Genomic DNA, 271,815 nt, shown 5'->3' with positions numbered 1-271,815 from the left:
TGATGCAGCGATAAACTATCAACAGATATTTTTTTTGCTGTGTTAGATGGAATTACAATACACTTAACCAAAAATTATGACCCTGTGAGATTATTGCTCCCAAAACAACAGATAGATTTAGTTATAAAAAGCTGCAGCCACCACTAATTATATGGCAATTTCCAATATTGGCTTAGAGAGTTTTCCTTTGTGTAGCCAGGTTGTATATTAATTGCTTACTGTACAACTTCCAGCAAAAATGGCATCTAGCTTTATTTTGAAAGTGTTAGTTATTAGATTACAGTATGTCTGATGGTGCTTAATGATTAAGGATAACGATTAAGGATAAGCTTACTTATTAATTGTTAACAAAGGCAGATCTTTTGACTACATAAACAGCTTTGACATTAGGTTTTTGCCTTGATACATCCAATTGTTCTCTGTCAAATTGAGTTTTAATTTAAAACTGTTTTTCATTCAGTAGCCATGAGTTAACATAACGGTTAATGTAACTCTAAAGTGTACTGGTAGCTGAATAAACAGAAAGATTATGTGCTTACCAAAAGCAAAATATACAATATACAATATAGATATTCATTGTGTTTATAAATGTCAACTTGGTGTAAAATGATCTATAATAATAATATCAGCTACCTGATTAAGAGAAAGGGGTTCATGTACTGTAGATTTCACAAATCGAAGCAATGATGACTTTAAAACCAAAATCATATTTCATATTTTAACTCTCAGTTTACTTTTACTTGTAGTTTGCCACCACCCCAGTATAATATTGAGAACAAATGGAAGGTTGACATTACATACATTCATGCATTTGAATGAAAGCCCTTGCTTTAAATGCAGTATCATCATAGCATGATAAATGTCTGCACATACAGGATCAGCGAGTAAAAATGAATTTAGAAACTGTGAAGTGTCATATCTAAAATGTAACTGAAAGAGAGAGAGAGAGGGAGAGAGAGAGAGAGAGAGAGAGAGAGAGAGACTAACAAAACAGATGGAGTTTTTGGGGCAAGACACACAGAACCGGCTGGTGTGTTGGTGGTGGTGGGTGGTTGATTTGAAATATGCGCATTAATGCTTCCTGTGTTTCTGCTGTTGTTGTTTGCACACTGCGAATGAAGGGCGTTTTTACAGCATGTTACATGTTACTGAATGGTGGCTAATGCAATCATACTTCATTTCACCTGCTTTCTCCACACAATCTGTAATTTATTCGTGTTTAAACAGGCAGTTGGACGGTGCTATTATCCTTATTTAGAGCCATTTGTCACCATTATTTTAAGCTATGCGACATCATGTAAATGCCAGCAGTTTCTAAAATGTTTTGATAAATAGGTTTGTTGCTATGATGAAACACTCAGGAAAGAATACAATAACTACTACGGATATGTTTTGGTGGGAATTATGCTAACCTCTAGGCTGTATGCAATTTGTGCTGTTTTGAGAAATAATTCCAGCTGCAGGTTCACAATAAATCTTGCATAATGTGTTGATAAATTCCAATAATTCCAATATTTGTTTAGTCAGGGCTCTGTAGTGTTTACATATGCCAACACTGTGCAAACATGATTGTAGTGCACGCGCTCTACTCAAATCTCTTCACCTTTGCCACTGCCCAAACAGTGGGAGTGACCCACGGGATATTGGTGTGTGTGAGAGAGGAGGAAGACTTCTGAGAACACACACAAACCTCTTCGCTGATGTTCTCTTTTACATAAAGAGCCCGGCTTCAAAGCATTCCTCAGTTTCTATGCAGTCATAAACCAAGCAAATAAAACCCTGACTATTTCAGTCAGAGATCTTAGAAAGCCTGACATAAAAAGCAGAATTTCATATTGTGCATTTTGATATTTTAATGAGGTTTGAGTTATGATATCTGATCTAAAATAACAACAGTTTTTGTTTTCTGATTTCCTGTTTTTATCACCATGTTGTCCTCTGTTGTCCCCGCCCCCTGTGAACCCCACCTGACTACGCCCACCTACACCTGCTAAAACTGACCTGTTCATCTCCAACATTATAGCTACTCCATGTTTTTCATCACTCCTGCTACGATCAAGACCCTCTTTTCAACATTCTGCTTTTGTTTGGATCCTCTTTTGATTTTTCTTATGTTTCTGATGTTTGTATGTTCATGTTATTATTTTTTTTTTGCCCTGCCTTACTTCTGTCACATTTGTTCTGCTTAGTTTATCATGTATTGCTCTGCCTTTTTTTTGTTTCTTCTTGCTGGCCTTTTGGGATGTCTTTTTGTTCCCTGGTGCTTTGAAACCAGATCTTGGTCAACATTTGTTTTGTTTTCTGCCTGTTCTCTTTTTTAAAAACCTTTTCCCTCCACGCCTTCTCCGTATTTTGCATTTGGGTCCACAGCCTGGTGCATGACTGGGATAAGGCCTGATTACACACCGAGCTGTCATCTTTGGTGTCATTAGTAGCATAATCATGGTGGTTTGGGGAAAACTACTCCCTAATTGTCTGGCAAGACTTTTAAGATGATGAGACAATGAAGCACAGACTATTCAGCAGGGTGAACAATAAAACTGCAGTTTACTGTCATTGTTCTGTTTACATGTTCAAAAGCTGAGGAAATGTAAAAGCTTTTAAGATCAAGATGAACCATTGACTCATTGACACAATCCTCATGAGATGGTTGATTCATGGTTCAGCTGAAATCGATTAACCCTCTTATTAGAAATGAGCAGATCTCAGACTTCTGCCAGGTTCTATTGAATTGTCCCTCCTGCCCCAGACACTCATTTGGTCAGTGTTGAAGGTCACTGATCAAGAGTGACCAAACATGTGACTAATATGAAAACGTATTCATTTCTTCATTAAATGCCATATCATAACCTCCATACCATATTGTGATAATTCCTCCCCAAGTCGTGATAACGACATTATAGCTGCACGATTTCCATTGATCATAACGTGGTTGTGTCAGACGAGCCTACAAACACAACAATCACGGAGGAAGTCCAAGCCAAAAGACACCATGCCAAGACAAGCTGTTGACAAAGATGGATTCAAGGAATGATAAGAAAATGGGTCACTGATAATGTGCTGTGAAAGGAATATCCAACTCGTATTGTATTTTAGCTACTCATTTAGTTTATTATGTTTCTTAATGCCTAGGCTTATTATTTTTGACTACCCTAAAGACTGTGTGCTGATTTTACTTAAGGCCAAAAAGATACTGTTGAAGTAAAATATTCTTATATCGTCACTTATATCACTGCCACACAAATATTGTTAGAAACTGTTGTTTTAAGTCTATTTAGTCTTATATTTATGCCCACACCTAATACAGAGTGATTATCTGCAAAGTGTCATTGTGTCAGTGTCAGTAAGAGTTAGTGCGATTGATTTTGAGGAAGTCATTGATGAGTTGATTCAGATTGAGTTATTGGGTTGTTAAGAAGAGAAGACTCACTGAATTGATTCAAAATGTAAATGATAATTGGGTTTTTTCATGAATACCAATGACAATGAATCCTATAAACCCTTTAACTGACAGGTGAAGGTAGCTTTGTTGGAATAAAAAAACAATCAAACAAAAAGACATTATATTGTATCAGTGTATTCAAAAGACAATAATAAAAGAAACTGCGCTGCTGTGAATGTAAAATGATAAACACCTCTTATGGGATTTGGGGGTTAAGAGACATAAAATGAATATTGTTGTCAGTATGTTTGCTTCATAACTCAGTGTTTGTGTGTGAAATGAATTTGAAGCATTGTCAGAAACGTCTGCAACATCAGTGTGGGATCCTGGTGACACTGATGACTTCAGAAACAAGAATTCGATCGGTGTCTGGCACTCTGTGTTGTTTTAGTCATAGCATAGGAGACACACAGTAAACAGCACCCGCCAGAACATTTTTGCTACAGAAACCCAATCCAGTAGTCATTTAGCCACAGCAGGAACAGTCAAAATATACTCTGCTCTATTGCTAAGTCGTTGCACCAACAGTGGCCTCTGCCAGTGTGATAAAGACTTACGGGAGCTGGCACATGCTAACCAAACAAAACTGATTCAACAGTGCCTCAGTGAATTTTTCTGTGTGTGTTGTTAATGTTTCGTTGGATTTTATTTACCATGGCAAGCTAAAAACTGCTTTTAAAGACAAACTAAGCGATTTTTTTAGAACAGTGCAGCAGTGTCAACGTCTTAGAAAATAATACAACGTAAAAAAATTACAAATATATGAAATTACTGATTATGTCCTATAAGATTTGAGGCATATTGAAGTTAATGTTTTTCAATAAAGCTGTGCTGACTCTGCTTTTATTGAAACAATAAAAGGGAGCCAGATTCAGGATTTTCCAGTATTTCTCCACAGGAGACACTGGTACAGTCCTGACCTTATCAACTAGAGTTAGTTTAACTCTGTATGAATGGCAGCTTGTGATAGCACCTGTGATAGCTATGTAACCCCAGTTCTTTGTTTCTGCCTTTCTAGATATGCACACAATATTCTGAAGAATAGTTTTATGCCTGAAGGTACAGTACATCTGTTCCCTTCTCTAAACGGAGAGATACACAAATGCTATGATATAATAACAGGCATTGTCTGCAGCAGGAACATGTATCTTGGCAGAAATATAATTTTCACAGTAGAGTTTGCCAGCATGTGATAACAAAAGCGTCAACAAGTGCCAGGTATTTCTAAGCTCACAAGGCACCACTGCAAATTTACTTTAATGAGCCTTTATTATCTTGAAGTTAATGTAATGCAGTCAATTTTTTTCTCAGCAGTGAGTCAGAATAAAGTTTTCATTTTTGTAAACAGCCTGCAACGATGTGAACTGGACTTTAACTCATGTACCTGCGTTTGGTGTCGTGACCAGGAGTCACGGATGAGGTTGCCAGAGCTTGTTTGTTTTGGTGGATTGCCTTCTAATCACATACACATGCACACAATGCAGCATTCCAACAACGCACGCACACACACACACACACACACACACAACGCAGCACACAACATGAACCAAATGATCCATCAAATTACTGAAACGGAAGAGGAAGAATGTGTTTGTTTATCCGCCGGGTCTGAAACGGCAACAAATGGTCACTTAATCACACAAACAGTCACATTTCAGGAAGATCAATAAATTGTTTGTGCCGCATGTTTAATTCCATCAGCAAATGAAGAGGCTCGACAGCAAGGCTGGTGGCTAATTTACATGATATGATGCATTTATCTGGGCTTGTAGTAATAACTACAAGTTAGGGTTTTTGTTTAATGAAAAATTTCAACAGGTGGCACAATTAGAAGTGTAGAGATAGAATATTAAAGGAAGAGGGGAGTTTAATGTGATCCATGTGACGTAAACTACAATTAAATGAGAAGATTTAAAGACTGGAAGTATTTGATCCCCGGTATTATTTGCCACACTTCTTTAATTTCCTTTTTACTATATAGTTACTTAATACTTAAAAATCGCCTGTTCAAACTTTTCACACCTGGATTTGGACAGTTTGTCACATTCTTCCTGACAGATCCTCAGCAGGTTGTGTAAGAAGTCCCTGTGAACATCACCATGACTCTCCAACAGTTCTTAAGGACAGTGAGAGACATGATCCGACACGTGTCTTTCTAACCTTTTTCCAATCTATTCTGTTTGCCACAGCTGGACTCAGTCGAGTTGAAACAAATTTCAGGCAACTTTTAAGCAAATGTGGTACATTTGACCACAATCACTATCACAGTATATGCATTTGATGCTGTCATTATTGTTAACATTTTAAACTACTCTGGGGAGTTTCAGTGTCTCATTTAGACACATTATTATTATGAAGCCAGGAAACGGAACCACCAAGCCTGGGCTTCATGGCTATCCTGCCAACTGAGCCACATATTGATTTAGAGTTTGTACATCTGCTCCTCTGCCTGTTGGGTTGCTACATGGAGTTTTGCAAAAAATAGCTTTTTGTAGCACCAAAAACTTTAAGTTGCATTAATGCCCTCTTTTTTTGACATTTGGGGAATTATGCTCCATTTGAATGACCAAGTGCTGAAAAGTAATGGAATTATTATTGACAATTTAAGTGCTCTTTGGTCTTAACACTCGCAGCTTTCCACTAGCTTAGTGTTGTTTTTTCCAGCAGCGTGTGAAGTGCTGTTATATCATTCAGTGTCAGCTGCTCTACAAGGAGAGTGCTCTTCATTCAAATGGATCAGAGGTTAGACCACATGTTTTTGGTCGTTAAAAGTGAAGTAGCTCAGTCTGCTTATCTCTCTCACTTTATCTAGTCTAAAAGGAAACTCTGCAGAGGGCACGTGTTAAGTTTAGTAAAATACAACCATCAAAAATGGGTGATATGAAATAATTAAATACAGAACAATGACACATATCTCTCGAAAATCCATGTCAGTCAAGTACAGGTTGTGATTCCGCCTCCACTTCATTACAGATGAAGACAGACTGCAGACAGGTCGTTGTTACCGTTGTGTCTGTGATTTCCAATGCAGCTATACAAATAGACAGATGGAGAGAGAGAGAGAGAGAGGTGGCTTTTCTTCAGTCTAGGCATGTTGCTTTTTTGGGTCCCTCTCTCCCTGCTGTTGACAGTTTGTTGGCGGCTCTGGTTAAACAGGGAATTTAATTATTTCTGCAAGATTTTGGAAGATTTTTCCCTGGGACTCAGATGTGGTGTGAGGTGCCTAAACTGAATTATCTTCTATGGGTGGAAAAAGAAACATTTCTGCTCTCCTTAATATGTCATACACAAGACTGTTTCAAATTACTTTCCCAAACATTTTCCCCACACTTGGTGTGGCAGTTTGGACATTAGTTTGAGCAACTGTAATGAGCAAGCAAGAATAAAAATGTCAGCGCACGACTGAGTAATACTAACAACTCATAACTTTTTATGTGCATGTTAAAACTGTCCAGGAATCTCAAAGACAGATGTTTGTTTTAAATTAAGTACAGTTTAATAACAGGATCCTTCATAGCACATTGATATCTTCATTTATTGGACCAGCACAAACTATTAGTGCCACCAATCCACTTAAGCTGTTTGCTGATTTGAGAGGAGCAGAACAGTGCTGCACTCAAACCTCCCTCAAGAACATCATGTTCTTCATTGCAGCTCACTGCATCCTCTCTGCCCTGTGCCAAGAAAAGAAAGAAGAAACTGCATCATTTGTGTCATGTGTATGCTTTTTTTAAGGTATGTGAAAATGTGTTTTCTCACTCCCCAGTTCCTACCAGCACAGCCGTGTGCCACTGCCTGTTTCAACCCTCATGTCACCAGTTTGTGGTGAACCAGAACTAGGTTGAGCCTGTTAGAAATATCATTTTGACAGAGCAATATTAGCCTAACTCATTGATCATCTTTCTATCCAGTTGCCAGCTTGAAGCCAAAGTGTTCTGCTGTGATGCAATACTATACGGCGTCAGCTAATCTGATTAAACACAGAAATACAGTGAGGGAAAAAATTATTTGAACCCCAGCTGATTTTGTAAGTTTGCCCACTAACAAAGAAATGATCAGTCTATAATTTCAATGGTAGGTTTTATTTAACAGTGAGAGACAACAATGACAAAAAAAATACAGAAAAATGCGTTTCAAAAAGAGTTATAAATTAATTTGCATTTCCATGAAGGAAATAAGTATTTGATCCCCTATCCGTCAGCAAGATCTCTAGCTCCCAGGTGGATCTTATACAGGTAACGAGCTGACATTGGCAGCCCTCTCAGCTCGTTACCTGTATAAAAGAGACCTGTCCACAGAAGCAATCAATCAATCCAGATTCCAAACTCTTCACCATGGCCAAGACCAAAGAGCTTTCCAAGGATGTCAGGGACAAGATTGTGGACCTACACAAGGCTGGAATGGGCTACAAGACCGTCGCCAAGCAGCTGGGTGAGAAGGTGACAACAGTTGGTGCAATCATTCGCAAATGGAAGAAACATAAATTAATTGCCAATCTCCCTCGGTCTGGAGCTCCATGCAAGATCTCACCTTGTGGAGTTTCAATGATAATGAGAATGGTGAGGAATCAGCCAAGAACCACTCGGGAGGAACTTGTCAATGATCTCAAGGCAGCTGGGACCATAGTCACCAAAAAAACAGTTGGTAACACACTACGCCGTGAAGGACTGAAATCCTGCTGTGCCCGCAAGGTCCCCCTGCTCAAGAAAGCCCATCTACAGGCCCGTTTGAAGTTTGCCACTGAACATCTGACTGATTCAGAGGAAGACTGGGTGAAAGTGTTGTGGTCAGATAAGACCAAAATCGAGCTCTTTGGCATCAACTCAACTCGCTGTGTTTGGAGGAGGAGGAAGGCTGCCTATGACTCCAAAAACACCATCCCCACTGTCAAATATGGAGGTGGGAACATTATGCTTTGGGGGTGTTTTTCTGCCAAGGGGACAGGACAATTGCACCGCATCAAAGGGAGGATGGATGGGGCCATGTACCGTCAAATGTTGGGTGAGAACCTCCTTCCCTCAGTCAGGGCATTGAAAAGGGTCGTGGTTGGGTACTCCAGCATGACAATGATCCAAAACACACGGCTAAGGCAACAAATCACTGGCTCAAGAAGAAGCATATTAAGGTCATGGAGTGGCCTAGTCAGTCTCCAGACCTTAATCCCATAGAAAATCTGTGGAGGGAGCTGAAGGTTCGAGTTGCCAAACATTGGAGAGGATCTGCAAAGAGGAGTGGGCCAAAATCCCCCCTGAGATGTGTGCAAACCTTGTGGCCAACTACAAGAAACGGCTGACCTCTGTGATTGCCAACAAAGGTTTTGCCACCAAGTACTAAAGCACGTTTTTCAAAGGGATCAAATACTTCTTTCCTTCGTGGAAATGCAAATTAATTTATAACTCTTTTTGAAACGCATTTTTCTGGATTTTTTTTGTCATTGTTGTGTCTCACTGTTCAAATAAACCTACCATTGAAATTATAGACTGATCATTTCTTTGTTAGTGGGCAAACTTACAAAATCAGCTGGGGTTCAAATAATTTTTTCCCTCACTGTATATGTATATATATATATATATATATATATATATATATATATATATATATATATATATATATATATATAATACAATATACCTAGATATCCCATTGGAAGCAGCACAGATTGGGGGTTTATAATTCATATCATGTACAACACTGATTACTAGGGCTAGATAAGGGCACAATCATTAACATCCTCCAACCTCAATCACATCTCCCACAACTTAGTTTTATTTCCTATTTCACTCTCACTCCTTTCCCAGAAAATATTTCTTCTTTGAGTTTTCACAATTTGAATCATTATGACCAATTACATTTAAAAGCCCCACTGAGTCTTATCAAGATATTATTTAGTTTCATTCATGTGTGATGCTCAGGCAGTGAGAGTCAACAATAAAGAACCCTGAAAACGTCGGTGTGTGCGCACTGGGTGAGAAGCCTTCATTGAAATTAATGGGCTCATAATAAATCCGTGGAGAGAAGGGAGGTGGCGCTGGATGGGGGGGATGGGGGTCAGAGGTTGCTATGACGATCCCAGTGGAGTCATTTCCAGTTTGCTTTGGTTCACTGTGAATATGTGTGAAACGGCACAACAGACACGAAGAGCAGCCTCGCACATGCACATGCATTCACCCTGTGGGTCTGTGTCTGGGTGAATAACTGGGATTGTTGTTACACCTACTCAGGATGATATTGTGTGAAAACACTCTTCACTCTTTTCCTCTCCTCTTATGCTGTCCTTAAACCCCCACCGCCCCTCCCTTACCCTAATTTTCAGGGCTGAAGAAGCACACAATAAGAAAGAAATCCATTTTAATTGACAGGTTCCTGATACACTGTGGCCTGGCTTTGTGCAATGGGTAATTCATGAGGGACCCACCTGGTTGGGTTTCCAATAAGGAATGACACTGTCAGATGCTAATGGTGTGAAAGTATGTGTGTGTACTTGTGTGAACATGGACACACTCACCAAATCCGGATTCAAATAAAAACTGGCGAAACCGAATGTTCATCAGGTGACAGCTTGCATGTCTGAGTCTCTTTATGGACTCATTTGGCTTTGACTGTGTGCTTCGGTGGGCACGAGACATCAACAACACCGCAAATGGAAACACACCGCTCAGCCACTGGAAATAGTTAGTTTCCAAATCCAGATCTTTATCACTTTGGGGAAAAAAACAGCGCAGATCAGATAAGTACACGTTTAAATAAGGCACCCATCTGATGTCAAACTGCAAATAAACCACAAAAGAAAAGGCGGAGTACTATTAACACAGTGGTGTATGTAAAGGATGAAATCTCATGTATGCAGTCAGCAGAAAATTTGGAGAGATGAGTAAAATCAATTTATGTTGTTGGTACAGATTAAATCTTTATGGTGCTTCTCACTGCTGGGTTGTGCCTCGAAGTAAAAGCAGAGATGAAGAACAGGATTTGCATAAAGCAAAAGCATAAAAGATTCATGTGATGAAGAAAGGACGACAGGCAGAAAGGAATCAGACAGCACTGTGGGAGCCACCTGCTAACAGAGCCCATCGCTTGTGTCAATTTGTAGTTTTCTGTGATCACATTATGTGTTTTTTACGTGTTTGAGCATAAGCACACCGTTTTCATAAGTCACTACTGACACAAGCAGCGATGAGGCTCTACCTGCCTCTATATCCAGTGATGACACTCACTCGCGTGATTGTGCAACCAGTCGCTCGGCAGGCTAAGAATTACATCCAAAGTGGTCTTGATTGAAAAATGAGCAGAAGTTTATTGAGCAACGCTGAGAGCCGTGTTTTAAAAGAGAGAGACAGAAAGGTCAGGGGTTGGAAGATTTTAACGATACACATCATTAGTCATTATGCAGTTGAAGAAAACGTCTGTCTAGATCAGTCTTAGTGAGTGTGGAGGTCAAATAGATATTCAATCAGAAACAGATACCAGCCTGGAGCAGGATGAGCTGTTGTTGCTGTGTTATGAGTTAAAATGTTTTTTTGTAACTATAGTTCCTGAATGCATGAAAAAAGTTGTTCTTTTCATATTACAGATTTAAAATTTAATTGAATTCTTTGTGTCATCTGACTGAGAAATAATTATCATTTCATTAGCTGCAGCGATTTTGCTAATGAGTATAACACTGGTAGTGGGCGACTTGTGCGTGTTCCTGTTATAAGATTTAATGCAGGGGAGTAATGTGTTCACTGTACAGCAAAATGGCAAAGAAAACACATTAATTTTCACGGTGACTAAGTGCAGTCAACGTTACACTTTGACAGCATTGTCTTAGATACGGCGCAAGAACTGTCTTCTGTGATGAGATATTTACTGTACCCTGAGCTTCTCTGCTGACACCACCTTCATGACATACGAGTTGAATGAATATGAATTTATGACTGTGAGTTCAAATTACACACACACACACACACACACACACACACACACACACACACACAAATACACTAATAAAAGCAGTATATGGTGCCTCTCACAGTTAGTGTCACACGGGATTTAAAGAAATGATATCCCATTAGGAAAAAGAACAGCACAGGCTTAACACCTGACACCCAATCCGTCTCTGTATATGACACACACACACACACACACACACACACACACATATAGGGACACAGGGACATACTGCTTGTTTGGTTCACCCGTTCTCTCCTAGCTCCTTCTCTCTGTCAGTGAGTTCTCCTAGAAGAAGTAGCCAACACTGTTTCCGCTCGTCAGTCTCTGCGGAAAATGCACCACAGGACAGAGACTGTGCTTTGCTAGTCAGGTCAGTTCCCTTTGAGGCTAAATAATATAAAGACATGACTATTTTACATTTTTATTTTATTTTTTTATTTATTTTACCTTTCTCACATTTCTTTACACCTTTCAGATAAAGCTCCCAGTTGGAAGACACTTTTTCCAGTGACAGCATCTAATGTTCTGTTCAAATCTTCCTGTAAAATTTCACCTCATATAGCCTACAGTGCATCAGTTGAATACTTACAAACTTAGAAAATGTGGTTTTGCACCAACCACACGAATAGTGAGTGATGCATATTTCCCATCCGTCATTTTTTGGTTGAGACAGCAGTTGTTGGGATTAATATAGTCCAGTATCTAGCAAGCTATGTAAGAAGATGCTGTCACCATTTTTAATCCTATTAGGCTTGAAAAAAGTTACAGAATTTCCTGTAAACTGAATTTAACTTGCCTTACAGGGGTTGACTTGATAAGAGGCCAATTTAACACCTTCGTAATGACATGGCCTCAACATAAGTGCTGCTTGTCATTATGTGAGTTTATCTATTTTTGCTATGATATAACCCAAAAGTATAAACCAGTTGATGAACCTTTACTCTAGAGCTCTGGTGCCTCTGGGTAGTTCCCCTCGTTGCCCTGTTGGTGATCCAGCCTTGCCTTTAACCTCAGAGGAAACCAACAGGCTCTAATTTATGCTTTTTCCCACGACACACACACACACACACACACACACACACACACACACACACACACACACACACACACACACACACACACACACACACACACACACACACACACAGCACACTTATCCATCCGTCCCCACTGAAATGCATGAACCACACACGGCAGACACTGGACCATAGCCCAGAGGCTGCAGCAGCATTAGCATGTCCATGTGGGAGTGCTGTCAGGATGTGCCATGATCTGAGCTCCTCTCTGCTCCCTCTGCTCTGCTCCACCAGCTGCTTTGTGTCTCTGCTCACTTCCACTTCTCTCACCAACAAGAAGAGTAAAGGTCTTACTATGAGATTAAAACAAAATCCAGTTTTAAAATGCAAAACACCCATTATTAATGTCAGTAATTTTATAAGTACATGTCGTTATTTTCTAGGAATATTTAATATTTAGCAAAAGAATGTTTAAAAAATGAGACAATTGAAAGAAACCATAAAAGGAAAGAGTAGATGTAGCTGGACGGGTCAGCACAGTGTGTGACTTATGAGAGGCAGCTGCTTGTTTCTCATTTCCCAAAGACATTATTTAGTTTAACCATGACAGTGAAGATTAATCCTCAACTTTAAAAAGTAGTGGTGGTGCTGGCTAGATGGCAATATGTTGAAACAACGAAAACAACACTTCCTCATACAAAGCGGTGGGATGTTAACTCAGATCGCCCTAAAAATAAGAAAAATGAGAACGTGTAGTGGCTGAAGTTCAAGTCAAGGAGCAGGTGCAGGCTTAGTTGGAGTGGTGAGGAAAAACAGACAGCGTGGCCAACATCACCAGTAACTGAGTGCCAAAGGCTCGAGATGTGTGAGTCCATATATAGCACTGAACTGGATAATTAGTATACAGGAACATCTGGGGATGCTTTACGGCTGATGAGGATTCCTGTTGGAGGGCCAGTTAAGCATCCCATCAGTGAGCACAGGAGAGGCCAAAGGAGAGGGTTCACATATTCCAAGAGCTAAATGATGTTCTCACTGAAGTCTACTTCGAGCAACATATTGTATTATGTTTCATTCGATTTAACGTTCCCACTAGATGTGACGCGGCTGCACGTAGACTTCATTAACCATGACAGTGACGGAGCGAGCGGCGTCTTATAGATTAAAGCTATCTCTCACTGCGGAGACATGTTAAAAAAGACAGATGCGCTGCAGACGTTCAGCCGTTGTTGAACTTTGCAGTTGCCACTGAAAACTTCCTGCTGATTGAATGCAGATGTCTCAGCAGCGCGATGTTGTGCAAGCGAGAGAGAGGAGACAAAGAAGTCTCATTTATGGAAGAAGAAATTTTAAAAAACATGCATCTACTATGTTTCAGTAAAACATAACCACTATTAAATTATGCAGTGCAGTGAAACATTTGCTGACACAAACATCTGATTTATTATTAATGCTCATTTTGATACTGGTCATAAAAGATTCTGTCATTATTCAGCTAAATCCTCTGATGTTGATTCTTGCTGACCTTGAGATTCCCTGCCTCTCCTTTTCCAACATCATGTGGGTTTTTGAGCGAAATCTATTAACAACCTTTGGAGGCTTCATTCATTGACTGGTAACATTGTGCTAATCAACAAAATCAGGTGCTTTAGTGTTTGAAATAAGAGCCACTCTTGACCTTGACTTGTTGGCAGAGACATCACTTATATATTGATTCACTTGCAGTTTTCTCATCCTGTTTGTTTATTTTTTGTAGCAGAGATGAAGTTACATTTTTGTACAAAACCCCTGCACCTCATGATGTCATCGTGGCCCCTGCCTCGCAGCACAGCATTTTCCTAGTGTCATTGGGGACATGCTTTTTGATGGGTTTATGTCAAACAATGAGAAGGTCCACGTATCAGCATTCCCCACCTCGATAGTTTTCATCATCTCCATCTGCAGGAAAAACCAAATTCAATCTGGGTGAGCTCCTCAAGCTGTAACAGCACCCCAGTTGGAGGATTTTGAATTGAATCTGGGCACCGGGGATAAAATACTCCGAATTTCTACACCACTGTCATTGTCAGGCATTGTAGTCTAAACTACCTGAGTGTTGCATAATTCATGAGCAGAGCACAGGGAGCCATCACGGTAATAAGCCAGCATGACACAAATTCTCACCTCTGCCGGTAAAGAACAGTGTGATGTGTAAAAGAAAATCACCTCACTGAAGAGTACAGTAGCTGGCTGTGGTGAGTGTAAACACACAAACACATCCTTATAAACTCTGAATACACATTTTATTCACCCAGACAACTTTCTATTGTGTTTTACAGTGGACTGTTTTTTAATGTTAAATTTGCACAAGACTTTTTGCAGACCTTCATAGTCCCCAGAGGATTGCTTACTTTGGTGATTACAATTTTTCCCCCTCTATTATCACCATTGGGTTGAAATCTTTTATTTGGTTTTATTTGCATTGAAATGTCTCAACAAGTACTGGATTAGGGAGACTGCAATCAACAAATCGTACTGACAAACAACTGTTATGACAAAATTTAGGGCAACACAGTTTGAAAAAAATATTACAAAGGCATATAAACATAATTTGTCCCGATGGGGGGATTATAATTAAAGGTCAGGATTTCTAACTGATGTTTGACAAACACTACACCATCATCACAAACCTTGACAAATTAAAATGGATCAGTCTAATGAGGGTGCATTAACTAAAGGTCATATTCTTATACTCAGCGTGATGCCAAAGACTCCTCCAGCTAGATTTTGACAAAACAAGTGGGATCACATACTTTGGCAGCACTGATGTGATTTTATTATTACTTATTTTATTACTATTATTTTACATTTACAGCTAAACCTTTTGGTAGTGTAAAAATGTATTATTATTATTATTATTATTATTATTATTATTATTATTATTATTATTATTATTATTATTATTATTATTATTATTATTATTATTATTATTATTATTATTATTATTATTATTATTAACAACAACAACAATAATAATAACACACTTAATTTAACTAAGCAAATAGGTAAATAGGTCCTCCCATTGGACATTTACTGCATGGATGAATATGTTACAGCTCGCAACAAGTTATTTAACCCTAACTGATGCAGTGAATAGCTTCTCATGTCTTCGACCATGTCGGAAGACGTGAAAAAGATGTCACTCTGTTTCAGAAGGGTCAAATTATTGTCATAAAAACTACTAAAACTGGGTTAGAAACTGTCCAGTGGAAGAAGGTCATGTGGTTGATGAGTGCTCCACCCAAACATGATGCACACTAGAAAACTCACTTGGGTCTTCCTGTGACTTCCTGCTTGGAAGGGAAGTCTTACCATAGCAACAAGCCACAAAAGAGGAAGTATGGTTACTGTGATCAAACTGTTCTCGGCCTACGTCTTGAGAAACACTGTGGTGTGGGAACACAGACAAGACAAACGCATTCATTCTGCTGTTGATGTGAAGTCGCTGTGACTTATCGACACAGCTTATAGGCATTTTTCTGCGTCTTTGCTGCATCTGAGAAATGTAAACGTGTCACAGCTTCTTCTCATAGTGAAACACAATGCTTAACCCTCGCTTGACCTTATATCACCACAATAGTTTGAGATGATAATGTTGGTCTCCATAATTAATTAACAATAATAAAAGGGATAAATTACCCTGCTCAAACACTTTGAACACATCAATGGGGAAAAAATCATGCTGGATATCTATACTGCCTCCACATGCTTGTATGCATGCCCGACAACATCAGTTGCATCGCTGAGCTCCCAGACAGTTTGAGGTGCAACCTGTTGGATTGAAACATAATGTCCCAGAGGTGTTATATTGTATTTAGGTCAGGCGAGTGTGGGGGGTCAGTCAATGGTATCAATTCCTTCATCCTCCAGGAACAATGTTGAATGCAGCGCAACATTCTCCACAGCTTCTCCAGATGCTATCACATCTGTCTATACAGTATTTATATCTTTTATTATACTTATATATTTCTATATTTTTTTGGCATTCCTTGTAGACAGCAAAGGAAGAATGTCATTGTATAGGTAAACATGTTTTCCTCACTGAGCACATGACAAATGCTTTGAATTTTGACTCTTGAAATGTAATGAGTAGCAGAAAATGTCAGTGTCCTTCTTCCTGTTTTGGGGGTCAGCTCATCGATGACCCTTTAGTGGACCTGCTAGTCTCATTAACACCAAAGCTGCTGAAACTGATTAACAACCCTCTCTGCTTGTTAACTGACCAGATCAATAGCGTGACTTGATGTGATACTCTGATTAAAAAGTGTTCCTTTAATTTTTTTTTTTAGCACTATATGAACACCATATGACTGTATGATCGTTAAACTATTATATAATAAGACGGGTACTGAAGTGTTACTATTTCCTCTCTCACATCCATCCTCCACCTTGTTTTATCCGTCTTCCTCTCTTCTCCTCTGTTACTCACACTTGTTTACCTGTCTGAGGGTGTCATCGGCTCTGCCTCATTCCCTCGATATTTCTGTCCGTCCCATCTTTTCACCATCCTCTTCCTGCTCCGGCATGAACTCTGTTCCACCATCTGCCTGCTAACCAGAGCGGGCAGACTGTCCCCTCCCAACACCTGTTCCCCCTTCATGGAGTTTGGTTCCTAGTAGCAGCAGAGATGCTGCCTACTCATTCAGCTAGCCGTCAGCATAGCAACTTTCACAACAATATAACAAGGTTATTGTCTCCCACGTCTGTACCCCATGTAAAAAGGCTTCTCAAAGAAAATCTGAACCTTGTAATTGCAAACACAACACACTCACACAAAAGATCTTTTTGAAGTACTGAGTGTACAGTTTTATAGGGTTGCAGACATTTTCAAAGCTGTAGTATTTTCTTAAAAAGCTTCTTTTAGAGTTTTACACATAACAAATGTACACACAAGTAGATCAGGGAGATTCCCTCAGTGTCTCCATACTGTAATAATTTTGTCTCTGTACAATCATTTGTATTACTCACACATTCATCATATGTAAAATATGTCTCGAGGCTCCGTTTCCAGGTAGTTTGTCTTAATTAACTGAGAAGGACAGCTTATATTCCCTTAGGATGCAATACAAACACCTACACACATGATAACAACCTAAATTAGATCCATCAGCTTCATAAAACCTTAATCCGCACGCGTTAACGCGTGAACACATGTATATGTGTGAATGAGTCCCACACATACGTGAGTCATAAGACTGTGCTTACATTTTGTTCTGTCAAACCTTTAAGACAAAGAAATCATGTGCCACTCACCACCTTTAATTCTCATCTCCTCACACATGTGAACAAACACTCGATAAGTGATACTGGGGAACAGAACTGACTCACTGTCTTACGTAAGCACGTGTGAAGCAATTAAACACATATATATAAAACATGGCTAACCACATTTGCTCAGAGATATTTACACTGACAGATGAACCAAATCTCCTTTCCCCTGTTTCAGATGGTAATGTAGGTAATGGGAATGTGGAGTAAGTGGGTTTGTGCTGGGATTTTAGGGCATGGATGCTTACAACACTCCCACTCACTCTTTTTTATAATCTTTCATACACAGTGTGCTTAATCAACACATTAGGCATTCATCACTGCTGCCCTTTAACATAAGCCTCAACCATAACTGCTTGTTAGCAATGAACCAGTGTATTCAACATGGTTAATCCAGAATAGCACTTCTCAGCCCATTAGCAATCTAATGTTCAGCATCTTAAGCTGTGCCACAGGCTTGTGTAGTTGTTTGGAAGTCATTCACTACACATAAACTTAACCTAAAAGATCTGATTGAACTGGGCAAAGAGAATTGTGACGTCCGAGTTATAATAATCTGTGTAGATCACAGTCTGGTGTTAGATTGAGCAATAGGTTTGAACATTGCAGTAGAGGAAACATTGTGTGCTGACATAAAATCTTTAGAGTTCAACAGAAACTGTGACCCTGGAGGAACAATGAATTTGGTACAGGTGAGGTCAAGACCCAGACGCAGACACCTCAGACATGACACGCATGGTTAAAAGGCTCTTTACTCACCATTAGACGTACTTATGGTCTGGGAATGCAGGCTGTCACAGCAGAACTACAGGCAAGATAATAAAAGAGCCAGGTAAAACAAGTAGAAAAACCTTTGAATCAATTTCCTTTTTAAACGATGACAAACATCAGAAAGATTACAGATAACGGGAGTTATCAGAAGCAAAAGGAAATGAAATCAATTATTTCTGCTTTAATTTAGCTGCTTCATGCAGTGCGTGCATGTTATACTGTGTTGGCCCTGCACATCACAGAATCGTGGGTACCTATTTCACTGGCCATTATACTGAATCTTTTTAATATGCTCATGAAGATTGGACATGACGGACTCTCACTGCGTTAAGACTGAGTTTGTCTTTTTAGTAACCTTCAGAAGTCCTTATAAATATTGGATCAACCACAGTAGTAATATTGAAAGATATGGGTGATGATTCAGTTTTGATTAAAAAAGGGGGAAGTCAAGCAGAAAATTCTAATACGAAGATCCCCATATAATAAAAAGAGGTGATGCGTGACTTTGTCGTGAGATGAAAAAGTTTTTGTTCATTTATTTTTTTGCATTCATGTGGCGCTTCTAGAGAAGCACGATATATGATCAGAACCAAATAACTAGTCTTCTACAGTGCCTTGCTCCAGCAAATATACAGCACCTGCTCTGGATCTGACTGATGTGCTGTCAAACCAGTATCTGCAAGGAGGTAATCATAAAACTACATGATCCAGTTCTTCCTCAGACCTTCGCAGTCTGTCACAAGCAACACGTGAAAAACTCCAGAGCTTGGATTAAAAGGTTGAATTCTCTCCCAAAATACCAGATACCCAGCAGCTAAATGTTTACTACAGTACTTCAGCTGAAGTTTTGGACTATTAACAGAAATAATTAATAATATATTTTCGCTTCTGACAATAAAAGTTGGATTGTGGCACATTCTTTAAATATTGGTGTGACAGTGCAAAATATTTATCTTTTATAAGATGTTAATAATAAATAAGAATTTCACATGATGTAACTGGGCAGAAAGTATTTACTGTATATTCCTCCAATCTCACAAACTTGCTCACCTTAAATTCCATATGTGACCCTGATAAAAACAGTATAGCATAACTGTCCTGGAATGTAAATCTGGCAAAATATCCGACACAAACTTTATTTTGTAAAGAGGACGTTTGAACGGAGGGATAAACAGAGACAGATGGGAGCAAATACATGCAGTAGAAAGGGGTCAAAGGTCGTGAAAATAAACATTGTCCTCGTTTGGACTAGTTTGTGTTGTTCTCTCTGTGGGACATTAGGCTATTTCCTTAGGGCGTCGTCAGCTAATGTCTCATTACTTCTGTGTTTTCCTTTGTTTTATTTTGATGCCACAGTGGAATTGTGACAATCTCCATTGCGTATGAGGAGCCACTGTCTCTCACAGCTGTTCGCTCCTCAGCAATCACTTTCACTCAGACCCTCAGTTTGATTTATTGCTTCCTGCTGTGCTTGGGATTGCTGAGTTTCACAGAAATGTGTGTGTCGCTACAGTTTGAAACTTAAGCTCCTTGGTACATGGGTGTAGTGTCCAGAAGGCCCAGCTATGGGCTTTTCAAAGCATGGCAGGTTGTGGGCATGTTGACGCCCTACGCATTGTCTCAGGGTGAAGACTGTGTGTCGGTGACCTGAGTGACTTCTGGTCCCTCGGGGAGTGGCGGCTGGGGGCAACATTTAGTAATTGTTCACACAAAGGTGCACCTTGATTAGCATGGTTAAAATAGCACATAATCTTTACTTTCCACAGAGCTGATGAACACTGTGAGTGTGTGCAGCAGATAAATATGAGCCAAATCTCTGAAGGGTGATTGTCTTTTGGAGTGAGTATCAGGCCTCATTAGGGCTGAGTTCAGCTTAGGGTCAGTGAGACTGAGGTCAGGACTGAACGAGCCCTCCTCCACCCTTCCCACATCTTCCTCCACTTCCTGTCCCAGCAGCTGGCTCTTCCTCGTCCTTTAGAAAGTGTTAGTTCATGATTTCGCGGTCTTCGATTTCTATATGGCGAGATTGAACAAAATGTTAAATGTTGTTGTTAACATCATTAACAAAACACTACATACTAATCGTGTTGCTGTTGAAAATTCCAATATTTAATACATATTTCTATTTCATTCTTGGACATTTTAATGCTTTTCCACTGTTTGAGGACATATATTCTCTTTGACTATATGAAAATCCTGTTTGTGCATCATTATATGTAAAAATGTATTCCATTATTGATTGCCACTGTTGCTGGAGCAAATGTCTGGAGCATAGATAAAACTCGGACTGTTTAGACCTTCATTAATTGATTTTTTTGTGCCTCCATAGGGAAATATATGGCCTTTAGCTGCTGGATGCTCCACTCTGCTCATTTTGGGACCATATTTAAGCAACTTGATGTCCCTGTCAATACAATTGCAAATACTGTTGATAAGTTTGCTCCATCTGCCCCAGTGACGTGTGAAAGAATATCCTTTGGACACATGAGACCAAACTTTGGCTTAGTCTTCAGGTTTATGTACAAAAAAATGGCCACCATCATTTTTGCTCAAGTCATTTGTTGTATTATACTTTTTTTTGTGGGAATGTAACAATGATTTTGTCATGACTGTAGGTGTTTGCAGTGTCCACGAAGAGGTGAAGTGTACTCTGACTATTGAATGTGATGCAATGAGCTGCATTTTTGGTGGAGTTGAAACTGGGGCAGAGCACAGTATGCACCGAAGGGTTTCCCTTGGTGGTGAATAAAACTAGAGCTAATTTGTCCAGACTGATAATGCCAGTGAAAATCATTATATCTCTCATTCCCCTTGCAGTCATCATCTCTAATGTTTATTCTCCCTTGGCAGAGAACATTAGTTGGATATTGCTGTTAAAGCTGACACCAGAACTTTTTCAACTTTGTTACAATCATGAGCAGTAAACAGTGCACAGTCAAAGGTTTTAAGGCTAATTTTGGACAAACATAATATTACCTGTGCCAACATGCTGGATAATGGCGAAAAATTATTGTATGTACACTAATATTATTTTATGTTGTTGCATTTCCTCTGCCCTCCTTGTGCAGCGGTGACCCACCTTTGCATTATGGTGAGACCATTTCCTGTTTTTAGATTTCTGATTTTAGAGTTCCCATACATCACAGGTCATAGGTCTTGTTTTAATGGTGTATCTCCTATGCCACGATGGAGGTGTTTTTAAAGATCACGACAGGAAAATAAAACAAACATGAGAAGAGATATACTGTGGTCCAGCAGGGCATGCTATCGCCCTAGTAATCTGCCTCTGCACAGGGAAAAGGGGAAGCACTAGAGAGTACCAAGAATAACACTTCCCAGCACAGATTGTGAGATAAATACAGCGCACAGAATTTTCATGGAAAATGAATCAGCTGCTGTGAGCATCCGCTAGAAACAAAAGATGATTTAATCTCACACAGACTGCTGAGGAAGCATATTTGCTTTATGGAATGGAGTGTGTGCAGATGAGTACAATATCTCTCAGTGATGTGCAAAGACAAACAACAGCAATAAAGGGTTGGGGAATTACAGAAGCAGCATTGTCCTCCTTTCATCTGTTCTGCACTACAGCTTCTGTTTTCTATGTTACTGGAGGAGTCCATGACTGTAAACTCACATGCAGAGATGCAAAAATAAATAAATAAATAATGTAGTGGAGGAATAGTTCATCTTTGTGTTAATACATACATGTATAGTTTTCATTAAGGAAAAAAAGAAATGATAAATTATCATAGAGAGGTACACCCTGTTTATTCAGATCTCTCTTTGCAAACTACCAGGAGGAGATAAATCCATAGAATAAGAATGCTAGTTGCACCTTTAGGGACTGAAAGTTTTCCAGCACAAGTCATTAATCACAGTCTTGAGTTGTTGTTTTTTTAGTTACTAGAACAGAATAGGGAAAGTTATAGCCACAAAGTTAGATGTAAATAAAATCACCTTGTCCAACTAGTTTTATATGGATTTCTTCATTCTATAGCTTAAAAAGATTTAAGTTATTATTCTTATTATATATATATAAGAATCACAATTATATGTATATATATATATATATATATATATATATATATATATATATATATATATATATATATATATATATATATATATACATATAAAAAAAATTCACAATTATATGTATATATATATACATATAATTGTGATTCTTTTAGACAGTAGAAAATCTACTTGCCCAGTCTATTAAGAGTCATGGAAGACACACAGCTCCATAGGTTTTTGTGCACAACCCAACGCAGACACTCTTCATCTGTCAGCTTTAAGTAACCACAGCGGTTGTCTGATTTCCTCTGACACCACAAGCCATACACTGGTTGTTTGTTTTATACAGGGCAATATATTAGAATGGCCTGGAGACAGGGCGCTCACTAGCACCTTCACTTTGAGGTGACAGCAGCTGATTTACGCTAAAGACGAGCTGACTTCTCCTCTCCAGCGCATTTGATCTAGTTAGAGACAATAGAAAAAAAAGCAATTACCTGGAGATGCTCAACAAGCAACTGTTTTCTCCAGCACCGTCTCTCAGCCTGCACTCTTTTTTTTTCCTGCACTGAACCCATCTTCTGACCCCTTTTAAAAGATCCAAATAGAGCTTTCCAATCAGCATCCCACTCTAAGAACGGTTTTGGCTCTGTCCAGCTAGTCTGTTGCTCTCATTAAGCCTTTAGAAGAGGATTTGGGAGGTTGAGGGTTACCACGGCTCCGCTTCTCACCGTGAACTAGTCTCCAACTTTGTTTACAGTCTGGGATAAATGAAAGGCTCTGCAGATGGAAGTGCAGAGTGGAGAGGCCTGCAATTCAGCAGAGTTCAAACAACACAATTTTGTCTTGAATAAAAATGCAATTAGCAGACCATTTGTCCAAAGCATAGTACAGGATTGTGAGGGATCTGTGTTTAGTCTTGTGTGAAGTGAAAATGATGACAATATAACATGACACGTCGCTCTAGTTCTCTCGATTTGGACTCGGAAACAAAAGATGTAACATAAATGAAGTGTGGGAGCAGACATGCCTGGAGAGATTACACATGTCTGAAAGTTACAAAAACACTACAACTAATTAATAACATTGTGCTCCATTCTTGCTGTAATGGAGCGGTTGATTAGAAAGATAATTGAACTGGGAGGCAAGATTTAACAAGGGAGTTGTATGTCTTGATGGCAATCAGTATACAAGCAGCCGGAAAACGACACGTAAATGCTAACACAATGACAACACAGCACACCACGACGAGGCTCCCATGAGACACCGAAATCACATGTAACATGTACAGTGACATTTCATTAAGCTGCATTTTTTACCCAAGTGTTCGGCTTAAGATGAGGATGAAGGCTAGATTTACTGCCTCTCACGGGTACGACTCTGGCCCGACGTTTCATTTGTTTCAAGAGTTGGTGAATGCCTCAGAGATAAGGTTTCTCACCAGCTCCACTTCTCTCTGTCTAATTGTGTTCATGAATAAAATGATGCTGCACGTTAGGAATCTGCAACCACTACGCTTTTGTTTCCCCTTGATGATGTTTTAACAACACTCTCGCGGCTAGGTGCTCGCTTCACAAAAACCCCTTCATTAAACTTTTCTTTTATATTCTTTTTAGGTAAGACACCCCTCGAACGGGGCGATTATCTTTGGCGAGACTGACGGGAGCTCCTCTGCCTTCTTCTCACTAACCAGAGTTTTCCCAGGGAGGCACAGGCCCTCTCATGCAAGCTACATCATCATGTATTCAACATTTCACATACACTTTATCTCCCAGATGCATTCCAGCACAGTTTGAGACTGCATGGAAAACAGTTCTTGAATATAGTCTCGAATTTAACCACATTTGCTTTTCATGCACTTAACTTTTAGTAATGTCATCATAGTAAATGAGTTTGTATATTTTCCCCATAGACTTGATTGATGTCTTCATGCTATGAGTTATGTCTGCTAGTGGACAGTAGAGACACAAGACTTTTCATACTGTGTGATAAAATAGATTTATAAACTAGGGCCGTGCTTGTAGATTTTAAACTCCCTTGTTGAAGCAAACAGATTTGATGTTGGTTAGAAGTCGAGCTCTACCTGCTATAACTGTGTCCAGAGATGCTATTTTTAAGACAGAGGGAGCAGGGCTGCTTTTTCATTTTGAGTGCTTCTCTACAATGTTTAAGACTGTCACAGTCAGTCAGATCTCAGTTTCATTATTTTATCATTTTACCAATCAGAGAATAAAAAATCCAATTTGGCACCACACATTCACAAAGACGACACAACCCAGATTTCTGTTCTCATAACATCAGGTTGTACGACAGAACTAAATCTCACATGGTTTCAATATTTACTGAAAAAATACTGAGCTGTTGAAATAAAAACACAAAGATTTAGCCAATAGATTTTGCACACGCAGGCCTCAGCTTGGCCATTGTTCTGGTGTGACGGTGCGGTGGGGGTGTGAGATTAGGCTCTTACGTAAGTTTGGGGGTTCACTGATAACAAATGCTTAAGAGAAAGCTGGAGCTTTAACTGCAGCAAGCAACAATATCTAAATGGCACGTGATACACGGCACACAGGATTTGATTCAGTTTTCTACTCACAGACCATCATTTCCTGCCTGATTATGCCCATGCTCATACTGTATGGTGTAGATAGTAGAGATTAATCTTCTAATGATGCTGAAATAAAACACCCACTGTGAGCCAGTTGGCAGAACTGGAACCCAGTTACAGACAGTCTGAAGTGGCCAGTTCCAGAGTAAAACATTTCTAGGGGGATTTATGTTCGAAGGTGCAGCTTTGCAGGGCTTGTTATACAGTGACCTATATATTAAAACTTAGCACATGTCAAGTGGCATAAAAACATATTAATGATTAAATTATGAGCATGTCTGGTGCCTACATCACACGTGTGCACTGACAGACTCAAATATTTGTATTTGTTTTGCTGCACTTTAGATTTTATTCGTGGACATTTAAATGTGTACACAACACTGGATCTTTTCAACATCATAACAGTTAGAACATTAATGATTTGGGGAAGGGAAATAGACAGCCAAGAAGAATGAGCTCTTATTTTGCAATTCCTTCCTGGCCTTAATGAGTGAGGGAGGCAAAACAAAAATAGTCATGAGGACCCTTTCAGTGCTTAGAAGTTCTGCATACGATTTTCTTGAAGGCTTTCCTGAAATCCCTGTTGAAAATAGTGTATATTATCGGGTTAACGGAGCTGTTGCAGTATCCAATCCAAAAGAAAAGATTGAAAAGTGCTCCCGGGATGTAGCAGCGCTCTCTGCAGATAGCATGCAAACTGTAGGTGAAGAAGAAGGGGAACCAGCAGAGCACAAACACCCCCATCACCACAGCCAGCACGAAGGTGAAGCGTTTCTCCCGCATCTGGGCCACTTTGGTCTTGTTGGCGAGCTGCTGTCGCCCTGCTGGATTCTTCTGCTCCGGATAGAGCTGTGACGCCCGGGCTGAAGCCCAGGAGAGGCGGCAGTTCTGTGGCGGGCAGCAGTCCGACCCTTCCACCTTCCTCCGCTTGGCGAAGCGGTGGTTACGGGGTTTAGTATCCGACGCGCAGCAGCTCTCCTCCAGGTCGATGTCATCCAGCTCTCCCTGCCTCTGCTGCTGGCTGCCCGAGCTCTGGCTACTTGGGCTCTCCAGCTCAAACCGGTCCTTCCTAACGAAACAGGTCTCTGACTGAGACGGCTGCCTCTCCAGCCCGTTCTTGGCTACAAACACGGTGGAGGAGCGCTGCTTCGCTACTTTATAGATCTTACAGTAAACCAGAATCATGATGAGACCCGGAGCGAAGAAGGACACCATGCAGGAGGAAAGGATGTACCAGGTCTCATCGTTCAACAGACATTCCCTTTCATCATGCTTGGTCATTAGAAGAGGGGGGAAAGAGATGACAGCAGATATTACCCACACTACAGCAATCATGGACTTGATGCGCTTAGGTGTCCGCTTCAGGTTGTAGCTGACCGCCTTTGTGACTGACCAGTAGCGGTCCAGGCTGATGGCGCACAGGTGCACGATGGATGAGGTGCAGAACAGCACGTCCAGAGCCAGATAGAAGGCGCACCATGTACTTCCAAAATACCAGTATCCCATTACCTCATTGGCGAGGGAGAAGGGGATGACCAGCGTGGCCACCAGGATGTCCGCTGATGCCAGTGACACCAAGAAAAGGTTCTGAGGCGCACGGAGAGCGCGGCTGGTCAACACCGCCACAATCACCAGCACATTACCCACAATGGTCACCGAAATGATCACAGTAACCACCAGGATGATGAGCGCGGTGGCTGCCTCCGTGTGTGGCAAAGCAAGCGGTGCGTCCGTGGTGTTCTCATCGCTGGAAACGTTTTCCAACAGCAGGTTTAACTGAGTTAAATCCATTTTTGCATTAATTTGTCTTTTCGTATCATGTTTGTTGTTTTGCACCTTGTCCTCTCCACAACAGCCAACACTGGATGCGCCGCGCTTCCTAAGCCATGAAGATATGTTGTGCGTAACGCTCCCAAACAGTGGAGCCCACACGAAACACGGGACCTGCACGAATGTATTTTTCCGCACAGCGAACCCTTCATTAAAGTTCCTCCAAATGGTTCCGACGCGCTCACTCTGTTCCCAATATACCATGAATGTGAGAAGAGCAAAGTTGACGGGTGAAGGAGAACAAAGTCGTTGCTCCGATGTCACATCGCCGCGCGTAATCCTGCTTTTGTGTTTTTGGTGAACACCGTCGCTTATTAAACGCATAGGAGATGCACACTGCTGGTTGTGATGAATGCCCATATAGGAATGAGGTGACATCACTCAGAGGACCAGCCCATCTCTAAACTTAAAGGAAAGAGAGAGAGAGAGAGAGAGAGAGAGAGAGAGAGAGAGAGAGAGAGAGAGAGAGCATTGATTTTTGGATTTGAGATTTCTTTCTGTTTTCTCTTCAGGCGAGCCTTGTTGTGTTTAAATGTATGCTCTCACTCTTTATTGTTCTGTTTCTTATTTAGATTTTTTATCTACATTATGTGCAACAGTATCAGAACATGCGCTATGATATAGGTGTTTATGGCCATTAGAAGCTACTAATGAAAGTGGAGGTATAACAGCACAGCTGGAAATTTCTCTGAACATTATCAGCCCTGCAGGGCTACCAATTAGGAGTCTTTAACAAGTCTTTAATGCAATAGTAATTGAATGAACTGCACTTTTTAGATGTAAAACTTTCATGGTCCACATCTCTAATGGATGTCTTTTTGCACCCCCCATTCTCTTCTATTATTCATACAATGCAATGGGGAATTGTTCGGTGTTGCTGCAGACGGAGGTGACCATAGTACCTGTTGTTGAGAAGCTTGAAGCTGGAGGTTTAGTTATATAACGTGTGGACAATGTTAGGCAGCCAGTCACATAGCCAGGGGATATTTACCAGTTAGGAGTGATACAAAATGGCCAGTCAGGGGTAACTATAAAAATGCAAACACAACAGAGCTGATGAGCAGATTGGAGCTCTGATTAACACACGCACTTCACTAATTTTGGATTTAAAAAAAGTCTATTTATAAAGTAAATAGCATCTGCTGGAAGCTTGTCAGTATGGGATTTGCAGTTCAGCTAAAGCTGTCTGATGGGTACCAACATTAATGTTGGTGTGTGTGCGTGTACATCTGTGTTCATCCTCGACAGTGAGTTGTGTGGAGGCTCAGTTAGAAGATCCTCTGATGGCCGCAGTGAGATGAAACACAGAAGGAGTTACTGTAGATTTGGAGGAGGAGGAAGAGGAGGAGGATTCAGGCTGTCCGTCCTGTTTCTCGCTCTCTTTCTTTGCTCTCTGTCTCTGACCTTACTCCCCAGAATGAACATGAAAAACAGTGAGGATCGTCTAAAGGGTGACTGTCACCATGTATCAGTGGTCTGTAGACATTTCTCTAAGGGTCTACCTGCTGCATAATAACAACAAAAATAAAAACAACAACGAAACACTAGACTCAGTAACCAACATTCACCAATACTCTTTAGTAGGAATCCGGTTTGATTGACTCAAGCAGGATCCAAGAAATTTCATCCAATTAAAATGTTTCCAAATGAGCAATCTCATTATGCAATCCTCTGCAATTGCACACACTTCTTTTTTTATTGCTTTTCTTTTGAGCGCTTTTCTAAATTTTAAAGGACCATTAACAGAATCCTGGATTTTTTTCAAAGGAGCCAAAATCCAATAAAGCTCAACAACTATTTAAGTCTAATTGTTTTGCACTGCGCAACTTAATCCATACCAAAAAAAAAAAAAAAACAGAAAATTATGCAACAGTACTGAGTTTTTTTCTGCTTGCAGATGTTGGCTAAACTGAATCAAAGCAACAACAAAATATTCCGTCTTGTACCACATCACAAATGATAAAAACTCACTGAACGCTCTTCTAATCCAACATTGAGTAAATACAGAATGCACAGGTACAGTATATAATGTTTAATGTCGCTTAAGCTGAGCGTCACAACGCACAGAATTAAGTATGTTTTGTGTTATTAGTTAAAGCACAGCTCTGTTTTATAGACAGACATACACACGCACCTTCCTACATTTCACATTAATCACTAAAGTGTGCATGCTGGACGTTCTGTGTGTCCCAAATGTCCCAAAAAGAAATATATAAAATAAAATATGCATGCAAAGACACATGCACATATCCAATGTGTATTGACAATATAAACATATTAATTCTATATTATACTGTATATGTTAACATAACAAGCAGATGAAACCATTTAATGTTATCATGGCAGAATTATTTTGAGATCTCAGGAAAGCTAAATATGAAGAATAATTAAACATGTTCCTTCCATACTTTCTGTTCCAAGTAAAACAACAATACCCAGCATCCTGTCACTCTGGATCCAGCTTCCTGTTATGATGCAGTCATCACATGTAATGAGGCTGCATACATGCCCGCCCTGTGCGACTAAATATTTTAACACAAAATAAAGACATAGTACGAATGGGATCTCTCTCATCAGCAAGATATTCAGAACATTTCAGGCTCCAGTTGAGAGTTCAAGCCATCGACGACGAGCCAAAACAAATAAACCACTTACCATGTTACATGCTTGACATCCTTGCAACACACTTGACCCCCCGTGGTGATGCAGATGCCACATTCATTTACTATTACACTTCAGCTCTCTGAAACTACAGATGATGAGAGTAACATAAACATTCATGGAGTCAACAGAAATGAATTTGATCGCATCATTAGATATACACTTTGATTTGACAAGTTCTCCTACCGCCTGCAGGTAATGCTTTAGTGATAATAACTGCTCCTGGCTACTGCTCATTGGCTTAGCAGCGACTGAGGTGATTTTTAGCTGAAACTAAAAATGTGTGGTGCTGAAGGAAACTACCGTAATAGGTTGCCACTTGTCATGTGATGACCAGCTGAGGGTAGAGGCATTGTAAAAATATGGTATGCTGACATATGATGATGCTGATAATACTGTTTATAGGCTACTGGATAAACAGAGCAGATCCTCGCTGCCTCCATCCTCTTAGCTTCCTGTTTTCTTCTAAGGAGGCAGTTTAGGCTGAATGTGAACAGAACCCACTGCTGCGTTATGTAACGTTCCAGGAATAAATGGCTTGAGGTGGTGTGTGGAAAATCTCAGGTTGCAGGTGATTTGTTCTAGTGAAAAAATGTCCCCAGAGAATCCAGCCTGCAGAAATTCAGCCATGACCCTGCACGATTGCTTACATACTGTATGTGCATAATTGTTTGCATGCGTGTATGTGTTCCAGGATCCCTCGCTATTGTTGGTGTGCATATTTGTGTGAGATAACGTACGAGAGAGTGGGAGAGGACTCTGAATGTGTGTCACAGCCACACTGTGATTCACATGTTCTTTTTTCAGAGATCTCACGTCTTTCCACATCTCCCATCTTCTTCCAGTGTTGCTATTGCTGCCAGTAGGCTTGGCAGCCGTGGATAAATACATGACTGCTGACCTTTGTTGTATCCCAAACAAACAAGATTTCCCTCTGATTTTTCCACAGCTTTGGACAACCGCACTGGAATTTGAGAGTGGGACTGGGTTAATGAAGCTTTGAAGGTCACACGTGTCAGCACGTTCCCCGATAGATGTTTCAACTCAAATTAAAAGTAATTAAAGCAGACATTTGGGATGGCTTATTATCAAGAAAGTTGTTGGGGCTCAAAGGGCAATAAACACATCACTAATTATATAAATTGGACATTTTAAAACCAGTTGGCTTATTTCAATCATTTCAAATCACTTCAAGTCTCATAATTACCGCTGACAACTGAAACAACCTTGAATACGTTTCAACTACGAGCTGATCAGCTTGTTTCATCGGCTTCGCTTTGAATTGGAAAGAGGCACAAAGTGCTTCATCTTAGAAAAAGAGCCGTAATGGTTGTTTACACATTCAGCGGGGGAAGGCAATTTTAAAATTCACTTCTAAGACCTTAGAAAATAGGCTTCCTGTGAAAACACCACACTGACACAGATCATACATCTCATTTTAAAGGTAAAATCTCATACGTGGTTAAAAGGAAAAAAGAGAAAAGTGACTGATGGCTGCTGCTTAAAATTAAGAGAGCTGGTTGAGGGTTAAATGGTAAGAAGTGGGTATAAAGGCTTCGAGCGAATCAAATTACTTTTCCTTCTGTTGTGGGATCAGTTGACTTTGCTCTAACATGTTAGGCCCACAACATTTCAACCCATTCACTGGTTGTATTTTGGAGACAGTAAGGAAGTGGAGAAGTGACTCAGAACTCAGTTGTGACTCAGATCACACTGCAATTTGGTCATTGTAATTAACTGTTAAAAACAGACCGTCAGATGACGTAGACTAGACGGAGAACGTGGCTCATGAAGGCCCAGCCAGTGTGATTAAATGTGCAGCTGGGTTTGAGCGATTGCAGGAAGTAAGTTTTAAGTTACTTAAGCACAGATTTTTTTTCTGATCAGGTCTGATCTGTCTTGATAGACTCTGGACTGTAGTTGTCTCATCTCTCCACATTAGGCGACTTCACATTCCTCATTGTCCCTGTTCTCACGTTTAAGCTGTGAACATTGAAGTAGTTTACCCTGAGATAATTCTTGTTGGCTCTTAATGTCCACAATTTGCCACTTTCCGATGCTGCTGTGTACTAATCTTGGCTCTTGAAAGTGCACTGTTAGTATTCAAGGTGCTCCTCTACATCCTGCCACCAGGCCAAGTGCTCATTAGAGCATTCATTTTAAATTTGACATTGGCCTCACTCCCTGTTGGTTTTGTGTTAGCCTGTGTAGCACAAGTGTGTGTTCACTATCACAGACAACATCTCTGATTATTAACTGTGAGCTTTTTTCTTTGGCACCCAATGCAGCTTTCTCTGATACTGTTATGTTCTGAAAATGAGGAACAAACCATGACAGAAAGAAAAATAAGATATTTTCCATCATTACTTTTTTTAATTTGTCTGATTAGTGATTTTGGATATAAACTCGCCCATGAAGAGGGGTTGTACTATAGGAGAATAATCATTCACGCCATAGTTTGTCGATTCCTTAGTCTTTTATGAAATTACAAATGTCAAAACACATGCACCAAGTAGTTCACGCTGACAGCGTACGTATGGCTGTCCTGTTGTGACGCCCATCAGCCTTTGAGGTCACAGATTGCAGAATGAGTCATCGGGCTCTGGTCCACCATCAGCCTCTTCTGTCTCTGGACCTGGCACGCTCTGCCAACCAAATCAACCTTGTTAGGGATAATATGCTGCTGCACAGCCACAGAAATAATAATAATAAAAAAAAACAACAACAGGTGACTGACAGCCTACTGAATTTGATTGCAATGTGAGGAAGGGTGTGTGGCGGCCATGGCCTTAACAGCTTAAGAGCATGACATGGATGTGGACAGCAAAACAGAGAAGCGAGGAGGTGTTTGTTGGATACCCCTTTCCTTCCCGTCCTCCTGCTACCCACCCGTCTAACTTTGTCACACCTTTCTCTAACATGTCTCTTTCATGTTATTCTGGGGACAGCTGACACCTTCTGGTTCTGTAAGCGGTTGTTTCACTTCACCTCTCTATCCTCCCCGACCTGCCACTCACTCCGTCTCCTGTTGTCACATCGCATTTCCATGAGACAGGACTGTCTTTGCCCTGACCATCTGGCAAGGCTCTTTGGGATGCTCAGCCCTCTCCTTTTCCATGCTGTTCTGTGGCAATGAACCTGTTGCTCTAGTGCTGACGTCCCCTTTTTCCCTAATCACACAAGACAACAGAAAAGCACAACTCTCCACAACTGATGTCCAAAAATCTATGAGGATACCTGGAAACAAACATGCTAAGAGAAGTATTATCATCTCTTTTAAATCAAAGCTTAATGCATCTTAAATAGATTTGTGCATCTGATACAAAATGACACACAAAACATATTTTAGAATATAGGTTACAGACAAAGACATTACGTCCAAAACAAATGCAACTAATGGTTGTGCTGTTTTGCCAGTAATCATTCCTAATTGGCTGGAAGCTGTCTATTAAAAGAGTGTGGCATGATATGTCAAACAGAGATCCATTTCCAACTAGCACTAGATACACCAGATAGAAATACAGAGTGGAACATGGTTTAAATTGACTACAAACTCTGAAAAGTGCATTATTGTGTGAGTATGTCACACAATAATAACATAAATGCTATATTCCATTACAATAGTTTAACATCTACTAAGGCCTTTTCAACAGAAATTAATTTTAAAAAGGTTTTATATTAAAGCAGTGTGCAAAAAATACTGTATGTGTGTTTTATCTTTATTTATCCAGAGAAATGTCACTAGCAGTCCTCCCCTGTTTCTCTGAATTGTCCTGATCACAGTAACACAGTTACACATATTTACACCTGGATGCTTTAAAACAGGTCCTCCACTAACATTCAGCATTTATCCATAGCTCTTTGAAGAGTTCTGATATAAACCAAATAAGTGACGTTGATTGTTCGCTCAAAACAATTCCAACCGTGTTTTTTTCTTTTTTCTGTTTTGAGACCGTGGATTTTATGGCAGATGATATTTGTTCACCAGTTCTTTATTTAAATATTATTCATTCTCTGCTAAATGTGATAAGACAACAGATGTGACCCCTGAGCTGCTGCAGTGAAGTAAGTTTTGGCTAACTTCTCCGTCAGTGTCACAGAAAACCTGGACAGTCTGGCTGGGACAGGAAGGGATAAACACAGTTGCCTCTAACTCTGCGTCAGCTCCACTCGTTCCTCTTCTCTGATGGTTTTATCTCCTATCTGGGACTGAAACTACTGACTGATGTTTCTGTCACATGTCATCTTAATTTTCTGCCTAAGTATGTTGTTAAATAATATTTTTGTACCCTTCAACTTCCAGGAAAACTTTCATGCTCCAATTTGTCACATTTTTTTCCCATTCCTCTGTGAATAAAGTGTGCACGTCCCTCTAAGTGCACAGAGAGATTTATGCTTTTAGGCCTCAACTTAATTCATTCGCTGACTCTTGCCTGCCTGGAACTTCAAGATAAGAACACTTTTCAAAACTCTTGAAAATAAATTTTGCTGTGTTATGATATTTTTATGGCAGCTATGATATATAATAAACGTCCCAGCATGCTTTGTTGCCTGCCTGAACAGAGTGTCCTTGTTAGTGTCTTCATCCTTTGTGAAACCTGTGCTGATATTACCCAAATTAAAGGAATACAGGACAGCAGCGTTTGTTTTCTTTTGTGTCAGGAGTGTGAGGTGATGCTTTATTTTCAGATGAGTCCGATTTAAATTGAGTAATATGTGTTGTGTCAGTCTGCTGAAGACTGACCGAGCCTTTGCCCTCTTCAGGATTGTGCTGATTAACAAGACATGTGCAGTGAACTTGGCAAATAGAAAGCGAGCTGCAGTAAGTGGACTTGACCACGCTCACACTGAGTCTCACAGGTTTGACCTTCAGTGTCGACTCCGCGAGAGAAACTAAAAGTAAATCAAAAGAAAGTTCAAGGACATCAGGGGAATGTCTCTCTTTAAAATGCTGTTTAACAGCTGAACATTTGGTGATGTTTGCTTCTTCTTTCTTACAGTCAGTAGACACACAGCTCAACACAAAGACTAGAAACGAGGGCAAACAGCTATTCATGAAAGATGTAATGAAATATAAAAAGTATCATTTATCACTTCACATCAAATGTATGATTAATAGGCAGAAGGCGGTTATTACAATATTTAGCCAGTGAAAAATAATTCTAGTAGTGTTGTCTGTAAAAATAAAGGCTTGCCCAGTTTTCTATTTTCAGACTCACTGGTTTCCAGTTTAAGAAACTACTTCAGCTTTTGTTCATCTTTAAAAACAGGAAACTGCATGCTCGGTTGATGATAAAGTATTTTGCCCTTAATTCGTGTCCATGTATGGGCAGCAGAGTGTTAGGACATCTCCATAGTTCTCCATCTCTGTCTAATTGAACTTGGACTACCTTTTCCAGCTGAATTAGGTTTGACGTTGTGGCAATATTTGTGTTCCTGAATTAATAAACTGAGTGCAATAACAGGGACTGACTGACAATAATGATTTGGCATCAACTACCTATGTGTGTCAGACATTATTATTACCCATATGATCACTTGCTACTTCCTCCTGAAGTTTGGAGTCAATTTCTAAACTGAAGCAAAATGTCTGCTCTATAAGTGATAGCATGACAGAGTCCAGGAGATGATGCAAAGGATGATCACCAGAGTAAAAAGAAGAAATACTTTGATGTGCACAGACTTAACCATGCAGCATTTACCACTTAAACATGCATTACTTATTTTTTAAAGTTTTCACATAACTGAAAACGTGTCAGAAGGTTGCGTATGTCTTATCATTATAACTCATCCTGCCTCCATTCCTCACAGGGTGCTGTGGTTGAGTTTAATAACTTTTTACATATATGAGTAGCGTATGTGAGTAGTTAGCAATAATATTTTCTGTTTTTCTGGAATATCTCCTGTTTACAGCACATGAATTTTTGAGAAAGATATTTTTATTGGATTGTTTTTTTTTTTACAAAATACCATGAAATTATAAACGACATAGTAACAACAGCTACAGTTTAAACAATGTCTTTATCACAATTACAATGTTTTTGGCAACTCTCTAGAATGTGGATATATCAAAGCTCCCTATCACAATGAAGCAGGTCTAAAAAAAACAAACGTGTAGGATGACGATCAGGGTGTCATCTGTGGAAATACTTTCCCCAAGGATCAGAGCAGTTAGAGGAAGTCAAAGCATGCTTCATGGCTGCAGCGTCTGTTTGAGTGATTTATCTCACTTCAACGCGAAGACGAAACAGATCACTCAAAGTCATAGACGCAAAATACAAAACACCATTACTTTGTTTGTTCACAGCTGAGTGTCACAACTGTGTGTGTGAGAAGCTAATAAGGCTAAAAGATCTTTTTGTTTTAGTGCAAGTTGTAAATGTAAGTCTGAACTACACGTAGCTGTCTTCATATCTCACTTTTAAGGTAATTACTGAGAAGGATGCACAGATGTGTGATTGTTGTATGAAGGTGGTGCTGTCCAGGTAGAGGCCTTTGTTAAATTGGGAAATCTTTTGTGCAACAACAGTGCACTCCGGTGGTGATACATCAGACTACATAGTGTTACACAAAGCTGTTCCTAAATAATGATCAGTGTGTTTTTTTTTTTAATGTCCCTGTTAAAGCTAACCCGAATTTCAGCCATCAATAATTGTATTGCTTAAATTGTTGATATTAGCTTTACCTACTGTGACATCTGAAAATGTCTAGAACAAAAAAGGTCAAAGTGTCACCTTGGATGTTAAATTCTGGGAATGAGTATGATTAATTAGGAAGTTATGTGTATTCCAACTGAGCTCTGTATAGCGGATTTATTTTTCCTGTTTACTACTTTTATCAGATGCACTGGCAGATGAAAACCCTTTTACTGGGCTTTAGAACTGCATTTCAGTGTGATGAATGTTTGTATATTTCTCTAGAAAACTAGATCTCGTTTTATTTTGTGTGTTTATACTGTATATATGTGCTACTCTTCTTACTTTAGTTTGATTAGGCAGACTGACACTTCACACTCCAGTACAGCAGGTGGCAATATTGGAAAGTGAACAGCTGCTCATGATGCGCCACACTGCAAACTACAGAGGAAGAAATAACACGAAAAACCAGGAAGTATCAGGTTTTTGATGAGCCAGGTATGGAAATATCCTCACAGGTAGACATTTTAAACAGACAACACTCGGAAGTCGTATCACTGGATATTATTTAATGTATTTCTGTCTGTCGACGCACCGTGAGTGATGGAAATAAAATCTAACTCCGATCCACCGGCAGCATCAGGAGACTCATAACAAGGAAATGCCACAAGTCCTAAGGTTACACGTCTCATATGAGGAGCTGTTTAGTATTTTGTACAAAACCTGTTGGGGAGTTCCGCGGTCATTCCACCTCTTCTCTCTTTAGGAACTGTGGGCGCGAACATGGCTCTGCTTTCCCTATGAAGTTCCTGTGCAGTGGGAGGCTGGATGAGTGAGGAGACATGGCTGATGTGATTAGTGTGAGCTCGGACGACGACTCCGATGTGGAAATCCTCGGCTCCTACAACAACGTGAGGACCAAAGCGGACCCCCTGCCCCTCGCCGCCGTGCGGGTCGACGTCGACGTGGTGAACGCCAACGTCCCTCTGGTAAGTTAGCGAAGCAACCGCTGCGGCTGTTACCGTAGAAACGAGCGCGTCCGACGGCCTCAAGATGTCGCTGCAGCTAACCCCTGGCTAACCAGCTAGCGGAAAGAAACGGGACAATTGTACTAACTCCACTGCGCAGTTTACTTCGAAGGTATATTGAAAGTATGTTGTTCATGTTAATACTCACTTGTAATGAAATTAAATTAAATTTGGCTTTGTTCTGGCACATAGGGACATTTTAGGTTGAAGTGAAGCTAGCAGCTTACATTAGTGTAAGCTAGCAGCTGCATTTAAAGTTAACAAGATCATGTTAGCATGAATTCATTTATTGGCTTATTTTAAATCAGCATTACAAATTAATTCATTATTATTACAATTTATTATTACCTATATTATCATTAGTCATTACATAGCTACATCTATGTTGTAGTTTGTGGCACAAACAAAATAAAATATATCCCAAATTTAGTGCGGCTTAGCTAACGCTGTGCTGTTTTTTTTTTCAACTTCAACATTCGTTCACATGTTGTAATAGTATAATATTACATTATCTTTATGTTAACATTAAAATGGATGTATTTCTCCATCTTTTTCATGCCATAACTTTATCATTTAGCTAGATTACGATGCCTATTTATATAAATTTAGTAAAATATTATTTTAAACACTATAGTGACATTCTCAGGCACTATACATACTATCACACTATTACATTACCCTAGGCCTACTCTAACACTGTTAATGGTCATAAGCTGAACAACTTTATATTCATATTTTTACCTTATCCGTTAAGACAAAAAAACAAACAAAGATTTCACTTAAATGAAATACATGGCTGTGGCCAAATAGTGAAACTGTCTTTATTCACTTTTGGTCTTGAACAGACAGTTGATGTCGTTTGAATGGGTTATGAAATTACATGTAATTATAAATTAAATAAGTAATTATATAATTTCCTTTTTCTATTTTCCCTTTTTCTAGCGTTATATTGACCTCACAGATCCTAAATGGACCCTTCCAGAGCTGAAGATTCGCAAAAGACTAAACTCCACTCCAGCAGTGGTAGACTTGACTGAGAGTGACTCCGCAAATGGGACAGAACTGGAAACTGAGAATTTACCACCAGATGACTGTGAAATTAAACAAGAAAATTTAAATAAAAGTCAAATCTCAAGCAAACAAAATTTTAACCTAGAGAAAAGCTCTTCAGAGCATACAGCTGTTTGCGATCCACAGCTGGACTGTGGTAACCTAGAGCCAAAGCGGAGATGTTTGAATTCTCAAACACAGCACCAAAAGCAGACTAATGAAGCTCACTCCAGTCATCACACACCAGCTGTAAAACTGAAACGACTGCCATTCCTTGAAAACCATTTTAGGGACCTAGAAAAGTCAAAATGTTCTGTCTATTTAACCAAAGACTGTACACAAATGTCACTGTGCTTTAGACAGCTAAACAATAACAGTGAAGCACCCGAATGCATTAGTAATGTGAGGATGACCGCATTAAATGGTCCTTACATGGAACAGTCACTGAATAAGTCTCCACCTGAGGGGGTTCAATCAGAATCAATCAGAATGGAAGATAACAGTAATGAATTTACAAATGCACGCCTACATGAGAACATTTCTCAGCACATACACAGCTCAGCAAACTTGCCCCTATCTGATAAAGACTTTTCCGTAGCAACTTTAAAGGACCACAGTACTTGTCAAGACAAGACAGATGACTTTTGTTCATCCGTGTTTACCCCTTCCTCAACATCTCCCTCATCTCAACAAAAAGCACAGGGTTTCATACAAAGAGAAATCCTCAGCTGTAACACTGAACTGGAAGCAGACAATGCTGAATCAAGGCAAAGCCTCTCTCAACCTTCATTCGCCAACTCCCCTACCACTCGACCATACTCCTGTGTGCCTTTTGACCTCAAATCTCTGCCCCCCTCAAGTCCTGTAGCACTAAATCATAAGAGTCACGTTGACCCAACATCTACCTTTGAACATGCACCAGTCGAAAACACCACTGATTGGCAGAAGATCAGGGCTGATGGAGCCTTAGACACCCCAGAATTTCTGTCCTGTAGCATTCCTAGTGAGCCTCCTGTGTCAGGCTCTAAAACTGAGGATATGGATGAAGGATCTGCGACTGGGGCTTACAGAGGAGATCTTGGAATTGACAGTCCAGTGTCTTTCCTTTGGCAAGAGGGGAGTGATGGAGAAGATGTTAACGAAGACAGTCGATTTGAAATGCACTTCAGGGCAGCAAGTACAGAGGACATACATTTTGTGTGCCCACTTACACTCAAGAAAATGATGTCCGGACCAGCTCAAACCTTGGTCAGAGACATAGTTTTTATATTTGTACTTTTCTCTTGTTCTTAAGAAGTCATTACTTGGGTACTTGGGATTACATGTTAGGCTGAATGTGCAGTATTTCATTTTATTTTAGATTGACATGGAAGATGAAGGTTTTGGAGCTCCAGAGGTGCTTTGTCGCCAGAGCTTGAGTCTGGTTTACAGTACCATTGATGAGAACTACACTGAGGGAACATTGCAGCTCTTGTCAGACCTGCTACAGCCTGGTTACTATCCTCCCAGAGATATCACTACCCATTTACTCCACGGCATTCTGCTTGACCCACAGTGTCCCTATCACCTCTGCGAGCAGGCCTTTAATCTGCTGATGAGGACACAGAGGTTAGAGTTTAAGAGTTAATTGTGATATCTTATTCGTTGCCTTTCTCTTTGTCTTTCTTATTGAAATATTAAATCTTCCACCTTCTTCTCATCATGTTTAAATTCAGAGTTTTAAGCTGCTTTCTGATTGCAGACACCATATGGCTGATAAAAACACAGTTCCATGGGACTGGGAGTTGTTGACCTCACTAATGGCTAATCAGGTACAACTCAAAACCAGTAAATAACACAAAATACAGTAAGGGTAAATAATGGCTAAAACAAATGCACAGGTTAAAAAAAAAAACGGTTGTTTGTCTCGGTTTCTTCTGAAAGCAATTAAAGCCATCAATAAAAGTGTTGTATTATTGATATGTTTCTGCAGAAAAAATGGTTTGGTCACTATCACTCGGCCCTCATGAACGTAATGTATATAACTTTCTTACTTTCATAGGAACATGCAAAAAAACATCGAAATGAAGTTGTACGCATGCTTCTGGAGTATGTTGTGCAGACACTGGAGGATGACTTCCAGGCCAAACGTTCTATCAGTGCGCTCCCCCAGTCGATAGCTAAAGCAGCACTGTCGTGTGACCAGAAGTTCCATCAAGTCAGGTGAGTTTAGTAATTTGGACGTAACCATGATAATAAACACCCAGTGGCCACCTGCGGTAGATAAATAGTAGCTGTGCAGCTTTGTGGTAGGGTAAATCCTCTTTTCAAGGCTGTAATAACATAATTTCCCAATGTCCCCTAACAGTACCATATATATATTATTATATTATATTAAACATTTTAACTAATCTCTCATGGTGTTAAATGATTCATAATAAAAATTTATATGGCTCATTTAATAACATTACAAATCACCATATACCAGAATAATCCCATCTTAGCTCCTGGATAACCATGCTTTTTCTTTAGAATTGTGTCTTGCGACAGTAATATTCTCATTATTTATTTTTTTCCTCAGGGACATTATCAAGTGGCTTTTTGCAGCCATTGTGAAATCGACAGATTATGGAGAGAGTAAACAAGTCGCCAAAGAGAGAGATGAGCACATCAGGTGAAATATAAATGAACTTTTAGAGCTTAATTTGATTTTTATAAATTATGAGTTGCAACCTCATTCAGTTTTATATGCATATGTATAATGTTAAGGTTGTTATCTGCCTGTTTTATGTACCCGTATGTTGCTAAGCCTATCTCTCCTGCAGAATGGTATCCATATTTCAAAGGATGCTGTCTCTATCTCTGGAGGTGGACCGCTCTCCAACTCTCAGTTCCGCCAAGCTGTCCCAGGAACTCTTCCATATGCTCATCAGCAATATGCCTTTGCGAGCACACAGGTGAGTATTTCTGCTGAGGGAAACTTAAAATGTGAGATGCTGCAATTCTTTTCTTTTATAAAGTTAATTGTGTTAATTATTTATTCAGTTGTTGTAGGTCTTTTAAATAGGATGAATATCTTTAGAAAACTAATTTTGTGGTGGATTTTATTGTGTGCTTCCTGTATGTTAATCTTTAAACTGTTTAAACATTTACAATGTGTTCTGACCAGACACACATTTAATTTTAAGTCATGCAGCAAGTGGTTCAGCCCACATGGCTGTAATGGCAGCCCTGATTAGTGAGCTGAAGATAAATTAGTTATTGCTGCAATTCAAAATCATGGAATGGAATCGCTTGCAAGTGAGAACTGTTGTAAGTTGTAAGGTGGGACATCCTGATGAATTATGTCTTTAGATGTATTGATGCTTTTAAAAGTAGGAGAAATGTTAGTGTGGATAAAACAAAAAGTAAAAGATAAACGCTACAAGCGTTTACAAATTGAATTGTTTAAGTGCTACAAATTGTTTTAAATACCTCCTATTATTAGTAATTCATAATTAAATACTGAAACATTTTGTGATTATTTCAGTGGTACAATCTGCCTCTTTTGTCTCAGTTTTTCAAGATGTCTTTGACTAATCTGTTTCTCACACCCAGGATGTTGTTGTTGGAAAGCCTGCAGAGCAAACTGCTGAGATGTAAGCTGTTGGAACATCTGCTGGACTATGCATGCCCACTGAAAATCCCTCTGCCCATGTCGCTCAGTCTGCTTCTTCACTTTCTGAAAAATTGCACTCTGGAACCAGATCCTATGGTGAATATAAGGCCTGGTATAAAAGGCTTCACATCAGATGTACTATTAAATTTATCAGGATTTTTTTTTTTGTGTGTGTGTGTTTTCTTTTTGTTTTGTTTTTTAAATTTTCCATATAAAACTTTAAGATAGTCATTGACTGTCAATTATTTCTTTATTTTTTTTAATCTAAAAATTAGAACTTGGCCACAATGAGCTATTTAATTCAACTGATCCATGACTGTACTCTCCAGGATGGTACTGAAAGGTGGCAGAGGTGGGAAGAGTTGGTCCATCTTCTCTGGATGCTGCTTCTCAGTTACAGCAAAGCAATGAAAGGTGAGCTTTTGGTAAACCATGATGACATGTACATTCTCATTTCTACAAATACCAGTAAATAACATTTTTTGTGGATGTGTTTGAAATAAGTTTTTAGTGTATACAGTAGCAAGAAAAAAAATAACGACACTGTTTGCAGTGTCCTGGTTTTCTGCATAAATTGGTCATGAAATGTGATCTGATCATTAACAAAGTCAGAAATAAAACACATTTTTAAGCTGGCGCAGTCATGAACTTTCATGTCTTTATTGAACACACCCATTAAACATATAAAGTGATTATGGAAAAAGTAATGTCAACAGTGTTTTAATACCCAGTTCAACCACCTTTAACAGCATTAATCTGAAATAAGTACTTCATGTAGCTGTGGCCTTAACCTGCACAATGCAATGTTCAGGAAGACTTTTTTAAATATATATTTTTATTGTATTTCTATTCTATTTTTTTTCATATTTATTAATGTATTTCCAACTACCTTATTTATTTAAATTGAGAAATAGTTGTTGGATAGCTGTACATAGACTGTGGTGTTACTACAGGGTTTTGGTATCTTGTCCAAAAACATCTTGACATGTGGCCACGAGAAAGTGGGAAATGAACCACCAATCCTGCCCAACTGCTCTACTAACTGAGCTACAGCTGTCCTAGGACATCTGGTGTCAAGGACTCAACAGCATTTCTATTGGGCTGAGATTTAGGCTCTGACTGAGCCAGTGCAAAAGGTGGATTTTGTGTTTGCGTTTTATCCGCTTAGAGATTTGGGTTTGTTGATATTTGTGATCAGATCACATCACCAATTTATGCAGAAGACTAAGAAAACACAAACAGAGCCATTACCTTTTCGTTCCACCATAACATCATCCAACTGCTTTTTATTTTATTTATTAAGTTGGGATATTTTATTAGTATCAAAACCAACATTGTTACCAACTAGATAAGCTTGCCAGTTTCCTATTGCCAGGAAGCAGACTGCTTGGAGCCTGTAGGAAACCTCAGGCTCCAGTGACTGTGCAATATGTGGTGTGACACCATATGTGATTGTACTATACTATTTCATCCTACACTTTTTATACAGCAAAGCTGAATATCAAGCTAGAGCTCTTACTTTGTTTTCTTTAGTTCTATGACTGTATACGCCAAATTGGTGCTAGAAGGATATGAGCTGGAGGTTCATGTGTCAACCTGATCTACTTCATGAGCAATAGCTGCCCCAATACTGCTTACTTTTGACTCCCTATAGCCCATTTTATTTACTCATAACCTCTTTCATCTGTTATTCACAGGCTATCTGTGCAGCTCAGTCACTGACCAAAGTGGCAAAGTTGGCATGTTGGTCTACAGGCCCGATGACAAGGTGTCCAGGTCCGCCATTCATGAAGCTGTAGAGGCCTTTCTCTCCAGATCCCAGGCTGATCTCGGCCAACCCTTACCTCTCCATGTGGAAGAGTCCCTTACTTATCTACAGGATCACCTGCTAGGTGTTTGTCAGTGTTAAATAAAAAAACCAAAAACTGTTGTGGTTATTTTTATGAAGAACTATAAACCTATATTTTGTATTAGTTCATTTGTTGACTTGTTGTATTTTGAATAAAGGTCATGCCTTGATTGGTTTTATGAAATCAAGATATTAACATGTGACTTCTCATAATTACATTGCATTGTAGCCAACAGAATCTTTCCCTTGATTACATTTCTAATTTCATAATCCACACAGCTACTGATCATTTTTTCATTCTAATAAGTATTAAACTAAGTCAAATTAACCCTGTGAATTGAACTGGGATATATAGCACCCATCCATCCATTTCGTGGCCCATCACTCATGTCTCAGAGATGTTATTTACTCTGCTTCAACAGCTGGTTGGACCGTCTAGCACGTCGACCAATAGGATCAGGCGCTGTTATCGGCAGAGGAAAAAAAAAGTCCTTACAGTCGCCATGATACAGCAGCGGAAACGGGTGAGAAGTAGCTAGAAAACAAAAGAGAACACGCAGTTGTCCTCGCGATTTGGTATGCTCTTGCAGGTAAAAACGGAATCTTTCCTGGCAGACTTTAAGTATTTTCACTAATTGCAACGCCATCATATTTAGATGGTAAAAGCGTCGTAGTTGGTTTCCGATGTAAGGTTAGGACTTATTTAAATAGGAAGTCGGTCAGCTTCATATAATTGGGATCTGTTAGCCTTTAGCCAGCAAGCTAACGCAAGCTAAGCTAAATAGCTCACAATTGATTGCAAACACACCATTGAGTAGCTTTGTGGGCTCATTTACTCGAGGTTTAGTTCAACGATACCGATTCTTGAAACTAGAGCCAAGCTAGCTGTAGCTAACGAACGCGCTGTTTCGTGGCCTAGTGCGAATGCGCAAGTAACGTTAAGTGCTTTGCTATTATGTAAACAACTATTGTATAGCTAGTTGTCTGTTATATCACTTGATGCTAACTCGCTCAGGTAGGGCGTTAAACTCAGGTAATTGGCGAATTTTCACTAACGTGCTGTGTCTGTTTTGCATCTTGCTAGTTAGCAAGTGAGCTAGCGCCAGCTATTTGGCGTTTGTTATGTATAGTTTGATGGCTACCTATTTAGGTTAAGCTATGCTAGGCTAAGCTAATCAGCTAACGAGAATGAGGAGAAAAATTGGCCAACCTTGGCTATAGTTAGCTGCTTTCACTCGTTGAGAAAAATGCCATTTAACTTTCAATTGTGCGACTAATTAGAGTTGTAGGCGGTTGTGAAGAGTCTAGTTTGCCATGTTTAGCATGTAGCACTTTCCACTCTGTTGCCGATTTTAATGTTATTATGTAACTCCAGCTAAATCACAGCCATAAAAGGAAGGGATTTACAAATTAATGTTAAATATTCAACATTCAGATTATGTAGAGCTATGTATAACTTTCAACGTATCGTGATCAAGACTTCTTGCATTTATTTTATGGCACCGACAACAACACGTGGTCGAATATTGAAATTGGCAATGCAAATATAGCTAACGATCTGATAAACTAACTGGAGACATGGACATACATACTTAATTTAGTATTTCAGCATTTGTTTTGTCGCACAAAAGTGAATTAATTGATATACTACTACATTAGAAAGCTGATACTCTGCTCATCATTTAAAATGAATATCGACTTTGCAGTGTTATAGGAATGCCCAAGGAAAAATATGACCCGCCGGATCCCAGGCGGATGTACACAATTATGTCCAGCGAGGAGGCGGCCAACGGGAAGAAGTCATACTGGGCTGAGCTGGAAATCAGCGGTGAGTACTGTCAGGGAGCTCGTTGTTTTGTAGGTAAATCATTTAAGTACGACTGTTCACATACATCTTTTGATGTTGATGTAGGCTATACATATTACAGAGTATTTCTTCATTAAAATGTTGGAATTATAATTTCAGATGTAATCCTAAAACTGGTTTTTAAGATATCCAAACTGATCACTATAAAATGCATCATCTAAATTAGTAAATCAGTTCACCCATGCTTATCCATTAACACTAATTGGGAAATGTTGGATAAAGGGGCTTAGTTGATTAATTGAATGTTGTTGTGTGTCTTTTCTCATTTTGACTGCAGGCCGAGTAAGGAGTCTTAGTTCAGCCCTTTGGTCTCTAACCCACCTCACTGCCCTGCACCTCAGTGACAACTCATTGTCACGTATCCCGCCAGACATTGCCAAACTACACAACCTGGTGTACCTGGATCTCTCATCCAATAAGATCAGGAGCCTGCCGGCAGAGCTCGGCGACATGGTGTCTCTCAGGTGAGTAATTAGATCTATTGATTTTAGCTACACACCATTGCCACTCATTATGTCAGTGTGACTTTTTCACTTAATCATTGTTTTATTGAACATCTGCAGTTTTTGGTTGAATTTTAAATCCTATCTGGTGAAATATGTCAGTTTAGAAAATTATGATTAAATTAAGATGGTTGTTTTGCATGAGGGTTGATTTCTAATACGATTCTTTTGTCTCCACAGGGAACTGCTTTTAAATAACAACCAGTTGCGGGTTCTGCCATTTGAATTGGGGAAACTGTTTCAGTTACAAACACTGGGGTTGAAAGGTGATTGTCTTATATACAATTGTTGCTATTATTGGCTTTTTCATATCAATTCTCATTGTTATACAATGATTCTGATTGGTTTATTCTTCACCAGGAAACCCACTTGCACAAGAAATTATGAGCCTTTACCAGGAACCTGATGGCACGCGGAGACTGCTCAACTACTTGTTAGACAATCTGGCAGGGGCTATTAAGCGCAGTGAGTCTCTGACCTAGCTTGCACTTTTAACACTTGAGCATGAATTTCGTTTTTCCATTTCATTATTCTTGCCTTAAAGATGACGTAGATCAGTGTACTTAGCTGTGCACTTGGAGAACAAAGTAGTTTATGTGCATGTAACTTTGTTGAAGTCATTGTGTGACAGTGTTTACATTTCCACCTATATTAAACAAATTGTTTTCCTCTGTTTAGTACCAGCAGAGCAGCCCCCAGCACGGTCATGGATCTCACTCCAGGAACCAGACCGAACACGGCCCTCAGGTAAGGATAACACAGTGACTTTTGCTACAGTTTCCTGAGTGGTAAAATGTAATTCTACTAATTCTGTAACCTGTTTCTCCGGGTTAAGCTTTTACATGTTACAGTGCTATTTGCAGATGTAGGTTATTAAAATACAATTTCCTACCAATTTATACATCAAATTTTACTTGTATGTGGAAATGGAATTAGTGTATATATGTAATATTAATAAACAATATTTAACATCTACTGGGATGTTTTTCCAAAATTCAGCTTTTGACAGAATTATTGACCAGAATTCCTAATGAGAGAATACTTTGATTATAAAATACTTCATGTTATTAACATTGTCTAAGGATAGATGTAGACAAATGTGCGGCACAGACTAGATTGTATTGTTTTATCTAGTTAAATGTGGGGGTGACTGCACGTCACCTTTTAAAAGTATGCGGGAACCAAAAATCCTTAGCCCTTTTTCTCTCTTTCTCCCCCAGCACTGTTCTCTGTGATGTGCTACAATGTGCTGTGTGATAAATACGCCACACGGCAACTATACAGCTACTGTCCATCTTGGGCTCTAAACTGGGAATACAGGAAGAAAAGCATCATGCAGGAGATACTGGGCTGGAATGCAGACATCATCAGTTTGCAGGTGAGAGATGGATGCCAAACTGTGTGTTTGGCTTTTAAATGATATTTCACAGGTGGGAGCGAAATGTTTCTAACCGCACATCATATCGACACCTAAAAGCAAAGTACTTACGTCCTGATGTGTAGTGTTGTTTGGGGTTCTCATCTTCATTGCAAATGTTCCCAAATATTTCCTGGTATTATATCTGCTCACCTGTTTTTCCCTTTTATATTTAACTTGTGCAAGTAGTATGTGCGGTGAATGACAACATGTCTTTGATCTTCCCTATCCCACATTTGCATATTTTTATTCTAGAAATAAAGAAGGTTTTAAAATTAATTAATACATGACTGTCATTCTTACCTGTTCCTTACCACCCTGACACATCTTATTCTGGTCATTACAGGAAGTTGAGACAGAACAGTACTACAATTTCTTCTTGCCTGAGCTAAAAGAGCAGGGATATGATGGGTTCTTCAGTTCAAAGTCACGAGCTAGGACTATGTCAGAGTCGGACCGTAAACACGTGGATGGATGTGCAATTTTCTACAAAACGGATAAGTATGTACTTGACGCTTTTCTCTTACTAGAAACTTGTCACCTGTGTTTCTGCAGCATGTTCATGTACAGAGTAACTGATATTCTTGCCTGCATGCTTAATACAGCTTTATTTGTTGTGCAGCTAGAGCTGATCACTAAGCTTTTGGGATTTTCCCACCATTAAATAATTACATTATGTAATGTAAGCCATTCGCTCAAGGTTGGATTTGTAGTGCTGGGAAACTCTATCCTGTCTGTTGTTTTTATATGCTGTATGAGGATGGTATTTTGTTTTTGTTGATGGATATATCAGCTGGGCGGAGCTGCCTAACCAGTTTGGTTACCCTGTATATGAGATGTGTAAAGTTGTTACAGTAGCCTCCAGACAGCGTGAACTTTGATTGTACTCATCTCAATAAGGTATTTGTGTCATGTCATTAGAAGTAATCTGCATTTATAGCTTGACAACACAATCTTCATGTGTTTTTTGTGCTATATATCAAGGTTGCCATTAACAGCAGTTACATTTTGCTAGGCTACGATTATATTACAGCTCATGGATTTGACAACTCAATCATTAAGTCACATTTTGAGAAACTTTTGTCAAAATACATAGTTTGTCATTATACACTAACGGTCACAAAAAAGTCACCACCTGGATCTAACTAAGCATATAGGTAAGAGCATCCCATTGAATAATTACTTCATAGATGATTATTTTCCAGCTGCCAACAAGTTATTTAACTCTAACTGATGCAGTGAGCAGCTTCTCATTTCTTAAACACCCTGTGGTTGTGGAAAAGATGTCGATCTGTTTCAGAAGGGTCAAATTATTGACATGAATCAAAGAAAACATCTAAGGAGATTGATGAAACTACTAAAACTGAGTTAACAACTGTCTAGTGGAAGAAGGTCATGTGGTCTGAGTCCAGATTTACCCTGTTCCCGAGTGATGGCACATCAGGGTGAGAAGAGAGGCGGGTGAAGTGATGCGCCCATCATGCCTAGTGGTTACAGTACATGCCTGTGGGGGCAGTGTGAGGATCTGGGGTTGCTGAGGGCATATTCCAAGATGACAATGACATGATTCATTGGGCTCAAATTATGAAAAAGTGGTTCAGGGAGCATGACACATCATTCTCACACATGGATTGGCCACCACAGAGTGATGATGTGCCGGAGAAGAATTTGCATCTCAGCAGATCGACTCTTCGATCGTTGATAAAAGATCTTGGCAAAAAAGGAATGCAATTCTGGACAGGAATAAATGTTAAGACATTGCAGAAGCGTATCAATCCGATGCTACAGGGAATGTATAATCAAAGCTAAAGGTGATTCCACGAAGGCACTACTAACCACATGTCCTGTGAATCCAGTATGTGATGCAAGCTTTGTAGCTGTTTATCTATAAGCTACAGCACCTATGTTTTATCATTTTACATTTATAAAATATAGGTGCCCCGTATTATGGTATAGATAGTCACTCCTAATCTTTGAGTTTTATGAAGTACCACTTTATGTTCAAGAAAAGTTGTATAAAGTTGTGGTTCTAGAGGGAGATTCAGTGAGACAGCTGATCAGAATGAAGTTGGAAAACTAGAGCAGCAGCTAGATGTCTTAGAAAAACGGTCTACAGTCTTTTTACCATTGTGTTAATCATAGCAGTGTCTTTAAAATGGTGGGATTGTTATTGGTGTTTTTGATTGATGTAGAAAATGTAGAAATGTAGATTAAAAATGAAAACAAAGTAACTTGATGACATTCGTATAATCATTGTATGCCTGTGCTAAATGCACAATCATGCTTTTGACATTGAATTTAAAAACCCATAGAGAGTTGAACTTTTCATCCCAGAAGTCGAATGTCACTGTTATGTAGACGCTATCTGCTTTTCTTATAAGTGGTAAATACAAAAAAGTTTCAATTGAAATTGTAAATCTATTCATTTTTGCTACTATTAATGCCTACTGTGAGGGGCAAATAGTAAGTTTATTGTTGTACTAAGCCCAGCATGCTCGGATATTGAGGCTTTTTAATTTTACCAGGATAACTGAATATGGCTCTGTGTGAATAGCTGTCAGAATAAAACAAAACAGGTTTTATCTCATGTAAGTCAATGCAGGACACAGCTGCAGCTATTTTGTTCCAACTCAAATTTAGTTAATAGTTCCGTTTGCTATGTAAAGTCTTCAGAGTTTCAGAGTTCAAATTCTGGACCCATGTGTTTTCAGCACATCCTAAATGTATTTCTTGGCATTAATTTATTCCCATCTATCCTTTCATGTCTGATAAGTCCTTATCTCTCTCTATTTATCTCCAGGTTTAGTGTAGTGCAGAAGCACACAGTGGAGTTTAACCAGCTGGCCATGGCTAACTCCGAGGGCTCAGAGGCTATGCTGAACAGGGTGATGACCAAGGACAACATTGGTGTGGCTGTACTGTTAGAGGTCCACAAAGAGATGATGGAGCTCTCCTGTAAGTAATTCTGAATTAACCTTTGTCTGAGACTAACTGGGAAGATAAATTTACGTTATACAGATAATGGGTGTTAATACAGATGCCTACTACTCATTTAGAACATGTAAATTTTTGGCTTCGTATTGCTTCTCCCTGCTTACCCTTTTCTCCCACCTTTTTAGCTGGAAAGTCACTCCTAGGTATGGAGAAGCAGTTGCTCCTTGTAGCCAATGCCCACATGCACTGGGACCCAGAGTACTCTGACGTCAAGCTGGTGCAGACCATGATGTTTCTGTCCGAGGTGAAGAACATAGTGGACAAGGCCACACGTAGCCTCAAGTTGTCCTCTGTCTCTGGTGAAACCAATGCCATTCCACTGGTGCTGTGTGCTGACCTCAACTCCTTGCCCGACTCTGGTGAGTAAGCATGTATAAAACTGTGCATTATGTCATGACAGTGTTTATATATAATAACACTATACCCATAGATAAAGGAGCAGCGTCACTGTTAATTTGGTTCCCATTATCTCATAAGCGCTTGAGGCTTGCATCGACTGGCTACTCTGTCAGTTTAATAAAAAATAAGCATAACTAAATAATTTCAATTTAGATTTTAGATGGTAACTAAGCATCTTTATCTTCTGCCTAAAGTGAGTGAAAGACTTACTAACTTGAATTTACAAAGTTGATTGGTTGACAGGAAAGGAATCTACAGCAATTAGACTTTTGACACATATAAAAAGGAACATTTACTGATTTACTGACTCTTCAATCACAGGAGACTTACAAAAGTATCCTAGCAGCATTAACTGGTATCATATGATACAAGCAGGAACAAACTTGTTTTTTGGGGATCTTAAGGTGTCGCATCATTTTCCTTAACTCTTCTTTCTTACATGTTCAGGCGTAGTGGAGTACCTGAGTACTGGCGGAGTGGACTGCACCCACAAGGATTTCAAGGAGCTTCGTTACAGTGACAGTTTGACCAAATTCAACTGCAACGGCAAGAACAGCACGTCCAACGGCAGGATCACCCACGGCTTCAAGCTGAAGAGCGCCTATGAGAATGACCTGATGCATTACACAAACTACACCGCTGACTTCAAGGTAACTGAAGAACTCCACTCCCCCACTGAAGAAGTTGTTGATAAAAAATATGCTGCACTGAATACACAGACATAAGAAAAAGAGGGTCATGAGCGGTAAACCTGTTGTTCTTCTTCCTCCAGGGTATCATCGACTATATTTTCTACTCCAAGCCTAACCTGAACGTGCTGGGTATCTTGGGCCTCCTGGATCCCCACTGGTTCACAGAGAACAATGTCAAGGGCTGCCCACATCCCCACATCCCCTCCGACCACTTCTCCCTCTTCGCCCAGCTGGAGCTGCTCCTGCCCAATGTGCCCCCCCAGGTCAATGGGCTCCATCTGCCTGCACGCAGGTAGTGAGTCCCTGCCACACCAACAGAGGGAGCTGCAGCCACAGGCTCTCCCTTTCAATCCTCCTCCCTCCCACTACCAGCTCTTCCCTCCACCACACCAGAGGAGGAAGATTAAAAAAAACACAACCTGTAAAATATTCGTACAGTGAGGTCTGGCCGACAGGGATTTCGTATAATGTTATAGATATTCTATATTTTTCTTTTTTCTTTCTTCGTTTTTCTTTTTTGTTCTTTTTTTAACTGCTCAATTCAGTCCTGTTCATGTATCATATTTTGTGTTTTTTGGACTCCCTTTCCTCCTCAAAATCCACCCACTTTGCTTCTGTCTTTCAAATTAGAGGGGATGGTAGCTCATTCAGGTTTGTCACATGGGGCACTGTTTTGGTACTAGAGAAGAGGGAGACTTAGTGGCTGAGGGAACAACATCCACCTGAAAAGCTCCATAGCTGATGGTCTGCTTGTCTGTCTGTCCTGTATAAATCTGAAACCAGCAAAGACAGCAGACTTGTCAGTCTCAGACCTTCATCATTAGTTTGTGCTTGTTTCCCTTCACCCTGGGCAGCCAGTGTACTTTTTCAGTCTTTCTAGGACACACACTTGTTGAGTCAGATGTGGTTCAGTTAGAGCAGCTTTTATCTGGTTGTTCCTTGAAGGAGGATGTAGCGCAGCTCATATGAGGTGAGACTTCCTGCTGTCATTCAGTGGTGCTGAGGCCTTTTTGTGTGGTCACGGCCTCCCGTGGTGCTACAAGATAGTCTACACCTCTGACCCCGGCCCTGGTGCATTAGCTACCAAACCCACAGATGCCTCAAGAACTAGACTTCAGAAAACTGCATTCGCCTGATTTCACAAAGGGCAACATGTAGAGAAGGTTGTGAGAAACTGAGAGCAGCTACCATCCTGTTTGTTGACTGTTTCACCCCAGCTTGTGTAGTTATTAGGATAGTCTTGTGCTTAGGAGCTTGTGTGGCTTATGTATCACATTTTTTTGTGGCAAGCAGGTTTAGGTTGATGGGCAAAGCGATGGGGGGGCGGGGCTATCACAAATCTTTCTTTGTCTCGATTGCTTTTAGGCAGAGAGAGCGAGTAATGGCTGATACACAGGAGTAAAACCAGCATTCCTCTCACTGTCTGGAGTTGCCATCCAGCTCACACATGCAAGCTTACACACAAAAACTGACATGCTCACATGCACTCACGCATACACACACACACACACACACACACACACACACACACACACACACACCACAGGTAATTGAACGCAGATCCTGTAGCACTGTCTCCGAGGCCAGTAGTGACTTTCCCCAGCCATAAATTCCATACACAAAAGCAGTGGTTTTTCACAAGTGTTTGTACAGAATAGAAATCTAGACTCAGTCTTTACATGATTGTATATGAACCACAAAAGACCTGTTTTCTGGCGTTTTTTGTACTAAGAGTAAATTATGATCAGATTTGAAAAAAAGATTGTATTGTAAACTATGGCTAAATTTTTATCCAGTTAATGTTAAGAATTGATATTACCAGCTTGTACAAAAGACGTAAGAAGAGGTTGTTCAAGGCGTTCGCTGTCACTACTTTGCACTCCCGAGAGATTAACTGTAATTATTGTATCAGTATTTTTATTTTTTTTCTTCCCCGTCTCTCTGCCGTAGATTTGATTTGCCGGCATATTGCTGCGATTGTAAATAGACACTGAGTCAACTCTGCCTGTTGCTTCTCACCCATTAACAAAGCCATTGATCCACACTGCTGCCATCAGTTCAGACAAAAGGACACACACGAGTGAGTCACATCCCACCAATGACTCCATCTGTTCATTTTTAAGTCTCACACACTTGCTAGTGATGTGTGAGTGATACAACTTATATCAGTCCCACATGTACAACAAAAACATTGTGCCTCACTGTAGCAGTTGTCGTTGTCTTGCACTATTTACATCTGACGAACGCCTGAACAACCTTTTCTCCTTTTATTTTTAAATACTGTTGAGACATTTGTGAAGATTTTATGTCCTTTTTTTGGTTTTTGTTAATGTTGATTTCCTTTTTTATGAGCTGTGACAATGTTATGATGATGTGTATATCCTTCCTATTCATTGAGCTCTCTAGTAATCAGGTATGCTTTCTCCACCAACCCTCTCTCATCTCCCTGAGGAACATTAGTAGTTTATTAAACCCACTCTCTAATTGTGTTGCTCCCCTGTTGTACCTTAGCACAGCTCCATGCCCACATCCCCAAAAATACCTACATCGTAACTTGTTCCTAGCCATGAATTTCAAATCTCCTCAAGCCTCAACCACCCACGTCAAACGTCACCTCCCCCTCTATATTACGCAAGCTGTCTTTTTAAACCCCTTTGCTCAACCACTTTGTATAGTTCTTACCCTTGTCACTGCAGCTATAGTGCCATTTGTGGACCCCCTACCTCTGTTTCGGGAAAGGTGGAAGGGCCGCTTTGCTTTTGGATGAACAAGGGATGGGGGGCAGTCAGCTCAGCTGTTTCTCTCTGAGAACAGATAAAAAAGTTGCTATGAATTCTTAAAATGCTTAATCGCATCCTAGACCGACAAGAGAAATCTGTCGTTGAGGACGCCATGCTTTTACACAGATACAATGGGCGATCAGCACTTAGTAGATACAGATGCAGCTCCCCTCATTCCCTGTCCCTTCATACTAGTGAGTAAAGATCTTATTACTTTAAAGAATATGTTGAAATTACATTTTAAAGCAAGAGGGAAGCAAGTAAATAGGAAGTAAATTCAGTCCTAAGATCAAGTTTTCTTATCCATTTGTTTGCCCCCTACATTTGTTTTTATCTTTTTGTTCCCCAGTGGAACCCAATGTGTCCAGTTTGAATTTCTTTTTCCTGAATGGCATTAGTATTGTAGTAGATTTAAAGGCTAGCATTTTTGTAAAGTGTGAATAAAAGATGTATCTCATGTTTCCTTTCTAAAAAAGATATTGAATTGTGTTGTTGATGTGTAAATCATGAATTCTGTGATAGTGTTATGTTTGCTACATGGTTTTTACTTTTACTGAATATAACCTTTTCTCATTTACTCTTATCCCATCACAAACCAAATCCTCTGAGGAATCATGATGAGACATTGTCTTTGATGCGTTGATTTAGAGAAGTTGAATGTTCCTGATGATGCCTAGCAGAATGAAGGATTGAGTGCTTATTGGAGGAAAAATACCTGCATCATTGGTCAGTTAAAGCTTTCAGCACAGGGATATTCTTCTGTTTTTCCTTCTCAGCTGTGTTTTTTTTGTTGTTGTTGTTGTTGTTGTTGTTGCATGGCACTAGCTGGAGAGTGCTGGTGTCTGTAGGTGAGGGCAGCAGAGCTGTCTTACTAGTGGCTGCAGTCCAGTACTAGAGACCACTGTTCTAACTGGTGTAAAATGTGTTTGTGACACTAAGCTAATGATGTGCCGCTGGTCATTAGACGGCTCCGCTGATGTTTTTTCAGTACTACTAGTCCATTTTGTGCACCTCAGTGGTTAAATCTGCTACTATCGATAGTCACGGATTTGAATCATTATTGGTCGTTGACTCCTCTCACCTCCCTCCCTCTCGTCCAACCGACACAGACTATGGCTTCTGACTGAAAATCTGGCAAATGGCAGAGCGGAGTTACCTCGCTCTGTAAGCTTCAGCGAGTGATCACCTTGTTCGCTTTGTACTTTTCCACTGTTGCATTGCGTTTCGTAGTAGGCTTGTTAGGCGTAGAGTGATTCCCAGGCTGCATCTCTATGTAATGGTGCACACCAAAGCTGCTTGTAGTTCAGTTCTCTGTTGCAGAGCGACTTATTTCAACAACCAGTCACACCATTTTTTTTTTTTTTCTCTTTAGTCCAAATCAGTCTTCATGAAATGTAGGGCTGTAAGGAAAGCAAGGTACTTGTCCTTTTCCTTGAATCACATGCAGATCCGTCTTCATACTCGTCACTGTTAAGAGTTCCGTTTCTCAGTCCGTCAGCTCATCTATATTCCAGAAACTTGGCAATAATAACCAGACACATACAAAATGCGTTTTTAAAACATTTTATCTGGAAAATGTAGCTTTTTCATCTTAACTGTGGTCTCTTTTTCTCCCTCACTCTCTTCTCACCCTTCCAGGCCATTTTGCGACCTGAAAATCTTTCTGAACTCTTTATTTTTTTCCCCTTTTTAATTATCCATCTTGTATATTTGCTCATTTCCTTTCCTCCCTGCCAATCTAGTGGTAGTTGTTCAATGATCAGGATTGTCTATCTGTAGTCAGCTGAGTACATATATTGATCTGTTTCACTGTGTTTATGCACTGGACCAACTATTGTTTACCATTCATGAAATACCAGCAAAAAAAGGAAAAAAAAAAAAAAGAATAATGACAAAACACTTGCACAATGTTGTAGAATGTCCATTAACCCAGATGAGAAATCAAGGCAGCTGTTTTCAAATCAACACATACTGTTTTAAAAAGAAACTGAATGGTAAACAATGCTTTCTGTTGTACCCCTTAGCCGTCCTCTCGATTCTCTTTGAACTAGTTTTGTTCCTTTTATTATTATTTTTTTTCCGTTTGACTACAGGTTCCGCTCGTTTCCTTTACACTTACCTATGTATTTTCCTACTTCTGGTTGAAAATAAATTCTATATTATCTGTTTCAAGCTGTGTCACTTCTTATTCTTTGCAATGGACATTGAAAATAAATTCTACATCTGTTCTCCTTGTCTTGCCTCTTTGCTTCCTTGTTCAAGTCTTTCCCGTCTTTGTCCAGTGACCCCATCAGCCATATGAAATCTAGCGACTGCGCTGTGAAATAGTCCAGATCACCTGCTCCTCAGGCTCACGTGTCTCGTTGTGCATATTTAAACAGTGCTTGGTGATGTGTCGAACAGCTGGTGGAAGTCGGACTATGAGGCCCAAGAGTGGACAGGTTTGCAAGTTTTCATTCGGAGCAAATTTCAGCAGCTTCATTAAATCTCCAAATAGTGGTGGGACTTTTCGTGACACACATTTTCAGGCCATCATGGTTGAACCGTCCATGTCAGCAGAGTGCACTCGCCCCCCTGAAGTGTCCTTTAGTAAGACACTGAACGACTACCGGCGCCACGGGTGCCGTTTTGTAGCCGTTCCTGCCCCTGAATTTCCCATCAGAGATCAATGAAGTTTAATATTAACATTTAATGCTTAAAATAACCTGGGGAGGACGGTCTTGTGTATTATCATTAGTGGGCACATGGTGGAGCTAAAGGATTGCCTCAGGACAAGCAGTGAAGCGTCATCTGCTGAAGGAGTTGGGATGCCAGGTCTAAACGAGCCACCCAGGAGCCATAACATCAGATGGAGCAAATTTAGAAAGTACGGGAACAGTGTGAGCTAGGAAAGTTTGGTTACGTCACAGCGGGGACACATTTATCATACTCAAGTCATGAGAAATTGTGAGTATATAGAGTGTATAGTTAAATAAAGACTGAGTAGTGCTGCCGTGATTATTTAAATGAGAGATTAGGAGATCAACACAAGTTGATTAAGTAATTTATGAAGCACAAATGTTGAATATTTACTGCTTTTCAGGCTTTTTAACTGTAAAAAATGTTAAACTACTATGTAAATTAAACACTTTGATGTTTTGAACTGATCAGAAAAGCAATTTCAGGAGTTTATGTTGAGCTGCAGGAAAGTCTTGTCTGGAGTCTTTAGACTTTCCTGGAGACATTTACCCTCCTGGGGTCTTTATTCTCTGTTCCCTCATCTGAAGGTTAAAAATGACCCGGTCCAGTCTTCTTGTAAAGTATTTTAACAGAACCAAAAAAAACAAAAAAAAACAAATTGGAGAATAACTGTTGCTATAACTACTTTAAAGTTAGTTATTAGTATTTAATCAATGCTTGCCACTGATTTTTTTTTTCAAGTCTTTCTCACTGTGTGTGTGTGTGTGTGTGTGTTCTGTACTCTGCATTACTATTGCTATGACTCTTATCTCAACAGTTTTATTATGTTTGACAGTGTGAACATGCCTGTTTTTAGAATTGTGATTCATTTTCTTGGGTCATTTATGGGAAAATATTGTGCTGTGATGTTTGTTTATTGTTGTCTTGCTTGTGCAAACCCACAAACAGGTTATTTTTAAAGACAACAGGAGGGAACAGTAATGAAAATGATTATTTCATTACTTGCAGCCCTAGATCTGAGTCCAATTAGAACGTTTGCCTGACACTTCAGCACTCTCTTCATCATGCTCAGCCTGCCATGAAACAACACATGGTGGTATTCACTGAAGTCTACAGTATTTGTTGTGTTTGTGAACTGTGCTGATTAAAATGTTCTTCAAACTGCTGGGCCTGCACTAGGAAAGGACACTCTGCAGTACATGGCAGCTGTGGCCATGAAATTAGTACCAGTTAACAGACCTGCAGGGGTGTGAGCCTCCTTCATATTGGAGCCACACATGATGAACTGGGTGCAGCAGGAACCTGAGACTCGTGCATAAGTGGAATTAAAACCTAAACAGATGTGTCCAAAGGAAAGGCAGCAACAAAAAATAAGGATAAACTGACATGAAGTTCTGTATAACAAAATAATTATCAATTAATACACATTGCGATTTAGCAACCACCTCTATACATAAAGTCAGTAGAACTAGTGCAGCAGACGTAGTGTGCCAAGAGCCCCAAGGCTTCTTATTATTACCCTGAAATTGACTGTGACAGTAAATATAATTGTGCTCATATGGAACCCAGGTGCTTTAAAAACACACTGCCATAATTAAGTGGAGTTAATGTGCTTAAAATTGGAGGAAGTTGGAAGAGAATATCAAAAGCTGTCCAAGAGGCGACTTTCCCTCTCGAGGTCATGAACTGTTTCTTGTTTTAGACGGATTATTCTTCAGCAGATGTCCGAATGTGTGTTTGTGTGTGTGCGAGCGCACATTAAAGTGAACAAGGAGGTTGGTTGTCCACAAAGAAAGAATGAAGGGCGAGGGAGAAAAGGCAGATTCTTCTTTACCTCGCCGCAGTGTTGGCGGACTATCTGTCTTGTTGACGTGGCAGCATGATTGCAAAGCCTGTAAACTCCTTCGCAGATGTAGAATCTCTCCATCTCTTTTTTCGTGTTCCCGCTTGATATCTTCCTTCTCTGTTTCCTCCTTTATTCCTCCTCCCCCTTTCAAGCATCCTTTTTTTAATCCTTTTCCTCTGAAATTCACTATTATTGTGTGTGTGTGTGTGTGTGTGTGTGTGTCTACTAGGCCAGTCGCCTGTGTGATGTTAAGCCAGCTCTTCCTAACATGCTCTCAGAATACTTCTTTGGATTCCATGGTTGCGGATTCAAGTTGTAAAACTCCAGAAATGAGCACATGAAATATGTCTGTGTGTGTCTGAGGCTGGATCTGCCAGACCAGACACATTACCAACACAGCAGGCTGGGCTGGATTCCTCAGAAGTCTCATTCATCGCCTTAATCCTCTTCTTCACTGACACAATTTGAAGCAAATTTGGGCCAAACTGATGGTAATTTGACAAACACCTTTACTGCGGACAGAAAAGACACCTGAGCATTTGCTTGGTCTGTAAAACAGCTCATGCATGTGCGTGTGGTTTATTACTCTTGTTAAATCGCGGGGTGTGGCTTCGTCCCATTAAAACAGATGGTAAAACCTGGCAGTTATGTGTCCTGGCCAGCAGCAGCAGCTCTGAGTGTTTTAGGGCTGCACCCTAAAATATTGTAAAGTAATTTAAGTGTTAATGTTGAGAATAGAAATTATCTCAGTGTTTTCATACATGTTCCTGTTATGTACAACTAACAATCCAGTGTTCACTGAACTTGAGAAAACATGTTAATTAAACTTTACATATTAAATGTCATCATCAACTGCTTCGTCACATGATAGTCGCATTTTCCTTTTTGCATCACAGATGATAGAAAGACATCACATGAAGCTTCTCCTAGTCACTTTATGAAACTGTAGATAAGTAAGTGACTGAACCGGATACTAACCTTGATCATGGTTAGCTTTGTTTCAATCATTACAAGAAGAAAGAACTGTGATGCGGAGCTGTAACTCTTAAACTGTGCTCAGCTTCGTCTGAGCCACTCTGACATTATCCCCATCATCAACAAAATGAAGTATGGTAGGGGGATAGTGGTAGTATGGTAGATTTGGGGCTGCTTTGCTGCCCTGCAGAATAATGTCATGGTGGCTGTCTGTAAGCTGAAGCTCTGGTTGATGCAGCAGGACAATGACAACTTTAAAACAAATGTTTGCTTTATTCTTTGTTGGATGTTTTACAGTGTATATACAACAGGGATTTCCCAAGGGGATGAAAATTAAAGTATGTCATCATGCTTGTATTGCTCGTGTTGCGAGGGACATAAATCTGTTACTTTATGGGGACTAAACGTCCCTTTAACAAAAAGAAAAGTTCACACAATTAACTGAATAAATGTGAGGGTGAAAACTTGGTGTAAGGTTATGATAAACATAGGCAAACACAGTTTAGCTTGTGGTCCTGTGGTCTTCACCAGCAGTGTTTATGGTAAGTCTCCAACAAAGTCAGTTTAATGACTTAAGATTTATTGGAAAAACAACTGTGTGTGTCTGTGTGTGTGTGTGTGTGTGTGTGTGTGTGTGTGTGTGTGTGTGTGTGTGTGGTTGCCAGGTGGCATTCTGGACAGATGTGAAATACATCAACTGGAGTCACCTGTTGTCCGTCTGCAGTGAGGTTAATTACAGCAAACCTGACTAAACCACCCAAAATGTAGCTTGAACTGCTGCACAACTGCTGCCTTATTGCATCTATTGTAATATAGTGTTGGGTTTACATTATATTATATTTGAAGAAGCCTATATTCTGTAAAAATAATATTCTTTTAATGTGCTCTCCAGTTTCCATTTGCCAGATTCTTTATTATGAGTCATCCAGAGGCTGTTTCCCATTTGCCAGTAGTTTCATTGTTGAAATCTGGGATGCGCTCCTTTAATATTTTAAGATGTCAAGTGTGGTTTATGTCATAGGTCATAAAAAAAACAAACAAAAAAAAAAACATCATAAGATGTCTATGTAGGCAGACAGATAGTTAACTATGCTATGTCCTGTTTTGGTGCACAGCATTGGTGAAATTATGTTTCCAGCAGTGAGCTTCAACATAGATAATCCTGTACCGTCTGAAGTCATACAGGAAAAAACAAACAACCAGAAACTATAACTGTAAATTGGTGTTTAAGACAATGAAACATCGAATACTATCTGATTGAAGCTTAAGATTTGTAGGGATGTTTTGAGCTGGGAAACTATAATGTAACGTTAGGCAGGAGAAATGCTGTTGGGACAGGTGACAACAGAAGATGAACAGACCTGATTGAGATTGAGGATGCGACAGCCTACAAACACACCTGCTTGCACCCACACACATGAACAATCTCTTCACCAGCAGAAGCCCTGCCACCACTAACATGCAGTATATTATCCGCAAAGAGCACAGAAAAACAAGGCCGTGTGCCTGTGAAGTCATGCCAGCAATTCACAGCACATATTTTGTAAAAAAGAAAAAAAAAAAAAGGCCCAATTTTTCTCAAAACAATGCAATGTGCTGTGTTTCCTGAGTTTATTTGCGCTTGAGATACGGGAGGTCAAACCTGCAAAGACTGCCTTGCATGCAAACACTTTGATAGATTGCGTATTGTGCTAATGATGCAATTATTCATGGAAGGTCCTGTTAATATTATTTGGCTAAAGTGTTAAAGTCTGCAGTGGCTTTGCACTACTTTAAAGTTGTTTGTGCAAATGTGAGTGTGTAAAGATTTGAGTTTCACAGACAGTTCTGTGAGACCAGTTTGAATCAGCCGAATTTGTCCACCGTATATCGAGGGCGAAGGGACGCCCAAGCCTTTTCCACAGACCCCAAGAATTAGAAGTGTTAATGGAACTGTTTCCGCCGCTGTTTCTGCTTCTCTCTGTGTTTTGTCAATAAGGCTTGTACCACTGAGCATCTGACAACTGAACACAGTACAATGGAGCCGGGCCGCAACCCCTTGTCTCTCTCCAGTGAGCTGCCTCCTTGAGTCAGTCTCTCTCTTTCCAGTGCAAGCAGTGCTAATTGTTCTCAGTGCCGGGTAGCGTTTGTCTGTCACTCGAGGCCTCTACGCAGACATCTGTGGGTCAGAGGCTTCAGCCAAGGCTGGAGTAGAATATGACAGCTCCTGTGTGTATGTGTTTCTAAAACCTAATAAATGCGAGGGGATAGGGTGATGACTGCAGTCTCGGTTTAGTCAGAGATGAAGCAGAAAAAAAAAGAAATGCAATTGCACATAATTCATGGCTATATTGTTTTTTTTAGTTTAGCTTAGCTTAGCATTAAAAACAGAAACAAGGGATAAAATCGCGTTTAAGGACACAAAACTCACCGACCAGAATTATTAAAGCTCACAAATTAACACATATCTACAGGAAATAGGCCACAGCCTTTTTGTTGGCCTACTGCAGTGATTTCCTGCAGCTTTGTCATTAAAGGCAGTGGCTGAAGGCAGCTTGTTGTGGAGTGATTTAATATGGAACTGAAATTTCTAAGACATGTTAATGAATCTATCACCTAAAGACCAAACTTAACGGCTCAATGTCAGCTTTCAGATTCTTTGAAAAACACAGTTAAATGTTTCTAGTGGTTTACAGTGTTAACATCATACAGTGCGTCTTTTCAAAAAATAATTTCACCTGCTGATCACAGCAAACCACAGAAAAGTAAAAACCTGAACTACAGCTACTCTACATGGCAGAGACTCTTGGTAGTCAGACACAATCACAGGTTTCATATGTAGGTTGTTAAATACCTGTGCTGCCTGAAGGCCCAGTATTGTTTACGACATAAACACATAAATATAACCTGAACAGTCATAGCAGAGGCCTCGGGGGGCAGAAGGATTAGGTCTGTTTTAACACTCTGGTCAAACCAAACTGAATTAAAGTGCACATGCATTCGCTCGAAGCTGCTGAGGAGGACGAGGGCATGAAAAAAGCTTGGGGTGGCCATAGAGTGAAGAACAATGACCTCATCAAAGCAACTGCGTCTGTAATAAATACTTTGAGCGAGTTTTAATTGTGACGATCCAGTCGCTGAGTTATGCTGCCACAGTTTTTGTTGATGCTGCTGCTGCTGTCAGTTCTTGTGGGAAAGAACTGAAGTCTAATGTGAGAGGTTGCTGGCTGCGGTTGTCCCTTTGTTTACTGTTTAGTCTCTGGTATTTATAGGTACAGTGCTGCTTGTTTCAGCTAATTATACTGTGGACGCCATAGGGATGATTGCAGTAATGACTGGTTGGCTTTCCAAAGCATTAAGAACATTTTTCCTCTCTGTTCAATTTGCTATGGGACACAAGCACGGATTTTTTTTTTTCTGCCTGAAAATGCGTTTGTCTGCGTGCATGCACATACTGTATATATATATGCTGCCCTCAATTCAAATGCATGTTTTTGTTTGGAGTGGCTCTTTAACCATGAGGGAACATGTGTCATTTCTCAGCTATGGAGTTGCTCATTTAAGTTGGATGCAGGTTGGATGCAACTTCCACAGCCCACTTAACATGCAGAAACAGACCCCAGGAATGTTCTTTAATCAACCTTAATTATAGTTTCCCAGACTCTGCTGGTCCCAGGTCAGTTGTTAATCCAGGCTTCTGGTTCAGAAGTTCAGAGTGTCGTTTGTTCAGACAGTTAAGGTCCCTGAACACCTCCTCCCTAAGACTAACCAACTTAAATGCCAATGCAACTTACATTCATGACAGGATCCTCCTCTGTGCATCTATATGTCAGGGCCTGCACCGGCTAATGTTAATGATGTTTTTAACCTTAGATGGCATCTATGTTGATATCTGAGTTTCAGTGCCTCTTATGAAATTCTCAGTACTCATGGCATTTAAGCTTATGCTCTGTAGTGTAGCCGCCTTGCAGTTACGTCTGGAAAATGCAGACAGTGTCCGGTAGGTATGCTCATTTTACACATCTGTAAAAGAGACTGCAGCCTGTGCCGTATGCGCCAGTCTGCCTCATACTTGCATGTAAACAACAAAGATTTCTTATCCAGTCCCACGCAGAACAATAATTCAAATGATTTAAAAGAAAGAAAAAAAAAGCCTGAAAGCTAATTCAGCCCAGATCCAGTCACATGTGGAGTGCGGATGTTATCGGCATAGTCTGGAAGTACAGCTGACACGTTTTCAAAATGCTGTGTGCTGGGTTGAGAGTGTGCTGGTCCGGTCAGTGAGGTTTGACAGGAGAAAAACAGTAGATATATATGTCTCTTGTTATCTGACTGTGCTTCATATAGCAAACGTGAAAGGCTTCATGTTTACACTGTTGCATTTGAAACAATTTACTTAAGGGGAGAGAAGAACTGCAGGGTTTGAAGAAAACTATAAAACACACAGATGACAGATGTTTTGAAATGTGTAAAAAGAGTTAGTTTGTCTCTGAATATTAGTCACTATCGACCTGAGCAGCACCTGACAGTGGAGGTACTGAAGGCAGCGTTTGTGGCTGGTCACTAAATTTCATTATGAAGCCTTTTTACTTTATCATGATATACTTCTATGTATAGTATTATGTCAAATGTGAACTGCTAATTGTATCCGCACCAGCTGCAACGAGCAGTTCAAACTAAATATCATTTCCCACCTGTGTTCTTCTCAATAACAGAAGCAGATCATCAACAAATAAAATTACTTTTTGACTTTTACTTCAGCACATCGGTTTGTGGCACTGCTAGTATGACAGTTCTTAAGCATCCAGTGTAGGCACCACCGCCGGTGTCCTGTCTGATTTGACATGTATGCTCTGCTAGAAAAAGATGTTGCCAAGTCAGGTTCTCACTTTCGCCCCCCCCGGGCGCTGCCAATTACACTGATGCTAAGTTGGTAAATTTAACCACAGAGATGAGCAGACAAGATCCAGACATAGCTCGATCTCTGCAGTAAGGAGTGATGGCATCACATGCAGCCTCTCTTCACTTCAGGTTTATTGTAGAGAGAAAGGTTAGATTGTTGTTGTTGTTGTTGCACTGTATTCTTTGTCACTTTGTGTGAAGGGATGGGCGTTATTGATGCAGCAAGCCAACTTCGTCAAGAAGGGACTCACCAATAATCTGCCCAGAGAGCTACTGTGAGGGAAACAAGGCAGAGCTGAGGTGAGAGGAGATAATGATGCAGCTGGCATGTGAATCCCTGAGACTTCTGGGAAGAGCGCCTTCGTGTTGTCTGTGGCCGAGATCATGACGGCTCTGTTAACATGGGGACCAGAGAAAGGCCTTGGACTGCAGCACTGTGCCTGTACTGATGAGTGATTCTGACTTTGTGCTCCTTCGTTTATTACCTGACATTTTCTTGATTCTTGATGTTTGTCTTTCATGTGTGAGGCAGCTGTTTGTGTGAACACCTGTGTCTGTACACACTTGCTCTGAAACCCAGCAGACACACAGATGGGCCTTGGCTGCATTAACTTTCTTGGAAACTGATGTACTGTCTTTCTTAATTTCCCATTTCAGTCCCCGTGTGTCAGATATAGCTTCATCTAGTAATGAGCATCTTGGAATGGCATCACTTTTGCCATCTTTGGAATACTTTTTAGGCTAAATATACGTTTCACGAGACTCTTCCACAGTTGCAGATCATATAAGGCTGAGAATAAGCCAGAAGTTGGTGCAAAGAAGCAGAGTCTTCAGAAAATCTATATTTCCTAACAGTGCTTCTGTGTGACACAGTGACAGACAGCAGAAGGTTAGTAAATGTCCGCTGTGTTCGCACAGGGAGCCTTTGAACTACTTCCTGCTGTTACACAACCAGTAGGGGCACCTGTACACGCCAACCCCCGCCATCTCTTCAACGCGTGCTTGGTGACACCTGAGTGTTTGTTGTCAGAAACCAGTCTATTAGTTTGACCCCGTGTCTGTTCTCTCTGAAATGCCAGCCTTTTCCTTCCTGTTGTCGCTCGGCCTCGCAGCTCCTCGCCACCAGCGTGAGGCAGAAATGCCAGCCACGCCGAGACAGCTCACTCTGCTCCTCTGACCTCCAAAAAGTTGAAAGAGGGATGCTACCGATCACAGAGTCAGAGCGGAGGATGATGGATGGCTCTAAGCAGTCTAATAGTGTTGCCCTCCTCTACGGAAAGAGAACAAATATCTGCCAGGGCTGAATGATGTGTGCGGCCTCTGCTCCCATCATACGGTGCGCCAGGTCCTCTCATGTGGCTTTCCTTGTACTGTAGATGCAAAGATAGAAAGAGCCGCTTGACTGAGAGGAATGGGGAGACTTAGAGATTGGAAGCAAAATGAAATGCACCAGCGACAGAGGAGGGTTAGTGTGACATTGAGAGGCAGAGAAGGGATCTCAGCTGCCGGGCTGCTTGTCTTCACATAGAGCAGATAGATTCCCTGTTCTAATGATCACCCAAGGCTTGATTTCTTTTTTATGCAAACCTGTCTCCAAAATGTCATGACTCTGTTCTATTACTGACTCAGTGTCTGCACCAAGCGCTAAACAAAAAAATTCAATTGCATTATGGGTTCTGTAAATGAGTCCATCTTTACTCCTCTACATTCTCTTAATCTATACCCAGACCACAATCTTTGATCTATATTTTAGACAGCCCGAGTTCGTGTACAGAATGAATCAAGGTATCACAATCTTGGCACTCCTGTCTCGTAAAGCCTGGCAACTTTGTTCATAAATTATTGCATGCCGGGGCAAGCAGAGTCCCAGAGGGCTTTGGAGGACTCCTATAGCTGAGCAGAGACTGCTTTACACCTGTAATATAAATTAAGTGCAGGGGAGGGGAACCGGTGGACACCTGAACCTCTTTTACAAAGCAATGGCTGCAACCTTTCCAGGCTCATGATTTATAACCGCTGTATGTGGCAAGGCCAAGTTTTGAATCCTAGAATCTTCCTCCGGTGAGACTGCAGACAGTCTTTAAACAAACATATCGTGAGCTTACGCGGCAAAGTAGGAGTGTAAAATCATACCTGGCAACACCTGCCTCACAGCTGAACCGCACTCTGCTTGGGATGTGGACTGCTGGGGATAATCGCACAGTGCTGTTTGAGATGTGCGTTTTACAGAGATGCTCAAATATTGAAATAAGGCGATGAGGTCGCTGGAGGAAGATGTTTAAATTTTCATCTCTACTCAATATGTCTCTATCATCCTGTGTTGACAAAAAGCCAGAGCAGGCTTAACGTTTTGCTGGTAATAATAATTGTGGCTCGTTGATGCTCGACTGTTGTTGATTTTCATTCCACATCAATCAGCAGCACAAGCAGAGCACTTGGAGAACAGCAGGAATTCTCTGGTATGGGACACGAACCAGAAGGCATTGTTGTGAAAGTTTCCTTCTGCTCTAAAGCGTGCTTGCGCTGGACACGCAGACTGTTTTATAGGTTTTACTGGCAAGAACCGGACCCCCTCTGCTTCGAAACACACATGCATGAAGAATATGTAGCATCTGCCAGTGTAACTTGTTTTATCAGTATCATTTATTTTTAACATCTATACTATACTCAGTCTTCTTACTGAATACACACAATGCATCAAATCAGGGAATATTTTTTACTCCTTTTCAAAATCTGGAAATTTCAAATGAATTTGAATCAGCACATATTTAGTTTGAATTCATTTGCATGCAGTATGTTTAAGGAACTGTAGGATTAACATCGTTACATACAGTATATTCATCCCACACTTACAAGCTAACCTTGTTTAATATTAAATAATAGTTTGGGACAGGTCCATGTTTATCACTGTGTTGCATCAACTCCTCAACACTGTGGGTTTGATTTTCAAATGTTCATTTTCCATCAGATACGATCGTAACGCCCCCATTGTTGTGTTGGAAAATGTTAAATCTAAAGTCTAGGGCTCCACTTCTTATACAGTTGGACATGTAGGCAACGTGGAAAGTTATGGAACAGGCAACTCGTTTGATTTAAGAATACGGCTCGTGTTCATAAGCTGAGAGCTTTCAATCATTTTAGAGTTGATATCATTCTACCCCACATTGGAACAGTATCTCAACTTGAGTACACTTCAGAAGGCCTGATTATTTATCACTAATAGTTGTGAGCTCAGTATGAAGCTAGAGTCAGGGAGTAATTAGCATGGCCTGGAGTAAAAGCTGTCAGTGTGCTGGATAATGTTACAGATGTCAGCTTCCCTTCATATCACTTTTTAAACAAATCTCTGTTTATGTACAGATTAAACTAATTCCACAGTACCTTTCAATCAATGAATCCTGTTGGTACTAGTAAGTTATATTACTTTGAATAGAGCTAGACCAGCCGTAACTGTCTCCAGTCTTTACGCCAAACTAAGCAACTTGCTTCACCGCTCAATATTTACATGTGACTAATCATATTCCCCCAGAGTTTTCTCTAAATGTGAAGTCACTCACTCCAACTTCAGCCGCGCTGAAGCTGAAGTGTTGAATCCAGCTGTACAATTTAAAACAAGCAGAGCAAGTAGAGAGAATGACACATCCTAAAAGTCTTTGACTTTCAATGTCATTGAGTTATGTGCAATAACATCAAGTCTGACTGGACAGGATATTGGTTTCTTCAAATTTGTGTGGGGGAGAAAATTGAAGAAATTTCTCAGACTCGTGTCCTCTTTTTTTTTTTTTTCCCTTACCCCTGCTGTGGATGTTTGTTCATCGTGGGAGAAACAATCAGCGATTCTGGAAGCTTCTGCAGGCCCCATTAAAAAATCATGAATCAATTTGAGCTTGTTCAAAATTTCAAACAGAGTTTTCATTAAAAATTCACTGGGACCTCTCTTTCTGTCGCTTGTGAATACATCATTGGTCTTGCCGGGCCTGATGAGAGCTGCCTTAGAATGAACCCAGTGCTTTATGTGCTTGATCTTTGTCTTTGGTGTCCAGGGCAAAGTCAGAAGGTCTTCTCTAGAGGTGTTGGCTGTTTACAAAACTGCCACTTTTTTAAAACACATTTCACCACTGCCTCGCTGTATGTTTTTATATCCATTTAAACTTAAAATGTACATGTCTGTGGTTCCAGCCAATTACCTGAAACAGTCTTTTATCAGTGAAAATCACTCTGTGCTCAGACTTTTAATGGGAACAACCAGGTGTTAAAAATGAAGTGAGCTCTGTGAGGTGCAAGCACTTTCTTACCTGCAAACTCTCCTCCTCATCCTCTCCTTCTTGCACACACACACACACACACACACGACACACACACACACACAGCCTCCCTGCTTTGCCTGGTTTCCATGGAAACCTGTGGTGAAGGAACAGAGAATTCAAGGACACGTATGTTTGCAAATGAGAGTTCCTCGGATCATATGTTCACCGAGCCACTACCATCAGCCCATCACATCCTCCAAAACAAACTTTTACTCTCTGACACTGACATGGTGCCGAGTAAGCAATGTGCATTTTATTCTGGACAAATCTGAAGTATATAAGGCCAAACATGGCACCTGATGATATTTGTGTTGTTGACTGCTGTGACTTTAGTACATCTGCAGACCATGTTGTGTTTGTCTGTTTGTTCGTGTGTGTGTGTGAGTGTGTGCACCACGTGTTTGGCTGCCTCACATACAAGAACAGATACAAACACAGACATGCTCCAATATGGTCCCCGATTAAGAGACCAGATTGCCCCGACTTCACTCTCACCACAAAGTATGAACAACTGTCTCTCAAAAGAAACAAGCATGACATGAACGACGGTCTCTACGCATGACGCTTTGGTGGAAAATCACACAACAGTAGCAAAAGGATTGAAAAGAGTGTGTCAAGGACACAGTTTCAGCATTTTCCAATTTTTCTCCCAGTGCACCTTTATCACTTTATCAGTGGGTAATGGGAGCATGATATGTCACTTTTAGTGTTTTGTGACTTTGTGTTGTCATTTCGTGAAGCACAGGGAAGTTTACATTCCCCCGTGATCACTGGTCTGCTGCCTCACCGACGCGTTGGTAGGTTACATTCAAAATCCCATTACGTTGTTACTGCATTAAAAGAGACGACGGTCTCTTTAGTGAAAGTAAAGGGATCATTTTACTTTTTAGTTAGAATACAGTATTTGCCTGTGTTTGAACAGTTCAAATGACTACACAAAGATTTTCATTGGGTGAGTGTTACATATACTGACTGTCTTGTCTCAAGATGTGCTAATGAATGTTTTTGTAATAGTATTGGCTCAAACCACTATGTGTGAAGCACTGCTTAATAGCAAACCCACAGAAAATAATCATCACACTGCGTGGTTCCCCTTAGCTCGACAGTGCTTTGGAGCATCTCTCAGCTCAGTATTTTGATTTTATGACCCACAACATTACAGTAAACTCTCTTGCTGATGGACAAAGTCCAGGAGTCCAAAGACAGGTGATTTCTCATGTGGTCATTTGTTTGCTAAGATTTCCCATAATACTGTATGTTTATAAGGTCACGTGTATTATCCATAAATGATCATATTACATTGTTTCCATTTAAACTATGGTGAGAGTGCATGTTTACTTAAATGTATTTACATGTGTGCCATTACATAGAACCAGCATTTTGTATTTACTTGTGTATCTGGTATGTCCTGTAAGTCGTGTACATTCGAGGCGGCACTGGAGGACACGACTTCAGTAACATACATATGAACAGATTTGTTCTGCCCCCACAGCACTCCATATGCCATATGTCATCCCTGGAGGAAAAGCCAGCTCAGGCAATGGAAACATTGCATTTACACGTAAGACACACTCACACTTTTTATTTACCTGTCACCGTGTGTATTTGCATGTGCGTGTTTCTGCATCTGCTCCCATGTCTGCACTCTTCACACATATTAGTAATTCTGTCATAATTAAAACTTGTGATACCTGTTCTTGTATGTGTTTTAAAGCTGCATGCATATCACTTTGTATTCTTGTTTGCATCTCTTCCTGCTTGAGGTCTCATCACCCCTCCATCATCGCTGTAAGTTGTAAAGTTAACAAGCTTGATGTTGTCTGGGTGATGGGCTGATTAGTGGTGGAGCAGCATTCTCACAACCTCCACATGCATCTGCATGGCAACCAACTTGTTTGTCTCCTTCTGTCTCTTGCCTATTCTTCATTTGTCTTCAACTCAGAATTGTAGCAAGCAATTAATTTTGTTAAAGGAAGAGTGTGTATGCTTGTGTATGTTGTTTAAGGGTTTTTTGTATGTACCACAGAAGCTTTGCAATCAGAGTTAATAGAAATCCACATTTTTATCACCAGGTTAAAAAAATGCATGATCGTATTCACTCAAAGGGCAGTTTTACAGATGTTTCCACCCAGAACTTATTAAAATGCTGTTTCTACTCTTGCATGATGTTGTATAGTACAAACTGAAAATCACCAGTCTGCCTCAGCTGCTATTGGGCTTGGAGCAGCACTAGTCAGTTCTCTGGAGTTATGATCTGACCCTGCACCAAACACAACGATTTTTTAATGCTTTATAGGCAAATATTATACTTTTACAGCTTACTTTTTTCAAATGTAGACCCTAATGAAAAACTAATAAATTACGATTAATAATTATTTATAAGCATCTGTCAATGCACACATTGGTTAAAATTAGGTCCACCTTTCCTAATTGCTGTTTTTGTTCCACACCCAGTCACTAGGTATCAGACCTTTGACAAAATGCACTCCAAAGTTCGGCACAGACTCATATGAAACTTTAACATTCCCACTAAGCTGAACTGTTTTGGTGTCTTTCAGTTTTATGTTATTTAAGAAAATGATCCTCTTCGTGTTTTCTCGGAGCTGAGGTGGAGGGATATCTTCACTCTATGAAACAAAAACGTAGTTTTAACCAAGACCTCAAGTTTGTTTTAAGTCTACGAAAAATCCAAACTATTCCTTTAAACAGTGACTACAGCTGGTGAATGTGATAAAGCTAAGCTGGTCGAAACATAAACAGAGATGATTGGTACCATTGTCACTAACATGTTTGACATACGAACTTCATGTGCTGATTTCACGTCAGTGCTATTTTTCAAGCTTGTTGTGCTGCCGCCAAGAAACACAAAACAGAAACGTAACAGAGTGAAACAGGAAAAAAACATTTTGGTCTTAAAATGTATGAGCGAAGCTGGAGGAAGTACAGTATATACAGAAAGTCAAATCGGCCATAACATATCTTTCAAATAAAAAATGTTTTTGTTTTTATTACATTAGTGGGATTTTCTACACTAATTTCTACATCATTCAGAAGAGAGTGAGTGTCTAAAATCTCACTTTGTATTTAGTATAACATGTAGACACATTTGATTATAGGCTTTCTGTCTTCAAGGAGAATCCTCTTGAATAAAAGAAACCTAAACAATTATTGTACTAAACTGCATTTAAGCCTAAAAACGAATAGTTACATATAATTTTTGAGCTATCGACGAGGGTTGAGGAACTATTTCAACCACATTTCAGTAAATCCTGCGTTGGAAATTCTTAAAAGATTGAAGGGGAGTCAGAGACATGCAGTTGTGCTTCAACATTTTGGGCTTTCCTGTTTATGACTGCTTCTGTCTGCCTAAATCAACAGCCAGACAGGGAAAAAGTAGACCTGGTATGCATTCTTTTTCCATCGCACTCACACGCTCTGTGTTTTGGTTTTAATTGGCTGTTCCTCTCCCTTCTCTGCCTCTCTCTCTCTGCAGTCCTCTGTTTACATCTTATTTTTTCCCCTTTTCTCTCGATGTCCACCTCTCTCTCTGTTTTCCTTATTGTTTATTCTCATGTCTTTCACCCAACGATTTCTGTCAAAGTGTCTATCTCGGCGTCGCTCTCCTCTCCTTCTTCCCCGCAGAAGTGCCGTGTTTGTGTCAGGTCCTGGCATGGGTGGCATGTTTCCATATGGAAGTGTTCAGGAGAAGATATAGGACATATGTGACCCAAGCTCGCTGGCTGGGGACTCTGTGGAGATCACACCGTGTCATTAGTGGTGGTGAGAATGCCAGCACTGCAGTGCAAGGGAGGAGAAAGAAGGATAAGGACAGATATAATTAGGTTAAGGAAGGGGGAAAGGGTGAAAAGGGAGGAGAAGAACAAGAGATGGTGCTGAGTACATTGTGTCCTCTGTGGAGCTGTGAGTGTGTGTGTGTATGTGTGTGTGTGTGTGTGTGTGTTCTCTGGCCTCTAGCTGGTTAGGTCTCAACGCTGATGTAAGCTGAACTTGGCAGAAAGGCCAGGTACACGTTCATGCTTCAGTGTGCATTCAGTGTTTCCTTTGAACCTGACTCTGTTGGGACCGACTTTAACAAATTGATTTTTTCTGAACCTTTTGCGTAACGAGATCTGTCAGGATTCATTCACATACTGCTCCAAAGAACAAGGGCGCTTCATTTAATATGACACTTTCAAAACATTTACCCAAATGACAGCGTTCTAAACAGTGACCCCAGTGTTTCACGAAGCTGTGAGGACATGCACTGATGTCATGCAGCTTCCACAGACCTCAAAATGAAAGTGCTCACATTTTCAAAGTATTACTTAACACTGTATAAATCTGCATTTTGATCATTGCTGTCTTAGCCCGGCCTGTGGAATGATTTGGTCAAACCACAGTTATTTTGGTTTGGCTTGTGAAAGTCAGCAGGGCCTGACTTTATTTCGATTGTACACAGTGTATGAGAGCTGTGGCGTTGCATTTTGTGTGCGTTTGTGTGAACTGTGGAGCCACACTGAGAGGTCTGGCTGAGAAGGATCTCCCGGATTTACAGATCACATTGTGAAGTTTAAATGTTCTCTATGTGGCAGTATTGTAAATCCAATTCAGAAATATGATTCAAAATGTTTATTTGATGACAAATGGCAAGGCAATAAAAGACAAATCTACCTATGGAGTACATGCAGTGTTATGATCGTTTAATGGTTTCTGAGCAAACCAAGCCATTTAAGCTATTTCAGGAATTTAGGGCTCATAAATGAATTGTCAAAAACCTTGGCTGATAGCAGCCTATCAGGAGAAATAAAGCCATTGCAGGTGGGAGTAAAGTAACAAAAACAGAACTTACTCCAGAGGAGTTTGAGTGATTTCCGATAAAGCTGCAACCACTTTTTCTTTGGCAACTTGTTGGAAGAATATTAAATTCCACAACAGGGTAACAAGCTTTTACAGCTGGTCTGGTACTGGTCAGGTCGTACGACAGATCCATCACAGCTTTTGTGATGACAACAGTTGCACACTGATGCTGCATGTTGAGTTGCTGAAAGCACCATATTGTAAATAAGTAGCACACAACAACTGACCAGCTTTCATGAACGCATCACATTAGATTCTCTCCCTGGCTACTTTCCTTCTTTATGTTTAGCAGGTATACCGCTGCTTTGCTGTGTTCTTTTGAAATATAACTTAGGTGTTTCAAAACTGGGTTCCCATTATTAAGTTAGTGGTTACAATTACTTTAATGGCATTTAACAAAATGCATATATATGTTATTACAAATTGAGAACAACATCATTCTCTTCTGTACGCAACACTCACCCCAATAATATAGTAATACTACAAAGTACGGCATAATTTCTACTGAGGCTGTTGCACAAGAAACACCAAGGTAAAACAGGAATATAACCTGCTCTCTCTGCTCTGAGTCAGTTACAAAATAGAAATCAGCTTTTTATTTTGTGAGACATAGTCTTTATTAATGGTGCAGGAACAAAAAAATGTATGAATAGAAGTGGGGAGGAAAGGAGAAATTGAAAAGCAATAGCCTCTGGGGTGAGACAAAAAGCTAAATAATTTAAAAGGGATTAAGAAAATTTTTAAAGTGAAAATTGCAGTTAACGATTTATGCATGTAAAATAGTAGAAATTGAATAAGAGACTATCAGACAGAAAGAGGGTCAGACAGAGCAAGGTAAGACAGAGAAGCAGAAGAACCAGCCAACAGAGAAACATGGCGGCTGTGAGAGACAGACAGAGCTTGTTTGCTCAGGCATTGATTCAGGGCCCCTCGAGGCTGCGTCTTCCATTTACCAATTTGTGTCTTTCCTTCTCTCATCCCCACCGCCGCCCATCTTCCCTTCTCTCTGGCGGATCATTCGTAGGGAACAAACAGCGCCGCTCGAGAACACTGGACCCTTGGTTGCCGGGCAACCACACACTGACTTGATGGAGTGGAGGCAACTTCAGAGGCCTCTGTGAGAACAATATGGAGGTTGTTTTCAGACCTGAGTCCTGATAAACCCCAAAACACACACACACACACAAACTGCACAGACTGATATACGCATGCAGACACACAGCACATGTGGAAGCACGCTAGAAATATACAACATACTTCAAAAAGATAACTGCTGTTACCTTAAAGCAACTGCAAACAGATGCATGCACCCCCTCATCATACATGGACAGAAAAAGCAGTGTGGTGGCAAAACGTGTTGGCTGACTGCTATTACAGCTCATGTGTCCTGTATTTTACTCTTCTGCCACAGATGTGAAACTTCTCTTTCACCACCCACCAACTTTGTTTTTTTTTATGAGGTTTAGAGGGAGAACTTCCTCTCTCATGCTTGCTAAATTTAAGTGTGGCTTTTGATAATAACAGACACTGTTATTAATGAAAGGGCGAAAGAGTGTTGCTGCTTCCCTCTTTAATTCACCGCCATGCCACATGAGGGGGGTGGTGGGTGGTGCATACATGTTTGTTAGTATCTCAGATGGTGACCTTGAATGTAATGCAATACACACTAATGCTAAGTTTTTTTGTATTGGCTGTGTACATTATGCATTTCTGCATTTCTGAATTTGATAAATGGATTGTAATTTAATATAATTATGATAATAATGTGATAATGTAAAAATGTATTACAGTAAGTGCAGTAGATTATTAGCTGATTAACACATTATCAGCTTTTATTAATGTTTTTATTACATTATGTATCATTTATGATGATATAAACAGATTATTGGATGTCTGTCAGAATTACTAGGAATCTTTTTAATACCTTCACAGAGACAGAGAAAGAAACATCATATACACTCACCACTGAGTCCCTCTGTGCTGCTGGGAATGCCCTTCATGACTCCTTTTGTGTTTACAGAGAAATACTCTGGCTTTGGCTTTTATTACAGTTTCTAAATACTCCTGGTGGGAATCAAAGAAGATAAAGCCGGTCTTTATGGGTATGCTAATGCATTTGTTACTAGCCAGAGGATATGCTCTGGGTCTACGGAGAAGTATGAGGAATTTTGTCCAAGCCCAGGATCTTTCGAGTTCAGGAATATCAGTTAAAGGACTGATCTCACTCCTCAAGATATGTAATACGATCTGATGTCTGTTTAAAAGGAGACAGAGAGAGGTCAACCCTCAGCCCTGGTGCCTTGGAAATAGTTTACTTTGTAAACAACAGTTAAAAGATTTGACCAATAGATTTCAAGTAATAATTCACGATTAATAGTTTTAGCTGGTCTCATCTTTACTTCAATTCCTTTAAATTCCCTTTTGCTGCTGTAACAACATCCACACTTGTAGTTTCAGGACCTGTGTGCAGGGATTTGCTCCAATCCAGTAAGAAGTTTAATGAGGTCGGGCACTGATGCTGGGAGATAAGGCCTGGCTCCCAGCTGTTTCTCCAGTCAGGTTTTTTCCATGCCAAGACCAATTCTTTATAGACTATACTTTGTGCACATGGGCACTGGTCATATTTACGAGTGCTGAAACAAAGCTGACATGTACCACGCACCACAATAATTTAATTGTATCTATTTGATAAAAATGTTTTAATTAAATGCCATGCCAATGATTTTTTTGTTGAATTGAACTGAGTTTAAATAAGAGAGAAAGAAAAATTTGAATGGGTGGAACACACATGCAGTCCAGCTGACATAGCAGTATAGTGGAAATAAAGTAGAAAAACATGGTATGTAGTTCAGTGTAATCTTTAAAGGCTGATTTCATTATCAACACAGAGAAAAAACACGTAGAAGTGTATTGCTTATTACCATCTTTGTATTACTGCCTAAATTATTCCGAAATCAACCAAACACATGCTGGTTACCCAACATGCAGTATTTAATTTTGACATGTGAAATTTCAACTTAAACTAATATTTTTAAGTTAAAACAACATATTTACATATTTTATTACAGTAACAAGAAACATATAACCAGAACAACCATAAAAACCTCATAGTGCTAGTGGGAAAAGTATGTGAACCCTTGGACTTAATAACTGGTTCTGTTATATTCTTTGGACGTGTCATGTGTGGCTCTCTTTAAGTTGTTCCATAGCATCTCTGTATGGTTGAGGTCTGGGCTCTGACTTCAAAAGGTGGATTTTGTTTTTCTGAAGTCATTCTGGTGTGTGTTTTTGTTAATTGTCCTGTTGCATCACTCACATTCTCAAATTATCCTGAAGAATTTGTTGATAAACCCTCAATCACTGCAAGCCCTCCAGGCCCCGATGCAGCAAAGCAGGCCCAAATCATGATGTTTCCTCCATAATACTTTACAGTGGGGATGATATTTTCATGGTGATATGCGGTGACCCTTTCACACCAGATGTAGTGCTGTGTGTTGTTTCCAAATAGTCCAATCTTAGTTTCGTTAGTCCACAACATATTTTGCCAATACTGCTGTGTGTGTCAGTGCGCTCTTTGGCAAACTTCAGGCATGCAGCAATGTTCTTTTTAATAAGCAGCAGCTTCCTTTGTGGTGTCCTGCCATAGACACCCTGCTTGTTCAATGTTTTACGTACTGTAGACTCATGAGCACAGATGTTAGTCAGTTCCATTGATGCCTTCACGTCCTTGGCTGTCGCTGTTTGTTGTGCTCTTGTGGTCATTTTGAGTAGCCACAGTCCCAAAGTGTCTCCATTTGTAGATTGTTTGCCAAACTGTTAACTGGTAAAGTCTTTGACATCGCCTTGTAACCCTTTCCAACTTTATGTAAATTAAGAATTCCTGATCTTAGATCCTCTGAAAGCTCCTTTTGGCGAGGCATTGCTCACATAAGCACATTCTCCTTGTGGGAAGCAAACTCAAAAAGTTAGACATGAAAGATCAAACATTGTTTTGTGTTATTATTTTATCCAAATTATATTTGTTAATAATCTTGACTTAGATGAAGATCAAATCACATTTTATGACAAAATTAATGTAGAAAATCATAAAATTCCAAAAGGTTCCCACACTTTGTATTGCCACTGTATATGCTGTGTAGAAGTGGTCATCTATACATGATTAAATATAGATGACAGCACCAGGCCTCCAGGGCCATGGTGGGGCTTTGAACCTGCTGAGTCTGTATTATCTGTTTTATGTCATCCACTTCCTCTGTGTGTCCAGCCCTCATCACTCTTTCTGTCTCGTTTTCCTCTGTCTCTTCTTTGCCCAAAGCTCAGGGACGCACAGGGACACGAGTCAGGGACAATGTACCGAAAGCCCACCTTACCTGAACCTCTGTTCAGGTAAGGTGCAGGTACTGGTATGAGGAGTAGATTCAAAGAGAGAGAAATAAAAAAAGAGAAAAAAATCATATTGGAACAAGAACAGCCAAACACAAGCTCCTCCCTGTGAAAAGAGTGTATATCTCGAGCAGGACATATCAGACTTGTATCTCGGGGAGGCTTCCCAGCGAGCAATGTCTACAGATTGCTCCTGACACCCTCTCTTACAGGGTTATGTGGTTGTCAACAGTGGTTTGAAAAAAGGGGTCAACGTGTGAATGGAGGTGCTATGAGAGGGTGCTAAAAACTGAGACTATTTCACACAAAACACGAAGGTGAGAGACTCTCCATTTACCACAGGCTCAGCTCTCACTTTCTCTCATCTAAACACAGCTCTCCAGCTGTTGCTGAAAATGTTCCAGCATGTGACAAAATGTTCTAAATCCACACTGTTATTGTATGGTGACAGACATAAAACTAATCACAGTATGATGCGCTGTTTATTGCAGTTTTGGCTCCGCATAGATTGAATCCACTCTGCCTCTAGCTCGCCTGCAGCGGTACAGCCATTTGGTGGGGCCTGTTTTACCATGGTGATCCTGCTCGTTTTTTTTTTTGTTTTTTTTTTTTGTGGTGCCCGAGGGGAAGCAGAGAGGAGCGAGGTCAAGAGAAATTGGAAATTTGATCCCCCTCCAAAAACAGTGAAATGACATTCCAATAATCCTGAGATCTCGCTTGGACCTTCCCCAGACAACGGCCTGGGGCCGCGGTGCACAAGTTTGTGTGCATTTCACGTATGGTGTGCATGTATATGCATGTGTGTGCCTGCGTGTGCATCGGAATATTTAGATAATATGAAACTATGTGCTGGCCGTTATTCACTCTTCCAGCATAAAGAGCGCAGCATCAAAGCTCAGCAACAAGTGTTCACACATTTAAATGCACAGATTTAAAATACTTTATGGGTTTACGCTTGTAACCGGAGATAGACACGACAGACAAAGCAACATTTCTTTGACTGTGGCTTTGGCGTAAAAGACACAATTATAGGAGGGAAGAAACAGCAAGTTGTAAAACAGCTAAAAGATCAAGAATCAGCCGGTGTTTTGTAGATAAAGAGAATATTGAGCAGTTACATATCTTTTCTGCACCATTGTTGCACTGATAACACAGCTCGTGATGACGTTTTCAGGGATGCACTCTGCCGCTTGTAAAACCATTGTCATCAGTGTCATTTCATTGTTAGAGCGGTGATCACATTCTCACAGTACTGCTAATGCTATCTGAAGAAATGTCTGTGTGCAGACGAGATGACATCTGTGATGTTTTTTATGAACACCACCCAGCGTTGTCTATTTTTCCACTTCCCAGATTTAGAATACTTTATGGGAGGGACAGTGCGCGTGTGTCTGTTTTGACTCGTGCATGTCCAGCTGGCAAAGGACCAGAGATTCTGGGAAGTTATAGGTTTGTGTAGGCGTCCGTTTTATGCTTGAAGCTGGATTTGATTAATGTGTAAGTGCATGTGTGCTTTTGTCTGTGGGTGTTTTTGGCCTGGGGGTGGATTCCCCATCACCTCAGAAACAACATCTACTGTGTTACACAGTAGGAAAGAAAAACAAAACGGTTGTTTACTCCCACAAACATTGTTTGAGACACTAATAGTAGACTTGTTAAAGAAGAAAAAATGAAGAATAGGCCTAATGTAAGCATGATATGCAAAACATTATCTGCTTCATGGATGTGTCAGTGCTGACCTAAAATTGCATAATCAAAGCATTCCTCTGTTGGGATGTAAGCAGCATTTTTCCCAGACTACATCAGGTTTGTGGTTGTCTGCTCTGTCTGTGGATTATTCCAACTTTCCAATGTGGTGGATCCAGCAACAGTTTCCCCTAATTCGTCTTGGGTGAAACAATATAGATATTTTATGACTTCATTAAGTGTCAGCTTGGTGTTTCTAAACATTTTCCAGATCTGTCTTAAATAATCAGTAACATCTTACAGTAGCATGACCCCACAATGTTGGCAGAATAGAAGGCAGTGCTGGTCTGATGTAGATGATCCACCCCAGTTAGCGGAAAACAGACTCGATAGTTTTACTGCCTCAAGTGTTTCAGCCCATCAGACAATAACTGGCGCCCTTTTCAAGCCGAGTTATTGCGTCTGTTCACATTAGGTGATGGGACCTCCTGGAACACGTGTTGCAGGATGTTCTGAAGTGAATTTAGCGTCGTCAATAATGAAAGTGATATTAGGTTTTCTGTATCTATTGTGCAGCAGATGCATCAGGCCGGAGCTAAGCCCCACTGTATAAATCAACTCCATCGCGGGTCATTTACTCTCTAAATCATTATAGGTGTCTGGAGAGGAGACAGGATTTCCACAGACAGGGACAGCAAGCCGACAGAACACAAACTTCAGGCAGGGTAAGTGGCTTCTGCTGTATGTTTACCTCACCCAGTGGATAGGTGTTGCATAACTTTTGGTCTGGCACTTTCTTAACCGCGTGTCCCTTTTTCCTCTGTTTCCCTCTGATGTGCTTCTTCTTCATCTGTGAGGAATTCAACCAATCATCCAGCCCTGAGAGCTCCGACCATGTCACACTGTCCCTCATTCACGCATGAGTTGCTCACTAATTGACAACATGTGGTTCACACTGGTGTCTAATTAACACCAGCAATTAAATAATAGAAAGGAGAAAATGAGAGAGGTGCTGGAGAGTGAAGTTTAAATGGTAAGTGTCAGCTGGTGTAGTCTTTCATTCATGCAAGCCTGTATAATATGCATTGCCTGATCCAGTGGATTTTAGCTTCCTGTCCAGATCACGTCCTGGAAAACTTTATTCATTCACACACAGCGTCCTTATATTCTCTCAACACTGATCATCCACAACATAAAACTTCCCATATCTAATGTTGTGTAGGTATGTATACACTATAATTCCTGTAAGGTGCCATGTGGTGCGTTGTTTTTCCCAGCAGATCCATAAGATTTAGAGGCAAATGCATCACACTGAACACTGATTTGAAGCTTGCAGCAAAGTGGCCAAGTCATGTTTATGTGCCACAGTTGTTTGGTAAAACATTTTAGATTAGGACATATCACCTCTATGGGAGGAGAATCTATGGTGAATCCTTAACACTCAACAGTAACAATAAAATCCTATGTAAAATGGAAGGTGGGCGAGTGAAGAAAGTGAAGCCCTACAAGGGAATATTTTCTAAAGTAAACATTTTATGTGATAGTGCATAGTAAGATGTTTAAAATAGTAGATCAATGCTTTAAATAATAAACTGTGATTTTTTTTTTTTTACAAAAAACACATTTTTTTGGATATGAACATTTTCTCTTCTTATTGAAAAAATCTGGATTGTAAATATTGTTTATTTTTATCATACTTCCCAGTTATGTGTGTCGTTCTGGAAGCTATAATCCAGCTAATCAGACATCTGCTCATTGGATTTAAAAAAAAAAAAACGTTTCAAAAATATTTGTTTCACAAGTAGTGCTCATACATTCCTGTTTTCAAGTTTTAACGTGAACCCACGAGTTGTTGTTTGATTTGTTTTTGCTTGATTTTACTGCAGCCTCCTTTTACGTGAAATGCATGTTTGGTTAGGTTAAGGCCTAGTGATATACTTATCCAGTCTACAAACCTTCACTTCTGCCCTCTGATGAAGTCTGTTGGCAGTGTGTTTTGGATCATTGTCTTCCTGCATGCTGAGGTTCCTCCCAATTAGTTTTGATGCATTTCCCTGTAAATTAGCAAACAAAATGTTTCAGTTCACCTCTGAATTAATCCTGCTGCTGTCACCATGAATCATTGCATCAGTAAAGATTAGTGAGTCTGTTTCAGAAGCAAGTTCTTGCAAGCCATGATAGAAAGTCCACTCATGAGCAGATCCTATTAATTGAATATTGGTCTCATCAGTCCTTAAAACCTTGTTCAAGAACTTTTTTGTCTCAACTCTGTACTTCCTGTAATTCCAACATGACATTCAGATTCTTACTGATAATGGAAGATAGTGGCTTCTGTTTTTATCACGAAATTTCAAGTTGTTGTACTGGGTATGTCTAATATTTGTGTGAGGCCCCTGGCTTTCAGATTCAAAATGGCTTAATTTTTTCCTTTCTCCTGTAGACAGCTCTCTGTTGATTTATCCTTATTTAACAGGAAAACTAACCTCCTAATGTCCTCTCAGGTGAAACCCAAGGCTAAAAACAAGAGTAGGCATTTGAGTGTAGTTATTATTTAAAAATCTATCTCACCGGACATTCCTGAGTAACAAGATATGCCTGTCAATCACAAAATTTAAGTAATCTGTTGGAAGAAAGGAGCTATCTTCAGTGTTGTTTAACATGTCAAAGTGTACATAGCATCACTGCACTCTCATCTCATACCCATGGTTTGTTCTTGGTGTGCGGCAAAAGCAATGTCATTACAATACTTTTAGAGGGGGCTGTACATAAATTAGAATCAAATGTAACATGGACTTGCACACAGTGAAATACGGCAATGAAAAATAATTTACTGCGCCCACACCTCTGGCTATTTCCTGACCTCTGTTAAAACACCAAAATCCAGCTTCCTGAAGAGGTTCAGTTATAATAAGTGACAGCACGTTCAGGTGTCTGTGTCCCTTCTTGCTAAATGAATTTTTAGTCCTTTAGACATCTGCGAAAAGCTTCATCGTCCCTCACAGCTGATGGTAATAGAATTTAGGATGCTGACTCTTGTCATAGTTAGGAAGCAGTCACAAATTTAGCTTCAGTCATATTTTATGTGTTTTAATTTATTGAATGGCAAAATCTAACATGCAGCATAAATAAAGTATTGAGATTGCTATAATCTCTAGTGTATTAAAAACTCACCTATCAATGGTTTTACAAGGTAACTGTTTACAGTGTAGCCAGTGTTGCAAGACCTTCAGCATCCATCTTCACTTGCTCTTTGTTCTTTCCCGTTTTGTCCTGTGTTATTATTGATGATATGCTCTGATGGTGTGCACTGTTCATTCAGTCTATAGTCTAGTCATAATAGTGAGCATTTGTCACAATGGTTAGCATTTCACTGGGTCGATGGCCATCTTCATGGATATTTTGAGGTGTTTTTACCTTTAAGGAGATGCCAGACAGGGTGAGCTTGGTAAATACTGGGAGTGTGCAGCCGAATACATAAGTGGATAGCCAACGCAGTCAGGCCGGGTTTCCATTTGCTCTGTGTGTCTGTAGAGTGTGTGAGAGTCTGCAAAATAGAGAAAGAGAGAGAGACTGAAAGGGGAGGAGAGAGAGTATGTACATAACATGTACCGTATGAGTCTTGCTAATGCCTCCTTGATTTGTGTACACATTTGTATAATGATCAATAGAAAACATGTTCTTTGTGTAGTCGCGAGCATTAGAAGAAATCACCTCTTTGGTAGAATGTAAGCTGGAGGTTTGAATTGGATTTATTGATGTCAGACTCTAGAGCTATCTATCTAAATCCCCTCCCAATGTGCACATGTGAATGTGTGTGTCTTTGTGTGTGTACATGTAATTGTCACCTATCCCCTGCCTGCAGGAAGAGCTTTAAAGATTTTAATTGAACGCTGCCTGTAGATGTAAAGTGTATTTCTCCAGAGAGAATCACAACCGCTTTAATGCTCCCTGTATTCTATTTAAAGGTACTGGATGTCAAAACAAAAGATTAAGAACCTCTATGGCTCCCGTACTTGATGGAAGGTGTTTTAATACACACGCTGACGCTGTTAAAGGCTTGTTTACTGATTGTAAACACATCATTTAAACCGGGATTTATATGTCATACACACCTCACTTGATTGTTATCCAATTTATTTTAACCCCAGATTATCAAATCAATTGTCCACTTACATAAAAAGAACTCACTTAGCTATAAAGATCACAAATCCAACAACAAAGGCCTTACAATCTTTCATGCAAAAAGTAGGTTATAAAAAAATCCTTTTTTATATCAACATCCTCGTTTTGACCCAAACCATTACGTGATTGGTCAATATCAGGTTAAATTCTAGACGGGCAAAATTTGACAGTGTCATATAAGTTTATTCAAACAAAAATCCAGGAGGTTTTGTGGAAATGCAGCAACAGCCTGAGTGCAAGGAGAAAGGTTTGAGCCGAAGAACAGGAAATCTGTGCAAGTAACACTAAATCTGAGCACACAAATGCAATTTTGGACAGGAACATAGCAAATCTGAGCGTGAGGAGGGCATCCAAGAAAAGGGTTTGGAGAAAATATTATGTTATGTGTTCTGGACTGACTCCTCCCAACCCACCATGTGACTTCTACACCTAGAGGCTGCCCTCTAAAAGTCCTGAGAAGTCCTTCCCACTCTCTCTCTCATTCTGCTTCAGCAGCCAGCCACAGCAGCCATGTTACCAGCCACCTTGTTTTGTTTGTTCTCTTGTTAATCTACCTGCAATAAATTTGATTGTGTGAGCTAAGCTTGTATTTGAGTTTTCTCTGTTGCCTCCTTTGAGGCGTACCATGTTGGGGGCTTGTCCGGGACAGGTGTGCTCGTTATCATTGGCTGTTGTTGGTGGCTAAATGTGTTCCCATGATGGTGAGTGAGTTTCTGAGTGCTCTTTTGTTTGTGGCTTCCCTGGCTAGCTGGGAAGTGAACAAGCTCTACAAAATAATTTGTCCTTCTGTTAGTTTTTTTTTTTTTCTGAGATAATCCTGGAGCCATATTTCTGTCGGGGGGTAAGCATTTCAGGGCCTTGGCAACATGGCCGTGGTTTACTGAAGTTTTGCTTTTAAAGTGGCCCTGAGCCTGACTCGCCTCAGACATTTAGGCAGGATCCAAGGGGGGTTGGTTTTGTTTAATTGTGCATTCAAGAGCTTACTTTTTGTGCTTTATGAGGAGGTTAGTTTAAGTTAGGTGAGTTAAAGTGATGATTAGTGTCTTTGATCCTAACATTTGAGTGTTTTGTGGCTTTTGGTTGTTTAGTGGTAGTGTATACCTCGACTTTGTGTGTAGGCACCAATTCCACTAGAGTTGGAATTAACTATTTTCCCATTGTATCTGATCGGGTGATGGTTTATTCTATATTGATAGCTGATTGGAAGTTGTGATAACAGAGGACATGAGGTTGGCTTGTGTGAGGGTAGAAGATGCCCAGGATAGAGTGAGGTGGAAAAGGATGATTTGCTGTGGCGACCCCTGATGGGAAAAACCGAAAGAGAAGAAGATAACTGAATGAAAGTTCTGTTCCTACTTCTGGTAGTGTGGCTTTGATGGCCTTCAGGCTGAGGGAGCGTTTGTTTGCTGTTGCTGTGGTTGGACATTTTGTGTTGTGTGTACTCTGCACACGGTTTTTATTCTTGCAGGACTTTAATTTACCTTTTGAGGTAACGAAAATTTATTTAATATGGCTGCATTTAATGCATTTATTAAAGCACCCTCAGAGGAGTTGTTTGAGCAGTTGACTAAAGATCAGCTGTTGAACCTTTCCAACTATTATGACATTGTGATTGCCAGAAGTGAAAAGCATTTAAAGGAAAGTATTAAAGATGCCCTTAAGGCTATATTAATAGCAAATGGCCAGTCACCAGTAACTTCTGCTGTTTTATCTGCAGGTACATCTATACCTAAAGAAAATGAACCTTAAATGTCAGATGCTGTCATTGGATTGAAATTACAGTAATTGGCTTAACAAGAACTGCAATTGCAAGATAAACGCAAAGAGATGCAGGTGAAAGAGAAACAAATGCTTTTAGAACATAAACATTTTCTTAAAGAAATGGAACGTAAACAAGCTGCTTTATCAGTTTCTGCAGATTCTCAACCATCTGGGTTCGATGTGATCAGGCACGTTCCCCATTTTGTGTAGAAGGATGTTGAAAAATATTTTCCATATTTTTGGTGCATGGCAACTGTTTCAGCATGGCCTAAGCATGCCTGGACACTTGCCTTACAAAGTGTCTTGCTTGGGAAAGCACAAGAAGCTTACTCTGCTTTAAGTATTAAAGACAGCAAGGACTATGAGACAGTTGAAAGTGCCATTGTGAAAGCTTATGAGCTAGTTCCTGAGGCCTACCGCCAATGCTTTAGGGGCTTTTACAAAGGTCGATAAACAAACTTGTGTTGAATTTGCTAAGGAAAAAAAGAATCTTTTCAATAGATGGTGAGTCGGAAGAAAGAAACCAAGAAAAACTTGAGACAACTGATTTTGTTGGAAGTATTAAAAAATAATTGCCTTTCTCATGCAGTTTGTACATATCTCGATGAGCAAAAGGTGACAACAATCGATAAAGCTGCAGTTCTAGCTGATGCATGCGTGTCTGGTGAAGTTATCATGGCACTCTACCCTCATATTTCTATTAAAGCCATTTCATTGGCTATTTTGTAAGGAATTAGTTGTCCCAAGTGTTTACCATTCTGACATCTTTTATTTGGCTTATGATCAATGCCTTTCAGGGCATATAGGAACTAAAAAACAAATCGCATGTTGCGCCATTTTTATTGGCCTGGCGTGAAGTCAGCTGTTGCCTAGTACTGCAAAACATGCCACCGATGTCAAACGGTAGGAAAGCCTAATCAGAAAATCCCACCTGCACCTTTACATCCTATTCCTGCCATTAGTGAGCCCTTTGAGCACATTATGATTGTGATGGTCCTCTTCCTTATACTACAGCTGAAAATCAGTATTTATTAACAATTGTGTGAAACTATTCGATTACTTGAAGCCATTCCACTACGAAAGATTACAGCTAAAGTAGTTTCAGAGGCTCTGGTCAAGTCCTTTTCCACTTTTATGTCCACACTGTGGACTTCCAAAGCACAGAGAAAAGACTGGGTTGATGGAGTACCTTGCTTCCCTTTGCAGCTTGAGAAGTTAACCAGGAATCTAGGTTTTCAACCCAGTTACTTTTTGCCATACTGCGTGGGGTCCTCTGAAGTTACTTATATAGTGGTTGGCATACCATCCATCCTCTACAAACCTTCATTATTTTATATGTAAAAGGCAAAACAATGCATCTTTTCTTCAGAAGACAATGTTCTAATACTTTTGCTGCTTTCTGGGTCTACTTTGAACGCTCAGTACAGTGGACCTAATGTGATTGACTGGCAGGTTAGTGAGTGCGACTACTTGGTAAAACCCCAGATCAAAAGTGCAAGACATGCTTAAGCCATTTTAACTTACTGAAACCTTACTTTGACTGGCAAAACACTAGACTTTCAGATGTGAAACTGGTTCCTGTGTTGACTGCTTTAGCTTCTGAAGATAAGGACACCGACATTAAACTGGAAATCTGTGTGGGGAGGTTACAGACTTCTAAAGCCTTGGATAATTTAGATGCTCAGTTGTATTATTTGGATTCCCCCAAAGTGTACTAATATTATTGAAGTTATTTAGAAGCCTTTTGAACTCTTTTCAGATGTGCCAACATGTATGAATGTCCTACGCCATGATAGAGAAGTTGGTGATGCTATTTCTGTGAAACGCCTTCCTTACAGATTGAGTCCTGAAAAGCGCTGGCTTATGTGTAAGGAAGTTGATCACATGCTCAAATATGGCATTCCTGAACCTGGTACACGCTCTTGGAGTTCTCCTTGTTTGCTTGTTAAGTCAGACAAAACACCTTGTTTCTGCACAGGTTTTCAGAAGGTCCATTCCGTAATCAAACCTGATCTCCCAGATTAGATGAATGCATCGACAGAGTTAGATTTTCTACTTTTGTAACCAAGCTAGACATCTTTAAGGGATAATGGCAGGTTCGTCTTACCCAGAGAGCTTGAGTAATTTCTTTCTTTGTGGTCTGTACAGCAATATATAGATATACTATATTAAAGATGGAAAAACTCACCAATTGATGCGATGGAGTCTGTTCTTGTAACGGTATAACCTAGACATTCAGCGTTTTTGTGAAAAGGAAAACATACTTGCAGATGCCCTGTCAAGGTTGTGATTTGTATTCACTGTATCTGCTCTGTGCTAGTAATGTGCATTTGATCTAGGTGGCTAGATGCTTGCGCGATATCTTAGTAGACTGAATGATTTGTCATGGAGTCTTGCAGGTGTTCTGGACTGACTCCTTCCAACCCACCATGTGACTTCTACACCTGGAGGATGCCCTGTATAAGTCCAGAAAAGTCCCTCCCACTCACTCTCCCTCTCTCTCTCTCTTATTAATCTAGACATAAAGTTTACAAAGGTCTATTAAACAGTTTTTGCTGCTTTGATGTTAGAGAGTAAACATGCTTTTAAAGTTTAGTCTTTATTTAGCTGGTTAACTGAATTAATAACGGGGCATTCTTTTTGAAAATGTCCATGTGACATTAAAAGACAAACATTTATTGATCAGTCCCTCTTAAAGTAAGCTTGTCAATGGAGATATTTCACTATATATAGCTTGTGAAATGTTGACAGACTATGTAAACCCTCCTGATGGTCAATGGTTTCATTTTAAGGACTGGAACCCCAGACCACAATGACATCTAAGATCTTTTAGTGGTCTTCTTTGAAAACTCAATGGGCGTCAACATGTGAGAGGTGAACTACTGTATAGTATGTACAAGAGCATGCAATCGTGTGAATGTTGCTGCCTGTCGTGGCTGTGTCCCGTATGTGTTTTGGGCTCCTTTCTGTGTATTTTGGCAGCAGTAGATCATGATGAATGAGGAACAGAATTGATCCAGTGTTTTTACAGCTGGAGAGCATTGCATTTAGGAACGACGTGCGTCCAACCCTAGTTTGGCTTCATTACACAAATAGACGGCGCTGATTCCGGTAATAAATGAAATGGGATTTGTGGAATAAATTATTTTTCAATTTGCACAGCCCATGAATGGATGTACGCTGAACGTTTTGTTCCCAGGCATCTCTTGCAAAAAAGATGTGAAGCACAACAACGTTTCCTGAATAAGTAAAGTTTAACAGCAATAAAAACACCACACAAATACAAGAATGCAGACCAGCAACAAACACCAAGACCACCCCTGTTTGAGGTGCTCTACTTTCAAATTTGATTTAAATATTGATGTTGTCATATTTCTTCCATTTCCAGCTGCAATTGTGTCTGTGGGTGTGTATCATTGAAGAAGGCCGGAGGTCAGGTGTCTGTGCCAGACAGCCTGCTCCTCACCAGGTGCAAACCATATCTCTAATTCAGGCCCACTGTGTTACTGACATATCAATATGATCCAATAACAATGGTGTGTAATACTTATCACTGCACACAGCGGATGTTACAGCTTCTTCATATTTCATGGCATTTGAAAATGGCAGCACAGTGGTTGAAGTGGATGAAGGGAGGAACTGATGTGTGATTAAATCCCACCATAGTTAAAGTAGACAGGTCATTACCTGCTTCGCTTTGTTGTGTGCCTGGAATATTCTTTTTCAACACGTGTATTAATACATCTGGTCAGCAAATTCCTAAGCATTGAGCCTTCACAAATTCCAGCTGCTCACACATATTTTGCATTCAGCTGTTGAATCAAATGCATAGTCTCGGTGTCATTCCCTCATTTACCTGTGCTAAATTACCTTTTGTCTCACATACAGTGGTCCACAGAGTGTAATCAGGGAGGTGTTTAACAGACATGGCACCTGTTTTAATACTGTAGGTTTTCTTATTGTCACGATAGTCACCTGTTTCAAAGTCATCTTGGTGTGAGTGTGTGATGCTCTCCTTGTACATGCTACAGACTATGATAGCACTGCTCTGCTTCTAAGTCAGGAGTACTTACTGAACTCTGACTGAACTCATCACATATGCGTCTCACCTGTGTTTTCTTTGCCCGTTTTCTCCAGCTTATCTTCACTCTACTCTGCCCGAACTTGCCACCGAACAAACACAGGTCCAACGCTGCTGTGCTTATTAGACTTTGACTTCAACACTTGCACTGAAGTTATTGTGGAAGGACATGCTGATACTCACACAACTAACTCAAAGGTATCGCTGGGATACCTCAGGATATACAGTAACACTTTAGGTGTTATGATAAGTTGATGATAGCTAAGCTTTCTGCAAATGTTATTTCCGGGCGAGTGCCTTGAATGGTCTTGTGTTTTTGGTTTTAAAACACTGTGTTGTGTTGTGCACATGCACATGGCTACACTTTGACTAATTTTTTGGGGCAACAAGTTCTGATTTCAGAGTAGTTTGATGACTCTGAGTTTAAATTAGTTGAGTTTGTTCTTCAGGACTAGCAGGTGTGTTAAATAACTAGTGTAGACTGACTCCATAAAATCACAATATAACAGTACGGGTCAGACTAATGCTGACAGAGAGCATACCACAGATGATATGTGGTTCTGTGGCTGACAAGGCTGTCTCCTTTTAACACTTCCTGTCTATTATTTCAAATCTGTGTCACTTAAATCTAAAAGAGAGGGACAGGCTGCATTTCATTATACTAAATCACACAAGGCAGAGATCTTTAACTGTTAATCATCCAGGCCATTCTTTTAGATCAGGAATGATGGATTTTGGCTCAGCAGACTGGGTAAGTTACGTTTTATAGAATGACTTGGTGATATACGTTTGAAGAGTTCGTCAGAAAGTCCTGATACCTTGGCGTATAAACACACACGGACACACACAACCGCACATCCTGAGACAGTGCAACACAGACACTCGCAGCTCACAAACACACTTGAATTGCAGCCTTGGTAACTGTTTTCTTTCTTTTTTTAATTAGAGCAAAAGATCAGAGAAATACCAAGTGTCAATACCGCGGAGAATGAGAATATGGCAACGGTGACCTTTTAGAGCTCCCTGATCTTTTATAATGTCAGCGATGGAGCATCTTGTTCTTTTCTGCTATATGCGTATGCCCCCTCCCACGCCCCCACATGGAAATATGGTGTACTGCAGACTAATAAGCAACGTAACTATTATTCACACACTATATTTAGTTTTCTTCGTTGGTGGAAGCAGTGAGTTGGCATCAGATGTCTGGCTGATCTCAACATGTCTCAAACTTCCCCGTTCGACGATGTCAACACACGTTTTAGGTGTGGTCCACAGTGTGGACACAAACAAATACAGTAGTTCATGTTTGCAAAGATTTTAAAATTGCTACTATGCAACTTGAATTACTTTAATTCATAATCACATACTAGAATATGCGCGATTACAATTTCAAATTTGGGTTGTGTGGAGGGAAAAACACATTCCTTTGTTTTTCTGTTCTTTAATTTGATCCACTTTAGGACCAAGAGCATTTCTGTCATGCATTTTTGCCACGCTCAGTCCCAGTGGCCACTTACTCCTTTCCCACATTCCCAAAGCAGCAGGCTGAAGATGAGAAAAATAAACCGGCCTACAGGCCCACTGACTGGGATCATCTCTATCTGTGTGGCCCTCCCCTCTCTGTCTCTAGGATGAAGGTGTTAACGGTTAGCATGAGTATTAGCCTCAGGCTATGAAACAAGGGAGCTTTCTTTGTGGCACTTATGCCCTGGTCAAGTGGAAAGCAGCCTTATCTCCTAATCCTGTTAAATAAATTGCCTGCATTTATGTTGTCAGTAGGCAGGAATAAAAGGGACAGAGTAAGAAGATATATAATAGTCTGTGAGATAAATGTGCTCTTTGCCTTTTGCTGTGGATGGTGGTGGAGGTGGTGTAATGATAGCTGAGGAACTCTATGACCCTCCACCAGAGTGTTTGTTCTTCTTGTGAGCCATTTATGACTTAAAGCAATATGTTCACATAATAAAAAAAAGACTGTAGGCCTGAGATACTGTAGATCTTTCATGCTAACACGATAAGTACAGCAGCTGGAGAAAAATCCAGTGGAAGAGATAAAGATACAAACAGCAAAAAGGGCAAATTTATCAAAGTCTGCATCAGAAAGATTGAGAGTGAGTGGAAAACAGTGCTCAAGTAAACAGTTGACACAGGAACAAGTAGCAGTGATGTGTGTGTGTGTGTGTGTGTGTGTGTGGTGTGCAATTGTTAGGTGTGTGCATGTGCTGCTCCGTGTGTAAGTCTCATACAGTATGTGTGCATGCTTATGTGCATATGTGTGTGTGTGTGTGTGCGTGTGTGTATATGTGTGTGTGATCTGATGTCCATGCATGCCTGCCAGCAGAGTGGGTTGGCCTGGCTGGTGGCCTACGTTTGTTTAGCTGTGAATTCTTCCTCCTGATCCAGTGACTCACAGCCTGTGGCTTAGGCAGAGTGTGTGCCCAGAAAACACCAATCTGGAGCGCACAGACCCAGGACCACAGCATCACTAGTACTTCACTGCATCCAATGGACACTCGGTTACCGGGAATACAAACAGGCCCTTTTACTAAATTGTTCAGTCAGCATGTTATGAATTATAATAGATTAATTTGACAGCGGCCCTGAGAGCTCTGCTCGCTGCTACTTAAGAAACGCGCAAACAGCCAAAGCACAAGCAAATCGAGAAAACACATTATTTAGAAAGAAATTCTGCAAATCAAGAAAACGCTGCCAAACACAGAAATGCTGCAGAACGAACAGACGACAGTGGAAATGTTTCCAGGGACACTCAAAAGTGATGGACACAGACTGACACGGCATGGCCGGGATACGCTTGATGGTGTTGCCATGGTGACTTGTGTAGTTAAGTCACCTATCCTTTAAAGATGTTGGAAAAAAAGAGGTAATACATACGTTTTCTTAATGTTTGGTTTAACTGAGTGGTTTCTACATTTGGTTATGGTTTGTGCATTTTGTGTTTTTGTCTAAAGACTTCCTCTAAGTTGGAGAAGTTGTTATTTTACTGTAGTTAGTATTTTATCTACCCACTTCCCACTGTAACTCTCACAGCATGTGGGAAACTAACATTTTTTCGTATTATCATCTTAAAGAAGTGTTAACAGGAAAGGAAGCATTAATTGCTACTAACTCTTCACCTGGGTTTCACCTCTGTATGAAGCCTAACAGGTTTTAGCAGTGACTTTGCTAAGTACAGTACTATTATTGTTTATACAAATAATTTACTACAAACGTAAGATCCGTGCTATGATAAACCAGTATTTCCATCAGTTTGTCCCTTCCCTGATTTTCTGCTCAACAAAAACTCAAACTTAACTTTCGTCTGCACTGCAACTTTAGATGAGAACTGGAAGTCTCTCTTGACACTAGTCCAGACTCCTGACTTTGACAACCAACCTGTAGAATCAGCAGATGTGTCAACCAAAGAAATTATACTGCTCTCGCCTTTCTTGCATACAGTTTTCAGCTTCCACACCACAGTTGTACCTAGACACCTCCGTCTCCCTTGCTGATGGCACGTCTTCCCAGTAATTTCTCAAACCTGAACAGTAAAAGTGGTGAAACAAAGCCAGTTTGAGGAGCAGTCATAACTCTCCTCTCCTAGTCAAGGCTGTGCAGACAAAGCCGTTTGCTTTCTTTGGAATAGGAGTGTCGCACAAATGGCTTCTGATTTGTGCCTGATGCAACAGCATTGAATAAATGTCACATATGAGGAATTTATCATTATTTAGGAATGGTGTGACAGTCATGGCTAGAGCAGAGAAGAGAGGGTGAGACGGGGAGTAAGCAAAACTGAAAGAAAATTGAATTTATAAATACTTTGCTTGTGTGAGAAACAGATTTTGCAAGGCCAAAGGGACACGAAGGGGGTGTGAGGAGCAGTACTGGCAGTACACTCTGTCATGTGTGTATGTGGAGGGGGGACGCAGATGGACTGTACTGAGGTTACTTGGAAAGAAGGAAAGAGTCGTGTTGCTTGGGAAATTGACTTGCCTAAAAAAAGTTGAATTTGCTACATGCTTTTAGAAAAATACTTCTGCACAAGATGTTGCAGTAAGCTGTCAAACTCCATTTGTGTTGAAGTTAGGGTTCGACTACGAGAGGGAGGGGCAGCTGGAGAAATGAAGATGCAGCGAAGGAATGAGAGCTTGAAAAAGAAAAATGGGAAAAGGTGAGAAGAGCGTAAGTAAAAAGTAAAACCTTAACCTTAACCTAGATTTGTTTATGTACACTGAGCAATTCTTTGACCACACACATGTAGGCGCACGCACATGCAAGACTTGTTCGGTGTTGCTCAAGTGGCCTACTGGGTAGAAATCAATCAGGTAAACTAGGTCAGGGGAGAGGAGAGGAGAGGAGAGGGAGATGCAGGAGGTCCCAGTGGAGCAGGCCTTTGTTCCACATAGAAGGTGGGTACAGAGAGAGATGCATCAACAGAGTGCCTCCGGCCTTTCCCTAAGGTGTGGAAAACACGTCAGGTACCCAGTGTGTGTGTCTGCATGAACACATGTAGACACATCATTTCTCCCATGTGATTGGCAGTGCCCGTGGTGCAACACATGTGCGTCTGCGGGTTACACAAGATCTGATCTGTACATCTAGGCTCGGTTGAGCTCCCCCTGTCTCAGAGACAATCCCCTCAGACTTTGAGCCCAGTATTACTGAGGCATTACTTTCCTGACCACTCCTTTTTCCATGGAAACTCCAATACAAATTCACCACACTAAGCACCATCCAGATAAACAGATGACCACGTTATGTCCCCTAATCTAATAGAAGCAGCACGAACAGACAGGAACAGTGTTGGATAAAATCTATTCAGAACCAATTTCTGTGTATCATTCCTAATAACTGGTGTTATTGCAGCCACAGCGTTTGCCTGTATACATGAAGAGGTAATGAAGCACAGAATCAAATCAATGAAATCCAGCCCCTTTCATGTAATAGAAAATATGCATTATGGGTTTACATGGTAATTCATGCCGTTCTTTCAATTATGCACTGCCGTGTTCTCAGGATTTATCAATATTTATTTTTAGATGTAGAATTTTAAATTGTAAGTTATATAATGATTTGATTATGCATTGACACAAATTATTTTGCATCCTCAGTCTTTGTGTGTGTGTGTGTATGTGCGCAAGCACGCGCAAGTGTGTGAGACAATCTACTTCTCCACATGAGCTGCAGGGCAGTTCCATAAAGTTTAATTATATGTTGCATTCCCAGTGGAAGGGCTGAGATTAAACTAAATTAAATTGTGTTGGGGTGCATAAAATGTTTCTGTGCTGCAGAGGATATAGACACGCTTGCACATAGGCGTGCACACAAAGGAAACACGCCGTACTACAAAAGACGATAGAAACTATGGCACAACTCAAGTACTGGTAGCAGTTCTGATTCTGCGTTGCTGCTCTGTGACTTGTTTGCCTGTTGCTGAACAGTACGTTTCTTTATTAGAGTGGTAAAACATGTTTGCAAACTGTCGTCTGTTCTCGCATTTGTAAACTCATTAATTCCAATGTGAATCATCCACAGGAACTTTTTAGCCCCGCTCTTCCCTCAAACCAGTATCACCCCTCCATATTTGGACAGCAACAGTGTTTGGTAAATACCAAGGATTGTAATGTTTGGCTGATGTCTTCTGCCCTTGTGAAATGCTCTTTTGTTTGCCGGGTTTGGTGTTTCTCTTTTAATGTCTTTCATAAATTCTGGTATTCAAAATATTGCTCAGAGGGCCGTGTGAATGCTCCACTATTTTGAAACGGTATCAAAACACATCATGAGCTTAATTAGGATTAGTGCAGTGATTATGTTTTATTATCATAGCAACAATAGTATGACACATTTTACATTTAGCTGTGTTAATCCTGGGATAAGTATTTATAATACAGAAACAAATATGGATTGGAACATTATGTATTTTTCACCACTTGCTGTCCTTTCTTTTTTATTTACAGTTAGACTCGTGGTAACTCTTATTTCTCCCACTTTGAAGGTTTTTTTTTTTTTTTTCTCCCATATTTTCCCAATGCAACAGCAAGTCACGTCAGTTACAGCAGTCGTATGCATGTGTGTTTGTTTGAATGAGTGCAAGTGTGTGTCAGAGAATAATTATAGGCATCAGAGGCTGTTCTGATGAATTCCATGTGGGGAGTGTCTGGTCATGCTAGAAGTTATTAGCCTACTGACAGATTATAAATATCTACTGGAGGAGGAGAGAGCGGTCATTCCCCTTTTATGACTCAACTTCGTGACGTGGCTCCTGCAGTGCAACAAAATACAGATGTGGGTTTATTCATGTGGCCTGAGTGGCATATCATCTTTAAAGTGATATCATCTTCTCTCTGCTCTTCAGTAGCCGGACTGCTTCACGTATTACTTGTTGGGTTCTGCTCTCTGTAAACACCTTGGCTGTTTTAATGATACTGAACATTTTTAAGTATTTGCTACGTAAAAGTGTTCATAATTTGTCTGGGTAGGCATAACTGGGGGCATGATTAAGAAAAAGGCAGGCTTAGCTTGAACAGAATGCCAGAACAGGGAAAAGACCATCTTAATGTTAGTTGGCTCAGCGAGGCTACGCTCTTGGTTTGAACTGATAATTAATGAGTTCTTGCTGAATTTAAACCTTTCCTCTTCTCCCATCCTTGTTGTGTTTTCCTCCTCCCTGCATCTCTCTTGCTCTCATGGTCATTACATATCTCAGCCACGTCGTCACCTCTCCTCTGTCTGGTCCTCCATTCATCATTATCTACCCTCGCTGGTGCCCTAATTTGTCAGCCAGCCACCTCTTTTGCTCACCCTAACACACTTGCTCCATTACCCTTTGGCCTGCGACGCCTGACCCTGCTGAAACCAGGGCAAAGACCATAGCAAACACCCACTACTCCTTCTGTTTTTACTCAGACTCATATGCATTAATATATTTATGTTAGTGAAATTAGGAAATTTCTTGTCCCCAACCATTGGGTCGCAGTAGATCTCATCATATTCTGTTGAGGTATCTTGTACTTTATTAATTTCTCATTGTAAAGTGAATATTTAGGCTTAGAGCAACATTTAAACTAGACTTGTGCTAATACATTTGTAACGCAGTATCAGTAAAAGCCCTTTCCTTGTGTCGCTACTGTATAACACCAATGTCACACCATTCAATCTCTCCAGAATTGAATGGTTCACATGTGACTGCGCCAGCCTCGACCCTGAGTCTAGTCTATGCAGGAGAGGAGAAGAAAGGTTTCATTCCATTCAATTACCAGGCCCTCTTACCCCCTTGCACTTTGTGGAACTGATAATGCACCTACGGTACACGTGTATGTGTGGGGGTGTGCGCATGTGGCTGGGCTATCATACCTCTCATTCTTCTGAAAGGTGGACAGGCCCCTGAGGGATTATCCCACCTTGTGAGCAGCATTGTGGCTAAAAGTCCTTTTGTCCCCTTTATTGAAATGTTAGCCACATGTCCATTTTTACATGCTTTCACAAGCTGGAACAAGTGATAAAATGCAGCCAGTGTCAACACGAAAATGGAGCACAGCTCACACGCTGTGTGGTTTTAGTTTAGTTTGTCTTGCAGTTTTTAAATATCTTAATAGATCTGAATGGTTTTTCTAATATTACTGCTATCTATTGAATGAACACCAGGCGGTACAAATAGAACTATAATACAACATTTGGAGCATTTTGTGTAAACACAAACCAGGTTGAGTCCGAATGAGACCTTGTCTGCTCAGGATTATCTTGCTTTGCTTTTTAATGTTTAAATGGGCCCGTTTCACAAAAGCACATTGTAAACATCTCATAAATCGTAATTTGCACTGGAAATGGTGACAGTGTAGCAGTGTCATGCTACACAAAAGAGTAAAATTGCAAATAGATTTGCAGGTCCTTCAGGCTCTCGCATGCTCATGGCTTGCGTGTTTATTCAGATCACTGACTTGTCAAAATGAACACAGTAAGAAATAATTCATTTGATCTTCGAAGTGCAATTGTTTTTGCAATTGCACCGTAAAGGACACATGATAGTGTAAACTCAGCTCAGTTGCGGCATCTGATCAACAGCAAACCAGGCGTTGCTTTTGGAGTGAATGAGTGCATTAATTAGCATCAGCTAAAGCTAAAGCATCCTCCTTTGTGTGTGTGAAGACCAACATCTTCACCAGGATCCAGCTCTGTTAAGTTGGTTTGCTGGTTGGTGTCACTGAAGGATCATACTGAGGAAGCAGCCTATGACAAAGTCAGCAGTCACAATTATAATAAGATGAACTGGATTCAGTGCAACAGATCACGTGTGTAGTTTCTTGGTCTGCACACAAATCCAAAGAAAGCGTTCATATCACTGAATTATTATTGCTCCCAGAGTTCACACCCATCAGTGTGAAACACACTTAGATGTGGTAGATTTTCCTGTCTGCCACTGTGCCATCGTTGTGCACTCTCTGACCTGATCCTGTGACCAAACCTAGTTCAGTCTTTGCATTACTTCCTCATATCCAATAGGTATGGACTCCTTTTCTTTCTTCCATTCTTTCTTTCTCTCTGGCCGACTTTATTCCTTCACACATACACAGATGTGCACTTTCCCACCAATAATTACAGTATAACAATAGCACTCATTTCTCGGCAGGACCTTGAGCTTCCTGTGGTCAAGTTAAATTCAGTGGTTGCTCTGCCACAGAGGTCAGGGAGCCGAGTCTGCCTCTGATGGCACGGCTGCTGGAATTACAGGCCAGACTGCCCATCCGTCCTCCAGGCCCATTTTGTGTTGAAGATCCAGATGCCCATTGCCCTGGTCACTGGCACAAACCAGGTTCAGACAAAGATTAACATCATCCAGAAAAATAAAAAATTGAATCCTAATCCTCTTAGAAGAGTGGAAGATTAAGAAATATTAATTTAGTGCCGGACTACAGATGAATTTGGAAAAGAAATCAAGATAGCTTATTTCAACCATCGGCTGGTTTACTAGAAAATATTTATTTGTTACGTAGCGATAGTGTAGTGATGCCGAGTGAAACAAGTCTCATTACTATGCAGAGCTAAATTAAATATTGATATAGATATGCAGAAACAAGCATGATTCCATGCTATAGATTCATGGTGATCACTTTTCAGAAAGTGAACCTGGGCCAATCAGATTAGGGCATAAAGGAAAATAGGCCACCGGCACCGACTGAGAGAGCAGATAACATATGACACATAAACAGTCAATTGCAGAGGCTGTGTGTGTGTGTGTGTGTGTGTGTGTGTGTGTGTGTGTGTGTGTGTGTGTGTGTGTGTGTGTGTTTGAAACAGGTTTTATAAACACTCGTCTGAAAGTGGCCCTGCATTGGACGGCAACGTATTGGCATTGCCAGTGAATAAGTAAAGGAACTATTGACCTGAGGGTTGAGCTCCATGGGCTTTCACAGTACTACACCCAATGAAAAGTGAAAAGTATTGACAGAATCAGTCGGTTAGCTTCGCTGTGAAAGCATAAAGTTGCAAACAGGAAAAATGAATTGTACCCCTTTCTCAGAAAGGTTTCTTTGTATGTTTCTCAATTTGTATTGTGGTAAATTCATATATGGGATCTTGTCTAGACACACTGCTTATATACGGTATGTATTCATGTATTAAGGGACTCCTATTAAAGTTATTGTACACACATTTAATGTTTGCAGCTGGCGATGGAACCATGAGCATCATAGTTTTGAATAATTATAAAAATGGCCGAAACAGGATGCACTAGATTTTTCTGAGGAACCACTAGACTGCAGTCTAACACATTCATACAAAGTTCAGCTGTGTCCAGTTTACACTCCTTGTTTCTCGTGTGTCTCTCCTTCAAGCTTTACTCCTACATTTGTTTTATTTTGGTTAATTACCTTTCCAGTCATACAAATGCATTTGCTGTTGTTGTTGTTTCGGGTGTATCTACAGTGACCGCCACTTTAACAACTCTACAGTGCATCTGTATAATGATCTATGTGATGCACAGTTTATTTACATATGCATTGCTTTGTGCACAACTGTCCTTCTCTGAACACACACTTACAATTGTCTGTCTATCGCACATCATGTGGAACTATGTGAATTGACTTTCAGTAGCCACCTGTGTTAGGGTTCATGGCTTTGGCCTGATGTGCTGTCATGAGACTTTGATGCCTCATCATGTAACCGCTCTAAGACACTGAGAACACCTGTCCTTGCACTCATAAGGCATGCTAATACATGCAGACACATGGTGGCCTGCTGCCTGACCTTGCTAGGACAGCAGGAGTCATTGGAGAGACGGGCCATGGCGGCTCTGCAGGACACAACGTGGCATATGCTCACTCTGTATAGTCCCTAACGCATGTAGTTCAGGCAAGTTGCTAGAGTGAAAAGGTGCAAAATGCTCGGGTGAACTACACCTACAGCACTTATAGCACTTAGACCAATAAAGTTAAGTTAAATTTAAGCCAACGAGAATCAATTCTTCTGATTTCAATACTCCTTTTATTAAGAGCATCCCTTAGAAACAAGATGACATTCCTTTGCTCTTGGCAACTGGAGGTGATGATAATAAACGAATAACATTGCGTGTGTAGGTTCTATTTTAGTTCTGTGTTGTTGTCGTCGTCGTATTCTATAGTAGAAACAGTTTTCTAAGAAGCTGTTTGAATGCCACTACATGGTGGTGACTGTAATTCACAGAAGTGGAGGACAAACACTTAAGGCACTTAGCGAACATGACAAATCATAATTAGAATCTATATTAGCCATATACAGCACAGAAATATTGCAACATGTTGAGAACACAACAGATTTTTACCCCACTCGTCTCGTCTGACCACGTAGTTCTATTTCTCCCCTCACAATCTGTTTGCACATGCACAGGCAACGGACATCTGAACACCCACCTCCCAGACATGCACACACACACACTCAATGCTATATACTGTACACACAGACATAATAACCTCCACAAACACAAGCGTTTGCGTGTCTGTTTGTCTGGGAGGAGGGATATTGTCTGTCTCTCCCCTGCTCCTTCCAAGTGCACTTTTCAAGGTGCAGGGCTTGGTATCTCCATGGCAACAGCAAAGCGACCAGGAGCAGTGGGAGGGAGGAGGTGGTGGTGGGTGGTGGGGAGAGGGGTGATGGGGGTGGTGATGGTGTTGATGTGATTGGAGAGGGAGGGCCGGGGTGGGGGGTGGGGGTCCTCTGGTCACAGATAGGCATGCTGGGTACAGACTTGAGAACACTGTGACATTTTCGTGAGTGTGTGTCGTGACGACAGGAATTGAAGGCGCATGGGGTGTGGCTTTCTTCTAGAGGGTCGTGTGTGTGTGTGTGTGTGTGTGTGTGTGTGTGTGTGTGTGTGTTCCCAAACAGCCCTGTGGAACTCTTTGCATGTACAAGAGCCCATGTGTGATCTCAGTGCCTGGTGAAAGATGACTTTTCACCGTACAACGCACACTCTCTGTGTGGAGGGTCAGTGTCACTGTTTGTGCTGCAGAGACCTCGAGGTATTGTTGGACTGTGCTTCCACGTGTCCATGGCCCAGATATGTCCACCTTTGTACATTTGTCTGCTTCTCTCCTATTTGACCTTTACCCTGCTCTTGTTTTGTCTGTCTCTCCCTCTTTGACTAACATCTCGTTCTTTCGATGTAATTCTTTTTGTCACTTTCTATCTGCCTCCTCCTTTACCTACGCCCTAGGACTGTCTGATGGACAGTGAAGCCACTCAGTGATTGACTGTGTATTCACCAACAGTTCAGGATGTACTGTGATGCAGCGAAAACGTCTGTAAATGTGTGGGGGCTAAAGTTAGACAATGACAACCAGTTCGCTGGGTTCAGTTCTCATATTGCAAGTGAGCATTTGCAGGTCTGGTTAGACTTCATGTCATGACTTGACGTCATTTTGCAGGAGATATATTTGCTTACATTTCCAAATAAGTTAAGCTGGTGCTGGCATGTACTTTAAGTCCTGAATAGTGTTTTGTCGTGTATATTGGATGAATTCTCAGCAAAGACAAAGGTGAAAACATTTATTCATTCTTCTTTCCAGAGCTTCTCGCAAAAGTTCAGTGATAATGTGGCGATTGAGAAATCCCTGGAGCCTCAATTTATCCTGGAGGTCTTGAAACCAGTACTAATTAAGAGATGTGGCCGTCGCAGAAAATATGAAAATCTGAGTCAGCACTGACACCAATGTGTACACACAGAGCGTGCATGCGAACACTGTGTGTGAGACATCTACTACTGGTTTCTCAGAGGACATTTTGTTAAGGCCTTAAACCAGAGACCCCTATGACATCATTACTGTGAGCTAATTATTAAAGCTAGCATGTTAGCATACTCATAATCACTAATTAACTAACTAATATTTGCTGACTCCTCAGTTTTATCAGACTATTCCAACGTTTCCGAACATCTTTAACTTCAGAACTTTGAATGGCTGGGATTGAAGTTACTATATATATACATTTTTATGTGGTAAATGTACAGTGCAAAACTTGAAACTGAAACTACTACTAAAATTTACTCATGAAGTCAATATGATATTACATAGCCAGCTAAATAATTCACTTGGCAGTCAAATATTAATCAAGGACGAGCTCTTCTTGTAATTTGACAAATCAAAACAAATAATTTTCTTTTTATTTGAGCTACATCAAGGAAGCAGCAACTTCAGTGATATATAGCAAACAATGGCAAGGCCACCATCACAGTCAACACTTAACAAGTACTACAGTCTGAATACAAGCTGCATTATGCTAAGCTAACTAAACGGTACCAGTTATTAATACTTTTAGTTTGTGTTTTCATCACCAGGCTTATTTTCTCTGACTGCACAACAGATTCACATCAATATTTAGGACTCTTACGTCAGGCAAAACCAACAATATCATAACATTTTTAATTTATTTCTACTATTATTAATACACTTAACAGTGTATTAATACACTTAACACTTAACAGTGTATTAATTGCAAATGTGATGACCTGACATTAAATAATGAGTTAAACATTTGTTGATTTCTTAATGATCCATCTCTTTAAAAGCTGTACCCTTGATGATCGCTCATTGTGTAATTATTATTTCATGCTGTTTGTCATAGTTTGTCATTATTAGAATCATTTTAATCTCCCCTGCTTTATTTCTCCTGCTTTTTCGAAGACGCTATTTGATTTATTTGTGTTGCCTTGAACAATTGAACAAGTCAGGGCATTTTTGAAAGTAGCATACTACTAATTTGGACACAATGGGCATGTTCATAACTGATTTAAAATTACATGGGAAAAGGAAAAAAATAAAGCAAAACAAATGTTTCTGAAAGAAAAACATAATTTTCATGCCTTATGCTGCGTATCATTGTTTACATCAATATCAGATTAGTGGTCAGAAGGGGTAAATGATGTGTTAAATGAGGGCAAAGCGGGTTAGGGCTAGTAAGACTTTTTTTTTCTGTGTCTAAATTGGACCCTTGGGCCTCGCAACACTCGCTGCTCTTCTGCAAATGAGCCACACGGGGCGCTGCCGCTCACCGGACTCAGGACTCTTGACGGGATATTCAAAGTTTATGCAAGACTTGCAGCACATCACGGGCCTGCGGAACTGAGAGTGGAACAGTTCCTGTGATCCCAGAAAGAGCGTGCAAGTTGCAAGAATGGACTTTTTTCGGGCGCTCCACGCACTGCGTGTGTGCCTAAGCAGCCTGCTTGTTAATTTCACTGCATCTCTTGTCGGTGCGAGCTGTCAGCGGGGCCTGTCACTCAGCCAGCCAGTCGGTCCGCTGCACGCACGGACAGCGCTCTCTGAAATCTCCTCTCATCTCACACAGAGAGAGAGAGAGTGTGTGTGTGTGTGTGTGTGGGCGCCCGATGCCCGGTGCGTGCATGTGCAAAGTGCGTGTGTGTGCATGCATGTGTGTGTGTGTGTGTGTGTAAGGAGTCGGGGAGTTGTCTAAGCACTAAGGTAAAGAGTGGGGGAGCGCGCGCAACGCGAGAGAGGAGTTGAGAGAAAGAGAGAGAGAGAGAGAGACGCAGAGGAGAAAAGAGAGAACAGTTGAGTGAGAGTGTGTGAGTGGAAGAGAGAGAGAGAGAGAGAGAGAGAGAGAGAGACCTCGGCTGAGAGGAGGAGAGAGAGAGGGGAGGAGAGCTCCGTACTTGGCAGTCTAGTTGCGGGCTGCTGTGCTGTTGCTGTCGTGGCGTGACTGGTCGCGCCAGGCGGGGAACTTCACCACACTGGAGCCCGGAGTCCCACTCTCTCACCTGCGCAGTTCGGAGCTGCCATGGGTCTCTCGCCTGGAATTACTGTCCTAATTATTCTGCCGGCCTTTCTGCTGCACACCAGCGGCCTTTACATCGCCAGTAGCGTTGGTACGTACAGTAGCCCACAGTTGAGCGTGCTTGGTGTTTATGTTGTCCTCCGTATCTGCTGATCTCTCATCAGCAGGGGGGCTGCACGGGGCTCTTGACGCGCTCGCTGGAAGTGGAGCTCAGAGCACTGTTCAGCGGCGATGCACTGTCCGGTGTCTGCTGCTTTGGGTGTCATTTTGCCACGCTTTGGCAGTTTCTTTATGAAAACAACAGTGCAGGACGCGTTTGCAACTTCTGTGCGTCCTGCTGTGATGCTTGCGGGGACTTTTCCGGAGGTCCCTCAGCACAGCACAGGGCAGGCTGTGTTGTGATTTGCTTCCTCCCATCCAGGGGATAATGTTATCAGGGGTGTAAAGGGGCATGTGATGCACCGGTGTGCTGTCGGCTTTTGCAGGGAAGTAGCCTGACACTATCTGATTCGGCCGCTGTCGCATCTATCGATCTGTCACAGGACGCTGGAGTCGGATGTCAGTTTATTGATCACACTATTATCAAATCATTCCTCCAACATGGAGGCTTAAGAAATATTAACTGTGAGTGTTTTCTCAGTCAGACAACTTTTATAAATGACATGTAAGCAAAATCTAATAATGCCGAGTGCAGCTTTAGACCACACTCAGTGATGTCTGTCTCTGAGTCTGTCATGACATTGACACTAGAAAGTGGCCTTGGCTCAGTGTGTGTGTGTGTGTGTGTGTGTGTGTGTGTGGGCGCGGAGAGCATCGCATGCTATATTCATTTGTGATGCCACTGTAACATGTGAAGAAGACATATGTATATATCTTTATTCCTAGAAAATATCAGAACTGTCTCAGACTGGATGTCAATTCAAATGCACTTTTTATTCAGTGCACACATGAGCACAGTTACAATTCAGTAATAATCATGAATGATAATGATGATTGCGGATAAATCATTGCAAAAATAACATTCCAATGCGCTTTATACTATAATAAAAGCTTTTCAAGCAGAGATGTTAATTTCAGTTGTCAGATCTGTCCTATTATTTTAAATACAGTCGGTGCGAAGGTTATGGAAATCATTTTTCTCGGATCAGCACCCTGATAGTGAGAAAACAGTGTGAGAAAGCCGCAATTAGCACTTTGATCAGGTGTCGAGCCAAAAAAAGTGACTCTCCGCCAGAACCTGATTGTCGTCCGCGGGAGCGCGCACAGCCGGATCGCCCAGTGGATCTGCGCCTGCAGCTGCTTATTTCACCATCACACCGTCAGAAAGTGCCAACACTGTAGACTACATGAATCCCTGAGGTAATAGAGATGGTCTGAGGACATTTTAACTTTAACTCGCTGTCATGTAAAATGCTTTAAATCAGTCCTCGGTCGTATCTGGGATGTATTTAAACCTGTGTGTCATGAAACCAGGACTCAGGCTGTTTAAACACGACACACTATTATATCTTTATGTTTTTAAAGGTTCCCTACGCCCAGATGTGTTTCAGATACTTTATGTTCTGCTTTTGTCAGCTTGAAACTACTCTACTGATGTGGACCACATATAAAATAAGACAATTCTCATGAGTCTGGGACTTTTCTGCTCCGTGCTCTGCAGTAGAAACCATCCAGTTCATGTTACCACTTTCTACACCTCTGTAAGACCAGTATAACCAGTAAAATGCTGTTTTCTCATTGCCTGAGAGACTGAATTCAATTTTACTGGGCATTTTAGTCTTTTAGAGGTCTTTTAATGGTATTTAGGGCTTGGGTATTTCACAATTCTTTTAAATATAACCCACAAGTAAGAAACTATAGAAAACCCCCGTCATCATTTTTTGGCCATGAGAAAACAGCATTTTACTGGTTAAACTGGTCTTACAGGTGTAGAAAGTGGTAAAATCACAGTTACGACCGAGGACTGATGTGAAGCATTTTACATGATAATGAGTTAGAGTTAAAATGTCCTCAAACCATCTCTATTACCTCAGGGATTCATGTAGTCTACAGTGTTGGCACTTTCTGACGGTGTGATGGTGAAATAAGCAGCTGCAGGCGCAGATCCACTGGGCGATCCGGCTGCGCGCGCTCCCGCGGACGACAATCAGGTTCTGGCGGAGTGTCCCTTTTTTTTATTTTTATTTTTTTATTTTTTTATTTTTTTTTTGGCTGGACTCCTGCTCTGTCTTCCCTGTAGGCGGTGGAAGGGCACGGAAGGTGTCAAGAGCGCAGCGCGCACTGCTGAGGCTGCCGTTTCCAAACGCGCACTGTCGAGCAGTGGGGTCGCCTCTGGGTTCATGGGTGGGGCTGTGATTGTGTGTGTGTGTGTGTGTGTGTGTGTGTGTGTGTGTGTGTGTGTGTGTGTGTGTGTGTGTGTGTTTGAAGGAGAGAGAGAGTGAGGTTGCTGCTTTTTTTATGTTCAATGTGACACAGCTTGGAATAAGGAGTATATAATTCCCCAGCATTTTTCCTTTTCTCCATTCTCTTATTCACCCTTCACCCCTGACTCTCCATCTTGTCCACTGTTTATTCCACCTGCCCCTCCTATGACGTCTGCACTCCTCCATCCCGTGGCTTCTTTTTCTTACCTCCAACCTCTAATATTCTTCTTTCCTAACCTTTTGCACATCTTCACATCTTACTCATGAATTATTTCCCTCCTTTGCTCACCTGCTCCTGCCTCATCATCCCCTCTCTCATTACTTCTCACCCTTTCCCTAACTGTCCTCTCCTCAGACTCCCTGCAGCATGTCCTGGGGGAGTATGGACTGGTGAGGCCAATCAGTGTGGATGCAGAGGGCCGCTTCCTGTCACATGCCATTTCAGCGGGCCGCATGGCAGGAGGGCAGTCCCGTAGGCGCCGGAGGAGGGAGGTAGGAGGAGGCAATGATGAGTGGGAAGGACCAAAAGGAGCCGAGGAGGACCAAGAGCCGGTGGCCCCTCAGGAAAGGCTTTACTACAACGTCACCGTCTTCGGCCGGGAGTTACATCTGCGCCTGCATCACAATTCCAGGCTGGTGGCCCCCGGAGCCAAGATGGAGTGGCATGATGACAGCGACAGCATCCGGCAATCTGAACCAGTGCACGACGAATGCTTGTATGTGGGTGACATCACAGACACACCAGGAGCCACTGTGGCTATCAGCAACTGTGATGGCCTGGTGAGTGGAGAACATGTGTTACCTGTGCTCTGCTCTTATTTTTCCTGGCTGCTGTAGTGTTCACTAAGTTGACGGTCGAGGTATAACAATACAGCTTAGTGGCAAAAGCACAAAGTCTTTGCCAGGTGACCCTCATGGTGTCCATGGGGTTAATCTTTTAGGTTGACTCTATAGCCCACCTTTACGTCTAACCTCTGCCCCTGACAGTTTATTTATGTTAAAGGTGAGACATAAACAGATGTTCACTATATTATAACCCAAAGCTTTTAGAATATGATCTACTGGTAAGTGTCATATACATAGGTACAGAGCACTGAATAAATAGCCGACACTGCCACAGCAACCAAATGGAAACTGCCTCTTTAAAATATTTTTATTGCACAACAGTTGCTCAAAGAGCCTGAATTGTAAGTGCTTTTAATAGAGCTGATGATGAATAGAGGAAAAGGAAAAGAGATGGCAAACAGTTGGTGAATGGCTGTCGGCAAGGCAGAGAAGTGAGATACAGACAGTGTGAAGACTGTGCTCAAGAACTGATGAGATGAGAGCATGCAGAAAGATGGAAATCCAGTGCCTGAGGAAGAGGTGGAGGGGACGTGTGAGAGATAAGCCTCAGGGTGGAGGAAAAAAGGCAAATAAATAGGAATAAAAATGAGCAAAGGATGTGTAGACGGAAAGGTGAGATTGCGGGGAGGAGTTCCCGTCATTAGGAGAAGTGTTCATTAGTCAGCCAGATCAGCCCACCACTGGAGCTGAGTAGCAGCAACTGGATCCGTTTAGGTTTGAGGACACTGGGGACTGAGAGAGCAGGCAGGGAGCCAGGACAAGACAGGCCTGACATCCCCACTTAGCCTGACACCAGCCAGTGGCAACACACTGCTGCTGCTGCTGCTGCTGCTGCTGCTGCTCGCTCTGACCTGTCATTCCCGGGCCTTTTGGCAATTTCTAAGAAAGGCTGCTCTCAAAGTGTAGTTAGTTACAGATAACAGATCACCAGCTACTAGTTTATTGAGTAACTTACTGCACTGTCAGACATGTCAAGTTTTAAAGGGTAGGCTCACTTGTTTTTCTTAATTCAAAATATAATGTACAGTGGAAAACTCAATTAAATGTAAAAAAGAAAAAGTAGCGTGAGCAAATTATTAGCCATATTCTCATGAAAATGATAATTCATTCATTTTATCATCTATCTCATTGGTGCCTAGTATGTCCAGGATGAATTATGACACAAACCAAAACCTGTAGGGGCTGTTTTAAGAAAGACTTCACATGGATGACTGTGAATCTTCACTGACATTTGAAAATATGTGAACTTTACCTTTAAAATTAAATTTGTTTTCACAGCTGATAATTTAACATTATCTAATCTTAAGTTTAGTTTATTCCTTTTTCCACATAAAATAACAATATAAGTGCAGAAATAAGAATCAAAAAATAAGTAAGTAAGTAAATGTGACTGGATGGGTTAAGAAGCTATAGGCTTATTCTATGCACCATTTCAAACTTATGTGCAAAAACTGAATCTAACAAAAGAAGAAGAGAAAACACCCATTTAATAATCACATTAGTTCTGTCCACATTTAATTTGTTCCCCTGCGCTCTTGAACAACTCATGTCATTACTAATCAATTCTGAACAGCCTCCTCAGGCATGCCAAGAATTATAGCCAAGCCCTGTCAGGCTCTGCTTATATCCTTTTAAAACTAACAGAGCCACGTAGCCCAGATCTGCCCTGCTGTGCCCACTTCCTCAGTGACCCAGACACCTGGTCAGAACCTTTACTGCCCTGAGGTGCCATTCACGGCCAAAAACCTCTGGCTACAATCCAGGTTGTATGATGAAGGGAAAAACGGGGCCAGGAAAAGGGGTAGGGTTCAAACCAAAATGCTAATAAAATAATGATAACAAGGTAGAGGAGGGACGATGAAGAGGATAAATTGAAAGATTTCAAGACGCACCAAATGACCAGAATAAATAAGCGAGGAAACAAGAGCAGAGGGAAATAAAGAAAATCTTTGAATGGACAAATGACCTTTGGAGGGAATTGGATTTCTGTGAAGAGAAGCTGTGATCAGCTGGTTAGTTCTTTGGATGGTTGAGAGGAGGCAGCACACTGTGCAGTTTGAGAACTAGATAGTGTGTGTGTGTGTGTGTGTGTGTGTGTGTGTCCGTGTGTCCATGGGTTTTTATTGGTGCAGGGCAAAATGACATTAAACCGCAGCTGTTTTTGTGTGTACAAAGTGCAGAATGTGTGTCTGCATGAATCAATCAGAATAAAAACTCATAAGCTTAGGATGTTTCCACTTCATGAGTGAACACTTGTGTAGTGTTTGTAGGTGTGTGCCTGTGAATACGTTCTTGTGGCTTTTACATCGTCACTTTCAAGCCGTATTTTTTCCACACTTGTTAGATCAAATCGCTGTATTTTATTTTATTTTTTTTTTGTAAGTAATCATTTTAAGGTGCTGATCCTAAGTGATGAGTGCATGTAACTCCATGGTTACATGCATTGACACAGATTCTGTGTGGGACAACAATCTGCGCTGTTGTCATGTGAAAAGTTGTAGATGCAGGAACATTGTTCTACGATGCTAAGGCTCTGTGATGGATAGCTGTGCAGTTAAAAAAAAAGCTATTTCAAACGGAAAGTTAAACATTTACAATAGTGATATTATTATTTGAATTTCACCAAGGTGGTTTTCTTTCAATATTCTATTGTTCAGAACATTAAAAAACACATTGGCTCCTAACTCAAAGACATGCTTAGTATAATTTAAATAGCATTTTGGTGGGAATTCCTGTACAAAATCCTATACTGAACTTGAATTCTCTGCATGTGTATGGCTGAACCTCTGGCCTCACTGTTGGTCTTCCTCATCTATAATATTTGTTCAGCGATGTGGAGGCCGTTTGATGTCTTTGCCTGATTTTGTGCACATGTGGGTGTGAGGTCAGGTGCATTCCTGTCTGTCTTTTTGGGATCTGATGTGGAATGTTGTGTGTCAGCAGAGCTTCTGATTTGCCTATTTTTAGACGCGACATAGAGACATATTGGTTGCATATTAAGGGTTATATGAGGGCTGTAACACGGTGAGAGTAACACTTTTATTTTTTTAGATTTTATTTTGATGAAATAAAAAAACAAAAACAAATCAATCTTATACTTAAAGCAGCCTACAGCAGAGACAGAAGCAGATATTCTGTCGAGAGTAATTAGTGTTTTATGTGACCAACTCACAATCTACTAATGTGACCCAGTAAAAGTGCTAAAAAAGGGGGAGAAAGGAAGAAGAGTGTTAAATAGACCAACATCAGAAAGCATGAAAAAGCAAAATTCCTGTAATTATTTAGACTTTTCCTAACCACCCTAGTAGCATGATCTAAAATATACTTAATGTCAACTAAGAAAACATTGTATTGTAAACAACAATAAACTCACTGATGAGAAGCTTCTTCTTTGAGAGACCAGAAGTAGTCAGGCAAGAACCAGCTACCAAGCTGATCAGGAATGGTTTTTGTGGAACATTTCCAGCAAAAGAGAAATAAATATATTTGGCCATCATAGCATTACACAGTACTGTACATCAGCAGGAAGTAACTAGAAACTAAAGCTGTTGAAGAAAAGTAAAGAACAAATCAATACAATATCTGAATGGTAGTGCTGTAATATAAAACTAACACAACATTGAAATACCCTAGTGAAGTATAAGTACTTCTACATTGTGCTGAAGTGCAATATTTGAAAACATGTCCACCTTTAGTCATACTTAGGCAAATACATTACATATTGAAGTGAACATGTGGCATGAAGTGTTGCACATCCACATATCATTTTCTAACTCGAGGCTTCAATTTCCCAGAAGGGTCACAACAACTATAATTAGCAGGTTCTGACAAATGGTAGGGCAACGTCAGGCTGCTGTGGGAACCGAGGGTCACACAGGTTAATGGAGCCAATAGTTGTGATGCAAGCCAGAAAAGAGGTTAAGGTGGGTGAGAAGTGATCTTCGTGTCTCCGTGTTTGTAACAGCGGAAGTGCGTGACCTGTCATTTTGGGGTTTACTTCTAAAATCCAGGTGGATGCACACCTGGATGACGATGTGTGTGAACCACCTACAGCACCGTCAAATGCTCAGATGCGGGGCAGGGATGGACATCAGCCAACAGCAAAGTTTGTCTGAACCATCTTTACCTCCCTGCATGACAAAAACCTTTGCACACATTTCTCTTGCCGTCTCCACCCCTTGCGTCTCTAGCTCTTTTTCTCTCGCTCTCTCTCTGTCTTGTGTTTCTTGGCCAGCAGCGGTAGCAGCAGGCAGGAGAGCTCTCCTAATGATGGTATTAAAAGAGTCAGGGAAATGACAGAGAAAGAGAAAGAAGAAGAATGTGGCAGACAGCTTTTTGCTCCCCAACACCCACAGATTCAGAGCTCTGGCAAAAAAAAAAAAAAAAAGAGAGAGAGAGAGACAGTGTTCCTTTAGTGAGTCTTTGTCTGTTTTTAGCAACAGCTCTGCTCCCAAGTGTTGATCAGACAAGTGGTGTTGAGGGTTAAGCGTAATGCCCGCTGTCTATGCCGTTAAAAAAAAGACAAGACGCCACATCCACATCTTACTAACTTAAAGATATTTGGTGCCTGCCATTTGTATGGGCATCATCTTTTGTTGGCAGATAATTAGCTCTGTGCAGGTGTTGCCCTTTGTACATTCTCATATTCCATTTTTATGTATGTGCCTCAGCCTGTTCATGTGTGTTGGCAGTGCACAGCAGGAATGCTGAAAGGCGGCTGTGTTATTTTGGTGCTTTCATTGAAAAGACTACAACAGCAAGGAGAAATGCCAAAGCACTGACAGGGGTTTTTCTTTTCTGAGGGTGGGTACTTAAAAATAAATCATTCTTTGCAACTACTAGAAAAAAAAAAGCATTGTCAGGATTATAATACTAATTCAATGTAATGATGTTGGGATTTTAAAATGACTTAAGTCAGAGCTGTTCTAACGTTACTTGTCATTACAAACACACCAACAATACGCACACGCTCAGTAGACCAGTGAGTGTGTTGACAGAGGGGCAGGCCAATCGCAATAATAGCCCCGGAACAACGCTAATTGCCAGCAACATGGATGGTCGTGTCAGCCACGCCCCTGGAATACGTTCGGTCGTTGCCTCCACTTTAGGAGTCAATAGAGAAGGCAGCTCTGGACTGAGCTAACCCATCCATCCGTCCAGCCGCCCCGGCAGTTAAGCTTGGTCATGCGTGGCAGCTCACTGGGCCCTACTGTGTGTTATTCCACCCCGGGTCACACGATAAGCAGCTCTCAACTGTAATCAGCTCAAATTGAAATGATGACATCAATTACAGCACGGCGCGCAGCTGTTATTGACCCCAGCCCTCGCTGGCTGTGCAGAGGAGGCTGTGTGTAGAAAGAAGAAAGCGGTGAGGGGCGAGGGTGGAGCAGCGACTGCAGGAACCGCAGGGCTGGAGGGAGGGCCGGGTGTGGAGAGGCCAGACTGCTGAAGCAGAGTATGAATGGAGAGACAGACAGCGAGAGAGGGAAACATGTTCTTGGTATCTGATTGCAGGTTCCACCCTGCAGTGTAGCTCCACTCAAACACACAATTACTCAATCTAGAGCTATTATCAGACAGACAGAGAAATAGAGGAAGAGGGGGAGAGAGAGTCAGGCAGAGAGCAGGCCCATTCTGAGGAACGCTATACAAAGCAAAAGGAGTGCTTTTACCAGAGCTGTGATTACTGCCGCTCACTCAGTGCACTTAACCAGCCCCCTTGCCTCTCTTTCCTCTCGCTCTCTATCATTCGCAGAGTGCTGGCTTGGAGCACACGGTTTGTTTGAGTGGTTGAAATAATAGGATTCACCCGAGAAAATAGAGCAGTGGAACCCCAATGATTACGAGGAAACACCTCTGTGATGTAACGATTATAGCAGATTATTGTGATATGATACTAAAATGAGCTGAAGCTGTGGGGATGGAGGACTGTACTGTACCTGTGATGTCACAATGAAATGTTGGTTTCCTAGGTTCTGCGATGTCATCATGATGGAAGGTTTCCAGAATTTACATTTACCAGTGCACAGCTCTCTGTCATTGTCAAAATGCACTTGGTATTTTTAAACAACTGGGTCAATCACAAGCAAACATGTTGACAATGATTATTTCCATCCCAAAGTTTAGGTGAGTGCAGATTCTCCAAACTGGAAAAAGATATTTTCTGAAAAGTTCAGTAAAGGCCGACCGCTTGTCTTTGTATGTTGGTAAGTTTCTGCCGTCACCACTGGGTGCAAACATATTGTGGGTTTCCTACCACAGTCGCCATCTGCACAATGGAGCACAAAGGATGTCAAATAATTTCAAGTTCAGGCTCAAAGTATTTTTAAAATTTCAAGCAATCAAGTGTTGCAATGAGGAGAGTAAATGTGGTATTTCCGTGTCATAAGATTAGGATCCAGTCATGCCCAGAGGGGAGTACTGTACAAAATGGATAACATTATTTTGCACAAAGAAATGAAATAGAATATAGATCAGGCCTTGTTGGAATTAGTTTCTCTTGTCTGTCAGACAGTCACCATCAGTGTGCCTGTCAATCATTCAATCAGTCAGCCAGCTCTTCCCGCGGGACGCATGGCTATGCAGGAAACTGATCGATGCTAGCCGCATCAGCAGTTCTCCAGCTACCGGTCCTCAGCAGCCTCTGTGCTGGATCTCGGAAAACAGGATAAGACATTCTCTCTGTGTTCCAGCGCCTTAACAAGCCTTCTGCCTGCCTTCTCCTGGCTGACCCTGCCCATGTCCCCCGTGGCCACGCCGTTTTACCCCCCAGTCACCACACAGGTGGCTTTGTACTCTTAAAGCTTCTGCTCGTCTGGAAGTCCCCCCCCCCCCCACACCCCACACATAATCCACCCAAACAAAACACAACATGAGAGCGAGAGAAAAGGAGGAGGCAAGGAGGAGACGGAGAGGAGGCAGGAGAGCGAGGGAGGGAGGTTAGGTGGAGGAAAATGAGAGTTACACAAAAAAAAAAAAAGGGGGAGGAAGGCGCAGCTCGGTGGAATCTTAATGTGCCCAAACCTGAACAAGAACAACAGCAACATCATAGCCGTCACCACCTGCTCAGTGCTCAGTCAGAAGAGATGGAGCGCAGAGGGGCGGAGGGAGAGAGAGAGAGAGACAGAGAGAGAGACGGAGAGAAAGAGAGAGAGAGAGAGGCTCCTCTTGATTAGAAGGAAGGATGTTGCTTTTTGTTGTCTTGCTGTCGAAGCTCAGGTCACTTGTCTGTCTCCTGAAATTAGTGCACTCCTCTGACTGACTGTGGAGTTTTTTAAAGTCAGCCAGTCATTTTCACTGCTCGAGCGCCTACTTGAAACCTCCCTACACTAAAAATATGTGTGCATTTTGTCCTAGACTGATCTAATTAGCTCTATTTGTTTTTCCTCTGGGTTGAATTGTTTTGCTGTCTCATTTGTATTTTGTGTTTGCGTGTTACTTAATGGAACTGAGCCATCTGTCTGTCTGTCTGTCTGTCTGTCTGCACCGTCGTCTGTCTACGTACAGTATCTATGGTTCATAATCATTTTGTGTGGTGCTTGGTGCAGGAGGCAGCTAAGAGGCAAGAATCGCACCTCATTACAGAAACTCACACCCTCCTCATCTTACTAAGGCTGCCTGTTTTTGTTTTCAGCAATAGAAAAATAATCACTTTTTCCTCTCCCAGTGTATTATGTTTGGGGGGTTTTGCCAGTGCATGAAGACCTCGGGAATTGTCAGTGTACCAGCATATGTAATATATTATATAATAATATATTGTATTCTAATAACTGACTCTGTGGGGGCTGGAGTGAAGCAGAAGAAACAAAGGAACACATCTAGTGCTTTGATCACTCTGACTGATCGTCTGCCAGGGTCTACACAGAAAGCTTCGGATACTGCCTTAAAATGATATAATCTGCTTGCCAAGATGTAATGGAGACTTTGAGATGACCTTGTCCATGTATAGCTCCGTGTGAGATTGAGTTACTGTATGGTTGGGCTGGATTCAGTGTGTCCTCTGAATCAGAAACAGGGCCAAGTGCTTTTCTACACTCACAGCAGCACGATGATACAGTAAGAGCGAAAGGCCAAAAATATTTTAGCACATTTCTTTTGTCATATTGTTGATATTGGTGTTGATCATAACCTAAGTTAAGTCACTGTATCTAAAATGTCTAAGAAATGTAGACACTGAGAACTTGAACTATCTAAACATGCAAATTAGACCTAACTAAATAAATGATGTCAGTCTAAATCATTTTCTATGATAGTGTGAAATATGTTTATCATGGGTCTGTTGCATTCATTAAAGTTTATCGTTTTCAGCAGCATGTCCTTTGCTCCTAAACAAATAAGAGACAATAATAATTATTGGGTGTTGAGCTCGATGCTCATTCTAATCTAATTACTTGTAAAAGTACAAGCACACTTTCATTGTATCATTAGATCATAATGTTGATTGACATATTTGGTATCTCTGTTGTCACCTATCATGTTGGACTTAAAGCAACATTAGACTAGTCCTGTTTGATTTTTCAACAGGGCTTTGGCATGTGGCGTGTAAAGCTAACTCCAGCCCTGCTGTGCCGGAGGGGCCGTACATTCCTGATGGACTGCCATATGATTGGTTTGAAGCTGCTTTGTTTTTGTTGGCTTTTGGGTTAGGTTATTAGTACGTTGGCAATCGGCACAACGTATGAACTGTATATTAAAGTTTCTACATTTTTAATGACGAGATAAAAGCATAATCAAGGTTACCTGCTTTAAAGTGACCAGCTTAAGCCTCTTTGAGAAAAGGGCTTATCAGCTCCAAGCTGTGGCTCGTGCTAGCCCCTGACCTCTGACTTTGCTAGAAAGAGGAAAGAGAAACCTGCACAGGGACAAACAGAGACATGCTAATAGTAAGCTGTTCTCCGTGAACTGTGCTTGATTGTTTATTTGTGCCGACTCCTGACACACATTTGGGTTCAGCCTATGCCAGGAGGGTGTGGAGAGTGACTTTAACTAAAAATGATTCCTAAAAATATCTTGTGCAAAATATGTGCAAGCAGCTAATAACAAAGTACTTTTAACACCAATCACAAAACCACGTTCTGTCCCTTATTGTGACGATACCTGAACCAAGATGTGACCGTTCTTCTTCTTACTGTTGTAACCATGATGGTGAAGGCCTGGTACAGTTGGCCACTATTTCAGCCTACAGACTTATGTGTTCATTTTGCTTAGATGACCTGTTGGTGTGTGGTGTTACTTATGTGTCTTCAAGTCCTCAGCTATTAAAATAAGAATTAAGCAGTAAAGACAAAATATAAATGGGAACATAGCTCTGCCTCAGACTTTGTTTTTGTTTTGTTTTGGTTTTGGCTATAGCCCTAACTGTGCATCCTTATAGCTGTTATCCATACAAACACAGCTTCTCTTACAGTGTGATGATTGACAACATCACTTCGAACACAAAGGGAAATGATTTTTTTCTCATAAGATAATCCTTTGCTTCTCTTTTTCACACACAGACGCTCAGACACAGACACACTGGGGAGAAGAGACTTATTGTCAGGTTGTACTCAATCTCCACAGTTCATTTCTAATCCTCCCTTTCTGTACCGTCTCCCCACTTCAACCAGCTCCTACACACACCTCTCCTCTCCTCTCCTCTCCTCTCCTCTCCTCTCCTCTCCTCTCCTCTCCTCTCCTCTCCTCTCCTCTCCTCTCCTCTCCTCTCCCAGCAGCAGGGTGTATACTCTCAGGGCAGGTGTGGCTGCAGCTGACTAATGCAATGTGACTGGGCCCCCCTGTCTGTCCTCTTAGCTGGCATGTGACAGCGTGAAACTGCCATCTACCTCTGTCTCTTTTCTCATTCCTTCTCTTCATTGCTTTCACCAGTTAGGGAAAACATTTCTGGGACTCGTTGCACTTCCCCTCAAGCTCTCTGTCTCTCTGTTAGCATGGTGTGAGTGTAGGTCTATACATATAAATATATATACTACTAATATGTCTCTGTGTAACTTTAGACATTAATTTTGTACAAGAAGACTTAATCGATCCATCCAGCCACCTTTCCTATAAAGGGTTGCAGGGGTGCTGGAGCAAATCCCAGCTGTCATTGGGTGAGAGGAGTACAGTCTTAATTTGATGAATGCATAGTCCAACAATCTGAGAAGTTATTGAAGATATTATTTTCTTCAAGCAGTGATTTGAACTGCAGTGACAAAGACGAGGAGGGACAATAGATATAACATTTATTCTAAAGAGCTTTTTCTATAGTCACTCTTTGCTAAACTGAAGCTCTACCTGGTTAAGCTATTTCTCATTTTAGACTGAGGCAGGCAGTCATTCGCTGGGTGTAGCCCGTTTGAATCCAAGAACAGTCTCCTTTTCTTATGTATATTTGTGTGGTTATCCTGCTTGAGCCAAACGAACTGAAGTGAGCCCCAGGCCAGATGTCAGATATAATAACACAGTGGCAGTCACAGTGCTGATACACTTGTACTGAAGGAACAAGTTGTGGTAGATGTCGGGGATTACATGCATATGATAGCATATATTTGAAGATTGACTGTTAGTGCATGTACGCTTCACTTGGCCCTGGAAGCAAACTAAATTGCCTAAATTACCGTTTTAGGTCCAATGTAGTAAATCTAGTGTGCTCAGCTACTCTACACCCTGATTTAAATTATTGTACAGTGACGTAAGCTTCGTCTTGACTGGTCTTTCTGTATTATTAAGATATACAGTCTATTGAAAAAGGCTAAACGTTCATATTAAAAAACACCTTGTTATTTTGTTGTAGTCAGCTGCCACATTACAATTCTCTATTTTTGGTGTTGGGAGAAAAAAAGTGTTTCATAGTGTCACAATATGAGTCAGCTTGAAATTTTTCTTTTGCCTGTAAATGTTTTGTAGGATTCTGTATTAGTCACACTGTCTTCGTAGTAGTAGTGTTAGGGTTGTCACTTGCATGGGTTTCCTTTCCAAATTGGTGTAGTTGGAAAGCAAATGAAAGCGACAAGCGATTGTTCTGGAACCTTTTCAAGTGGATCTTGGAGCTATTTCTGGATAAAACAACAAGGTACTGGTCACCGTGCACAGTGAAAGTTAATACAACTCACCAACCTCTAACTGAACGCAAGCAGCGCGTGTCAGTAGGACGAGAGGTGTAGAGCCTGAGAGCTGCAGAGCAATGTGCTCAGAGCTTGAGCACCCTGCGTCTGATCTGCTTTGTTCTTTCCCCTTGCTCGCTGCCCATCCGTCTTCATCTCTCTTTTGCCCTCTCCACGTCTCTCTCCCTTCCTCCCACTACAGAGTGTAGAGGTCATAGCCCCGGCTGAGCCACAAGCTGTTGTTGCCTTACATTGACTACTCTACCTGCTAATCCAACCAGCACGCCCAGTTTATCATTACTCTCAAGCTCCACATGGGGAAGAGCACGCACGGACAGCTTTAATATCGCCATAGAAATGGCAAAAGCGTGTGGTGGGATTGAAAAACTACAAACTATGGACTGGTATTCATCATTTTTGCATTAAGGTGAAACTCACATCCTAATTTTGTTCCTTAATGATGGTGATATATTTGATGTTAAGCATCGATGTTGCAGCGTTTTTGCATTCCACCCCCACAGATGAAATGGTAATGCATGTTTGTGCTCCAAATAGAGGTACAGAAGTACATTTTGTACTATTCATAGACATAAGGAGCCTAAATACACACAGTTGTACGTCTTTGTACCACTTCAGTCTGTTGTAAAGTAGCAGTTTATTAAGTAATAAAGGGCTGAGCTATCTGGATATAGTGCCATCAAAACACAGTCAAATTCTTTTTTCACTCTTGCCTAATAATTATATAATACTGTCTGTTACATCCACTGTAATGTTTGGTCACTTGTAAATAGTAGGAAGGTGCTTATATATACTGCTCCAGCAATAGAAGGTTTTCTCCTGTGCTGTCATTTTTCTCAGCTTGTTTGCGTATTTGTTTGTTAATGAAGAGTGAGGTTGGTTCTTGAGGTGGATGTCTTTTCTTTTTCTCCTTGGCAGTGTCAGCTCTTTGTTCACATCCGTGTGCTCATTTCAAACAAAATGCTCTTTGCTGCCTCTCTGTGTGCCAGAGGACCTAAACTGAACGGAAAAGCTTTCACAAACCGGCTATAGCTGCTACAGTGCGCGTGAAGAAACTGTAGTAAAATGGACAAGTGTACATATGAAAATGTTGCCCATTCATTTTCTAAATGGCTTTTGATTTGCAGTAGAAATAGGACAGCCAGACACAGATCTTAGTTCCTGAGTGGGTTTGTTCACTTCTTCTCTGATGCTGCTGGACATTGCTGCTGTCTTTTTGAGGCAGCTGTTTCTGAAGCTCATCTCTCAGAGTCTACAGGAGAAGGGCGTGGGTGAGGCGGGGGTTTGGAGGGGTAATATGGTTAGGGGAGGTAACTATGAGATATGGCGAAGAGGAAGGCAGGCCCTCTGACACAGCCACTTGCTGGTGCTCTTCTGTGATGTATAATGGCAATATGAGATAGCAGAAATCCCCCACCCCAAACACACACACACACACACACACACACGCTTTTGTAAACTAACAAGCACTTGTGCTCTCAGGATTAAGATGTGTGTTTGAGCTAAGTCATAGCTTTACATGAACTGAATTATTTGAGGTATGTCCCTGCTAAAGACCCAGCCAGCCATACCTAACTTAACCAGTAAAAAAAAAAAACAAGCAGGTGAGTTTCTCCAAAATGATGTGATGGTGTAAACCTGTGGCAGCTGATGCCACTTCCAGTCCCCAGTAAGTCGGGGCCATCGAGGAGGGTGGTGTTTCCCGATAGATGAAATCTCTGGTTCAGCTGAGACCGGGTGTGAATCGTCTGTATTCCTCCGCTCAGGGAGATGAGGATGCACATGTGTGCCGTTGTGCATGTGTGTGCAAGTAGCAGTAGAACGTGTCTGTGGGCGTTTATGGATGCACACGCCTGTATTTATTTGTTTGAAAGTGGCGGGATTCCCCAGCGATTGTCAATTTGATAGCTTGCCTCGTCTTTTGTTTTTGTGGTGGCGAGTTTTCTCTGAGGGAACTGTATAAATCTCTTATTCAGTCTGTGTGACTGCTTGTGTGTATGAGTGAATAATGGCGCCGATGTGCGGACGGGGTTTGGACTCGTTTTCCGATCTGGGACTGGAGATGTCTGTTTTCAACCTGACATGTTGTATTAACAAAAGCTTCCGGATCAGATGTTGGAATGGGGACACTGTGAAGACGTGTCAGTGTTTTAATTGGCACTCACAAATGTATGCAGTACAACATAGACTTATGTATGCATTCACACCCTCACACAGGCTCAGGCTTTATCCTTAGCCCTTCATTCTTGTCCCCTTTGTATCTTTGCCCAGGCATAGTGTATTTCAGTTACAGATTGTAATCCTCTATTGTAATATTTGGCACATAGCATTATTGCACATAATAAAATCAAATACACATAAAATCAATTTAGAAACCGGGGCCAGCAATCAATCTGCATTTAGCATTAAAGCAAAAATTCTAACACATCTTTACAAGTTTCAGCATCATACTTTAATTTTACTAAGTTGCTTTCACCATTCTCCACATTTATCCCCAAAGCCAGTTCTTTTAACGAGTGCCTCCAGTGACAGCTGCACAACAGTGCTGCGAGATTATTTGACCTTCTTCAGTAAGTCACATCTCTTTTCTTGACTTTTCTGGGTTTGTTTTGTAAAACTAGACATAATAGTGTGTTTTGTGTCCTTTGTACTATTTCACTCATTTATCATCATACACTTTGGGAATGCAGTCTGTGCCCATAATTGTATTTATGGACCCAGACCCAGTGTAAATGGACCCAGACCCAGTGTAATGCCTAATTAGTTGCAGTTTATAACCATTTTGAAATTCCTTGATGCTAGATTTCACCTTCAACTTTCATAGGGTAAGCAAGGATGTGCTAGGATTGTGGGGAACGCATCATCTCAGATTTGTGTTCAGAAGTTACTGTAGTTACACTGAAGTCTCCGCTAGTCTTGTTATTGCTCCCCACTTCCAACAGGGACACAAACACACACACACACATACAGCCAGCCACACACACACACACACACACACACACACACACACACACTCCTCTTCAGGCAGAGAGTGAAGCTTGAAGCATGCCTGGGAATATTCTTTCTCAATTTATGTGTGAGTGCTGTGGATGCACGGGTGCCGATGGAAGCCCTTCTTTGTCATGGAAACACCAATTTTTAATCTTGACTCCTTAAACCAATGAATTCAAGCCTCTCACATCAGCTAACTAACTGACTGGCTAATGCATGTACCCTGGTATAAATATGTATCTGAACTGTCTCTCGTACACGTTGCCAGAACCAGGAGCTGTGCAAAAAGACAGAATAAGACATGCTGAGGTGCAAAGGATCAAAACAACACCTGGATTATTAATAACATGCACCTGTATTGTGGCAAAGACAGCATACTGATAACTGTTGAAGGTAAAGTGCTAACTGGTACTTCAAAAAGAGACATACTTACACTCACTGCATGTAAAAAAGAAACTGAATGGTTTAGCAAAAGCAGCTTTGCACATTAAAACTTGCTGATGATTAACGTGGATTAACTTCCACCTACTTTATCATTGAACACTTAGTAAATAAAACATCAGTTGGAAGCAGAAGCAGTTACAGTTACATATATATAAAAACATCTTGGAACAATTTCTGACATGTAGGATGTAAAGATTGACCGACGAGACTTTGGCCACACCCAATTTCTACATTTTCACAGGCGGCTCCGATGGTATCCCTGGCTACTGCTGGTAACCTTGGTGATACCGGTGGAGATATGCTGCAGTCAGTGGGCGTTGCCAGGGCGTGAAATGAAAGCATAACTGGAGCAGTGTGTGTGTGTGTGTGTGTGTGTGCATGGGCACGTTTATGTGTACGCATGTTTGAGATCCCGATAGCAGCCGCTGCCAGAGCCCTCATTTTGACGTATCCTTTGATGACGGCATTGGCATTCGAGCAGCTTTACACACACTAACACACACACACACACACACATACACAAACATGGGAGATGGGGAAGGGGGAGAGATTGCGGGAAAGTGTTGAAATATGAAACAGGATTGTCTAAGTTCAGGTACACTGTTGCATAAACATCTATTAATTAACTGTAGGAGCGAGCAGCTTATGAGAGGAGAGGTTGTTAAGTGTTTCATAGTTTATATACTTCTACTCTATAAAGTGTGTTCATGTCTGTCCCTGTGGGCCTGTGAGGCCACCGAGACAGGGGCTGCCCCTTCTCTGTGTGATTTATGGCCAAATAATTGTGCTTTATCAACAGTACAGTATACTGTATCTCAAAAGCTACACATCCTCGGCATGCTCAGTAATTCTATATTTGTGAGGCTATTAGGACTGGATAATAAGCCAATCAATAGAGAAATTAGCATTTGGATCTAGACAGTGCAAGCATTATGCAATTGCAGATAAAACTTTGAATTGCAATATCCTTTGGGGCCCAATAAATTAAACCAGTTCTTAAGTTTTTCGGCTAATTTTGTAAAATGTTCTAAGTATTTTGCGCAGCAGCATTTTCCCCCCATTAAGCTACATTTTAGTTCTTTAAGCCACCCTATTTGTCTTTCACTTTCTGAGTTTAGCACTGATAAGACAACATGTGAAAGCCAAAAATAATGTATACAAACACCATTAACTGACATTTTCTTTTCATTTTGCCACTTTGTGCTAATCCTCCGCACTCCTGCCTTTTAATGTGCATAATCCCTCCTCGTGTTATCCCTGGCTAATGTACAAGGAAGAGCACAGCAGAGTGGAGGAGATGCAGGCTGAAGCTAACAGCTTCCCAGAGAGGGTTGAGGCGGAGGCCAGCGATGTTCACTCGTCTGTCGAACACGCACACTGTCTGTCTTCCACCATAGAGAGAGGCTCCCTTGGCCTGGGCTGCCTTCATCAACACATTAGCAATATGCTATGGCCAGCGTTTTTGACTTACTACAAAAACACGCAGACACTATCCAGAGACAGAGGGAAAAGTGGGGAGGAGGTGTGAAGAACATAGACTGACTACAGGCAATATGTAGATACCTTTATTTCATCTTCCTCACCTTTATTTCTCTGACTTCAGTTTTATTCTTTTCTACCCTCACTGATGTTCTTATCCTCCCATCTCCTCTCCTCCTTTTCTTTTCCTCCCACCTTCCCCTCAGGAGAAATAGGTCATTACTAGATCCCCCCCAGGTTCTTCATAATCAAATATTTGACCTAATGAAGGGATTTAATTACTGGTTGCCCAGCACTGGAGGTGTCAGATTACTGCTCCCTCTTTTCATTTTCCCTGCAATTTATCACTATCCTGACAGCAAGGGTGTGTGTGCATGTGCAGCTGTGTTTGTGTGTGCACGAGCGTGTGTGAATATATTCTTTGAAGCAGCGTGCTGGAAGAGTGAGTGTGGACCTGTGTACAGATTTGTAGTTAGTTGGCCACTTGAGACCGTGGTAGCAGAATGACTTGTTGAAAATGGCATCTAAACTATGCTAATGCTCATACATTTTCTGCATAAGTATAGGCATACTTCACATGCTTTCTGTGAAGTGTCCAAACAATATGATGATCATAGCTGTGCACTGCTCGCAGTTCAGAGGGCCAAAAGGAAAAAAGAGACTTTCATGTTAATATACAAGGCGGTTGCGATGTATACAAACGAGAGAGAAAAATGTGTCTTCATGTGTACACGTGAAAGAGAGCATGTGTATGTGCAGACATGCCGGATGTTTTTTTCATGCATGTGTGTTTGTGAGACATTAGTTTGTGTGGGGTGGCTCTCCCAAGCGTAAAATAAAAAGGGTTGTGAGAGTGATGGTTTAGATTTAACTATGAATTAATAACCAGACAGGATCACAGCATTGAGAGGGCAACGCAAAGGAGGGCAACAAGAGAGGGCGGAGTGAGGGGCGTAAATTAATCCTAAAACCACACAAGGTATGAGTAGTGAGACATCATCATAACTTCTTTTAAATTACTGAGGACTTTTTATAGTATTTTTTATTTATAGTTGTATGGAATTAGTGTAACTTTGTATAACTTAGAAGTAGCGGCCAGCTACAGACTTTTCACAGCGATATCTGTGATTCAGTTTTTTTTCATTCACTTGAACCTCTCCCTGTCAGCAGTGTTGATTTGCATCGTGTCTTTTGACTTGTGTGTAGGCCGGTGTCACAGCGTGTCTTCAGGTAACTATATTGTCAATATGTGGTAAATTCTTATCACAGGGATGAATACAGTGAATGAAATGAAATGGTATAATCATGTGTTTTACATTTCTTTTAAGAAAACTGTCTTTAGACATGAGATATATAGTCAGAATTCAGCACCTCTAAGCTAAGTGCAGCTGGATGAAGTATTCACATTCAGCACGGGTCAGGAAATTACCTCAGCGTGATGAATGACTTACACGAATCCTCCAATTAGAACACAGAGAATTAGCGTTATCATGGCACAGCATCGTGATGGCAACAGAAGCTGCTACAGGTTGAGCCCTCTGCCGTTCGTGCGTGTTGCAAATTAAGTGCAGTATGTGTGAACAAATAAAAAAGGTGATGTGAGTGGAAGGATGGTCAGTTGATTCAGTTATGCTCCACTTATTCGTATCATGCAACTGTTTTCCATTGTGGCCCATATTCCTGTCTCCATAACTACACCATCCAGATCAAGCCCCTGAGGTCTGATCCTGCTCCGTCTCACTCGTCTCTGCCTCCTGACCCATTGAGGGTAAGGACATTTAAGAGGGTGTTGCAGTTTTTCAGTCCCATTCCCTTTTCCAGGCATTATTAGACTAATTCCAGCTAACGAGGAAGGTCATTGTGGATGTTTGATAGATGCGGACACAGATGTGTGTGTATGTGTGTGTGTGTGACAGAAATGACTTCCATCAATAAACTGCAAAACCACATGTATTCCTGACCTAGTGACCCCCGTGTTTCCATAGCAACCAGGAGTGATTAAACACCGAGTGTACTGATGTTGCATTCGTTCCCTGGGACTCTTGGTGTGTGATACTTACTTTGAAAGGCTGCAGTCCTTTATCCACGCTTTCATCTGCAGCCCATTCAAAACCAACGGTGCAACTGTAAAAACTAAAAACAGCTTTATTTCGATGTTTCTGTTCTTAGTGTTTAAATAGACTCCTTTCAGAGAGGCTGGTTTAATTTGAAAGCAGCCCTCTGTAACCTCATAGCTCACAGGAATATCAATAGCATTACCACTGTCCTTTCCTTGACACATCTTGAAGCATCTCCTCCACACAGACTACACAACATTCTAGCTGATAAATGTAGTGACGCTTTTCAAAAGGCCGGCTGCTCTGACTGATATCTGTACTGTGGGTGCTGTGCCCTTCTCGCGAGTGTCTTGCCTGCTGTGCAGAGCTGTTATGGCTGCTATTCACTGGGTGGCCTTCTACAAGGTTTCTGGCATAAAGACGAGTTGACCTCCAGCGTCCTTGTGTGTTTGTGCCAGTGTGTATGCGTGCATGCTTGATCAGTGAAAGACATGGAGCAAAGGTTTAAGCAGAACTGCAGTAAAGCAATTGTTGTACGTGTGCCTACTTACGAAGAAATGATACAGTATTCACAGCTTTTCCTGTTTACGGAACCCAAATGTGACACAAACAACACGAACTGGATGCATTTTTTGCTGAACGAATTCTAAACTACCTTTTGCATCGGGCCTCATCATAGTAATGGTTTTTGTCATTCATCACTCTGATTGCCTGCTTGACCACAGACACTGTGACGGCTGATGAGGGCAGAAGCAGAGTAGTCAAGGTTGTGCTGTTGAGTGCATTTGCTCACCTCGGAGCTAAAAGCTAAATGACCATTTAAATGTCCAATGGTTCAATGGTAAACATGAAAAAATATTGCAGTAATTTTGGATTAGTTGGATGAGCTGGAGGGGAACAGTTAAACTTACTGTCAGTGCAGAAGGTAGAAAATAAGGGTGGAGGTCAGGGTAGTGGATTATAATCCAGGGACTGCTGATCGTCCACTATTGACATTCTTGTCTGGTGACAGGGCAGAAATTGGTACATTGACTAGATTATTCATATGCAAAACACTGCAAGCTACTGATTATTGTTTAAGATGATTCTTTAAAAGTAAACAAAGATGAAGAGTAATGAATAAATAAAATAAATTTCCACAGAACAGCTCTTCTGTACCTACATAAAAACATCACTTGAACATAATGCTGTGATCAAGTCTCTCTGCTATCCCGCCGCCATTAAACCAGTCTGTGTGTAAAATTCAAAGTTATTGCAGAGTATAGTTTGCTGTTTAATCACCGTTAAAATATTAAGCTCTAAATCCCCATCAGCAAGCTGCGAGTAAATAAAAACAATTTAGCCAGTGCGTTCATCGGCATATTCTTAATCATTAATCTGATGCGATGTGTAATTCGCTGACAGTAATGGAGTATTTGATTCTCTGATCTCACTCAGTCTTTTATTCTGTCACTCTCATTCTCTCTCGTGTTCCTGATAATCAGAAGCCGTCCTATTTGACCGGTCCAAATCTCAGTCATGGTACTTAATCTAGTTCAATCCTTGAATACAGCATCTTGTGATTTGAAGCTGTTTCACTTGTAGCCTGATGTCAGAGGGAGATCGCATTAGCTTTTGTGACCTCTTTATTTCTTACATATCTTTGTGTGTTTGATCAAGATGCTTTATTTGTACTTGACAATAATTTCTAGACCACCGACTCATTAGTAAGGGGCATCTCTCTCTAAAAAACTAGTGAATATCTCTTTGCTGTGAATCCGTGTCACGGGAGGTTTTGACACCTCGACTCATATAATATGTGAAAAAAAGTCACATACTGTTGATTTAAAGTTAGTGATTCTCACACTGAAAGGTGTAGTTTGGCTGTCCCTGAGAGTCATTTATTCCTGCACATTACACAGCTAAATAAAAACAAGTTTTTAAGTTTTAAGTTCTGTAGACCTCCGAGGATTGGATCTAACCTGCTCACTGTAAACAGAGTCTGTTGACTCTGTCAGCAGGCTGTTGTTCCATCTCCAAATGCTCCCTGTGGAAACTGAGATCTGATTTTATCATCCCATATCCTCTAGATTTTATTTTTCTTGTTGAATCTAGCATGTGTCTCAGGGATACAGGGATACATATTTTTAAACAGGCCGAAGTCACCCGGTGTGGTGGAAGACCTGCACTCGGGCACAACTTCAGATTTCCAATGATTTTCCTCCACAGACTTCATGTTTCATTTGTAAATAACATATTTAATCTATTGTACAAATGTTAACAACCACCTGTCCAGTCCACTGCAGTTAGATGCTACAAAGGAATACTTTCTTTCACACATCACAATGTAACCCCAGCGTCATGTTTCCTTTCTCATGCCAAGGATGACAAGAGCAATGAAGGCTCTTAAACTCCTGCCAAACATACACATACACACACACACACACAGACACGGCTCTATTGGCAGGTAACTTCCTGTCTCAGTATCCAGTCCCCTCTGCCGTGCCAGAGGCTTCTCAATTGCTTTTGAAGTGCAACAAGCTGCCTCCGTCCTCACCCATGACACAGATGGGGAATCCGAGCTTGGCATCAGGAGAGAGAAGGGGCATCCTTGTGAGATCGGCCACAGGAAACAGGAAAGAGTACAAACACACGGACATGTAGAAAGGAAAAAAGACATGGCTCACACACACAGCACCTCGTTGTCAAAGCTGTAAGAGTTTGCCAAAATCCGTCTGAGCATCAGTGTCACTTGTGTGTAGAGTCAGTATTTCTGTGCTGTCAGCTTAATCGAGGTAGTTTATGATCATCTTCCCAAATTCCAAATCCTATTTTCTGTTCTCATTGCCATTTGTCTCCTCTTTGTCTTTTTCCCATTGTTTTCCATTCTAATCCCTCTTATCTTATGATTGTCTATTTCTCATAATGTAAACCCGAATCGGTACCAACAGGCAGTCTAATATGTCAGATTACTGTTTGCACTTAAAGCCCAAAATATTTAAATGCAGATTTGATGCTTATCTGCATCTGTTGAGAAACAATTGTATCATAAAAAAACAACAAAAAAACAGTTTATGCTAAGTGTCTTAGGTTATTTAATAGTAATATATATTAATTTAAATATATTTCAATATTTAAATATTTCGTTTTGATGTACATGTGGCCAGTAATTTGTATATAGACATGCTTGTATAAATGATTTCAAAACCATCATATGCACAGACAGAAAATACAGACAGGTTGTGTCTAGATAGACACATAATAGGCACACTTAGGGAAACACACACACATATTATATACACACAGTCAGACAGAGGAAAGATCAGAGATCAGATATACACAGACGGTTCAGTGCAGACGGTGCCGTTCACATCTCTATTGGCGTCTGGGCCAGAAGAGGAGACATCAGGTAATTAAAAAGAAAAGTGAGAGAAAGAACAAGAGGGGGCGGGAGCGAGGGAGCTGGGGAGAGTGGGAGGGAAGAGAGAAAGAGGCCAGTAGGGAGAAAGATAATGGACAACCTCATGCAGCTTCGTCTGAAAACATAACTTGTCATTAGCATTGCCATCAGCAACCACCATGTTAAAGCCCATGGGTTCTGCCAAAAAGCCCGTCACTTAGGTAAGACACAGAAAGTTCTCCTGGAGGGACAGCTGCCGCTTTTTATTATCCCAGCCGCCATCATATCTTTTTATTTTGCTTTTGAACTTTGAGATGGAGTTTGGTTTGCTCGTGTCTGTTAATGCATCCCTCTCCACGTATTTGCAGTCCATAGGTGTGCACATTTGTGTGTGCATGCCTGTCCAGTGGTTAAATATTAAGCCGGAGCTGTCAGCTGGAAGTGTTCAGAACACAAGTGACGGAGATCTGTCTCTTCCCACATCCTTCGCACCCGTCATCTGTCCAGTCTGTGAGAGAAACAGAGAGAGAGAGAGAGAGAGAGACACTGAGCTGCCATTATGAAAATGCAGTATGTTTTTCGTCTTCTGTTTGTTTTCTGTTGTTATGGCAGCGGTAAGTGAAGTTAGCCTGTGTCAGGTGCCTGTTGGTGTGACCCACGTCTTTGAAGCTGACAAGCGCTTGAAAAACACACTGAGGAATTTGGATGGTTCACTTTCACACACCCACACAGGCTCACACACATGCACAGGGATACCAGCACACACACACACACAGGCTTAGTATGGCAAGTTGGGTTTACATGGAAGTGCTGAAATCGAAGTTGATTGGGACCTTAGAGCATTCTCTGTCTTAAACGTCCACGTCATTCAGTATAGGAGGAGAGTGTTTTCATCTTAGACAGATGTAGTGTTGGAGGAATGAGTGCAGAGGATACCTGGAAAAGTAGAAGTGAGAGGCAGAGCTGCTGAATTGCATTAGATTGTACAGGTGCACAGTGAGCGTCATAGGAGCAGAAGAACAACTGTGTTCAGATGAGGCACCGCAAAAGCAATCAGGAAGAAAAAAAAAAGTTTGTCTCCACACTTTCCATCTTTAAAGCTTCGCCTGTAAACACAGCGAGGCTAAGGTCCAACATGTCGGGGCAAAAATGAATAAGTAAAACAAAAAGTCACACATGCACATTATTCATGCGGCGCTGTCCATTTGAACTGCGTGAGCTGTTACCCCAGTGCAGCGAGGAGACGCAGGAAAGTGGCCCAGCTCTCTCGCTCGCTCTCTGCTCCGACTGATTTGAAGTGAACGAGTCTCTCGTTCTGTAAGCCGTGTAAATATTTCAGCAGCTCAGGCGCCCGTGCTAAGCCCAGCCACTGCGCTAACATGTCATTGACCATTAGTGCTAACCTGCTGCTTCTGTTTCTCAGCTTTATCTTCTCATTCTTTTGTTTCTCTCAACTTTATTTTCCTCCTTCCCCTCTGTCCCTGTGTGTTTTGGAGCATAATAGCAATAAAAAAAACACTTGAAACTCAACAAAACATTCAATTCTTCAGCGGTTGTGGTGATTGCGACAGGTCAGGTGAGGTCAGGTGAGGTCAGGTGAGGTCAGGTGACACTGAGACACACAGAGCGATTAGTTGAGAGGAAGTTGACGTGGAATTAACAAAACATTGGGTATTGTCTAGGGGTGGCTCTGTACCACTTATTCATGTCAGATCTCAAAACAACAACAGTTTTTGTTTAACTATGACTCTTCCATAACCTCATCATGTGCTTTTTTTTTTATGTTCTGCTTTGTTTCTGCAACTTTAACACACACACACACACACACACACACACACACACACACACACACACACACACACACACACAAATTGGATCAATGAAGAGAACAACAGGCCCGGGCTGTCAGCTGAGGCACAGTCTGAGCCCAATCGATCCAGAGGCAGATCTTATTGGTGTACACTTTATTTGGGCTGGAACATTGACACACACACATACACAAACCCACTGTACAGACATACACAGACAGACGGAGTCATAAGCTCTAGGAATCTTTTATAGTGGCTTCGGTCCTAGTTGCTAATCTGTCTGTACCACATAGATGCATTTGTGGGGATGTCTGTGTATGAGTGGTATGTGTGCGTGCAAGTGTGTATGTGTCGGAACAAGTGTTTCTGGAAAATATTGAGGCAGTGGCTGAATAAAACAGGCACCTTTTAAGAGTCCCAGTTCCTGCGCTTAAACTGCCAGTGATTCACAAAGACACAAAAAGACACAGAGAGCATGGAGAAGATGAAGAGGTGGTGGGGACAGAGAGAGATATGAACCTGTCAGCTCATTGCTGGGTGTGAGTCTTTCACAGTTCCTTCAATGTCCAGAAGCCCAAACAACTTCATTCATGTCCGGCAGTGTGTTTCCTAGTGTCGCTGCCAAACAATTGTTTTAAATTCTGTAGAATTGGTGTTTTGGTGTTTCTGAAAACTGACAGAAACTAAAATTCAATGTAACTAGAGATTTTTGTTATTAGTTATTAAAATCCACCAGGTTACCTTCATAATAAAGCTTTTGTAATGTTTATGTAAATACATTTAGCCATCAAAAATGTTATGAAGCTTCAGAGACGTGTTGGGGAAACAGGCTTGAATAAGCTCGAGCAGGTCGCGTCATTCTTTAAATTAGAAGCACACACAAATATTTCAAACTCAGTTCATTAGCTTTTTCTGGGGCTTTTGATCATGTTACATCAAAAGCCTTCCTGAGCAAATCGACCTTGTTCAGGTATCATCAGGTTAATTGGAATTTGTAGCCCATGTAGCATAATGCTAAATTAAAAAAAAATAACATTATGTTGTGCAATTTGTGTAGTTGTGTTCAGTGCAATCCAAACCAGGAGTGACTCCAGTTCTGTAACTCCCCGACATGCATAGAACGGAGCAGACATGTTTTCATCCATGGGTTTTCCGTCTGTCGTGTTGGATCCACAAATTACTTCTCAGATGAACTGTTCAGCACGCCTCGACAGCGTCCTGCATCACATCTTAACAAAGAGAACAATTGCCAGTTTACTGATAAGGCACTGGGGAGTGCACGAGTCTGAGTGACAGTGTTGTTTACTGCCGGAGCCTGCTTGAGCGCAGGATGCCGTCTGTTGCATTTATAAGACCACTGCAGATCAATTTCTCTGCCACGTTCGAACAGTAGTTCAGGTTGTGTGACGGTGAGGTGACACTTCTTGTGCCACAACGTAGGTCACATCATAGGTGTCGTGTCTATGTAGGTAGCAGTTAACCTTACTACAGCGTTTACATTTACATTTAGTCATTTGGCAGATGGTAAGGTACGTTTAATTAGTATTTTAGTAAATGCAGCTCTATTGAACTGCTGTCCAAGTATGTTGTTTGCTAAGAAATTAAGTTTTAGGCAATATTAATAACTTTGTCTCAACGCCCCGTTTGAAATTTGGTTTTATTTCATGTGTGCTACTTCTTTTTCAGGCCACCCTAAACTAAACTGCTCCCCGTGTTTGTGTTCGGTTCAGTTTGATGATGGTCCTGTCTGTTTTTAAGTCGGGTCTACTTTTAGCTAATTAAAGCTGAATTATTGATTCTCTAGTGAATTATGCAGACAGGAAAATTAGATATAGAAACAATAGTAAACACAGATGCAGCTGCACAAGTGAAGACGAGAGAGGGGAAATGAAATGGCGAGTGAGAAGGGGGGGGACGATATGGCCTTTATTGCTCTGGCTCCTTGCCAGCCCTCTCACTCTCTGTACCTTCCCCCTCCCGTTTCATTCCCTTTTTTCCGTTTTTATATCATTCCCATCACTCCCACCCTGATGTCTCTGTCCTTGAGTCTGAAGTCCGCAATACCTGTTTCGCCCCTTCTTTCCTTCCTACTTTCTTTCCTTTCCATCATTGCATCCTTCTTCCTCTTACTTTCTTCCTCACTTGCCTCCTCTTTCTCGCCTTCACCTGCCTTTTCCTCCTCCACTCGGTGCCGCACCCATTAGACTTTTCTTCTCCCTGTTGCTATGACATTAGCTAGCTGTAGCAGTGTCAAGCTGGTCTTGAGGGATGAGACTAAAGAGCTAACTCTTGCTCTTTTCATTTAATTACTCCTCCCTCTCTTTCCCCTCACCTCTATCCCTCCTCCCAGCCTTGTTCCCCTGTATATCACACCCTGTCTTCCTCTCCCTCCCCTTCTTTTGTGTCTCATCCTTATGCCTCTTTGTCTGTTCCTCTTTTTCCACCTGACTCTACCTGTCCTCATGCATGCATCCTCTCCATCATGTTTTTCTTCTGTCTCTCTGGCTTCACCTCGCAATAACATAACATGTCCCACATAATATCACACTAACATCTTTCCTTTGAAAATATTTGGATAGTGCAGGGAGTTGACTGTAAATGTGCTGCTAATCCCAGCTGTGGACATGCATACACCTGCAAACTGTGACTATGCAAACTGCGTGAAGGTCCCTTCCTGTGTGTTGGCCTAGGCTTGACCTTGATTACCACGGTGACGGTGAGACTCCTCATTAGTGCTGGACTGGAGGAAACAGTTGGGTAATGAGGGAACAGTATTGTCCTTAGGCACACAAACACACACACACACGTAGATACGCATGCACACACACAGATGCCAATGCACCACTTCGTATTAGTGCTTGAATGCACCTGCTGACACCTGCGCTTATGCAAGATCTCATACATAATCCTCAAGTACACACACACATACTCCTTCTGAGTACATCTCAGTCTCATGGCCCCCCACTCAGTTGTCTCGCCTCACCTTCTGTTTAGTGTTTTTTTTTCTCTCCCACACACATTCTGCCTCTTTCCCCCGTCCCTGTCTTCCTCTCTCTGTTCTGCCCACCAGACAGACCTTGCAGACCTCTCTGCCCACTGAGTTCCTACGGGCCTGGAACATCACAGTGTCGCCCTCTGGTGGTGGCGCTCACATCTCATAGAGACATGGCTTGAAACCTTGTTGCGGGATTTCATGAAATATAGTGTAGCCTAGTGTAGTATAGCTAGTCTGATCAAGGTTTTAGTTGACATGTTGCTCGATCAAGCTAAGATGTAACTATAATTTATCTCTGTCACCATGCTTTGCCCCAGTCTCCAGGAATGGCACTAGTTTTGGCCTGTCCCCAAAGCACAGTTTGAAGTGAACCACGAACATATATGTATTACTTCATATGTATTAACATTAGTAGTCAACATAAAATAACACTCATAACCCAGGTAGTGAGGTGGAAGTGGCACAGACTCTTTCACTTCTCACGTGTACGGTTGTGGGACTGGGTAACTTTGTTGCTCTGATTACACTTCAGCGCTGATCATTTCCGTGTGGATTGTATTCCCATGTAAGTGGATCTAGACAGAGCCGTGCGAAAGGAGTGTTTGAAATAGCCGATGCGTAAATTTAACAGAGGTGTAAAATGGTGGAGACATCTCTGCCTCACTGTCTCTTCTCTCGCTGTGTCTCTCGTCGTCCTCTCCATCAGTCCAACAAGAGTCTGATGAATTCTCACAATTTTCCTGCTTTGATCACTCCCCTCAGAAGGAGCACAGCGAGAGCAGAGAGAGAGAGAGAGAGCTTTTACAATTCCATGTAGACAAGGAACTGTCTCCTCTAAAAATAGAGGGAGATGAAAAAGGGATGGATACATTAAGGAGAAAATCTCACCTGCCTGCCATGCAGAGCTGCAACGATTAGTCGATTACTGGAAGTAAAAGAAAATTCCTCAGCAACTATTTTGAGCTGATGAAAAGTTTCAGTAATTTTCAAGCAAATATTCTTTTTATATATTTGAAGGATTAATCTTGTCTGAGAACAATCAACACAGACAAAATGCTTTATAAGAGAGCTTCAAAAGAAAATTAAATGATGACACAGCCAGAGGATCGTACAGTGTAGGTCTGCTTAATGGCAAGCCGGCATTAATTCATCTAGTTTGTTTTAGGCCTACAGAGAAAGTTGATTCCTGCTATCTTATCTCACTCCACATGTCTTGTAATTAATTTTTTTCTATGGCACTATTAGACCTAAAAAGATCCAAAGTATGTATGAAATGAAACTAGGAGGTACAGTCGCAAAGAATAATTTCTATTATTATTATTTGTATTTAAGTCATCAAGCACATCACAATGAGATGAGAGGTTCTGCTGGCTTCAGCAGACTGTATCTAAAAATTATCTGAAAAATAACTCAAGGAAATGTTCTGTTCCTCCACGATGGACCATGTGACCTGGAAAAAAGAGAGAGAGAGTGAGAAAAGTTGCATCAAGGCTTTGAACTTAAAAGGTTGTGACGTTGTGCAGGCGCATAGCAACACCAGCTCCTTAAGGACGGGTGCATGTTGATTTTGGACCACAATAGTACAGCAGGAAGCCAGCGGTCGCACACAGGGATCAGTCCTGTGATCTCTCATGGTGGCATTAAGACACTTGCATGTGTATGTGTTAGCATCTGGAGAAAGCTGTGTGTGCAAGTACATGTTCATTTCTTTGCCCGTATGTTGGGTCAAATGGGTGGAGACCGGGGGGCAACTACCAGTTATAGCAAACATTGATTGATTGGCTCTTGTTGCTGCCCTGAAACAGTTTGATTGGCTGTCAGGTCCAGCAGTCAGCGCAGTGAGCAGGTAGGGGAGGGTCTTCACTCTGCTCTGTTGCTAGGTTACAGGTATACCCAATAGATGTGGAGATGTGGAGATGGAGTAGAGATACAGATGAGGATGGGTGTGGATCTGAGCATGGATCTGTGTGGGGAGGGATTGTCACCACCGGGGTGGGGTCGCCATGACTGAGGGTCATGAAGCTGGAAGGAAGAGTGGGGGAAAAAAAAAAGAGTGGAGCAACAGCGATGGGTGAGGAAGACAGAGGGGTTTGTTTTTGAATAAGAAGACAAAAAAGCAGATTTGTTATGTTTGTGCAGATTCTTGTTCATACAGATCATTTGTCCACATTCCAACATCTGAACCGACAGCTTATTCAAACAACTGCAAAGGACCAAATCTGAAAAATGCTGCTCGATTTAGTTGTTTGGAAACACAAATGTTTATTCATTTTAGGACACTTGTATAAGATTGAGATAAAATATTTTTCTGAACTTCTCAGTAGTGGTATAATTATGACTGAGCAGCAGATCCCAGGCCTGTGGTTGGTTTGTAACTCATTAAAGTGCTGTTGTATTAATAGTGGACCGCTTTAGACAATACTGCTCTGAGTACGGCTGTTGCTCTGCGCTTAGATTGCGATCAAAGAGCGGTCAGTCACCACTAATCGGGGTCATTTATCAATCTGGAAGACAGCGCACACAAATGTGAATCCATCGAAATACACACACACATGCTGATCGATGGCTTGGCTGGGGCGGTAAGAGGGATTGATGGGCGCTCGGCTGGTGCGTTGTGTGTGTGTGTGTGTGTGTGTGTCTGAAAGTGTGTGTGGGTGTACTGGCATGAGCACAGTGAGGGCAGGGAGCACACAAAGGCTAAAGATCTGTAAACATTAACCTCCAGTCGATTCAAATGTGGGTCATTCTTGTCACTTACTAAATAGCTGGGTGGCACAAGAAATTGTATTTCTGCACCTTTTCTGACATATTCCCTTAGTTTTCACACCCAGTAGTGATTAAAAGTCTTAGCTCAGCCTCCATTTATGATCTTTATCCACAGCTTTCAATCACCTCAGTTGTCATATAGACAACTCTGTCCGCCTAGCTCGCTGTCAATCTATGTATCTATAAAATTACCATGGCAACTGAGTAAACTCCATCCACCCAGGAAGACCACGTGGTGGAAATCTCAGTAAAGATCTATTAAGTGGGCCTCGCTAACTAACAAGTTACCAGTATAAGCTAATTAAGTGTTGAATTATGTTGAACTCAAATGACAAGATGCAAACACATCGATGCTTAACATATCAATAGATGTTTATGTTGCAGGCAGCATATTATTTCTGTCAAAATATCTGGCCTACAAAATGTTGATTTCCTGTCTTGGTAGAGATGTTTCCCTGTGTCTTTGCAAAACCATAAAGACCAGATCATTTAATTTAAATCATTTAATTCTATTCTTTAAATCATTTGTGACTCGCATATCCCTAAACCTGTGATTTCTGATTTTGCCTGACTCCTGAATATGTCTCAGTGCTCAGAGCGTATGCATGCTCCCTAGTTTACAAAAGTTAAATTAGGATTTCCGAGGCTTTAACAAACACTTAGCCTTGTAGGCATGCATTTCCTCAGATACCGCCTTTGGTTTCTCTGCCCCAGGTTCTATTTGGAAGTCTGAGCTTTACTTAATGGCAATTTGGCATGGTTAAGGATGCTGTAATTGCAACACAACAGGGGCCACTCTCTACACACCAGCTCATGGAGTGAACCTTCCTGTGGGGTTGTATTAAGTTTGAATCGTTACCACTTTTATGTTTTATACTGTAGCTACAGCATCGGGCCCTCTGCAGCAAACCTGCTGCCTTTTATAGAAAGTACAGGTCCTTCGCAAATACCTGGCACAGGCTGTGAAAGAACAACCGTGGAGACCAAGTGTGGACGCTTTTGATGATCTTGAAAACATTTCCTACAGTTGTCCTGACTCCTCTGTGTTAGTCGGGCCAAGAACATTTGGCTGTCTGGGAAAGTTGTCAGACTGCAGAGGGAAGAGGAACGAAGGGTTGAGACGACGGAGAAGTGAGAAAACATTCAAGTGCTCATTATGGACCACGTTACTTTCCCTAATTTCTCTATTCTCTCTTATATTTATTCCTTTTTTCCATGTCCAGAATCCCAGTCTTGGAATTCCTCTCAGCTTTTTCTTACCACTCTTTTTCTGCTCTCTAATTTCCTTCTCGTCTTAATTCTCACCTGTCACATTCAAATTGTCTCATTTTTACCTACCTCTTTTCTTTTTTTTTTTTTTTTTTTTAACCTATCATCAGCTCCCAGCTGGTTATCACACGTTGCTTCTGCTTTAACCCCTCAGCTCATACTGTTCCTATTCTTTCCCTTTCCTCATACTGCTGATTCATAATCTCTGTTTGGACAGAAAACAGAGGGAGGGAGCTTCTGTCCTGATGAATAACAACAGGAATTGGGAGAGAGAGAGCTCAAAAGCGAGAATGGGATGCTGAGGCAGCCTCCTTTGCAAACTGTCTGTCTGGCTGGCACGGTGTCTCGCAGTCTGTCTGCCAGACTGTCAGTGACTGTGTTTCTGTCTGTGTCAGCGCTCCCACCCTGAACCAAATTTCCACAGATCATCTAGTCAGGCTAACCAAGATTAGCATCTTACTGCTATTCTTAGGCTCCTGCCATCCAGTGTGTTTAAATAATACGGCCTGCGCCCTGCTGCCGTTTGTCTGTCTGCTTTTTTCCGACACCTGGGCCTGTCTTCACTCTCACACATTTAGAGTGCCTCCACCACTTAGTATTATGAGAAACGGAAAGAAGTGGAGTAAGCGAGGGCAGCATAATGGAATTGTAAGTAAAAAAAAAAAAAAAGGATGGAGAAACAAAAAGGGAGGTGGAACAGAAAGGAAGATTGCAGAGAGCAATGGAAGAACAAAGGAGAGCTGTTTGAACCAAAAAGCTACACTGTGGGGTCAAACTCATACGAGGGAAGATATTTCCAGACATAGCATTGTGGTGGACTTGGAGAGGGGCCCTTCCTGTTTATTCGTGCCCTTCCTCTTCCTTTCACTGGTGTAATTTTCACAATGGTCCCTTTTTATTTTCAGGGCTTGGAGACAGTTGATGTGTGTGAGCCTGAGTGGAAAGTTAAAACCTAAAATGACCCAGTCTTCGTGTGCGTGTGAGAGAGAGAGAGTGTGTGTGTGAGTGTGTGTGGCTTGATAAAAAAAAAAATATAGGTCAAAGATGACAAACAATTTGCAAATGAGGTAGAAAAAGCAGGGAAAGAGAAATAAAGGGTGACTGGGACAGAGCTGCCATGCGTGTGTACTTATTCGAGGTTGTGTAGGTGCTTACATGGTTTTGTTTTTTTCAGAGACCACTCTATGTAATGAGCTGAGCAGGGTGACAGGGACGGGCCTCCACTGCTAAATCCTGCACAGCTTAAATCACACAGGCACACTTCACCATCTGAGACACACACACACACACACACACACAGGTTTACACAACCAGTGAGTGTGTGCGAGCGTGCACATACTGTAAGTGTGTTTTTGAGCAACACGGGACACAGTAGCAACACGGGAGTGAGAAGGTTTAAGTATGACAAGTCCTCCCTCCTCTCTCTCTTGTTTACCTTTGATAAATTAGTTTGCAGCGTTGGATTTATTCTCCTCATCCTTTTTGTGTATCTCTGATTAACATAATTGGGCAATCACCTCGCTCTTCAGGACGCAAAGAGAATCATTTCGTTTTCTTAATGAATCAGTTTTAATACTTAACCTTAACTGCAGTTCTCTCCTTGTTCCTGCTTCTTCTGCTTTCTATCTTTTCCTGCTGCCAGAGAGAAGCAGCAGAGACGAAAGGTTAGCCAAGAGTCATAAATGTCTTATGTATTTAAAACATTAGCTCACCGTAATGTTTTAAATTGCTTTGCTTCATGTTACCTTCATGAATTTCAGATACATCTACATTTTTGCGACAGCTATAATCATAATCCAAACACAAAAGCTTGGTGGGGGAGTGTAAAGATAACATTTGCCGTTGATGTGATTAAATAAAACATCATTAATTTTTGCGGTGATGTGTCCTCATAATCTCTTCTCCTGAAGTGTGTCTAATTTTTCCAATCAGCGCTACTATTGTACGAGAATGGTTCTCTCATGACTCAAAGGGTGAATGAATTGGAGGGTTACACAGTATGAGTGAGTCACTATCAAAGCTATGTGTGTGTGACTGTCTGCCTGCCCGTGGATGCATGTGTGCAACTGTGTGTGAAGTTAGCCAGCAGTAGCAGGGTTATGAATCAGATCAAACACGCACATACACACATAGTAACATCACATCAAACACACACACACACACACACACACACACACACACACACACACACACAAACTGCCTGAGCTAGACTTAGCTGAAGAGCCCCGACCGGGTGTGACTTTGATCCTCACCACAACATCCGCTCTTCCACTCCACCGCTGCTTTTCTGCTTCTCGTCTGTCTCACGTGCCCCTCAGGACACTTACCCAGGACTCAAGTTACCCCTTTAAGATCTTCAAATAGAGCTTCAAACACAGAGGATCCTCCAGTTGTAATTGGACACTCGGCGTGTAGGGTCCAGATTTGGATCCTGCACTTTGGTTTCAGGTCACAGAGGGAAGGCTGTGGTTAGTGTCACCGGCTCGATGGCCATGAGACGACTAATAACCCGGTGATACGTGTTGACTTAACACGAGCATGTGTGGCTGTTTGGTTTCATGTTGAGCCAGAACGGGCTAACGTTCGCTCTCATTTATCTTCATGATAAATCACTCAGACGTAATTTGCATCATTATTCCTTATAATGGAGATTTACTCAAGGAAGTGTTTATTTGAAATATGACCTGAAATAGAGCTTTATTATGCTATTGTTAATTAAAAGTGTTTCTCACAGATAGATGGTTAAATCTGTTCACAAAAAGGACTGCGGATGATGTGCTTGTTGTGAAAGTAAAGAGAACAAAAGTGCAAACACCAAAACAGATGCATGAAACAATACGAAGGAATCTATTTTTTAAAGAGACATATAATATGTTTTAATTGCACCCCCTTTTTATCTATGGCGTATCACTATGTGGCCCTTATCACTGTCTTTGAATAACCAAATTCATGCTGGCACATTAAGGCTGGTGGCGTAGCGCCGATGAATCTGAATTTCTCTCGCTGTTCCGGACACAGTGTTTGGACAAGCCTCTCTGTAATCCCCTCAACTAGGACCTGACTGCTCCCACTTGAGAGGAGCTGAAGACAATGCTTCTCACTATGGAAATGTGTTCAGTTGCTTTGATGCTTTATTCACTTCGGCTTTTCAAAGGACACGTCCAGTTCTTCTGCTCCCTCACGCCTTCCCCTCTCTCTAACCCTCCGCCCCTACTATACCAGCTCTGATCGATCCAACCATGTCTCCCAGTCCCACATGTCATCTTTTTTCTTTGACACAGCTACCCTCTCCCCACTGCTTGGTATTCTGGAGTGGAAATCCATGCACCATCGCAGATCCATCAGCTCCGATCGGAATGCTGCACCATGGCTCGGAGAAATGGAGGGATAAGAAAGAGAGATAAGGGGGAAGGGAAGAGGAAGAGAGTGAGCAGGTCAGCGGCTTGTCGACGTCCTTCCGGGACTAAAGCCTCTGGCTGTCAGGGAGAAAGGGGGTAGAGAGAGCAGAGGAAGAAAATAAAGGCAAAAAAGAGGCCTTTTTCATTTCTCAGGGATCGCTTTAGCTAATATTCATTACAAGAGATAATTTGTCAAATTTATTTCCTTTAGAGCTGAAAGGATCCAGTAAGCAGTGTGCACATTAGTGTGTCCGAAAGAATAGATTAATAGATCAAATAAATCAGGTCCCATATTTTTTAGTTTCATCTTCTTGTCTCCGTGTAGCTACTATATTTCAAGTCCTCATAGGACTTTTCAGACGTGGGAGACGTACAAATGGTGCTGAATTTATCAATCTGCAAAAGCGGCTGCTTTCTGTCACCAAGGCACTGGTCACTTTTATTAGATGTTGTTAGTGGTCCTCACAGCTTCATTCAGACACACTGTACATATGAGTGATAGAGGAAATCATCCAACAGTGGTGTGAAAATAAAACTGATGACAAAGATCAACAGTAAACTTCATTAATAAACAGTACTGTACAACACATTTGTTTAGACACTCCCTAATACACATAGGCTGCTGTTATATGAAAAACAGGAATTGAACATTTGAACCATTTACTTCTACGTCCTTTACCTGAAATAATTATGGTTGGAAACAGACGGGCTATGCTACGCAGTCAGTCTGGATGTTTTTAGTTGTATTTATTTTATTTCAGTTTGTAGCAATATTTTAAAAGTAACACGTTCAGAACTCATCAGATTTATGGAAAGCAGAGCAAATCTAAAAGGAGCTCATGAATTTAGATACAAGTAGTGAAATGATGTTTCTCATAGGCCCCATGAGAAACTAAAAATAATAATGCAATGTTTCAGAGAATTTCAATACATTTTGTGTGTAGTACAGTGAATAAGAAAGCTCAGCTCACTGGAACTTAAGAAAGAAGTTCTTAAGGAGAAACGCTAAGCAAAAAACACAAGCAACGACAGAAATGCTGTCTAGTTAAACTAATTACAATGACGAAAGACTACAATCCTGTGCACAACTCTAGCCTCATCCATCTAGGGTGCTCAACCGGAGCAGGAAAATTACCAAATGGCATAGTAAAAATTCCAGCACACTCAGGGGATGTCTCAATCTCTATTTATTAACAAACGTAAACTATTCTGTGAGCAGTGCTCACAGTGCAGTTTGGTTTTCCAGCTTCTTCATCTCATTCCTGCTGCCTTTCATCAAATGTGTGAATGATAGGTTTATGTGCTGGACCCATTAAAAGTATAATTTTCCTTAGGACACAAAAAACATAAAGGAAATTTTACTTTTGTGTGATTCTGCTAATAGAGATATGACAGCAGAAACAAGTGGCCACCCCAACAGTGACATACTATATGCACTGTGACCTTGTCGGACTTAGTATCTATAGACAGACACAGGGCAGCTCCACCATTCCTTTAGAGTTGTGATTCTGGAAAGTCTTCCTTTGAAAAAATATGTAGCTCTTCCAAAAGTGTGTTAGCTAGTCACTAATTTTTTTGCTCTGTGTGTCCCGTTTGGTGTTGGGCAGGTAGTGTACAGTGGGATTATCAGAACAGCTGCCTGCTGCATCATCAGCTCACTTTCCTCACTTCAGCTCATTCGTCATCCCTTCCTTCTCCTGTCAGAACGGAGGGAGATACAGACAAGCGGTGATCAAATCGATGTTTTCTCTCTTCTTCATTTATCGCTGTCTCTCTTTTTGCGCTCTTCCTCTCCAAATCCTCCCCATTCTCTCTATGTGTTCTCCCCCATGGCTTTCCTCTACAGCAGTGTGTTGCCTTGGTAATTGCCAGTTGTCTTAAACAGACAGATGGAATAAGAGAGAGTGACGGGCAATTTTCCCTGCGCCTGTTTTCCCTGTGTATGTGCACGCAACTCCTTTTTTGCATGCGTGTTTTGTATGCACACTACTTCACTTCTGGCCGTCTCTTTCAGGCTTCCTCCTCGCTCCCCCTCTGCTTCTCTTCCTGTGAGTTTGCATTTGTGCACAGACGATGTGTGTTTGTCTGAGTGTGTACGTAAGATAGGCGTGGGGAATTACCTGACAGAATGTGTTAGTCCAGGATGGGAGCGGGACAGTCTCATCTCCTGCTGTTGCGTTGGCCATTTTAGATGCCAGGTGTCACTCTGGCCCTTCACAGGGCCTCAGGAGAGATCACTGCTGTCCCCTCCTCTTCTCTTTTATTTCAGCATACCCCTAACATAGCAGTGAGGTAAAGCAAAGGTTTTTTCTTTAAAATATTAGGTCAAGAGAAGAAGTGAAGGACAGATTAAAGAAGAGAGTGAAAGGCTTAAAAGAAGGAGCAACACCTGGGTGTTATATGGCTGTGCATTAACGCGGTGTCAGAGTTCACCTGTATCCATGTTTCCCAATTCATTTTCCACACTCTCTTTCAGGCTGGTATGATCAGGACTGAGCAAGAAGAGTTCTTTATCGAGCCAGTGGAAAGGGGCGATGGAGTGATAGAAGAGGAGAAGGAGGGAGAAGGAGGAAGGACACACATCGTCTATCGCTCTTCAGCCGTAAAGAAAGCGCCCGTCAACAGTGAGGCGGCAGACTACCACTCCAGAGGTCAGTCTGTGGGTGCTGCTGCACCACCGTCCACTTTTACTTCTAACTCTGCATCTCATGCACACTACAGCATCAAACTCTATTTAACTATCAACATGTGATTTATCCTATAGACCTGCAAATTTCACTTTCTGTCATTATTAACTTACACATTAATATCTTAAAACCACTATTCTCTCATACACTTCTGCTTATGTAATCAAATCAAACCATTGTATGATAGTCAGTCACATTGTGCGCACACCCTTCTGTCAAGAGGATTACACCTAGATGCACTCAAACACATCCTCCTGTCACTGCATTCATTTTGCAGCAAAAAAGGAGTGACATATGGAGACACGTGTTCGATTGGCACGATAACACCTTCTGGTTCATTTAACGAAGTCTATGTAGCCTCGGCTGCCTTAACAATTAACAGATGACACTGAAGTTTTTGGCTTCTTGTCAAGTCAGTTTTCCACTGAAACAACAAAAAGGGTCATTATTTTTCAGAAAATATAATACATAGAATTTGACATATCATGTCGACAAGCTATGTGAATTTATTTCAATATTTTAGTTAAAAAACATAATACATTTAGTCAATCTGGGAGCTGGGAGATGTGTATGTTTGTTATTTTACCCAAGCAGACAAGTTGTACCAAAACTATCTTTGATTGTACAGATCTATAATAGTCTGTAGTCTAATGTTTCACCTTCTAAAGGACATTGAAGTAACTTTCTACAGTAAGATGTATGTAAAGGAAGTGCTCTGAGAATCTTTTATTAGTGGAAAGCCTGGGTGGAAATGTTGCACTCATTTTCTGGGTGTGAAACAATTATGGTTGAGATTGGAGTACAACACATACGGTGCGATCCACTGCAGCACCTAGCAAGTAAAGACCTATGGGAAGACCTTTCATAACATTTGCACTTAGTGGCACATTCTTATTCTCAAACTCAAATGAATACAGTGCCAGTAGAACCAAGTGTTCATTAGAGAGAATACAAGATAAACAGTGTTAATGTGTTGGCCAGAGAGCTCAACAGTATGTCCAGTATCTACTGTAATCACAAACAGTGTTGCACCTTGAAATGAAAGGTAAGAAATAATAAAAACAGAAAACAGAAAGGACAAATAGGAAAAAGAGTTATTCCTAGAAAACAGGATATTCAGTAATATGAGCTGCCCTGTCAGGAGTTTAAGAACGTGGCTGGGAAAATATTACTGCAATGCATGCCTCAGGCCTGTGTCAGTACAAGTGGCTGTCCAATCTTTGTAATTGATCTGATGCCTATAAGTCAACCAGTGTAAGAGCCTGCACCTCAACTAATCACAAAAACAAAAACCTTCTCAAAGACGGCGAGTCTCGCGAGTTGGCGTAGCGCGTGTATGAGATCTGTGTCTTCCTATTCTGAGCAGTTGACTCGAGAATGTCTAATAATATACAGAGAGAGAGAGAGTTTCCATAGGAACACCCAGTGAGGACAGACTGCATTAGAGTAACACAGATCTGCTCCCACTGTTACTGATACCTGGTGGTACATACACACACACACACACACACACATATAAGCCTGTATGGAAACTTACACACATACAGGATGTAACCACATGCAGCTTATACAACTCCTTTGATCGTACATTTACACTTCTGAACACACGCACACACACACACACACACACGTCTCGCTGCTCCTTGTTGAATCCTTCGTTCTAATGAAGAGTGGGGTGCGGATCAATAGCGTAGGATAGAACAGGCCACAGTTTGCGTTTGTGTGTCTGTGTGCCTGCATATACGGCGTGGGCAAGAGTTCTGTGGTCGTCTGGCTTTGAGTGCTGGGATTTTCAAGGCTGAGCAGACAGACTGACTGACAGGCAGACATGTTCTGTTCCCAGCAGCATTTGTTGTGGAGCTCGCTCTTTGTTTCATTTCTCTTTTCGCTTTTTATCTTTTGTCTTAGCTATTCTTGACCACAGCATTATGTAAACAGTTGGTACATCATATCACTATAATATCAGAGCCACATGGACACGTTATAGACCCTTCTGCCTTTACATGCTTCTTTTTTCTGCTCAGTTAAAACTGAATCATTCCCTTATGATCTCTTTCTCAGACCATCACTCCCCCTTGTAGATCAATCGTGGACATTAGCGAATTAATTAATAACCAATCAATCATTTCCTGAGATTTCCTTCACCAAGCCTGCTTAATTTATAGCTAGTTATTAAATGTTGGACTCATTTCCTGGCTAAAGACAGAGGGAAGGAAGTTATATTTAGCAAGGTAATAGAGGAGCTCAAGAAGCAGAGAAAGAGAGATGAAGACGGAGCGAGATTGATCGGTTTCTTACACCATAAGCTGAGGAGGTGTGAATCAATGTCGTAAGTGGAGAGAGCGAGCTTTATTATTAATGTGGCACATTTGTCAATTAATCGCTGCAGCAATAAAAAACGAAGGATTGACATTCATTTTCTGCTGGGCGGACAGACAGCTACATCGTCCAATCTGTTTTTATTTCCTCAGTTACTGTTTTATTCTACTGTATTTCCTTTTATCTGTGGTTTTTGATCAATGACCTCCTGTTCTACTAGTTCTATTTCCTTTTCCCCGCTTCTCTGTTTTCCTCTAAATTTAGTGTCTTCTGTTACTTTTTGCCCCTCGTCTTGCTTTCACCCATCTCTCCTCTTGTGGCTACAAGAGGCTGGACAGTGAGGGTGGATATTAGTGTTTTGTCTAGGAGGGCTGTGTAGGTTTGTTGCTTCAACTGGGTGTATACAAGCATGTGTATGCATGCCGGTGCAGTGTTGTGTCCAGGGTACTGAGACATGCTCAGACAGATGGACTACCAGAGGGCTTTTTCCCATAATCCCCTTCCCCTATTCCTCCATCTAGACTTACCTAACACACAATATTTTGCATAAATGCCGCCAGTTTGGAGCAGTAGTAAGACATCGTTTCTTACCTATCTTTCTTATGTAAATCAAATTTTCAGCACTACAGAAGCAACAAGTTGTTTATTTTATTCCTTGGTAGTTTGGTATAAAAATAAATGTAGTCATCTGCAAATGCCTTCATTGAAACTTCAGAGATGTTCTCCAGACAGAAAGACTCCCTGCAGCCGCCAGTGCAAAGCAATTAGCTGGTAGGTTAACACTAGGTGGAGATTTGAGGCACCATACACCATGCATCTGCACAAAGCCGGATTTAGTTTGTTGTTTTACTGGTCTGACTTGTTGTTAGGTCACTGTTATTGTATTGCTAGTATATACCACATTGTGCAGCACTGACAGTAGCGCTTCAGCCTCGGTCCGAGCCAGAGGAAGTTAAAGAGGGTCAGACAGAGGCCAATGGTGCTCGTCACTGTAGCTTAATGTCTGCCTCTCACATCCAGAAAATGAAGGGGGCTCCTGAGGGATCGCACTCTTTCTCTCTCCCCCTCTTTCCGTATCTCGCTCACTGCTCTCTCTGCTGGTGCGACACGAGAATAGTCATATGGTGCAAAGGTTTTAGGAGGAGACTCGTGACTAAGCACTTAGAGATGTGAGAGCACACACAGAACTCATAAATGGCCTGAACTCATCTTTAGTGTCTAGCGGGATCCCAGCAGAGACTATGAAGTACAGAGTGTGTCCTTTTGCAATCCTAAATAGGCAACCAGAAAACCCTCACAAATTACTATTGACGTCATTATGAAGTGCCAAGAACATCCCTTAAACACTCTTCTCTTTGACATCCACAAGGTGTAAATACAAATGGACAGCGTTTCTTTTTTTGTGGTTTTGTCTGGTGGTGCAAAAAACATGAGCAGGTGTAAATCAAATTTACACCTTCCAGGTTTTTCCAAATGTTTATTGGAAGACACAAAACACAGGTGGAAAATATAAAAAAACCTCTAGTTCAACTTTCACATACTCTGTGCAATGAAGAATTATTACCAATATTTACTTCCAAATAAAGTGATTAAAAGAATAAAACAAAGTTGTTGACTTGTTTCCAGCTGTTCTGTCTGACCACGTAATAAATAAGAAATGTCCATTAATCACCTTAAAACAAAAACATTGCGTTTACACACTCGGGTTACAAAAACACTTGTAATCATTCCTCAAACTGGGAGATTGATGAATTTCTCTTTCCGTTTTTTTAACCTCTCTAAAGCAGCATAACCCAGTTGCATTACTACCTTCCCATTTACCCTAAAGCAAGATGGTTTAAGTCCTGGCATGAATGAAAGTCATGTGACCTGAAAGTCTTTAGGATGCTTATTATCTAAAACCACTGGTTTAACAGGAAAACGCATTAGCCATATATAACCTATGTATACAATGTCATCTGCCAACGCTTGAGGCTGAGTATTTTTGGTGGGAAAAACCCAAAGTTAAGCAGAATTTGGAAACCTCAGTGAAACTCAATGTTTTTCTAAATGCACTGCAAAGCTCAAGATAGCGGAATAAAGTATGGACTTACACATGCAACCATACAGACCTTCTCTGTATTTGTAGCTTTCTCTATCCTTCTAATTGTGTCACAGGAATTCTGAATTTGAGAAGCGAATTTGCCGACGTAAATCCTTTTTTTTTTGCTGAGGTGCAATATTGACAATGAAGTTTTTATGTTCTGCTGAGCAGCAGGGACGGTGTTTGAATCAGTAGTGTGCATTAACGCATACCTGCATAAACATGTGCACATGCAGCCAACCAGAAACATACACGTATAAAAAAAACAAACACATGTACAGGTGCAGAATTAGTCAGATATATGTGCACTGTATACACACACACACACACACAGACAGAGAGAGAGATACAGTATACTGTATGTGTGTGAATGAGTCCTGGCCCAGGTGTGCCTATGAGAGGAAATTGCAGTGCTAGGAGGGGAAGTGTTTCAGCAGCCAGCTGCTTCCTCTTTCTCTCGCTCTGTGACCACTGGCTCTATCCCTGGAGAGCATGGCTGGCTTATTACTACACTCAACATGTTTGTATGTGCATGTGTGTGTGTGTCAGGGAGTCATGCATTCCTGCATGCATGTTTGCTTCCTCATCGCATTTACAAGTTTTATTTCTTCCCTGTTTCACTCACGACTGACTGACAGCAGTCTGTCAGTCTGTCTACTGATGTGTAAGTGTGTATTTGTCCGTATGTCTACATTGTGTCACTCTGTGTGTGTCCTCCCTCTGACTTGTCTGACTCCTCACCTGCTAGTAAGCTCTCAGCAGGCCGTCCATTGAGCCATCACTCAGTGTGCCGCGGTGCTACCTTTAAACAGAGCAGGACTCAGGGGATAATAGCAGGGTGCGGCCCAACCTCTGTTCCAGTCTGCAGCCACCCCTGCTGCACTGACCCACACTCTGTGTCTGAGTGTGGGTTTCTGTCTGTCTGCAAAACAAAGAGAGAGTGAGTGAGGAGAGGATGAGGTGGAGAAGAAGGAAAGCCTTGGAGGTATGCAGGGGCTGTAGTGTTATTACAGCCTCGGTGATTGAGAGAGTGCAGCTATAATCATGGAGATCATAGTGTTTTGACAAGATTAGCACCTTCCTGAGCCTTGGTGCGGTCTCTGATGTGGTGTTCATATTTTCAGAATAGGACTTTTGATGTTGAAATACTACAGCATAGCGAAGCCAGTGTCCTTGTATTGTTATATTTATGATGCACAGTGATCATCCTGTACAACTTAGCTTTAGGACATAGGTTTTGATCAGCAAAGGGGTGGTTCGTATCCTGGGAGATTATTAAAAATAGAAATATACAGCATATATAAGATATATATGCAACTATGTGCTTTTTTGTGAAAGTCTCATCCTGGTGTGCACAGACGTTTTTATATGCAAAAACATGTAAGCTGGCATGTGGCCGTCCGGTTGATGGTTCTCTGTGTCTGCTTACAGACCTGCCATCAATCCACAACCCTCAACTATAGCCTGCTTTTGTTGTTGTTTGTTGGTTCATTTTTGTTTTTATTTATTTTTTTGTCTTTTCAAATCTTTTCCTAACCATAACCAACTGTTTAGTTATTTTATTTGCCTATAAACATATCCTTAAACATAGCTTGATTAAATTAGAAAACACCGTTTTGTAATGTAAAATCATATAAATATCTAGGTATTGCATTTTTACTCAAACTCTAAAGTTGAAAAAACATTAAGTTATAGATTTAACAAACAGAATCAGACTCAGTTTGAGGCTATCTACTTCAGTTATTTTCCATGTATATTGGTTTTTGAGCAGGGCTCTCACACGGCAGCAGGTACAGCAGTGAGACCACAATTACATGCAACAGACCTCCCTGGAGGTGACCAGTGTTCTGTGTTAGCATCAGTTACGTAACCAGTCAACCTAAGGGACAGAAGCTCATGGAAGATGAGATGGCGTGTGACTTCCTTCCTCCCACTATCGTCACAGTGCAACAAACATACTACATACACATACACACTGGCGCACACGCAAAGATGCTGTGTTAAATATGGCACTCCTCAGAGAAGTGTGGGAGCCAATGCCATCGCTGACTAGGATTCGATGACGTGGACGCTTGAACAAAAATTTTTGACATAGTTGGTTTCTGATGTTAAAGCTTCTACATGGAAAAACACAGATGTTTTCATTTATTGTGCGTGGTTACGGCTCCTTGGCACCATGTGGGTGATCTCTTGTTTGTTTACTTAAAGGACAATTTGCACCTTTATTGTTTTCTTTTCAGTACACAGAGACCGACTCCCAGCAGACCTCCACCTAACATCAACCTGAAATGAGCCCTAATCAGCCAGAATAACTAAAACACCTGTGTGGGCGCACAGGGCCTTCAAAATGCAATGTAATGGGCCCCAGTATGGGCACTTAAACCCCATGTGGGTTAACGTAGTGATGTGTGTGTAAAGAGGGTGTAATACAATGGCAGTAGATCCAGAGGTTAATGGAGCCTCTCGTGTGAATGAGGCTGTCATTACTCTAGAGACACAAATACATTCAGCACTATTAGAGCAGTTTAGTTCAGCATGTGTAGTAGTTCTCCACTTCAACATGCATTTTATGAACAACTCTCCCAAACCCAGAAATATGATGCCACCCAAACTGCATTTTCAACATCATGTTTGAACTGTATCACATGATCTTCATCGGTGGACTGCGTTTACTCAGTTGTCACACTCTCCATCCCGCTCTCCTGCCTGATCTCCTGTGTTGCTGATCACTGTTTCGCTCCTGACTACCTCAGCCCGCCACTCGTTTCTGTAAGTCTGCTCTCTGTTTCTGCTTTGGACCTTGGACTTGATACGAGGATTTGGATTCTGGATGTTTGATTCAAAGAGGATTTTCTACTTTGTGAGTGACCCTACTTACCTGCCGGTCCACTTTATCCACCAAGTTCAGCCAAACCTCTTAAAGTCTCTCCACATTCATCACGTGTTCATTTGTTCCATAATCTTCTCAAACTTATCTGTGGTGTCTGTTCATTTCTGGGTCCAGTAGAATAACCATTACAAGCCCTGACAGCTATGGATACAATTGTAATAGCAACTGACCTGATGTCTTTATTTAATCTACACGATCACTAAACCAAATGCTGATGAGGATCAGATGATATTGTTAAAAGCATCGGAATAACTTGGGAATAACATTATGGATTTCTGGCCCAATACAAGACTAAGAAAGAGCAAACTCCAGAGTGTCAATTTAACTGAAAGTCAAGAATGAGACACATTTAAGAGCAGCTCTCACCATGCCACGTGGTATTCCCCTTCTCAACCGACTTGTACTTAGATCTCTGTCTGAACCAGTGCTGGTTCAAATTAAAAAACTGGTTTGTTTGGCAGGAAAGTGGTGAAATTCTTAAGCGGTCTGAAAATAAAAACTAAACTAAACTGTACATATTTACATTGTTAATGACAAAACATTAGTTTTACAGTTAGATATATGGTTAGAAAATAAATCAGATAATTACTCCAAATCTTCAGTGTTCTCTATACAACATACATACAGTAATTATAAACACATTTAAAACAGTTTTTACAGAAAAAGTGTGTTTACTACATAATTAGCATTTCAAACTATAATAAATGTAGGTTCTGGCATCTACAGCATCGTTCACTCTTTAATTTTTAGGCGATGGTCTTTTGCTCAATTTCCTATTTTTAATTATCTCACACAAAAACAGGATATGTTTTTATTTGCACAATGACAATAATGTAATAATGCATCTGTTTCAAGTCATCCATGTGCTGTAGTGACAATGAAACTGTCAAAGTGGAGTGTGCCCCTCATGGCTGCTGTCTGATTAGCAGAGTGATGGGTGGCGGTGTGAGTTTGTTAAGCTGCAGTTCATTTGCCGCTGCGCCCTTTAGGGAAGTTTAATTGAATAAAACAGAGCTCTGTGCTTCTTCATTTGATGATGTCTGTAATACTTGCCATGAGCGTCGAGACGGTCACTAATTCAAGTCTCAGACAGACAGTAGGTTAACACTGGGCAGGACAGGTTTTGAATGGATGCAGCATATTAGTATTTAGTGAATTTTATTATAATTCTGATGGATCTTTATAGATGAGCAGGAGATGGAGGAAAAATAAATTCCAATTATCTTTACCTTCTTATGTCTTGCAGCATTGTGTTCAGATTTTGCTCAAATAAAAGAGGAGAGAGGCTGCAGAGACGGGAGGATCGAGAAGAGGAGGAGCTGAAAATATGCATTTCTAATGCTGTTTGCTGCAACCAATGAATCAGAGTGACTGTCAAATCCCGATGGGTCATGTTGTGGTGTCCATACAAAGTTGATTCCTGATCTTTAATTGTCAGCTTGTGTGGAGCAATTATAGTAACAAAGTGTGCTGATAGGGCACTGGGATATTAGTCTTCATTTTTCAAAGCTACAGTAATCCAATGATATTATTTAATTGTGTTTTCCTGGTCTCACTGGCCCACTGTAGCTGCAGCAATATAATTTAGTCTTTGGTGGTTGAAAGGCCGTGCAGAGATATACGCCTCATCCATAGTTACTGTAATTACCTTAAAATGAATAAGAGTGTGTTCAAATTTTTGTTTCTTTACATATAATTAACTCTAGCACAGAGTTATAGAGTTATAATAAATATTACAGCAAAGATTAAATACTAGTGAGTTTGTAAACCCACATGTTTTCCTGTGTCTAGACCATTAACTAGCTTCTCTAAACATATTTTGCATTACATCTAAATGCTTCTTAGAGTTGCTTGACACAGGGATTTGATGCCACACACCAGGGTTTCCCTGCTGCATTCAACACATTGAGTTTGTAATTTTATAATCTAATTGTCTCGTGCATTTACTTTATAGAAAGATCATAATCTTTCCCTGACATTAACCAAGTGGTTTGATTTACTTTAAATATGACCATGAAATCGTTCATAAAAACACAAAGGCGACGTGCTCAGTCAGCTTCACATCCAGGAACTTTAAGATGCTCTTGAGGACAAAAATAACACGCTCAGAAAAGAAAATGTTCCTTAGGTACACTTAGGCAGAGCAAGATGTAGAAGTATTTTTAAAAAAGCCAGGAGCGGCTATGAAATATATCTGACAGGGAATGCTGTGCTGAATGAACATTTTCCATTCACAGTGCACATTTTGCAGATGTGTTCTGTATAAATATTTCCTTGTTATGCTGATAGAAAAACAAATCCGTCTGGCTTTCTTCTTCTTTGTCTTCTTTTATCTGCTTCCATTAGGGGTCGCAACTATGGATCATCTATCTCCAATGGAAATCGTGTTTATGATCTACATATTTCATTTGGCACAGGTTTTACAGTGGATGTCCTTCATAATGCACCCACCCACCCCCTCTCCCCCTTATCCCGGCTTGGGACTGGTGCTAAAAGTGCACCAGCAGCTGGGTTCCTAATCTGTCCGTCATTGCATTACACAAAATGTATTTGATAATGCAAGTTTTAGTAATGAAAAAAAATTCTGTGTGAGAACTAAGCAGATCAACTCCTAACAATCATATCAAAATCTATATAAATTAGATCAGGTTCAGATTGAATTGTTAGCTTTACTCTGATGGCAGAGCCAGACAAGAGGGGTCGGCGGTTTTAGAGGATTCACTCTGCATCTGCGGAGTGTACAGTAGATATAATTGAGCCACTGCTTTACAAAGTCACTTAAAACTGACTGTAAAAGCCCCTTTGCTTTTATGCAATTTGTCCTCTGCAGCTCCGGTCACAATGCTGAGGCAATTACCGAGCACGCTGGCATGTCTTCACCGCTGTGCTCTTTGCACCAGCGCGCACGTGTGTGTGTGTTGTCACCGAGCAGTTCATGTGCAAATTCTTCCTCTCCTGCCATATGTGTCGTCCTGCGATGAGAGGGAGATAGATCATCCTCCACAGCAGATGTGCTGACGCCAGAGAAAAGTTAGTTCACTTCTCTGGCATATTACCCACGTTCCCCCTGTGATTTGTCTCCTTCTCCAGACTTCCTACTGTGGCTTAAAACTCTGGGAGATTTCTGAAAGGATTCCCAGTCAAGCTGACAAACCCCAGTGTTCTGGCTTGTGATCATCAATGTGTGTGTGTGTGTTTTGCCCTGCGGATACACAGTAGCTAATCCCTCCCTTTACTCCCATTTGTTTTCTCCTTTTGACCTCTATTCCTCTGTTTTTTCCTCCCTGTTCTCCCCCGCTACATCAGACCGTCCTGATTTTCGCTGCTCTTGCTCTCTCCCTCCTTTTCCACCTTTGTATTTATGAATTTTTATATAGCACAAAATACAGCTCTATGTTCTCCACTGTTGTGACTGTTGATTTTTGTATTTATATGCGAGAGAATGAGGAGGCGGGTGTGGAGACGGAGGTGGGAGGGTGAATGTGATATTGCCTTGTTTCTGGGGGTGGAGTCAAATAACTACTGTTATTGAAACACTATAGACTGGGACTACGATCAAGTAGTATATATGATGGACAGTATCATCATCTTCCAGCTCTGGCAGTCGTCAACACTGTGTGTTGTGAAGCCGGTCAGATATTTGCTAAAATGTAGGCACAAAGCGATTATTAGTAGCAGATGTCCACCTACACAAGTAACACATTTCCACTTCAGGTGTAAACAGGAAGTAAAAGGACAAAGCATTGGAGTTGGAAAGCTTCCTTGTTGCTGAAATTTATTAGGTTCATGCACTGAGGTAATTACAGAATGTAGGTGAATAGTTGTTACTGAAAAAAAACTGAATAGTGGCAAAAAAGAATTGTAAAATCCACTTTAATCTTCACACTCCTCACTTTCTCCTGCCCTGGAACACCTCTGGCCTCCCTGCTGTAATGACTTTGAGCCAAACTGGCTATTACAGCATGTCTGACTATGCAAAGAATGACTCACATACACTACAGTACGGAATACGTGGCCAAGTTCGGTTGTTCTCTTTTTCCACATTTCCTCCCACTACGTCTTTCTGCATTTGAAGTCTTGTATGGCATCACTATCGAGTGTGTAGTAGACAGAGCTGACTTTCCAACTCCGTCTTATAAAATGTGTTCCTGAGTTTAGGAACGTTAAGCATGATAAGTATACGCACCTAGGATGTTTGTGGTATATGTCTAATGTCCTGTGTCTATGTTTGTTGTCTAGAGATGAACCAGATACAAGATAACAAAACAAGCCAGTGAGTAGAGGACAGATAAGAGGAGGGAAATGAGAAGAACAGTGCTTTATCATTAATCTACTCCTCACTCCAGTTGAAACCTCCGATGGTAACGTTTACGGGTAATTTAGCCACTTATATGATGTTAAAGACGTGAAAAAGAGAAACATTGTAAACAATTAAAGTTAAACGTCTTTAAATAACTCCTGGGAACACTGTTTAAGGACTTTCTGGAAAAAACTGAAGCTGCCGCATGGAGCTCTTTTCAGTTTTGAGCAAACGAAATAGGAATATTGCTGCCACACTGTCACAGCCTATTTTATTTATGTGTAGCTGAGCTGCCGAAGCACCAATCCTGCTAAATCCTGCTAATTAAGTCCAGAGAGGTAAGAAAGAAGGACTAATTCTGTTGAGATAGAAGAAATTTTTTGGGGTTTTTTTGTTGGGATTTTTAATCTCGTTTAATCACAGCTTTGATGTTAGCAGCTCTGATGCTTCTACTCTACCGACACACCCACACACAGTCTGAAAATGAGGAGATCCCTCAGTTTATCTTGTTGTGTGTTTGTGTAAGTTTGTGTGATGGTTGTGTGATGGATTTCATAATACTAGTGGGCATATTTATTACCCCTAGCAAAATTTACGGGGAGTACATGAAACACACACACACACACACACAGAAAAGAGACAGTGGTGGTGTCTGCCTGTGGCATGCGTGTAGCTCTCTCTGTCTGGGTAGTTAGAGCTGAGATTGCCAATAAATAGTGGCCAGTGGCCTTCAGCATCACCAGCAGGGAGAGATTTGTGTCCTCATGCATGATTGGTCCGAGCCTGAGGAAGAGAACAAACCATCTCGTTAATCAGGGAACAGTGTTGGGACCCAGTGTGTGTTTATGTGCCACTCACACTCTGTGTTGGTGGCACGTTGTCAAAATATCCAGTGTGTGTGTGTGTGTGTGTGTGTGTGTGTGTGTGTGTGTGTGTGTGTGTGTGTGTGTGTGTGTGTGTGTGTGTGTGTGTGTGTGTGTGTGCGCGCGAGCCAATGGCTGACAGATGACTGAGTGCTAAGGCTGCAGGAGCCGTGACTCACACACGTGTGTGTGTGTGTGCACAAACCCCTCGCTGCCAAAGTTGTCACATTACGATCCTACCTGTGCTTACTTTCCTCCTAGCACCAATTTTCACCTTTAGTGCTGCCAAAGAAAGTCTAGTGACATGTCAAAGGTATCATCCCTCGTATTCTAGTGGAGACCTCAAATCTCAAATGTGCTAAATTCTTAGTTTTCTTTTCAACTCTCAATAATAAGGAAGCAGGTGATATTTTCAGATTTACTTTTAAAGTCAGTAATGTTTTCATGCCCCTAACCGCTGTGTTTTCTTTAATGGTCCAGCAACTCTCCAGCTGCACATTTCTATCTGTATCAATTTATTGTGCAGTATGCTGGATGTGAGCTTCAGTTTGGTTTGTGCATCGTTTTTCTTTTAATTTTGGGAGTTTGAGATCTTTCAAAAAAAACAAAAAAAAAATGTGACATACTACATACATGTATACTGCTCAGTACAAAATTATTTTCTTAGCTTAAAGACACAAAGGCGAGCGGTTAGACCTCCTACAACAAGATTCATCAGATTTCCAGTGCATTGGATTCAATCAGATGGTGTCAGGGAGTGTTAATATTTGTGAAACTCCACCGTCAGCTAGGTGGGTTGTTGCCAACAGGCTGGCAGCTGGTTGGGTGGAGAGGGGAGCGGTCCTAGAAGATCGAACTGTGGCACAAGGCCGCGGGCCATGTGTTGTGGTTTTTGGTCTCAGTTTTGGAACTCCTACAAACCTAGTATTTTCCCTAATTTTGGTGAAGAAGAATTTAAGAATAAAAATTGGTTTCGTCGTTCTCTTTGCCAAAAAGAAAAAAGGATCAAAATAAATGCAACGGAGGAGCAGACCACAGAGGTTTGGTAGGCTCAGCCCTATACCCACAAATTTATTTAGTAATGTGCCCGAAGACTGACAAACAGTGTGTCTTTTTCAACAGATTTCTCCTCGTTGTCACACTTTAAGAGACTAAGACTGCTTTTAAAATAAAAAGCAGTCTTATTTAACATATTTTAACACACATATAACACACTTTAACTGCAAAATTACACTGGAAGAACACTTCAGGACCTCTGGCTCTGTTCAGATATATACTGCAATACCTGATGATTGCAGAAGATGTCTGGATAATCCCTGATTCAGAGCAAGACAAAAAAATTCATAACTTCACTGTTACATGATGGAAGAGTCTATTGTTGCTGTTAAACCACAAAAACCAACACGGCCAACAAAATAACAGTTGATCAGAAAGATGTTATTATGCATTTAATGACAGTACAGCTTGTAAATTAGGTACAGAATGAGCTGTGTTGGTTTACCTCAATTTGTTGTGTCTCTTCTCCTTCTCTTGTCTTTTTATTGCAGCCCTCCCCCTCAGCGCGTTCCCCTCCTTGTGTTTTCCTTTCCTTCCTTCAGCTCCATCACCCATTTTGTCCTGGAGGTAGCCTCGGGGCTGTCAGGTGTGCGCGTGTGCATACGTGCTTGCATGTAACCGCGCACCCCTGTGTGTGTGTGTGAATGAGCACCTGTGTATTTCCGAGTGAGCAACGTGCTCACCTGAATTTCTACAGAAAGCGTGCAGCGAATCCACTTCTTACTTTAAAGTTTGTGGGGTTTGTGCTGCCCAGGTGTAACTACATCTCAGATGAATTGTTCTTTCTCTGTCCATGAATCATCCCGTTTGTGCCTCCCTGGTATTTTGACTTGTCTACTTCTGTATTTCTGAATCTATCTCTTCAAACTTCAGCAGTTTGGAAGGAGAGTTTGTTTAAGGTCACTTGACATGCAGACACTTGACACGTGTCCCTTCTTATATAGAGAACATTGTTTGATGATTCCTTAAATTACAGTACATGTAGATTAGTAGTAAATCAGGACATGATGAGTTTGAGGTTACAGGCAGAAACTGAAAATCCTCTCATTCCCAAAGTTTTACTGAAACTCACCATCCATACATACTGTACGGTTCATCTTTGAAACACATTTTAAATGTTCCTCTACTTCAGGAGTGCATCAGGAAACTGTGAAAATAATTTCTCCCCATCTATATTCCCAGTCTGACACCCTGAGCAGCGAGCCACGGGGTCAGAGTCAGCGAAGGGAAAGGTGATACGGTGTATTAAAATGAATTAAATATTAATAGAGTCAGCCAATTAAAATAGGGGCAGCTGGAGTGTCCCAGGAATCCAGAGCAGACATTAGCACTGTGCTAATAAGACGATTTCCATGAGCCATACCCAGACAATGCAGGTAACAACACACATAGCCAGAGAGACCCAGGGTGGGTGTGCAGCGGGGTTGAAGAGTGGAGGAGGGCTGGGTGGTGAGAAGGGTGCCAGTCATGTGGGGAAATTAAAGACTGACAAAAGCAGGATGATGAAGCATGTGTTGCATGAATGGCAGACCTATTTGTGTGTGTGCGTCGTGTTTGAACGTGTGAGTGAATGACTGAAAATTGCTTCTTTTCAGCCTCTAAGCAAATTCATCTATCCTGTAACTGCATCACAGTGTTAGGAAACATCGATTACCTTCTCTTTGTTTCCCCTTTCTAGTTCTTTCTTTCACTCCTTCTCTCTCCTCACCTGTCTCAGTCCACTTCAGCGTAATTCATCAAGGAAACAGGAACCGTGATTTTCCGGGAGTCGTTGGTCACATAAACACACACAGACACACACAGACACACACACACATACATACATACAAATGGGCCACCGTCTTTCTATACATACAAAACAGTAGCATTAGTGATGACAGAAGCTTTTATTCAGTCCATACAGATTTTTTAAATTGGTGAACACCTTACCTTGGATTGCTCTTAATTTAACACGTGTGCTACTGTAACACGCTGACTCATTGTTACTAAAGGACACACAGCTCACCACATCACACTCCTCTTTCTACCCACAGCCTCTGTTTCTCTTCTCTTTCATGTCTAGCTGCCGTTTTTGCTATTCTTAGCAGGGAGATGCAGAGTTCTTCATTACAACCCAATGCATGCTGGCGTCTACTTTTGTTGGCCCTCACTGTGTATGTGTCATGTGTAGTACTAAGCTTGCTAAAGCCAGCTGCATCTCGAGCGCTTCATGTGTGGCTTAACTGAGTGGATGTCTGTCTATGCGAGTGCTTCTGCGTATTTGTAAGTCTGTGCATTTGAATGTGTGCGTGTGTGTGTGTTGTTTATCCGTGTTTAATTATGGTTGTTTGTGTGATGTGAGCATGTCTGCACATATTATCCATAGGCCCCCTGTCCTAACTAATTTTCTCACACACACACACACAAACTGGCAGAAACAAACAATGGACTTCATCACATATTAATCACCAAACATTCCCAGAGTTTTGTTACTCTGTTTTTTTTTTCCCCTTTACCTCATGTCAGTAATCATTTTGGAGTGATTCACAGTGTAACATGGCTCACAAATGGTGACTAGGCATACCTTCATATGCTTGGAAACACACACGTATATATATATATATACATACACGCACGGTGGTATTCACAGAGTAATCAGCGCTGCAGCTATTATTAATGAGAGAGAATCAGGTCATTAATATTTAAGCAGTGTCACTGGGCCCACAACCACGAGAGTGTATGTGTTATCTGTGTGTGTGTGTGTGTACACATATAGAAGAGGGGCTGAGGGACTATAAGGCAATTTCCTCAGGCAGCGTAGTGAGACCTACTCCATTACAATAGGATAGACAGAGATAGAGACATATTACTCCCTTAAACAGAGAGGGGGAATAAGATAAAACCAGAGATCCCCTCTCCTCCCTGCTCTGGTGACACACCACACAGGCAGGAACACAAGTAAATACTGATGCACGTGCACACACACACATGGCTGAGGAATCAGTTAACATAAATCTATCCATCTATCCATCCATCTATCTATCTCTCTCTCTTCTATCGTTCCCCACAATCTCTTTTTGTGTCTAGGATTAGTGGGTATTACTTGCTCTGCAGAGCGAGGAGAATGAGACAGGTCTTGCTGCCAGTTCCTAGATTGGGAGAGCAGGAAAAATATTCCTTTATAATAACCTCCGTTTATTAAATCTAGCTGGACGACATACAACAGCCTGTTTCACCCCTTCTGACCCAGTCGCCTGTATAGCTGCCAACGGTATTAGTTTTGTCCCAAAATAAAGCTGATAATAGTTTCCTAGGAAAGAATGAGTAATTTTCAGTACTTGTCTTTACTAAATTGTAATGTAAGTTGAAATACCTACAGGTTGCAGTATTTTTTCCACTACATATACTCACATTGTGAGTTTTCCTTATGGACGTTCTCATGGCTATACTGCAGTACAGGGTTACATGAGTTTTAGGACTATTTTGTCCATCTGTTTGATCTGGTGAATGGCTCTAAACGCTACGATACACTCGGGCCTGAAAGACTGTTTCTATGGTGAAGACACAAGTGCGATTAAGAGCTGTTACAAATTCACGATGTGTCGTCGTTACTTCACTTAACTTAACTCGTCTCTTCTGAAGTTTTCATGTTCACACTTTTTCTTCTAATCAAAGAACCTGATTATTTCGGATGCAGCTGCTCATCCTCTGTACTCACGATTAAACAGAGAGACGTTTTAATGCCCGTCCAAGCCTTGGAATGGCTTCAACTGCAAGTGGCCTAACATTGTCAGTGCCAGTGGTTCTTAAACCACTTGTTAAGCCCGCTTTTGGAAACAGGAATTTCAGACTGTGCATATTTTAGATTAGTATTCTGATGGATGTCACTAGTTATTTCCCCTCTCCTCCTTGTCCACCTTATAACAGAGATGGTGTTCACATCAGACATTTTTTACTTGTCAGAAAGCACTGGTGGGACCAATAACATTCAAGATAGATCTCTTTCAACAGTTATTGACATACAATCTAGCAAGTAGTAGTAATGCTGTTAATCATGTCACTGCTTTACAAAATGTTTTCTGTAACTATTGGTCTATAAAATTACTTTTATATCCAGAAAGTCCAGATGCTTCCCACTCTGCAACTTCAAGTTCTATTCCCGTCCAGCAAATCCATCTTCAGCCATATTTATAGACATGTCAAAATACACAGGTATAAATGACCATGAGCGTTTTAAACTAATGTAGCATGTTCAATCTATTTTACTGACTTATTGGTAAGTTTAAAAACTTTTTTTTTAAGAGAGAGCCCTGATGGTTGCTCCCTTATTGGCCATCTGCCTGTGTGTATGGTGATTTGATTACCTGAGAGGTTCATTAAGGATGGAGAGACAGTGGAGGCTACGCTGGTAGCTCCCCTATCCTCCCAGCTCGAGTATAGAGTTACCTTTGCACGGAAGACGCTGGATTGATCAGCCATATGCCTCGGATAATGGGGAGGTTGTAGCTTCACCCCGTGCCATCCTGATTGCCACTCGGGGACTGTGAGCTGGGGAAGCTGGGATGTGCACAGACACACTCTATGTAGAGATAGAGCCTGTTTTCCCCCTAGTGCATCTTTGCATTAAGATCCTATCTGCCTTGCTTACCAACAAAGCACTGTCTTGGCGATGGTTTTCCAGGAAAGTAGGTCTGTCCATCAACAGAATGCGCACAGAATGACTAGCACATGGCTTCTTACTAACGCAGACACATGCTGAACTGCAAGTTGCCAAGGGCCTAAAGATGCACTTGTTTTTTTGTTTGTTTTTTTTTACTTTTTTTGTGATTTCTCTGTCATGTTTTGAAGTTTCTTCACAGCTTGACTTTAAACCTGTTCTTGTCCTGTTTTCCTCCCCTGTTGTCACTCCTTCTGCACAGATACTGCTTTGGTGGCCATGTGTTTGTGTGACAGACGTGCACAGTGTTCTGTCCAGTGGAGCTAGTCAGAGGTGTGATATTTACATGAACATACCTCAGCTCTGTCGGCATTAGCCTCGTCAAAGAGCAGTAGCTGACTATGGCTTTCATTGCATGTTATCAGCATCTCTGTTACTGTTGTTCGCTGTACTGAGCCAGCTTTGTAAGGACGATGAGTGGCTCTTGTAATTGTTTCTAATTGATTAGTGCTTTGAAAGACTTTGTTATGAAACAACAGTAACACCAATACACTGTAGTGGCTTATTAATTCTTTCCCATCCGGCTCAAGCACTGTGCAATTGAAAAGAACTGTCTGTGCATCTGTGGGCCGACTAGGCAGTAATATTTTTTGGTGGAAGAGCATGCCAGCTTTCAAATGCCAAAACACTTATTTTTATTCCGTGCCCCTGTGTCCAAGTGCTCGGTGAATTCTTAATGCCTTAATTGTTTAAAATATTGCAATGTAATCTCTGCTGATTTACTACTCTGTTTAGGTAGGTGGTTTAGAGATGGTGTATAACTATGTTAGAGCCTGGCTTATGTGTTTATCATTATCATTTATGATGAGGTGATATTGGATGATAAATCCTCATACTACCGCCCTGTGGCAGGTGTAGTCGGGCTCTGCTATGCTGGGGAGCTGCTTGGAAAGGACATTTGCATACATATTGTCTCACACCTTCAGATAGACTTTCTCTTTCTCTCACCCACACTTACTCCATATCTACACTTTTCAAAAGCACTTTCAAAGGTACATTTAATGAATAAAAGAGGAAATGAAGGAGGCAGGAGTTGACAAGAATGAAGAGAGTGAAGCATACTTGAAAACTAATAATACATGAAAAGGCAGAAAAAGAAAGACGGATGTCGAGAGATATAGATAATCTCAAAGAGAAGTGAAAATAGTGCCTCAACTGTTGACACACCTTGTTTGACAGTTCTGTTTCACTGCTTGTTGGCAGTTTGAAGCATTAACACCAAGTCACTGCCATTTGCAGGTTGCCCGAATATATTTTAGCCTGTCATGAGTCCCAGTCAGTGTGTTAATAGTCTGTTTGTTGTATCAGCTGCCTGTTGTAGAAAACTTTTACAAATCAGCCGCCTTCACCAGCTGCCACAAGGTGCTAATTATTGAAAGAAAAATAATGCCGCCGCCAAATGTAGAACTGAAAAAACTGTCATCTATAAACCCAGTGGCTGGTGGTTCCATCCACTCCTGGCGCTTTCAGGAGTGGGTTTCAACAAAAATATTCCTAAGGGGATTAATAAATTATCTCTTATTATTGTTGTTTATTAAAAGAACAGTATCACATAAAATGTTTTGTATAGATATGTCTAAAGTTGAGATTCAAGCAAGAGAACATTTAATATTTTAAATAGTAATCCAGTTAAAATATCAGTGTTTTAGAAACGGGTTATCATTGCACCCCATGCTTTTGTACTTTGCTTGCTATGTTGAAAACTTGACGTTTAGGGGAAGCAATAATAAATATGACTTTCTGACTTTGTCAGATCACAGGGAAATGTGTTATCAACCAACCAGTCAAAATTGAATGATTAGAAAAAATTGGCAAGCTCATAAAATCAGGTTTCAGGTCAGGGAAATCAAGCACTACTCCTTGCTCTGAACCGCAGGGGACGTGTCGTCAAGTGGATGGTTTTTAATCCACATTCATAACACTCACCATCGCTCCCCTCTGAAGTTGTTATTCCAATGTTCTGGCTGTAATCTCTGCTGTCTAAAAATGTCTGCAGCATTCAGTCGTCTCTGTCCTGCTGTTATTCCAGACATGTCTAAGCTCTCTGCCACCCGTCGACTCACACATGGACTCGCCTTCTCTGTCAAGCTGCGATGTTTAGCCTGCTAACACCTGGGGCTCCTGTTGAAATGGAGTTTTTTTTAAAGGTTGCCGCTAAATACTGGCTAATGAACAATATTGGATCGTTTTAGTAACATAACTAAAGCACTTAGCTTAACATGCCAAGTAATGTAGGTGAGATGCTTAAAGGATGTTGGTGTTTCACAGTTCAGTACTACATAGTTCACAGACTTTTACATGGTTTCAGCAATATTTTATTTTTTTAAATGTTAAATGTAAAGAAATCAATGATTTGATACCTAGTCATAAAAAAAATATATACTCTACAGTGAAAAAATATATCAATATATTTCGACATCTCTAATTCCACCTTCATTGTCTTTCCCTTTTACAACTTCATGTTTTCTATCTATTCTCCATCATCTTCCCACTTCTTCCCTTTTATCTTTTTCTCCTTCCACTCCTTCTGTCCCCGCAGTGCTCAGTTTGACAGATGTTTGCCTGGCCTAGCCTGTCATAATAACTGTGGTGCTGGATGTCTCAGGTGGCTGGCTCTGGCTGCTCTTTGAGTACTTCACAGCCAGGACAGGACAGGACATTGCCTGGGGCTACAAGTGAAGGAAGGAGAAATGAGGACAGACGCAGGGAGGACAGAACAAATGTGCAGAAAAAACAAGAGTTTTAATGTTAGTTGATTTTATAATGCCTTTTGCCAAAGCTCTCAACCTACCTATAATAGATACCTCTCAGTAAAGTAAGAGTGAAAATGCAGCCCGTTGCATCAGTAACACCTTTTTCAATCCATTGCAGCCTGACAAGCCAGTTAGTACAGTTGTATTCATGCTAGAGGACACAGGCAGTAGCAAAATATACAAGCATATGCAGATGTAGAAATACCTGCTTCTAAATACTGTATTTGAAAGTAGTTTAAGGATCAAACTACACACAGTAACAGTGCTGAACCCACACTTAGGCATCAAACATTGCTGAGATACATTGCTTAATACGCCTCTGATTAGTTCTATGTTAGCATCATTTTAAGTGTCAGTTTTGATACATATGCGATGACAACGAGGCTACAGAAGGAGACAGATGACAGGCAGAGAGGGGTTGCAGTGTTACAGGGAGAGGCAGCTAGGGGACCACAAACTCTTCAAGCCAGCAGGGGCCTGTCTCTGCTGAGATTTATAGGTGTTCTGAACCTTGCACCTCACTGTCAGCCTCACTCTCTTTATCTTCTTCTTCATGCACACACCGTTTCCCGGTGAGATTGATCTATAGCTGTACACATTTTCTTCAAGCGGAGACATGGCCAGTGGAGCTTGGTAAGACAATAATCAGAGATGTAGATGAAGAATTTACCTTGCCTGCGAATGCTGTCATCTACACACCCGTGCTGTTCTGTGTTTATCCTCGCATCCCTGTCATGGCAGAAGATGTTTTCCTCCTTTTCGATTTCATAAGAGACCTTTATAAATGTCTGGCTTTCTGAGGCTGATATAGACAGACACAGGGAAGGACAGACAGGCACTCAGACAAGTCAGTTTCAGACTGGATGAGTTCTGCGGTAAGCTCTATATCAGCCTGGCTTTGCTGTCTTATTGGACAGACTCTCCGGTTTACATCGAGCTCTATACATCCAACCCCAGAGCAAAAACGGAGAGAGAGTTTGTGGACATGATTGATCTTTGCCAACAATATTGCATCTAAGGATGTCGAATATTGGATTAATCTGTTTTGTGATTCAATGTTTTAATGCTCCTTTTGAGCGTGAAGTCTGTCCAATTCAAACCAGTAAAGCTAATTTCATTTTGTGGTTTTACATGATGTACTTGTAGGTAACTGTGCATGCATTGTGTAGAGAAGAAATGACTGCTAATGAAACCGTGGTACAGCAGGATACTGGGGGAATTGGTGTGCACCACAGCACCTCCCCAGCAGGCAACAGCCCTGTGTGATTCTGACAGTTATGTAAGAGGGGAGAGCTAAAGGTTGCCTTGTCTTCTGAACCACCAGAAATCCACACAGACACACCGAGCAGCAGTGAGGATAGGTGGCCTTCTCGCCTGCTGATTATAAAGGCCGCTTTATGCAATATTAAAAATGGTCCTCCACTCCACTCACAGAGAGATATGATGTGCAAACCCGAAATCTAAGCCTCAACCACTCAAAACCTCTCATCAGCCTTATAGGAATGAATGTTAAAAATAAGCAGCCCTAACCTAAAGCAGTTATTAATAAATGGGCAAAGTTCAGTGCTTGATGTTTGAATAATTATTATGGTCTTTAGGGAGCTGTCCATGTAAAATTAGATTGCTGATTGCCAACCTAAATAATTAAAAGCCGTATGATTATGGGAAGCATAGTTCACTGTGTGAAAATAATGAGCATTCAGGATGAGGACATTGTGTCGAACAATGTGGCATGTTGCTACCTGCCCAGATTCCAGCACCGGTGTCTGCTGTCCACACCACTGATCACTGTGACAACCTTAAAAAGATGCCACTGGGGAGACAAAATGTCCGTGCCTTGAGCTATTATGTAGCTAAGTAAATTAGTTCATCTATGTGTGGATGATAACAAGTTCACCGTCTCCCCTCCCACCTGTTGCCACTCAAAAGCAAGTGCTGTGCTAGATTAATAGAAAAAGTATATACTCCTGAGAGAAGAGTGCATATAGGTAGACACCCTCTGGAGTCACTGGAGTGTACTGTGAATCCCGATGTTATTTATATCATACTACTGTTTTATAATAGGCACGTTTTTTATCACTGTACGACCCAGAAATATTCTCAATAACTGTCCACATCTTTACAACCACCACAGCAAATAATCTGTCATTACTCCTACAACCTTTTATGATCGCAGTGTGTTATCGCCATGTGGTAGTGCGTGTGTGGGTTGAGGGTGTGGGGGGTGGAGTTATTCACCATACTGTAATTACCCTGGATGTAAATACTGTATTTACTCAATCTGGTTGGCTGCATAAATGACTATTCATAAGGCTTTGTGCTACAGAATCCTGGCAGTTAGGAACCGTGGTGCGTGAATCATACATGGTGCAACGTGCAATTTGTTTCCACACAAACAAACTCTCTCATGTGCATGTACGTCCACCTTGAGTCTGGCCAGAGTGATCATCATAAGGTCAAAGCCAGCAATTATACAGTAGAGCCCCTGAATACGGAGCAGAACAATGCGTCAAACTGTAAACCAAAGACAGCTGCTGTGTAGTATGATGTGACTTGACCTGAATTATCGTCAACATTCGCTTTCTCTCCTTTGTTGGGGTGTGTAATCCCTTGCTCTCTTGACACCCCCCCCCCCTTTCTTCTCCACCTGAAGAAATTCTTGACATTTTGCTGCGATCAAAAGACAAAGAACCTTTCTATCCTAGTAAGGCTGTGCGCTTCACCCCACCTGAATGAGAATATAAACAGGTGATTGAAAATATGTTAGAAAAGAGGACTGAGGTGAGTGGAATGGACAGAAACGAGAAAGTTACAGGTAGGAAGAGACGTGAAGGGTTATGGTTAAGGTTTATGCATGCAGGTAAGAGGTGTGGGAGGAGACGTTTTGGGGGTGAAAATGATGGTCTGTATAGCAAGAAAACACAAACATTGTTATGACCAACCGGTTATCTGTAGGCTGGTTTTAGTGGTAATGTAAGCTATTGCTATAAGAAACCAGGCAGCGCACCCTAATGCTTTGCCTGCAGTCACACAGACAGACTCGGATCTTCTACGAGACAGCCAAATTCTCCATCACTGCAGGAGCTTGAAGCGGAACTCCACACCCAAGGTCCTTCTGGTCTCTTCTCATCTCTCTCTCTCTCTCTCTCTCTCTCTGTTTCTCTCTCTCGCTCATCCATCACACCCCTCAGCTCTACCTCTCACCTCCCTCACCAACTCCCTCAGTCCCTCTTGCACCTTATTCCTCCACAGTTTTCTCAGAGAAAACTTGCTCCAAAACAGCTGAAGTGAGAGGAAAAAAAATAGCGTTGTAGCAAGTGTAGGCAAGGACAGAGGTAGGATGAAGTGGAGAGGTTTAAATAGTTAGAGCTCGGCATCTGGTCGAACACCTTACAACCTTTGCAGGTGTTTCCACTTGTACACACAAACACACTATAGGTTGTCAGTCTGAGTTATCCTATACTACTATATGCAGCTGTGACCCTGTGTTACACAAGGTTCCCGCATTGTCTCATTTGCAGGTCTCAGGCCACTATAATTTTGCAAAGGCGCAGAGCTAAAAGTGAGATCACAATATCATTATATCTGTGTTTAGCCTCAACATTATATAAGGAAAAAGGTAAAAAGCAGATGCTGTGGTTATGACATCAGGCTCGTTAAAGGCAGCTATAACTAGGGAGAGCCAAGACTTGTGTTGTGAAGTCTCAAATCCGGCTCCCTTTACTAACAAGGAGAAGAAATGTTCACTTTTTGTTGTGTCAGAATTATGTGCTGCAGGATTTGTGTTTCTTTTTCTGTCTTATATTAGTCTATCTCCCCACCTCCTATTTATCACTCTTTCTGTGTGGGTACTCTGTCACTCACTGGAATGTGGGCAGATATGGGATCTTATTCAGACTTCCAGATTCATTCTGCTAGCAACTCAGGAGCCAATATTAGCCATGCGGTCGTTGTTTTACCCATGAGCCCGTTGCCTTGGAAACGTTGCATAAGAGGGAGTGGGAAAGCGGGATGCCCCTTGCTGATTGGGAGACAAGGTGGCAGATCTCTCTGTTTCTCCCCTCGTCTATCCTGTATCTTCGTCCTGCTTCTTGTTCTTTTTTCTCCACTCAACACTTTCTCGAACTGTGTGTGTCAAAACACTGGATCTCCAGCTGTGCCATCATGCCACATGTTGAATCAACTCAGCACTCAGCACTTCCACATAGAGCTCTGCAGTCAAACACAGCATATCTATTACAGTCAGTTGGCCCCACACCCAGACTTCAACTAAATTAAAGCTCCTGTTGGAACAGTGATTTATAGCCCAACTGGAAATGTTTGTCCACACAGGGCTCACACACCAGCAGCTGCATACACACACACATTTGTGCACACACCTCTCCATGAACTGTGTTGTGTGTGTGTGTGTCATCCTTGGCTGTGGGAGGCCTTGGCTGGAGTCAGGGAGGATAGTGCTTTATTGAATCCACTGAGAGCACATGTTCAAAACTGCATGACTTGGCCTTCGATGGCTTCCATAGAAAACAAGGCCATGCTGTGTCTACATATGAGGAAGACGAGAGAGCGAAAGAGAGGGAGGATGCAGAATGGACCGCAGATAGAGGAAGGATGGCCTTGGCTCTGGAGACATGACAATTTATCCTTTGAATCCTCACTGACTGTCACCCCGTGTCTGATTAAAATAGGGGGAAAAAAGAAAACAGGATCAGACATCTAACACGGGAGCCAGAAGAGTGAGTTATCCAAAAATGTCCAAACAAGATAACACACTCCTACATACCTGTGAAGGCAAAACCAGAGATGTAATTAGTGATGTGAACAGGGCTGCTGTAGGTTGCACACTTTCCGTTGGAATCACCTCAAATTGAGTTTCTTGTATAATTTACAATTTCTCCACCATGTAACAAGCCAAGAAAAGAGCAGGGTGGGCAGCCCCTGTGTGAGAGAGCTGTCTTAATCCATGTGTTTAGTAAGCACCATCTGCTGCTTTTATTCAGAGGGGAGTAGAAATATTTGGTTGATTAGGAGAGGATCTGTAAAGGATAACCGCACCGTTACCATCGGTTACAAAGGACACACATGCTCACTTCTGTCAACTGGTGTCTTGGAAAGCGGACAGGAGACAAACATGTACATGCACTTGCTCAAATACATACAAAGTGCATATGTGAACATGCATGACGGTGGAGTTAGTAACTCTGTAATGTGACAGAGAGAAGCAGACACGCTTTAGCTAAAGCAGAAGTAAAGGAATGCAAATGCTGAGTGAAAACAGAACTTCAAGGAAGTTAAACTTTCTTTCTCCAACTCTAGGTGCTGATCTTGGTGGTCTGATGGACCTGGAGTCTCTGTACCGCGGTGTGGAGCAGAGCATCAACCACACACGAGCAGGAAGAACACGCAGACAGAGCCTGGACAGGGCCTACAACATCGAGGTGCTGCTAGGTGTCGACGACTCAGTGGTCCAGTTTCACGGGAAGGAGCACGTCCAGAAATACCTGCTCACTCTCATGAACATCGTAAGTGGCCCAGACAGGTGCAAACACACACACACACACACACACACACACACACACACAGCAGTAGATTAGTATGTCTAATAAAAGTCTGGAAGCTTTGTTTCAGAACTTACTGTAGATTGAAATAGGTACCACATCATTTGTATTTGCATTTGAATCCATGTTAATAGAAATGCATCATACACAAATTTCTAAATCCCCAAAAGTAACATTTGTTAACCACCTTTTAAAAATTAAATTATTAATCAACAGAAACAGTTCTGTTGATTTAAATAGAAAGTAAGTCACAGAGAGATCAAAAAGAGGGCAATACACACAATCACACACACACACACAGATAGAGAGAGAGAGAGAGAGAGAGAGAGAGAGAGAGAGACAGAGAGAGCACCAACTGAATGAAGATTCAATTCCCTTCCTACATGTTCTCATCCAGCAATCAGCCGCGGGTAATCCTTTCTTCTCGATCTGAATATGATGAGATTTCATGTGTGTGTGTGTGTGTGTTTGTGTGTGCTGGGTGAGCCCAGTGCTCTAAAGGGGCTCATTTCATCAGGCTTTGTGTCATGTCATCATTCATTGTGAGTGTGTTTGTGCTGTGAGAAAAGGAGAAAGATGCAGAAACAGCAGGCACTATGCTCCGGGCCACAGCAACACTTAGCCAAGCACTCACACTCCCAGGTGTTTCTACGTGTATGTGTGCGTGCGTGTGCGTACACGGGCTTGTGTGTGTTGCTGTGGCACCGAACACACTGCAGACTTTAATCTTTGCAAATTAAACCTGGGGTGAGAGCACTGTTTGCGTGCATTCGCATGTGTGCACCCTTGCATGTGTGCGCATTTGTTTGTGCGCGCGCTCCTGTTTGCTTTTGCTTGTATTGCGACCCACTGTGCAAGGAACCAATCTCCGACTGTTAAGCAGGTGCAAGCATACAGCAACAAATCCTACCGCACGTCTTTGTCTCAGCTCAGCGCTTGGGAAAGAACAAGAGCCTCTGTGCTCTCTGCCTCCCCTTTTAGATATTTGTCAGACAATATAGGAGAAAGAAATGCGTAGCCCTGTCGCAGCCCCTCTCTAATCTGTGGGGAAGAGATGGAGAGACAGAGGGAGAAGGAGTATTTTAAACAGCGTGTTCGGAATAAATTACTGACAGCCAGATAAACAGAAATAAATAAATAAGGGCTGCCTCCCACGCGTGTCATCTGGGCGACTTTCTTCTTGAAAGTTTGCTTTGCTCACTTCAGGTTGGGTGTGCTCTCTCTCTCTCTCTCTCTCTCTCTCTCTCTGTTTTATTTCCCCCTCTGTCTTTCCCTCACTCTCCCAGTTGCTCAGCAGCACTGACTCGCGCTACACTGAGCTCCTTTGCATTGTTAGTCCTGCCTGTCTTGGGTAGTGTATGTCAACAAATCATCACCTGGGGGCAAAAAATCTGTAAGTGGAATATGAACTGTACGAGGTAAATTTAAATTAAGAAGAGATTTTGGAAGCTATATTTGCCCTGAGTGCCCTCTACGTTGGACCTCTATTCAAGCGTGGCAGAAAATACTTTTCTTCCCTTTATTCGTTGTTCCTTGAAAGAATAAATACATTCGTTTGTTTTGTATTAGGGAGTAGTGTTTTACTAATCTAATTAAATGGTACAATAAATTGTAAATGACCGTGATTATTTTAGCTTTAAACTATAATTTATATTTACCGCCAACCCCATAATAACGACATTGTTTTGACACAGTAAATCAAATTTATTTCATACCTCAAATCTGTTCCTCTGCCTCTCCAATATTTTCCACGTCTTTCCCTCATTAATCCAGGCTGAATTCAGTGTTTCTGATATCTGCCTTTTCACGCAGATGTTCATGTTTACTCCTTATGAAGAGTGTATGAAGTCATTTTCTGTCTTTCGTTACAGCATTATAAGTAGTGCAGTACACTTGTATTTCAGTACAAAAGGTTATTACAGCCACAGTGCCACAACAGTTGGTACACTTTTGTTTAAAATCTGCCTAAAAACTGAATCTGAATCTAAAACTGAGAAAAAGTACAATTGTAAGAAAAAAAAAAGTCCCTCAACATAAAAAGGACTTTAAATACTGTATTTAAAGTATTTTCTTTATCAACATCACTGTACATATTATCATCAAATCTGGCGAAATCTGTCTGTGTGCAAGGGACAAAGCTGATATTCATTATTAAAAACCGGTGAACTTCAGGCCCTCAGACAGCGCCTCATTTAAAACTGGCATGATTCCGTGATGGGCATCACTGCATGGGCTCAGGAAGACTTCCAAAAAGCATTGTCTGTGAACACAGTTTGTTAAAGCTCTATCACCCAGAAATGCCAGCGTCCTCTCTGGACCAAAGCTCATTTAAAAAGGTCTGTGGACAAATTGGAAAACTGTTCTGTAGACGAATCGAAATTGGTCGTTCTGTTTGGGAAACATGGGCACAGTGTCTTCCAGACTAAAGAGGAGAGAAGCCTGCGTCACTGATGCTACGAGGCTGTGGAAAGGCATCAATTTCAAAATTACCTTAATAACATCGGTTGTGTTTTTGTAATTAATCTCTGCATCTCCCTCTCTGAATGACTGTAAAAGTGTACTATGGATCAAGGTGAATAATCTTGCATGTTATTTGAAGAATAGGGGGCTGTATTGATGTCTGCTGGACATCAAAGCACTCGCATAGAAAACACCTATACATGTGTACATGTGTATGTAACCTGCTGGGTTGAATGTGTGTTCTGGTAATTCTGCTTCCCACTAATTTGCATGTGTTTACCTCCCCTATAATAAGTCGGACCATATGACACCATCTGGGGATGAAAACCTAGATGCAAAATGCTCAAGTACCTACGCAATAGATTCAAACAGCATATGCATGAAAAGTAGATTCCAGAGGTTTAAACTGGTACAGGTATTAATGGACCTGGAAAAAAAGCCGAAGCATTTTCTAATCTCCCCTCTTTCCTGTCACTCATTCAACTAAAAAGCTGAAGATATATTAAGGAATCTGTCTGGGGAGACACATGGATTAAAGTTGGACAACTGGAGGCTTCTTCAAGTTTTTGATAAAAAACGATAAGACAAAGATGAAAGCTGAAAATATTTTCTGTTGAATTGCGTGTGAACCATCTGAAACCATTTATGTCCAGTTATGTTTACAATCTACTCACCAGAACTCAGTTTATATCACCGATGTCCAATCAAAATCACAATTTCTAACTAAAGTATTTGAAAAGAAAAATTATCCTCAAATTTTGACACTTGCATTGTTAATATTCATGTTACTAAACAAACTCTTTATTAGATCTGTAATACACAGATAAATAGGTCACAGTATTATTTGGATATTTTAGTGACTGGAGCTGAGTGGTTTGTTGTTTTCATTCTACTGTTTATCCTTAATTTATTAGAAAGTACCAGTGTGCACCATATGCTGTGTTGTAATCACAATATCACGTCCATCCATATGCTATCACCACATTTTGCACAGCAGAGTGTGCCTGCACTCTCTCTCGAACATTAAAACCATACTAGGAATAACATGGAGGTCTACCAGCACATTTTACTGTAGGTCACTTCTTTTCATACAATGAAGCTGATTTCCACAAACAGTGTTGCAGCAACAATGTTGTAGCAAATCCTGTAAAATATCCTGTTTGCCAAATGCCAAGTGGAGGCCATTACGCAGTAAACTTCCTGTGGTGACATTGTGGTGATCAATTTAGTAGCCAGCGGTGATCTGTCTGTCTACCTGTCTGTCTCTCCCATTAATGGAGACCTTTAGAAAGGTGTTGCAAAGTGTTAATCACACTCTCAGAGGATATGAATATGATGCTGATAAGAAGGGTGTGTGTGTGTGTGTGTCTGCATGTTTAATCTTGATAATGCATGCTCATACACTAAGATGTATTTTGCCTGCTCCATGTGTTTCAGTATAAGCATAATTTCTGTCGGAGCCATCTGGAAGTGGTGCAGATTATTCAGTCTTGTCTTTACCAAAGCTCCTGGAAGCACAGGAAAAAAAAAAATGTCCTAACAATAACTCGTAGGGTGAGCTGGAAAAGGAGAGGTAGTCCAGGTAATAATAGACACCTTGTTAGCTGGAAGTGTCACAGATATGTAAGGAGCACTGTCAGACTGAGAGCTCAAATTCTGGGTTTCAGTTTTTTAAAATATTCCCATGAGTGTTGACAAAAAAGATGTAGAAAACTGTCCAAAGTCTTATCTAATTTATGTAGCACTGTAGCCAGATTTTACGAGATGACTCAGTCTTGTCTCATCAGCAGCTGAGAGTGTTTTTTTAATGCATATTATTAAAATAAGAAACCAAACGCACATGACTTTAGTGTATGAAGCACTGTGGATATATTCATGTTAAAATATACTTTGATTGTAAAGTTAAGAATTTTTACATCTTGTAGGTGTGATTAAGAATGGCATACCTGTCCTGTGTGGTTAGTGTCTGACTGAGTGACATACATAAAGTTGAAACTGGGTCTGAAAGGACACTGAGCTGCCCCCTGTGCGTGTGTGTGTGTGTGTGTGTGTGTGTGTGTGTGTGCACAAGCGTATGTGTGAATGTGTGTCTCATTAGAGTGGAACTTGTGGTGTTGGGGTCACCTGGAAGTCAACCACTCCTAATTGGCCTAACAGTTGCCAAGGAAACGGGCTGGATCAGGCCAAGTGTGAAGCGACCCACCCAAGTGTCCATTTCATCTCAGACAAACAAACACAGTTCCACGCACACGCATGCACAGAGTCATTGTGTGTCACTTCCTAATATATGCTTCAGCCTGCCAAGATAATGAGGGAGTGTGACAAATGTTACCAAACGAGAGACGGGCGTACCAGTAGGTAGCCAGACAGGCAGGCAAGATGAAAAACTGCAGACACGAGCACACAGTCTCTCACACACACTTAGTCTGAGACAGGGTTAAACTGAGAAGACAACAGAACTCTCTGTCTTTGTTTGGCGGTCGCTTAGCAACTCAGCATCTTTTTTAATGTGTGAAAAGAGCATCCAAACATGAAGCTGAAGGTCACAGGAGGACAACTTTCCCATCTTCTCCTGTGTCCCACACGCTAAAATTATTCCTATCTGTTCTTCCAACCTTTAGGTTATTTCAGAAGCCCATTATTGAATGTTACAAGTTTCCCAGTCCAAAGCTACACTTTATTATTATATATTAGTGTCCCCCAGACGTTGTGCGTATTAGTCTTTGTTAGTTTGTGAAGAAGTGAAGTTGTACTCAAAAAGCATCACTTGCTAAATCTCAATCAAAGCTGTACACATTTTTAACAGAATTCATTTTTGACGGATGAGGGTATCATTGAGTATACATGATGGAGAATCCATCAAAAACCCAATTAATTGCAAGAAAAGATGGGTCACTGTCACTTTGTGCCAAATTTATGGGAGAATTCAAGAAGTCAGTGAATTTAAAAACAATATTGACTGTCGTTCAGATCTGTGTCCTGTTGAAAATGTACAGTGAACAGGAGAATCAGACAATGGCAACCACAGACTGCTGAACAGTTAAAGTCTTCTATCCAAAATATTTCACCTGCAAAACTGCAACAATTCAGATCCCGAGTTTCCAAACACTGTGTTATCAAGAGGAAAGGTGATTTAACACAGTGCTAAACATGACTCAAGCTCAAATTTTGCTCGTAATTACCAGATACAATTAAGTTGTTCGATGAAAATACAAAGAAAAATCTTATTTCAAGCTGATTAACAATTTCCAATGATTAGTTTTCATTACATTTTAGTCCCAGGAAATTGGCTTTGTATTATTCCCTAATGCAGTCTTCCAATCACAGCTGAAGGTTACAAGTCTCACAGTCTGCCACAGAGTAATTCCCCACAAGATGCTACTTTCATTATGTAAAATTCAGCTTCAACTGAAACCATGAACTTTATTTTAGGGATTACATCAGCAAGTTAGATTAGAAGCGCGGCGTCTGTAAAGTCAAGAAGGTTATTTGGTGTGTTCGATTATTTGCCAGCCACACAATGCTGAGAAGCAAACATGAAGTTACTGTAATGTTTCAGAACATGTAAAGCTGCTGTGCTGTAGCCGAGTAAATGTGTCAGTAAATGTTTTCCACAGAGTTTGTGGTTAACAAATTAGGGAGTCTGTCTTAAACATTACTTCACTGGATTTTTCCTATTAAGATGCTGAAATTTCCATCTTTACCCTGCGTATGGAAAAGAGCTATAATTTACTCCACTTTTTTTCCCCCTCTCTTATTATAAAAAAACTCTCTCCACATCTCTTTCTCGCATTTGTTGTCTAAGAATTCATTGTCTCCACTCCTTTCCAAGCTTTCTCTCTTCTCACTTTGCCTCTGTGCTCCTTTCCCCCTCTCTGCTCAGCTCCTTCTCTCTGTCCCTGTGCCTCTCTGTCTCTGTTTGCAGCGTTCCTTAACTTTCTTTTGCACGTCTCTCCCTCTCACAATCTCTCTCTCTCTCTCTCTCTCTCGCTGGATGCGTTTGCAGTTTTGTTCCTCATCTCAATTCTTTGTGTGTGTGTGTGTACAGTATTTGTGTGTCTTTCGCTGCAGCGTGTCCATCAGCCCTCTCATTATAGCTGTCTGTTTTTACATCCCTTTGCCTCATTAGGCACCGCACACGGCCACCGAGGACAGCAGGACTTAACTCCTGTGCCAATACATCCCTCACCCTTCTCTCTCTCTCACTCGCTTTGTGTCTGTGTGTGCTTGTGTGTTTGTTTTGCCGGTGCTCACCTGCGCTCTCTGCGTTTCCCTCGTCACACATTACCTTGTTTCTTTGCATTTTTCTTCCTTCATTTCCTCTCCATCTGTGCTCATGGGAAACTGAGTTCTTCGCACTCCCTTATCTCTGCTGCTCTATCCACATCGTGCTCTCTCTTTATTGTTTTGTGTTCTACTTTGCTCTTTCTATTAAGCCACCCTTTATAAGCATAAAACTTCTTTTGGTGCTGTGGTGTTAATTCTCCTCCAACCTGCCAGTTTTCTTATGTTCATCAGGAAAATCACTCCAATCAACTAATTTCCTCCTGGAAAAGAACTGTAGGCCAAAACCCATTTTTCTAAAGAAATAGTTTGACATTTTGGAAAATACGCTTATTATAGCAGTATTGATCTTCTCAACAAGAAAGCGAATGAGCATATTTCCCTAGATGTCCAACTATTCCTTTGGCATTTTATTAACATTTACATCTACAGATTTAGACTTGGACTTGTTGGCCTAAAGTTGGAAAAGAATTATGAAATTACTCGTTAGCTAGAATTTAAGCTGTCGTTTGTTTCTGCGTCTGAAACTTTTGTCCTGTGTGTGGGTTTTTTTTTTTTTTTTTCCAGGTGAATGAGATCTACCATGACCAGTCTTTGGGAGCAAAGATCAATGTGGTGCTGGTGAGGATCATCATGCTGGGGATATGGTAAGGTAAGACATGACTTCTACTGAAAAGTCAACTGAGATGCTGTTCCTGGAAAGTGGATGCCTTGTCTGTCTATCAGCGCTATCTTTGATACCACGGTTTTGCTACAAGCACTTTGAGTACCTACAGTGAGCACAGCCAAGTCCTGCACACATTCATAAACTAACAACAAACAGACAAACACACATGCACACTCATCAGCACGCACGGATGCCCGGAGCCTGTTATTCCAGTGGACTGAGCAAAAGAGGAACTAAAAGCATGCAGCATCCCAAGGGAGTGTTTTCAAGTCGCACGCCTTCACAGTTCAGCACCAAAGCACACAGAAACTCTCACTGTTATGCAATCAGCTTTCCTCCCAGTAGGCTGCAGCACAGAATCATGGGAAGTCCAGGCAAAGATAAACAATCAATGATAGCCCTCCCTCATTCATAAACAGAGACCGGACGATGGGGAAAGCATCCTTGTCTTCTTGACTGTAACTCTATCTTCCTGTCTGTGCATGAGGAAGGAGAGAAGGAAAGGGAGTGAGAGATAAAGCAAATGATGGCAGCAATAGAGGAGGGCAGGGATTACCCCACAGGATGATACAAATGATTTTATTGCTGCATAGGTGCTTTGTGATACACTTATGCTGCTGTAGCCTTATCTCTTCCTCTCATCTCTACATGTCCACAGTCCCTAGTCGAGCCGAAGATACACACACACACACACACTCACACACACTCCTACATTGGTCATTCTGGGCCAGTCCCTATGCAGCTTCAGCCAAAGCTCCGGCTGTCCATCATCCCCAATTACCGTGGCAACAGAGCTGCACCCAGACAGCCTGCAGATTGGCTATGTGACCCTGAATGCAGGCGCACCCATACACCCACACTTCACACACACAATCCGACACAACATGAACACATGAGACACCACTATAAACACTAAGACTATAAAAGAAACCCAAAAAATCCACTGAAACACGCACACACACGAGCACCTGATGAACATAAGAAAACACACACGTGTTCATTGCGCTCTGTCTGAGGGGTATTTGTGCAGAGTGCAGACTTCACACTCCATCATGTGTGCAGAGGCAGGCCATATGTCTTCACTGCAGCACACTCACACTACACACACTCGTCACTGTTTGATTCAGCTGTGCATTGTGCATGTGTGAAAACAGTGAGGAAATGTTGAATCCAAGGCAAAAAGGGAAGCAGTGGAAGGGAAAGAAGGAAAGTATTGTAGAGCAGAGTTAAACAAAAGAGGGGGAGCAGGAGGAGAGTGGAGATCCTAATGAGGAAGAGCATAAAAGGTGAAGGTGAATGTAAGGAATTGCTTACGTGGGTGTAGTTAAATCTAATCATAAGTAAATATTGTGTAAATGGACGTGTTTTTGACTATTAGTGCATAGCTCATTAACAGGCAGCTCTGTGTTTAGTTTTATGTTCATTATTTAAATCATCAAGATTACACAACCCTAAGCATTATTATGTGACTACTGTGTGGATCTCTTGGAGTGTGTGTTTGTGTGTATGAGTGTGTTGTACACCTCAGCAATTTGCAAGATGTGCTGACAACATAGAACATTGTGACGCTGCCCCCTACAGGGTTGAACTGAATGTTGTACCACAACGGAAACAAAAAGCAGTGCAGTTCACTGGTTTTGTATATTCTTTTCAGCATCTCCCTTTTCTCTGTCTGTGTGTGTGTGTGTGTGTGTGTGTGTGTGTGTGTGTGTGTGTGTGTGTGTGTGTGTGTGTTTCTCTCTCTCTTTGCAGTCCATGAGTCTGATCGAGCTGGGGAACCCATCTCAGAGTCTGGAGAACGTGTGTCGCTGGGCCTTCCTGCAGCAGAAACAGGACACAGGGGACGCCGAGTATCACGACCACGCCATCTTCCTCACACGACAGGAATTTGGCCCCACGGGCATGCAGGGTAACAAAGATATGAGCGCATACTGAACTGTTTCCGTTTCCCATCCAAACTGCACACACAGAAAACTCCTCCTACCTTTGCCTCATGCAGCTACATAGTGCCCTGTGGGTTTGGTGGTTGGTGGTTTTCTATGCAGCAGAGTGCAGACTAACAGGCAGGCCCAAGGGAGAGGCCTCTAAAGGCATTGGCCTAGCAATCCAGAAGCCCTTCAGCTGCCCTTGCGCTCAGCCTTCAACAGCAGAAAATCAATACACAGAGCAGGGCCAGCCACAGCTCCACAATTAAAGGCAACATGGGACAGTCAAGCACACAGGGAGCTGGAGACTGGCATATGTAGGAGTGGAAGGTGATGGTTAGGGTTAGGATTAGGCATGCAAACACACACATACACACACACATACACGTTTGTGCTTGTGTGTGTGACAGGCTCCTTTGTGTGTGTACAGTGGGTAGGCCTGTAAACAAAGTAGAGCTAGACAGTAAGTATGTCAGTAGTTCACCCAAATTGGTTGAAGCTCACTCACATATGCAAATATTTCTTACAGTAAAATCAAAAGTATATTTCATCTTTTAGCAGAAGGTGAAAATGAAAAGCTGAAAGGTTGTTAATGTCTATTAGAGAGAGTTTTCTTTTCTCTGTTCCTTATTTACTGTGCAATGGGTATTGCTGTGTAAGATCAGTGTATGTGTGTTGTATACGATGAACAATGTGAAACAAATCTGAAATTAATACTCGTTGTATTTAGTGATTAACACATTTAGTGCTGGGATTGAAGGGTGTTTTTTGCATTGACAAAACTTTTCAGGACAGTTTTTAAAAAATATATGTGTCTCATCCCGGTTGCCTAGGTTACGCCCCAGTAACCGGCATGTGCCATCCCGTAAGGAGCTGCACTTTGAACCACGAGGATGGTTTCTCCTCCGCCTTTGTTGTGGCACATGAGACCGGCCATGTGTAAGTACTTTGTCAGTACCGTCTTCAGGTGGGGCTACAGTACATGTACAGCAAACGACGACGGTCATTACACAGACTGTATGACTTTTGCAACATGTCATCAGCTGTTGATAAAGCTAACCTATATGAATGATGGTCAAAACCCAGTTCACTTTCCTACTAGTGGGTGAATAATCCTTTGAAAACTCACCTCAGATAGTATCTGATGAGTGAACCACCACTCCCTCGCTCCTTTGTTCCCCTTCTCTTCTTCTCCTCCCACACATTCCCAGTCTGTCTCCACTGGTTTGTCTCCTTCCCACTCAAATCTCTCCTGTCCTCTTTTTTTTTTTTTTTTGCTCTCCTCCCTCTCTGAAGATTGGGGATGGAGCATGACGGTCAGGGGAACCGCTGTGGAGACGAGGTGCACATGGGCAGCATCATGGCTCCACTGGTGCAAGCTGCCTTCCACCGCTTTCACTGGTCCAGATGTAGCATGCAAGAGCTGGGACGCTACCTTCAGTGAGACAAACACACACACTCTCACAGTATAGGATTTGATTGTATGGATCAATAGAGGCACTTTATACAGATTGTCTACTTGATATTTTTTGCCAATACTCAGTGTTTGTGAGCTCTTTAAGCTATACCACTTATCCTGTTAAGGCTTATGAGGCAGCTGGAGTCAATCCTAGCTGACACTCGACCAGAGGCTTAAATAATTATCCTAAAAAGTTATGACATGATAATGGTTTTAAAGGCAAGAATGCTGAAGTTTAAAGCTCAGGGGTATCTAAAATATTCCATGAAAGGCTTTTAAAGACTTCTTTGGGTGAGATTGCAGTTTTTGATAAATGCAAATATGTGCTGTGTTAGAGTATCTATTTACATTAATATGTATTTATTTTATTATGAACATTTATATCTCTGGGCTCTGATAATGAGTGATATTCTTCTTTCCTACCCTAATTTTATAACTGAACAATGAGTAAAATGATCAGTAACAAGCCAAAGCCCTTTTTTATAATTTTCTTGCAGTTCCTATGACTGTCTCCGTGACGACCCATTTGACCACAACTGGCCATCACTGCCTCAACTTCCTGGTTTGCATTACTCCATGAATGAACAGTGTCGCTTTGACTTCGGTGTGGGATACACTATGTGCACCGCGGTAAGATATAAAGTTATCGACTGACGTGATGCAGTTGTTTCAGAGCAATCATGTTTCACTGACTGTTTCTTTTGAGAGAGAATTCCTAGTTATAGTTTTAACATTAGCTACAGTCTGAGCTCTGAACTGTCCCGGCCACTGGTGGGATTGACATGCTTAAAAGCAGGTAATTGGATTTGATAGCTATTTGTTTTCTGTTATTAAAATTAATTATAATAAATTATATTTATTTTACCACTACACATAACCCGTCACAAACTGTATTTTTGAATCACAAAACACACTAGACGAGCTTCACCCACCTGCTGCATCTTGCCAGGCATCTTATCCCCTTTCACCCTGACCTGCTCTATGACTGTGAAGCCACTGTGACACGCTGTTGGGAAGCTGTTGCTTATTAGACAAAGGGCTTGTTCAGGGTCTTTGCACAAATTGCTAGATTACCCTCTATTCTCTTGTCAAACCCATTCCCCTCAGCTACAAAAGGTGGGCCAATTAGGAACACAGGTAAGGTAACCCCACATGTGGCCCATCATTTATTTTTATCAGATTTTTCTTTTTCTGTTTGTCCTTTGAAGTTGTAATTGTTTGTACTGTTGCTCCTTACTTTTCTTTTCTCCAGTACTTCTCTGTTCTACCCCTCATCACATTATTGCCGTTAGTCTGCAGGATTCTAAAATGCTCACATTTAAAAAGAAAGTAACTTTGAAAATGTCTACAAGCAAGTGGGCCAGATTTACTGGGAAAATAACTTTGCACAAATGCGTATGATTGGGTTTCACTGAGCCACAATTAGCGTATACTTTCTTAAACAGTAGCTTAAAGTCTGCAATCAACTCCTGGAACTCCTGGAATTGAAGGAGAGCGGATAGGTGCACAGAGGAGGGGATTGAATCACAGACCTCTATAAGAAAATTATAATGCACAGATCTTTATTACAAAATATCAACTTTGGTCACATTTCACCTTCACCTGTGAACATCTATCTTACTCAAACTCACACACCATGAAAACTTGCACACGTATGCAATTCTGGTTATAAGTGGCAATATGCATGTTCATGTCGAGCAGAAAAGGGAGATAACATACACACAGCACCACAGGTTAGACGGGAGAAAGCTCGAAAGAGAGCACGTCCAACACCTCTGAGAAGGCGGAGGTGTTGATATGGGTGTTAATACCCAGGTAAATGCAGCAGAAACTTGTACTTACAATCTGTAGGGATTATACACCACATGTTTTGGCACATAACTAAACCCACACTGTTCATTGTAAAAATGGCATTCAAAAAACCCCAGACTGAGATTTATGAGAACATTTTTATTTAATTACGTCAAGTAATTCAGATATGTTTACACCAATCCAAACTTACTTGTGGCTCTTTAAAATCCCATCTGCACGGAGGATACACACGTTTTTTTCAGATGAGGAGAAAACAGTGTGATCTCAGTTAACTGGAAGAATGCACTCCATCATCCTTATGCAATACATGAATGACATGAATGACACAAAAACTACGACTCCAGCCCGTTGTTAAGTAGAGCACATGTTCAGGTCAGAACTCATCAGATGAAAACCCCTGGTAAATCTGGCCCGTGACTCTACTAGTTCATTGGCTGTGGTGCAGTTCAACAGTTAAACAGATACCCTGACTCTTTTACTGCAAATCTGTGTTAAATCATTGCAGCACTGTCAGGAAGAGCCTCCTTAAATCGCCACACTCTATTAACAAATGGAAAAAAAAAAAAAGGCTGGAAAGATGTCTTTCCCATCTGAGGGGAAAAAGCTGAGTGAGAACAGAGGCTGTTTTTACATGATTCACCTCAGCGTTTAGGATCCTCCAGTCTGATGTCATTGGTGATTACCTACCACAGTCTAGCCATTGATTGTGAGTCACCCTCTGACCTGCAGAGATCCCCTGGGGTCATGGTGGGTAAAGTGTGTGGAAAGGAGGGAGGAGGGCATGGCTCCACAGACACTGGACTGCAGGTGACTTTGGTGGTTTCCTCATCAATGGTTCATAGCAGCCAAGGAGGAGAATTTGGTCCTTGGTCAGTGTCGATGGGTATTTTAGAGGTTGCTGAAACCTCACTTTTTGGCCTTTTAATCTTTCGCCCTCTGACCTCCCTTGTGACCTAATTAAACCATGAGCTGTCTCATTCTGCGAGTCTCTCTGTCTCTCTCTCTTTCTCTGTCATCCCTTGGTTTGCATGAATGGCTGTGTATCTCAGTGGAGCCGACTGTACAGTGCAGTGACGCAGTGGCAGGGTCGGTGTTGTTAACTGTTCTAATACTGTTGTGGTTGTCGTTGTTGTGATATGTCTCTTCTCATCTCTCTTTTATTTTCCTGTTTTCAGTGTATAGTCTCATTCCTGCTGTTTCATAATGGTTGTTTTGTATCATGAAGGTCAGTCATTTACCAAGGGTGTGTACCGTACTTGAGGGCTTTTCATTGTAAGGACTCTCTCTGTGCCCTCCAGTATCGCCCATTTGACCCATGTAAGCAGTTGTGGTGTAGCCACCCAGACAATCCCTTCTTCTGCAAGACCAAGAAAGGACCTCCCATAGATGGGACTATGTGTGGGGATGGGAAGGTATTTATCTACAATGCTAATTTAACACATCTGTGAGAGAAAAATTATTTAACTGTATCCAAATAGCACATTTTTTTATTTGCCTGTTTTTCTTTTTGTATCATCTACCTGTTGCAGCATTGTTTTAAAGGTCACTGCATTTGGTTGACCCCTGACATCATAAAGCAAGATGGAAACTGGGGTTCGTGGAGTGAGTTTGGCCAGTGCTCGCGCACCTGTGGCGGAGGAGTGCAATTTCGCACACGTGACTGTGACAATCCAAGGTACAGATATAAAACTGGGAATATTAGTGGATTTACAATTTTTATCTGAAGCTCTAAACTTTCGGCAGGAAGACCTTAATTTGAATTCTCAGTAGTCAACAATACGTTGGAAGTGTTAAATGAATAGTTCCTAACAATGAATTTTAAAGCGAAGCATCATACACATTTAGAAGGATTCAAATATTCATGTGACCCGCATCCCTCTCAGACCAGCCAACGGAGGCCGCACATGTGTGGGGGCAACTTACCAGTTCCAGATGTGCAACACCAATGAATGTGAGGACATCTACAGTGACATACGAGAGGAGCAGTGCCGTGTTTGGGACTCTCGCTTTGAACTCCACAGCAACCAGCAACACTGGCTGCCTTATGAACACTCAGAGCGTGAGTACACGCAGTAACAGGCTGCCAGGACAGAGATATGTACCTGAGAATGACTGTATACTGTAACTTGTAACTTGAACTGAGAGCCAGAAAGGAGAAACAAACACATCATTCTTGAAAGTGGTTTGGCTTCAGAGGGTTTTATATATGGGTTGTCTTATGGTTGTTGACATCTGGCTGTCCTGCGTCTGAGTACAGCTTTGAGGTACAACTACGCCCTCCCACAAAAACATTATACTTTAAACTCTGTGAACTTGGCTGATTTAGACTACTCTTACCCTCTCTTCCTCCACCTTCAGTTGGCAGCATGCACAAACTTTTTGACTTATCCTAGGGTTCTTTTTGCATTATGAGAAGTTTTTACATTTGTGTGGCGTCAGACACATCGTCTACCAAAGTGAAGGTTCTGCTTTACTGATACGTATGAAATCATCCAACTTTGTGCTAAATAAAAGTGCTGAGCTGTCTCCATATCTAATTGGAGGTCACGCAAAGCACACTCAGCTGAGAAGGGCCTTGCTAAATAGTTTTTCCCATTTCTTATCATTTCTAAATGCCACGTTCTTCAAAAAGGCTTTCTCTCAAGTCTCAAATTACTTTGCTGTGAGTGTGTATGTGAGTGTGTGTGTGTGTGTGTGTGTGTGTGTGTGCGAGAGGGAGCGAGAGAGAAAGTAAATAGGGAGGTCAAATTGAATTCCATTCATGGTCTGTCATCTCCAGATAGTGTGAGAGGAGGAAAAGAGTGTCTGTGCTGTGTGAAATTGTAGTATTTGTATAGAGACATTTGACACATGTTGCTTTTTGTCTCTATTTCAGTCTTTTACTAAGTCGAGACACTGTAAAATCCTCTTGAGTCAACAACTCAAAAACTCACAAATCAACCACACACACTCTGCATCTAAGAGGAATTAGGCCTGACACTGTCCTGCTCGAAGTGGACAATGAAACAAGAAGACACAAAGACTAAACCTCCTTTTACTTCTAGTCATTGTATCCTCAGCTGTTACAAGTCTACGTTCCAAGTTTGGAATCATTCAGAATTATGCTACTTTAATATTTTATTAACTTTTCAGTCTTATTTTGTGATTCAAACTTGTTTGAGTGTGTTGTGGCAAATAACCTCTAAATCTGTAAAATGTGAAAACACTGAACATTTTTTATGTGTTCTTTTGTCATAGTTGTTTAGGGTTAGGGTTATTTTAGAAATAAAATCCCATTACTAACTAAACTGCTATGAAAACAAAACTACAATCCTCAGTCTGGCTCATTAAAAACAAACAAACAAACAAAAAATAGTACAAAAGGAGAAAAATAAAAAGCCTCTACATGCCAAAGAATTGGCCAGTAGATACTAAAACAAAGCAACTCAAATTATAAACTGAGTAACTGAAGTCCAGGTGACCTGGTGGTAAGCCACCCCACAAATGGTTAGTGGATCATGATTGGCTACAGGGGCCCAGGTATCACCCAATGATGATGCGGAGACACCAGGAGCACAGTCAAGTGTAGCAGCGTAATATTATATTTCCCCACTATCACATGTGCCTTTGGATTATATCCATTTGTAATAAATGTGATGAAGTAGGAGTGTTCATACTGACTGGAATAAACCGCCAGGTTTTGTCTCTGGAGGCTCATGCAGTCGTAGTATGACTCACAGAGACAGACAAACTGAGACACATCGACTCTTATTCCGAACATAAAATATAACCACATGCTGGCTGTAAAGATGTAATCATCAGAATAGTGCGACAGTCACTTGAATAAATGGGTCATTTTTAATATATGTTTGTGTTTGTCTCCCAGCTAATAAACGCTGCCACCTGCACTGTCAGTCCAAGGAGACACGAGATGTGGTTTTCATGCAGAGAATGGTGCTCGATGGCACACGGTGCTCATACAAGGACCCGCACAGTGTGTGTGTGCGTGGGGAGTGTGAGGTGAGTGGCATTTTTCAGGTGGCGGAGCGATGAAAGCAAAACGAGTGCGGATGTTCACATCTCCATGAACTTTCTGTGTCTCTGTAAACAGAAAGTGGGCTGTGATGGTGTGGTGGGCTCATCAAAGCAGGAAGACAAGTGTGGAGTGTGTGGAGGTGACAACTCCAGCTGCAAAACGTTCAAAGACACCATCTCACGTACTGCCAAGAAACAGGGTAAACACACACGATTGGTCACAGAAACCCTTATCTGACTAACTAGAGTTGGTTCCATCAGTGTTGCACCTTTTTATCATACGGACACATAGTGAATAAATAGTCCCAGTGTCACTTTCTTATAGGCTGGTCTCCTTTACTTATGTTTAGCTAAACGTCGCCATCTACAGGAACATTTGAAATACTGTCCAAACCTCAGTGACCGTCACTCAGAGAGTTGAGCATTATCAAGATGTTGCGTCAGACCTCTCTATGAGCTAATCTTTAGTAAATCATCTACACCGAATCTTGATTTTGTCACAAACCTAAATTATATCACCAACATTTCCAGAGTCAAAAGTTTCTTTTGGATGAAAATCGCCAAGACTGCAATAAAGATATCTTTACTGGATTAGTTCAGGCTTTTTGTCAGGAAACTGTAAAATGAGATATTGTTGATGTTGGAGTCACAAACCAGATGTGTGTTTCGTTTCAGGTTATCTCAAAATTCTTGAAATCCCAACAGGGGCGAGACACTTAATGATCCAAGAGCCAATAGCAACCTCACACATACTAGGTATGTGACACACAGTTTTTTCTATACATGGGTGCATGTCTATATCTTTGTATTTCTATGTTGCATAATGTAAATAATGTGTATTTCTCATACATCTACAGCTGTGAAAAACATGGCATCAGGAAAGTTTTTCTTGAACGGGGAAAACGAATACCCCAAATCACGGTCGATCATAGAGAAGGGCATCGAGTGGGAATATCAGAACGACAATGACAAGGAAACTCTTCAGACCACTGGTCCTCTCAGACATGGAATTCTTATCATGGTAAATAAAGGATGATAGTGCTGTATTTGGTTATACACAAGTTCAATTTTTATAGTCCACCTAATATAGTGAAAAGTTACACCATACAAGGCCCTTTCTCTCATTTCATGGCAAACTTTGTGTTTTTAGATGAAACTAAATGGAGATGAGGATGTGAATTTGTCTTATAAGTACATAATGAATGTGGACAGTGACTTTGCCATTCAAAACAACATGCTGGTTGAGGACAGTGCCTATGAGTGGGCCCCGAAGAGATGGTCCTATTGCTCCAAGTCCTGTGGTGGAGGTACAGTACAACAAGGAAAATATTTTGAGATCACCTTTGTGCATTTTGTATGATTGTCTCTTTGATTTTCCATCTTCTGCTGTTGCAGGGAAGCAGTACCTGCGATATGGCTGCAGAAGAAAAGTTGACAGTAAGATGGTCCATAAGAGTTTCTGTAACAAGTCCAACATGAAACCAAGAGGGGACACCAGAGACTGCAACCAGAAGCCCTGTCCACCACCCATGTATGCATTGTATTACATATCCCCAACTGTAAAAAGCATAAACAAAAGTAAAATGTATATCTCTCATTTCATATATGCCCTCTCATTTCTCTCTTTGTCACCTTTGCCTCCAGTTGGGTGACAGGGGAGTGGCAGAATTGCAGCAAACCGTGTGGAAAGACGGGCATGCAAGTACGCTCGGTCAGCTGTGTTCAGCCATTAGATGACAACACCACTCGCGCCATCCACAATAAATACTGCAATGATGATCGTCCCGAGTCCCGGAGACCCTGCAACCGTCATCCCTGCCCAACCCAGTGGCGGGTTGGGCCGTGGTCACAGGTGCGCAGGTTGCACGTGGACATTTCAAAAAAAGAAAACAATGTTTGACCAAAAAGGTTTTTGCTGGGAAACACTTGTTTTTTGTAGTGAAGCCCAGCAGCTGGTATTTTTGTCAGACATTCAGAGTCTGTTTAAATATCACAAGACTTCCACAGAACTGAATTCTTGGCAGATTCACAAGGCCTCTGAGAAACAGATCATCTTCACTGGCACTACTTACAGTAACACAGAGACAATGTTTTTTAAAACAGCTGTGATGTTAATGTATTTCAGATGCATTTGTACTGCTCTACATTTTATGTCATTTCATGTCCGTATTTACAGATTGATGTTTTATAACATTTTGGTTCGTGTTTATGTCCTGTGTCTCCAGTGCTCTGTCACATGTGGTAATGGGACTCAGCAGAGGCAGGCTCTGTGCCACACCAGGGACAACACCATCGGCCTGTGTCTGGACAGTAAGCCAGATACCATCAGAGTCTGTCGCATGGATCCATGTCCCAGTGAGTGTTAATGAACCTCTGATCCATACATTTTCTTTCAGTGCGAACCATATTTTGTGAAAGTAGACACTCACAGAACTGTTTTAAGCTTCTTACCATTGCTGGTACAAAATGAGTCAGGTTGAATTTTGAATAGTCTGAAATGATGCACAAATCTAAGACATCTACATTTTCTAGTACACAAGGAAAGAAGGACAGGTTATCAGACAAAAATATTTAAATCACACCTTAACTAATCAGTCACTCTCCTCTTCTTAATCTGCAGAGGGCTCGTCTGACCTCAACAAGAACGGCAACATCCTGATCCAGTGGCTGTCTCGCCCAAACCCCAGCTTCCCGAAGATCTCGTCACGTAAAACCTCCCTCTATAGTTCCCAGCCTGGGCTCCACAGCGGCAGCCGCAGCTGCATGTCTGTCCTCTGCTGGGCCTTGCCCATCTCTGTCCTCCTGTCTCTGCAGGGCCGGCCTCGACTGGCCCCCTGACCTGCCCCTGTCCCATGCCCCATGCCTGTGCCCACGCCCATGAGCGATCGGCAAAGCTTTTGCTTCTCTTTTGGGGGGGGGGGGGGGGGGATGTTGTCTCTCTCTCTCTTTGTGTCTGAGACGGCTCTGAATTGGGGGAGGTCTCTGGCTCCTGTGTGTGCTAGTTGGTTCTCTCTTGCTCTGTCTCTCTCTATCTCTTTCTCTCTCCTCTGTGGAGCATTGTGTTGTAACCGCTGGCCAGTCGAAAACTCAAAAGATCAACAAAAAATTTGATGTGAAAAGTATTCGAAGTGGCAAGGCCGGTTGTCACTGACACCTCCTGAGATGTGTCGAAGAGCCGTTCATGTGTGAGGGACCCCCTTCTGCATTTGGCGGCCATGTTTTGCGCGAGCTAGCTGTGTGTTGTCATGGGTTAACACTCCTGAAATGCAGCTGCGCTTTTTTCTTTTTGTAGCGCACTGTCATTGTGGGGAGAAACAGGTGTGAAAATAAACAGAAAAGATATATAAATATCTATATAGAAAAAAAAAAAGTTATAAAAAATATGAAAGCTTTATTGTGAATGTGATCTTGTCACAATGAGGACATCTTTGCTAAAGTGCTCATCTGACATCCTGGTTCCATTCGGGGATGAGAACGGTCTCTCATTCTACTTTCTATTCTCAGATTGACAGGAACTCAGCACAGGGACAGGAAGTGACATAAGTGAACAATTCAATTTCTGGGGGGGGGGGGGGGACTGTGAGGTGGAGTCTTGTAGTAAAAATGTAAAAAATAAAAAACAGGGTAGTCTGACCGCTTGAGGTTGCTTCCCATTTCACCTCATCATCAGCCATTCTCTCTTTGACTGTTACACTAAAGTTCAATAAATGCAGCTTATTTGTGCTTGCAGACTTTAAAAAAAATACATCTATAAATATATTTGTATTTATATATACCTATAAATCTAAATCTATATGAGTAACAATAATATTAATAATGTTTTACCATGAATAAGCTGTAGCTTATTTGCCTAAAACCTTTGGACTGCTATTGATCGCATAGATCCTTGACTGTTATGTGTATTTTTTTATTGATTTTACATGAATACAGATGAATATTTAATAAAGGTAAAGTGTTTCAGGGGGAAAGGGTTAGATCTATATTATGCAGGACTTGGTCAGTTAGTTGCCTCTCCATTTTCTCAGATGGATCAGTGGTTTACCGTCGCTTCTTGTTTTCTTTAAGGATAGGATCACGTTTTGTCATGCACATCTGCATCCACCACCTGTATATGTCTGTGTGTGTGTGTGTGTGTGTGTGTGTGTGTGTGTGTGTGTGTGTGTTTATGTGTATTACGCTTAGGTGAGTGAAAAAAATTAGCATGTACGTTAAGGAGGAAATGCTTGTTATGTTAGTGAAGGTATGTTTCTGTGCGTGTGAGTGTGTGAGTGTGTGTGTAAGGGTGCTTCATCATTCGGGCTTTTACACATTGCAATCAGATACAGAAATACCTCATAAACTTTGATTTGAGAGCGTCCAATGATCTCATTTTCTTTTGATGAACATTAACCACATGGACAATGCCTTATCTTGGATTGAATGTAATGGCATTTATCTGTGAAAGAGATGGCTTTACTCATTCAAAGTTTCACTTGGAATAGAGGCAGCTTCAAACCAACTAAACAAACTCACACCCGCCAACCATCAAACCTACCAAGGTGATGTTGGACCAATGTCCGACTACTGGGAAGGGTTTACAAAGGGCCTAGGGTATCGACGCATATGGCATCTAGAAAAAAAAAAACACTTCAGACTTGTCATTGTATTGTGATCACATATTTCTGTTGTGACTATGTAGCGAGCTATCCAAGGTTTCCTTCTGCTGGAGTTGGACTGTATGAGACCAAGCCAGACCTAGCAGTGCGATACTGTATATAACATTGGTGTTGACTGTATTTAATAATGTTCATGACTGTTATCTTCTTCTATAATATTCTATACTATGGGTAACTGTTTTGTGGCTTCACTGGCCTGCTGCGTGGGGCTGGCTAACGTTCAACTAACGTTGAAGAAACATTCAGATGGACTACGTGCACTGCGTCTATATGCACTTTGATTTATCAGGGAAATTTTATTAATGTTTTGTAAATGTTTCATATGACACTTAATGTGCCATTCCAGTTTTTACATCATCATGGAAATTATGTATTTTATTTAAACAGCAAATATCATTTATGTAGTTCATGTTTTATTTTTCAATCGATTAACAGATTGATTGGTTGATTTCCAAGTAATGAAGTGTTTTACCAAAGTGACTGTGAACTTGTAACTTTCGATACAGTTGAATTATTTTTCTTAAGAAAAGAATATATCTATATATTGAGCTGGGGGGCGTACATCTCATTGTTTCAGTTCCTGTCATTCTCAACAGCAAAGTTGTATCAATAAAAATGTTTTAAAAAGTGTGACCTTTCTCTCACTAGGAATGTTAAATTCTTTGTCAGAGAAAATGTTAAACACTTCCAGGAGAACGCTGAAGTTATTTTTAGTGGCATGGCACAAACACAGTATAAATGATGCATACCTGAAGCAATGGCATCACAAAGCTGCATGAGCAAAAGGAAGCCAGTGTTAGTTTTCAGATGTTTTTGATGAAAAATTTAGACCTCAAACACAGTTATATTTACAACACAAGACTGGCAACCCTTCTTTTTCCATTTCAGCTACTCTGGACTAATCTCGTAACTGCTCTTGATGTTTGGGCTTTTCTTCCTTTTCCTTCCTGTATGTTCTTCTAATGGTCTGCCTTTTCTACTGTACTCCATGTACAATGTGGAACCAAACCAACACACACACACACAGACACACACACACACACACGTATGTACTATATCAACATGCATTCAGAGACTACTGCTAAATAACATACTTTCTCATACTTATACCATTCCATATTTGTCCACATAAATATACTTTCAATCCAACACATATGCACACCCCTACATAGTGTCTACTCCTGGCTGCACCCAGTCTCAGTTTTCTGTTCTCTCCTTCACAGGCCAGCGTTGTCATGGAGACCGCTCAGTTTTCTGTCGTATGCAGGTCCTGAAGCGTTACTGCTCTCTACCGGACTACAGGCGCATATGCTGCAAGTCCTGCAGCAATGTTAATGCCACGGAGCTTCTAGCCAACTCCACCTCCAGGTCCACCCCAGTCACCTCCATCCAGCCCAGTGTTACACCCTCTATCATCTTCACCGCTGGCTACACCACCATCCGACCCACCACAACTGCCATCCCCACCATTTCAGATTCAACTGTAAATCCCTGGACCATCACAGACCCACCTACTTTCACCACTCTGGGTTCTCATACCACCTCAGCCTCACTCACCTCCACAAAAATGGTTACCAGTCATGCACCAGCTGCTACAAGTAACCCTGTGCTCTATAATGCCTTTCTCACAGCAACCACCTCTGCTACTATAACTTCTCCCAGTATTATTGCTCATCCTCTACCTCTGCCTGTTCCAGACATAGACCAGAGCACAGCTCCACCATTACAGAGTACTGTGAATAGTCTAACAACACCTGGAATGATAACCACCAAAGACCTTCAAGGAACAGCCAGTCCAACAATGATGAATCCAGCAGAAAGCAGCACAAAAACAGACAACACACTCAAATCACAGCCAAAAAAGAATATTACACCAAAGAAAAATCCCAAAAAGGTGTTTTCACCAAAGATCTCTCCAAAAGTATCAAAAGTTGATACTGTACCAAATAATACTACAAGAAAATATATTCCAAAGACAAATGCAAAAAAGAAAACAAATACTGCTCCAAAAAAGAATACACCAAAAGAGGCTCCAACTCCCAAAACGACTACTCCAGACAAAACAAATCCTAAAAAGATATTTTCAGTGAAAAAGAATCCCCAAAAAACTCCTCAAGTGAACACAACTCCGCAAACGACTAATGCAGCCACCACAATTCTCAAAATCACCACTCCAGTAAGCGTAACGCTATTCCAGATTATTCCAGATAAAACAACTCCCAAAAAGAATACTCCAGACAAAACGACTCCCAAAAAGACTACTCCAGACAAAACGACTCCCAAAAAGACTACTCCAGACAAAACAACTCCCAAAAAGACTACTCCAGACAAAACGACTCCCAAAAAGACTACTCCAGATAAAACAACTCCTAAAAAGACTACTCCAGACAAAATAACTCCTAAAAAGATAACTCCAGTCAAAAAGAATCCCCAAAAAACTCCTCAAGGAAACACAACTCCGCAAACGACTGTTGCAGCCACCACAATTCTCAAAATCACCACTCCAGCAAGCGTAACTCTATTCCAGACTATTCCAGATAAAACAACTCCCAAAAAGACTACTCCAGAAAAAACAACTCCTAAAAAGTTAATTCCAGATAAAACAACTCCCAAAAAGACTACTCCAGACAAAACGACTCCGAAAAAGACTACTCCAGATAAAACGACTCCTAAAAAGACTACTCCAGACAAAACAACTCCTAAAAAGTTAATTCCAGACAAAACAACTCCCAAAAAGACTATTCCAGATAAAACGACTCCCAAAAAGACTACTCCAGATAAAACAACTCCTAAAAAGATAACGCCAGTAAAAAAGAATCCCCAAAAAACTCCTCAAGGAAACACAACTCCGCAAACCACTCCAGCAAGCATAACTCTATTCCAGACTATTCCAGACAAAACGACTCCCAAAAAGACTACTCCAGACAAAACGACTTCCAAAAAGACTACTCCAGATAAAACGACTTCCAAAAAGACTACTCCAGATAAAACGACTCCCAAAAAGACTACTCCAGGCAAAACGACTCCCAAAAAGACTATTTCAGATAAAACGACTCCCAAAAAAAACATTGCAGACAAAACAACTCCCAAAAAGACTATTCCAGGTAAAACAACACCCCAAAAGACCACTCCAGACAAAACAACTCCCAAAAAGACTACTCTAGACAAAACAACTCCCAAAAAGACTACTCTAGACAAAACAACTCCCAAAGCGACAACTCAAGACAAAACAACTCCTAAAAAAAATATTCCAGACAAAACAACTCCTAAAAAAAATATTCCAGACAAAACAACTCCTTCAGATAGAACAATTCCTAAAAAGACTACTCTAGCAAAGACTACTTCTGAGGCAAAAATGAAAACAACATCCAAAAAGGAGGTTCAATCAAAGGCCAGTTCCAAAAAGAACATGCAACCAAAGACAACGACAAAACTAACTCAAACAAAGACAAACCCTAAAAAGAGCCCCAGACCAGAGCCCAAAACTCTTACAAATTCACAGGCCAAGGTTAATCAGAAAACCCCAAAAAAGAAAACACTTAAAACATCATCTTATTACACCACAGATCCCTCTCCCTATAACCCAGAAGCATCAAGAAGATACTTTACTTCCACTATTTCCTCTGGCGCTAATGCATATGGTACAACAACAAGCTCGCCTTACCCTGAGTCAAGAATCAATGCCACATTTATCAGGAATGACACAGCGGCTGTGGATGAAACTCCACTGTGGTATCATGACAGCACAAACATTCAAGTAACAACACCCAGTGCCTTCAATGATCTCAGAAGACCCACTGATGCCATTAATTTTGAGCCTGACACAATACCCAGTGAAAGTATACTACTTAGTGATGTCACACTGACCAGCAGTGGTGATGTCACAGTTACAAGCGGGACCATTATCAGCGGTGATGACATCACTGTGCCCTACGGCAACATGGAAGTGGTCAGTAACACTATTATACTTGACGACAGCCTCACCATGGTGATCCCTACCATCAACGGTGAGGATATGACAAATCTGGCTTCCTCACCCTGGTTGGACTTATCCGAGTACATCCCTGTAGGGGTTTCCTCGGCAACCTCAGACCCTGCAAACACTACACCTGTCACCACTTTCACTTCAACTACAGGAAAAACAGTCTTCACAACAACCACCAGCTCTCCTGTGGGACCTCGGCGAAGAGCCGAGGAGAATGGTGAGAACAACTCTATCGACGTCGTATACAACAGGAGCAACAACGTGGACAATGACATCTCTCAGAACAACCTGATCCCAAAACGCAGAGTCAACCTTCGAGAAAGAACCAGGAACAAACGCATTCAGGAGCTTCTGGAGGAGAAGCGTAACTTTCTCCTCAGGATGAAGAGAGGTTATACAGCAAAGTAGACCAAGCCTTCTTGTTTCTCTTATAGAGATGAAACATTTCTTTACAGACTTTTGTGAACCCTTGTGAAACCCCTCTAAACTGCCGTGGCCAAGCCCATCAGGCCTTTCCTCTCTGTTATCTCAATATCATGACAATCAGGACTGTTTCAGAGAGAGGATATCATAACCCAATGTTTGAACAGTTGCTTTGAATAAAGAAAAGCCCTTTAGAGTACAGATTTGAAGCAAATCGCCTTGCCTGTGTAAACACAATAATGAGAAACAGAAGGGATGACAAACCTCTATCCAGTTTGACCAGCACTTTACAACACTAAGCTTTTATCCCTCAAAACCACCCACGGTCTTGTTTGAAGATTCACTCAATGGGTGATGTAGATAAGGTGTTACATAGTTTGTAAAATGGTATTATCCCTACTGGCACTTATGAAGCAACAAAATATACCACCTACAAACCAAATCTCTATCTGATGTTATATTACAGCCCAGGACTGCAAATCGTTTCATCCTTAAAGATACAAATGACTCCAAGCCCCCCTAGTAACAGCTACTGTAACATGAAAATGTCTTCTTATTTAACACTCCAAATATTTTATTTTCAAATTATGATAATGCCAGACAATCCGATGAGTCAAAGTTTTCTTTTACTTTAATTGCATTGTGAACGTTTGCACTGCTTCATTCTTGTTGCCTTTTTCAAAGCAAATGTCTGCTTGGGTCGTCTTATCTCTCTGGAAGTTAAGATACAGAGTTGAAGGGACTTTACCAAACACTCGGTGCTTCCTAGATATTGAGGATTTTTTTTTTTCATTTATCATTAAGCTAGGTTTAAAGAGAAAACTTTTGAAGAGAAAAACACATTTTAATTTCATTTTTGTTTACCTTTTTTAACGGTCAGTATAAGTATGGTGCTTTTTGTTGTCAGTGCTGCTAAAAGCAATGTCCCTCATTCAGTTGTGTACAAAAACACAAATATATAAGACTATTTGTATTAACTGTATCAGCAGCGACGCTTTGAGGGCCTGTATATTTTCTTCTAAAAGTTTTATTATTGGTATGGCTTTAACCTGGAGAAGCACCTATGGATTTTTCTGTATGATACATGTACATATGAAAAAAAAACTTGATGTTTAATATTTATTAAAGTTTACATGCCTGTGGTATTTTGCAAATTGTCATTGTTGTGTGATTTTGTTCTAGTGACAAATATCGTGCTACCCTTCTTTGTCGTTTTGGTTGTAATCAGTAGTTTCTCAGTTAATCTTACAGTGCATCTGTTCAAGATTAGGTGCAGCTTCATCAACTAATCCATAGCATGCTATCTACACTACTGTATATCTAACTTTCTTTTCCAAAGTAAAGCAATAAAAGGCACATAGGGGGAGACAGAGCAAAAGTATTTCTGTCCTTTCTTCTCGCGCAAACTAGTCTTTTTATTGCCCTCCTTTATTTTTGCAAAATCTGGCTTTCAGTGTCACAGCTGTCTTTTAAGTTACAAATTAAATTTAAAGATGTGGATTACTATATTACACCATGTTTTGGGTGAACTTATTATTTAGTGTAATGAGCAGAAAATGGCTGTAAACACATACTCACCCTCTTGCTCCAAAATGAGTCTCTAACAGCTTGTAACTTGGATTTTCTCTCTCTCACAATATGCAACATGTTTAGACAGAAAAACAAACATTATGACTGAAATTTTATGATTGAATAATTCCCTAGACATGCATGACTTCAAGTTGACCCTTAAGTGTTTACATCTTTTATAAACCAATAACTTGTTTTTCATTGTGTCCTTTTTTCCTTTCAGATGTTCTCCAAAGCTGCCCTTAGCTACTCCCTGTAAAGTGTCCATATCACTTCTGTTACATTCACTAAAGATTCCTCTGTCTCTATTATTAAACACAAACAACATGACTGGAAGCAGAATGTTAAATTACTTATGAAGTCCTGTCAAAAACACTGTGCAGCAATTTAGGACTGCATGGTTAATAATGCTATTTGTCATTTAGCATTTCTTTGAACAAAAACCACAATGTGTGTCCAAATAATACCGGGAAAGAAAATACTAAGATCAAAAGTTAAATTACTTAAAACATCTGTTCACACCTCCCTGTGCTGGGATGAGCGTCTTTGTTGGCTTTTGATTGAAGCGCTCAGCTTGTTAATTGTTTCAGACCAATTAATTGATGCAAAAATTAAAGGAGTGAAAGAAGGAAATATGCACGGGATCTACTCTGAGTGTGACATGATATTTAAGAAAGTCACAGTCTAATGCAGGAGTGGCCAACCTTGGTCCTCAAGAGCCTCAGCCCTGCTTGTTTTCCAACTATCTCTGCATTTCCTGCTTCTGATTGGCTGAACACACCTGATCCATGTAATCAGCAGAGGGTAGGGCAGAAATAGTTGGAAAACAAGCAGGGCTGAGGCTCTTGAGGACCAGGGTTGGCCAACCCTGGTCTAATGCAATTCATACCTCTGCAGTTAGTGCTATGTTGTGTGTGTGTGATTACTTTTTGTTTTCTGCTTTGAATCTGTAGTTTGCAACATAAGCAAAGGTATGTATGCAGGTCTGTATTAATGTAAGGTACTGTATGTATGCAGGTCTTTAAGGTACTGTATGTATGCAGGTCTGTATTAATGTAAGGTACTGTATGTATGCAGGTCTTTAAGGTACTGTATGTATGCAGGTCTGTATTAATGTAAGGTATGTATGCAGGTCTGTATTAATGTAAGGTATGTATGCAGGTCTGTATTCATTTAAGGTATGTATGCAGGTCAGTTTTATTCTTTTGTGCTCCAGTTACTTTGCCCAGCCCGTTTGATTTTTTTTCACCAAACACATTCAAGACAGCTTCATGGAAGACATGGTCGTTTTTCTGAGGAATTACCCCTCTCTGCCCCTCAGAGGACAACACTACTGTATGACCATTTCTCAGAATTTCTCTCGCAGCTGGAAATCCAGTGATAAAAGTCAATAGCCATGTAGTGCCTTGTCATTCTTCCAATAAAAGTATCCAGTTCTTTCTTCCCTCCCTCATGCTGAAGTTTTTAGCAGCTCTACAGTAAATCATTATTATCCTCTTCTAACAGTTTAAATCTTGTTAAACCCAAGAATGGAAGAGATTCAAGAAACAGAGGAGAGTTGTGCTAAATACAAGAAGACACAAGAAAACACAAAAGAAGTGAGCCTGTGTATGCGTTTATGCGTCATAAATGCTTTTTCTGGGGATCGTTTTTTACAGTATTGTCACAGATGGGATAAATTATCTTTTATTTGTCTGTGTTTTTGTTTTGTTTTATATAATGATATAATCATTTATATAATGATAAGATAAGAATGTTTTTTGTAAAGCTTTCCTGCCAAACCCCGTTTGTTTGTTTGTTTGTTTGTTTGTGTTATGTATGTGTTCATCTATAAAGACACAATCATGCAGTTGCATACCACCTGGCATATAGCAAATTAACTGTCAGTCTACAGTACACAAAGCATGAAGGCTGGTATTGTGGGCTTGCAGCTGAAAGCCATCAAAAAACAACTGGACCTATCTGTAATCTCTTTAATATGCCTGCCATGCCTGCTGATAAGACAACTATTTCCCTATACACACATGGATCAACCTATACAAATACCAGCATTTACAGAGTTTAATCTTGTTGTTTCATTCATAAATGTCTATACTTGAAGCCTAGTTAATGTTGTGATCTATGTTTGTTGTTAGCATTGAAACTCTTTATTAAATCAAGCTGCCCCCAACACACATTCAAATATTCACTCTAATTGGACTGAAATAACTTTTCCTTAGGCACAGGGGAGAGTGTTGAAGGAGGTTGTTCCTGAGTATAAATCCTCTGTTGAATAGTCCTGTGAGCCTTCACAATATACACACAATGTAACATTGATGTCCAAACTTTAATTTACTTTAAACTTTAAAGACTTTATTTCTTATAGAGCATTAGCTAAACAGTTTTTAACAAGTATTAACTGACTATATACATGTTTATTTACTGGGAAATGTTTTTGCAATAGTTCTCTCACTAAACAATCTTTTATTTTGAAAAGATTTCTAAGTTCTAGCATCCAACACACTGTAGCTTCATAAATGCCACATCATATGCTTCTTGTTACTTTGCTAAAATTAAAGTTTTCTGACAGTGGTCAGTATTTGCAAAGTGACCCCCGATGACATTGATGTAATAATTTTTTAAATCCCTTTGTGATAATTTTTTTTTTAATCCATTAATCAGAATTTAAAATCAATGAGAATTAAAAAGCCTAATCAACTGCTGCCTGTCTATAAAATCTTTGTCTTTTCAACAACGGCCAAAGCTGTATTTGTCCCTGCATCTGCCCCCTGTCCTCTTCTATGTCTTTATACAGAAATTCAGTATGGGCTCTGCTGGAGGTCCTGTCTGACTATCTAAACTGTCAATTTTAGTCCACTAGGCCTGACCACTCATCTTAATAAAACATGGTAAATAAAATCCGTTTCAGTAAGCCATATAGCAAAGATCAATTTGACACAAGTGAGCCTGTGATGCTGTGTGCTGTGCACCCACACACACACACACACACACACAAGTAACACGTGCAAAGCTCTCACATGCCTATCTGATTACCAGCATGATGCACATGACATGCTTTACACAATAAGGTCACACCAGTTTACAGCAGCTCCACAATATGTAAATTTCTGTTCCCACACAGCATCATTCATTTTGGCAGATCTACCAAAATTACAGGGTTGACTGTATTGACTTACAGTCAGTCATTTCTAGAAATGGCACATCTTGAAAAAAAAAAGAACAAAATAAACCTTCATCAGTCTTGCTCCCTGTGTTTTTCTATTTTATTTTCCCTCTGTCTCCCTTTTTGTCTCTCACCATCCCCTTTCTTAGCCCTCTCTTTTCTCTGCTTCCTCTACCTCTGTTTTTCTCTCTCCATCAATACAGTTGGCCAATGACAGTGCTGGGGCTGAGGAAATGGATGGTGAGTCTATTTTTAGAGCCAGGGAAGGAGGGCAAGCCAAAAGTAAGCTAGGGAGAGAGGGAGTGAGAGAGAGGGAGGGAGGAGAAGGGATGTGAAGAGAAGATAAATTTGCATTCTACTGTTGCCTCTGGTCAGAGCCAGTTGGAGCTATAGAGTGTGCTCAAGGAGAAGCAGCATCACTGGCTCGAGACACAGAATTACAGAGAAAGCAACGATACAAAGGCTGCAGATTGATATTTGCAAGAGCAGAGAGAAGAAGAAAGGATCACCTGGATTCCACAAAGACCATCTGTGAGCAGGTGAGTGCGGAAGCAAATTGTGCAGAAATACCTTACATAATTAACTGATAATACAAGAAATTAAAATAACCAGGGCGCCTGGTCTGTTCTTCAGCCCAGAGCTGTTGCCGTGGAACCATTTTTAGCTGTTGTAAACCAAAGGTGTGGTCTAAATTTAGCAACGGTTACACCTTGGAGAAACTGGGAGAGGCTGGCATTTTGGTTTGACTTGCCCTATTTTTGGCACGGAGGTCGAGACGAAAATATGTTGTGGGCTACACTCTGGGTTATAACAATATGGGGTTATATAAGAAAATACACACTGACATATTCTGTGGCTTTATATGACTGAGAATGTATTTAACAGAGTCGTCTATTTATGTTGCCTCTTGCTACTCGTTGCTAGGATTGTTTGAATTGTGGGCTGTTTACACTGCCACTCCAAAGTAAGCAGGGCATGGCGTCTGAAATGGGAAAGAGGAGAGTCAGGAAAAGAAGAGGACGGCTCGGAGTGAATGAGAAATGATTCGACCAATACACCGAAGGACAAAAATAAATAGCTGTTACTAGACTAGAACTATTCATGTGAAAAAGATCAAGATATAACAGCAAATTGACGTCATAGCAAAGACACATGAAAATGAATGTTGTGCTTTTGTTTATGTTACACGTGTACTGACTTGAACTGTGTCCTAATAAACCAGAATCTGGCATCCACAGCCATATATACAATTATCATTGTGCATGCTAATTCGATGTCCAGTGGTTTTTTTTGTTGTTGTTGTTTTGTTTTTTGTTTTTTTTTTTTGTCTGTGTGATCACAAACACTTGACAGATGTTTCTGTAAACATGACCTCTTTTCCCATTTTTTTTTCAGCTATGCGACCACGGTCTAGACTGCTGTCCAAGAGAAGACTATTGCCTACAATAACAGAGGGCACTGAGGAAACTGTGAGGGATTTGAATGAGGCCAACATGCTCCACATTACCGGTCATAGCCAGTCTGTCTCCTCAGAGGACTACCTCCTCTCCATCTGTCACCTGGCCCACCCCACATTCCCCACCAGAGACGTCTCCCCTGACAACATCCACACAAGACAGCTGGAAGCTGTGCACCAGAGGCCACGGCTGTCACGGCTCAGTGGGACTACATCAACCACCTCTGAATTCAACCCCACAGAGGAGGCACATGCCGCTGATGTACAGCAGCAAGAGGAGAAAGAACTGAATAGCAAGTTGATGTTTGGCAATTCAGACCCTCTGGAGTATCTTTATGGACACCACAATAATCTCTCCGGAGGTACAAGGCAGGCTTTTGTCAAGGGAAGGTTAACAAGGCAACACGGGAGCATATGGGATGGTCAGGCCCGCGCCAGAGCACATAGCATCCCCCATCCTTCAAGTCCAAAACTGTCGTGCCAGCGCAAGAGCAGTTGCCATGAGTTTCACACCGGCGCTAACACTTCAGGTCCAAATATCTCCCCAAAACACAGATTGGAGGGCAGGAGAAGCGTCCCCGCAGACAGAGGTGCAGAAGGGGAGAGACAGAATCCAATCATCAAACAATCCCTCATCTCCCAGTGGATCTCTGACTGCAGGTCAGCGTGGAGGGAGGCACGCGTGCGAGCCTGTATGCTGCCTGCCATTGCTGAGATATAAGTTGCAAAGGGACACTGACAGAAGGCAAAAATATCCTAATCTTTTTCAGTGCATGAGTCAACGTATATAGAAGTGTATTATGCAGCTATATATGAAGGATACAATTAAATACACTTTTGATATTGCCATTATTGTCTATCTATTGTAATATTATCAGTGTCATTATTTACTATCACAACCGTCCTACGCTTGCTGTATGCTGGTAATCCCAATTTGACAAATCTGCAAAATCTTTTTATACCTTTGAGTGTTTTGTGAACTAAGTATGAATAAATAAACCAATCTTTTATACTCCACCGACCAGTGTTATTCATCGAGCAACAATCTGTGTTTCTTCTGCATGTGTAAAACCCCATGAATTAACACCACTCTCGGCTCTACTGGTGCCAGGCGCCGGGGTTTCTATGGTAACTATCGTGGGATCCTGCACTGTGTGGAGAAACACGGGCTGAGTGAAGATGACACTGAAGCTAAACATCCAAGATGCAGGTCAATCTGTTGTTTCACTGGTACAAAAGCATTACTGGCATCCCACAGGAACAAAAACTGCAGATAGAAATGAGGTGACTACAGTGACATTACTGATTCACGCACATACATTACAGTATTTTAAATAACAAAGCGGTAGGAATGTATTTATTTCTTTAAATATAGCTGTATAACCATTAAGCGGCTTTGAATAACAACAAAAGAAACCCTTTGATGTAATTTTGAATATTAAACACTAGGGGTCAGGCATGTGTCATTCAACACTCAAAACCATCTCATGACACAGTCAAACCCTCCTTAACAAGCATAAACTATTGCTGTGGTGCTGAAGAAACTCTCACTGTGCAGTTATTTTCATTCAGACCCAGTCTCAGCCAACGAAACCTGCGCTGGCACCCACATGTTTTCGAGTCGCCTTTTTCCCATCTATGGTGCGAATGTAAAGGCACAATCAGAACCCACAACTGTGATTGTGTCAAAGGTCATGGGTAAAGGCTTTTCAAAGTACAAGGAGTCTGAATGTGTTATGTATTCACACTATTATGTTATGTGGCAAACACACTGTCAGTGTTTTACTGATATGCAGATTTGCAGATTAACACCATCATTCAAGTGATAAAATGTGTCAACTGTGGTTTGTGTGAAAGTACTATATAAAATAAAACACTGCTTTTCCAAAACCAACTTTTTTTTTCAAGGTAATTAAATTGTAAACGGGACACAGCACCATTATAGCAGGCACAGGAAGGATAGTCCCAGCTTCATTCAACTTAGGCCTCATTTTTGTCCAGTACCTTTAGTTAATATTTATTATAACTACTGTAATAATAACTTTTAACTAATAACTAATAAATTACTGATATCTGGACTCATGGGGAATTAGTCCTGAGCTGAAAGAGATCCAAATAAACAAACAAATGCTTATGCAGTAAAATATGCGCAGCCAGACAACTGGGTCAAACATGTCCCCCATGTTGTCAGGTTCCACTTTGACGAATTCAGTATTTTCTTAAACAGAAAAGATCCAGATCCCAGTAATAAAAAACAGACCTGACCTTTAAAACAGCTAGTTAGAAGCTTATTGGTGAACACAACGATGAAGACATAAGGCGGAAGATGGAAATGGCAGAACAGAAATGGGGGAAACAGACACGCTGATGGTTCCCACCGAGAGAAAGCCACCTCCAGTCTCACAGGAAAAAGTCACAATCTGGAAACTCTCGACTCGACTCGTGGAGTCATATCAAGTCAAAACTCTGTCTTTCTTTTCACACTTACCTCAGCATACTCAAATGAAAGGCAAGTCATCAGTCTCGTTTGATTTATGTTATTGAATGTGTATTTATTGCACAGTAATTCTTTACACGTGAGCACCAATTAAAATCTTCTCAGTCCATTTGAAGAATTAACTGAGGAAAAGAATCAGTTATCATGATAAACTTGATCCAGTTGGATCCATGATAAACTAGTCAGTACAAAACCGTCATGTGAAGCTGCATTCAGTGACTTTCAGTTCTGATAAAGTCAGAACTAAAAGTGTACAGTGACTGAATTCAACACCAGCCTTCCTCATGAGTCACTTCATGAGTAAAAATAAACCACAATGACTTAACTGGTGGATTAGATGGATGTATTGTAGCACATTTTCATCAGTATATTATATTTGTATATTTTCAACCAACTTAAATTAACAAGTTAAGTAAACTCTCAGAACCTAATTCATTCGACACATCACTCTAAGTTAAGGGACTTTAAATCAGAACAACTCCTGTTTAGGTTCTGACAAATCTGAAATCTTCATGTTAAGTTAATAAAAAAATATATTAGAGGATTCGATTTTACAATGTATCGTGCAGTCCGTCAAGACAGGAATTACAGTAATATAAACTGTGAAATTATGAAGTGTATAACATAAATTTGCTGAATTTCTGAAAATGAAGTAATAACAATTAAGACAGTAATTAGGTTTCAGGTTTGTCTCTGCCATGTCCATGTGGTCAAAATCTTAGGACTGCAATGACATGCATAACATAATTTTCTTTAACCATACAAATCAGGAATTATCTTAACCACACGGTGGTGGGAATCAACCATACTCAGGAACCACACAAAGAAACAATATCAAATGAATATCACATGAAACTAATATCGTCCGCATTGGCCTTCACCCTCAGCTCGGTGCCACAAAAACACTGCTCTTTGTGTAGACATGGATCAATCATGCTTTGTACACAGAAGCAGTATTTGAACAGCTGACGAAAGGTCTAAGATTGAGTGCACTTACCCATCAAATGCTGTATTTAAGTACAATTTAAGATACCTGCTGTGTTTTACTTAACTGTTTCAATTTTATGCTTTACAAGAGCACTCTTGGAAATATTGTTTTTCAGCTCCCTTGCATTTAAGTGGTATCTAGATTCATTAGACATTTACCAAAATACACTTGACACGACATACATTTGAAGAGCTCAAAAAACTAAACAAAACATACACACACACACACACACACACACACACACACACACACACACACACACATATTGTTAAATACTTAAGCAGCGGTACCAACATTTTTGGCATGACAACTTACCCCTAAAGTTTTTAGATATTAGATTAGATAATATTGGCTGTTACCAGAGAAAAATCTAATTTTAATTTTAATTTAAGTAATTTTTCCATCTAAACTTACTTAATGAGAGACTAAAATGTGACATTGTCTAGTAATTCACACAGAGAAAATCTGAGAAATGTCCAAAACTACCTGTTTTGTAACAGATTTATTTTTTAAATCTAGGTAACCATCACAAACTCCCACCCAGATTATTATTATTACCCTTTGGAACCACAATACAACATTATCTAACTGTATGTATGTAAAACACTTTAACAGCTACCAAAAAAAGAATAAAATCAGTACTTTGATTTAAGCAGGAGTTTATTTTATTGTTGTATTTGGTACTTTCAAAGATTTGAACACTCCTTACACCACAGATGTTGTATATTTTTCCATTCTATCATTTTTTAATTTACTTACACTTTTCATTTTGTCTTTCATCATAGCCTGTTTCCTGACTGCAGAAATCACTTTAAAAATGCAGTGAGAAGTGCAACCAAACCAGGCTGTTTACACAAGGTTTGCAGAGGAAGAGGCTCTGCTGACATTAGAAGTTCCTGTCGCTTCAAGCGTAGTTGAGGTCACACTTAGCTGTGGCTTTTTTAAAAAGGAAATGAATTGTTAAATATATTTAGATATGGCATGTCCCTCATATACAGAAACCGCATTTACCCCCCTCCACAGCTAATAGGGTAAAACCGAAAAGAAAATAATTTTCCATAAACCGTACTACTGGTCATATATGTAGTGAAAAACACTGCACTGATGTGAACTCGCCAGTCTAACCTATGAATACTAACTGAAGGGATTCATAAAACTTTCAAGCTTGCTAAGTGGAGCCTGTTTGTCAGAATGAAATTAGATTGCTTCAAAGGTGGTAGCAGTAAACAGTTAAACCATAATTCCCCTGTTAACTCTTTGTGATTTTTCTACATTCCAATGTTTGTGCTGTAATAGTAATTAACATGTTGTCTTTCTATACAGCTTTTACAGAAGTCACACTTGCTAACCACCTGACTATAGTTTTTTGTTCTGTACCGTATGTGGCAAGAAATGAAACTCCCTTTTGCTGCTCTTCATTGCCAGGGAAGACCCCTATGTCTTAAATTAGTCCAGAACTTTTGAATTTATTAAACAAAGAAATGAAAATGCCTTGAAAATGCAATTTAGCTGAACTGAAGTTTAATGATCAGGTTAATGTCGTAAAGACACAGTCAATACGTATTTTATTTTGTTTTAGGATTTTCACCTATTTGATATGAAGAACTCGGAGCCGTGGTCACTGAAGTCGTGCAGTCAGTGCAAAGACAACAATAGAAGCTGCTTCCAGGATTTTTTGATTCAAACTGTTTGTGATTTCAGCATTAATAAAATAAAATAACAATATTTTATTTTTATGAAAAAAAAACTATTCTGACATTTTTAAAGACACATAGTATATATCATGACTGGGCAACTCTTAAGCAATGCATGCTGGGAAGTCAGCTAGTTTTTTTTTTTTTTAAACTTCAGTCAATAGATAGATAGTGAGTGAACTCCCAGCACTGTATTCAATCAACTAATTTCAATTTGAAACAATAACCAATGTTTATAAGTTGTAAATGGACCCAAATATTAAAGCTATACATACATATTAATTTTAAATTACTATACCTTATACATTTGCATTGAGTTAATAAGAAAATTGTCGTTGAGTCAGCTAAATTCCTGTATAATTTCTACAGTGTGCTCAAAAAAACCTGAAAAAACCCTCTGGATTATCTCAAGATGCAGAGTCACAGTGCTGAAAGGACCACATTACAAAATAACACACATTGTAGTTTCCAGCCTTGTGAACAGTGATTTGCAGCAATACACATAGTTTTGATATAACTTATATTCTTTGATACAACTTGAATTCTTCACACTTAAGCCTCTGTTTTGTTTTTATTTCAGCTTTGTGGCCTAAATGTAAGAGAAAGGAGAAGGCAACTAAAATTACAGAAGGATAAAACTAGTTGGTATTTCACTTTGTTAAGAAAAGTGAAAGAGGACATGCAAGTGAAACTCACATTAAGACTAAACTTTCTGGTGAAAATACACATTTTCTTTCAACCACGTGACTTTAGAAGAACATATCACTTCAGATCTACTGTAAGTGATTGTGGTTCCTTTGGTTTGTCAAATAGAGTCAAATACAGATTTTAATCAGAGACACATATACAGAGGTACAGATCCAATTGATAAGAATGATATTACTGATTTATTTGCACCACAAATGTCACAAGAGAGAAACTGCTATGAAAGCCATGACAGTGGAAAGAACTGAAAAAAACCTTCATTTTTTTCCATGCAGTAACACGTTTGATTTCATGCAGTGCACCCTAAAGGTGTTAACCACGGATGCACACAAATTATATCAGAGCCTCATCTTACAAAGATCACCAGCCTACACTTGCCATTTTAAAGTCCACCTATGTGAAAACTTAATGTACAAATACAACTAAAAACTTTTTATACCGAGTCGGTCAGAGAGTTAAGAACGGCCCTTAACGTACTGACAAGTAGCTAACTTTATATTTTTTTACTTTGTTACTTAAAAAAATATATAACAAGCATGCTAAAATAAAGAGGTTCAATAAATATGTTTTTCTCTCTAAGATAGAAGTTCAATTCAGTTGTCTTGATTATTTTTGCTCAGTAGTGATAATAATTATAATGTATATGTATAACTGCTTGTGCAGGTTAAAGGATCCAACCAGTTCAGACTACTTTCATTGTTTGCTTGTTTGTTTTTAAAAAGAACCATTTTTTCTTTTAAATCATTTTAGTGCGCTAAAGTAAATTAATAAAACTCCTAACTAGAAAGGAGAGTGTGGGGGGTGAGCTGTTTTTCCTGTGGTTTCTGAAGTTTCACTTTCCACTTGTAAAAAATTCCCTTGATGAAAGGAAGGATGAGGTATGTGGCTGAAGAGCGTATTTAAGGCGACCCTCACAGCTTCTACCCCTCACAGCGCTTCTGTCTACCAGCTTTGTTTTCTTTGACTTCAGCTGATTTTTATAGCTGCACTTCATCTTTTTCCAGCACTGTTGACATCTTGAGAAAACCAACAATGTCCAGCATCATCAAACTGTTTCTGCTCCTGGCTGCCGTTGTCTGCATCTCTAAAGCTCAACGTAAGTTTTTATCTAGGTTTCTTCCTGTTGCGCTCAGACATACGATGAAGCTATTTTTGATATATGCTGATGTTAGTAGCTGTTTAAAATGTAAAAATTACGTTAATTTTTTCCCTTTCCCTTTTTTTCTAGTCAATGAATCAGGACAGCAGTGTCTGTGTCAGCGTGTCCGGAAAAGCATCAGCGCAAGATCTGAAATCAAGGACATCCAGATCTACCCGGCAACCGTCTTCTGTAACAAAGTGGAGATTGTGTAAGATACTCTTTTTTTTTTTTAAGAATGTGGGAATACTTGATATTATCTTATTATTTTGTAATATTTCAATGACAAGACTTTGAACCGTTAATGTAGGGTAACTAATTCCTGCTACAATGACAGTAACATTTAAAAGCACAGTGATTTAAAAGTGTACTTTTAAAGGCAGATAACAATCTCTGTTTACCTAAATCCCTTTAAATTAACTTATCTCTATTGTCCATTTCAACAGAGTGACCATGAACAGCGGCCTTCGCTACTGCCTGGACCCTCAGCTGAAAGCAGTGAAAAAGATTCTGGTTAACATCATGTGAGTTTAACTACTGACCACAGTTTATGTTTCAGAATAACCACCATACGGCATTTCATAGAAACGCTTTCTCCACACTGTAATGTTTCTAATGCGTTCGTTTTTTGTCATTTCCTAAAGGCAAAAGAAAAGCACTCCTACAGCCTAACCAGCTGAGCCGCTTGGCCCAACATGAAGCTCTGACCTTACCACTGCCGAAGGCACTTTCCTCGAATGTCGACATATGAATGGAACTTTCAGTCTATTTATCTTGTATTTATACCAACTTCTACTTTATTTCCTCTCATCTGCTTTTGTAAATAAATATGTGTTGTGAAATGTTTTATTCATTATTACAATTTCTCTTAAAAGAATAATAAAGACATTGTATTTGTAAATGTTTTCTGTTTCATTTGTATCCTATATCTATAGTGCTGTCACGTAAGGTTGATAAAATATATAAGTATAAAATACAGTATATCTGTCAGTTGATATACTGTGATGTCAGGCAGGCTTTCCAGGGGTGTCACAGGCCACCTCCATCATTTGATTGGCCGGAGTCAGAAGGCGGAAAGTACTTGGCTTATGACTGTAAATGAAAGTACAACCTTCAGCCCAAGGAGAACTGACCGAATGGAAATGGAATTTCCTTCATTTCAGTCATGCACCCTTTGGTGCGCCTCTTTGGCCACCCCGTTCAAAATGCCTTGCGCCGCCCCTGCGCCGGGCATGAAACATCAGAGGGTGTCACAGTTATTTGGATCTTACTTATGTATTAGATGGCAGCAGAGGACACCAACGGGTGCAGACTCCAGCAAAACAGGGTCAATGACCCTCCACCGCTATCATGTGAACTGTGACGGGGGGCGGCTCAGCTCAGGCGAGTCTCATAGGATGATCCACTACACCCGTCACACGCTCCATACATTTACCTTAACTTAACCTTTACCTCAACTTTAGGTTGAGGCCTATTGACTCCACGAACGAGTTGAGTATCTCTAATGTGACATGTGTTTGTTTATTCACACATGTACTACTAATCAAACCCTTAAATCCAGTGTTTTCCTCACACGTGTTGCCGCCGTTGCGCACAAAAGCGCAGCACTTGACATATAACTCTCTTGCATTACAGTCGTTCCCTGACTGACATGCTGCGGGGCTTTTAAGTTTGGGATCATCACTTCCGCCGGCTGCGTTGCCGGCTGCCTTCACCCATATGGTGCGGTCGTCTGAGCTGTCTGTTGACTCTGTGCATGTCCAAAAGTCATGGATGAACTGACCGGTCTGCAGCTCCACCGCGTTTGTTCGTTCAGTCTGTCAAACGCGTCCGGCTCTGACAGAGAAAACACTGCGGCTATGGAGTAATCTCAGCAGGAGAGAGGAAGAAATACTGTCAGGTCAGTGTTATGTAGCATGCATAATAATAAACCACTGTCCTTCATGTAAACGCTGGAAATGATAAGCAATATTTAATAAGACAAGTGCAGACTGCAGTTAAGTTTGATGCATGCAGAAATTATGACACGTCATGATATTCGGCTTTAAATACTTGAGTAGTCTCCAGGAAACATTCCTATATCCGAATTGTTGCTGTTGTTATAATTATAGTTGGTAGCTTCTTCTGTCAGGCGTTATTCCCACACGCCCATGGTGTGACTTCGGTTCCTGTTTTGCAAGTCACGGTATTTGGCTTCCTATGGTGCTGACGTGAGCTGCAGATAGATCCGCTGTCTGTCTGTCTGTCTGTCTCAATAGTAGACCAGACTGGAAAATACCTCGCACCTGAAACAGTAAATCTGACTTCTTTCTGAATCTAGACTGTGCTTATTTCCAGACGATCATGTCATTGGTCAGTGGAGAGAAGAAGAGAAAGGCTGATTTTAATGTGAATCTCAGATAAAGCTGGAATACTGCACTGATAAGAGTCTTACAGGTTGATCCTAGCACAAGACGACCATGTATGTTTACACTATGAGTTGACTTCATTGCAGGATATAATCAGTTGCAACCTATTAAACAGACAACATGTATTTCTACAGGTTTCATTTCCGTTTCACTTTGAGTTTGGCTTTTTTTTTTTTTTTTTTTTGCTGACGTAGCTGGTATGTGAGGACTGACTAAATCTGATAGCCCATAATTGATAGTGCTGTAATAGGACGTTGGTTCTATTTGAAGCAGGTCAGAAAGGGGACACCATGCACTGTGCACAGTACATACAACTTAACCAAGGCAGTAGGGGCAGGACTTATGTGGTGTTGCACTACACAGTTTGAACCCATAGGCACAGCCCTGTCTATCTGTCTATTGATCCTGTAACCCTGTCTGATGTCATACAATGAAATGTTCATGTTTGGAGTCCAAAGTTGAGCAGAGCTGACCTGTACACTGTCAACCTGCAGGGTCTTCTGTCGTCCTTCTCTCCCTCTTGTATCAAAATGGCCTCAAGACAGGGAGATATCCCAGGTAATGCAAGCAAATGAACGGGCGCTATCTTTGCAGCTCCTACCATGTGAACTGTTTGCTGGTCATTATTCTCTTATATTCTAATTATCTTCTTTAATCCATACTTCAGCACTTGAGTCTGGCACGCCGTCGGGAATCTTTGGTGCTTTGTCGTCTCCCATTGGAATGATGCGGCGCAATACCAGCTATGACGAGCACATTGATGCCCCCATGCATTCACCACCTCCAGACATGACTGTCAACATCTTATGGAAAGACCCTGTCATCCCCCAACACAAGTTTAGAAAGATTGTAGAGGTTTGTTAACTGAAAAGTATTATAAAATACAGAATAAACTAGCTACATAACAAAATGTGAACTGGCTTGTATGGAACTTCCTCTTGGTGGCTTGGTGCATACACTAACCCGGTGCATGTTGATTTACTCACTTTGTCATTATGTAAGTGGTTAATGATAAGTGATTTAATTCTAACAGTATACAATTATGTAACTAGGATGGAGCCCATGCTGAGAAGTCACTGACTTCTGAGACAATATCACCACCGAAGTCCCCAGTGCCTGTGGTGAAAGCCAAAGCCACCTCTTTAGTGAACACACTAATGATCAGTAAGTTAACAAAACTGAGTTACTGGGAACATTAATGTTTATTTTTATTAATACTTAGTCACAGGTAATGTAAGTTAATATATCACTACATGTCTCAGAATTATGTAAGCTTCACCCAGCAGATGTCTTGGCTGCCAAATATATTAGTATCAGTGAAGTGTAGCACATTAAAACACTGACTAAATGTATCACTGTCAACTGTATGCCCATCCTCACATAGAGCAGACCCACGAGAACCTCCAGAGATTTGAGGTCCAGGCAGGACTGACAGACACTGGATATTCTCCCCGCAAGGGCCTCTCTGCCGAGGAGACCCGCTTTCACCGACTGGGTGACGGCACACTGCCAGTGAGTATGAACAAATGGGAGGTAAAATAGATTTGTCCTTAAAATAACTGAAACATATATCTTTACACATTTATGACATGCGTCAGACGTACACACTGTCATTGCTTCCTACTGGTTTATTGTGTAAAGTTTATATTTAAATGAAAAGTTGCAGTTATGACCATGCGATTAGGTATATCTGATGGTTTAAGGTAAAACGAGCATCTCTCCACACAGGATCACAAACATGTTATGATGACTGCAGGCGTAGTGCTGTGCTGTCCGTATAATTACTCATTATGAAGAGTTATATAATACCACATTGTTGTAACCTGAGTCAAATGTGGAGCATCTCGATAAACAGATTACGTCATCAGCTCTCTGCGTGTCCCATAGACTGGAGCTTCTATCGGCAGAGTTGCCAGGCAACGCCCTTAAAATGAAACGAGCCTCCTTATTTTCTGAAACGGACCAATCACCGAGCTCCTAACAAAACAGAACCCCTACAGAGGCCTGCTGTGTTGTGTACAGACTGTACCGTCTGTGTATTTTCAACCAAAATCGCCCCTTAAACGTGTTGCTGCAGCTAATAATGGACAAAATTAAGGATTCTGTCGGACTGGAACGTCAAAGAAATCTTGTCATAAAAAGGTAACGCGCTATGTCACAGACTGCTAACGATTTTGTTCAGCTATTTCGGCCGCAGAGTGGGCCGCTAGCCAAGCAATAGCTTAGCTTTGCTAGGTAGCAAAGCTGGCGTTCGAGCTAACGTTATCTTAGTTACTAATATTTTGATCTGGTAGTTATCAGCCTGACGTTACGGGAGTTTTAGTTGGGTTAAAGCATTATGGGTGTCACAAACGAGTAAATAGTGTGACATAAACTGTAACTAGCTGTCAGTGGCCCATATTGGGAAAAACGTTAGCTAGCTAGCTAGCTTACTGCGTTAGCGTTAGTGGTTACCTTAGCACCCGGTAACAAACGTCAGCGTTACGCCTGCATTTAATATTATTTAATGTGGAAACAAAGCTTTAGTAAATGGTTTTCTTCCGTAAAGATCGCCCCTACCACTGTGGTAGTTTTGTTTTTCACTCTGTCTAGGCAACTGTTGTTGTGTCTACCTTAGTGTTAACATTAACCTCACTTTGCTTAGGGAAACTATTCAGTTTGTGCCTATTAAGTAATGTCACCATATTCAACATTGAAGATTAAAGAAACTTTATTAATCCCAGAGGGAAATTGTTGGGACTAGATCCACTTGCCCTTTGACAATTTGGCTGATGTAAAACATAAACACACTGGTCACACTCTTGCCTCAGTCGTGCTTACATTATGTAATAACAAAATAAACCGAATATAAGTAATAAATACATGAGATGATGAAATGCAGACATGAGACGCATGTGGCATGTTTTTGTTTTGCTTTTTCTCTCTCCACTGCAGTTCTCCGTTGCTTTATAAGTCACACACAAATTAGTTCATTTGCCAACATGTTGTCCTGGTTTGAAATATTCTGGCTCGGATCCAGCAGGACTGGAGCAGTTATGAAATCGAACAGGATACTAACCCAAATAGTAGGCAGGAGATTAAAGGTTGCAAAGTTTCTCCTTGTTATTCATTTGCAATACAGCCACTGCCCTAAGCAGAATGCAGGACCAAATATACAAGATACATATGACTTTGGAGAGACATTCAGTCTATGGACAAGAATATGCACACATTAAATGGAGACTCAACATCGATAATATTCTTCAAGAGATCATTGCTGAAATAAACCTAAATTTCAAGGCAAGTAAGGTTAATTGTGTATTTGGGTCATTGAAGTAGACGAGACTGCTAGCTTTTGCACATTTATTGATTATCTATTAGCAAAACAGACACACTTTTATTTTCCTTGTAACCGGTGGTTTTGCTTATGTTGCAAGTAGAGCAACCACCTTTTGAGTGAGGTTTAAGGGTTTTTTTTTTTTTAAGTAATTGCAGTAATGGTCTTTTAATATTATATCTTATCTTATAGACTAGTCCTTTTTGTCTCTTTATCTCACCACTCTTATCATAAGGACACAGGTTATAGACTTTAAGAATCTGTGACGCATGTTATTATTTTTGATCTGTATGTCCAGAACAACACTGCTGACCTTTAGTATTTTATGTTCAATCGGTGTCTGCTCTTTAAAAAGGATCAATGCTCTGACATACATGACGCAAACTGTGCTGATAGTCTAAAATGGACATGTGGAGTATATAAGTCAAAAAAGAACAACCTGGCCACAGTTTGAGTACAGGATGAGTCTGGAAAAGTGGAATTCATTAATTCATTGTTTTAACTACTTTTTTGTTTTTGTTGTTTTGTGTTTTTTTTTTTTTTTTTTTTTTTTTTTCCCTGTGCAGAAGTTGAGAATGCCAAGCGGGGACTTCAAGGAGGACCGGCTTACAACATCAGCACAATCCACCCCAAGTGGCACCCCCTCTGTCACCCCTAGCGTCACCCCCTGTGTCACCCCCTGTGTCAGTCCCCACTCATCACCGACTGTTAGTCGCAGGTAGGCACTGTAACAAGATACCTTCCGATAATGTACTTTATATACATTCATATAATATTCTATAATTGTATAATACAACTTCCGAAGATATCAATTGTAATATGTTGCACCCATGACATGTTAGCTTATATGTTCATACACTTTATACATACAGGAACTGGTTCCACCTAGGTCCTGCTCCTTTTCTTGCAACCCCAGAGCTCAGTCCAAGCCTCAGCACAGATATGGGAGGAAATGAAGGAGGAGGAGGAGACAGGTGGAGCTTCTTTGGAACTCGGTCTGTGGTACAGAAGTCCCCCACTGACCCGGGCTCTGACACTAGCACAGGTGAGAGATTTACACCCAGTTCTGTGTCTGGATCAATACAGTAATGTACAGTAAATGGTAAAAATGTTCAGAGCAGTAGGATGAATCTTGTGGCCCGACAAATTCTGGTAAAGCCCTAAATTTAAAATTTATCATTTTATTTTATTTATTTATTATTTTGTTTGTTTATTTATTTATTTATTCTTTTTAAGGTTGCGGGCTATGTTGAAGCCACCAACTGCAATCCAATTGCAACATTAATATTAGACAAATGTTTTCAGATGGATGCAGTTTATTAGTTTGCCACACCTATCAGTGATGTCATGGAGTCCTGGACCTGTACATCACAGCAGCAAACTGAGGCCTCTGGATGTCAGAAAACAGGCTTTCAGAGGGTGTGGGTGGGCAGGGAAGAAAAGAACCTCGATGACGCAATGGAGCCTCTAAACGGGCTCAACAGAAAGGCGAGTTAATGTGGCAGAAAGGCCAGACATGTCTGGAATAGCAGCAGGACAGAGAGGACTGAACGCTGTAGATGTTTTTAGACAGCAGAAATGATGAGTTTTATGAGTATGTAAAGAAACCAAGTTATGAAGTTAGGAACCTGATCTGCAGCTCTCTTCGTTTGTAAACTCTAATTGTACACACTTGTGGATTGCTTTTCTTTTTTTAATCATTCAAATTTGAGTGGGTGGTTAAAAACACACTTTCCGGTTGTGAAGCAAGCTCAGAAGATATAATTATTACAGTTTTCTATAACTGCTAGATTTAATTGATTGATGGCAATATTTACCACTTGCTCCTTTCTCCTCCAGGCTTTTCACTGCAGTCCTATTTTGGCCTGCAGAAGTCCTCTACCATGGATGGCACAAACACCCAGGTCAACCTCAAGGTGGAAGACCCTGTTAACTTCATGCCCCCCAAGATTGAAATCTCGGGCGTTGAGTCCAAGCAGGCCCCCCAACGACCACACAAACTGAAACCTCGGGACATGAATGTTTTAACACCTTCGGGCTTCTGAAGCCAGAGTAGCTGTGTAGTTCCACCTCTTTCCTACATCCTCAGTAGTTCTCCCGTCTGTTTGCTCGTTTTCTTTCCTGCCTTCCTCTGTCCCTTCTGCCTTCCTTTAAATTTACCAAGGCTGAGAGGACTGAAGACCGTCTGTAGTATTGGCTCACCAGCCCTGGAGACATTACTGCACAGTTATTCTCCCAGCAGACCTGCTCAGATGAATCACTGTCTTCTGTTCGCCTACATCATCCCCTTCCTGTCTATTCCAAATCAGTGGTCCAAATAAAACACGAAATGAAGTAACTTCTTTTGTCATCCCAAAAGATGTTGCTGCTTTGTTTTGCTATTCTTGTGTCACATAGCGGGTGCACTGGCATGCATTCCCCTGCTGTCCTCGCTCCACTGTCAGTGATGGCATGGGATTGAAGTCGTCGAAATATCTTTTGCTTTTTAAAATAGTCTTTTGCTAAGGTTGAACACTTTAGCCTTGCCTCTCAAACTAAAGCTGCCCAACTATTTCAGTTTGTAATGCTCTGTTGCCATTTGTATCGTTTGTTTTATTATAAATAAGCTCACAGGTTTGTAGCTGTATAATGCTTTTCTCTGTTAGCATGCAGAGAGTATAGTGTGGTATGATTGATATTGTGCCTAAGCTTGTGGAGTGTTTGCTTTGGGCATTTGTGCCATCAAGATTGCGCTTTAGTTTTTTATATGGAGGAGCATCTTATTTTCTTTTTTGACAGAGTATGACTGCAGACCTGAAGTGATTTTTATCGTTAATATTATTATTTGAACTTGTACGTTTTAATATTGTTATGCTTTATATCAACATTTTTCATTCTAAATAGTAGGTAGTAGTTTGCGTTTACACAGCATCACACTATTGTTTCAACATGCCATAAAATGCAAAGTGTTTTCTTTACCTGTCACAATCCAAGAATCTCTGCTGTTTTTATTTGAAAAGTTGATCTATTGCAAGTAATTGCACAAGGGAGGTTGTCTCCCTCTTACTTCTGTAAATAAAAACTAACAGTAATAAGCAAAAAGTGGTACTTTTATCTCTTGTTGGGGGGGAAATCTATTTAAACACTCAATGAACCCAGTATTAGGAAGTTGTGAAATTTCTTTATGTATATTTTCTTTTAATGTAGTGGGGGTTCATGTCTTGTCTTTGGATATGACGACCTTCTAATTCTAATTTCTTGCATATTTAAAAAATTCATAAAACACAGAATGAGTGGAGGATTATCAGTACACACTTCATCATGAATGAATAGTTTTTTATTACATTAGACTTGTACAACTCAAAAATGTGCCCGTTCACAACAATGAGTATGGTTTTGCACAAACCTTTTACAGTCTCTGGTCACAAGATGGCGCAATAATCTCAAAATGAAATCTCTGAGTTGTTGGAAAAGAAGTTTCCTTCTTACTAGTGTAACTTTTATATCTCATGTATGTTTCACTGCATTACTCATAGCTGATGTGTTCCACAGTAATAAATGGATTAAATAACACTACAATAAGGTCAGAGGCACAGGTGAGAATAACCAGGAGGAGAAAGTAAGTATCTCTGCTGACTAGTAAGTCAACTACGCACATATTTAATTAGTCTTTTGTTTTTTTTTAAACCAGTTGTATTGTTAACAATGCCAGATGATAGCTGGATGTCACACCCAGCCTCTTCTCTCCACATCTAGGCCTTCAGGCAGTGAGCCAGGAGCATAAAACAGTGGAGAATAGAATTCTTGGTCACTGACTTGGCCATTAAACGTCAATGTTTACAGCCCTGTTACAGCTCTCCAGAGTTATTGTCTAATGCTTTGTTTATTTTGTGAATGTAGTAGATTTATTATAGGGTGAGTCAGTTGCTCTGATATTCTTATTTACAGTAGGTATTGACTTAATTTGATTAGCAAATAATGAATTTTTCACACTGCAGTTCTAACAGAAGCAAAGGCCTCTTTCTTTCTCTTTCATCAACTTTGACTTTAGTCTTTCAACTTTGGCTTCAATTTTTCTTTCAAACTGTCTTTTGTTGTTTTTAGGAATGAGTTGCAGCTACTTAAAGGAACACTCCTTCATTTAATTACAGGCTGTTGAGCATTCATGTCGAGTTTTCAGGTGGTACGGGAGCAAAGGTGAATGTTGTAGGAGACAGTCGAGTTCAGAAAAGAAATGAGAAAGAGGGCTGTTAGTGAAATGCCCAACAGAAATGGAAGATACGACGAGTTAGGCCACATTGGGTAGAGATGAGTGTGTCACCAAATCTGAACCAAAAAAATGTTGTTGAAGGTTCTCAGTCATCCAGGTGGGGTTATCTGGAAACTGAGTCATGTCAGCTGGAGAAAGAAGTCCAGTTGCCACACAACACTAAAGCAAAGGCAAGAAAATCTGTGGGTGGGGGAATCTGGGAGGACGAGAAACCGGGAAATCGAGAGCAAAGGGTGGAGGGCCCAGCCGTCATGACACAATACAGATGGCTCTACAGCCTGGGTCCAACATGACGTTGTTGCAAAGCCCCTGCCCCTTCTCTGCTCTCTGCTCCCGCCTCAGACTTGATCTCATACAAATCTTTGAGCTCACTCACAGATGTGCGTTGGCAGGCACCACCCTGCCGCAGTGACCATGCAGCAACACAAACACTGTCTGCAATCTGACACGACACACTCACTCACTGAACTATATTAAAGCTTTTTTTTTTTTACTGTTCCTGCAAAATACCTTAAAATAATGTCTCTTCCTTCCTTGACTGTATTTTATTTTCTCAAACTCCGCGGGCACAACTCAGACCTTCCAATCTGGTCACACTACACCAGTGTGCACATATAAATAGCAAAGAGAAACTGTGTCACTTCAGCTCACTCAACTGGTTCAGCTTTGTGTGAGTGGTGTAAAACTGTTTTATGGTCTAAATGTTTGAAGGTCAGGTCTGGGGAAAGATTGTGAGATCTTTTATCTAATTCGTGTGGACTTCATGTCAGTTTGACTCCAGGAATATGCCCGGAAATGTAGAGGGTTTTCCCTCAAGTGGCAATAAACTCTTTTAAAGGCTCCTGTGACGCAAAGCATGTTTGAGTGCTTTATGCTCTACTCATAATTATTGGAACTGTAATGTGATATCTATATGGGGTATTTTAGTTTTTGTCAGTTTAGATTTAAAAGTGTAGGTCAGCTCTATCCTCTGTCCCTGCCCTAACCATGGTGACATAGGCTCCCCGGGGCCTTCTACGTATGTGGTCAGCTACTAGCACGTTTTAGGCTGGAACAGACCAGGCAGGACCATGGTGCGATACTCGTTAAACTCACTACATGTTTGTGAAACAATCATCAACAACCACGGCGGTGACTAATGTGCCATTTTTTCCAGAGGTAATCTAGTTATTTAGACGATGACACGAATGGACGGTGACAAAACCTGGCTCCAACATCCCATCTGGGGCTGAATCACAGTGACGTGGCACAGAGGTGAACCCACAGGGCCCAGAGGAGCTCGGGGTTGGAAGAGGGGTGTGGTGGGGGGGTACACGGTGACCTGAGCAGAGCTGAAGATTGTCCTTGCTGTATCTTGTGAAAGCAAACATAAATCATGTCCACTGTGGCTGATAGGGTTACAGTGTTACAGCTGTTAACGCAGAGGTAGGTCACACTCAAATCAAATCAGTGTGTGTATGCATTATGTAGCAGTAAGTTATGTAACTGCTTCACCTCATAAATTGTGAAGATACATCTAGAAAAATCTAGAGTGGGACACACAGGTAGTCTCGTGTGTAATATATTATACAGCACATAAAAATATATGCAGTATATACAAGAAATACTACGGAGGACACTTCACTGTTTGTGTATAACCGTGTGTTATTTGATCCACATGCATGTATTTATGTTTTGTGTGTCTCTGTCATGACTTTTTCAAACAGAGGACGTGGAGTGAGGATATCCTTTTGTGTACTTCACAGTTTTGTTTGTGCTGTTTGTTTTAATGAGTTCATCTGTTTTACAGTGAGTTTTATTTAGTCTTACAGGACACATGAGTACACATTACATACAGTATACAGTACACATAGAAATGAATAAATATATATGACAGTACAGTTCATTCACCCAAACTACCATCATACACTAGTATAGTTAGTTCCTCTAACTTTTATCTGTGCACTTTATTATAATATTAAGGTACATGGTACACTTTTCTAGAATGTTAAATGAGGTATATAAGGTTCAATAAACAGCCTGTAAGGATGTCTAACATGGCATGTTAGATAGTGAAACCTTATAAATGAATGCACATATGCTAAAACATGTCAGTAATGACTTATCACCTACCAGTCAGCCATAACTTTTCCTAAGCCCACTGAGAGATGAAGTGAATGAAACTGTTTATCTTGGCAATACAATGGCACCTGTTAACAGGAGGCATGTATTATGCAGCAAGTCAAAGGTCATTTCTTGAAGTTGATGTGGCAGAAAAAACAGGCAAGCATAAGGATCAGAGTGTTTTTGACAAAGGCTTCATTGTGATGGTTTGACAACTGAGTTAGAACATCTCTAAATGGCTGATTTTATGAGCTGTTCCTCATAAGTAGCACTGCTGTAGCACAAATTGCTGACAAATGTAATCCTGGCTGTGATCGATAGGTCCCACACAGTGCAGCACAGCTCGCTGTGCCATTGCATCAAACCACCTGGCCAGGCTCCAGGTTTTAATGCTGTGGCTGACCAAATGATGAGTCTAACATCTGTCTGCAGTAATGAATAGAATGTCATTGTAATAGTTATCATTCTCCGGTTTAAGGGTTGTGGCACTAGCAGCACGAGCACAGAGGACATCGCTGTAATCCAGTGTAGACAGAATTCTCTATTAAATAATGGTGTCTGTGTTTTCAAATGAAAAACAGGCTCTGATTATTTATTGTGCCTTTGGAAAAACCAAAAGAAAATATTGAATTAAAATTGTTACCTGTTTCATATAACCCAATTTCTTGCATCTGGCCATTAGGCTGTGTTCCTCTGTGCTGTTTGTCAGCCTGCCATCCCCCACTGAGATAGATACAGAGAAGCAGAGTGTATTGTTGGGCCCTCCTGTACTGGCCCCCAGGACATAATATGAAACAGATGTGTAAGGGGAGATCCCCTGCAACGACGTCTGAAAAAGTCAGCTGGATGTGCTCTACTCACCAGAGCCACATCCGGTTGGGCATTCAGATCCTGAACATTCACTGAGATGCCACACACAAGCAGCTCGCTGCTGACGTCCTTCTAGGACACACTGCATGCAGCCCTGCCTCTGTGCGTGCTCTTTGTCGGTGTGTGAGATGATTCATTATTTGGATGTGATGTTATAAGAGATTAATCAAATAGCCAAGACACATGTTGTGCAATTGACCAAAGTACATACAATTGTCTGAACTAAATCCCACACTTCAGGCTGCAACATTTCCTTATAGGATCTAGCAGAAGATTAAAATATCTCTGCCCCCAGTTATCAACTAGACTTGGCTACTGACCAATTTTTATCTTTATACAGATACATTTATCATTATAATGATTGTTTACATAAACTTCGAATTAAGTTCACGGTTCACTTTGTCACTCCTTTATTAACTCTAACACACAACTACTGTTTTTTTTAAATGCTTAATACAATGTAGAATTCCTATGGGCTCACCCACACTCAGCACATGGCACTAGGTTCAAAAGCTACATGTGAATTTGAAAAAAATATTGAAACTCCTTGAAATTCCTTGATAAGCTGCAGCAAAACGCTGCTCTTTGCCCATCATCTTATATCAACATAGTAATTAGGGAACCTTTGATCTTGCGAGTGGATCTCTTTAGGTAACAGTCATTGTGCGCACATAATTATATTTATTAATCCCTTAAGCCAGGAGAGGAATGCAGCTGTTTGGCTCCTGTCATTAGTTCTCTCTCACGCACATCTACTGCTCATCTTTATAATTTGCATACACATCATACAAATACAGGGGGAACATGCACTAACACACAGTATTGTGGGTACTGGAGAAATGCTGTATTTGGTACAGTGTTGGGGAACAAATATGGAATTATCCTTTTTTTATACACTCGCAATTGTCCACTTGCAAAATGGTCCATCCCTGTTCTCCTTCATCGTGATCACATATGGCCTGATGTGGTTTGGACAAAGCGGAGGTGGGGAGTGACTTGGCCAGAGTCTTAAACATTCCTTAAACTGAGCTTTGGACAGTAAGTGGACATGATATAGTTAGAGAGAACACAGAAGCATATTCCATACTCCTCTAGTTGTGGTTTTGTGGCTTTGTCATTCTCGTAAAAGAAGATTCTTCCTTCCTTTACACTGTTTCATACAATGACTTCCTCACCTCCTGTCTCCTTCCACTCACTCACTGCATGTCTGCAAGGTAAGCAAGGTTTCTGATTATATGACCCTCCATATGTGTTAACTATTTAACACTGTACAGTAATTGTAGTTTTAATTGATTATTAAGCCATAGTTTATACGAGAATGTTATTTTCCCCTGTGTCTGTCTTACATAAGTTCACATTAAGCTAATGCAATAAACCCATATCAATCCACCCAAGTCAATTAATTTCTAACATCCATCACTGCCCTTCATCTGAATGTTGTCTTGGCATCAGATCTGAGGTTTGGCAGGACCTTCTCACAGAAAAAATGTAGAGCAGTAGGAGTAGGAGAAGGTCGAAAATCTACAACAAGTGCATAACTTCAGTTTTACTTTTGATTTATTAAAAAAGGTAATTTTGAATGACACATGTGAGTAAATAATAAATAAATCTGCCCTATCCAGTCAGAAGATAATTAAACTATTTTTAATTTCTTAAATGTTGATATCATTATTCATTTAGGGATAAGATTTGGTTTGGAAAAACACCTTCAAAATACCTTAAGTCACCTGATTAAAAAAAAACAACGGTTTTCAGTAGAAGAGTTTCAATATTTCTTCATCTGTTCTGCAGAACAGGGAGATAAAGCAATTCTCCTGAACGCATTTCATAAGACATAAGTCACACTATTATTTGTAATTATGAGGAACTGTTTAATTAACATGTTATCTAAAAAACTGGTTAGGTTAGGTGATTTAGGTGACCTAAATTCTTCAACTTCTTTTTGTGGTTCACACCGTGTCCCCATCTTGGAAGGTGGAACCGGAACCAGACAATATACGGGATTGCCAAATGGGAGGATATATGATGCAGAGCATCTTCACGTCGACCAGTTTGGAAGACCATGGCCAAAAAGGCTCTGAGGAAGATGGGTGAACAATTCAGATTAGACAGGCAACAGCAGAGAGAAGCTGAATCTTTGGGTCATGGAGCAGGAAGTTACTTCCCAGACTATCAAATACCTGACCATACACTCATACTGGAAGGAGCTGTGCCAGAATAGTAAAGCAGAGTGATTGGTTTAGGTATCTGTAAAACCCTGATATGATCTTTCACTAATCAGATGCCACTTGACTGCTCTCTACTTCCTCGTTAGATAATTTTTTACAAGTTGCCTTGTTTAGAAAGTTATAAAACTGGACTCATCTCATTAATTAGCACGTAGCTCCCTTTATTCCACGTTGATTTCCCACTAACCACTGAACCCTTCTTTGCTAAGTAGATAACTTTCAAACCACAGTTTGAAAGTTATATGATATCCTGCTATTTTAACATTTCCTTACATTAGATTCAATCACACCGATCATTACATTTTCACCAGTTAGCAGATATAATGTTATTCAGAGCTTTAACGCAATTGCTTCATTACAAACAGACGTGGTCAGTAAAAACCTTGAATAGTTGAATAGTGACTGTGTAGAGTTACACCTGTTCTGCACCAGTAGGCAAAATAAACTAATGTTCTTCCTCATTTTTTTTTTCAGATCAAGTGTCAGTTTACAAGTTTGGTGAAAGATGATAGCAATAAGATATTGTTTAATGAGAAATGAAAGTGAAATTGAAGATATTATTGAGAGGATATTGCATCTATAATATACAATATGTGTAAGGTATATTTTATGTCTCAGTGAAAGTTGACAGCCTGTTAAATACAATTGTAGAAGAGAAAAACAATTGAGTTAACAGGAGCTAATTCATCTGTGACAGATGAGGTGGTGAACACCTGGATGTCAACAGGACAGGGGAGTTGTCAGAGGAGGCGGGGCCGCATGAGGAAGCACGATTTAAATGGAAAGTGGGAGTTTGCCAGAGAGTACAGTCGCCCTGGATTTAACTGGAGAATCAGAGGCATCAGTCCAACCGGGAAGCTGCAAGTCGCTTTTTTTACACAAGGACAACGTCGGCAAAGCGTGAGACATGTGTGGTAAGGCTTCTTTACATCGACCTATTCCGTTTTAAATCTTGTGGAAGGGAATCGGGGTTATTACGCATGAAAATTGCTTTGGTTGCCTCCTGTGGTGCGATGTCAGGCGTTCGTAAAGCGAGAAATTAGAAGTTATCACATCGGCCTCTCATAGTTTTTACGACCTGGTTGCGTTTTTGTGCCAGTTGTAACGTTAACTTACAAAATGTCTGTTGTCATTCCACGAGAGCTTTACGCGCAACTGCTACGTGTCAGTGTTTTTCGCTTGCGCGGGCAGGACAAGCAGGTCATACAAGTTTCCGAAGGATGGAAAATGGAACCGATTCACATCCATCCTCCTTACACCAGTTCACCTCGAGCCTTTGTTGGCCCCAGGGATGTCTAAAGTTCAAAGTTAATCGCTCAACTGTCGTTCGCCCTCGTTGGGAATCTGCAAGAAAGAGGTCAGATGCGGGAGTCTTACCGCAGCCTGCCTACCTGGCTGCTCCAACACTGCGCGCAATGTGCGTCTATCAATGGTCAGCTGTGTGCCTGCTGGAGGAGAGCCGCGGAGACATTCCTGCACCCCCACCTCCCCATCCTCCTCACCACACACACACACACACACACACACACACACAAGAACAGAGATACAGTAGGGAGGCGGTTGCACAAATAAATGGACAACATACCAACAACAATATTATGTGAATTTTAATTAATATAAGAATGAACACATTGTTATTTAATGTGTGTGCGTTTGCGGGGGTGTTGGTGGTGGTGGTGGTGGTGGTGGGGTTCATCATCCTTGTCCTTGTCTTCCAAGGTGAATAAATTAGATGTCAGTCATAGGTCATAGAAATAATACAGCTTGGAGCAAGGAGTTAACTTCACGCACCAGTTGTATTCTCCACGCCGCCAACATTACACAACACCAAACTACTGTATAATGGTTTTGTTTAATGTTTGTTCAAGAAGGCTTTATGCGCAGATATCTATATTTAAACCTAAACCTACTACGATTACGCTTCCATTTAAGAGATGGCACTGTCCTCTCTCCAGTTGTGCAAAGCTTTGAGGAGCCTGTCAGAAGATTTGAAGTTGTGTTTCTCTCTCTGCCTCTGTCAAAGGGATCTTTGCCTACCTGAATTACCAAGTGCCTCGCACCAGAAAGGAGATATTTGAGACTCTGGTGACGGGACTGCAAAGACTGGAGTACAGAGGGTACGATTCAGCAGGTAAGACACTTGGCTTCAGAGAGCTGCCTCACACACAAACACACACACACACACCAACACATCTTGCAAACACACTGGCAGCACCTGTGTGACATGTCCTCAAAAATGTTAATCTAACCATTATTTCATAGCATTCAGTACTTGTGTCTTGTCACGGTGGCACACCCTAATCTTTTGAGCTGCTGTCTACCACATATTATGATTAACGACATAAAACCTAAATGCAGAGTTATAATTATCTTGAATGAAGTGCAATGAAGACAAACTGGTTTGTGGATAGTATACTCCCTCTTTATCTTTATCATGTCGACACGGAGGCAAACTTTTAATCACCACGAGGCTCATTGCTAATAGTGCTACACTTCACTTTCCCCCCTTATGATGTTCCACTGACATGTAACTGAAAGAGGTCCTGCCTCCTGACACTATGGCGTTCAATATCCCTCACACGTAGACAGAGACCCGGACACATGTACACTTTGCACTTGTTTGCTCATCCTATTTGAGCAGGATTAAGCCACGACTCTAGGCGTTTGTGTGCCATACACACACACATGCAATAAATGATACCTAAGATGTACTGATCATGTCAGATAAACCCGCAATCTGCCATTTCATCATTCACCTGCCAAATAGCCTCTCTCGGTGAAGCGTTGACCTCTCACCACTAGGCTTTAAATTCGTGTGAACTGTGTTTTTCTATATTTAAATTTCATATTTAGATTTGTATTTATATTTATATATATTTCTCCCCGCCGTGTGTTTGCAGGTGTCGCTGTGGATTGCCCTAAGAAAACAGCCACTGACACCACCGACAACACCATCTGTTTGGTCAAGAAGAAGGGGAAAGTCAAGGCCCTGGATGAGGAGCTATACAGTGGGTTCATGCACATTTTACTATATATTTTCTTTACTCACACATTATATCTGCTGTGGAAATAAGTAGGTTGTAATTTTTTGCTCAGTATTAACATTTTAATATTTTCAACTCAGGATTTTTTTTTTTAATAAAATATAATCACGACTCTTCACTTCAGTTGTTGTCGACCATGCATACTAGCAGGAGAGGGTTATTGTGTTTATTTCAAAACCTCTGTGTTTCCTTGTTCTTCTTCGCCCACACATATTAAAGAAATTCATCAGAACTCACCAGCGCCATGATCTTATCACTGATCTGTTTTTGTGCTGCCACTTTTTTCTTTGTCTTTAAAATTTCCCACAGTCTGTTCACGTCAGTAAACGCATTGGGTCTTGTTTTCTTGTTTAGAAAAATATTCACTGGAGCTGGACGAGAAGCTGTGCACACACTTTGGCCTCGCTCACACTCGCTGGGCCACACATGGAGAACCGAGTGCTGTCAACAGCCACCCTCAGCGCTCAGACAAGGATAACGGTAATATGGACTAATGTTCTTATATTCATGCTGATACACTCTCATGTACAGAACACAAACGCAGTCAACCCCCATTTTCAACCAGTTATAAAATAATGCAAAATATACTCAGGCATCTGGGTACAAATGAAACACATAAGCTTAATTTGATAACCATGAAGAAAAAATGAAGATGATCGACTGTGAGTTCGATTCTGTGATTCCTGTAATTCAAATTAAATATTTATGTATCCTTCATCATTATTATACCATGTTTGTAGGTGTGTCAGTAACATATGACATATTTAATTATACTTTATTGCTATTGCTATATCTTCTGTAATGAGGCCTATTAATTCTTGATTAATAGGGCTTTTTTTGTTTGTATGTAATTCGGTTGTACCTCATCATCGTGCTAATACTCTAATCTTTCCATTTCATCATTCGCTGAATGCCAAATCCCACAACTGGGAAAAAAGGAATGGACTGCGGGATGGGTGGATGTTTGTCATGCGCCCTCATCTGTCTAGTTTACCAGGGTGGCAGATGTTATTATTTGTTTAATCTTTGGAGCAATATATAAATGCTGTTTGATTATGAATGCAAAGAAAAGAACACACAGAGTTTAGTATTTTATTACAGCTTTATTAAGACTGGTTTCTGACCTTTATCCCCTTTATCTAATCTTTTGGCTCTCGCTGCGTTTTCAGAGTTTGTTGTCATCCACAATGGCATCATAACCAACTACAAAGAACTGAAGGAGTACCTGGTAAGTCCCTGTTGTACAAGCAAATGAGTAAAAATTCCTGTTTCAGTGCCATTTCTGGAGCTGCTCTTCATGTTAAAGCTTATTGCACCATTACAGCACAATTGGTAAGCAGTGCCAGTCTGCTCAGTTGCAAACCATCCTATCACTGTCTCATAACATCCCTAAACCCAGTCATAAAGATATAATGTCGTAGTATACGTCAGACAGTGCTCAAGGTTCAAGGTGTATTTTACCTGTCCACTTCCTTGATATACACAAGAAAACAATTTAATGTTAAAAACAAGAATGTGATATTATTACATTTTATGCGTGATTATTATTAAATTATATCCAGATTATATACAGTACATATAATAAAAGCACAACATGTAACATCTATAGCAACTCAGATAAAATTGGTTTATTTATGAGTGATATTTCTTATTTAAATCATACCAACTGTGAGTAGTTAGGAATATTTTAAAAATGATTTGTTGTCACTTTATGATATATAGACTTACACCACCTTTGTGAAATACCACAGCTTTAGGTTGATGTCTGTAGCAAGTGGAGCATAACATTTATTGCAATACTGCCCATGTATGATCCCTTGTGCAGGGCGTTTTCCTTTATTTAAGTGGGTAGTTTGACACACCCAACAATGGTGTGAGAGAGGATCACAAGTCAAACTGGAAATGCTTAACCACAATTGTTGTAGCTTGAACCCAATTTCTCTTGCTCAGTGACAAACTGAATATTTTGGATTTCAGTTTTAAAACCGAAAGCTTTTACTACTGAACTACACCCGTTTATAAATGGTGATAGATATATATATACTGTACCTCTTATCTTTTTCAGATCAACAAAGGATATGAGTTTGAGTCAGAGACGGACACAGAGGTCATCCCGAAACTGATGAAATATGTTTATGATAATCGAGAGAATCGCGGCGTCACCTTCTCCAAGCTGGTCGAGAGAGTGATTAAGCAGTTGGTGAGTAGCTCACACATAGCGACAGCACACACTGACACACTTGATGGCAGCATTGGGAGGGTTCAGATACTAATCATCCTTTTCTAGCAATAATAAATCTGTTAGGGGGGTAGAACACTGTTTTTTTTTTTTTTCAGCTAAGGAGATGGATTGGTAACTATAAACAGTAGCATAATAAAATGTGTCACTGACTGGTTATACACACACACGTATAGTCATTTCATACAATGTGTGAAAGTCCTTAAATTTCCTGTCCATAAAAAACACAGTAAAACAACACTAAAACAGTCCTCATGGTAACCGCCTTAACTGCATCACAAGTGACATCATCAGTCACAGAAACAGATTTTTTTGGGATGAGATGGAGCAACACCGTCTTTTCCACTGAGAGGTTCGTACTTCCGAGCAACACACTTTTTTACTAGTTGTTTCTTTGCCCTTAGAAGAACAGAGGAGGCCAAGCAGCCATTTTGGATTTAGAGTAATGGGAACCAGATAGTTACCCCACTAACAACCTCACCAACATTGCTCCCTCCCCTCGCCTCCCGCCCCGTGCTTAACCCCCCTATTTTCAACACCACACACAAACACACACCCAGCCAGTTTTGCTTCTAGTCACCTCCCCAGACATCACTGCAGTCAGAGCTTTCGAAATACAGCTGATGTTATACAATAGAGGTCTTATTTCTCCTAAACCCCTCCACCCACACCCCAAACACAACTACCAATCCCCACAGGGCCAGAAGAATCAGACCTCTGTGTTCAGAAATGGTTCTCTTGAAGTTTACACACTCTACAGGAATACATGACTAACTATAGCTTTTTTTTATATTTTGATGTTTTCTTAAAAGTCTAGTTTCACGTTGTATATTTTCACTCTTTCATCAAGCTAATGTACACTCTGAGTTTCCCTTTGCTTTACTGTGTCTCAGGAGGGGGCCTTCGCTCTGGTGTTTAAAAGCCGTCATTTTCCTGGAGAGGCTGTAGCCACAAGGTTAGAATACACACACACACACACACAAACACACACACACACACATTGCTCTCACATTTCACTTTGCATTATGGTCCAATATCTGCTCAGTGAGCCAGACTCATTGGAGATGACTAATTCCTGTTAAAACCACAATGAAACAATCCCAAATATGATTTTAGGAGGCTCCTAACATTCACTCATTGCGGATTAGCTTTACTAACATCCATTAAATGTGACGTGCTAGGAGTCTGGAGCATTCTCTGCTTATGATGATAGGTAGTTACACTGCTGTTTGTCATGTTTGTGTGTTAATTGCTGTCTGCGTGCATGTGTCAGTCCTGTTCGCTTCTTAAGAATCGAGGGCCAAAGAGGGGATCACAGGTTGAGTTGAGATTTCTTCTCTCCTTCATGAGCCTCTGGCCTCTGAGCTGCTGGCCCTACGCCTCCTTGTCTGTGATTCATTAACAGAGAGACTAGAGAGTTTCCTGTATCGGCTCTGGGAAACGCTCTGCCTGCATGACTCTTGGTTAATCACTTCTCATCATTTTATTTTACTTTATACCTGTTCTGGTTCAGCGAGCCCTCGTGGATCAGGGACGCTGGGAGTGAGAGAATAACGAGAGTAAAAGGTGAAGTGCACTGCAACCTGTGGCCTGTGCAAACCGTTTGTCTGACATTGAAAAGACTGGAAAGGCTGCAGCTTGGCACACCTGCTTCTAAAGCCGGGCAACTTTAATATATCACTTGTCTGGCGTGTATTTCTGAAGACTTTAGATTCAGTTCAGTGTAGTCATGTGGTTAATATGATATTGTTAACCTTGTCACTGAGAAGGACTGTTTGTAATTACCTAGTGATGCTCATTATCTGGCATCAAGCATTAACCTCGCAGCCTTAACCTGAACCTGAATCTGCCCGCTTCCACTCTCAACCTTTCCACCACTCTGGTGTGTAGTACTCACACTTTTCCTCCATCCATTCGCTCCCCTTCTTCCCATCTCTCCCTCCCTCAGGGTAAATATTGTATTGGATAGCGACCACATGTTTCTATGTGCAAGCCTCCCTTTTTTCAAGCCCCACACCCCTTAAAACAACCAGCCACCTTACATCAGTGTAGCCAAGCCTTAGAGGAAGGTCAAAGCAAAACGAGAAGAAAAGAAAAGAGAGATCCAGACAAGAAGGAAGGAGAGGCTTTCTGAACATAGTTTCTTATAATAACTGGCCATAAAGAGGTTTTGTTTGGCTATCTGTTTGTAAAGTTTGAATGTTATTAAGGATTGGCCTCTTCACACCCTTCTCCCTCTACCTGTCAACCACAGCCAATAGGAGAAGCCCACATTACAGCCAGTAGCCAATAAGAAAGCAGTGACTCCTTCCAGGAACTATGGAAAAATCCGACGAGGATGTAGATGAATGGTGGCTCACTTCACCTGTCAGGAGATGTGGAATAAGTGGGAGGATGTCTTACAAACTGGACATTAGGATTGTTTACAAAATGATTTCAAACTGATATGAAATGTTGGTGTTCCAAATAACCACAAGTATGCTTTGTTTGGAATAAGTAGGTTAGGATATCAGTTTGCTTCAGCATTCATACTTTCACAAAGCATCACATCAAAGTGTGTGTCTGGCATTGCTGTGTGTCCGCAAAGTCTAATCCTTACTCACACTTTCTCTCCCTCCCTCCGACTCCCCCCCCCTTGTTCCCGGCCTGTTTCATTCCTGTGTCGGCAGGAGAGGAAGCCCGTTGCTCATTGGTGTGCGAAGCGAGCACGAGTTGCAGACCGAACACATCCCAGTCCAGTACAACAGTGGTGAGCTCTGTTCCTCCTTCTGTCTGCCATTATCCTCTTACACTGCAATCCGAATCTCTGCTTAAATGCACACTCGCACACAGACATATTGTAGGTACTCACATTCAAAGTAGCATGCGCAATGATGACATAATAACGTAGGAAATTCATTAGCGTATTATATTAATGGCATATTAAATTATTCAAAATAATCCTGTTTCTACTCTTAATCACCCGGCAGTATTTGTGTTGTTAAGCACCATAAACATTGCATACACACTTAAAATTGAAAGGCATCTTAGAATGAATGAGCTGCTCACTCAGATATGACACAGCAGGAAAGTACGACGATGTAGACAGGAAATTATGAAATGCTGCACTCTCTGCTGACTCTCTGCTGACTGTTATGCCATCATGTGGAAAATAAGCCTAAATTTACGCTATATTTAGGCTACACTTTACATCACCACAATTGTCACACATTTTAATATCATTTGTATTTGTCTGTCTGTCAAAACTTGCCCATGGCAACCAGTGCAACAGCATGCTACGTTTAGGTGTTCTTGGAGATTTGAATAGTAATTGGACAACAATGGAAGTCTATACTCTGGCACAGATGAATCTGATATGTGGTTCTTTACCTACAGTACATGAATGACACTTGTTATGCATCAAGTCATTGTTTGTTTTGGTCCTTTCATGGAGTATGTTGACAGTAGAACAACATATTACCAGATCTTATTGGGGATTTCCTTAAGTGCTCCAGCACTTACTTGTATGCTATTTACCACCATTTCCCCTTATTAGTTATATTAGTTATTATTTCTCCCTATAGTCCTTATTTTCTGTTGTTAACCTATCACCAATCAACCTTTTTGAGATCCATAAGTAAATTAGACCACATGATCATTCACAATCTTAGCTTTCACCAATAGACGCCATGTCTCTGGTGGATTACAGCAAAAATGTTCTCATCCCTACAGATCTTATCCCTTCTGGATAAGATCTGTAGCTTACATTGTAACACCAGATCAGTCAGATATGCAGGAGGTTTAAGCTTTTACTTTTAACAGACTAACTGTGCAAGTAATGCAAGATGTTTTGTGGCACTGTTATTTATTGTGCAATAATTCTTATAAGAGAGGTTTTTTTTTTCTTAGAAAACCATTTTCCTGTGGTGATGGCAGGAACGTCTGTGTGTATTTATCGTAAGCAACAATGTAGCCTGCTTTTTGTTGCTGATTCTCTGTTTCTTCTACGTGTTGGACTGTGTCTTTACTGTCTTATCTCTTAACTTATTTATGATTCATGGTTCAAATGACACTGGTCCAAAGTCTGAGGCAGAGTTATGTGATTTGGGGCCAACCAGGAACCTCGCTGGGTGTGTCTTTATAATGGCTGAGAAAAATCATTTGAATTCTCTTTGGTCCCATATTTTTATAACATTTTATATAGTGACTGATGAGTATGTTCTCAGACATCTATAAATGTATCGAATAAAATGCTTGGTAAATGGTTGCCTCTGTGTCATACTGGTGTTGTAAACTTAAGAGAACATCCTTCAGTCTCTCTCTGTCTTGCTGGCAACACTCAACATTAGTGTTTTTGGTGCTGCTTCCTGTCAGTAGATTTCAGATGAGATATTATTGTTGTTTTTTAGTGACTAACAAAGAACATGTATGCTGTAAAGAGATCTGTAAGGTAATTTTTCAATTATGAAGGAAAAGACTTTGTCAGAAGAAGTACACAGCTGATAACAGCAAAAACAAATCAAAATAAAAATAACTAGAAATTTACACACTGACTGAATATCAAGACAAAACTACCCCATCTCAACAGCAGAAACATGACCCATTTGGAAGTTAAGAGCACTCAGCTCAAAGTCAAAATCACTGTCCAACCTCTGACTCCTGGCCTCTGACTTTTGACCCTGTAGCTTACTTCAAGGAGGGAGTCCAGGAGATGAACAGCCATAACCGTCCAGACTGCTCCGACAGCATCAGCACTGTGGGGGATGGAAGAGCTGTAGAGTATTACTTTGCCTCAGATGCCAGGTGAGAAACTAGTTGTCTGTGGTTTGTGGTTAATCCAAATGTATTTCATTAAATCTATTATTTTTATTTTATTGTCACTGACCAATTCCATCCCATTGCCACCACATCTACTCTATCAAAACAAGTTTGTTTGTAAACTGAAGACGTCATCATCATTTCCACACATGTTCATTTTCTCTTTACCCACAGTGCCATCATCGAGCACACCAACAAAGTGTTGTACATGGAGGATGATGACATCGCAGTGGTCACTGAAGGGAGACTCTCCATCCATAGGATGAACCGGCAAGCCGGTGAGGACCCAGTGCGGGCCATCCAGACCCTGGAGATGGAGATGCAGCAGATCATGAAAGGTCAGTTAATGGACTATGGACAAAGACAATTGAAGAATCAGGTGGATAGACTTTAACACTTTGATGCTTCATGTTTAATTGTATGATAAGTTTACACAAGAAGATTTGCTTAAGAGGAAATGTTAAAAACATATGAGAAAAAGAGCAATATGATACTCTGTAATGAGCAGTGTAATACGGTACACATGCTAGAAATGCTACAAGTGCAGTTAGTAGACTTATACTTGCACACCCTCTGCTGGCTAAAAAAGTAAAAACATTATATAGTTTGATACATGATACAGTTTTTCAGCATCTATCAGTTTATCAGATAATCTGATTTATATACAGTACATGCCCCCCACCAACCCTCACTCCCTTCCTCCCATTGCAGGTAACTTCGAGGCCTTCATGCAGAAGGAGATCTTTGAGCAGCCGGAGTCTGTTGTCAACACGATGAGAGGCCGGATTTGTTTTGACACCAACAAAGGTGACTAGTGATTATATAACTTCTTCTACTGTCAAGATATGTAGAGCACCTGATCCCTCTGCTACAGGGTTGGCAGTTTGTTGAGTCTCTTTTACCATTGCAGTGTAACCGTATTACCTCCTGTTTGTTCAGTGATTCTTGGCGGGCTGAAGGACCACCTGAAAGAGATCAAACGCTGCAGGCGGCTCATCATGATCGGCTGTGGCACTAGCTTCCACGCTGCAGTGGCGGTGAGTAGAGACAATGAAAATCAGGACGAGAACGCTGACAACATTTCCTACTAATAATAAGCTGAATGAAAAGGGAATTTCAAAACATTTAGTTAAACTGTATGGAGATTGTTCATGATGATGATGATGATGCTGATGAAGGCGAGACTGATTCCGTTTTGTTTGCTCACTTTTCAGACCAGGCAGATCCTCGAGGAGCTGACAGAGCTGCCTGTCATGGTGGAGCTGGCAAGTGATTTCCTGGACCGCAACACTCCTGTATTCAGAGATGACGTTTGCTTCTTCATCAGCCAGTCAGGTGCCAATAACACATGCAATCTAGGAATCCTGTTCTGGCAGTCTGTCACTGCATGTATTTTTGTTTGAAACCTGAGGACAATGACATCCGCTTTGGAATTCCTCCTCAAACAGTGGCTTTTCTTGTTTTTCTTTTTCTTGTACTCTAATTCTGCATGGTGAGCATAACTTTTCATTTCCTCTGCTCTCTCAGGAGAGACAGCAGATACCTTGATGGCGCTGCGCTACTGCAAAGAGCGTGGTGCTCTGACAGTTGGTATAACCAACACTGTGGGCAGCTCCATTTGCAGAGAAACAGACTGCGGAGTCCACATCAATGCTGGACCTGAGATAGGAGTGGCTAGCACCAAGGTACAGAAACATTTAGATAAAAGCAAAAACACAGTGGCCAAGACAAAGATTCATAGTCATAGTAGAATTACAATTTCCTCAAGCTGTGATTTTTTTACTTCTGTAGAACACAGTAAATATGTGTTTTATGGTTAGCTGGAACGACATACAGCACAATCTGATTTCTGAACTGTGCAGAATAATACAGTGCTGTGTTATTTGTTATATAGTCTCTTTTGCAGCTTTGGGTTGTATATTGAGCGTTTCATGTGTGTGTGTTACACAGGCCTACACTAGTCAGTTTGTCGCCCTCATCATGTTTGCCCTAATGCTGAGTGAGGACAGACTCTCCCTACAGAAGAGAAGACTGGAGATCATCAATGGCCTCAAGGTGCTACCTGGTCAGTGCTCTAATGAACTCATACAATCACAAACGCAAAATGGCCTCAGATCATGTGCTGAAGCATCTTTTATAATGAAGAGACACAGAAACTTTACCACAGCACTTTCTCCTCACTCTCCTAGAGCTGATAAAGAAGGTGTTGTCTCTGGATGAGAAGATTAAAGCCATCGCCCAAGAGCTGTTCAAGCAAAGGTCCCTCCTGGTCATGGGCCGAGGTTTCAACTATGCCACCTGCCTAGAGGGGGCACTGGTGAGTCGAGATTTCCACAATGTAAAAGAATAAAATGCAAGTGGCTCTTCTAGTAAAAATATAAAAATGAAGGTGGGAATAAAAATTCAAATGACATAAAAAAGTAGGAGAGACAAATGTGATATATTCATTTTTTTCTAATACAGAAAATCAAGGAGATCACATACATGCACTCAGAGGGCATCCTGGCTGGGGAGCTGAAACACGGCCCATTGGCACTTATAGACAAATACATGCCAGTCATCATGATCATCATGAGGGACGCCTGCTACGTTAAGTGCCAGAATGCCCTGCAACAAGTCACTGCCAGATCGGTAGGTCTCAGAAAAAAAACTAAAAAAACATTTTAATGGACCATCAGGCACATTCAGACAAGCAGTATACGGTATTGAGAGAACAGTAGACTAAACTTATATATTGTAGCTTGTGAAGTTATAATGAGATCAGGTCACAAACAACTATAATCCATCACTGACGATGTATTGTACTGACTACATTAGCCTGACTAATGTTATGTTCCTTCCATCAGGGTCGTCCCATCATCCTTTGTTGCCAGGACGACCCTGAGGTGACTAAGAATGCCTACAAGACCATTGAGCTGCCACATACTGTCGACTGTCTGCAAGGCATCCTCAGCGTCATCCCCCTGCAGCTGCTGTCGTTCCACTTGGCCGTCCTGCGAGGATATGACGTGAGTGCTCGAGCTCGCAGGCGGTGCTAATCTGAATTTTAAATTCACAGAATATAAAATAAACTGCTTTTCACGCAATATTTCTATGCAATGATTTATTTTGATTAGTAAAATATTTGGAAATCTATTGTACACTTAAAGACATGTACAAGACTTTTTGTCTGTTGATTTTGTACTAAAATATACTGTAACCACTTGAATCATTTCAAATGAATTCAGCTATATATCGTATGACTCCTAATGTCATGTGTGTTGTTATGCTGTTTATATCAACCACACCCAAAACTAACCAAAACATTTATTAAAAATGTGAAATTCAAATGCACAGAGTTTAAAACTTATATATTCTTAAATTTGCTATTCAAATGTTTTCAGTTGCCTCTGTTTGCATGTGGTGTTTGTTTTGTCATATTTTAGTTTTCACATCCTGGTAAGTATGTGTGATATTCAGGTACACTCAGTGGTTCTACCTGATGTATTACTGGGCAGTTAGACATTGGTGATATTCATAAATATTGTTGAATTAAAAACATATTTTTATTAAAAAATATTTATAAATATCAAATTATAATTTTAGAGTTTCAGTGCAATTCAATTTACATGCAGCACAAGCTACTGTGAGACTATTTATTCCCTGCAGTTAATTAAATATTAATATACTGTAGAGTGGTTGTGGAGACCAGCTTATCATATTGCTCTTTCTACATGCCCCTGTTTCTGTAGAATGTTTTCTACCCACCTTTTTTAGAATATTTGTTTGTTTTAGGGTTAAGTGCATGTTCTCTAGTTAACATATAGGGAGTATCCATTATATGGCACAACATCTACAGAGTGCTATACCAAATGTACTCACTGATCACATTTAATTTTAACAAACTTATTTCTCTTTTTGCAGGTTGACTATCCCCGGAACTTGGCCAAGTCTGTGACTGTGGAATAAATTCACATCATGAGTCCGAGGAGCAGTGAGAGGAGGCTCATAGATTTACAGTGCAATTGATTGATTTTGTGTGCATGTTTGTGTCATTGTGTGTGTGTGTGTGGCAGGATTGGTATAAAGTAGGGAGCTGAGTTTGCGTGCCCAGATGAGTGTGTGAATGAGAAAACGACCATGACATATGAAAGGAAGTTTATGGTACAATGTATTTTTAAAAAAAAAAAAAGAAAAAAGAAAAATGTGAATTCCAATCAATACACTGCTGAGGAAGTGCCAGTGCCTCTGAGGCCTTGCAGAACAATCTATGAAAACAACATTCCGACATCCAAAGCAATGTGCCGTGCCTTTTTCTAACAGTGAGTTGAGCCAAAACACGTACATCAGGCTTAGGAGGAGAGCATTGATATGGTGTATTGAAGTGTTTACAGTTGCACAATATGGGGACCAAATGTGCACTATGAATGTACACAATCATAAATGAGTTGATTTATTTTCTGTCTGTTGAATGAATTTCTTGTGTTCATTAGGAGTTTCTTACCTCTCTTTTGCTTAATGGGAAATGTAGCAATTACACAGTTTTATTCCATATTTTATATATTTTGTTGCACTCATGCAGTCACTGTGCCTGGTGGATCATTATCCCGTAACATATGCATATTCTTTAGCAGGAGCCACCAAAGGTACGTTTCGTGTGATAACTTGATTCTTTTAGCATATTTCTACTTCATTTGTATTATCTAATTTTAATTTAATAAAATATTGAATGTATATTCTGTTTAACAGAATTGCAGTTTTCAAAGTCAGTCAGAACATGTACAATGTCTTCTTTATAGGGAGAAGCATTCCCAGGTACATGTATAAGAATTATTTAAAGACTAAATAATGTACCATTCATTTTGATAATACCCTTGTTTTGTCAAATATTTGTATGGGTCTAAAATAATGATAATATTCTGTATTTATCTGGTTTTATTTGATAGTGGTTAGAGAGAGGGTCTGATTTTATATCTGTAACTGTGATTGTATTTTATATGTTTTAAACAAATACAAACTGGCACTACAATCAGTAAATTGATAAAGTATTCTATTGAAAGTATGAAGATGTCTTTTCTTTGCTTCATTCTAACTATATGTTTGTTATTACATTTTAGTATTTATTTAAAAGAATATTTTTGTCTTTTGTTTGCCCAAAATAAATGTATTTTATGACAGGAGGGTAATCTCTTGATGGGATAATTCAATGTTTTAAAAGAAAGTACTGTGAGCCTTCACTACATTTCAGAAGTAAATTGCAATTTAGCCTATAGTTTTGGAATCAACTACACAAAAAAACATTACGAGGCAACCACTTACTTGAACTGAAATATAATTTGCTTATTTACCTGTCATCTAGTGGAATGCAAGTGTAGTTAAGTTCTTTCCAGGGTACAGTTACAGTATGTTGTACACATGCCCATGTTTACATTGGCTACTTTATACTACAGTTAATCTACTTGACAGTGGAAATATACTCCACAGCATCTATCTTACATATTTAGTTTTTCTTTTTTACTTTTTTTTTTAATCAGACTAATAAAAGATGGTCTTATTCTACTATGAGTATTTCTATCATCAAAAAACTTTTTCCACAAACTTTTCCTAGAGAATTCTGCGCCCACCACGTCACTTTGCGCGATGACGTCACCCGCCTGTTGGCTCTCCGCTTGTTGTGGCGTCGCCTTCCTACGCACCCGCCCCTCCGAGCTGCCGCCGGAGTTAGCTAGGAACCGGAGGGACGGTCTCTCTGTCGTGACAGCCCGGCCGGTCGTTCGCCTAAACTTTTCCAAGTCTTGACTGTGCTTGAAAGGCGAAGGGAGAGAGTTTCATCTGCGCTTTCGATGCATGGGAGTGCCCTGGGAGCGGCGAAGGGAGAAGGTAGGTCCCCTCCGCTGTCGCTGCCGCCTCCTCTGCCGTACGTTGCTCCGTCCGAGCCTTCAGTTCAGCCCCCGGCCCGACGACTACCGCATTGCTGCCGACACTAGAGTGTAGGCCTCGGTAACTTTGTAAGCTACCAAACTAGATGTGAATTTATCCGGTGTTTGTCAACGTGACTTCGGCCGTGCGGACCGACGGTTGGTGACTGAGCTAAGCCGCCGACTGCCAGCGGTGCAGCGGCCGCGCTGTGTCATACGCGGGTGACTTCATACCTCTGGGTATTTGTAGGCACGCTGCGTGTGGCAGAGACGAAAGATCTCCCTTTTACTGATGGAGAAGAAGATGGGCTCGTCGGTTTAGTGATTTAGCTGTTACCTTTAGCAAGAAAAATAGCATTTGTGTACCATCGGGCCGAGTATGCTCAGGATTTCTAACCACTACCACAGTTACCACTAACACAGGTGTGGGTTTGATGAGAGCTACTGCAATACCTCTGTCTGGTTTATTTGTCGTGGTGTTTCACAGGTAAGTTGAAGCTTGACAGCAGATCAAATATGTACAGGGGATCGATCTGCCATCTCCAAAGTCTGGAGCATATCAAAAATATACAGAGGTTGTGTTAGCTAACACTTAATGGGAATCATACATGTACACACAGCAAATATATGACTGAAGGAGTGTTTGTTGTAGTACTGGCAGCACATCACATCTTTAGCATCCTACTTGAGACACAGTATGTAGTGCAGCAGCAGCTTAACTCTTTGTCCGTCCCTGTTGTGTGATTTGTTAGTCAGCTACTTCAAGATGGGATGCTGAGGCTTCAGGCCATGCTAATCTGATATCATAGCCTGCTGACTGACTCCCATCCAGCTCCCACAGCCTCCTCAGACCCCAAGGCTGGACTGGGCTGAACTGGACTGTAGTCCTGATGATGTGCTCGTGTTGTTGATGGTGATGTTTGTGTGAATCACTTGTCTCATCAACAAAATCATATTCTTATATAAGTAGAGATGAGGGCAAGAGAACAATGTCATCCTCTCATCTGTCCGTCCATATTTAAGCTCATTCCCTTGTTTCATTTTGTCAATCCATTGGCGACATATAGCTTAATGAGCCATTTTGACATTGATCTCTGTCAGTACAACATTTTGCCGGTCTGTATCTGTTTGATATTGAAATTATGAAGCACGTGGCACCCTGTATGTTTCATCAAACTAAAAGTAGTTTATTTTGCATGGTTGAATGCTGTAATATAGATTATAAATACACAATTTATAGGCAATCTTGAGAATAGTAATTGTTTCGGTTGATACTGGAGCAACTCTTGCTCAGGTTGGTGCTAGGGCAAATCTGTAGTAGGGTTGGTAGTTTGATCCCACACTGTCCACATGATGACTACTGACACTTAATTTTTGAGGCTATAAAACTGACATAAATAACATTCAATGTTATCTTCAAATCAAAGAAGTTATTTATAAATTGTCACTTTATGGAGCTCTTCAGTTGTAATGTTGTAAGTAACATTGTCACTGCTTGTTGAAGTCAACATTAGAGTTACCATTATTCAACAATTAATGTTCTGGCCCATAATGGGTTTCTGTAATCTATGTCTCATGTTAAGAGGAAGGATTTTGGACACAGTTACACCATTTGCTGGTAATTAATGTGTGGTGTTCCTGTTGGAGAAAGGATTAAGTGGATTTTTCCCACAGCTGGGAATCATGATGCTAATCAAGTCCTCTTTGAATTTGAATTCTTTCTTTGAATTTAAATTCCTATGCCTGCCTGTCACAACAATAATAGCTGTCCTCTGATTTATCCGTCTGGCTTTTAGAGCATACATGTACCAGTTTTCACCTTATTTCAGTTGTTTCCTGTCATTGTGCATACAGCGTATCTGTGCTGAGTCAACCGTACTTTTAGCATTTAGTCGTGCCGAGCTTGGCAGCAGGTGAAGTATTGTATGTGAAACTGTGCCTGCTGTTGCTAAAATGAGTTTTGGTTATGATAAATTTTCCCCTTTATAGGATTCTTTTGCTTGACGTGTCTGTTGTGAATGAGTGCACCAGACCTTTGGGTTAACAAAATGCCACTTTTAACCAATGCAGCTAAAATAGCAGAGGCTATATTTTTCTCAGAGGAAAAGAGGTTTCAGGAAATTTATTGTACATGATGTTCATTTTACTCCTGTGTTGAATCAGTGGCCTAAAACTCATGCCGCATGTCAAGGGAAGGTTTTATTTTATTTTAATTGACCACAGGCACCATATTTCCTCTGCACCTGCGTTTTAAACATTTATGCAATCATTTGGGCAAAGCTCTGCCTGTATGTCATAACTAAAACATTCATCAAATATATATCTGTCAGTGCCATTTAGTCTCACAGTGGGGATATCTTTTAGGAGGCCACAGGGAAGATGGGAGAAAACCAGAAAAGGGCAGAGGAATGAAAGCATAAAAGAATGACGAAGGAAGACAAAGTCAAGGAAAATGGATGAGCATGAAAAAGTGAAGGTGCTTGCAGCTTGCCCCAGCGAGAGGAAGCCAGCTGGACGTGCATTTGAGAAGGTGGAGAAAAAGCCGGGGAGGCACAGGAAGAAAGGAGATAGAGATGAGAAGGCTTCACTTTTCATCTGAGTAATGGCGCAGTTGCAGACCCACACCTCCCACATCTGAAGGCACTCGCATAAGAGAAACGATGGCATATTCAGCAGGGATTAAAAACCCCAGGTTATAAAGGAAATAAACAATTTTGAGCAAACCAATACAGGAAATTAGTATTATATGAACAGCATTACAGATACTACTAAAAATAACAGAGACTCTGTGGGACTGAATAGTATAATCAAATATAGACATTAACTCAGTGGGAAATAGCTCAGCAGGACGCATAAAATAACTGCTGAGATGAAAATTAACTGAATGTTGAGTGATAGTAAGTGAGAGAGTTTGTATGGCTGTGTTAACATGTTAATGTGTGAGATTTAAGAGGAGGCTGGTAAGAGACAGTTCATTTGAATTACCCAGAGCATTATTTATAAGTGAACAGTGAAAGAGTAACAATTTATTTTTCACAGCTTGTTTCATTTCCTTTTCAGAGTGAAATGTGTGTAGACTATGTTGTGTGACATAGTAAAATAACAATAATAAGCCAGTAATTAACAGGCCATTGATATCTTTTCTGACAGTTTTTTCACTAGTCTCTAGCACAGTCTCAAATGCACAGAGAAGATTTCTAGAGACAAGCAGTTACTCTGGAAGAGCTGGACAGGGCCGTAAAAGGTCCTTAACCCATTAGTAGGACCAGTATCTGCTCCTTTGTGCAAGGAGGAACAGGAATAGCACTGTCAGAGCCCTACAGAATGACCTCCAGCAGGCCACTGGTGTGAATCTCTCTAACCAAACAACCAGAAACAGACTTCATGAGGGTTGCCTGAGGGCCAAACGCTCTCTAGTGCGCCCTGTGCTCACCCCCTGGCACCGTGGAGGTTGATTTGCCATAGAACACCACAATTGCCTCACCTAAATCCAAACGAACACCTCTGGGACATTATGTTTTGGTTCATCCAATGCTGCCAGGTTGCACCTCAGACTGTTCAGGAGCTCAGTGGTGTCCTGATCCAGATCTGGGAGAAGATACCCCTGGGCATCATCTGTCGTCTCATTAGGAACATACCCTGCTGTTGTCAGGCATCCATACAATCACGTGTGGGCCATACAAAGTACTGATTACCCATTTGAGTTGCTGGAATGAAATTTCAGTAAAATGAACTAACCTGCTGCATAATTTTCCACTTAGATTTTCAGGGTGTCTTTGAATTCAGCCCTCTTTAGATTGACCATTTTAATTTCTATCAAACGATGTTGCATCCTTTTGTTCCTAAGGCATCACCCAGTTTATATTAGTAAAAGTATCCAGCATTATTTTTTCCCCATCAAAATGTGTTGTGTTTTCAAAGTGTTCCTTTAATTTTTTTTAGCAGTGTATTTTGATATATTTAATATATAATCATTTCAGAGTTGAGCTTGATAACAGTTGAGTCGGTCAAGTGACAGCTGGTCCATTGACGCCCTGTAGCTCACTTCTCCCTCACTGAAGGTCTTTCCAAAGCTGTCACCGTGTCAAAGCTAAGACTGAGTAGCGTTACAATTTAAGCAGCCTGTGATGTTTTCTGGCTCTGTTTCATCATAAATTCTTTTCTTTTTAGCACTCTTACTCTCTGACCATGAAAGCCAGTACATACTTGTGTCCTTGGTGCCTGTCAGACAGATGAGGCTAAAATATCAGACTTTATTTAACCTGTAGCTGTTTTCTGAAGGAATGACAAACGGCCATGACTGCTCGCTGTTGCATAGCTACACAATTGTGTGTTCTCGCCCACACACACATACACTCACATATCCTGGCCAAGAATAATACTCCTCCTCCACTTCCTGCCTCATGAATCAGTGCTAACACAAATTTTTGTTCAGAAATGTGTATCAATTACCATACGCTTAGCCAGTACTCATTTCAGTGTAAACACTTGTACTCATATTTAATGTAGATCAGAGAATAATGGGCAAACTCAAACCTAATGCTGCCAGCATGAGTGTGCAAGCATGACCTTAGAGATAGCAGTAAGAGCTGTGGGAACTTCAAGCTGTCAGCTACCTCTGTTCTCAACTACACACACAGACCAAAACCTTTTATGGTGTTGACTGTTACCCTTGTCAAACAAATAAGATGAACAGAAAGCAGTGATAGATTGTTTGGCCTTAGACTGGGCTGAAAAAGGAGCAAGGGATGCTTCAGACGGATGGTCTGAAAATTTGATGAAGGTTTCACCTTCCTTTTGATAGTATAATCGCATCAATACAGGTGTGTTAATATGCTATGACTCGCTTGCTCACTATATGGTGAGTTTGTGTACAATTAAGCTGCCTGGGTGTTTATCTGTGTGTATGTCTGTGTGTGCCCTCCGCAGACAGCGCTGGTGGTCCTCACTGTTCAGCAGGATGAGTGAGACAGAGGGCCAGTTCTACAGCGTGCAGGTGGGAGACTCCACCTTCACTGTACTCAAGCGCTACCAGCAGCTCCGCGCCATTGGCTCCGGGGCCCAGGGCATTGTCTGGTGAGAGGCTTTATTATTAACAATTTTCAGACCGAGTAACCAGCCAGGATTAATGGCAACGACTGACATTTCCTAATTGCTTATTCAGTCTGTCTGTCCTCTGACCAGATACAGTACCTTTGACTATAAACCAGATTGCCATTAACCCCTAACATCATGTTTTCTTTGACTTTCTTGTTATGTGGATTTAAAGTGTAAACAATTATACATATATAACATTCTTCTTCACTTGTTAACGATGTTCAGGGTGACCAGCTGTTATCGCCCTGGAAACAACTTTTGGTACCTGTGCCTGTTCCTTTTTAACCTTTACCTCTGTGTTCCCTCCTCTGTACAATGTGTGACCAGCTCTGCGATGGATACAGTCCTCGGTATACCAGTAGCAGTGAAAAAGCTGTGTCGGCCCTTCCAGAACCAGACCCATGCTAAACGTGCCTACAGGGAGCTGGTACTTCTCAAATGTGTCAATCACAAAAATGTAAGTCTTATAAAGGGTGATTAAAACTGCTTGCACCTTAAAATGTAATTTTTATGTCTGTATGTTCTCTTTATATTGTTTCATTGGGCACTTGAAGTGATTAAGTTAACAATCACTTTCATTGTTCAGTAGGACACTGGAAGTGACTGGCAGCGAAAGCCTAAAACCACTTAATTGTCTGTCAGATTATAGAAACTACAAACTTGAGAACATAAATAGATTTCTGCAGTGTTGATAAAGTTTCTTGCTCAAAGTGAAATAATCCAGACAATCCCTCTTAGAGTGCTGTCCTCAGTTGGCTAGCTTTCCACGGTGAAGTGAATGCACTGTAGATGAGAAAGTAACAGAGTGGACTAATGGCCTGTCTCTCTGCTTTGCAGATCATCCGTCTGATCAATGTGTTCACGCCTCAGAAGTCCCTGGAGGAATTCCAGGATCTGTGAGTGACAGTGGAGATTTTGTGGCTTTAATGATCTACTCTGTAGTTGTTTTTGCTTTCTTTTGAATTCAGATATTTGAGCTGATGATTTTCTCTTAGTGTTTTCCTCAGTTTAACAGGCATCCTTCTGTTTTGCTCTAAGTTGCTTTTATATTCTTTCCCCACTTTTATGCACTTATTTCTTTGTGCCTATTTTTCTTGTTATGCTTTTTCTCACACTTCTATCCCTTATCTCCCATGTTCTTATTTTGTTATCACTAGGTACCTAGTGATGGAGCTGATGGATGCCAGTCTATGCCAGGTGATCCACATGGACCTGGACCATGAGAGGATGTCCTACCTGCTCTACCAGATCCTTTGTGGCATCAGACACCTGCACTCTGCTGGTATCATCCACAGGGTGAGTATGTGGAATAATTATGCTGTGGGTTAGCAAAGTTGATATGTTTCATACAAATATCTGGATCAAAATCAGTGTTTCACTTTCCTACTGTGGTTGAAAACTTCAGATTTGTTATGCCTCTGTTGGCTGTGGTCAGAAGCAGGCACACCCAGCAGTGACATTGCAGTTTAATGGTACACCCTGAGCAACAGGTCTACTGAAATCGGAAATCTACGGATTTTCACCTTATGTTAATTTGCAGTTTAATTAAGTTAATTAAATATAGTTATAGTTCTAATTATTTGTTAACATGAACATTTTACATTAGAAAATGACCTTGGTCAAGGAGTTTTTCATCAGCAAAGCATCATTTCTTTGATTTTAAAATTGCAATAAAAGAATTTGATCCAGTTGCTTAAATGCAACATTTTCACCAAAATAATTGGCATCCATTCACATTTTTCACCAGCTAATATCTGTATGGAAGGAAATACCTCAAAGATAATGTTTTTGTGTGTATGTTTCTATAGATTCATAGATTTTCTATCCCCACAGGACCTAAAGCCCAGTAACATTGTGGTGAAGTCAGATTGCACTCTGAAGATTTTGGACTTTGGCCTGGCTCGGACGGCCTGCACTAACTTCATGATGACCCCGTATGTGGTGACCAGATACTATCGTGCCCCAGAGGTCATACTGGGCATGAAGTATAAGGAGAACGGTGAGCAAGATAAACAGGCAGCTGTCTTAATACAGTACTTAAATACTTGTGTTTCTTCTATCTCTAAAAGCATGGCATTTGTTGAGAGATAATTATAATAGATGAAAGAAGAAATAAAACTCGAATGTAAGTAGAATTATAAGATTCATCTGACATTATATAGCAGTGTAACACGTGTGCAGGGAAAGAAAATGATTAACAGTTCAGAAATTATACACAAGATAACAGTTTATTCTTTGTGTTCAGATATAATTCATCATTCATATTCATATCCACCACCTTTGTGACAAACTTAATAAGTTGTTTTCCAGTGCTCCAATAAAATAGATTAGTTATATTTGACTGTGGAATCTAATAGTCATCTTTACTAGTTTATATGTGTGTCTCATATGCTAATTTTACTCTTAAACACATCTTGTCTACGATGCACAAAGTATAAAACAGAGGAAAGCAGGAGGTCATTTAAAAACAGTATTATGATTGCAGGGTTTGTCCAACACAACATGGAGGTATATTACAGAAATACAGATGGTGCAGGCTGTTAGAAGTTCACTTATAACAACTCTGCCTACAGTACAGATTCACAGTTCTTTGATGCAGTATGTCTTGGGTTCTAGCTAGTTACTAGCTGTGGTTTGTTCCTTATCAATGATGACAGTCACTGTCTTTTTTATGCCACAACGCTGCTGCAGTGGATCTGTGGTCGGTTGGCTGCATAATGGCTGAAATGATCTCTCACAAAATCCTCTTCCCTGGAAAGGACTGTATCCTTCCTTTTTGTCTTCCCAAGCCGTTCCCTTGGAGGCGAAATACATCTATATGTTGTATCAGATAGAAAGAGAAAGTTTGAGAATCACCCGGTTAAATGTTTTACAGTGAAATAAAACTAGCTGAAGAGATGGGGTACATAAACCTGCCAGTTGAGTTGATCATATATATTTTTTTTTTTTTACTAAAGCACAAGCACAAGTATCATAAAACCGGAAGAACTAATTAGGTCAACAGGAAAGTCTTTTTTAAGAGCATAGCTACAGTTAAATACTATAACTTGTCAAAACTTTCTGATTCATGCATTGTGTGTGTTGACTTAGCCCAAAGTGCTCTGTAGTGATCTGGGGTTGTTTTTGCAGCACAGAACACTTTCAGCTTCCCAGAAACTAAAACAGGAGGAAGAGAGGAGTTAATGGCTGTTTGCCACATATAAATGCACTAAAGCAAACAGTCAACTCAGAGAGAGAGAGAGAGAGAAACTGCATCCTACTTTGCTGAGCACCTACACTCACACACAGGGAGAGAGAGAGCGAGCAACAGCTGTGTAAACTGATAAGAAAAAAGGCCTGGAAGGCTGTGTCTGGTTACCACGCCAGCGCAAGAAAGAAGAAGAAAGGCAGCCCCAAGATGAATATGATGAAAGCATCAGGCCGTGGCACATTTAGAGGATGGACCAAAATAACAAGAGTTGGTGTATCTGAATGTTTGTCATTCAGATTTAAACTATGGACCATGTTGTTCATCCGCAGAAATTCCATAAATAATTTTACTGTGCTTTTTATTATGTGGTTGATGTTACGTTATGATTTTTATTTGATATCTTTCCTGTGTGTGTGTGTGTGTGTGTGTGTGTGTGTGTGTGTGTGTGTGTGTGTGTGTGTGTGTGTGTGTGTGTGTGTGTGTGTGTGTGTGTGTGTGCTCTCTGTTCACAGTGGACATCTGGTCAGTGGGGTGTATCATGGGAGAGATGGTAAAGGGTAGCGTCATCTTCCAGGGCACCGACCGTATCCTTCCCCGCTCTCACAGTCTCTGTCCCACTCGTTCTTCCCTCACTCTCCACCAGACCTCCATTTAGCATGAAGTATCTCATTCATCTTGGCAGTGTTCTTGTTTTATGGTTCTCCTTGCAATACTCGCTGCCTTTTGAGCATTTTCTGTTTAATAGAACCTCTCAAGATTTCCAGCAGACCTCAATTCAAAAAGGTCTTTGTGAGTTTCCTGCCCTTTTCAGTGACAGTTAATCTGTGAAGTTGTTGTCCAAATAGCCATAATCCATTTAATTGATAGAAGGAATCAAATGGAAGAGATTCAAATCATTTGCATATATATTGGCTATTTCTCTGTCTCTAATGGGTTTGGTCACCTCTTCATTCACCAGCTTCTTTCGGTGGCACTGTCTATTTACAGCTGAGCAACAGAATGGATGGTGTGATTCTGGGATAAATTGCTTTCCATCTGTGGGAGTATTAGCTTTTTACTGCAGTTCTTGAATGTGCTTATGTGTCATTTTTGGTAACATGGGCATACATGTGTTTTTCTTTGCATGGCTTATATATGTATGTACAATTATGTTTTTCCATAACAAGCATTTTGTCCAGACATTGACCAGTGGAATAAGGTAATTGAGGTTCTAGGCACGCCTAGTCTGGAGTTTATGAACCGACTGATGGAGACCGTGAGGAACTATGTGATGAACAAGCCACAGTATCCTGGAGTCAGCTTTGCTGAGCTTTTCCCTGACTGGGCCTTTCCTTCTGACTCAGAACACGACAAACTAAAAAGTAAGAATTTTGAATGCTAACATATCCATGATTGAATGTAAAGTAAGTCAGTATTTCAAAGCTTAAATACTTGTTTTTAATCTTTACCAATGACACAGCCCTTTATGTACATGTACAGGATATCTCATATAGTATATACAGTACTTATATAGTGTAGTTATAGAAAATAAGGGCATCCATGAGCTAACAATATTTGTCTGCAGTATACTGATGTAAGGAGACATTTCTCAACAGAATTACAGAGACATAGAAGTTGAAAACTGGACTTCTTGTACTACTAGTTCATAGAATGACCATGCAGGTCAAAAGTTTTCTGCCCTGATTTGTGGCATTAAGGGCTGGAGATCACATCACTGAAACAAGAGAACAAATCTTGACAATCCCTGAGATGCTACCCAACACTGCAAGGCAAAGCAATCGGTTCTCTCATGAAGACTGCTTAAATGAGGTCATAGTTCTATTTCCATAGTAACGATGTTGTTCCTCTGTTGCCATAACAGCAGGTCAGGCGCGGGACCTGCTGTCCAAAATGCTGGTCATTGATCCTGAATGCCGCATCTCTGTAGAAGAAGCCCTCAATCACCCCTACATTCACGTGTGGTACGATCCAGCAGAGGCCGATGCGGTGAGGCGACTGTTCCATATGTGGCAGTTCAGTGGGGCGGCTCTTTGATGTGTGTGACTTTGCTATGATATATATCTTTCTGTTTGTGTCATAGCCTCCTCCTCAGATTTCAGATAAGCAGCTGGAAGAGAGAGAGCACACCATAGAGCAATGGAAAGGTAGGATACAGTGCCCTCTAGGTAAAGATGTGAGCAGTGCAGCTGAACTTTTTTCATTAAATGCACAGGCAACTTGTGAATTAAAAATAAAGATTCTTCTCTTTCACTGCACAGGTGATCAGATAATGTAGGACACTATAGCTGTTTCAGTTGCAAATAAAAAGTAGATATGACACAAATATCCCAAAAGAACAAGCTGCAGACCTGCTTCCTGTTTCACAATAGTTTACACTCGTGGTAAGAGGAGAATAACAGAGGATGTTAATGCAGTAAGCTGTTTGGGTTTAGGCTTATGTCTAATAGCTGTTAACAATAAAATATGTGTAAAATTTGTCTAAAACTAACAGATATATCATTGTCATTGCCTCATGCAATACATTGGTAAGTGATTTAGTGCAAAGGACAAAAAAAGGTTATTAATATGGACTATATTTAGTTTCCTCTACTTTAAAATCTACTCTACAGATCTACAGTACATAATGAGGGCATTAATTTTTTATTTCCCCACAGAACTCATTTATGAAGAGGTGATTGACTGGGAAGAGAGGAACAAGAATGGTCTGATGAAAGAAGATTGTTCAGGTACGTACATGCACTATCTTCTGTCATTATCAGCTTTCAGTCATTACCTTTAAATTGGGTATTAAGCTTTAATAAAGAGTGATGTTAGAGTCTGGTTTCCTGAAATATCTTATTATGGTCTGTCCCAATAAAAAAAAAAAAGCATAGGAAATGTATAAAATAATATTTTTATTTGTAAAAGTACCTAAGCTTTGCACCATCTGGATCCCTCCATTGTGTGTGTCATGTATCAGATGTGGTGTCAGGTTCGGCCTCCCAGTCGTCCTCAGCCAACGACATCTCGTCCATGTCCACGGAGCACACCTTGGCTTCGGACACAGATAGCAGCAGCATTGACACACTGACGGGACCGCTGGACGAGAGTCAGTGAACAGTAACGCGTTTGCCTCAACCCCTCAATTTCAGATATCCAACTTTCAATCAGCTATCATCTTCTTTACTTTAATTTCCTCCCTCCTTTCCTGTTTTTTTTTTCCTTCAGTTATTTGTGTCCTCTTTAACCTCAACAAATAGGTCTATTTTTCTATTTTATTTCCCTGTGTGATCTGGTGGATCTTGTTGGTCCTTTTCAACTGCTACCTAGAAGTCAAAGCTATCTATGCTATGTGTTGGGTCAAAGGTGTATCTTTCTTTGTGGATATTGTTTAACTTGATCAAATCTATTTTATGTATGCATCCGTCTTGATTTTCAGGTTTCTTGGAGAGTAGATTGGGGATTGTTGTTTGTTCTCTATGCCTGTATCATAGTTTTATTTTTTTAGCAAATATTACATTCAGACCAGAGGTTAATGTCATCAAACTAGAGCAAATTCGCACTGAACATTGACCACAGCTGCCAGCTGCTCTCATGCATGTTATGCCAATAAGAACAAAAGCTTATCATAGATCGATCACACCAACTATCTGATATTCGTCTGATGATCAAACACTAATCTGAAGTTTGATCGATTCTTTAGCTAGCTCGCAGTATTGCCAATCACCACAGTGGTGCTTTCTGCACAGTGTTTTTTACTTCATTGGCTTGAGTGATGTGGATTTGAGCTTTTTCTCCTGACAGCAAGGAGAAGCTGTGGTTGCAGTGTTAGTTTTATTACAAATGATGTACTGTATGTAAAGATGTCAAGATCTGACACTCATAGTGGCTGTAGACCCTTTCATTACAAATAGATCAAATGTGCTTGTTTTGTTAATAAAGTGATATCTGTAGAACTATATATTACAGACATCCTCATCTGACATAAGGTACTTACTCTCAATGTGTATATCAAAAGAAAATCGCAATCCTGTAAATTTTGGAGAGGCAAAAAGATACATGTAGTTTATTTTTGTGTTACTTGCAAAATGTTGCACACAATCGTATCAAGGCCCATGGAAATAAAACCCCCTTGTCAAAACATTTCACGAACTAATCCATGCATGGGCTGCTCCTTTATAGACCATTCCATTAGTGCTGGGATAGTAACAAATTTAATCATTTAGGACACACATAAAGGTGGCAGTAAAACACAAATAATGGTGTTCAACTTGCATGAAGGCATAAACAAAGCCTATAAAATACTATAGTTCCTCTTATAGAGAGGAATCCATTCAGGACAGTTCGTCTACTTACAGTACCTTGATGTTCTTGGCTCTGAAAGTCTGTTTGAGAGATGTTGTCTTTTTTTGCCTTGTAAGCCTACATGTGTGTATATGTTATCACAATGTACTGTGCAGCACTCTCCGTTATATTTGAGTCATCCTTAAAGACAGCAGTCATCCGTCTGCTGTAGAGGCAGAGTGTATGGAGGAAGATGGCACAGCAACAAGAAAGCATAAAGGCTTTAAAATGGAGATGCGACTGACTGACATTCAAACTAAAAGATGAACCTCGGAAATGGACTGTGGAGCTGCTTTTTGCAGAACTGATTGCACAGTATGATGGACATGCAGAAATATGACACTATATGGAGTCACCACCACTATATTTTCCTTTTTAAAAACAAAAAACAAAACACAACCTTATTCTTTCAGTCATGCCTTAAACGACCTGAGGAGTGGCCACTCCCAAACATCTTTTAAGATGAGGACTGAGCATGATGGTGCTCAGAACATCTCGTGTGTTTACCATTTAAAATGCTCTGTTGTATACACTGTACATCTCACATTTTTGCTCGGTTTGTTCCTCTTTTCTTTTCCCCAGAGATGTCCTGTTTGATTGAAATGGTCACAATACTATCACTTGGCCAACATCTTTTGCCCTGACGCAACTAATAAAGTGGACATCAGTGATTCATTTTTCTCAGCCATACTGTTTTGTGCATATGTATTTTATAAGGAAATAGCTGAACATCACATATATTCCTTCCACATAACTATGAGAATATTCTGCCCAGAAAGAGACAAACACAGCTTTCATCTTCTTTAAAAGCTCTTCACAATATACTCTGTCTTCTTGGCCTCGTTGTTGAGCTCTCCGAAGGTGTCAAAAAACTGCTCCATCTCTCTCTGCAGCGTTGCGTTGTGTAGTTCCGCAGCAGCTCGGGTCCTTTCGGTCTCCGTGATCTTAGCTTGGACAGCCTGGTACCAGTGCCGCTGCTGTGCCAGGTTTGTTTTCAACCGCACAACCTTTACCTGCAGTTCTTCATTTCTCTGCTCTAGGCTGAGCAAGAAGGGAGAGAGGAAAGGTCAGTAGTTTATTTAGTGGTTAATCTGTGACATTTAAGTTGGTTGTTGAGTTTTGGTAGGTTTGGTTCTTGATGCATGATATGTTCGGAAAGGACAGAACACATGGCTAAGAAGGTTGGCTTGAATCTCTCTTGTGTCATGCTAAAAGAAATGTAATTCTTCTATTTCCCATGCCAATAAGCAGCAGTTCCTGACCTTACACTGAGACTTGTTCTATCTATATCGGTAATAAATGAGATATGTGTTGTGTCTAGCTCAGCAGCATGGCCCCTAAAATTAGCTCTCTTTCCAGTGTCAGGAGCTGTTTCTATAGATCAACCACACAGGTGGTGCTGTTTTCCATGTTATAGCCACCAAGCTATACATCATACGGCAAAATAGGATTCTTCCCCATTGAGACACAAATACAAATAAGTTGTGTGATCTATTTCCATATTGAAAAACCAACCACATAAAATGTTGAGATATGTCAGTTTCGCTCATGCTGTGCATGAACAGGAAATAGGGTGAAGCTCGGGGTCAACTGAGTGACCAGAGCAGCACAGCTGAGTTGACACACACACTTTCAGGGCCTGGGAACATTGTGTTACCCTGCACTGGAAGTTCAACGAGGACAGGAAAATTCTCATGGACAAGTAAGGGAACTGAAAGTGTGATACTCGAGCCAAGAGCACGAGCACAATAAATTTGCTCATAATGTGCTCGGTTCTTTTACTTCTGTTTAACTCTCTGAAGTGAAAATGGTAAAGAAAACAAAAGGGGCATTACCTGATAATTCTTTCCTCATACTCCTCTCTTTGCCGTACTATCTGCTGTTGGAGGCTGGTGAGGAGGCTACGGAGGGCACTGGCGGAGGGGTCGGCCAGGGGAACGGGAGGAGGCACCTTAGGAGCCCACGTTGAACGCTCGGGCTCTTGGGCTGCAACAGAGGACCACTGTGCTTGGCACCCAGTTTGGGAAAGCGGAGGAGAACTTACTGTAACGTGTTGAGGACATGACATCAGCTCAGGCTCCTGTCCATGCTTCTTATCTCGATCTGGATTGTGGTCCTGGTTGCTGAAGCCATGATCGGAGAGGATGACCTCACAGGAGGACCAGGGGCTCTTTTCTTCACTCACCCCCTCAGCTTCCATCAGTCCCTGGATCTGCTCAAGGGCGCATGCTTGATACATCTGCTCCTGAAAGTTTGTTTCCATGTCCGAGACCTCCTGGAGGCTGTCAGGGGTGATGGCGTCGGGGAGGTTATCATACAGAGACAGAGCACTCCTGTGTTCTTCACTCTGAGATGGATTGAGGGTCTGGTTCAGATAAGCTCTGTCCTCTTCTACCCAGCTACCTCCCCGTTCTCCTCCTCTCTCTCCTCCTCCTGCTCTGTTTATGCCTGAATCCAGCTCTGCTTCCCAGTCCTGTCTTCCTAGGCCTCCTCTCCAGTTGTAGTAGCTGTGATCTGGCCAGGCGCCAGGCCCTCTTCCCCCAGCCACAGCTGGGGCCAGACCAGGCAGAGGGCTGCAGGGACCTGGGAGTCTGGTTACAGCCGGGCACACAACCCTACTCTGCATTTCCTCTTCCCTGGCCCTCCCTCGCTGAGCAAAAGGTGGGCAGTTATCGTACAAGGGGTCCGTGGAGCAGGAGCTAGCTGTGGTGGGGGTCTCTGTAAGAAGACAGTGCAGCTCCATAATCCAGCCAAGTACATGGGTGTGCTGAGAGTCTTAGATAACTGCCCTCCCCTCGTCTGTCTGCTGTAACTGGGATTCAAGGCTTGGATTGTGGATTTGTGAGCATGATAAGGAACCTCCCTGTGCCAAGTGTTGTTGGCGAGGAAGGTGTAGGAGCCCTCCTCCCCTTTGGCTGGCTCTCTGCTGTGCCTTTGACGCTACTGCCTAATGGTAGACAGGTTGTAGTGTGAGCTTAGCCAACAGGGAGTGTGCGTGTGTGTCTTTAAGCAAGACTGACATCAGCTGTTACTTTAGCACTGCTTCTGAGGGAGGGAACAGGGTGTAATATCGTCTGTCTCATTCCTAAAGGCAGCCACACATAACCGCAACCACAGAAATAGACAGTGGCCATGGGCACAAAGTGTGAAACACTCACATTGAACCCCATAATCCCCACACAAGATCTGAGCATTGAAGTCTGCCAAAAATTAAACCTAAACATTTCACATAATATTAATGTTTCACACAGAAATCCTCGGGATTTTTCTGACTGTACTGCATACTTCCACATGCCTACTTCAGCTGGATCATTCAACAGCACTGCATTGACACCCCATGAAATCTTCTGCAGCATGCTCACACTGCTGCCATGAGGAAGAGTCTAGTGACAAATCACAGAGGGTCCAGATGTAAGAAGAGGGGAATTCTGACAGATGTAGAAGTTTATTTTTCATGGGTAGAGATGAAACAGATGGGCAGTGCAGTTTCATACCACAAGGTGGCGCTGTAGACAACATTATGACAAACCACTTTAACTGGGCGGTGTACCTGCTTGAAATCATGACATTTTAAAAACAAGGATAGGGATGGTTCCAAGCTTAAATGTTTGCATAGACATGGTCTCATTCAGTGTGCCTTATACTTTTATCTTTAAAGATAGTATTCTGATCATTCTGGGAGACATTTGCTTCCTCTTATGCTTTCTCTTGTTTAAATGGTGTTTTATGACTTCTACCGAGGTACATTTTTTTGTTTCAGGGTGGAGGTCTTAGAGGGTTTGCAGAGCTGTGTGAAGATCAGATAGGGCGAATCGATCCGCTATTGATTCTGCAGCTCGGTAAAGAACTCCCTCATTAGGGTGGTGCCATCGAGGAATCGGCATCAAAGGTGTTTCCCCTTGATCAGAGGAAACGTCAGTGCAGGCATCTGTTCTGCTGTTTGTCCTGAAAACACCTCCAGTCAAACAGCTGCACAGCATGACAGAACCTGACATCTCTCAAGCCTTTTTTTTTTTTTGACCATACATGCCTCCTCCTATGAGGGATTTGTCTGAAAAAGCACTGATTTACTCTCTTTCTGCACTGGAGTGCAATGCTTTGCAAATCAAGGACACACTACAAACATCATTCCTGCATGTTAAACAGTCTATTGTCCATCAACACTGATAAAAGTTCACTCTTATCTGCTCTATGTAAATCGCCCCGCGTCCTTCACGGCTGCACAGACAGAAAAGGAATCGCAGGGCTTTATCTGTTTGTATAGACGCACGGCGCAGGATGAGACAACAGTGGCACCAGAACTAAAACCACACATTTGCAGCCGTCTCTCTCATATCCCCCCGAGGTTCTGCCCTGACCTTCATCTGTCATTATACAAATGATGGACAGCCTCGCCATCTTCGCTCCTTCACCTCTCACCCTGTGTCTTATCACAACTGGATCTCCACTCTGCAGAGGCTAAGTTTCCACCGCGACCAGTTATCGCTCCGGCCCTCCCTTCTCCTTCGTCCTTCTCCACTTCCTGTACATCTGCGTAGTTGTTTGTAGCCATGACGACAGAATCCATGGCAACACAGATCCCCTTGCTTCTAAATAATAAAGGTGGATGGATGATGGAGGGGGTTGGGGAGGGGGCTATTTTAGCAAGTGTCTCGATGGAGAGTAATTGAGGAGAGCTCTTGTTAACAAGAGACAGGGTCTGCTTAACAGGCACGGCTTCCAAGGGCAGCGTGCAGCCGACTGTTGAGTGGTTATAGAGAGACACATGATACAAATTCATCAGCGGGTCCAAAACTAACAAAAACAGACAAAGTGTGGCTGTGGGTGTTGTGTGGGGGAGTGACAAGGTGTCAAGCAGACAGGCAGCAACTTGAACTGTCGAGGAACGAGAGTAGAGATAAGAAGAAAAAGAAAAAAGCAGGCAGCGTTTGTAGTGCAGTGGTGTATTTCTGCATGCAGGTGTGTTTCTGAGAGATTAACATCCCTGCCTCTCTTTTCTCAGATCCCCAGACTCTCTGGTGTTTGTGTGCTTTCAAGCTGCAGTGCTACCTGAGCAGATTATATACAGTTTCTTTGCTGTTTGCTCATGTTTTATTAAGACAACCGTGGTGTCCCTTACAACAGCTCTCACCAACACCACATGCAGTATGGCTGCTTAAAGCACTGTGTGTGGTTCTATTGTGGGGAAATTTACTGGGTTCTGTGTTAAAATATAGTTTGTAGTCTCATTTTTTGTCTTTTATCAAAATATTTAGTTTTGAGTTAGGAAACAAAGCACTTCCACCTCCCACCTGATCACATGATCTTCATCAGCAGATTTGTGTTTTTAAACTGTGGGCCTTCAAATTTCCATTTTGTCTGACCAGGTTACTACAAACAGATGAAACGCTGTGATTCCTTTTCTGTCTGTTGTGATGGAAAAGTTGCATCAAAGCTTAACTATTATTATTAAATCAGGACATGTATGTCATAGGTTCTCTATTTTTATTTTTAAAACAGTGTTTACATAGAATAAAATTCATATTGTGTTATGTAACCGCGGTAATAGGTGATTCATATCTAGTAAAATAATACATTTCTATTAGTTATGCTATACTTCCCTAAAATATCTCAACTTGTCATAAAACACAATAATAGTTGCCCTGCATCTTCTTTTTTATGGTTTATATTACAGTGAAAACCCTCTACCCCTCATCTAAATTTGGCTAAAATTCATAAAACTCTGTAAAATAGAAATAACCCTGATGACATTATCAAGGTTTTTTTATTTGTCAAACCTTATAAATCTCCACATATGTGATCATGTACTGGATGGATGCTGTGGGAGAGCCCAGGTTTTATTGAACACAGTCATGTCATTAGTTGTCTCCGTCTCACTCTCATTCGTTTTATACACGTGTCCTTATCAAGGTTTCTTTCACCACAGAGGATGATTTGAGAATATGTACGAGGTGTCTTCAAGCAACGAGAGGTTCTCACATGCTGTCATAGTGAGGCTTGCTCTCCCTCTCTCTCTCTCTTTCTCAAACAATCCCACTTAGACTTCTACACTAGAGATGTGCGTCATCAGTATCTATGTGTGGGTAGATTATGTTGCTGCCACACTAAATTGGATTAGATAGTTTTCTTTAAGTCATCATGTATATATTTAATAAGATGTGTTGTCTTTATTCTCCCTGTTCATTCCTGCATATGACTGTCCACAGACTTACAGTGTTACATGACTGACATTTTGATTAGATCTCTGCTGTGGAATATGATTATTCACTCAGTAATGTCACATTATACATGGTTTGCAGGATTTTTATTTTTTGTCTTCATGAAGTATCACACCCCTAACAGATGATTAACAGATCGGAGTTAGCATGGTTTTTCTTTTAGAACAGACAGAACAAAGAGACAGCAACATCTGTATCAACCAACCTGTCTTTGACTAAAAAGCACTTTGCATACATATATATGTATATATGCAACCACCAGTTTGCACAGGTGAGACAGACGTTAACGTTACTGAAAATGAAATGACGGGAACATTTCAGTGGAAATCTTTTTAGAGCCAGGGTGATTTTAGTGCGTCCCGCTGTCCGATTCCTGGGTGAGACGAGGTTGAGGAAATCTTTGAGACAAGGAAGGGAATAAAAGCAATTATTACAGATCTCTAGGATGGATGGAGAGAGAGGGAGGCAGAGGAAAACACAGATGAGTAAAAGGAAGGAGGAAAGGATGAGAAAATACCAAAGTAATGTGGAAAAACTCAGACGGGCACGGAAAAAAAGAAAAACTGAGAAGGATGAAAATATTTGTGTGCGTGGAAAGAAAACACAACCACACACAGACCAGGAGATGGAAGGTGAAAAGAAAAACGCCGCTGATATGATGACTTATTCAGGGTTTCTCTGGAGCCCTCCTCCAAGGAGCTCTTTGAAACATGTTTGAAGTGTCTGCATATGTGATGTCTGTCAGTGGGAGGTGGAGCAGAGGCTGGTAAAACAGACAGAAAGACAGATCTGGCGTGTGAGGAGGTGAGATATAGCGAGGGAGAAAGGAGAAGGAAATGCATTGCTTGAAGTGGATTGGATGTGAGCAAAGGAGACAGCATATCAGTGTTCTCCTCTACACTGTGGAGGCCTCAGCAGGCATTGGCAAGCACAAAAACAGGCTATTAAATGGGCTAATAGTGATCTCTCACACTTTATTAGTGCAGCAAAGAAATGCTAAAGAGGGAGACGGTATAGACGGTGCTTTAATCTGAACCAAAACAAAGGTGGGAAAGGACCAAGCAAAGGGAAGTAGGAAGTAAATGATAAACAAACAGCCTGAAGAAACCAGTCACACAGAAAACTGTGATCCACAACTGAAAACTGATTTAAGACCACCAGCTTCCCCACGCCCTTGTGAGGAGTAAGGACATGTTCGACTTTCTAGCTTGGGGCTAATGGGCAAACAGAAGCCAGACATTTCCTCAGTATAACAGAACGATCGGAGCTCACAATGTTGGTTCTCAGGTTTACACTGTGTGTGTGTGTGTGTGTGTGTGTGTGTGTGTGTGTGGCCTGGCACACATTTGAACTGTGTCCAGTTTGCACACACAAAACTTGGCTCATTGGTGGTCACCATGGGAGACAGTCCTGGGATGGCTGATTGGGTCTGGGAGAGTAAACAATGGGATGATGGGAATGGGCATGGTTGAGGGTCAAAGGTCAGAAGGGTGGATCACACGTACAGGAATCACACAGAACACACTACAAATAACCTCCAATATAAATAAATGCATGTCGGCACGTTTTGAGCACATTATCCGTGGCTTTTCAACATGTCTGTGTACGTGTGTGATAGTGCACGCAGTGCAAATACAATTCATACACACTCAGAAGAGAGAACTGAGGGCTGCACATAAACGAGGAAATGTGTATTTGTGCCCTCATGCTCAGTCCAGATTTATGCAGGGACTCAGAGAGACAGCACTGTTTTATAGAGGTACCGTCGTGCATCTCAGTGATCAGAGAGCTCATACTCCCGAGGGTTTAAACAGAAGGCAGTAAAACGGTCGTAACGACTGCGTATTTATAGCGATGGTTTGTGGTGTGTGTGTGTGTGTGTGCGCGCTGTTGATGTGTTTCTGTGTTATAGTTTTCAGTTCTCACCCCCCCTTTGAGAACAGTGGTATAATAAGTATAAGTAGTGCTGTTTATACTGTATAAGGACAGGAGCTGTGCATGGACTACTCCCAGCTTTTATTTTACAGGAACACATAGTCGCTTTGTTCACCTTCATTTTGTCTTTCAAAAATACTGACATAAAAAAATGCCATTACACCATGCCCATATTTCAGCAGTAAGCTTGATGAGTTACTGAGAGTTATTTTTAGCGAAATAACTAAAACTATACACAAAACACCCGCATTATGTGAAACGGGAATTTTAACTTCAGGGTGAGAAAATGTAAAAGTGAGAAAAGGGTACGATGTTAATAGAGCAAATACGAGAGTAGAATAGAGAAGTTACCAAAAGGAGAACAGTGTTATTTATAATTTAGAGAAAAACAGATGATGTACAGTGTTGATAATGTATGGGTTTTATTTTAGTGCAGATATGAACACATACAAAACAGAGAGAGGAAGAAGAAGTTATTATAAACTGCTGTATGTGAGGCCAGGGAAACAACAGTGTGACACACAGTGTAATATTTCATAAGACTCCACATACCTGCAGAATGAAACCACCCAGTGTGTCTCAATCTAAAATGAGACATCCTCATGCCATTCATAGTTTTAACTTCTTCATACTAAGGCGACTTGACTTTAAAGATGTCCACATCTTTTATACTTAAGATGATGATGTGCCAGTTACAGTCTTGGCGTGGAAAATTTCCTACATCTGGGGAGGTGTTAACATCCCCTGCAGCGGTGATCTGCCTCGTATGTACCTGCTACAAGATTGGAGTGTGATAAAATATGTGAAAAAATATTGTTCATTATTGTTTATTATGATAAGAAACCTAAAATCCAGTCAGATCTCCTTGTATGGAGGCTTTTCTATTCATGAACCACATACAATACCTACCACCTTCTGACATCAGCAGTGGGGCACCAGAGGTGTCCAGTTCAATTTTGGGCGTGGGGCTTGTACTGTCTTTGTTTTCTTGTTCTACTGTACGTTATGTTTTATTGCTGTACAGTAGCTGGTGTCTAGAGAAAGAGAGTGGTATAGTGAAGGAGAGAAGAGAATGAAGCTGGGTGAAAGTAACACTAAGAACAGCCAGAGGCATATTCTGTGTCTCTATTTCACTGACTCCCTCAGTAGGAGGGCTGATGATCACACACTCAACTGTCTACTTCTGCACACCTACCACTTCCAGCCCTGCAGGCACAGACGTGTGCTATCTATAGAAAGATTGCTGGGACTTTAATTCAGGCTCAGTGGAGACTTATAATAACAGATTCATAGAGCAATTGTTTGCTTCCTTCACTGCACAGGCAGTCGAATTCCCGCGAAGGATATGGGATATGGTTTTATGGTGCATGGTGAGACGAACCAACACTCCCTCTGTCAGACCGAATTCCTGAACCATTATCAACCCTTCCACGAGCAGTCACTAGGGTGAAAGTGGAAAGAGTATTATATTTTATAAGATGAGCTCACGAGTGAGGAGGGAGACCATAAAGAAGATATTTAATAATGAGACACTGTGTTCTTTTAATGCTGCCGCAGATGCCCACATTCATACTCTTCACTTTCTGTCACAATGACAGGAAATAGGCTCATTGAAGCGTCTAGAGTATCCACATAAGATCAAATTATTGAATATAATACTTCTCCCACTCTGGGAGAAGTCTCTATCGCTCTGGCTCTCTCGTCTGCACACGTAGGTTTCTCCCAAACTCAGCTCTCTGTTCTTCATGAACAGGCTTTCTAAAGATTTGGAGATTTGGTTCCCGTCAGGAAACGTCTCAGACGGAACAATTGAAATAATATATTCAATATTATATATTATAATCAATTCGTGTCAGAGAGAGAGAGAGAGAGAGAGAGGAAGGGAGGGTAATAATTTGCTTCTCCATAATAAGGAGGATCCGTTTAGATTCTTTCAGACGTGCCGCCCATTTGCACTTTGAGCACAAGAATGAAGAGAAATGACAAAAGACAGGGAGACATCTTTAATCTATTTTTAAAATGGAAACGCTGTTCAGTGAAGTTGCACAACAGCTTCAGGGTGCTCACATTTTAACGCCGCCTCACACCTGATTAACACCAGTACTTCGTGCTGACACTGATTTATACATTGCTATTAGATGCTGTGAGTATAAAAAGCCACGTCATTCACAGTACTGTCTTTAAATTAAGCTTATCGCAGCTTCACAGCCTTGGTACACGGCAGACATGTTTCTGTTGTCTCATTTATTCTGTTTCTCTCGTGCTTTCCCGCTGTTCTATCATCCGTGACTCCATCCCAGACCGTTTTAACAGCAGACAGTTTGGCCAGGAAAATCATAGTTACTAATAACATTTCAGCTCCATTACGTTCAAGTGCCTTAGCAAACCATGAAGGAAGCAGCATGAACAACACAAGAAGGCTGAAACTGAAGAAGCCAAATGTGCTGCACGTCAGCAAATATTCACTATAGTAAAATATTACTATTAGTTGTTTTAAATTTTTCTGTATTTCATCACTATTTTGTTTCTTAGTAGTGTAAACTGGGTCACTGGGTCCGTTTAGGTATCAGCAGCTGATTTTTCACACCTGTGAACAAACAGCCCTGCTTCGTTGGGAGTTTTTCGTCCTGCTCCACCACTTGTTTGGTACCACTGATGTAAATATTGTAAATAGTGATCTCATTGTAAACACCACATGCTTGTGATTTGCAGTACACTTTCGTCTCAGCTGTTGTGCCTGTTGTTCTCTTGTTGAACACACACAAAGCACACGATGCTGAAGATTATAAACCCTTGTAACGTGTGTGATAATGATTTCATTTATTATTCTACTATCATCATCTTTTCATGTGTTTTTTCTGTACTTTGGGCCTCCTACTAATTTCTCAGGGCACTGAGGTCATTCTGTTATTTCATCACTCAAAGTATGATTGTTGAAATAACTGAAGGGGTTATCTATACCTGAGCTTCTCCTTGTCTACTACATTCCTTTACTCATAAACTGTTTCATCACACTTGCAGAGATGTATTCGTTCACCTTGGTTTGTGTAATTGCTTTCTGTGTTTCACAACGCCAAGTCTCGCACACCCTTAATGACTATTCCCTTGGATCCTGTTAGAATTCACATTCAGAAAATCAATTAGAACCCATGAGAAAGATTACAGAGACTTTTTACCTCGATCAGGCAGCAGTTAAAGATGAGCTGCGTAGTCATTATTTAACCATTATATCATCCACACTCAGAACCACGAGGCATAGAGGAGGCAGCAAGCCAGCTCCAGTGCCACAGAGAGAGTAGGAGTAATGACAGGAGAGAGAAAGAGAGGGGAGATGGACAGGGAAGAAGCAGGACAGCTGCATAGTGCTGTTAAAGGGAGAACATTTTAAATTGGCCCATTGAGGAGAGCTGGAGGAAAACGAGCAGGAGATGAGGTAGGACGGCGATAGAAAGAGCAGTAAGTGTGTTGGCCAGGTCTCTGTGAAGGTTCCTATCACATTAGAAAGGCCCACTGTCTGCAGCGCTTTCTATCTGCAGGTACAACTCATCTGAAGGAGCTATCATTTTAGACAGTCTGTCTTCTTAAACCTAGATTCATAGCATTTGTATTCAAGAAACCAAATTCAAAAGAGCACGTCTCCGTATGTGTGCACTTTGAAAATGTGTCCAGAGCTTTCCTAAAGGGCCGTGATGTAATTCGGGCTGTCTCCCATCCATAGTATTTTACAGACAAAAGAGAAGCTCACACCAGCCAGCCCTCCCCTTCCTCTGCCTCCCGTCCTTCCTCCCCCACTGCCGGTAGTCATTTCTCAACTATCCATTAACTTCACCAAATAGATGCCTGCAGGAGGAGAGGAAAAGGTCTTAACTCTGTTAAAGGGATTTCTGTGCGATGGAAGGACATAGAGCGAGGCAGAGAGAGAGAGAGTGGTGGGTAACAATGAATGGGTGGTGGGATAAAGGGGGAGGCAGGGAGAGCGATGGGGGAGGAAGAAATGTCTCTAAAATGGTAGATTGGAGAGAAGTGGGAGGAGGTGGATGGATGGCATTCAGCATGGTTGAAAAGATGATGGAGAAAATATCCTGTGACCTACTTTTGCCATGTCATTAGGTTCCTTTTGGCCATTTCCCTGTCGCTGGTCACTCATTAATTCACTGTGTAGTCTCCTCTTCACTGTGCAGGAAGTGAGTAGTGAAAGTAAGTGGTGAGAGATCATCTCTGCAACAGCCCCAGAATAAAAGCAGTGAAGAGGAATGTGAAAATTAGAAGTTAAATCAACATTTCACAAACTTTAGTTTTTGCTATCTCACTTTCTGACAGTGTTGCTTGACCTCAAAGGGTATGATGCACTTGTCAGGGGGCACTTGTGGTCCAGGGGAACATAAATACCCTCATAACTCTGTCCTTGTAGAACAGAGTGAATTTATAGATCAGCAACGTATCAGAAACTGGGCCGTATGCTCACCACATTACTCTGCATTGCTCTCAGGGTAATCTTTGCAGCTCAATCTGCTGTCGCCCCTGGGACCAGGCAGTGGTTCAACATCTTACATAGTCTAATGGAAGGTAGTTTAACACTCACACATGACTTAAAGGAGGCCAGGGGACTGACCACCTCGCTGTTCATCTCGTGAGTCCCACCACCTCACCACATAATCCCTGTTTGATACTGTAGGAATAGATTCCTCTGTCTGACAGCTAGTTTAGTATGTGGCCACAGACTGCAGCATCTGCAGCATCTGGGTGTTTGAAGAGAGGCTTTTATTAGCTGGTGGTCAGCCAGAGCTAGATGGTTGAGAATGGCCTGGATCTGGATGTAAATGTGAGTTCAGACAGCACACACAGGGAGTCTGTCTAGCTCTGTGGCCCTCGGTGCTTTCAGCTTCTTTTAACCTTCCAGACTATGGTAATGGATGAGCTAAATGCTTTTAGGTCTCCTTGGCATTTTTTGTTTTTGTCTATTTCCACATCGCTAGGCTCAAAACATATCCCCTGGCCTCTTGTAAGCCTTACTGTTTACAAATATATTAACCACACATTGATTATAAAAAAGTTAAATGGTTTCAAATTGCGTATAAAATGAGTATAAATGCATGATGAGTTGCAACAGGGTATATTAACCCAAAACGATGGGTTCAAGCTCAAGCTCTGGCACACAAGGTTGCTATGACGACCTGGTATTTGCATAACTGAGGGCCTGCTATAAAAAAAAAAAGACATCATCCAGGAACAAAGCATGACACACAAACAAAACGATTAAGATGCGAGAGAACAACGAAAAAGCAGCACACGGTGAAGTCCGGCTCATTGTGTACAGAAAACCGCAGCGACACTTTATTGTTTTGTTTCCCTTTGTTTTTCTCTTCAGGTAGGATGAGGCCTTATCAGATATGACAGCAGAGGTGGAGCAGAGTAAAGAGAGAGAGACAGAGATACAGGTGGGCTTTGTAAATCACCGTGGGCTGTGGCGAAAAGATCTCACAATAACAAACTGTGCTCCTAAGGGGGGACATACAGTTAGCAAATGATGTTCTTTAAAATGAATTTGCCTATGGTTATTCTCAGTGGGACAGCTGGCAAATTACCACAGTTGTATTTCGTCCCCTTGTGTGTGTGTGTGTGTGTGTGGGTGTGTGTGTGTGTGTGTGTGGTACGTTCGCCCCCGTCTGTATCTGTGTCTCTGTATCTCATCCCAACATATTCACAATATAATATATGTGGAGGCTAAGTTGAAGGATGTTGACCTGCTAACAGGACCTCTTGGGTCTCACTGAGATAAAAAAAAAAAGAAAAAGATCTCTTCACATGCTTGCACCCTTCCTTTTTTTTTTTTTTTTTTTTTTTTCGCCTCCCCCGCTGACTTTCAATCTCACACACCCAGCCTTTCCCCCCTTTGTCTGCAAACGGCACTATGTTGGACTGTACACGTCGAACAACACGCCCACAGTTGATCGTTTTTTCCTTCGTCTTCCTCCCCGGTGTCCTTCACGCCCACAATACGTCTCTGCCAGATCAACCTACAATGCAACTATACCTTTCCAGATGAGAGCAGATCGGTGGTATATTTGAAATTGAAACCGACGTTTCACACAGAGCAGTTAAAATCTGATCTAAAATCTTCAATGCAGTACAATTGTAGCAGCATTATACATGTATGTGTGTAGAGGCCTGGACTGTTTGACTTTTACCATGTTTATTGAAACTTTCTGCTGGTGTCCATTGTTGTGTTTTCTCTTGGATGCCATTTCCCCACAGCCTCTCTAACAACCATTTTACACCAAGCAGCTTTACTCATAAATATCTGTTGCCTTTTAGAAAATTGGATTTTTAATTGGATCCATCTGGCGGGAGGATAATACAGCATCTTCATAAATTCGGTCTGCTTTGTTGGTGTCACTATGGTGAGTGGTGTTCACAGTGTTGTATAAGTATCACTTGGATGATCGCACATCATGCTCATTCTTTGGCTGAAGCTGTTTTCTTTTGACTGTGTTTAAACATTGCCTGAGTGGTCGTCTCTCGGGGAAGATGCTGGTTATTTATGAATCCATTGTTCTTACATACGTATATTTTGGGTTTCAGCTCTCTTCTTCCTCTGCTCAGTTAAAGCAGTCTTTCAGTTGTTGTTATTCGGCGTCTGTGTATCCAGCTTGTTGCAGCTTGATTAATTCACTGTTAGAAACTCTAACAAGCTTTCAGTTTATCTTTAAAATGCCTTGTGACAGATTCCTTAATGACTTGGAGCTATTTACACATACATGTCAGCTTTAGCATGTGGGCTAATACATCAGCTGTCACACCTCCATGCACCGCCCCCACCCCCTCCTCCATGCACTTAGCTTTTCTAAAGTTAATGTTATGGATTAAGTTTGAATTGTTGTTGTATTTTGGTCAGCTCAACTAATCCTATGATAGTGCACACTTGCTGTAGCATCTTAAATTAAAAGCCACAACACCACCACATCCTGAAACACTGTGACTTGTTAGTTTCTGATCCTACAGGTGTCATAATGCACCCAATGTCACCTTTGCATGCAGCCCACATCTTTCAAATGACATTCTCCTAACTTGTAAAACAGGCTTCCCCCTAGAGAGGTGGGGGGCTTCTTGTCCAATCTGAGATCATCACGATGATCTCAGCTTGGAAAGGTCCTCAAAAGCCACAAATGACATCAACAAACAACATTTATATGAACACCATTTGGGATTTCCCTGTAATGTTTAGTGTGGATTAAAAGACCAACATTACGACAATAAACGTTGATGTCTTCATATCCATCCAGTGTTGTGCATGTTTAGAACAATACACATCCACAGCATCCGAAGACGTAAGCTGATATTTTTATTTAGCTTTATTTAACCTTGCAAAAGCCACTTGTTCACTGTTATATTTAAACTGGCATCGAGACTTGTGTGTGCGGTGTGTGTGATAGAGACCACACACCGGAAATGTCATAATGAGGAACGGTCTGATGAGGACAAATTGGAGAGCAGAAACACACCCCTGTGCAAAATTAAGCATTAGATTGTGATGTCACATTTAAAGGGTTCATCCGGATAACGAGGAAGTCATTACTTTACCTCTCAGACGCAGAGGAACACCCACTAACTGAACCCTAATACAATAAAATACATGAAATTGAAATGTAAATAGATTAGTTAGTTTGTTTTTTAAGTGCGGCTGTGATGTTGTTTTTGGAGAAGACATTTACAATCTTAAGTTGCAAGCACAAAATTATTGTGCCAGCACTATTCCTCCATCGATTCAGTTCAGAGTCTTATAGCTGTTTCATTTCAATGCGATGTGCTGTTGAGGACCTGGGAAGAAAAATGTGCTGCAGTAAGTTAGTTTTTCTTCCCATATAACAATCAGCTTTTCAGTCCGAGATTGCAAAGGAAATGTGGGACCTCAGCAATATTGTTTTGGCAGATATCTCGGATCTGTTTACATTTTGCTAACTGACCCTGTGCACAGTCTCTCTCCTTCTCTCTCTCTCTCTCTCTGTGTGTGATAAGGAAGACCTTCTACACCAGATCACGTGATCACACAGGAGCACAATCAGCCTAAAACAGAGACCATAAATCTCTTTCTCTGTCTCTGCAACACACGCAGCAGGTTCTCCTGTTGAGCTGGTGCAACACCCAGGCTGTCTCAGCAGCCTCCAGGCTCACAGAGCTCCTTCTATACATCAACCAGACTCCCAGGGGTAGATGGAGGACATGTTGAGCGTGTGCTGCTTTTAACTTCTGTATTTTTTTTTCTCTAAAAATAGCTTGTGTACAGCAACCGATGTTCTGATGGTGCGGATGCATGCACTCCATCTGTCAGGACGTATTTATGTTTTTATTTATACCTGTCCATTTCTAAAATAATTTTTTGTCCATCCAACATGAGCGTTTTTGTTCACATGAATTAAAGCCCACTTATGGGAATGATTTCATGATTGAGCTGAGAGAGGAAGAGAACAACAGGACAGGGGCCACTTATCCACTTCATGATGTGGGACCTCATGTAGAGAGCAGAACATAGTGGAGACTAATCTTTCACCCTAATACAGCACTACCAGCTGTCTCCCAAGCCCTTGCAATGAAGACAGATGAGAGTGAATGGCTATGATCAGTGGGAGCAGGAATTCATTTGCTAGTGAAAGCGAGCGAGCAAGAGGGGAATAAAACAGTGAAGGAGACTGTGCGTGCGTATATGTGCTGCAGCTGTAGAGCGGTGATAGAGAGGCGCAAGCCATGCTGTTTTCACAGGCCATTTCCCCCAGGCTTTCTGTGTGCACAGACAGAGCCTAGAGAGACAGAGAAGATAGAGACAGCTCCGCACGTAGCTTAAGATATTCAGTGAAATACATGAACTGTGGCTGGAAATGTGGAACTACTGTAAGTGAGCAACGGTGCTTCTCATTTGAAAGTAGAAAAAAGTCATTACAGTCTTTAAATTTACTCTGTTGACGTTTCCTCTGACATTAAATCAAATGTTGAGACTGACTTGAGGAACTGGACAAACGTCCTAATAATCTTGTGTTGTTGTTGTTGTTGCTCTAAATTAGAAGTTTCAGGAACACGTCCCCGTTCAGCCACCTGTTTTCTTCCACTGCCATACTCCAAATGTTTTGTGTTTTCAGTGTCAAATAGCACATGACAAGCATGAAATATGGAACAGCTTTTTCTTTTCTTTTCTTTTTTTCGTGCCACCTATGTGCACAGAACACAGCCACAAATTGCGGTGTATGTGATTAATGCTTCTGTTTGTGCAACAGTCCCCACTAAGAACAGTCTTTCTAATAGAAGGATTTCTGGGTACAATCAAACACAATAATTATCCTTGTAAGTGCAATGTAATGTACCTGAGCAACTGTAATGCATCTTATTGTGGCAACCCTCGAAGCTGCTTTAGAAGCGCAGCCTGAAGCCTTGGCAAAGATTCACACAGGCCATCTGGGTACATATGAGGTGCAGCTGATGCCACATTACCAGGCTCGCTCTCTCTCTCTCTCTCTCTCTCTCTCCTCACCAAGACATTTGGTCAAGAATTATTATAACACATTACTACAGCTACATGTTATGCAATAAAATCTCATTTAAAAAAAGAAATAAGAATGTTTATGGCGATCTTGAACAGCAACAACGAATCCATGAAACAGCGACAAGCTCATATTTGTTTTTTGTCTCCTTGTGTATTAATAAGGCAGTGAAAGATTAGCAGCCCCCTCCCCACTCGGGTTCAAAACTCCCTCAGGAAAACATGAATGACACAGAACAGGAGGTTAGGTAGTTATGCAATTATTGGAATGTCGAATAAGGAGATGCCTTTTGCAAATGCTCCTTTCGCTCTTTGCACCTGAGGGACATTTCAGATGTCGGAATCTGCTGACTCATTAATGCAAGCAAGAGAATTCTGCTTAGTACACACTCTGCTATTGCCACACACACACACACACACACATTTTCTGCTTGTAATCCCCCAGCTCTGTCTTTCCCCTGCCTCAAATCAAATTGTGCAGCTGCCACAGTGAATGCTGCAAAAAACAATTTGGCACTCAGTTACCTGTGGAAGCGGTGAACAATCATCAGAAAAAACTGTGACTGGGAATATTTGTAGTGACTCTGACAGCTTAGCAGTATACTATAGACTGTCTCTGCTGTGGGAATTCATGCTGAGAGATGTAGCATAGACAAAGCAAGAGCAGGAGGCTGAAGATATGACAGAAGCGACCAAATACACACAGACAGACACACTCATGCGTGCTCAGATATTCTGCAGCAGCTCAAAAATGCACTCGCAGATAAGCATGCATGCGTAAATACGCTGGATTCTGGGAAGACGCAGCTGCACGTATAACAGAAATTGAACCCCTCTTTTATCCCTCCGTAACGTCGCTCATACATGATCCGGCGTGAGGGGGTTTGAATAGTATTTTGGATAAGCTGCCCTGACTGATTGGTGTGGGTGTGTGGGTAGTAGTGGGTACAACATCTTCAAAGACCCATTGTTCAGTGATGAGGT

The 271,815-nt window shown here is 41.0% G+C and overlaps 10 protein-coding genes across 18 annotated transcripts; 8 read left to right on the top strand and 2 right to left on the bottom strand.

Moving 5' to 3' along the window:
• Positions 1-25,436: 25,436 nt before the first annotated feature.
• On the bottom strand, positions 25,437-27,349 carry adra2db (adrenergic, alpha-2D-, receptor b). The gene has a single exon (XM_026357225.1). The coding sequence runs from the start codon at positions 27,302-27,304 to the stop codon at positions 25,625-25,627; it is 1,680 nt and encodes a 559-aa protein (XP_026213010.1). The 5' UTR covers positions 27,305-27,349; the 3' UTR covers positions 25,437-25,624.
• A 9,307-nt stretch (positions 27,350-36,656) lies between these two features.
• simc1 (SUMO interacting motifs containing 1) lies at positions 36,657-43,978 on the top strand. 3 transcript variants are annotated; one of them, XM_026357856.1, is made up of 11 exons: positions 36,657-36,900; positions 36,989-37,211; positions 38,193-39,548; positions 39,661-39,908; positions 40,042-40,111; positions 40,342-40,502; positions 40,861-40,953; positions 41,105-41,236; positions 41,877-42,033; positions 42,213-42,351; positions 43,635-43,978. In XM_026357856.1, the coding sequence occupies exons 2-11, from the start codon at positions 37,065-37,067 to the stop codon at positions 43,844-43,846; spliced, it is 2,715 nt and encodes a 904-aa protein (XP_026213641.1). In that variant the 5' UTR covers positions 36,657-36,900; positions 36,989-37,064; the 3' UTR covers positions 43,847-43,978. The 3 variants fall into 3 exon arrangements, with proteins under 3 accessions (XP_026213641.1, XP_026213640.1, XP_026213642.1); XM_026357855.1 differs by having other exon boundaries at positions 36,657-37,211; XM_026357857.1 differs by having other exon boundaries at positions 36,658-37,211; positions 42,267-42,351.
• A 302-nt stretch (positions 43,979-44,280) lies between these two features.
• Positions 44,281-56,610, top strand: cnot6a (CCR4-NOT transcription complex, subunit 6a). The gene is made up of 12 exons (XM_026357673.1): positions 44,281-44,376; positions 45,493-45,614; positions 45,931-46,117; positions 46,337-46,422; positions 46,517-46,621; positions 46,835-46,903; positions 47,377-47,534; positions 47,920-48,074; positions 50,374-50,528; positions 50,693-50,926; positions 51,414-51,616; positions 51,739-56,610. The coding sequence occupies exons 2-12, from the start codon at positions 45,503-45,505 to the stop codon at positions 51,952-51,954; spliced, it is 1,680 nt and encodes a 559-aa protein (XP_026213458.1). The 5' UTR covers positions 44,281-44,376; positions 45,493-45,502; the 3' UTR covers positions 51,955-56,610.
• A 47,574-nt stretch (positions 56,611-104,184) lies between these two features.
• adamts2 (ADAM metallopeptidase with thrombospondin type 1 motif, 2) lies at positions 104,185-197,303 on the top strand. 3 transcript variants are annotated; one of them, XM_026358139.1, is made up of 23 exons: positions 104,185-104,426; positions 107,114-107,538; positions 143,766-143,940; positions 170,253-170,458; positions 177,806-177,885; positions 179,112-179,115; positions 179,658-179,814; positions 180,664-180,769; positions 181,127-181,270; positions 181,787-181,919; positions 184,400-184,513; positions 184,631-184,776; positions 184,985-185,160; positions 186,967-187,100; positions 187,192-187,315; positions 187,791-187,871; positions 187,973-188,136; positions 188,266-188,422; positions 188,511-188,646; positions 188,760-188,967; positions 189,341-189,470; positions 189,736-189,822; positions 192,994-197,303. In XM_026358139.1, exons 1-23 carry the CDS (start codon positions 104,339-104,341, stop codon positions 196,161-196,163), a joined length of 6,345 nt encoding a protein of 2,114 aa, XP_026213924.1. In that variant the 5' UTR covers positions 104,185-104,338; the 3' UTR covers positions 196,164-197,303. The 3 variants fall into 3 exon arrangements, with proteins under 3 accessions (XP_026213924.1, XP_026213922.1, XP_026213923.1); XM_026358137.1 differs by lacking the exons at positions 104,185-104,426; positions 107,114-107,538; positions 143,766-143,940; positions 179,112-179,115 and adding an exon at positions 182,397-182,426 and having other exon boundaries at positions 170,440-170,458; positions 177,806-177,890; XM_026358138.1 differs by lacking the exons at positions 104,185-104,426; positions 107,114-107,538; positions 143,766-143,940; positions 179,112-179,115 and having other exon boundaries at positions 170,440-170,458; positions 177,806-177,890.
• Positions 197,304-201,307: 4,004 nt separating this feature from the next.
• On the top strand, positions 201,308-203,346 carry si:dkeyp-72g9.4. The gene is made up of 2 exons (XM_026358150.1): positions 201,308-201,449; positions 202,306-203,346. The coding sequence occupies exon 2, from the start codon at positions 202,308-202,310 to the stop codon at positions 203,085-203,087; it is 780 nt and encodes a 259-aa protein (XP_026213935.1). The 5' UTR covers positions 201,308-201,449; positions 202,306-202,307; the 3' UTR covers positions 203,088-203,346.
• A 5,821-nt stretch (positions 203,347-209,167) lies between these two features.
• Positions 209,168-210,271, top strand: LOC113160632 (C-X-C motif chemokine 6-like). The gene is made up of 4 exons (XM_026357981.1): positions 209,168-209,346; positions 209,479-209,599; positions 209,835-209,912; positions 210,033-210,271. Exons 1-4 carry the CDS (start codon positions 209,283-209,285, stop codon positions 210,058-210,060), a joined length of 291 nt encoding a protein of 96 aa, XP_026213766.1. The 5' UTR covers positions 209,168-209,282; the 3' UTR covers positions 210,061-210,271.
• Positions 210,272-210,663: 392 nt separating this feature from the next.
• On the top strand, positions 210,664-218,193 carry kiaa1191 (KIAA1191 ortholog). 2 transcript variants are annotated; one of them, XM_026358156.1, is made up of 9 exons: positions 210,664-210,878; positions 211,024-211,288; positions 212,291-212,354; positions 212,464-212,651; positions 212,849-212,960; positions 213,181-213,308; positions 215,679-215,830; positions 215,985-216,157; positions 216,952-218,193. In XM_026358156.1, exons 3-9 carry the CDS (start codon positions 212,327-212,329, stop codon positions 217,155-217,157), a joined length of 987 nt encoding a protein of 328 aa, XP_026213941.1. In that variant the 5' UTR covers positions 210,664-210,878; positions 211,024-211,288; positions 212,291-212,326; the 3' UTR covers positions 217,158-218,193. The 2 variants fall into 2 exon arrangements, with proteins under 2 accessions (XP_026213941.1, XP_026213942.1); XM_026358157.2 differs by lacking the exon at positions 210,664-210,878 and having other exon boundaries at positions 211,016-211,288.
• Positions 218,194-225,469: 7,276 nt separating this feature from the next.
• Positions 225,470-239,683, top strand: gfpt2 (glutamine-fructose-6-phosphate transaminase 2). The gene is made up of 19 exons (XM_026358096.1): positions 225,470-225,476; positions 226,586-226,693; positions 227,463-227,570; positions 227,961-228,086; positions 228,776-228,834; positions 229,672-229,806; positions 230,739-230,800; positions 232,515-232,594; positions 234,510-234,627; positions 234,817-234,980; positions 235,354-235,449; positions 235,582-235,679; positions 235,857-235,977; positions 236,170-236,327; positions 236,593-236,707; positions 236,832-236,959; positions 237,106-237,273; positions 237,489-237,650; positions 238,546-239,683. Exons 1-19 carry the CDS (start codon positions 225,470-225,472, stop codon positions 238,588-238,590), a joined length of 2,058 nt encoding a protein of 685 aa, XP_026213881.1. The 3' UTR covers positions 238,591-239,683.
• Positions 239,684-240,307: 624 nt separating this feature from the next.
• On the top strand, positions 240,308-253,833 carry mapk9 (mitogen-activated protein kinase 9). 4 transcript variants are annotated; one of them, XM_026357782.1, is made up of 12 exons: positions 240,311-240,501; positions 245,469-245,615; positions 245,964-246,093; positions 246,474-246,532; positions 246,794-246,932; positions 247,470-247,635; positions 249,339-249,410; positions 250,005-250,187; positions 250,688-250,812; positions 250,907-250,970; positions 251,481-251,552; positions 251,786-253,833. In XM_026357782.1, exons 2-12 carry the CDS (start codon positions 245,500-245,502, stop codon positions 251,920-251,922), a joined length of 1,263 nt encoding a protein of 420 aa, XP_026213567.1. In that variant the 5' UTR covers positions 240,311-240,501; positions 245,469-245,499; the 3' UTR covers positions 251,923-253,833. The 4 variants fall into 4 exon arrangements, 2 of the variants coding, with proteins under 2 accessions (XP_026213567.1, XP_026213568.1); XM_026357783.1 differs by lacking the exon at positions 249,339-249,410 and adding an exon at positions 248,328-248,399; XR_003298695.1 differs by lacking the exons at positions 250,688-250,812; positions 250,907-250,970; positions 251,481-251,552; positions 251,786-253,833 and adding exons at positions 248,328-248,399; positions 248,744-249,093 and having other exon boundaries at positions 240,309-240,501; positions 250,005-250,043.
• Positions 253,834-253,934: 101 nt separating this feature from the next.
• LOC113160496 lies at positions 253,935-256,069 on the bottom strand. The gene is made up of 2 exons (XM_026357784.1): positions 254,985-256,069; positions 253,935-254,190 (listed from the first exon to the last, which is right to left on the bottom strand). The coding sequence occupies exons 1-2, from the start codon at positions 255,890-255,892 to the stop codon at positions 253,953-253,955; spliced, it is 1,146 nt and encodes a 381-aa protein (XP_026213569.1). The 5' UTR covers positions 255,893-256,069; the 3' UTR covers positions 253,935-253,952.
• Positions 256,070-271,815: the final 15,746 nt, after the last annotated feature.

Source organism: Anabas testudineus, chromosome 10, assembly GCF_900324465.2.
Source record: "Anabas testudineus chromosome 10, fAnaTes1.2, whole genome shotgun sequence".
NCBI lineage: Eukaryota > Metazoa > Chordata > Actinopteri > Anabantiformes > Anabantidae > Anabas > Anabas testudineus.
This window is presented reverse-complemented; position numbering and strand designations above follow the sequence as displayed.

What these genes read in the sequence shown, in the direction of transcription:
- adra2db (XM_026357225.1), bottom strand. Translation starts at nt 27,304, where the DNA reads ATGTCACCTCATTCCTATATGGGCATTCATCACAACCAGCAGTGTGCA.
- simc1 (XM_026357856.1), top strand. Translation starts at nt 37,065, where the DNA reads ATGGCTGATGTGATTAGTGTGAGCTCGGACGACGACTCCGATGTGGAA. An exon ending in CCGGACCAGCTCAAACCTTG is followed by an intron (nt 39,549 to 39,660) that starts GTCAGAGACATA and finishes ATTTTATTTTAG; the next exon opens with ATTGACATGGAAGATGAAGG. An exon ending in CTCTGGAACCAGATCCTATG is followed by an intron (nt 42,034 to 42,212) that starts GTGAATATAAGG and finishes TCTAAAAATTAG; the next exon opens with AACTTGGCCACAATGAGCTA.
- cnot6a (XM_026357673.1), top strand. Translation starts at nt 45,503, where the DNA reads ATGCCCAAGGAAAAATATGACCCGCCGGATCCCAGGCGGATGTACACA. An exon ending in ATTTTCTACAAAACGGATAA is followed by an intron (nt 48,075 to 50,373) that starts GTATGTACTTGA and finishes ATTTATCTCCAG; the next exon opens with GTTTAGTGTAGTGCAGAAGC. An exon ending in CAACTCCTTGCCCGACTCTG is followed by an intron (nt 50,927 to 51,413) that starts GTGAGTAAGCAT and finishes TTACATGTTCAG; the next exon opens with GCGTAGTGGAGTACCTGAGT.
- adamts2 (XM_026358139.1), top strand. Translation starts at nt 104,339, where the DNA reads ATGGGTCTCTCGCCTGGAATTACTGTCCTAATTATTCTGCCGGCCTTT. An exon ending in ACGTACTGCCAAGAAACAGG is followed by an intron (nt 187,316 to 187,790) that starts GTAAACACACAC and finishes GTTTCGTTTCAG; the next exon opens with GTTATCTCAAAATTCTTGAA. An exon ending in CTCCAAGTCCTGTGGTGGAG is followed by an intron (nt 188,423 to 188,510) that starts GTACAGTACAAC and finishes CTGCTGTTGCAG; the next exon opens with GGAAGCAGTACCTGCGATAT.
- si:dkeyp-72g9.4 (XM_026358150.1), top strand. Translation starts at nt 202,308, where the DNA reads ATGCGACCACGGTCTAGACTGCTGTCCAAGAGAAGACTATTGCCTACA.
- LOC113160632 (XM_026357981.1), top strand. Translation starts at nt 209,283, where the DNA reads ATGTCCAGCATCATCAAACTGTTTCTGCTCCTGGCTGCCGTTGTCTGC. An exon ending in TGTAACAAAGTGGAGATTGT is followed by an intron (nt 209,600 to 209,834) that starts GTAAGATACTCT and finishes CCATTTCAACAG; the next exon opens with AGTGACCATGAACAGCGGCC. An exon ending in AAGATTCTGGTTAACATCAT is followed by an intron (nt 209,913 to 210,032) that starts GTGAGTTTAACT and finishes CATTTCCTAAAG; the next exon opens with GCAAAAGAAAAGCACTCCTA.
- kiaa1191 (XM_026358156.1), top strand. Translation starts at nt 212,327, where the DNA reads ATGGCCTCAAGACAGGGAGATATCCCAG. An exon ending in AAGACAGGGAGATATCCCAG is followed by an intron (nt 212,355 to 212,463) that starts GTAATGCAAGCA and finishes TCCATACTTCAG; the next exon opens with CACTTGAGTCTGGCACGCCG. An exon ending in AGTGAACACACTAATGATCA is followed by an intron (nt 212,961 to 213,180) that starts GTAAGTTAACAA and finishes ATCCTCACATAG; the next exon opens with AGCAGACCCACGAGAACCTC.
- gfpt2 (XM_026358096.1), top strand. An exon ending in GATGCAGCAGATCATGAAAG is followed by an intron (nt 234,981 to 235,353) that starts GTCAGTTAATGG and finishes CTCCCATTGCAG; the next exon opens with GTAACTTCGAGGCCTTCATG. An exon ending in TAGGAGTGGCTAGCACCAAG is followed by an intron (nt 236,328 to 236,592) that starts GTACAGAAACAT and finishes TGTGTTACACAG; the next exon opens with GCCTACACTAGTCAGTTTGT.
- mapk9 (XM_026357782.1), top strand. Translation starts at nt 245,500, where the DNA reads ATGAGTGAGACAGAGGGCCAGTTCTACAGCGTGCAGGTGGGAGACTCC. An exon ending in CACCATAGAGCAATGGAAAG is followed by an intron (nt 250,971 to 251,480) that starts GTAGGATACAGT and finishes ATTTCCCCACAG; the next exon opens with AACTCATTTATGAAGAGGTG. An exon ending in GATGAAAGAAGATTGTTCAG is followed by an intron (nt 251,553 to 251,785) that starts GTACGTACATGC and finishes GTCATGTATCAG; the next exon opens with ATGTGGTGTCAGGTTCGGCC.
- LOC113160496 (XM_026357784.1), bottom strand. Translation starts at nt 255,892, where the DNA reads ATGGAGCTGCACTGTCTTCTTACAGAGACCCCCACCACAGCTAGCTCC. An exon ending in TATGAGGAAAGAATTATCAG is followed by an intron (nt 254,191 to 254,984) that starts GTAATGCCCCTT and finishes CTTCTTGCTCAG; the next exon opens with CCTAGAGCAGAGAAATGAAG.